This window comes from Petromyzon marinus, chromosome 4 (genome assembly GCF_048934315.1).
Source record: "Petromyzon marinus isolate PM22_M1 ecotype Great Lakes invasive population chromosome 4, UKy_Petmar_22M1.pri1.0, whole genome shotgun sequence".
Lineage (NCBI taxonomy): Eukaryota > Metazoa > Chordata > Hyperoartia > Petromyzontiformes > Petromyzontidae > Petromyzon > Petromyzon marinus.
This window is the reverse complement of record NC_133670.1, coordinates 26,409,535-26,659,466: the sequence shown is the minus strand read 5'-3', so window position 1 is coordinate 26,659,466 and position 249,932 is coordinate 26,409,535. Positions and strand designations below refer to the sequence as shown.

Genomic DNA, 249,932 nt, shown 5'->3' with positions numbered 1-249,932 from the left:
GGTGCATAGACTATGACCAACATCAGTGGCAGCTTTGTGGCGATTTGAAGGTTGTTGCTCTCTTGCTTGGTCTGCAGACTGGATTACACAGAGTACTGCTGTTTTCTCTGCGAATGGGATAGTCGTGCGAGAGATTTCTACTACATAAAGATAGATTGGCCACTCCGATAGTCATTGGAGCCTGGGAGGAAAAGTGTTCAGCATCCACCACTTGTTGAATCAAGGAAGACTTTGTTTCCACCCTTACACATCAAGCTGGGTCTAATGAAGAACTTTGTCAAAGCCATGGACAAAACACAAGCAGCTTTCAAGTACCTCCGTGGAAATTTTGCAAACTAAGATAAAGGAAGGTACCTTTATTGGTCCTCAGATTCGTGAACTTCTTCGAGATGATCCATTTGACAATGCACTGTGTGGCAAGGAAAAGACGGCATGGAAAGCATTCCAGTTAGTGGCAACAAATGTTCTCGGAAATAACAAGGCAGACAACTACAGGGAGTTGTTGGAAAACCTCAAGGCATACAAAAGCCTTGGTTGCAAAATGTCACTAAAGATACCTTTTTTGCACTCTCATCTACATTTTTCCCGCCGAACTGCGGAGCAGCGAGCGACGAGCATGGCAAGCGATTTCACCAGGACATTGCAACAATGGAGAAACGCTATCAAGGCAAATGGAGCCCATCAATGCTTGAATACTATTGCTGGACAATGACAAGAAAAGCTCAATTGAATGAATATAAGAGACAAGTGAAGAAGCGCCGAGTAGACACTGAATAAAGACTAAACTATGTACTTATATATATACATAATAGCTTTTTGCCTTTTGTTTCATTATACATTTTATATATAACCATTTTACTGTTTTTTTAAGTGTTACATGAACAGGACAGGTGACATGTTATTATGTAAACTATTGTAAAGCAACCATAAACACGTGAAAAGACCTAGATTGACAATTTATGAGTAAAACTCTACTATCTATCTTCTTTGGTTCTTTCGGTAAAGTCACGTAGAATGAGAATAAAATAATAAATTGATAAAATAAAATAACACAATAATATTCTCACGACGTTTCGGCCACAACACAAGCGGCCTTCATCAGGTGAAGGGACGAGACTGTCTGGAGGACAGCGCTGGAGTGAAAAAGCCACGCTCAGATCGCGACCTTTAAGCTGTGTGAGAAGAAACAAAGCGCCTTGACAAAGGAATTAGCATATAATTTAGCATTGAAATGGCTGAGTGATTAGCTTGTGACTGGTCACAGAAATGGCTATGTTAAAGTTAAAGCATACACATCTGCAGAGGCACCCCTTGACAATGGAATTAGCATATAATTTAGCATTGAAAAAGCTAAGTTAAAGCATACACATCCGCAGAGGCACCCCTTGACAATAGAATTAGCATATAATTTAGCATTGAAATAGCTGAGTGATTAGCTTGTAACTGCTCACAGAAATAGCTACGTTAAAGTCAGACCATACACATTCACCGAGGCACTTAGTACAAATCAAACAGGAGAATTTAGCATTGAAATAACTAGGCGAATTTAGCATTGAAATAACTTAGTGATTAGCTAGTGACTGGTCACAGAAATGACTATGTTGAAGTCAAGGCCTACACATCTGAGCTATTCACAGTACTATATAGTGAACCAATAAAAACTAAAATATAAATTACCTTAATGTTATCAATAAACTCTATATTCTCCAATCAGCTAAGCTACCAACAATAGGTCGTTATATATCACAATGCTATATGGTGAAAAAATGGGTGGATTCTTACCCTCAACTTTAGCACCACGGATAGCTACGGGCCCCGTTCAGACGGACGAGTTCATCCATGGTCGGAACAGAGGAAGGGGAGAGAGACAGCTGCGAGGCCCTAGTATACTCCATGTTGTAAAACCATACCATTAACCGTGGTGTGAGAGGTATTAAGAGGCAATGCTGGCGAAAGAGCTGCGGTCTGAAGGTCATCGTAAAAATACAATTAATTAAGAACAGAAATGATTTAAAACATCTTTCCAGTGGTTACTAAGCCAGAATCCATCTTCTCGGTTGAAATTGTCTCTGTGCTTGTATATGTGAATGGCCTCATGAACGAATCTCTCATGATTTAGTTCCATCTGTAAAAGATGCTGTTCCAGACATACAGTACCCAGGCGTTTACAAACTAAAGTGCCTCTGTGGTAGTAGCTACATTGGAGAAACCAAACGACATATCTCGGACCGCATCCGCGAACATAAAGCAGACTTGAAACACGGTAGAACGAACTCCTCTGCCGTGGCAGATCACTGTTATAATTCAGTGGGCTCACATGACATTGACTTCTCCAAGACGGAGGTTCTTTGCAAACCAACCGGCTACCATGAGAGATTCGTTCATGAGGCCATTCACATATACAAGCACAGAGACAATTTCAACTGAGAAGATGGATTCTGGCTTAGTAACCATTGGAAAGATGTTTTAAACCATTTCCGTTCTTAATTAATTGTATTTTATGATGACCTTTAGACCGCAGCTCTTTCGCTGGCATTGACTGTTAATACCTCTCACACCACGGTTAATGGTATGGTTTACAACATGGAGCATAACAGCGCCTCGCAGCTGTCTCTCTCCCCCTCCTCTGTTCCGACCATGGATGAACTCGTCCGTCTGAACGGGGCCCGTAGCTATCCGTGTTGCTAAAGTTGAGGGTAAGAATCCACCCATTTTTTTCGCCATATAGCATTGTGATATATAACGACTTATTGTTGGTAGCTTAGCTGATTGGAGAATATATAGAGTTTATTGATAACATTGAGGTAATTTATATTTTAGTTTTTTATTGGTTCACTATATAGTATTCATTATATATTGTAGTGTATACCCAGTTACTGTGAATAGCTCAGATGTGTAGGCCTTGACTTCAACATTGTCATTTCTGTGACCAGTCACAAGCTAATCACTCAGTTATTTCAATGCTAAATTCGCCTAGTTATTTCAATGCTAAATTATCCTGTTTGATTTGTACTAGGTGCCTCTGTGAATGTGTATGCTCTGACTTTAACATAGCTATATCTGTGACCAGTTACAAGCTAATCACTCAGCTATTTCAATGCTAAATTCTATGCTAATTCCTTTGTCAAGGGGTGCCTCTGCGGATGTGTATGCTTTAACTTAGCTATTTCAATGCTAAATTCTATGCTAATTCCTTTGTCAAGGGGTGCCTCTGCAGATGTGTATGCTTTAACTTTAGCATAGCCATTTCTGTGACCAGTCACAAGCTAATCACTCAGCCATTTCAATACTAAATTATATGCTAATTCCTTTGTCAAGGCGCTTTGTTTCTTCTCACACAGCTTAAAGGTCGCGATCTGAGCGTGGCTTTTTCACTCCAGCGCTGTCCTCCAGACAGTCTCGTCCCTTCACTTGATGAAGGCCGCTTGTGTTGTGGCCGAAACGTCGTGAGAATATTATTGTGTTATTTTATTTTATCAATTTATTATTTTATTCTCATTCTACGTGACTTTACCGAAAGAACCAAAGAAGATAGATAGTAGAGTTTTACTCATAAATTGTCAATCTAGGTCTTTTCACGTGTTTATGGTTGCTTTACAATAGTTTACATAATAACATGTCACTTGTCCTGTTCATGTAACACTTAAAAAAACAGTAAAATGGTTATATATAAAATGTATAATGAAACAAAAGGCAAAAAGCTATTATGTATATATATATAAGTACATAGTTTAGTCTTTATTCAGTGTCTACTCGGCGCTTCTTCACTTGTCTCTTATATTCATTCAATTGAGCTTTTCTTGTCATTGTCCAGCAATAGTATTCAAGCATTGATGGGCTCCATTTGCCTTGATAGCGTTTCTCCATTGTTGCAATGTCCTGGTGAAATCGCTTGCCATGCTCGTCGCTCGCTGCTCCGCAGTTCGGCGGGAAAAATGTAGATGAGAGTGCAAAAAAGGTATCTTTAGTGACATTTTGCAACCAAGGCTTTTGTATGCCTTGAGGTTTTCCAACAACTCCCTGTAGTTGTCTGCCTTGTTATTTCCGAGAACATTTGTTGCCACTAACTGGAATGCTTTCCATGCCGTCTTTTCCTTGCCACACAGTGCATTGTCAAATGGATCATCTCGAAGAAGTTCACGAATCTGAGGACCAATAAAGGTACCTTCCTTTATCTTAGCTTGCAAATTTTCCACGGAGGTACTTGAAAGCTGCTTGTGTTTTGTCCATGGCTTTGACAAAGTTCTTCATTAGACCCAGCTTGATGTGTAAGGGTGGAAACAAAGTCTTCCTTGATTCAACAAGTGGTGGATGCTGAACACTTTTCCTCCCAGGCTCCAATGACTATCGGAGTGGCCAATCTATCTTTATGTAGTAGAAATCTCTCGCACGACTATCCCATTCGCAGAGAAAACAGCAGTACTCTGTGTAATCCAGTCTGCAGACCAAGCAAGAGAGCAACAACCTTCAAATCGCCACAAAGCTGCCACTGATGTTGGTCATAGTCTATGCACCTCAAAAGTTGTTTCATGTTGTCATACGTTTGCTTCATATGGTCTGCATGACCAACTAAAATTGATGGCAAAACATTGCCATTATGCAGCAAAACCGCTTTAAGACTCATCTTCGATTAATCAGTTTCAGTTCAGTTTCAGTTCAGTTTATTTTGGTATAGCCCTGTGAGCCATCCGGCTCTTGAATCGGGTGCAACCACAACAAACAAAAAACAAAAACACGAACAAGAAAAACATCTTAAAGTGACTATGTGTGAGTGTGCAAACAGAAAATCCATGAAAAAACAGCAAAATATTCCTGAAAAAAGCACCGTACACCAACGCTGTGTGCAAAAAAATCCCAGTGGGATGCAAGTCAAACAAGAACCACAAAAAATTAGATTAAGGCCATCAGTTTCCACTCATCTGGATCATGAACGATATTGAGGGCTGCCATAACACCATCGATGTTGTTACAAGCTACAAGATCACCATCCATGAAGAAGAATGGGACAATATTCTTGAGGGTCACGGAACATGGAAACCCTGACATCACCTGCCAGGAGATTCAATTCCTGCAGTCTGGGGCACAACAGATCTGCCTTACTCTTGGGTAGTTCCAAATCCCTGACAAGGTCTTTCAGTTCACCTTGTGTTATCAGGTGTGGTTCAGAGGAGGAGGATAGGAGAAAATCTGGGTCATGTGACCATGATGTTTCAGCAACATAAGTTTCATCCTCTTCTTCGTCTGACTCAAGTGAAATGATTCTGGTGCATCAGGAACTGGCAGTTCTCCGTGGGATACTGGGTGTAAAGCTGATAGAATGTTTGGATAATGCACAGTCGTGATCTGATCCCATCCATGAAGGATGTCATTCCTGACTTACAGTACCCCGGGGTTTACAAATTGAGTTGTACCTGCGGTGATTGCTATATCGGGGAGACAAAGCGACATGTGTCTGACCGAATTCGCGAGCACAAATCAGATTTGAAACACGGCAAAACGAATTCTTCTGCCGTGGCTGATCACTATTACAACGCTGTGGGTGATCACGATATAATTTTCTCCGATACCAAGGTTCTTTGCAAACCCACGGGTTTTGATCAGAGCTTTGTTCACAAGGCAATTCAGATCTACAAACACAGACACAATTTCAACGGAGAAGATGGTTTCAAATTAAGCAACCATTGGAAAGATGTTCTAAATCGAACTAAACATTAAACTAATTTCAATGGTACAGTATATTTTTCAAGTAGTGGTACCCCAAACTTTCGCAGCTCTTATAAATTCCCTTTTCACACTATCAATAGGTAAACTCCCCCCCCCGCGCCAAACGGCAAGTCCACCGGCACGTACACCACCTCTTTTCTAAAATCGGCCAATCAAATGCTAATTTTTATGTTAATTTCTTTGTCAGGACACCTTGTTTGCTCGCACACAGTTTAAAGGTCCGCGGTCTGAGCGTGGTTGTGTTTCGCTAAATTCTCCTGTTTGATTTGTACTAGGTGCCTCGGTGAATCTATATGCTCTGACTTTAACATAGCTATTTCTGTGACCAGTTACAAGCTAATCACTCAGCTATTTCAATGCTAAATTCTATGCTAATTCCTTTGTCAAGTGGTGCCTCTGCGGATGTGTATACTTTAACTTAGCTATTTCAATGAGCCATTTCAATGCTAAATTATATGCTAATTCCTTTGTCAAGGCGCTTTGTTTCTTCGCACACAGCTTAAAGGTCGCGATCTGCGCGTGGCTTTTTTTCACTCCAGCGCTGTCCTCCAGACAGTCTCGTCCCTTCACCTGATGAAGGCCGCTTGTGTTGTGGCCGAAACGTCGTGATTTTTGTTATTTTATTTTTTACCTACGTGACTTTACCCAATAGAACCAAAGAGAATGCACAGTCCACTTTTTCTTCGATGATACAGCTTTCCCATCTGGAGGCGTCATGCAGAAATAACAATTGCTGATGATGTTTGCTCTCTCTAAATCATTCCATTCTCGGCGTCTCGGTTGTATATTGTGGTGAGGACGTGGTGGGGCGATTGCGTGGTGGGTCGCGCGGTGTAGGAAGTGTGTGGTGCCTGCGGGCTCGGGCGGCGAGACCGTCCAGTGACGGGAACACAATGAGGGGGTTGGTCCGGGGGCACCTCCACCCCAACCCCTACCCCGGCGACCGCGCTAGGGGGCGGGTGAGGCAGGGTGACGAGTCGGACAGCGAGACCCGCGAAGATCGCGAATCGGCCACCGCCCGTGGTGGGGGCCGCGTGAAGCTAGCGCGCGCAGCACCAGCAAGGCGCCGGGGGGCGTCGGCCCCCCAATTCCGCATTGCGTGACACAAAGACCCCCATATCGACTGTAGGAGCAAGTGCTGTTAGCGAGTAGCACGTATAAAAGCTAGTACAGCACACGAGGGGGTGGGTGGCCAACACCACAACTGGCCGCCTTTGTCTTTCCAGTGGTGCTGTTTACACACACCAGGTACTGATAGTTGACCGTGAGAGAAAATCCAACACTGCTAGCCGTTTTCGTAGCGCAGCGCTAACCACTACTTTAGCGCTTCCCACACTCAAACTTTTACAAGCACACATATCCGAGCACGCACACGCAAAGTCTCACTCCCAGCGCGAGGCTGACTCATTACACCTCGCGGAGGATCGCTCCTCTGAACAAAAGTTCCGTGGTTCAGTTTGCAATTGCGAGTTCGCATTTAAAGTCAATGTTAATTTTTAATTTTACGGAAGCTGGTTGGTAAGTACGCGTCTTCGTAAGTCGGTGTTTGTAAGTCGAAGACTGCCTCTATATCCTTTTAACACCTGCACCTACTGCACACATGACTTATAAAAACAGCAATTGATTTAAAGCACCTAAGATACTGCTATTGACAAGGACTAAACATTTACCTTGAAGTTAGGGACCGTCCATAAATTACGTCACGCGATTTTGTACGTTTTTTGACCCCCCTCCCTCGTCACACGGCGTCACAAAAAGTCAGACCCCCCCTCAAATATGACGTCACAAAGCTCTGCCCTCCCCCCCCGCCAAAACTATATTTCCATTTTGAAAATAAAACATGCTTCAAATCGCTTAAAACTATTGTCATTGTAGTGCGTATTTAATTAATGTGGCACTGCACTGATGTTGTAGGAGCAAACACGTATTAAAAAGGCGTTGGAAAGCTTAAATTTAGCATAAAATTCACTTGAAAATATTCAACCGCTAACTAAATCTGCAGATATTCAGAATATTAGATTGAAATTATCTTATAATTATAACTTATTAAAAGTAATAACTATCAAAAAATACTTGAAACTGTGGTAGAACGAAGCAAAATGTAGAGGACAATTATAACAATCATATCTTAATTCCACAGAATGAAAATCCCTGGTAGAATAATTAGAATAAGATTGTTTAGTAACAATCATGAAAAAAAATCAAAATGTATGCTTCTCCATTCTCCCATGGAGAAGCAAATTGCTCCTTCAAGGAATAAATAAAAGGTGACCTTAGTAAATTTAAATAATAAAATAGTAAATAATGAAAAATAATCAAATTTAGTGTAATAACAATTCTATATTTTTTGCTCTTTCGGTAAAGTCACGTTGAAGGGAAACAATAAAATATATATAAAACAATAAAAATTCTCACGACGTTTCGACCATAACACAAACGGTCATCATCAGGTGTGAAAAACCATGATGACCGTTTGTGTTATGGTCGAAACGTCGTGAGAATTTTTATTGTTTTATATATATTTTATTATTTTATTGTTTCCCTTCAACGTGACTTTACCGAAAGAGCTAAGAATATGAATTACTGCAGTCACGAAAGCTTTAAATCAAAATTTTATTCTATATTTATTTAAAGTTGCGCATTTTGATGTGACGTCACATTTCTCATACCCCCCCCCCCCATCACACATCGTCACAAATGTCTGACCCCCCCCCAATTGCGTGACGTCATTTATGGGCGGTCCCTCATGACGATTATAAAACTTTGTTAAGTTTCTTGCAGTCGAGTTTGTTGCCCTTATTTCATCCTGGGTGAGTGCCAGGATGACCATGAATGGACATGGTAGAATAGAAGGGAGAGATACACCTCCATCACACACCGAAAGGCTCAAACCTCCTCTAAAGGAGGTCACAACAAATGCATGAAAAACTCCCCTACGCCTCCCCGCTCCGACCTCCACACAAAGGGAAACCATATGGCATTGTGTAATGCTTTGGGTTTATTTCAAACATACAAAACGGAAAGTAACAAAAACAAAAACTCCAGAAACATGACCAGCATACAGTAGTAACGGTAACACTCGCGGTTGAATCGCTCGCGAGAACTCTTCACTGAAGAGAGTGTTCCTTCCGCTTCGGAATTCAGACTCCAGTCTCAGTCCAACTGGAAAAAAAATTGATGCAAATATTTCCTCTTATTTCTGACGGGGTTTTCTCATGTTTTTTTCATCTTGTTGTTCGTCTTAAGTTTTTTTTGCATCAAGGACGTTCATAAAAGGAATGTCTGGTCAAAAAACATTGAATTACGAGTGCGTGTATAAAAAAGCATGCATGTCAAACTCATTAGCAGCCAGATAAAGATGATCTGTCTTATAACAAACATGAGTCATTCTGTGATGCTGCGCACCTTGCCTACTAAAAACATGGCAATATTCAATGGTGGGGGGGAAGGGGGGTTGTGATACTGTAAAGGGAAGAATATTTCACACAATTATTCCCTTAAGAATGTATGACGTATTCATAAAATGGTAAAATAGAAATCATGTGATCTGATTAAAATGAGAAAAAGCCAAAGTCTCTTGTTTTAAAACACCATGCAAGCCTCAAAGTTCGCATTCATTTGGCCACTTTTTTGCAGGTTAGACCAAATGTAACCAAAGGGCAATGAAGACACCAATCGTGGACCGAAAATGGCTGCGATTTTTCTCTTTTGTACTAAACAAATTCCACCCCAATTTACAGACAAGTCTCTGAATTTCACAATTAGCCCAATATTTGGAGGGTAGGGGGCGGGTGCGGGGAAAATACCCTTTGTGTAGTTCACTGGGACATTTACAGACAGTCAAATGTACAATTGTTTTTATGCTTGATTAATCTTAATAATCATGATCATGACGTTCCACGGCTCAAAGTTGCAGTTTGCGCTTGGGAATTTCACAAGGGTGATTAGACCGTCATCACCACCTTCCCGATTGAGGGAATCTATCCGATGACCAATCAATATGCAGCGCAATATTAAATACTCTTAATGTCATTTTCACATTGAAACAAGTGCAAATCTCAACAGTAAATGTTTAGCGTTCAAGTAACATTATGGATTTTAAATATTTTCTAACATTTTTTTTCCTTTTTGTAATTTTTTTTTTCATATCATTTTAATCTCTTAGCAGCTCCTGTAACAAAACTGGGGTAGTTGCAGGTGGTAGATCCTCCTGCAGGCATCGACAAAAACCATCTCGCACAAACATCTGTCACATTCCTTCTGTTGCCACTGGGATGTCCGACACCTTAAAAGTGGCAGTCTACTCCTCAAGTCTTACTGCAGGAGGCAGAGCCAGAAATAAATTAACTCTCGAAAGTTTGTTTTGAGTTTTAGACCATAGAGCACAAATGCCAATTTTCTTTATTGAAATAAGTTAATAAAATGGAAAATATTTTTTTTCTTTTAACACATACATCACAGTCCATCCATAAAAATGCTGTCATGTCCTAGCATGGCGCGGCACGCACTGCTTATTGCTGATGACAAGACGCTCACGGGGTCACCAAACGAGGGGCTGGCGAGCCGCGCTCCTTCACCTGGAAGCCAGGCCGTCTACAGGCAGCGGGGCCGCCACCTTAGGTACCGGCCCACTCACGCCCAGGCCGTGCGACGACAGCTTCAGCTGCTGCTGAGGAGGTGGAGGCGGCGGGGTTGAGGGCAGTGTCACCACCGTGCCGGGCGTTAAAGTCCTACCGCTGGCCGCGGTCTGCGACTCCGCCAAAGTCCGGGCATTGAGCAGCAGAGGGGCGCTGCCCGGCCGGGCGGGCGCGTGCGCAAGAACCACCGGCACCGCCTGGATGCCGTTGAGGTGCGGCGACTTGGTGAGGCCACTCGTAGGCACCGCGGCAGTGCAGAGCACTGGCTGGTCGTGCGCAGCGGTGGTGACGATGGTCGCGACACTGGTGACGCTGGTGGAGAGGGACGCCGGCATGGGGGGTCTAGAGAGCCGATGGCCAACCAGCTCGATCATGGTACCCACGGCGGTGCCAGATGGGACAGGGAGCTTGCACATTCCTACAAGAAAGTGCGGACGCACAAAAACAAAGACCCCACGTATAGCCTTAACAGACCTTTAGAGCAAGTGCTGCTAGCGAGCACCTCAGAAAGGCCGGCACGGCACACCAGGGGGTGGGGGTGGCCAGCAGCACGCCCGAACGCCTTTGTCTCCTAGAGGCGATGTTTACACACCGGGTATTAATTTGAGACCGAGTTGATCTCAGCCGCACACGTTCACACACACAGGCGCATTTCCATACAAAACAAAAGTGGGATTCGTTGTCCAAAAAGCGTGTACACGGCTATCCTCCCCTATACACTTTCCAAACCACTGTTTATTGGACAAACGCCACTTCTCTTTGAGCGAGTGAATGGAAACCTGGCGGAGAGGCTCACCTCGAGGCTGTAAGATACCGTTGACCTGCGTGGGGGGGGGCAGGACGACGCCGGCCTCCACCTCCTTGGGGGAGCGGCCACGCACCCCCCCCACCGCAGCCACAACCGCTCGTGCCACCGCTGCCAGAGGCGGGGGGGGCACAGACTCCGCACCCCCCAGCACGGCCGATACGGCGAACTGTGCGCTCTCCGAGTCCAGAGTCCGCGACGACTGTGTGAAGGGAGCGAGTAGCAGGCAGTGGAGGAGCGTTAGGAAAATAATGCTGAAATCTAAATATAGCAACGCAGCCACGCTTAAGAGCAGTGGTACACAGTGCGGGCTCGTACGACCTCAGTGGTGTGGTCTTGTGCGACGGCGGTCGTACGGGTCGTGTGCGTGTGACAGCAGTAGTTGTGTGGTCGTCTGAGTGTCGGACAGTGGCAGTGAAGGGTAGTCTGGGTGTGACAGCGGCAGTGCGTGCGGATCCCCACCTGTGCGCTGCTACCCTGCACCGGACCTGATGTCTGCATTGCTTCCTGCTGCTGCCGCTGCAGCTGCACCAGGTGGTTGTGGTAGTGCTCCAAAGTGAAGCCTGCACACACGACCGACAGCGGCAACTTGAAGGTTACTATCTACTTGGGAAACTTTATTGCAATCATTTCCAGCAATTGGCACCAGCAACATGTAAACCATAACCAACTGTGGCAAAGGAACAGTGAGATATCTCTTTGGAAATCACTGTACTGTTTGCTTCACAGTGATGGGACTAAAGGTTGTAAATTAATTTTGATTAAATTAATCTGCCGAAATGGCTCATAGGCCAATCACGCTCATTACACCATCATGCAACCTGCCACATCTTCTCACCACACCATGTCATCCAGATTCCACGCATGCTGTGACCTGATATCAGATTTTTTTTCAAATGAAGAGAAATGGCTTGACATCAGACGATAGTCACTTGAGTTCTGTGACCTGGTTGGCTCTCGCCATCCCAGTTGCCCACTAGAGGGCGCTGTGATCAGATTGGCCCAGACTTTGGGCAACCACTGCCATTGAAGGTTGCCAGCAATGGTTGCCTAAATTTACCCAGGTGGATTACAGCCTTTAAACCACAGAAGCACAAACAACTATGACACTGGATGTTCTTAGTCCAGGGGGCAAGTGACGAGTGGGGAAGAAGGAAGCGGAGGAGGTGCGAACCTGTGCAACGAGGCGCCGAGGTGCGTGGGCAGGCAACCGCCAGCACCGTGCCGCCCTGTGGAGGCCCCGGCAGAGGCCCAGGTGGAACTCCGCCGCACGGGGAGGCCAGGGACCGAGGCCTGAAGTGGCGCCAGCGGCAAGCACGGATCGCAGCCATCAGATCCTCCGGCGTCAGGCGATCTGTGACGGAGACACCGCCACAAAAAAGACAAGCCTATATCAGCCTTGCAGGGCGAGCGCTGTGCATCCTCATCAGACGTGGTCAATTCACCGCTGGATGAAGGCTTCCCCCAAGCCACGGCCTCTCATGATCTTGCAATGCAACGATCCACTTGCACCCACACACACAAGCCGATTTGATCGATCCATCTCCTGTCTGGTGGCGGTCCTCTCGGACGCATAGCATTCCTTGGCTGCCACTCCGGTACTGATTTTGACTATTGTCCATCATTCCTATGAGTGGTTACCTGTTCTACTCGAGCAAACTTACTTATCTTAACAGTTTGAATTATTTCAACCTGCATATGCTTTCTATTTATTTTCTTGTCGCACATTGTAATTCTAAGCATGTATCTCCACATGGCTGTTTGCGCACTAGGATATCTGATTTTACTGCCATTATCACTCACACACAAGCCTGCGAAAATTCACGTACTTATGATCACCTATCATTGTACAATGATACCTTGACATGCGTATATTCGATAAATGAAGTTTCAGTATAACGAACGTTGGATTTATTATTACTTAACACAGAAAGCTAAAAATAAAGTAAAAAAATAAAAATAAACCCGAAAATGAATACATTTGTAGATCTACAGTACCAAATAAATAATATAATTATATAAGATATGGATTTTTGAGAATGTTTACATTAATCTCGGCCAATCATTGCACTCCCCACAACTCCAAAATCCCTTCGTCCACTGAAGCAAGTAAGGAGCTATGGTGTTTGGTGGGCAATGAAACTTTATGACAGCACCAAAGACGACACTGGCAAGTGAATACATTTTACAGTACACGGTTTCTTTTACGTCGTTTTTTTATTGTAACACTGATCAGTAAAAAAGATATAATGTTCAATATAAATTATCTTTGTTTATAATATTAATGGTTAGTTATGAAGTGTTTATAGTAAAAAATAAATTATGAAGGCTGGGAATGCATCCTCAGAATACTAATGTCCTAAGTTATTAAATATCCGAAGTCTCAATTTGTGAATGAAGCTCCAGGAATGATCGAGATATCACTGTATTACCTTTTGACAGCCTGACCACAGAGACCACCTATTTATAAACAGGGTGGAAGCACACAAGGGCCTTGTACAGGAAACACAATAGCCTCACAGACGAAGCACAGATCTTAAAAGCACACATCTCTACAAACGACAGCCTCACAAGGGAAGCACCTCCACTTAGCACGGTTGACTACGTTCAGTGCAAAAGACGTTCAACATATATACCGCAGGAAGTGGGATGGAGGCTGGTGGTCGCTGGGGCCCATCTTGCGGGCGATGATGAAGAGGTAGCATGGGAAGAGGAGGCTCCGTTATCGTCTCCTAGGGGGCTCCCACACCCTGGCAGGTCGTCAGGGTCCAGCTGCTGCAGCAGCTTGTCCAGCGGCGTGTGTAAGCGGTCGAGCAGCATTCTACGTAAGGTGGTAAGAGGGAAGATGAGAAGTTTAAGTTTATTTAGATTTGTTACATGGATGATCCCATTTAAACAGTTTCCGCTTATTTTATACTAGGGGTTGTTCGGGGGCGCCTATGGCGCCCCCGAACAACCATTTACGGCCTTTGGCCAGGAACGTCACGAAAAAAATTGCACACAAACGACACATTCATGCAAGCACCTGATGCTCCGTTTTGAAGTTTTAAAATGAAACATTTTGAATTGTATTATGTTTTGAACTAGATAATTTTATTTCTTCATTAATAGCTTATAGCATTTTACATCTGGAATACTTAATTGAAAACGACATTTCGTGTGAATTTCCTCTCGTCGTTAAGTAGATGGCCTTGCTGGGGGTTTGGTTCGATGCGGACTTTCACCCGCCCTATAGCCCCGCCAAGCGTTGGTTGGCTGCTTGGTCACGGTCACGTGACGCACTTCAACCAATCCGTGCCGCGTTAGTCACAGAATGACAGAATGACAGAATCACAGACCTGGGTGTTTATATAATAGAATAATGGGAAAGCCATGTTGCGTAAGCATAGCAACAACAAAACAGACAAACATCAACATTGGAGAGAACGAATAAAGCAGGGTCCATAAAGAATATTGCACAACGAACAAAGGAGGTGTTTAACAGTTGTGAATAAAACACAAAAAAACTGTGAAGATTTTAGAGCAAGAGGTGTCATAACAATGTTGGGTTCAGGTGCAAGTATGCTGTGTGTTAAGAGATCAATAAATAGGGGAAGTGAAGGGAGGAAACCAAGCTGTAAATGAGCCGCAAGGGTATTCCAGAAACGCGGAAAAGCAGTGCAGAAATACTTTCTTTGTAGGAATAAAGAGACTTCTGAGGCTACGGGAGGAAGCTAGATGAATTAAATGGTCATTTAGGCAATTGAGGGATTTGTTTAAGATGACCTAGGTGTGACAGATGAGTTGATGTTCAGGTTGCAACAATGGGTTATAGGAGTTGTCAAGGGCAACACAGATAGCGAAGTGGTATCATGGAACAAGACGTTTTAAGGTAGGTTTAAAGAGCTAGGCGAGAGATGGCGTCACAATAATCAAATATTGGCAGGATGGTGGCTTTACGAATACTCAGACGGAGTCGTGGTGGAATGCAGCATTTATGTATAGAAATCCAATTTAGTTTTTTTTATCTTGAAAGCCGTATGATTAATGTGGGTCTTGAAAGAGAGTATCAAGTACAGGATAATGCCTAGAGATTTAAAATTGTAAACCTACTAAATAGGGTGCGAGTTGAGAGCCATTGTGCATCGGTGGCAAAATAGGTTTAGGGCAGCTGGAGCATTATATATTGGTCTTTTTAGCATGGAGGACCAGTTTTAGGGCAGTAAGTTCAAGAATTATCGAAATCCTGTTGTACTGTTTTAACTCCTCCATAGAACTTCCAGGGTTCGGTGAGGGCTATCATCAGCAAAAAGATAAATATCACAGAGTGCAGATTAGCAGATACCTTGATTGTTGACATACATAACAAATGGGATCGGGCCAAGCACAGACCAAAGACACTCCCTTAGTAGGGGGGTCTCTACTGTGAGATGTATTGATGGAGACAATTTGAAATGGGTCAGATAAGTAGTTGCAAAACAAGTTGATTAAACAATATGAAAAATGTCGGCATTTTAGCCTTTGCTACATTCCAGCGTGATCCAGTGTCAAACACTTTAGACAAATCGAGAAAAAGGATGGGACGAGGAAGAGATTCAAGACTGTTGAAGATATAGTCAAGAGTAGAGTATAGCACAGACTGCTATATAATTTCTTGAAAGCCAGATTGGATAGGATGGAATAGGGCAGAGTTAGGGATTAGAGAGGCTTGAGATAGGGCGGTAATCGTTAGGGTTGTCTGAAGTGCCACCTTTATCATGGGCTATCAGTTTGGCAATGGAGTTCCCTGCAAAGCAGGCAGGCCATCCAGCACCATCACCAGCAGAAGTTTTTCACGTGGAGAACAAGGTTAGGACTTCAAAATTTGAGATTAGAAGGATTTTTTTTATTTTGAACAGATCAGGTCAAGAGACAGGTGAATAGTGGTGTCACAAGGCTGGATGTCAGTATTGAAGATTTGATCTGGAGATGCAAAGTGTCAGTTAAACCTATTTGTAATCGCAATTTGATCAGAAAGGCAACTGTCACCGAGCAGGAATTCATATTCTTTGGGTCTTTTATAAAGTCACGTAGATAGGTTCAAATTAATAAAAATAAAACAAAAAAACTACGACGTTTCGATCGCAACACAAGCAATCGTCATCAGGAGGAAAAAAAGAGGGGGAAAACTGCCGAAGGAAGGCTGTTTTTAAAGGTTTAAAATGGGCGTAGACCAAGGGGCATAAACGAAGTGGGCGGGGCTAGTGATGTTGGTGTGATAAATTTAACCTGTTAATGTAAAATCGGAGAACCAAAGCCACGGGGAAAATAAAAAAAACACTAACATCGGAAGGTGGCAGGATGGGAACAGGTAAAATTTATCACACCAACATAGCCACCTACGCATGCCGACCTCGACGTAGCAGCGGCTCTGCAATCGTACATTAACATGCTAATCTCTCACATTAACATAGCCACCTCCGCGCGCTCGTCGTGGAGGTCGCTCTCTGATCTTACATTAACATACTAATTTCTCACATTAACATTACTAGCCCCGCCCACTTCGTTTATGACCCTTGGGCTACGCCCATTTTAAACCTTTAAAAACAGCCTGCCTTCGAAAGTTTTGCCCCTCTTTTTTCCTCCTGATGACAATCGCTTGTGTTGTGATCGAAACGCAGTTCTTTTTTTTATTTTTATAAACTTTTAACATATCTATGTGACTTTACCAAAAGACCCCAAAAAAATGAAGAACTCTTCGGGAAAAAATATCAAGCTTGTTTCAATTATAGGAATCTTACAGACGTAAGGGAGGTCAGAATTGGAGATGTTGTGGAAAAAGGTCTGATGGTAAAATCATTTACAAGAGCATTTAAATATAATCTTACGTGGAAAACTAAGCAGCTTGAATGTCAAATGCCAAAAATCATTGAGTGGTCAGATGATTTCCTAGGACCCCACTTTTACCAACTTTTTTGGAGCATTTCACATGAGGACATCAAGGAATGAGTGATCAGGTTTTAAGAAAAAAAAAACATTCGGACACGTCGGTGACCAGATGAACTGGGATAGGAGATGGAGGACAGGGAGCAGGAGGTGGGGGACAGGGAGCAGGAGGTGGGGCAGTTGGGCATAGGGGTCAAGTGTCAAGCAATCCCAGGCCCCATTAGAAAATCCAGCTCATCTGGCTGCATTACGTTCAAACACGGCAGACTTGAGCAAAAGACAGAACATGGCGGATACGATGACAGGTGGTGTGCGGGGACATGGGAGGGGGGGGTGTTTGATGATCGACTTTTTGCATAAACGTTATCAGATTCTAATGTTCTACAATTGTTCTTTCAGCATCATGAGGTGAAGAACCTGTTTTCTCAAAAAACAATGTGCACCAAGTGTCAAGAGATAGACTGCTGGAAGGGCGGCTGTTAAGAGGGCAGTTGCGGTCACATCAGTTTCGCAGCACCAACCTTCCGCCCCGGCCCACACGCCTGCGTGCCAGCCCCACAATGCGATGAGGATGGCGCAGTGAGGCCAGGTAGTATGGCGCCTGCTGGCCGGGCCCCGCGAGCCGTGGCGGTGACACCGGGAGCCTGCTGCCCTCTACTGATGCGGACACTATAGCCCCCACTGCCGGCGAAGCAATGGCCACATCGACGCTTGAATCGGTGCGCCGTCGAGCGCCGGGCGGGAATTCCTCGCCGTCGAAGACTCCACCGAAGTCCCATCGCCCTGCCGAGTCGGCGTCCTTCCCTCGCAAGGGTCGTGGCTGGCGGGGGGGAACAGGTGGTAAAAGTCAAAATGGTCAAATCGACAGTCCGGCTTTGCCACATAGGTTTTCAAAACCAATATTTTGATGCGTCACTATTTTTTGGTTAAGCCACATAATGACCCAGTGGTGGACACTCCACCACTTGACACAGGCAAACAAATTAAATGTTCATGTTTGTATGCTTTCAAAGCACTTAACACACAAATTATCGTTTCAGCTTACTGCTGTAGGATAAAAAAAACTATTCTGAAAACCAAATTTAGCAATTAGATACGACGGGTCCACATAAGATACCCACAAAATTACATGGGGAGAGCTTGAGAAAATAAATTCTCTACACGCGAACTAACATGGAAGTCTGAGCTTGGATTATGAGCGTCGGCAAAATCGTGCGCGTGAAATGACAAATGTGTTTGTCTCTGAACATCACTCACTGCAAGGTAGCTGCACCCAGATGCACGGCGGAACACAAACACCGCGTCAGGGTCCATCTCCTCCTCCTCCCCCTCCGAGGCCGAAGCGCTCACCTAGAACGGGGGAAAAAAAGAAACTATTTTGCAGACGCATTCTGGACGGCCCCCATATCCTGGCTGTCAGCACATGACACAGGACAGGACGTTTACATTTAGCCGTTAGCGACGCTCACCCGAAAAAGGGATTACATGAATACTGGACATTCACACTGGCTATCGACCGACCTGTGAATGACATAAGACCATTAACCACACTGGAGCGAGGATGCAGAGTATTTCATCTGGCTGCTGTTGCATTTGCTGTTCGATCTGCAGCCAGCAGCTGCTTAGCAAGAAAATGGATTATTTGATCCTAAAAGCAGTTGTCAGTCTCTGGAGGACAGGGGCCATCCACTCACTGACACTCACTCTCTCCCCTACTCATACACTCTCACCCACACACTCTTTTCTGTCTTGATCTCACCCACTCAAGCTCTTTCACTCTCTCAGTATGTAAATGTATGTTGAACTTCATTCGCACTGTACGTAGCCAATCATGCTATTCATAATCCACTCATCCACTGACTCACCCACTTTCGCGCCACTCTCTTGCTTGCTCACTCACCCCCTCACTCACCGTGGGTGGCGCCTCGTCCTCTGAGCTGGGGAAGTCATATTGGTTTGCATCCCGCACAGGGCAGGAAGGAGGGGCTGTCCCAAGACCTCGCGGGGAGCCGCGGGGACCGACGGATGTCCCCCCACCCACGCTCAGCGTCTTGTATTTCCTTTTCTCGTACTTCCGCTTGGGCCGCGGCCCATCAGCAAGAGGCCTCTTCCCGACCAGATCAGCGTGCAGCTGTGGCACAAACCCACATACGCATATATTAATGGGGACAACAGAGTTTCAAAGAGACAAGCTACCTGTGTAAACGCTGAAGGCAGTGCGTCCCAGTTTGTGCAACCCAAGCTCGAAGGTGCATTAGTGACAAAATGGTATTAAAGTCATTGCCCTGCAACTAAGGATCGGGTGCTATCATAGGGGCTCAGATGTTGACTACTACGTCTCTTAAAGGGTCCACGCAATGCGCAGGGGAGCAGCGGTTCAATGGCAGCGGCAGTTGTCGCCTGCATTTGTGGCCTCTGCCCTTGCTCTGTTCTGGAGGTCATGTGCTCTAGGTGATTTACACTGCAAGAAATATAGTATTTAACCTTGATTCAGAGTTCATTTATGTTTGTATTCCTCATTTCAGTGTTTTTTTAACACCATATAAGGCCCACTGAGCTATATAGCTCTTTTTCATAAGTGACCTGGCCACAAATAATCACTCAAGTGGCTCATTGTGTGGAAATAACAGCACAAAGACAATGCACTATTAGGACAATGAGAGCTCGGGGTGAGCAGCTACATCATGGGACCTCCTTTGCAAGTATGAAAATATAAGAATAGGTTTTCCCATATTTCTGTCAACTGAACAGGTGTTAAGATGTTAAAACACCAAACTGAAACCTTTTGCAAGGAATCATGTCTGCATTAACCACATATACAGTGAGGGAAAAAAGTATTTGATCCCCTTTGATTTTGTACATTTGCCCACTGACAAAGAAATGATCAGTCTATAATTTTAATGGTAGCTTTATTTGAACAGTGACAAGACAGAATAACAACAAAAAAATCCAGAAAAAAGCATGTCAAAAATGTTATAAATTGATTTGCATTTTAATGAGGGAAATAAGTATTTGACCCCTCTGCAAAACATGACGTAGTACTTGGTGGCAAAACCCTTGCTGACAATCACAGAGGTCAGACGTTTCTTGTAGTTGGCCACCAGGTTTGCGCACATCTCAGGAGGGATTTTGTCCCACTCCTCTTTGCAGATCTTCTCCAAGTCATTAAGGTTTTTCGAGGCTGACGTTTGGCAACTCGAACCTTCAGCTCCCTCCAGATATTTTCTATGGGAATAAGGTCTGGATACTGACTAGGCCACTCCAGGACCTTAATGTGCTTCTTCTTGAGCCACTCCTTTGTTGCCTTGGCCGTGTGTTTTGGGTCATTGTCATGCTGGAATACCCATCCACGACCCATTTTCAATGCCCTGGCTGAGGGAAGGAGGTTCTCACCCAAGAATTGTCGGTACATGGCCCCGTCCATCGTCCCTTTGATGCGGTGAAGTTGACCTGTCTCCTTAGCAGAAAAACACCCCCAAAGCATAATGGTTCCACCTCCATGTTTGACGGTGGGGATGGTGTTCTTGGGGTCATAGGCAGCATTCCTCCTCCTCCAAACACGGCGAGTTGAGTTGATGCCAAAGAGCTCCATTTTGGTCTCATCTGACCACAACACTTTCACCCAGTTGTCCTCTGAATCATTCAGATGTTCATTGGCAAACTTCAGACGGGCATGTATATGTGCTTTCTTGAGCAGGGGGACCTTGCGGGCACTGCAGGATTTCAGTCCTTCACGGCGTAGTGTGTTACCAATTGTTTTCTTGGTGACTATGGTCCCAGCTGCCTTAAGATCATTGACAAGATCCTCCCGTGTAGTTCTGGGCTGATTCCTCACCGTTCTCATGATCATTGCAACTCCACGAGGTGAGATCTTGCATGGAGCCCCAGGACGGGGGAGATTGACAGTTCTTTTGTGCTTCTTCCATTTGCGAATAATGGCACCAACTGTTGTCACCTTCTCACCAAGCTGCTTGGCAATGGTCTTGTAGCCCATTCCAGCCTTGTGTAGGTCTACAATCTTGTCCCTGACATCCTTGGAGAGCTCTTTGGTCTTGGCCATGGTGGAGAGTTTGGAATCTGATTGATTGATTGCTTCTGTAGACAGGTGTCTTTTATACATGTGTAGGGGTGCTATGGGGAATAAACACATGACACGGGAAGGTGTGGTTCACCCACACCTTGGTGGCTACAACAACGTCCGCTAAGGCTCCAGTGGGTATAAAGTGCGGGGAGCCAGGGAGCTCGGGGCAGAGTGTGGGGCCCGAGGCTGAAGCAACCAGTGAAGAAAGAAGGCCAGCTAGGTGAGACCCTGGAACTCCTGTGACCGCTGCCCTTTTCAGGGCCGGCACAGCAAGCCAGTGGTGCGGCCCCAGAGCCCCAGAGTCAGAGTCCTTCTAAGGGCCGGTCTGGTCGGCGGGGTGCCGAGATCTGTGCCTAACCAGGGCCGGATCTGATAGCCTCCCTTAGAGCCCTACCCGGAGGAACTGGGAGCCTAGAGCTTAGGCTAGAGAGCCTGGGGTGTGTTCCTGAGTTATACGGGTGGAGGGGCCGCTACCCCTTCTAGTGTAACCCTTGTTAAGGTTTAAATAAATAGTGCTGCTTCTATTCTGCCGTCTCCGTGTCCTGGAGCCCACTACAACTGGTGTCAGGAGTGGTCTTAAAATGGACACAAGGAGTACAAACCGATCACAGGAACCCCAGGAGGAGGACGGCTCGCCTGGGATTGCGCCAGAGGCCGCGGCCGACGATCCTGGGATGTCCCAGACGTCCCAACAGCAGCCGCCGCTGGAGGAGTGGCCGCCGATGGAGGACGGGTTGCAGGCGGCTCACTCTCGACTGGCTGAGCTGCTGTATGCCGCGGCTTCCACGCTGGAGGAAATCAACCGCGCGGGGCTGCGGGCGCAAAGGCGGCAGAGAGACGAACGCCGTTCAACGGCCATTCCCGCCGAAACACAGCCACCAGATTTCGGATTTGCCGCCATGACAGTGTCCGCCACGGCGATTGGAGGGTCGCAGCGCCACGTGGACGCTGTGGGCCAATCAGCGGTGGTGACGTCATCACCAACGGACGCCCGCTGTCAGGACCAATCGGCGGGCGCATCGTCATCACCTGCGCGACCGCCGATGGGTGTCCCCAGCCCCACAGACACCGGTGGAGAGGCCGGAAATGGCGCGCGGCACCTCTCAGAGACGAAGCCATCGTTTCAACAACGCCTGCCGGTGTTGAAGGAGTTCGTTTCAGACGGCGGCGACTGGGGGGCCTTTCAACGCCGCTTTCTCGCTCATCAAGAGATGGCCGGCTGGACGGACAACGAGGCGTTGAGTGCGCTACCGGCCATGCTGGACGATGACGCCCTTGCTACGCTCATCACAGCTCCCAGATCAACGCGGTCTACGCTACAGTCGGCGCTCCAGGTCCTCACCATAGTCTACGGGCCATCGTCGGACTGCCGCAAACTCTTCCACGAGCGGTGCAGGGGCCAGAAGGAGCCACCGCTGGCGTATCGCACGGCTCTCCTGGCCCTCGCAAAAGCGGCTTTCCCGCGGATGGACGGCGAAGGGGTGGACGCGATGGTGACGGAGAAGCTCCTGGCGTTGGCCCAGGAGCTACAGATCGTCATCGTCGCAGAGGACGACGCGGACATGTGCTCCTTGCGGGCAGCAAGACACATCCACGCGCACCTGATAGCGCAGCGTCGATCACCTCTCGTCCCCAAGGGCGCAGCTGCGGTGTGCGCTGGGACGCCGACCATCCCCCCCTCCGAGGAGGTCTTCGCGGCGGGTCGCCCGGTGGAGTGGAGATCCGGAGGGAGGCCGGCTCGGACCACACCGGATCGCCAGGAGCACCCCAAGGCGCTCATCACGTGCTACAACTGTGGCCGCAAGGGCCACGTGGCTGCGGAATGCCGGGCGCCTCGTCAACGACAGCCGGGACGGTCGGACGGCGCTCCAGCCTACAGGCCTCCGCATCGCAACCCGGCAAGTCGCGGCACCCCACATGCTCGGCCTGTGCACACACCTGTCCCCACCTCGCGCGTTTCGGTGTACGGGCCTCGGGGTACGCCCATTGGGTTGTTGGGTGGCGGCGGGGTCGAGAGGGTGCTCGGGCCGGGGCAGTGGACGGAATTGGCCCACCGCATTGTTGCTGCGTCGGCAGGCTCGTCCGTGGTCGCGGGTCGCATTGACGGGGTCGAGGTGCGTATCCTCGTCGATACGGGAGCTTCGGCGACCATTGTGTCAGACTTGATTTATAATATTCTTCCCGTTCAAAGCCGCCCCTTGCTCCCAGTCACCGTTCCGTGTTACGCAGCGAACGGGGGTTCGCTGGGTATCATAGGCCAAATTCGAGCACAAATTTGCATTGGCGATATCAAACTCTCCGGGCCGATATTAGTCTCGTCCTCGCTGGCGGTTCCGTGCTTGTTGGGGACGGACTTTTTGGGCAAAATGCCGATTAAAATTCTAATTGATCAGGGTTGCATCGAGCTTCCCTCGGGCCGACGGGTAACATTCCTGCCTTCCCCTGTCACCTCAAGGGCAGCGTGCGCGTCGATACAAGCGTTCGTCACTCGGACGGTGCGTGTACCTCCCGGGGCGCAAATGCTCGTGCCCCTTCGCTTGCGTCGGCCTTTCGTGCCCGGTGTTCTGGACCAGGGAATTCTGTTAGGGCCCTCGAGGGCTGGGGAAAACGGGCTGGATCTGGTGGCCGCTCAAACGCTCGTTAAGGGGAGCGATGACCCGTTTATCCTCGTCCTTAACGTTGGCGTACAGACGGCCGTCGTTCCTCAGGGAACTGTGCTCGCGCACGCGACACCGGTCCCCGTGGTAGACACGGTTATGGGTAATGTGGGGACCGATCCTCTGGCTCAACCGCATTCTGAGGGGGACGATAGTTGGATGGACACACTATGTTCGGGCACGAGTGATCTGTCCGACTCCCAGCGTGCCGGCCTACGCACCCTTCTGACGGAATTTTCCGATGTTTTTAGTAAACACAAATATGACATTGGGTGCACGAAATTGTTGCGTCACCACATTGACACGGGTGACAATGCCCCGGTACGCCAGAATCCCTTTCGGTTAAGTCCGGCCGAAAAAGATCATGTCAAATTGGCAGTGGATGACATGCTGGCTGCAGACATTATAGCCCCTTCCACCAGTCCATGGGGAGCACCCATAGTGCTTGTCAAAAAGCACGATGGGTCCTTGCGATTCTGTGTGGATTTTCGCCGCCTTAATAAGATCTCCGTGGCCGACGCGTATCCACTTCCCCGGATGGACGAATCTCTGGATGCTCTGGCTGGCGCACGTTTTTTTTCTACGTTGGACTTGTTATCCGGATTTTGGCAACTCCCATTGGATGATGAGTCCAAGCCAAAGACTGCGTTTCGCACACCACACGGCCTATTCCAATTTAACCGGTTACCTATGGGATTACACTCCGCTCCGGCGACATTTCAGCGCCTTATGGAACTGGTTTTGGCTGGCTTACAGTGGAACGTCTGTTTGATCTATCTGGATGACGTCATCGTGTTCAGCAAGACATTTGACGAACACCTTTTGCGCTTGCGCGCCGTGTTCCTCAAAATGCGTGCTGCGAATTTGAAATTTAAGCCGCAAAAGTGCCACCTGCTACGGGAATCCGTACGCTATTTGGGGCACATCGTCAGCCGCTCGGGCATATCCACCGATCCCGCAAAGACGCAGTGTGTCAACTCCTGGCCAACCCCCACCTCGGTGGCTGAGGTCAGGAGTTTCATTGGATTTGCGTCTTATTACCGGCGGTTCGTCGCGGATTTCGCGACCATTGCTAAGCCCTTACACGCTCTGACGGCGAAGGGAGTGAAATTTCACTGGGGCCAGGAGGAGGAGGTCGCTTTTTGTTCCCTTCGCGACGCTCTCGTGCGGGCCCCTCCATTGAGCTACCCCGATTTTTCGGAACCCTTCCTGCTCGATACAGACGCCAGCAATACGGGCATTGGGGGTGTGCTCTCACAGGTGATCTGTGGTGTGGAACGCGTCGTGGCTTATGGCAGTAGGGTTTTGTCTCCGGCGGAACAGAGATACTGCGTCACGCGTCGGGAACTCTTGGCTATTGTATTTTTTATGCAACAGTATCGCCCATACCTGTACGGTCGGCATTTCACTGTCCGTACGGACCATGCGGCATTACAATATGCCTTGCGGGTGACACAGCCTTCGGGGCAATTGTCCCGATGGCTCGAAATCCTTCAGGATTATGATTTCACGACCACATATCGGAAGGGTGCTCGGCACACTAATGCGGATGCGCTGTCTCGCCTGCCGCCCGCCTCAGATTGCGCTTGTCTCAGGGGATCGGGGCGTTGTAAGCCGCCAGAGGATAGCCCCCCCTTAGATATCCCGGTTCTCGCTGCTGCCACTGAGGACCCCTTGCCTGAGGGTCCTGTCGGGGAGGGAGGTGCGGACTCCTTGCTGGGGTTGTCCGTTGCTGAATGGGGGCGCCTCCAGATGGAGGACGCATCCCTCCTCGCGTTGCGTCGTCGCGCAGGGGGTTCCGTGCGGGGGGTCGCGGGGATTGATTCATACGGGCTGCTCCAGGGGCTCCTAATGCATTGGGATGGGAGGGCCTGCCGTCACAGGCTTGTGGTGCCATCCGCTTTGCGGGGTAAGGCCGTTTGGGCCGCACACGAGCGGCTTTTGCACCTGGGGACCCACAAGACCCTTGCCGTGCTCCAGCTGGATTTCTTCTGGCCGGGTATGGCAAGGGATGTGGATGACCTCCTGGGTGCATGCACTCAGTGCGCCCAACGAAAACCACCAGCGAAAGGCGCCTGCCCACCGCTACAATCTATCACGGTCTCTCGGGTTAACGAACTCGTCGCACTCGATATATTGGGGCCCTTCCCTGCGACCCCTAGGGGTAACAAGTACCTGCTGGTTGGCGTGGAATATTTCACCCGATGGCCTATGGCATGGCCTCTTGCTAACCAGTCAGCAGCAGCCGTTGCCGAGGCCTTTGTCCAGGGCTATGTCCTCGACAAGGGTGCTCCCGAACGGCTGCTGACTGACCAAGGGAAGAACTTCTCTGGCGTCCTTCTGCACGAGGTGTGTGCGCTTCTTGGTACGAAAAAGATTCGCACATCCCCCTATCACCCACAAACCGATGGCATGGTGGAGCGGCTGCATAGGACGCTCACATCTATGTTGTGTCACCAGGTGTGTGACTCCCAGACCGATTGGGACCTTCACATTCCGGGGGTTTTGGCCGCCTATAGAATGGCTCCTCACGCGGCAACCGGCTTCTCGCCGTTCTTTTTGATGTACGGTCGCGACGTTGACCCACCAATTGCGAATCAGCTCCGCGTCTCGGAAACCAGCAGAAAATCGAAATTGGCCGACCACGTTAAATTTAATATCCTGAGGTTGACCGAGGCGCGGGAGGCAGCGGCCCAAAACTCTTCCTCTCGGCAGAAGGCCAACGAGAGGTTGCGATCGCGCCAATCACGCACACATGCGTGGAAGCCAGGCGATCAAGCCTGGCTGCACTGCCCTCAGGTGCCGTTGGCAACCTCGGCGAAATTGTTGCGGCCTTGGAGGGGCCCTGTGGTTATTGTGAAGGTTATGCGGCCGCAGTGCGTTCGTATCCAGTGGGGGAAACGCCGCTGGTACGTACACCCCTCGCGTCTGAAGCCGTTTGTGGCGCCGCGCGTCCCTCCACCACATTACACAGGCCGAGCATGTGATGTCTCCGCTGACTCCCGGACGGCGTCTTCGTCACCTGCCCTTGATGCTTCGCTAACTGTTCCACCTTCAGGCGCCTCAAGAATGACGGCTTCCAGCGCGCCTGCGCCACCCGGTGGGGACGGAGTTTGCCCTTCCGGGGTGACGGAAGACGGTGCACCTGCACAGCCGGTGCCCACTGCCGGGCCGACCGGACCCTCCCCCTACGATGGACCCGCAAATCGGACTCGCGCCAAAATGCGCCGCTTGTTGTAAAAATGGTTCTTGTTACTCTTGTTGTTCACTGTTAAGTTTTCTTGCTGCGTTGATGGGGGGGGCGGGTACAATGTATATGTGTATATAGTGTAATTTTGTATAGGTGGGTTGGGTTATTTATTGGGGTGTTCGTTCTTATGAGGCACGCACGGGTGGGGGTTTGTTGTGTTTATTGTTCGAGTATTGTTGCAGCCGGGACGGCTGCGGGTTACACGGGAGGGGGTGATGTAGGGGTGCTATGGGGAATAAACACATGACACGGGAAGGTGTGGTTCACCCACACCTTGGTGGCTACAACAACGTCCGCTAAGGCTCCAGTGGGTATAAAGTGCGGGGAGCCAGGGAGCTCGGGGCAGAGTGTGGGGCCCGAGGCTGAAGCAACCAGTGAAGAAAGAAGGCCAGCTAGGTGAGACCCTGGAACTCCTGTGACCGCTGCCCTTTTCAGGGCCGGCACAGCAAGCCAGTGGTGCGGCCCCAGAGCCCCAGAGTCAGAGTCCTTCTAAGGGCCGGTCTGGTCGGCGGGGTGCCGAGATCTGTGCCTAACCAGGGCCGGATCTGATAGCCTCCCTTAGAGCCCTACCCGGAGGAACTGGGAGCCTAGAGCTTAGGCTAGAGAGCCTGGGGTGTGTTCCTGAGTTATACGGGTGGAGGGGCCGCTACCCCTTCTAGTGTAACCCTTGTTAAGGTTTAAATAAATAGTGCTGCTTCTATTCTGCCGTCTCCGTGTCCTGGAGCCCACTACACATGTAACAAGCTGAGATTAGGAGCACTCCCTTTAAGAGTGTGCTCCTAATCTCAGCTCATTACCTGTATAAAACACACCTGGGAGCCAGAAATCTTTCTGATTGAGAGGGGGTCAAATACTTATTTCCCTCATTAAAATGCAAATTACTTTATAACATTTTTGACATGCGTTTTTCTGGATTTTTTTGTTGTTATTCTATCTCTCACTGTTCAAATAAACCTACCAATAAAATTATAGACTGATCATTTCTTTGTCAAAATCAGCAGGGGATCAAATACTGTTTTCCCTCACTGTACTAGTGGTGAAAATACAACAAAAACATCCTCTGACAGTATATGCATTGTCCTTGAAACTGATTGGTCCACACCAGAGACAGCTTTCGTTAGAGCCTAGTCTCAAACAGTGTTAGACCAGAGGACGCCAAAAGGCGAACAGCACAAAAACAATGCACTATCAGGACAATGAGAGCTCGGGTTGAGCAGCTACATCATGGGACCTCCTTTGCCAGTATCAAAATATAATAGGTTTTCCCCTTTTTTCTGGCAACAAAACAGGTGTTAAGATTTAGACTTTAAACTTTCGTGACTGCAGGAATTTATATTCTTGGTTAATTTGGAAAAGTCACGTAAATAGAAAACAAAAATGCAAAAATAAAAGGTGATGAAGACCGCTTGTGTTACGATCAAAATGTCGTGGGTTTTTTGTTTTTATTTTTGATTTTTTGTTTTCTATTTACGTGACTTTACCGAAAGAACCAAGAATATAGGTGTTAAGATGTTGAATCACCTAACTGAAACCTTTAGCAAGGAATCATGACTGCATTAACCACATATTTGTGGTAAAATACAAAAAAAATGCTCTGACAGTATATGCATTGTACATGTGGTTAATGTAGACATGATTCCTTGCAAAAGGTTTAGATTTGGTGTTTAAACATCTTAACACCTGTTTTGTTGCCAGAAAAAATGGGAAAACCTATTCTTATATTTTGATACTGGCAAAGGAGGACCCATGATCTATTTACTTAATTAATGTATTTAATTATATTTTTGTTTTCTCATATTGATAACGCAGGTCAGGTTTGCAACTCATGCTAATCTGGTCTCGAGTGCTTACCTGGTTATAAACGCTTCATGGATATATCCACAAATGTTTTCTTTCAGCATTCAACTCCCCATGTCCATATACCCATGTGCATGTGTATCTGGCCAGTGTGACTGGCGAGTCACCTACATGAATGGGCGGTGGGATGGGGGTGGAGTGTGTGAGGGGAGGCACTCACCCGGTTGTTGAGGAGCTCAGTGTGCCGGTACTGGCTGCCGTTGTAGAGCATCACAGGCCCAGTGTACACGGGTTTGGCTGCTGGCGTCTGGGCCAGCAGTTCGCCCAGAATGGCGCCGTCGTAATCGCCGGCCGTGTTCCTGCATCACGGACATCGCCGTCATGCATATGCCGCACATTCGTGCGTTTGTGTGCAGCCTGACGATGGAAACACCGTGAAATAGCAAGGTGTTGTGATTGTGAATTACATCCCAGGTCTTCAATGTGGCTAAGTGGCTCGCAGGTCAAAGATACCGAGCCAGTACCGCCGAAATCCCTAAATTGCGATTTGATGGTCTCAGTGCAGTCGCCAATGACAAAAACTACATCATTTGATGAGTTCTTACACTTAAATTTGATATTTTTGTGCCGCGGTCTTCTTGATTTACCAACCAAAATGGGATTGTGTTGGCTAGATTTGAGGTAGATCCTGAACAGTGTGATGTCCTCCTCACCCCCACCCCAATGTGTGCAGTTACTACTAAAGAGTCGATAGATACTACTATACAATCCCTAGATACTACTATAGTCAGTAGATACTATTGTAGACTAGGTAGAATACTATTGTAGACTCGATAGATACTACTGTAGAGTCGGTAGATACTACTGTAGAGTCGGTAGATACTACAGTAGAGTAAGTAGATACTACTGCAAAGTCTGTAGATAATACTGTAGAACCAATAGATACTACTGTAGAAACAGTAGTTACGACTCATCTTCTTTGGTTCTTTCGGTAAAGTCACGTAGAATGAGAATAAAATAATACATTGATAAAATAAAATAACACAATATTATTCTCACGACGTTTCGGCCACAACACAAGCGGCCTTCATCAGGTGAAGAGATGAGACTGTCTGGTAGGACAGCGCTGGAGTGAAAGAGCCACGTTCAGATCACGGCATTTAAGCTGTGTGAGAGGAACAAAGCGCCTTGACAAAGGAATTAGCATATAATTTAGCATTGAAATGGCTGAATGATTAGCTTGTGACTGGTCAGAGAAATAGTTATGTTAAAGTTAAAGCACACACATCCGCAGAGGCACCCCTTGACAAAGGAATTAGCATAGAATTTAGCATTGAAATAGCTAAGTTAAAGCATACACATCCGCAGAGGCACCCCTTGACAAAGGAATTAGCATAGAATTTAGCATTGAAATAGCTGAGTGATTAGCTTGTAACTGGTCACAGATATAGCTATGTTAAAGTCAGAGCATACACATTCACAGAGGCACCTAGTACAAATCAAACAGGAGAATTTAGCATTGAAATAACTAGGCGTATTTAGCATTGAAATAACTGAGTGATTAGCTTGTGACTGGTCACAGAAATGACAATGTTGAAGTCAAGGCCTACACATCTGAGCTATTCACAGTAACTGGGTATATACTACAATATATAATGAATACTATATAGTGAACCAATAAAAAACTAAAATATAAATTACCTTAATGTTATCAATAAACTCTATATATTCTCCAATCAGCTAAGCTACCAACAATAAGTCGTTATATATCGCAATGCTATATGGCGAAAAAAATGGGTGGATTCTTACCCTCAACTTTAGCAACACGGATAGCTACGGGCCCCGTTCAGACGGACGAGTTCATCCATGGTCGGAACAGAGGAGGGGGAGAGAGACAGCTGCGAGGCGCTGTTATGCTCCATGTTGTAAACCATACCATTAACCGTGGTGTGAGAGGCATTAACAGTCAATGCCAGCGAAAGAGCTGCGGTCTGAAGGTCATCGTAAAATACAATTAATTAAGAACGGAAATGGTTTAAAACATCTTTCCAATGGTTACTAAGCCAGAATCCATCTTCTCAGTTGAAATTGTCTCTGTGCTTGTATATGTGAATGGCCTCATGAACGAATCTCTCATGGTAGCCGGTTGGTTTGCAAAGAACCTACGTCTTGGAGAAGTCAATGTCATGTGAGCCCACTGAATTATAACAGTGATCTGCCACGGCAGAGGAGTTCGTTCTACCGTGTTTCAAGTCTGCTTTATGTTCGCGGATGCGGTCCGAGATATGTCGTTTGGTTTCTCCAATGTAGCTACTACCACAGAGGCACTTTAGTTTGTAAACGCCCGGGTACTGTATGTCTGGAACAGCATCTTTTACAGATGGAACTAAATCATGAGAGATTCGTTCATGAGGCCATTCACATATACAAGCACAGAGACAATTTCAACCGAGAAGATGGATTCTGGCTTAGTAACCACTGGAAAGATGTTTTAAATCATTTCTGTTCTTAATTAATTGTATTTTTACGATGACCTTCAGACCGCAGCTCTTTCGCCAGCATTGCCTCTTAATACCTCTCACACCACGGTTAATGGTATGGTTTTACAACATGGAGTATACTAGGGCCTCGCAGCTGTCTCTCTCCCCCTCCTCTGTTCCGACCATGGACGAACTCGTCCGTTTGAACGGGGCCCGTAGCTATCCGTGGTGCTAAAGTTGAGGGTAAGAATCCACCCATTTTTTCGCCATATGGTATTGTGATATATAACGACCTATTGTTGGTAGCTTAGCTGATTGGAGAATATAGAGTTTATTGATAACATTAAGGTAATTTATATTTTAGTTTTTATTGGTTCACTATATAGTACTGTGAATAGCTCAGATGTGTAGGCCTTGACTTCAACATAGTCATTTCTGTGACCAGTCACTAGCTAATCACTCAGTTATTTCAATGCTAAATTCGCCTAGTTATTTCAATGCTAAATTCTCCTGTTTGATTTGTACTAAGTGCCTCGGTGAATGTGTATGGTCTGACTTTAACGTAGCTATTTCTGTGAGCAGTTACAAGCTAATCACTCAGCTATTTAAATGCTAAATTCTATGCTAATTCCATTGTCAAGGGGTGCCTCTGCGGATGTGTATGCTTTAACTTAGCTATCTCAATGCTAAATTCTATGCTAATTCCATTGTCAAGGGGTGCCTCTGCGGATGTGTATGCTTTAACTTTTAACATAACTATTTCTGTGACCAGTCACAAGCTAATCATTCAGCCATTTCAATGCTAAATTATATGCTAATTCCTTTGTCAAGGCGCTTTGTTCCTCTCACACAGCTTAAAGGCCGTGATCTGAACGTGGCTCTTTCACTCCAGCGCTGTCCTACCAGACAGTCTCGTCCCTTCACCTGATGAAGGCCGCTTGTGTTGTGGCCGAAACGTCGTGAGAATATTATTGTGTTATTTTATTTTATCAATTTATTATTTTATTCTCATTCTACGTGACTTTACCGAAAGAACCAAAGAAGATGAATCATTGCAGTCACGAAAGCTTTAAATAGTAGTTACGACTGTAGCGTCAGTAGTTACGACTGTAGAGTCAGTAGTTATGACTGTAGAGTCAGTGAATACTGCTATAGAGTCAGTGAATACTGCTGTAGAGTCTGTAGATACTACTGTAGATTCTGTAGCTAACTACTGTAGAGTCAATAGATACTATTGACTATTGTATGTAGGGTGTGTAGATATATATGCCTACAAAATAAAAAATAGCTGGAAGGGGTAAAAGATTTTTGGAGGGGGGGGGGGTCGACAATTTTTGGAAAACTTTTAGATCAACTATTTACCCCCCACTTTCTATTACTTTTTTATTCAGGACTACTGCAAGCCTCTTATAATTTTGCTGACGGACAAATGGACAAACGGAATGCCGGGCTTTCACAATAGCTTAGTATTTGTGTATGTATATGTTATGTATTTAAGAGAAGACAAGTTTTGAAATATATATTTTCCCCCAGGCAAAGCCAGGTACTTCCTGCTAGTTTTTGATAAAATTATCCTGCTTGCACACCTTACTATATATAATTTCAATCACAGTTTTACTTAGGGGCCTCATTTCTAACACTTGTAGAGTGGAGTAGGCACATGAGTAGCCACAGCCATAGCAATCAGAGGGTATTACTGGACGTAGTGTGCTGGGCACAAATCTATTTTCCGGCTGAAATTAATTAAACCATGCATGGGAAAACTGACAAGCAGCCTGCTCCACTGCAAGGTGCGCTAGTGAGATAAACTCCACGGCGAGAAGCTTACGACGTGGGCCCACCTCTTGTCAACGATATCCAGGGTAAGATGGAGCAGCTCGCGCTTATTGCGCTCGCGTCGCCGGATCATCTCCAGGATGGTGATGGCACGGCTCAGGTCTCGCCGCAGCTTTAGCATCTTCTCATATGATGCCTCGTCATTCTTACGGTTCTGCGGGGGGAAAACACAACCCCGCACAGAGATCGCTCAACCGCACGCTCGCCAACCCCACCGATTTAGGTGGCAGCCTACCAGTCGGACAGAGAACGTAGCCACCCACCATGAGTTGATTGCAATTCCAACACTCAACATTACACCACAGCAGCTAAAAGTTTAAAACACATTACTGCTAGGCACTTCTGTGTGTAGCAAACTGGTTAACGTTTATGTACCATGCAATTACCGGTCATACAAAACAAACAACTTTATCGAGCTTGGTCTGTGTGTGTATGGTAACGAGTACATGTCTGTATGCGTGTGCGCACCTGGTCAAGGCTTATGAAGACATCAACAGCTCAAGGCTCTGGCCTGTTCTTTGTGCATGCTTTTGGATTCCCTGACTCTGCTCACAAATATTAAGGGCCTTCATGATGGTGGGCAGGCCTGGGTAAAGGTACGTGACCAGGAGTCGGAGCCATTCCCTGCTCACCTTGGGGTGCGACAGGAATGTTCTCTGGCTCCCACATTATTTAACATCATCTTTGCCCAAGTAGTCTGAGAAGCTTTCCATGGCTGTACCAGAGGAATTTCCATCTGGTACAGATACAACGGGAGGCTGAACGATACCCGGGTGCGGTCGAGGGATGGCTCTCTATTCGTCAACAATGTTACGTATGCTGATGATCTGGTTATTGTTGCTCACTTAGAGGAGATTGAGGCACTGATGGTGAACCTGGAGTGTGCCACTAAGAGGTGGGGTCTTACCATAAGCCCCACCAAAATTAAGCACCTGCCTGGGTATTTTGTGCCATCCAACACTCCACCCCCTCAACTCTCCATTGGTGATTGAGCAGTTTGAGACAGTGGAGGGTTTGCCAAACCTGGACAGTGTGCTTATGACCAGCTCCAGTTTGAAGGCAGAGGTTTCACTCCGAATCAGTTGGGCAGCATCTTTTCATCGGCTGCATAATGCTGTGTGGAAGCTAACTTGTCTGTTACTTCTAGATTTGAAGTTTTCGTGACTGCAAGGATCCATACTCTTTGGTTCTATTCGGTAAAGTCACGTAGGTAAAAAAATGTAGTTTGCGTGGAGACCTGATGGCTCATTGGGACACTGTCTACAGGAAACCCACTCACACAGATTCCTACTTGAAACCTGATTCCCACCACCACCCAACCCAAAAGAATTCTCTCATCAAAACGTTATACCACAGGGCTCATTGCATTTCGGATCAACACCACCTGACCAGTGAATAAAAACATGTACATCTGGCCCTCAAGAGGAACGGATACTCTGACCGTACCATCCGCCAAGCTGTTTCTATCTCCACACAGAAACAACCACTTGACACTCCAATCAAAACCATCACACTACCATATATAGCAGGCGTTACTAAAAAGATCTCCAAAACTATAAACAAACACAAGATCCTGGTCCGGTTCAATACAGTACACAAAATCCGTGACCTGATCCCATCCGTGAAGGATGTCATTCCTGCCTTACAGTACCCCGGGGTTTACAAATTGAGCTGGACCTGTGGTGATTGCTATATCGGGGAGACGAAACGACATGTCTCTGCCCGAATTCGCGAGCACAAATCAGATTTGAAACACGGCAGAACGAATTCTTCTGCCGTAGCTGATCACTGTTACAACGCTGTGGGTGATCACGATATAATTTTCTCCAATACCAAGGTTTTCTGTAAACCCACGGGTTATTATCAGAGATTTGTCCACGAGGCAATTCAGATTTACAAACACAGACACAATTTCAACCGAGAGGATGGTTTCAAATTAAACAATCATTGGTAAGATGTTCTAAATCAAACCAAACATTAAACTCATTTTCAATGGTACAGTATATTTTTTCAAGTAGTGATATCCCAAACTTTCACAGCTGCTTATTTCCCTGCACACCAACATTATGTAAACTCTCCTCCCCCCGCGCCTGGTCCATCATGGTCCCCCCTGCACCTGGTCCATCATGGTCCATCATGTACCTCCTACGTACATCACACTCTTTTTTATACTAATTCCTTTGTCAAGGTGCCTTTGTTTCCTCCCACACAACTTAAAGGACGCGGCCTGGGCTTGGCTGATTTCACTCCAACGCTGTCTTCTGGACAGTCCGGTCCCTTCACTTGATGAAGGCCACTTGTGTTGTGGCCGAAACGTCGTGATTTTATTTTTATTGTTTTACTTTATTTTTTTACCTACGTGACTTTACCGAATAGAACCAAAGAGTATGGTCTGTTACTCCACACCACTTCAGGTCTTCTCGGCCACAGCAAAGCCCTCCCTTCTCTATGCTTGTGAAACGTGGACCCCTCTCATGAAACACCTGTGTCGGTTAGAAACATTCAGGCTGGCATGTCTACGATCAATCCTGGGTTCAACCAGGCTGGATTGTGTGAGGAGCTCACAAATACTTGAAAGGTCTGGACACATTCCCATTAAAGAGCTCCTCCAGCAGGCAAGGCTGCGTTGGCTGGCTCATGTAGCCCGCATGCCCAGCCACTGTATGCCCAAGCAGCTTCTGTTTGGCTGGATAGAGGGGGCTAATTGGGCATGACACAGACTGGAGAAGAGATGGACTGATGGAGTACAGAAGGAAGTGTAGCTGATTAAGGGGCTCATGAAGGACGCTACTGGGCAGTTGGAGGCAGGAACTTTCCGAGAACAGCGGACGGCAAAGGAGCGATGCTCGCAACGAGTGGAATGCTAGGCAGCTAAAACGTAGCAAGTTTGCACAGTAGGGGCACACGTGGTGCATCTGCCAGTCATCTGTCAGTAAACATATGGCACCTGGATCTGTTCAGAAATCTCCTGCCAACAAGCCCTTCCAACACTTCATGGGGCCTCAAGGCACACTTAGCCTGGCAAAAAGGCCGTGGTGATATCACCGTCACTTAGTGAACAGCGGTTGTTGTGCATTTATATTCGCGTGTGTGTGGTGGTCGCCCGAGTGCTCACCTTTCTCGTTTGCATCTTCTCTGTGCGTCGGCGGAAGGCGATGTAGGGGTTGTTTGAGGAGGATCCACCATCGCGCCGCTCCTGTTTTATGGTCGGGATGAGAGAGTCGGCGGAGCTCTTCCTCCTCTTCTTCAGCCAGTACTCAAACACCTCCCGGATGAGGCTGTCCTCCCCGGGCAGCAGCAGCTGAGCCTCAGGGAGAGTGAGGAGCTGGTGCAAGAAACCAAGGAGGAGGAATGAGAGAGAGGAAGGGGAGCAGCATAAAAGAACAACCCAAGGTTTTTTAAATCACTGAATGCAGTAAGTGCTATCTAGTCAATTCAAAGTTTGTGAGAGACAGTTTGGACGGAAGATGTATGCAAGTTTTTAAAAAATATTATTCAGCCATTATGTTAACAAACATCTCTAGGCCATGGATATTATTTGACCATACTGCACTACAGTCAATGTGAGTTAAATGAAGGGGCAAGGACTGGTTAACATATCCCTCACCACTAATGTTGGGTAAACAAGCAGAGTAATAATGTTGAGACAAGAGTAATGAGAAGCAGTGGCCACTGGGTGTCGCTATTTTTTCAGATGAAGCCAATAAGTTTGTTCATGGCACTGTTGCATTGTGTGACCCAGGATTGGTCACCGACAAAATACGAAACCATTGAATAATGGGGATTCACAATGGAGATGCGTATCAGTTTCAATTGCTTCTGTGTTCCAATACACATTTTTCTCATCTCGCAATGAAAATATATCTATGACAAGCTCCAGGAATTTGATAGAAAAAAATAAATCAAATTACAGGCGCCACGCTTAAAGAGTATTCTTTCTACAAGAAATCAATGTAACGAGCAATTTGAAGTTAGACCCATTTGTTTGCAAAAACGAACAAGACATTCGTTTCATGGCAGCAGGGGGTGCAGTGGCCCGCAGATGTTAACCAGCTGTGTTGTGCTCCGTGAACCACGTGTTTCTGGTGGTTGCGGGAGGGTGCCTCGTGGTGGCATTGAAATGGATGGGGTGTGGGGAGTGTAAAGTTTTGAGCGCGGCGCTGAGAACCCGGAGACCAGAGTTCGATTCCCGCTCATTGGTAACAGTTACAATTATCTGAACAGATCCTGGGCCTTTCTAGATCGACTCAGCCTTAAATGAGTACCTGATTCAGTGTGTAAACATCATCACAAGCAAGACAAAGGCGGCCGGGTGTAGTGCTGGCCACCCACCCGTGTGCCATATCAGCCTTCATTAGGCACTAACAGCACTTACTCTTTGGTTCTATTCGGTAAAGTCACGTAGGTAAAAAATAAAACAACAAAAATCACAACGTTTCGGCCACAACACAAGCGGCCTTCATCAGGTGAAGGGATCAGGCTGTCGAGGACAGCGCTGGAGTGAAACACAGCCATGCTCAGACCGCGATCTATAAGCTGTGTGCGAGGAAACAAGGTGCCTTGACAAAGGAATTAGCATAAAAATTAGCATTTGATTGGCCGAATTAGCATAGAGGTGGTGTACATGCGGGTGCACATGCCGGTTAGCGCGGGGGGGGGGGGGAGAGTTTACCTATTGATGGTGTAAAAAGGGAATTTAAGAGCTGCGAAAGTTTGGGGTACCACTACTTGAAAAATATACTGTACCATTCCCCAAACTTTCGCAGCTCTTAAATTCCCTTTTCACACCATCAATAGGTAAACTCTCCCTCCCCCCCCCGCGCCAACCGGCATGTGCATCCGCATGTACACCACCTCTATGCTAAGTCGGCCAATCAAATGCTAATTTTTATGCTAATTCCTTTGTCAAGGCACCTTGTTTCCTCGCACACAGCTTATAGGTCGCGGTCTGAGCGTGGCTGTGTTTCACTCCAGCGATGTCCTCGAGACAGCATGATCCCTTCACCTGATGAAGGCCGCTTGTGTTGTGGCCGAAACGTCGTGATTTTTGTTGTTTTATTTTTTACCTACGTGACTTTACCGAATAGAACCAAAGAGTATGGATCCTTGCAGTCACGAAAGCTTTAAATCTAGAATAGCTAACAGCACTTGCCCAAACACTGCCCCCCTCTGCTGTGAAGGCTGTAGTGCACGAAATGTTAACAGACTGCATATCTATATCCCTCGCGTATGGAAAGAACATCGAAGTACACGTCTATGCCAAGATTAGCCAGAAAATTTTTTCAGGTAAATTACTTCAATGCCATCACTGAATTTTCAGTTTGCCGTGGTTCACTGTTATCAGGTGGTTTTATTGGCAAGTGTAAAGTCATTCTTTAGGTCTTTCGGTAAAGCCACGTAGATAGAAAAATTACAAAAAAAAGAAAAATATCACGACGTTTCAATCGCAACACAAGCAATCGTCATCAGGTGAAAAAGAGGAGATTAGCATGTCAATATAAGAAAACCAGGTACCACCGAAGCTGTGGAGGTGGCCATTGTATTGAGAGAGATTAGCATGTCAATGTAAGAAAACCACCACAACGGTGGCTGTGTAAGGAGACATTTTAGCCTGTTAATGCAAGATTAGCATATCAATATTAGAACACCGGGCGCCACCGCCAAATTGAGGAAAACAAAGCTGTGGAGGCTGCCATTGTATTGTGGCTGATTAGCATGTCGATGTAAGAGAACCACCGCAACGGTGGCTGTATTAGTGAGACATTTAGCCTGTTAATGTAAAGACATTTAACAAGGTAATGTAACTCAGAGAGTCGGAAATAACTGCTAACATGGGCAGGTAGGATCGAAACATCACAGCCAGTTATGACTTAAACTGTTTAATAACGTCCTTCCAACGATTGCTCAGTTTGTACCCATCTTCTCGGTTGTAATTGTGTCTGTTTATAAATCTGGATGGCTTCATGAACTAATCTTTGTTGATAGCCAGTGGGTTTGCAGAGTACCTTCGTCTTGGAAAAATATATTTCATGTGTGCCCACAGCGTTAAAACAATGATCAGCCACGGCCGAGGTATTGGTCCTACCGTGTTTCAGATCTGCCTTTTGTTTTTTTCCGGATTAAAAAACATATTTCAAGCCCAAAATCTACATCTACTTTATAAAAATAGGCTTGTAGTCTCATTGGGTTCTAACATGGTCAGAAGTATTTACTTGCAAATTACACGGAATATGTAACCATTCCAAAGTCTCCCAACGATCAAATGGCAATAAATGCCAGCTGCTAGTGAGGACACGATTCATCCCCCCCCCCCTAATATTTAATTTATCTTCGGTACTATTTTCCAATTTATATTGTATTGCTTCTATATTGTCCGGTCTCTTTCTATAGCGTTCTGATCTATTAACCTAAATGTAACGTGAGCATTTCATTTGCATAAACTGTGCTCGACTTGAAAACATTGCTCCCCATTAGAGATGAGCCATGTCCCATGCTTCGTGTGCCCTTGTTCCGTTGCATGCAGTGGGTGCAATTTGTGCTGCAACACTGTCTGACACAATGGCTTATCCTTGAAGTGTTATTTTCTTATTATTGTGTTCTTTCTCTTTGGCTCTGCACCAGGTCTGCTTGGCTGCCAGCCTCCTGACCCTCTCACATCCTATGCCCCCCGACCCCCGTGGATCTACTTGGTCACGTGGGGAATCTACCGAGCCTCTATCGCTGCATCCTGGTAGGACTGTGGTTCTCTCAGGGCCCTGTTCCTACTCTATCGTAACACAGGAGCTCTCCTGGGACCTTTCCTCCATAAAATCATCTGGCAATATTTTCCCGTGGCCTTGTTGCTATGGAAACTCCCGTGGGAACTTCCCATGTGTTATCGTGGCACAGGGAACCTCCTGGGACTTTCCTCCTGCTAATTTGCAGTGTAGGGTCCGTCAGGGACGTACCGTTATATCTGGTGAGGCAGCGTGGATTGTGGTTAATGGTACTGTGTGGGAGGTACTACAAGGCTGGCACTGTGTATGGTACCGAGGGTGGTACCGTGGGTAGTATTGTTTGCGTGGTACGACAGCCTAGTGCGTTTACCATGAGTTTCTGGGGTTAACAGTCTGAATTCAGTGGCCACCCTGATTAATACTGCGGATTGTAATAACCGTAACGATAAGCACTGTCCGCTTCATAGGGGACGTTAAATATACCCTGTCATTTGGAAGAGTAGGCCATTGTGTACGGCGTGCCTACATTTTCAAATTTACAGCAAATTACTCAATTGGAATTATACTTAGCAATCATTGGTGCCCTCCCACCCTACTAGCAGACTAATGCCGCAGGTCAATCTTGCTAAAGAAACAATTCTAGTCTCTTGAGTTCTCACCTGGTTAAACAAAATTAACTTCAACCAAGCTTATTCTTGGTTCTTTCGGTAAAGTCACGTTGAAGAGAATTTTATTGTTCTATATTTTTATTATTTTATTGTTTCCCTTCAACGTGACTTCACCGAAAGAACCAAGAATATGAATCCCTGCAGTCACGTAAGCTTTAAATCAAAAATTACACCAAGCTTGTTTGGGTTATATAATGGGTTTAGGAGCTGTGTAAACAGGTGAGAACTTAAGAGATGAGAAGTCTCATTTTCAAAGAGTGAGCCACGTTACTAAATTTCTGAAAGTAAAACAAAAGAAATAAAGTACAGCGATGAAGCAGAAAGAAATCAGAGCAAAAACAACTGTCACACGATAAACTTGAAAGTACTGCAAAAATATAAATGACAAATGATACATAGCACAAGTTGGTTCGGCCAGATTATGTTTAGACTGATTATAGTAAAACTAGCCTTTTTCCCGTCCAAGGACGGGTGTATTTCAGTAAATCTGAAACTTGCAAGCGAAAAGCAGACCGCGACGTGATATGCATTGCATCAATTTGTGTGCAATTTGTAAAGCCGTGGTGAAACACTCATTTCATTTAAAGGTTAAAATCCCTTGTTCATCATGACATCCTTTTTACTTGTATGTCTCAATAGCGTGACGGAGATCGTGTGACATGAGGGTTTTGCTTTTGTAGTAAGGGTTGTAAGTTGACGTTGAGGAGGGTGGAGGAGGCGCCCCCCCTACCCCCATGTCGTGTGACATCACCCGCTCATGATTATTAATAAGGGGGGTCTAATTGGGGGACGTCACCTGATCAAGATTATTAATGAGGGGGGCTGTTCGATGTGGCATGCCGTCAATTGCGCAAGATTATTGAGGGGGGGTGCTCCATATGGAGTGACGTCACCAGCTTAAGATTATTAATGTGGGGGGGAGGGGGGATCCATGTGGAGGACCCCACCTGTTCATGATTATTAATGAGGGGGGATTCTCCATGCAGAGTGACGTCACCCGCTCAGGATTAATTATTAATGAGGGGTGGGTCCATGTGGAGGATGTAACCTGTTCATGATTATTAATGAGCGGCGCTGGTCGACGTGGAGTGACGCCACGCACGTTACACGCTGACATTCTTGGGTAAATATAGTAGTCAATTAACATTAGAAGATACATAAACATTAAAACAGACAAATGATGACCATTAAACTAAATATGCAAACAGACAAGGATATATAGGGTGATGCTGTGGATAATAGAAATAATAATTGACATTTGTAAGGGGCATTTCATCTGTAGATCCCAATGTGCCCATCTAGGTAGTCTCATAGGTGGTACTGCATGGGTGATACCTGCTGGCCGCATCCCTTCTCGAGTCGGTCCATCATCTCCTCAAACTGCATCAGGTTGATGTCCACCTTCCGCCGCAGCTTGTTTACAAATGTCTCGTCCTCCGAGTCCAGGTCATAGTCGGGATGCTCGACCTCCAGGCTCAGCGCTAGGGGGGCAGCAGCGAGAATGTCTCACTCCATGTTCACACTTAAGTCGTTAATCCGCATAGCGGAAAAAATAATAGGTGCGTTAAAACGCTTGAACACTCACCATTTAGTGTTTCGTCATATCGGGTGGTGGAGGGTTTTATGACAGATTTCGCCAGATCATTGTTTCCTAATCCAAAAATAGACTACGAATCAATTAATTTATATTTGCAACAAAAGCCTCCCTTGGAAATGGAACTTGTAGTCTCCTTACTCTTTCGGAAAATAATTCCCCCCTATTCTCCAGGAGATTACCAACTCACTTGAAGAAAGGATGGACGTTCCATTCTCCCTCTTGAACAGGACCCATTTGGTCAGAATGATGGTTCTACCCAAGTTCCTATACCACTTATGCAGGGTTCAGACCCGTATCCTGAAGGCCTTTTTCAAGACACTCCATGCCCACATTGCCTCCTTCATTTGGAATCAAAACTGGGCACAAATAGACTATTATTCCCTCGTCCTGCATAGGAATGGGGGGGGGCTTGCACTTCCAAACTTCCTGAAATACCATAAAGCGATCACCCTCCAGAACATTACACAGTGGATCAACCCGTTAAAAAGGGGAACAGAAAACGCACGGGAAGAGGACTCCGTTAACCCATCGCCATTATCTGGCATCACCTTTACCCTACTAGGGATAAACCCCAAAACTTTCAACCCCTATGGATGATCTCCAGCACCTACGCAAATGCAGACAATCCCCGTTGTGGGGTAACCCTTCATTGAAATTGGGAGGCCTGGTGTTCTGTTGGCTCAGCTGGAAAGTGACTGGCCTGAAAAAGGTGGGTGATCTCTTAAACAAGGCATGGTGAAGACAGTTGAGCAACTGTATGCGCACCATGATATCCCATGCTCGCATGTCTTTAGATTCCTTCAGATCCGGGATGCAATAACCCAAGCCTCGGACAAAGACCTGGTTATTTCCCCAACCAATTTTAGACTGGCTGGGGAAATAGAAGGGAAGATAAAAACTGCAGTGGCATACCACCTGATTGATGGAGAGGGATCACGGGTAAGACCCAAAACTAGAAAGCTCTCGGAATGATTTGCGGGATAAGACATTCCTATTCGGAAGTGTACTCAGATATGGCGGGCCCCAGTTACAGGCCCCAGGTCAGTCAATGAAACTCATTCAATTCAAGTTAATCTACAGGACCTAAATGACGAACAAGAGGAGAGCTAAATTCAATAACTGCTCCGAAGACTGCCCGAGATACCCTCCGGGCACATTGCAGACAGTCGCACGCCTTTTGGACATGCTCTGATATCTCAGTTTCAGTTTCATTTATTAGGTATAAACCTGTGAGCCATGCGGCTCTTCAGCATTTTACCAGCATATTACAGGCTACTTTAACCATATTTGGAACATGGGGGTAAGCCTTTCAGTTGACTCAACCCTACTGGGCCCTCAGACCAAAAGGATTAACAAGTTACTATAACACCCGACTCCAAAACCTCTATAAAGTGTCGAGAAAAACTATTCTACCGAAATGGAAATACCGTGAACCGCCCTTTGTGGACTACGGCATAGGACTCTCTCCTCATCCTGGTGGGTATGGAACCTCCGAGCCATAAGTTAAAAGGGAAGGAGAGGGAATGTGGCCACATGGTCCCCATTTTGCTTAACCGACCATGAGTAACCATGGAATTGGGGGCCGGGGAGAAGGGATATGGTAGTCAGGATGGACTGTGGACACTATGCCACCCTTTTCTTTACATAAGTGATCGTTGCTCCTGGAAGTAAAAAAAACCCAACAAACCCAGACGTCGCATTTATGTTATTATATTTGGGTCTTGTTTGGTGACATTGTCTCCCCCCTTCCCTGCCCTTTTCCCCCAATTCCTCCCCTTCCCCTTGAAGTACTCAGTCCCCAATTGTTTACCCTGGCATGGTCGGGTGACGTGCCTGAGAGCTCCTGTCCATTCCCCTATCATGAAGGTGTAGAAATTCGTTATGTGAACCGTGGATCTGTTATATGCTGTCTCACCCTTTCTCTGTTACTCCACCTGTACCATTGGATCTTGAACACCAATAACAAAAAAATATCTTACAAAAAAGAATGCATTCTAGGAGTGAACTGGAACACCACATTGTGATATTGTTCATATGGCATTCGCCAACTTGGTTGTATATGAACTCCATCCTGTGCTGGGCACCTAAAAAACTTTTAATAAAATTAAACATTTTCTTTTCCAGATAGGTGGGACCCTCTCCCTCCACACCCTGCCCCTCCTCCGCATTGCAAGGGAGGGGGCGGGGCAGGGAGAAGATGACATGCATCATCCGTTGGATGCCCTGTGAAATGCACTCCTTTAGCTCCATGGAAATATGCACTTTAAAGCCCGAATTTCCCCTGACCAAGTTCCCATACAAGACGAACACAGCTGGTGCGATTTCCGCCAGCCCAATATTCTCTAGAGAAATAATTTCAACACTTTTGCCACATCCAAAGTGTGAAACACTCCATCCAAAGTGATTCTTGTTCTGCGAGCTTGAGCATAAACATACGTCTCAGCGAGCACAGGATATCTTGTGATGTGGAAAGTGTCACTCAACTATGAAAACCAGATTTAATGTATACACAAATTTTGTATTTATTTATATGATGGTCACCGACACGCTCTGGCTAGATAAATAAGCACCTGTATCAGAGCCTAGTTAGAGATGGGGAAAATGCCTATTTCCCCCTCCAAACCCTATCAGGCATAACTGAGACCCACAACCGAAAGAACAGCTCTCCCAAAGTTACCCTCCTGCGTGTTGAATGTCCACACACTTATGGCTGGTGGAGGTATGGGGCGAGCTCCACACACCGCTGCCCTACAGATGTCCTTCAACTGAACTCCTGGCCCTATCAGCCCAAAACACCGCCAAGGCCTGTGTTTGAGCCTTTTCCCTGTACACTTCCAGAATACTCTCCCGAAGGAGGAGGGGCAATGGGGATATTTTCCTCTAGCCTATGAGTACTTGTAATAAAATTTATACATGATGCAACTTTAACACGTGAGCTAAGTTAAACGTGCTGGGGACTAGAATGGCTTGTAATGTTCAAAGTAGACGCGTGTTGGTGACCAATGTATGGATAATCCATTCAAATCCCTTGCAAAGCAGTGCAACCCTTCATGTTAGAGAACAACCCATGACAGCGGATATCACATTGCTACCCCTAAGACAGCCACAGCATAACTAGAAAAACTTTTACCAATAGTGTGAGAGCTCAGCTGGAGCGAAAACCAGGAGACACTGCAGCCATAGAATAGCGGATCTGCATCCTGCACCACATGTCGAGCGCTCCACGCGAGGCTTACGCTGTAGGTGGATGAAGGTCTTGGGCCGCTTGAAATCGCCCTTGTAGAGGCCGTCGTAGTACGCCACGTTACTCTGCGCCTCTGGCACGGGGATTACCATGTGCTCAGGCTTCTCCCCATACACCTGCTGCGCCGAGATGGCGCGCTGCAAGTGGTGTTCCTGCATGGGGTGGAACCAAAGGGAGGGGAAGATGGAAGCACGGGGAACGTCAGCACTGGAGTGGATAGGTGAGGGGTAACACTGACATGCAGCGATACACCAAAACTTTGACCATCATGGGTTTTCTCATCACTTATTTGAAGATTCCCAACAAATGCATTTAAATATAGATTACGGCGTTTTGATAGCAACACAAGCCATCGTCTTCAGGTGAAACAACACAGCAGGCGGACTGCTGAGGCAGGAAGAAATGTAGCGAGCGAGCCACCACGAGAGGCCACATACGCCTGTGGTGGGCACAACCCAAGGGCAAGTGGGCGGCGATAGGGATGGAATTTGCAAGTAAAAGATCGAAGAGCTAGCAAACATCGGCCAATCCGAGGGGGGGCGGGAGGGACGCCGCAACGGGTGCGAGGGTGGGGGTGACATTTACAGAGGGAACAAGGTGTAAATTTCACAGACACGGAGACAGACACACAAATAGAGAGAGAACACAGAGACACACATGTTCTTTCTCTACTTGTGTGTCTGTCTGTCTCCGTGTCTGTGATTTGTCTCTCTCTCAAATTTAGCATTCTTTGGAACAACGTTAATCAACTAGGTAGGATGTTGACTGTTGTGTTAGCAGACTCTCTGGGTTGTATTGCATTATATTTCTAAGTTTGCTATGTTTTTTTATCATTCAATTGTACCTTATGATGGTTGCTTGTGTTGCAATCGAAACGTCGTATTCCATTATTATTAAATTTATTTATTTCTACGTAACTTTACCGAAAGAACCAGAGAGTTTCAGGAGATTCATCACAGATTTTCTTACGAGACTATTCCTTGCACAGCAATCCCTCACCAACCACGGAATTCATGTACACACGGTTTACTCTCTGTATACAAATGTAGCAATGCAACCTGGAAATTTTAAGTATCCACAGGTAAGCCCGGGTCCTCAACATGCATTTACAAATTTCACAGGGCCACGGTTCTCCTCCGTATCACCCGTGGTGCTGTGTCGTAGCTTATCAGCTGTCCATGTGTTTTGTTGATTCTTGCAGTGCATGGACCGCGTCGCAACGCAAATGCATATTTTGATTCTATTTGTTGGTCATTCATATACATGTTTCCCTTAATCATGGACCCGAAGAACAGCGAGTGGTGAAGGTAAGAAAAAAGAGAGCAAAAAAAGTGATAGGTATAAGTTTGTACTTGGCAAGGGTTGCATCTGAGGGGAGAGTCTTTGGGGTAAATGAGTCTACCCTCAAGACGAAAGGTATGTAAAGTAAATTTAATGTTCATTTATGTTTAATTATGTTATTGTGTAATGTACTGTATATTTTCTTTGGTTCTTTCGGTAAAGTCACGCAGAATGAGAATAAAATAATAAATTGATAAAATAAAATAACACAATAATATTCTCACGACGTTTCGGCCACAACACAAGCGGCCTTCATCAGGTGAAGGGATGAGACTGTCTGGTAGGACAGCGCTGGAGTGAAAGAGCCACGTTCAGATCACGGCCTTTAAGCTGTGTGAGAGGAAACAAAGCGCCTTGACAAAGGAATTAGCGTATAATTTAGCATTGAAATGGCTGAATGATTAGCTTGTGACTGGTCACAGGAATAGTTATGTTAAAAGTTAAAGCATACACATCCGCAGAGGCACCCCTTGACAATGGAATTAGCATAGAATTTAGCATTGAAATAGCTAAGTTAAAGCATACACATCCGCAGAGGCACCCCTTGACAATGGAATTAGCATAGAATTTAGCATTGAAATAGCTGAGTGATTAGCTTGTAACTGCTCACAGAAATAGCTACGTTAAAGTCAGACCATACACATTCACCGAGGCACTTAGTACAAATCAAACAGGAGAATTTAGCATTGAAATAACTAGGTGAATTTAGCATTGAAATAACTGAGTGATTAGCTAGTGACTGGTCACAGAAATGACTATGTTGAAGTCAAGGCCTACACATCTGAGCTATTCACAGTACTATATAGTGAACCAATAAAAACTAAAATATAAATTACCTTAATGTTATCAATAAACTCTATATTCTCCAATCAGCTAAGCTACCAACAATAAGTCGTTATATATCACAATGCTATATGGCGAAAAAATGGGTGGATTCTTACCCTCAACTTTAGCACCACGGATAGCTACGGGCCCCGTTCAGACGGACGAGTTCATCCATGGTCGGAACAGAGGAGGGGGAGAGAGACAGCTGCGAGGCCCTAGTATACTCCATGTTGTAAAACCATACCATTAACCGTGGTGTGAGAGGTATTAAGAGGCAATGCTGGCGAAAGAGCTGCGGTCTGAAGGTCATCGTAAAAATACAATTAATTAAGAACAGAAATTATTTAAAACATCTTTCCAGTGGTTACCAAGCCAGAATCCATCTTCTCGGTTGAAATTGTCTCTGTGCTTGTATATGTGAATGGCCTCATGAACAAATCTCTCATGGTAGCCGGTTTGTTTGCAAAGAACCTCCGTCTTGGAGAAGTCAATGTCATGTGAGCCCACACTAAGTGCCTCGGTGAATGTGTATGGTCTGACTTTAACGTAGCTATTTCTGTGAGCAGTTACAAGCTAATCACTCAGCTATTTCAATGCTAAATTCTATGCTAATTCCATTGTCAAGGGGTGCCTCTGCGGATGTGTATGCTTTAACTTAGCTATTTCAATGCTAAATTCTATGCTAATTCCATTGTCAAGGGGTGCCTCTGCGGATGTGTATGCTTTAACTTTTAACATAACTATTTCTGTGACCAGTCACAAGCTAATCATTCAGCCATTTCAATGCTAAATTATATGCTAATTCCTTTGTCAAGGCGCTTTGTTTCCTCTCACACAGCTTAAAGGCCGTGATCTGAACGTGGCTCCTTCACTCCAGCGCTGTCCTACCAGACAGTCTCGTCCCTTCACCTGATGAAGGCCCCTTGTGTTGTGGCCAAAACGTCGTGAGAATATTATTGTGTTATTTTATTTTATCAATTTATTATTTTATTCTCATTCTACGTGACTTTACCGAAAGAACCAAAGAAGATGAATCATTGCAGTCACGAAAGCTTTAAATCGAAAAGTACTGTATAGTATTGGCGTTCAGCTAACATGCAACTTAGTTGAGCTATGACGAGTCTGACCAAGGCTGTGGTTCTGTATTACTTATTGTAGTATTTACCTTCCACATGGAGCTATGTGGCAGACAATATTACAGCATGCCTATCTACATTTTTTTATTGCATGTGCCTACGATCGAAATTCTGTCAATAACAATGCCAGCAGTTCAACACAGGTCGCTTACAACATCTACAAACGTCATCACTGACGACAAAGGGAACGAGTGTTTAATTACGCCACTTGGGCCAGAAATAATTCAAAGCAGCGCACTCAATTGTGTTGTTTTTTGAGAACCACAATTCCTTCTCCAACCTGATAAAAACGCGTGTGATTAAACACTGGGCACAGTCACAAAACTTTTCAATTGCCTGACCCCAAATCAAAGAGTGGCAAAACATATTGTAAGTGGGGCAGGATTGCACAATCCACCTTACAGTAGTAAACAATAAGCAAATAATAATTTGGTCCTTTTACATACATGTCCTTCAACGTGAAAATTTAAACTTTTTTTTGGTCACTTAGTCATAACTATAGCAACAGTTCCAAATCTGGTAACCGAAGGAGGGAAAGGAAACTCCTGAAATGGCAGCAGCCACTGGCCACAACCCTCGGTATGAGGGACCACAGCGATAAGGCATAGAGACGGGCACTTTGATGCCGTGTGAGCCGAGGCAATTTCTGCAGTGTGCAGCCTTGTATCCTGGCCAATTCAGTAGCCGATGCAGTCTCTCCCATTTCTCAAAACGGGAGAGACTTTTGCTGACAGCACAAATATCCACATCGTGGCCGACTACAAGGCATATAAAATGCACGAGATGGCACTGGATATTTCAATCCCGCATAGTTTCTTCTGTAAATTTGAATTTTAACTATTACTACTACAGGTGCTAAACTTTTTTTTACAAAAAATACACGACTCAAAGAAGATGTATTAAGGGCAAACGAGACGGCAAGATTTTAAGATTTATTTTTTGCCTTGCTCTCAGACGCTCAAAGTGTGCCAAAAAACGCCCATTATTTTTAACTAGATGGCTAACACTAGCTGCAGCTTACTAGCTGCAGCTTGCACTGATATGCAGAAAAAAATGAGATTTATGGGTTGAAGGTACCTGCCCAAAAACTCACTTGGCACTCAAGATGCGTTCCTGAAGAAGCGCAAATCAAATCAGCGCCAAAAGGGCTATTATATATTATTATATATGCATATGCATTCCCGACTGTTATTTATTACGTATGAACAAAATATCAGGGCTTCATTTGGGTATCGGCAATAGCGCAAATAATACAGATGCTAAACATTTTACATTTAAATGTATTCTTTTTTATTTTAAAAAACATCAGTATTCTGTATGGTACTCGTCAGGTCATCCAACTGATGCTCACGACACACATCACCAGCCTCGACCCGCCGTATCACTTGCATTTTAATATCCAAAGTGATCCTTATCCCCGAAACTTTGGCCAAATTTCTAGCACTAACACTTGCAGACCTCTTTCAATTCTGTGGTCCGTGCAATACATCTATTCAGAATTGCCTTCCTATAATGTTTTTTTAACGTCTTTACTTACTCTTTATTTTTTATTTACGACTTACCTTACTCATACTACTTGTTGTGCACGGTTGCACTTCATCGTGCACGTGATTGCAATTTAATTTTCTCAGCCGGTGTTAGCCACTGAGGGCGGGACGGGTTACTTCTCATTCCTGTTGCTGTATGCCCCTGTACTGTTCCTGTTCCGTTGTAATGTGCACGATGCCTACTTTATTGACAGAGATATTGGCACGTAAAATAAAGATGGATTAAGGCCTTTTTCCAGGGTAAAAAATGCTCACAAAAACACTAAAGTAAGAAAGAAACTAAGGTGAAGTGAACAAACTGGCGGGTGTTTTAAAAAAACTGGCTAGTGCTGCTTGCTCTGAGCGTACATTGCTCTCATTGTCCAAGTGAATGTAAATAAAGATTGTGGCATGTGCGTTTCCTGCCAAACCTGTGTTCTCACTCTTAAGCGCCTTTTCGATTTTTTTGTATAAACTTCCTCCAGGACAAAAAGCATTCTACAGGGTAGCGCTAAGCAAGGCTTGCCTATAATTTTGACTAACTCGGTAACCCGTCGCAAAAACGTATAAAACAGATGCACAACGCCGCAATGCTCATTTGAAGAAGAATACGACAGTGTGAATCGTATGTAAATTACGACCATGGCAAATGGCCGATTCAATTTCGCATAAAGTAAAATTTTCAAATATTGCAATAAAAAAAATCACTACCGTATTAAAGCTAGCAGGGCAGTCTGCATTCCAGCTACAATAATCTAGTGGCCAGAAAAAAACTAGGCAACTGCACATAGTGAGTGTGCCTGGGACATCTCTTGAAAGGAGATCATAATAAAAAAATATGAAATAGTGGTGGATGAGAGCAGATTGGAACGCTGAACTTAATGAAAAAGCGTGTATTCATGTTCATTATCTGAATCACTTTCCACGGGCATGTGGGCTACATGACCCAGCTGATGCAGCCTCGCCTGCCAGAGCAGCTCACGGTTGGCGCTGTCCCGATGAAAAGTGACACAATTTTGCCTTAAAAATGTGTTTAATCAGTGTGCACTAGGTGCTATGACATAGGACACTGAAACATGGTCACGAATTAAAAAATGTGGAACAAAAAATGGTGTGCAAAGTGTGAAGAGATACATGCTTGGAATTACACTACAAGACGGAAAGAGGAACATGAGGATTATAGAACATAAGGTGACTGACATCATACAACCTATTTATAAAAGTAGATTCAGTAGGAGACGTCGCGGTTTGAAGCAAGGGTGGAAAAAAAACCGATTTTTTTTGCAAATTTTAATCGGGTTATTGGTTATAAAAAAAAAACGATTTTGTCGAAAAAAGAACATGGTTTTCATCCGGCAAGTCAAGTTGTCGTCAATCGGCGCCAGAGTCATTGGATTTGCTGTCCTCTTTGATCATCTCAACCGCGCCGTCGAAGGCGGGAATGTTGCTCTTGATGAAGACGAGCTTCTCCACCGACTTCACGCTCGGGCTGTTCCTCAGCTTGGAGTGAATGTAGGCCATGGTGGAGGAGTTCCTCTTGGATGCGGCACTGGACGTGGCAATGCTGAACAACTTGACGGCGAACTTTTGCAGCTCAGGCCACTGACTGCCATGGACAGCCAATACTCCATCGGCATCTTGCGACCTTTAACCATCATCTTTTAGCGGAAACGTGTTGTTGGTCTTCTCTTTGGTGGGGGCTATAATCATAGGGATTAACCGGCAATAAAACCGTATTTTTGGCCATCTGAGATGATCGGGTTTTATATTAAAACCATGAAAAACCCGATGGAAAAAAACCCGATGCTGCCAGCCTTGCTTTGCAGAGACATTCATCAAGAATATTTTACTAAAACGTTTCATTTTACGAGGTAAGGCCCACCGAGCTATATAGCTCTTTTTCAGAAGCAACCAGGCCACAAATGATAGATCAACGAAGTGGCTTATCACGTGGAAATTTATAACAGCCAAATACTCGAAACGAATGTTTCTGAATGTGGAGTGATAAACTGGAGGACCCAGATAAAAATCCACGCGACCACGGGGAGAACATGGAAACTCTAAAAATACAAACATCAGGGTCGGGATCGAACCCACTACCTCCTCCATACCAGGCAAGGTAGATGACATCTCGCTACTGTGGCAGCCAAGAAATGGAACATGTCTGAGAGTACATCCACCAAGGAGATAAAGCAATGAAATCAGCTTGTGTGCAGGTGCTGCAAGGTTTATTGCACAGTGGAATCGTGAGAGGTGGCAGCATCTTGCAGAGGCCTTCATCCAGCAGTGGAATGACCATGTCAGATGATCTTCTTTGGTTCTTTCGGTAAAGTCACGTAGAATGAGAATAAAATAATAAATTGATAAAATAACACAATAATATTCTCACGACGTTTCGGCCACAACACAAGCGGGCTTCATCAGGTGAAGGGACGAGACTGTCTGGAGGACAGCGCTGGAGTGAAAAAGCCACGCTCAGATCGTGACCTTTAAGCTTAGAGGCGCGGCATCTCTTCAGAAAGGTGAGAGACTCGATTAGTTGAGCCTCCTTCAACAGACTCCGGGATAAGAAGGCTCAACTAATCGAGTCTCTCACCTTTCTGAAGAGATGCCGCGACTCTAAGCTTAAAGGTCGCAGTCTGAGCGTGGCTTTTTCACTCCAGCGCTGTCCTCCAGACAGTCTCGTCCCTTCACCTGATGAAGGCCGCTTGTGTTGTGGCCGAAACGTCGTGAGAATATTATTGCGTTATTTTATTTTATCAATTTATTATTTTATTCTCATTCTACGTGACTTTACCGAACGAACCAAAGAAGATGAATCCTTGCAGTCACGAAAGGTTTAAATCGAAATGTCAGATGATGTTGATGGGATTCTTTATTCCAAAATGGTTTTATTTCAAAGCAAATTCCCAGCGTCCTAAGACACGCAGAATTAACAATGCAATCATTTAAAAGGGGCCAGCCGAGTTGGTAATGGATGTTTACTTCTGCGTAGGTAGAACGCAACACTCCTCGGTACCCCCTATTCATTCGACAAGGCAACACAAATTTAATTAAATGAGGTATAAATTCCATCTCGAGCAAAGATTGCAAAGAAAAAACATGAAGGTGACGAAACGTTTTTCCAAATATTGGCTGAAATCTGTGGGTTGTAGCTGTTGAAACAATTGAGTCGTCACTAAAGGTTTTGCCTTGTGCCACCAATCGTGGTCCCTACTCGAAAGAGAAAGCAGTGGACAAAGTTAGTTGGAATGCAGAAAGGTTTGGGGGAGGGGCTGCGCAGTTCAGGAGGCCATCTGATCCTTATGGTGGTACCCCGGGGTACCAAATAATACAAAATGGCAGAGACAATTAAATATTATATTTCTGGGACACTTTTTTCCAGGGGTGTACTTAACTCCGCGACTGGGGTACCAATCAATCCGAGGTCAGTGCTGAAATCAGTGCTACTCCGTGATGTCGAAACGCCAAACATTCGCATAAAAATCCGTTATCGAAAAATTCTACTTTGAATAGTGCATCGTGTAGAGCTCGTCGAGATGAGTCCATTGCCGCATCGCCAACCATCAACAGACTAAAAATGCCTGCATCACTGACATTATGAGAGAGCTGGGGTACCATGGAACCCCGGGGTACCGTCATAAAGTTAATCTGTGCATCAGATGTAAACAGACCCAACAGATATCTGGGCTGTGATGTCTATGGTGATTTTTGAACAACCAATTTATCTTTAGCAGTGATAAATGGATGTTCCCTCAGCAGCTATTAGCCCTTTTATATATTTGCTTAAAACTGGAATTGACAAGGTTTTAGAAAGGGCACACTTCGAAATCAGAAAATGTTATCAGTGACAAACTCAAACAACCACACGTTCCCATCTCTAATCACCGAAGATGCTGCCAATTTAATTAAAATACTGATGAGCCACGTATTGAAGCATCATACGCACTCTTGCAAGAACAATTGCATGTGGCCAAACATCTCAAGCTAGTCCAGGTGGTGACCGTTCGTTACTCAATCAGAAAACTTGAAGTAATAAAAAAAAATACCAGACACAATACGTGTGGCAGGGTCTCATGAAGTAAAAAGGACACGGGCATTACCTCAGGACCGTGCGCTACGATCAGTGTTAAAGTAAAGGTAAGTGGGAGACGATGTTGCTGAGAGTCAATCGCTGTACCGTCTGACGTGCAAGCACGTGCTCTTGTTTACAGGGATCAGTCACTGCCACGCTGGTTACTTCATTCATGCAGTCAGGTTAAAACCAAGACTGACTCGAGACCGCAAAAGTTATGCTTTTTTCCTTCAGGTGAACAAAACAAAGGTGTAAATCATTTATATTATTTTAAGAGTTACCAATCTGAATGTGGGATAGGGTCCTTCCTCTGTCATGTAACACCGCACGTGCAAAACACACCGCTGGAGTTTGTGTGCATATGATGAATTATTCTGTGCGTTTCTTTGCGAACCAGATACGAGCCCACAGTGAACGACAGGCGACATGGGAACATATTGGGCTCGCGACCTCCTGCTCACTCAATCAATCTACCCAGTCGGCTAACCTGCAGCATAAGCACACATCCGTTTCACACCAACCCACACACAGCGTGGCCACTCCATAGCATACACCTAGTGGCTCTTACAACGTACATTAGTAATGCGGCCATAACGTAGCATTTCAGAGCGCAGAAACAGAAGAAAACGAGAAAATAGATGGGAGCAAGGGAAGAGGAAGCGACTAACTCACCAAAGCAGAGAGAAAAGCAACTTACACCGACTCATCCGCTCGCTCAAAAATTAAGAAAAAAGTAAGCAATTAAAGGGTTCTGCAAACAAGGGATACAAGAGGAAGATATTTCAGGAAACACTTTAAGGGAACCAGGCAAAGTTGTCTGGAGAGGAAATTATAGATTAGGGGGGGCATAGTAATACAGGCAACCACAGCAGCCACATCACCAAATTTTAAGGCTAAATTAAATTCACAATAATTGAAGCACTTTGTCAAACCAATGATGGACTCCCCACATCGCCACAATCATGGTTGTTTGACCAGACTTAACCACTCTGGTGAGGAACCGGTTCTAATGACTCACCACTGATGTTGCGAGGTGGCCCAGAATCGAACTAAGGTAGCGAGAAGCACAGCGCAGTGCGCCAACCACTCCACCTCGTGTATTGCTGTGCAAGCCAATACCAGGCGGTAATAAAACAGGACTGCGATCCTGTGATCCGAAATAAGAACCACCTTGCATGAAACGCGCAGCCCTTTTTAGGTTTCCCCTTCCGTCACCCAAGAAATTTGCTTCAAAGTCAAAGCTCAGCATCAATAACATGGGTTCCTTCCAGTCATAACAAGCCCTTACTCAACCGTACACTGAAAATTCGAAGACAATTTCAGTGTATTCTAATATTGCATAGCTCTTTTTCGAAAAACTAATTTTATTCTCACCTTCAACTTTCCCAGTTATTCTTGTATTAAATGCATTGTAAAAAAATTGCAGTTAATAACTTCTCGGTACTATTTAGAAAACGTATGAAATTCAATCATTAATTAGCAATGCTACATAATAGAGTACAATAGTACAGATGTTACCATGTTTAATTGTTTTAATAATTGTGCACCAGTGTTGTTCTGAAAGTGTGGCCAGAGCGGAGTGTCGCCATGCTTTGCCGAGATTAAGTAGTTCAAGCTACATGAATCGCGCATACGTGTTAGGAAACGCACACATTACTAAAGCAGGACAAAAGTGCCCCCCCCCCGTATAGACATAACATACTTTGTGGGCAACGGTCCGCAAAAGAGTGGGTGGTCAAACACCACCCCCAGCTGCGTGTCTAACAAGTGACTTTGTTTATACATTCAACCAGGTACTCATTTGAGGCCGAGCCAACATAAGGGATACCCAGGACCGGTTCACATAATCGTCACTGGTATTAGCCGTGAGCGGGAATCGAACTCCGAACCAAACACCACACTACACACACACATGCGTACAGATTCGTTCCAGTTACTCACTCACTTGCAGGCTATCGCATCATTATCACTCTTCTACAGCTTTTTGTTTATCGTTTGATGAACTTCAATCATTGATGACTCCACCATGCTGTGGACTCCGTCTACCAGGCTGACTCTTTCATTTCATCCACACTGTATTAAAATACCATCACACTGCAGATTACACACCAACTCACCCATTCATTTATTCACGTAAACCTTTGCCTTCTGCTATCCTCGCACTGGTGTACTTTGGAATTCCATACCATATGCTTTCTTCAAGTGCAAATAATAACATTGCTCAATTCAAGAAATGAGTGAGAGCATCGATAGTTTTGGGCCTCTGCAAATGTAAAAAAACACATTTATAAACTGCCCATAATTACAAACTCACACCTAACAGATTCCAAATTGAAAAACAAGTCACTTTCAATTCTAGATTTAAAGCTTTCGTGACTGAAGGATCCATACTCATATAGACGCATATAGACGTATATAGGAGGCACAGTACAATACACGTGAGGTGTATTGTTTGTCAAGTCGATGAGTGGTACGTGTTTACACACTAGGCCAGGGGTCGACAACCTGCGGCTCTTTAAGGACTCCTTCCTGACTTATTATTCAGGACCATCGTCTCGTATTCACACACGCATTGCGGCTCTTGAAATATTGAGTTTATAGCGAATTCGAAAAAATGGCTCTCATTATTTTGGTTGCCGGCCCATGCGCCAGGCGAAACGTCAACATTCTGCGGGTGGCCATGTGCACATGGCAGGTACAGTATACATGACACAAAGTGTACCCTGTACACACTAGGTCCTGTGTACATAGTGCTCATTGTATGCACAACGGTTGGCTACGTATGGTGCGAAAGTTCAACACACTCATCCATAATATACACTCAGTCTATACACACGTAGGACTGTGACAGACCCCACCACCAGTAATCAGACATGTGCTACTGCTGTTGTACACGTGGTACTGTCTACATACACGGTTCTGTTGTCTACACCATTTTCAATACAGATAAGTCTTACAATCACTACACGCGGTAGTGCGTCTAGACACACTACAAGTTACTGTCTACATACAGTACTCCACGTGAACTGCCAAAGGGTCCCTGGCAGGGCACCGGACAGCCCCAGGTGCCATGGGTTGACTGATATAACAGGCAGACATATGCACCACCTGTGTCCCGACTGTGCCAACTTTCTTAATGTTAGCTGACCGGTGCTCCGCTCGTTGTTGGAGGGTGACATCCTCCTCCTCCCCACAGAGGCCGATCTTGACACCGCTAGTGGCGGTCATCGGCAAGTCCACTCAGCCCCACATTATCCTGTACCGCAACAGTTCATCTCTTCTCTAGCCCGTGCTGAGCCCATTTAGTCCCCTCTATCCTGCCGAACAGAAGCTGCTTTGGCATGCGGTCTACTTGACCCAGCCAACGCAACCTCGCCTGTCAGTGGAGCTCATTGATGGCACTGTGTCCAGATCTTTTAAGGATGTGAGCTCTTCACGCAATTTTGCATGGTTGAAACCGGGACGAATCGCAGCAGGTTCAGCCTCAATGTTTAAACCGGCGCAGCACATGTTGATGCAAATGGTTCCACGTTTCGCAAGCATAGACTAGCGGGGGCATAATTTCGTCTTCACACTACAGACACACATTGTTACCCTGTCTCCACACACGTTGTTACCCTGTCTCCACACACATGCACGTTGTTACCCTGTCTCCACACTACACACACGCACGTTGTTACCCTGTCTCCACACTACACACACACACGCTGTTACGCTGTCTCCACACTACACACACACGTTGTTACCCTGTCTCCACACTACACACACACACACGTTGTTACCCTGTCTCCACACTACACACACGCACGTTGTTACCCTGTCTCCACACTACACACGCACGTTGTTACCCTGTCTCCACACTACACACACGTGGTTACCCTGTCTCCACACTACACACACACACGTGGTTACCCTGTCTCCACACTACACACACACGCGTTGTTACCCTGTCTCCACACTACACACGCACACACGTTGTTACCCTGTCTCCACACTACACACACACGTTGTTACCCTGTCTCCACACTACACACGTTGTTACCCTGTCTCCACACTACACACACACACGTTGTTACCCTGTCTCCACACTACACACGTTGTTACCCTGTCTCCACACTACACACACACGTCGTTACCCTGTCTCCACACTACACACGTTGTTACCCTGTCTCCACACTACACACACGCACGTTGTTACCCTGTCTCCACACTACACACACACGCTGTTACGCTGTCTCCACACTACACACACACGTTGTTACCCTGTCTCCACACTACACACACACGTTGTTACCCTGTCTCCACACTACACACACACGTTGTTACCCTGTCTCCACACTACACACACGCACGTTGTTACCCTGTCTCCACACTACACACGCACGTTGTTACCCTGTCTCCACACTACACACACACACGTGGTTACCCTGTCTCCACACTACACACACACACGTGGTTACCCTGTCTCCACACTACACACACACACGTGGTTACCCTGTCTCCACACTACACAAACACACGTTGTTACCCTGTCTCCACACTACACACGCACACGTTGTTACCCTGTCTCCACACTACACACGCACACGTTGTTACCCTGTCTCCACACTACACACGCACACGTTGTTACCCTGTCTCCACACTACACACGCACACGTTGTTACCCTGTCTCCACACTACACACACACGTTGTTACCCTGTCTCCACACTACACACACACACGTTGTTACCCTGTCTCCACACTACACACACACACGTTGTTACCCTGTCTCCACACTACACACACACACGTTGTTACCCTGTCTCCACACTACACACACACACGTTGTTACCCTGTCTCCACACTACACACGTTGTTACCCTGTCTTCACACTACACACACGTTGTTACCCTGTCTTCACACTACACACACACACGTTGTTACCCTGTCTCCACACTACACACACGTTGTTACCCTGTCTCCACACTACACACACACGTTGTTACCCTGTCTCCACACTACACACACACGTTGTTACCCTGTCTCCACACTACACACACACGTTGTTACCCTGTCTCCACACTACACACACACGTTGTTACCCTGTCTCCACACTACACACACGTTGTTACCCTGTCTCCACACTACACACACGTTGTTACCCTGTCTCCACACTACACACACATGGTTACCCTGTCTCCACACTACACACACACATTGTTACCCTGTCTCCACACTACACACACGTTGTTACCCTGTCTCCACACTACACGCACACGTGGTTACCCTGTCTCCACACTACACACACACGTGGTTACCCTGTCTCCACACTACACACACACATGGTTACCCTGTCTCCACACTACACACACACATTGTTACCCTGTCTCCACACTACACACACGTTGTTACCCTGTCTCCACACTACACACACGTTGTTACCCTGTCTCCACACTACACACACACACGTGGTTACCCTGTCTCCACACTACACAAACACACGTTGTTACCCTGTCTCCACACTACACACGCACACGTTGTTACCCTGTCTCCACACTACACACGCACACGTTGTTACCCTGTCTCCACACTACACACGCACACGTTGTTACCCTGTCTCCACACTACACACGCACACGTTGTTACCCTGTCTCCACACTACACACACACGTTGTTACCCTGTCTCCACACTACACACACACACGTTGTTACCCTGTCTCCACACTACACACACACACGTTGTTACCCTGTCTCCACACTACACACACACACGTTGTTACCCTGTCTCCACACTACACACACACACGTTGTTACCCTGTCTCCACACTACACACGTTGTTACCCTGTCTTCACACTACACACACGTTGTTACCCTGTCTTCACACTACACACACACACGTTGTTACCCTGTCTCCACACTACACACACGTTGTTACCCTGTCTCCACACTACACACACACGTTGTTACCCTGTCTCCACACTACACACACACGTTGTTACCCTGTCTCCACACTACACACACACGTTGTTACCCTGTCTCCACACTACACACACACGTTGTTACCCTGTCTCCACACTACACACACGTTGTTACCCTGTCTCCACACTACACACACGTTGTTACCCTGTCTCCACACTACACACACGTTGTTACCCTGTCTCCACACTACACACACGTTGTTACCCTGTCTCCACACTACACACACATGGTTACCCTGTCTCCACACTACACACACACATTGTTACCCTGTCTCCACACTACACACACGTTGTTACCCTGTCTCCACACTACACGCACACGTGGTTACCCTGTCTCCACACTACACACACATGGTTACCCTGTCTCCACACTACACACACACATGGTTACCCTGTCTCCACACTACACACACACATTGTTACCCTGTCTCCACACTACACACACGTTGTTACCCTGTCTCCACACTACACACACGTTGTTACCCTGTCTTCACACATGCTGTCGACACTCCTCCGTAATCTCAAAATGGCGCATCACGTGACCCGTACGTCACGTGACGCTATCGCACAAAGACGCGTCAAGCCGGACACGGAGCCTCCACAAAAACACCCCCAGCGGGGACAGAGACACCGCGACGGAGACAGAGACACGGCGACGGGGAGCAGAGGTAGTCCCGCCAGTCACGACGCCGTACAGCACTCATCCGCGTCGGTCGACCCGTCACTCTTCATAATCCGAGCGATGCTCACTCACCGTCTCCTCCTCTTTCTCCATGCCCGTAGGCATCTGCGGCACGGTTCGGTTGATGGACACATACTCCTGCAGGTCGGGTAGATCCTCCGCGCGGAAAATCGGCAGCGGCTTGGAGGCGTCGAGCGCCCTGGCGCGGAACGACAGCCCCAGTTTGCTCATGGCGACCGCCGCCAGGCCGCGCCGGGCGCGGGCGGGATGGATGGTGGGGGGGGCTTTGGGATGGGCGAGGGAGGGAGGTGAGAGCGGGGGAGATGCTAGCGGGGGAGATGGGTGGAGGCGGGGAGATGAGGTGGATTGCGCACGCCTCCTTCGCCTGCTCGTATTCCACAGCGCCCCCGCTTCTCCTTCCAGAAGTAGCACTCTTCCGGAAGAAGCAGACACTCCTCCCTCTTCAAATCCTTATTCCGGCAGCAAATTCTGCACCACCGCACGCCACGGCCTCTTCTTCTTGAAGCGGTAAACGTTACTTATTCTCCTCTGGTCTCTAAGCGGCAGCACATCCGCCTACCAAACCAATATCTACCTCTGTATGAGTTATTGTTGTAGCAGTCGTTTTGTTTCCTTCTGCCATAAGTGGTAGACGCTTCTTCCAGAGGCAGAAGACTCTGCCACGTGTTTATTTTCGATGCTACGACTTCCAGAAGGGGCCGCTCCTCCCCCCTCCTCCTCCCCCAGCAGAGGCGGGGAGGAGATGGAGCCCGCAATTACCTCCCCGCGAAAACAAATTTAAATATATAATCCAGTAAAAATATATAACAAAAATTACAAACGACAACTAAAAATTACACCCAACTCCGTTTACACAATTTTACACACAGCCTCGCAATTAATAAAAACAAATGTAAAATACCAACTGTGACGGATCACAATAATCCCTAGGCGCTGGCTAAGAGGCGCGGAGGCTGCGTTGGGACCGCGTGGCGCCTCATCCCGCCCGCACCACCGCTCCCTCACCACCCTCAAAACTACCACCAGCACTGTTACCGCTAACCACAGCTACTGTTGCTCTTTCTCGTCGCGTTGCTGATCGCGCCCTCGCCTCAGTCTCCTCAGCGGCGGCAGTGGCGCGCGCCGCGACAACAAAGCGGCTCCGCGAACATGGCGGCGCTGACGAGGGCGACCATAATGGACGCGGCGGTCCCGAGCTGCACCGCGCGGGGGGGCGGGGCTCAGGGTGGGCTGGCCGAGTCCTTGTAGGGGGTGGAAAGGCGGGGCTTCAGGCAAAAAGGGCGGGGGCCTAGTGGGGTGAGGGGCGGGGCTTACGAGGGAGAGGCGGGGCTTCAAGGGGCGGGGCTGGAGGGGGATTGCGGATCTTGTCAACAAGGGGAGGGGGGCCGGAATCGGAAATGTCGGAAACTGGGAGGAGGGATGAAGGAGGGGGCTGAGAAAGGTGGGGTGGAGGGACCGGAAAGGGAAATGACGAACTCGCACCAGGGGAAATGTTACACAAGCACATCGAGGCCAGAGAGAACGTGGCTATGAGGACCTTTTTACACCGTGGGGCCTGATAATAAAAAATATATATACTCATTAACTGTTTTTAATAGGCAAATAAATGTACACCTCTCGTCACTGTTGAGTAATACATTCTTGCATAATTGGAACAGTATGACTAATTTGCATTAAAAGTAAAATTAGATATCACATTGCATTTACGGGAGGAATAGTTTTTGTGGTCAATCCACTCTTCATAAAAGTTATATTAATTCGCTTAGACCAGGGGTCGGCAACCAAAATAACAAGAGCCATTAAACTCATTATTTCAAGAGTCCCAATGCATGTGAATAACGTAACGAAGCAGCCCTTAAAGAGCCGCACGACAATGTTTGTGTGACTCCTGAACCGATTAGACATTTAACACCGTCCATTATAACTAATCTTAAAATAATCTGCCTCGAGTTTTCTGGCTGGCTGCTGTCGAGGCTCTTAACCCCAATACGAACTCTGTTCATATTCTTGGATCTTTCCGTAAAGTCACGTAGAAAATAAAATAAAAAATAGAAATATATTTTTAATAATTTTATTTAAAAAATGTTATAAATAAAATATTAAAATGTATTATTTTATTTTGTATCTACGCAACTTTACCGAAAGAACCAAGAATATGAACTGCAGTCACGAAAGTTTTAAGTCAAAATCGAACTCTGTTCGTGGCTGCGGCCTGTTGCCACCGAAACTATCTGGGTAACTGGCCAAACGGGATTCATTGGAACAAACATTGAATGGAATTTAATTGGCAGAAAAGGTTCGGAAGACATACTTTACAGTTAAAGCGACACCGAATCGGTGGGAGTAACGAATAGAAAATACTGACACGGTTAATTTAACATTGCTCTAACTTTTCAATCGGTCATCCTATTCATGTAATTCGCCAGAATATTATTTGAAGCCTAGAGCATATAAAACAAAACTCAATACATATTGTCTTCGTAATTGATACCATAAAATGCAGATTCGTTTTCGTGCTCTGAGTATGGGAGGATTGTGAGAAGAGTATGACAATGGAATTTTATTATTTTCCTTTGCAGGGCAATAGGTTCTCAACTAGTTCTGGACAAAATCGAGTTTTTTAATATAACCGAGACGAGGCGAGTCAATAAAACATTTAATTGGATTGCAATTTCTTGATTATTTAATCTTATTTTGCTTTATCTCTGCTATCCATCTCATTCTGCACCGTTCGCCGTGCCCACTCGGCACCTATGAAAAGCACGGTTGGTTACGTGCGGTGCAAAAGAAGTTCAACATACATACAAACGAAAAAGTATACATCGCTCGAATCTTGAATAATTTTATTTCTGTGTCGTTTTATTCGATCCCTCATGTCGTGGATAGTGTGGTCAAGCTGGAGAATGGCCTAATTTCATCCTATACGCCACAACTTATTATGGGAGTTTTGATTTAAAGCTTTCGTGACTGCAGGGATTCATATTCTTGGTTCTTTCGATAAAGTCACGTAGAAGGGAAACAAAATAATAAAAATCTAAAACCTCACGACGTTTCAGCTGCAACACTGAACTAATTTTTCAACCACATCAATTCCATACACCCATCCATCAAATTTACCATGGAAGTGGAAAATGATGGCAAGCTACCATTCCTGGATGTTTTGATCGAGAAGAGGCCTAATTACTTGTTGGGACATTCCATCTACAGGAAAGGCACCCACACAGATTCCTATCTAAAGCCTGATTCCCACCACCATACAGTTTGCAATACATGTGTAGCGTTCGATTTCACTCGGACAACTTCTGTCTTTCTCCGAACACCGCTTTATTTACAACTCTCAGCATGTCCTCCACATTCCACAGTATCCAGGTCGCCACGGCTCGCTCGCCGTGCTTCACTCGACTCGCTCGCCACCTTTGTCTCTCCACTCCCCACGATTACTTCGCTTATTCTGCCGCTAACTTCTTCGTCTCCGCTCTCCGCTATCACCGTCGCTATGTTCTTTCCACTGCTAACTTCTCGTCTCTGTTCACCGCTATCACCGTCACTATGCTCACTCCACTGCTGCTGCTTCATCCCTGTTCACCGCTATCACCGTCACTGTGCTCACTCCACTGCTGGCTGTTCTCGTCTTCAGCTCCGCTATCGCTACGCTCTCTCCACCGCTAACTACTTCGTCTTTGTTCAGCTTCACTATCGCTACGCTCTCTCCAAGCTCCATCTCCAACTCCGTCTTCCTTCCAAACTCTGTCTTCCAAACTCTGTCTTCCAAACTCTGTCTTCCAAACTCTGTCTTCCAAACTCTGTCTTCCAAACTCTGTCTTCCAAACTCTGTCTTCCAAACTCTGTCTTCAAAACTCTGTCTTCAAAACTCTGTCTTCCAAAACTCTGTCTTCCAAAACTCTGTCTTCCAAAACTCTGTCTTCCAAACTCTGTCTTCCAAACTCTGACTTCCAAACTCTGTCTTCCAAACTCTGTCTTCCAAACTCCGTCTCTCAAACTCTGTCTCTCAAACTCTCCACACTTCAATTCCCCCTGTTGACTCCAAGCTCTCCAAACTCCAACTCCCGCTCCAATTGCCGACCCCCCAATTTATCCATGCTCTCATCACACCCCAATTAATTAACCCGCGTCCCAACGGCACCCCTCGTGATCGTACACCTGTTTCTCGCCAGACTTCAAGACGCCTCTCCAGCCCCGGCAACAGCACCAACCAATCACAGCCGTCCTTGGCTCTCCCAACCTAATTGCCCTCACATAACCTGTACTGTATTTGTTATCATGTAATCACGCTGTTTCCACAACTCACCTTTGTACTTCACTACAAAAGCAAACTCAGAACCGGTTTTGATATTCAGTGTTTCATCAGCAGAATCAGGATTGCTTGATCCAATGCATGTGAACTGCCAGATATTTATTGGCAAGGACGCTGGCAGATATGTTAGACACGCCCCCCTCCATGAGGCCACGCCCCCCTCAGTGTGTGAATCTGGCTCTGACACTAGCCAATGGCAAGGTCTGAAATCGCCGCCATCCTAAAAAAACCCAAGAAACCCATTAGTAACATCAGCAGGGACGAGCGCTCTGAATTCGCTCAATTGAAAAAGAGAGATAACATTGTCATCCTCTCAGCCGACAAGGGCAATGCCACGGTCATCATGGATAAAACCACATACAACAACAAAATCCAGGACCTTCTTAATGATGGCAGTCATACTAAAATCAACAAAGATCCTACCAACCGCCTGGCCACAAAAAAACGACTATCACTAATTCGACTTCTCTAATCGAACCGATCAAGCAGCTCTCTCTAAAACCTTCGGCTGCTAGACCACCCAGATTTTATGGCCTTCCAAAAATCCATAAAGAAGGTCCTCCACTCCATCCTATCGCATCCACCATCAACTCACCTATCTACAAACTGGCCCAATTCCTGTCTGAGACCCTGCTTACGTTCACGGGCAAGACCACCTCAGCAGTACTTAACTCAGCTCACTTGGTTTTTCTAATCTAGAACATTTCACTGTCTCCAGATGATTTGCTTGTCAGTTTCGATGTAGTCTCTCTGTTCACCAAGGTACCTGTACCTGACACCATAGCAATCATTGAAAACTTGGTCCAACAGTGACTGAATCCTGATGTAGCAACTTTGGTGAGGCACTGCCTTACCAACACTTACTTAATCTGGAATGGTACATTCTACAAACAAAATGAAGGTACCCCTATGGGTTCTCCCTTATCACTAGTGGTAGCGAATGTTTTCATGGAGAAATTTGAAACCGATGCCATCCTGACATCCACCCTACGTCCTTCCCTGTGGAAGAGATACGTAGATTACACTTTCGTCATCTAGCCAGATGGCTAGCCAGCACTGAACTAATTTTTCAACCACATCAATTTCATACACCCATCCATCAAATTTACCATGGAAGTGGAAAATGATGGCAAGCTACCATTCCTGGATGTTTTGATCGAGAGGAGGCCTGATTACTTGTTGGGACATTCCATCTACAGGAAAGGCACCCACACAGATTCCTATCTAAAGCCTGATTCCCACCACCATCCAGCCCAGAAGAATTCCCTCATCAAAACACTGCACCATAGGGCCCGCTGCATCTCCGACCAGCACCACCTAGCCAGTCAACTGGAACACATACATCAAGCCCTCAAGATGAATGGATACTCAGACCACACAATCCACAAAGCTGCATCCCCAACCATGGGGAGACAACCATCTGAGGACCAAATCAAAACCATCACCTTGCCATACATAGCAGGTGTTACCAAAAAGATTTCCAAAATCTTAAACAAACACAAGATCCAGGTCCGATTCAATACAGTACACAAAATTCGTGATTTGATCCCATCTGTGAAGGATGTCATTCCTGACATGTAATACTCTGGTGTCCACAAACTACGTTGTGTCTGCGGCAGCATTTACATTGGGGAAACGAAACGACATGTTTCAGACCGTGTTCGTGAACACAAGGCAGATTTGAAAGGGGAGAACCAATACATCTGCCGTGGCTGGTCATTGTTATAATGCAGTGGGCTTGCACAATATTGTTTTTTCCAAGACCAAGGTACTCTGCAAACCGTCGGGCTACCATCAAATATTTGTCCATGAAGCCATCCAGATATATAAAACACAGAGACAATTGCAACCGAGAAGATGGGTATAAGCTGAACAATAATTAGAAGGACGTTATTAACCAAGCAAAGTCGTAACTTGCTGTGGTGCTTCCATCCTTCCGGCCGTTTGGTTGTTATCTCCGACTCTCTGAGTTGCATTGACTCGTTGGGTGCCTCTACATTAACGGGCTGGAGTCTCACTAACATGGCCACCTCTGCTCCCTTAGCCTCGATGTATCGATGGTTCTGGCTGTGTGATGGCTGTGTGTCTCACTGGCGCAACCACCGTTGCGGTGGTTCTCTTGCGTTGACGCGCTTGCCCCTCACAGTGCAGTTGGCAGCGCCGCAGCTTGTGTTACACATAGACATGACATTAACTTGCTAATCTCCCTAATCTCTCTGCCTAATCTCTCCCATCAACATAGTGCTAATCTCCCATTAACATTGCTGCTGTGTTTCATATGCGGGGACGATACTCTTATGCGGCGACGGAAGCTCATTTCATGCTAATCTCTTTCCCTAATCTCTCTCTCCCTAAACTCCCCCTTTAACACAACTGACGTGCTTGCGTGCAGGGATGGAATTCCTTTCCAGCTTGGACCCCGCCTGCTTGCCCTTGGAAAATATATATAACCTCTTGTTGTAACAGCTCACTTGCTGTTTCTTCCTGCTGGATATTTTTTTCCGCCTGAGGACGATTGCTTGCGTTGCGATCAAAACGTCGTGATACATTATTTTTTATTTTATTTTATTTTCCTACCTACGTGACTTTACCGAAAGAACCAAAGAGTATAGTTGTAATCGTACTTGTATCTTCATTGTTGCACACATACGTGTATAAGCTAGATATGACCATATTCTTTGGGTCTTTCGGTAAAGCCAAGTAGATAGAAAAAATAACAAAATTAAAAATCACGACGTTTTAATCGCAACACAAGCAATTTTCTTCAGGTGAAGATGATTACCTGTGTTGCGATCGTGATTTTGATTTTCATGTTTTCTATCTATATGGCTTTACCAAAAGACCTAAAGAATATTAATTTCTGCAGTCACGAAAGCTTTAAGTCAAGATCTAGATGTGACCGCCAAGTGGCGGTGCAGCCTCGCGTTGATCCGCTTAATCTGATGTAACAGCCAAGGTTTGAACTCGCATCCTTCCGACAGAGCCGTTCGCTCTTTCTCTGAGCCACCTGGTGGCTGAGATAATATTCACGCAATCAAGATAAAAACAATAACATCACGCAACCTGAATGTGTCACTCGGACCTGTACGCTCACCATCGGCAGTCATGATCTATAGACTGTTGGATAAAGGATTTCCAATGCCGTTGTCACCTCTCGGTCCTGTACAATTGAAGAGGAGTTGGAGAATCGTTCAAGCACTTCTTTATTTCTCCAACGCACAGCAACCCTCGTTCCAAAACCAACCGTGAACACGTGTCCCACAGCCCCTTTTAACCCCTCCATCTCCGACCTCGCTCACAATACACATCCACGTCAGGCACGCCTGGTTCGGGCGACGTCACTGTCCTTTAACCCCTGACCCCCGTCCAGTGCATTCCCGCGCGTGTGATTGGTGCGTGTTATAGTGAGAGTGGAGATGTCGTGTCTGCATGGTGCGTGTGCATGAGGGTTGCTCGCAGATCCCTTATATCACCCCCCCCCCCCCCTTTTTTGAGACCAAGCCATCCTCGGCTCAACAACTGTATGCCTCGGCCATGCAAAGCCAACTGCGGCTGGGCGCATATAATTTACGACAACAAAAAAGTGCAAAAAAGCAAAAGTAACACCACACAAAAAAAAGTGCAATAAAGCAAAAGTAACACCACACAATTCCCCCTCCGTCTCTTTGTTAACAAGAGCGCCGCCGCCTCTGTCGCCGACTTTCCCCACGATCCGATTCCTCGACCGAACACAACAGGGTTGCAGGGATGTTCATGTACACAGCAGCGACTAGGCGGCGTGAGCGTGAGTGGGTTAAGGGGCCCCGTCCTGTGGCCAAGTCCTCTGCTGCAGCTGCGTCTTCAGCCACGGACGGTGACGGGTCCAATGCCGGCATTCCCATTTCCTGTAGTCCTGAGTTGGAACGGCCGCAGACCGAAGCTGACGATCCCGACTGGTCGTCCCCGGTGCACTCGTCCTGCTGCGGCATCCATGGGCGATGTGTCCCTCCCGCCCACAGCGATGATAGATGACGTCGTCAGTGAACCGAGGATGATCTCCTGCCTCGTGAGGTGCCCAGCGCCGGGGTCGGCGCTCCGCTTCCCGCGGGATCCTCGGGTACTGCCGCAGGGCCGCCACTGTCTTTCCCTCGTCCTCCGCCGGCGGCGCGTGTCTGGTTGGAGGCCATGGCCGCCCCTCGACGTCACCGCGATCCCACGCGACGTGTGCCACACCTCGCGTGGGTCCCGCCATCTCTTCGTAAGCGCAGAGATGGTGTGCGACCCATAGCGAGGTGCGGACTTCCTCCTCCACCACCGGCAGCATCACTCCCGCCTTCTGTGCCATGGTAAGGAGCCGCTCCGCCACCAGTGAGTCCAGGGCCGGCTCATTGAGCCGCAGGAATGCGGCTTCTGCCAGCGTCAACAGTTCCGTCCTGAAGACCAGGAGCGATTCGGATGCTTCACGCTGGCGGTTTTTAAACCTCTGGCGCGCCCCGGACGGAGGGTCGAACATGTCTGCCATCTCCTTGTAGACACCCTGCAGGGTTCCTCTTTTTGCAGCCGGAATCCGGTCAAACACCGCCAGTGCGGGGTCGTCCAACACAGTGGGCAGTATCGTCAGGGCTTGATCCTCCGTCCACCTCATTGCCCGAGCGGCCGTCTCGAACCAGCGGACGAAAGCGCGCCATTCTTCCGATCTGGACGCGAACTTCTGTATCGCGCCCAGCTGGCGGCTCCATCCTGGTCCTCCCTCTGCGGGCTGCCTTGGCTGAGGTTCTTACTGAAGCTAGCCCCCAGTTGCCGCTGCTGTCGGAGGATGTCGGGAGGACAGACCCGAGTGTTCTCCCAGGTCCCGCGCGGGATGCACGGTCGGCGGCGTCGCTGATGCTGCTCCATCCCCAGAGAGATGCTGCGGAGTGCCTGGTCGGGAAGGCTGACCGTGGCCCCTGTCTCCTCGCTGGGGAGATGGTGCGGCTGAGGTTCCCCCTGCTCGTTAGACCTCAGGACCCAGCCAGCTAAGCAGCGCGGTTACTGCTTCCAGCAGCAGATCCATCCTTCGATTCCGAGAGGATGATCTGCGGCGGCGGCGCTGTGTCTGCACCGCCGGGTTGGTGGAGGAAGGTGCCCACACGGGATGCGCAGCTGCCACGGATCTCGTCAATGAGCTGGGAGACAAATCCTGATTCATCGTTTCCGTTTCGGAGCAAATCTCGTCCCAGGCACCTAGAGCGTCTGCTTGCTGTGTCTCCCCCCTTGGGTTATTGCGTCAGTTGAGGCGAGACATCCCACCGCTGCCACCAGATGAAGAGGATTCGGAGAATGGTTCAAGCACTTCTTTATTTCTCCAACGCACAGCAACCCTTGTTCCAAAATCAACCCCAAACACGCGTCCCACAGCCCCTTTTAACCCCTCCATCTCCACCCTCGCTCCCAATACACAGCCACGTCGGGCACGCTTTGTCCGGGTGACGTCACTGCCCTTTAACCCCTGACCCCCGTCCAGTGCATTCCCGCGCGTGTGATTGGTGCGTGTTATAGTGAGAGCGGAGATGTCGTGTTTGCGTGGTGCGTGTGTGTGAGGGTGGCTCGCAGATCGCTTACACAATGATAGAATACGTATTTTTGTTAAAGTTGGAAAGTCGGGCTCACGATAACGATTTGGGTGTTAGGAGAGGGTCCGGGTCGTGCTGGGGTGGGTCCGCGGGTTTAGGGGAGAAGGGGTCCGGCGAGGTGGGTCAGAGGGGCTCCAGGGTGTGTCTGGGATGAATCCGGGAAGGGGGGTCCGGAGTCGGCCTGGGCTTCCGGAAAGGGGGGGTTCTGGGGTGTCCAGGGGGGGCGGTCCGTGATGGGTATAGAGTGAGTCCAGGGTGGATCCTTAGAGGGTCCTTAGGGGGTCCGGCGTACTTCCGGACAAGATCCGGGATGGGTCCTGTGGGCACGGTGGTCCGGATGGTCCAGAGTGGGTCCGGGGAGGGTCAAGGGGGGGTCCGGAAAGGGTCCCGGGGGTGGGGGGGGGGTCCGGGGGTGTTCCGGTGTCGGTCCGGGGCGTCCGTGAACATATTTTTACATAGCATATTGATTGTATGTTGAACTCCTTTTGCACTATACGTAGCCAACTCTGATAATTCACTATGTAACACGATTTTTGTTCCTGGGTAGTAAGTGTTATTTTCTAATTGCTTATGCTTGAAAAGTATAGAAAATGGCTATTATTCCCCACAAACTTTGCTTTTGTGACCAGGACTTTATGTGAAGGAATGACACAAATGCACACCACGTTTTCTCATTGAAAATGAGTAAATTAAAAAATATCACTGGCCTGGTCAAAAAAGCAAAGTTTGTGGGGAATAATAGCCATTTTCTGTACTTTTGAGGCATAAGCAATTAGAAAATAACACTACCCAGGAACAAAAACAAATATTTCTTGTTACAGTGTTGTAATCGGAGGTGCTTTTTGAGGCATCTCACTCGCAAACCTAAGGAGCCTAAGATTCCATTTCAGGGAGTCCCAAAATCACACTCTGGAGTCCCAATTCTACTTCTGGGAATCTGAATGCCACATTCTGGAGTCTGAACTTCAACCCAAATGTAATTGGGACTATTGAAATGTAATTGAGACTCCTGTAGCCCTAATTAGGGGTTATGGTTAGAGTTTAGGGTTAGAGACAGGGGTTAAGGTTTGGGTTATGGATGGGGGGTTAGGGTTATAGGATAAGGGCTATAGAGTTGAGTTGGCTATATGTGCATTACAGGTTAGGTTCAGGGCTGTATATGGTCACCTCTAATTAGCACGGTTGGTTATGTATGGTGCGAAAGTTGAACATACATACGTAAGAGCTATAGGGTTAGGGCTATAGGTTAGAGCTACAGGGTTCAGGTATTTACAAGGGTCAGGGTTATGGGGTTGTGATGGATGTGTTTTATACAAGTCACGTTATGCCCTCTTATGGATAAATGATCAACTACAGCTGTTGCTTTACAAGGAACACAATAACAGAGCGGTCGTTAACATCTCGCCACCGTAGCGCCCCATTTTCTACACAGTAATTAACCCGGCAGGAACAGTTTCTAGGGTATATTTGAGCACAAGCAGTGCAGCTAGACAGGGAACGATAATAGGACTGGGCTTGTGGTCACATCTGCAGAATTAAACGTTTTCTGTCTGCTGCATTTATTTGATCATGTGCTAAATTAACTCAAAACAGGGACGTTCATGGGTGAAGATCTCCTCTACGAGGAAGGCGTGAGGCCTAAAGAGGAAGTCTAAAGAAACTTCGAATTAAACCTGGCCCCTCATTTGGGCTGCCTTTTTAGCCTCTACCCCTCCTGTCTAGGCCATGCCCTTTATCTGTTATGGCCCCTAACCCCTTTATGTCTAGGTCCTACCCACTCCCTCTTTCGGCCTCATGCCACTTTAGGGCCCACCCCTAAATCGCTCAAATGAATCAAAGTTAATTTGAGTGAGAAAGTGAGTGGGTAGCGGTGGGGGTTGTGATGGAGCAGATTCACGATGACTAACATTCCTCATAAGCAATACATACAGGTGGTCATTTTAACACGTAGGCTTTGGCGACCAATATCATCCATAATAGAGGTTTTTGGGTTACGCGATCTAACCCAAAAGCCTCTATTATGCAGGTGATCATGTTGGCCAGTCCCAGCAGCACTGGGGTCCCTTTTTCTAGCAGATCCACAGCACCTCAACCCCCCACCTCTGACCAGAAACCCATGCCTGATTTTACATCGTCCCTCTTGGAACCTTTTCCCTCAGTCTCTCACCTCAGTAGAGCTCCTTCCCTTTACCTTGTTTAGTAGCTCAGCCAACCCTATATTAATATAAGATTGTACACACAAAACATAGCTACTAAATAAACTCACCATTGGACATAAACATCACAACTTCGATCGTGTCATTTATTGCTGGTCGCTTTACGTTTTGGACCTTTCTTTATTCAGTTTTGTTCAGTTGCTCGTGTTTTTCTTACACACCAACATCCAATTTTCTTATACACTGACACATTTTGTTATATTTTGATTTAAAGCTTTCGTGACTGCAGGGATTCATATTCTTGGTTCTTTCGGTAAAGTCACGTAGAAGGGAAACAATAAAGTAATAAATAAATATTTCATTATTTCCCTTCTACGTGACTTTACCGAAAGAACCAAGAATATACATGTTTTGTTGCTGAAATAAAATCAAATGGAAACAATATAAACCCATACAACTGAGGAATACCTAATGTTGGGTGATGTGGTAATTTGTAACTACAGGTCACAACTTAAAAACTCACCCACCCCCTCATTCACACACCCACCCATCCACTCACTCACCACACTGCAACATTCACATTTCCTCACTTACCCATTAATAACTAAGCCACCCATTCACCTACGCATTTATTCATCCATACTGTGATCCACCACCCACTCTCCCACACTCACCCACTCACCATTCTGCAGGTCACAACACTTCTATTTCATCTCACTGTTCCACTCGAATTCCCTCTCAAGCTCAATTCAGGAAACACGTTTACTCTTGATCTACAACTCTAATTTGTTTATTGCTGGCTGCTTGATGTATTGGGCTTTTGGGCCTGTGCTCGATTGTTTAAAAATAAATGCAATATTCACTTATGGTAATGATTACGCCTCATTCTGAAAACCATTTTAATCAATAAATACGAATAAGTTAGAATATTAAATAAATAAATAAAGATTACGTTCAATTTCCATAATAACTCCATTCATTAGATAGGTAATGTTCTTTAGGTCTATTTCATCTTTATAGGCAGCATATAATGGTGTATAACAGGGGTCAGTAACCAAAATAACAAGAGCCATTGTTTTCGAATTCTGTAATAAACTCAATATTTCAAGAGCCGCAATGCAAGTGAATACGAGACAGTCGTTAATAAAGAACGTCACAAAGCAGTCATTAAAGAGCCGCATGCGGCTTCGGAGCCGCAGGTTGCTGGCCCCTGGTGTATAATAACACAATGTAGTGTAGCAGTTTAAACATCAATTTCAGCAGAGGTTGCAGTGTATTGTTAAATAATGGCATTCATGCAAAACTTATTTTTCAGTGTTGTGTAGACTTTTAATATATTAGTATAGAATCCCTAAATGCATTGTAATGCTAACATCCAAAGCGAAAGAAAAGCCATACAGTAAATACTACTGGTTAGAATGCTGCTTATCACAACATGATTAGTGTCATTGGAGATTATAAGTAACAAAATAAATAAGCAGACAATGCGCCTCATTTCACATATTTGTTCCTCCACATAAAATTCTAATATTGTTTTAAATATCTGATCAGCCACACAGCCTTCTGGGATTTAAAAAAAAAAATAGCAACATTGGTTTAACACAATAAAATTCTGGACCGGTTTCAATATGCATCGTCTAATCAGTAGTTATGGCTTACTTCAACCAATACCGGTGAACTTCTAAATGTGTATAGGCAAGACATATATATGTCATAATATTCTCCATAACGACGCTAATGATGGTTTTGTGTTATGTATTATAAAGTTTTGTATCAAACTAGGATCCATATGTAAAATACAGGTCACCACCATTTGGTCAAGCAAGCCGAACTACTGATGAGACACTGAATGTCAAAAACCGAAATAGAGTTTTAATGAATTCACTCCCAGTTGGCTGTGTTGCTGATGGGATGTCTAAAACATACTTTCATATTTTTATGTGGAGGGATAGGCATGTATTGTTATTTTGAGTCATAAGGCAAGTTCTGTTGCAGACAGCAGCTGTGGCAGAAGCACATGTCTTCACTAACTCTGCACGGAGTATAACCTACATATACAGATATCATCTACAAGCAGCTGTTAAGCCTTAGGAACACCGGCACACTGGAAAAGCTGGATCTTAGATACGGGACGATTCCTCTTCAGCATCTGCCCTGTTGGCTCGGATTTCCACAAGAGTCCTAGCGAAGGACGTCCATTCATCGTTGCGTGGCAGTGCCAACTGCTGCAAAGGACAATAGACAAAACCATCAAGTGAAATAACACAATACATAAGCAAACAATATGCCCCACTCCCATATCTGTCTCTCAACATAAAACAAACAAAAGTATAGATTTGTGTTATACATCCCATCAGCCACATGGGCTTCTGGAATTTTTTTCAGCAACATTGGTTTAATTCAAGAAAAGTCTTTAAGTAAAATCAAATTATTTGGTGATACTGCGTTAGCAGTGGTGCACAAATGACAAAAATCAACACGATAAAATAAAATAACAATATTTCATATTAAGTATTCCCACGTTGTTCACGAACTTGCTATCTGCGATTATAGCTATCTGCGAATCGCATCTGGGCCTCTACACAACTGTATCGAGAGAGAGAGCGCGAGAGAGAAAAGAAAGTGATGAGATAAAGTGATGATGAGATAGTAAAGTCATTACAACGATCACCTTAATCATCGTTGTCGGCATCATCGTTACTACATGATTATACTGTGCAGCATCATCTTCATTTAAGGTAAGTTCATTTATAAACTATTGTTTAATACTTTAATATATTAATTTACTTTGTTTCTTATAACCATTTCTTGGTGTTATTATAATTTTCATGTATTTATGGATTCATTTAAGGCAAGTCATAAAAAACGTGCTATTCACGAGCATCTCCGGAACATATCCCTCTTGAATAACAAGGGAATACTGCATGATGATAATAGGTGATGTTTCGGACATGGGGAGCAGTGATGTAGTGCTTTGTTGTCCTTTACCTGCACCTCCGATTAGCACGGTTAGCTATGTATGGTACGAAATAAGTTCAGCATACATATATACATTAGAACACTGCTTTATGAACCAAGCGATCCGTATTTGATATCCGCTCACAGCCAACATCGGTGATGACTATCTGAATTTATCTTGGGCTTCCCCTAGGTTGACTTGGCCTTACCTGGTGCGGTGAGTAAACTTCAGCATTGGGGAGACAAAGGCGGCTGGGTGTGGTGCTGGCCACTCACCCCCATGTGCCATGTTGGCCTTCATAGGTGCTCGCTAATGGCACTTGCCCAAACAGCCTGTTAAAAGCTATATGAGGGATCTTTGTCTGTTTATATGTGAGTGTCTATGTGTGTGTGAGAGTGTATTTTTCGAACTGTGTCATTGCGTGTTTGCTGTGTGCATGTCAACTGACACCCTGGACACAATTGCAAACAAGATGTTCTATCTCAAGGAATAATCTCAGTGAAATATTTTCATTAATATAAATAAACTATGTGCTCGAGAATACACCATGACTTCCACATTCTTACCTCGCCTATTTCGTAAATCCACAAGTGGCCTTCAGAGTCACCCACCGCCAACTCTCGACCAGAGTGAGTCCAACGGACGCGGTTTAGGGCTGGGCAGCCATCAATCGTAACGCTAGCGGCAGGAACCTGCAAGAAACCACACGCATTTAGGCTATGAAAGATGTGCATGAGTTATTGCATAAGGATCACATTGTAATGATTTCTTACTAGAGTTGAAAATAAATAAGTTAACAACAAGGCTCTATCTGGCATCTGTCCCTCCTCATAAAAGTATGTTTTACACATCCCATCAGCTACATGACCTTCTGGGAGTGAATTTAGCCGACCTGGTTTGGCTAAATGACGAGCTGGGGGTCCAGCTAGCTGGGATTTTACTACACATGTCAATTCATTTAACACGTAGGCTTTCAGTACCAATATCATCCATAATTGAGGTTTTTGGGTTAGATCGCGTAAATATCAATTGTTGTATTTGTTGTTCTAACAAATAACGTGGAACAAAAACTGACAAATTTTACAGGGTGGATTTGTATGTATTCATACACCATTACAAAGACACCCCGTATAGCCTTAACAGACTGTTGGGGCAAGTGTCATGAGCGAGCACCTATGAAGGCAGGCACGGCACACAAGGGGATGGTGTGGCCAGCACCAGGCCCAGCCACCTTTTTTTCCCCAAGGCTGCAACGGGTATTTTTTTGAGAAATGTATAATTACACTAAAAGCTTGGCTCACTCCACCTGGGTATTCACTTGGGTGCCACAGTGGCGAGATGTTAACTACCTTGCCTGGTATGCAGGAAGTCGTGGATTCGATCCCGACCCTGACACCTGTATATTTGGTCATGTGGAATTTTCTTTAGGTCCTCCGGTTTTTCCCTCCACATTTAGAATCAACATTAGTTTCAACTAGTTGGTTTTTATAAATTTCCACGTGATAAGTCACTTCGTTGAGCGATCATTTGTGGCCAGGTCACTTCTGAAAAAGAGCTATGTAGCTCAGTGGACCTTACCTGTTAAAATAATAAATAGTTTAGTTTTATCTTCTTGGTTCTTTCGGTAAAGTCACGTGGAAGGGAAACAATAATATTATTTCATTATTTCCCTTATACGTGACTTTACCGAACGAACCAAGAAGATGAATCCCTGCAGTCACGAAAGCTTTAAATCGAAGTTTAGTTTTAGTTTAGTAATCTCGTCCTCACCTCCGTGTCACTGTTCAGGTTCCACAGATCGAGCCGCCCCATTCCATCTACAGACGCAAAGAGCGATGGGTGGACCGGAGACCACATCACGTCGTACACGTAGTCCGAGTTGTCCTCAAAAGAATAGAGTGGCTTGTTGTTCTGCAGCAGAGAAAAGCACAAAATACTAAGATCTGAACATTCTCCATGTTCGAGACAGGTGCCCTTATTTATGTGCTCATTCTTAGAAAGCCCCTGGGACTGGAGGAATCAACAAGTGACGTTCACGGGAACAGTAACCATGGTAGTAGCGATAAAAGAGTGGTTGAATGAGTGGGTGGAAAACTATGTGAGTAAGTGGGTCAGTGAGAGAGAGTGGGTGCGCAACTGGGTGGGTGAATGAGTGTGAGTCGGTGAGTGAATAGGTGCGAGCTAAAGTGACCCTTCGGGATAGTGATCCGTTGGGTGACTTCAATGCCCGAGTGGGTCATGATGCAGACACCTGGAGCAGAGTGATTAGAAGTAATAACGGTAGGCGGCTGCTACAATTCTGTGCAACCCATGGGCATGTAATTACCAATATGCTTTTCCGACACTGGCGCATCCACACATAATAGATGCATGCCGTATCCAAGCTATAACATATGCTGGACTATTTATTGATGGAACAGTGGATGTGGGCCCATGTCCTTAACACCAGGACCTTCTGTGGAGCTGATCTGCCCACTGACCATTGGCTTGTCATCTGCAAGATGCACCTGCCATTCTTCCACTCTGGAGGTGGGTGCCCACCTCTGACCCCATTCAAATACACAATAGAATGGTCTCAACTAGCTGACGAGTTGCAAGTAGGAATTTCAACATCGCTTGCAGCTGGGGTTGACATCTCCCCTCCCCCTCCTGATGCTGAGGGAAAATGGCTGAGTATCAGGACTGTGGCTCATGCAGCTGCAATGACTGCATTGGATATCCCCACTCCAGACCTCCCGAGAGACCCTGGCTGAAAGAGGTATTTTCAGCTGGCTGAGAGAAAATGACAGACCCACTCCCGTCGTCCACAACATCCAACGTTGGAGAATGAGGAGGCTTATCACAGCCTTTGCTCAGAGATTCGGAGAGCAGTGCGGCACTGCAAGAATGAGTGCTGAGGAGATGCAATCTGCCTGAGTAGTCTGCAATCACTGTTTAATCCCATCAAAAAATAACTTGCAGCGCTTTACCTATCATCATCCATAAGGCGAATAACGGTGATCCGATCTCCGACCCCCAATAACAAATCTGCAGGAATGAGAGTATTTCTATGAGGTCTTGGGGAGGGGCATTCCCTCAGCCCAAATAACATCATGGAGAAAGATGATGCCCCTGCTCGAGCTGTGGTGCCTCAAATATTGGCTGATGTAACCACCCCTTGTGAGTGGCTGGCTGAAGTGCAATCTGATGAGGAAGTACGAGCGGTGATCCAGAGTCTGAGACCAAGAAAAATGCTGGGTAGAGGACGAACTCCCAAGGAAACTGCTGAGGGAGGGTGGTGTCTGTGTGTAGAATTCCCTACATGGCATCATCACAACTGTATGGACCACAGCACAATTTCTGCGGGATTTAAATGAGACCCTAGTAGTCCCCCTCATCAAGGGGGATCCGTGCAGATTGTAACAACTAACGGGTATCTCCCTCCTCAGTGTGCTGGGAAAGGTCCTGGCAAAGATTATTCAACTTCTTGCCAGGCATGCTGAGAAGTAGCTTTCGGAGCTTCAATGTGGTCTCAGGCCAGGGCGTTCCTGCACAAATGCCATATTCTCTGTCCATCTGCGAGAGCAGAGGTGCAAGGAATTCCAACAGGATACACATCTCTGCTTTATTGACCTGGTCAAGGCCTATGATGCCATCAATAGGCCAGGGCACTGGGTTGTTCTTTGTGCTTTCGGAGTCCCTGACTCTCTGCTCATAGACCACCTTCACCGTGGGCAGACCCGGGTAAAGCCACATGGCCAGGAGTCGGAGCAATTTCCTAGTCATCCTGCGGTGCAACAGGGATGTCCTCTGGTAATCACATTTACTGGGCAGTTGACGGCAGTCGCTCTCCAACAACAATGGAGGGCAGAGGAGAGACGCTCACAACAACGAGCTGAGCGCCGAGCGGTTCAAATGCAGAAAGTTGGCACAGTAAGGGGCGTAGCTGGTAAATCTGGCAGTCACCTCAATCAATAACCAATAGCACCTGGGTCTGTCGCATGACCTCCTGTCAGTGAGCTTTCGGCACTTCACGTGGCCTTGCAGTGAATCTGACTTGGCACAAGCTCAGTGGTGACGTCACCGCAGTTGTTATTGTTGTATGTATAGTATGTTGAACTTCTTTCACATCGTACGTAGCCAACCGAGCTAATTGGAGGTGCGGGGGAAGGACAACAAACGAGTGGATGAGTGAGTAAGTATGTGAGTTAGGTGAGTGAATAGATACGTGACCAAGTGGGTGAGTGAGTGGGTGGATAAATGGCTGAGTATTTGAATGGGTGAGTGAATGGGTGGGTAAGTGGGTGAGTGAGTTAGTTGATGAGTGGGTGAGTTGAGTGGGTGGGAGAGTGAGTAGGCGAGTAACAGACCTTCGTGGTCCAGAGCTTGATTGTCCAGTCAAACGAAGAGGTGAGAAAGAGGTGAGAGAAGTCAATGGGTCCTGCAGCAGAGTGGCTGTGAATGCCAGTCACTGGTCCCTGGTGCCCTTCAAACACCTCACTGATCCCTGCTTTGCTGGAACATGCACATTGCCAAATACATTCTTAAGCCAGAGTGTAACAACAACAGTCCCGCTCGAGCGCGCATCGAGGCACTGCTCATCTCCTGTTTACAGCCCTGAGTCAGTGACCATGGAAATGCCAGATTCCATTACACTCCCTTTGTGTATGTGCGAGTGTATACACGTACGTGTGTTTGTGGATGTGCACTGCGTGTTTCCTATGCATGTCAATTGACAGCTTGGATACCGGTGCAAACGAGACATTTCATTCCAAGGGATTTTCCAGGGTGAAGTATTTAAACAGATAAAACTCACAATCAGTAACCTCACCTCCCATGCCTGCAGGCAGTGTATACCGAACCCTCTTCACTGCCCACCACAAAGTTATTGACGTCACCGACAGGAAAGGTCATGCAGGTGACTGCGATCGACTTGGACTGTTTGTGCACGAGTTCCATGCTGTCCTGTTTGACCACATGGAAGAAACGTGCTCAGTTGCCAAGACGTACGAAAACACATAACGCAATACTCATTAGCGTTGCTGTAAAGATAAATAACATCACAAATCAGCAGACGATATGCCTCCTTCTCGCATGTGTTCTTCCACGTAATTTTTTTACACATTCCATCAGTCAACACAGCTTTTCTTCTGGGAACATTTTTTGTCAGCAGTCTGGCTTGCTAAATGTTTATTGTCAAGGACCCTCTCTGTTAGCGGTCCTAGTTCGATGTACAATTATACAACACAAAATAGAAAAAAGGCAGAGGTGTGGAGGAAGACATATGTGAATGTGGAGGCACGTTGTCTGCTTATTTATTTTGTTACTTAGATTCACCACAATGACATGAATTATCACTCTTCTATCGCAACTCGCATGTTTACTGTTCCGTGAGCTTCATCTGTTGATTCCGCCACCCATGTTGAGGACGATCTACCAGACACAGACTCTTTCATCTCATCCACCGCACCGTGTTCAACCACTACCAACACCACACTGCAGGTCACAACACACACTCACTCACCCACCACTCCCTTCCTCATACACTCACCCATTCACTCCTTTACTCACTCACCGACTTACCACACTGCAGGTCACAACACTCTTCCCTCGCACTGCTCCACTTTGGAATTCCCTCCCATCGTCTCTTTTCACCGGGCTCATATAATAATAACCTTGCTCAATTCTAGACGCATGCCAACTCTTGTTTATCACAGTTTTGATAGCGCTGTTTGATTTGGCTGCTTGATATACCTGTGCTCAGCAACTCAGTTTAATAAAATAAATGTGGTTTGAGAGTGCACTTTGGCGAAAGTAAAGACATTCATAACAAATAGATATGTTACAGAACTGGGTATGTGTAACAGGTGTGGTCATAGGGATGATATCTTGTGCGTATATTGATGCCAGCCAGTAACGAGTCTGTTGAAATTGCCCAATAGAAGAGTAACGCTGGCCCATGATTGGTCAAGGACAGATGGGCGGTACATTGCGTCCCGCGCCTTCCCCCAGATGCAAGTCGGTAGACTCGGGACTGCCACATCAGAGCACAAGAGACGCATTTGAAGGTGTTCTGCTGCCTGGGTCGAGTCAGGGCCTGGGATGGTTGCGTTGCAGGTCCTGCTGGTGTGCCAGCGTGTCAGTCTGCCAGCGTGTCAGTCTGCCAGCGTGTCAGTCTGCCGGCGTGTTAGTGTGCGACGTGTCAGTGTGCCGTGTGTTAGTGTGGTGGTGTATCGGTGAGTCGGCGTGTTCTTGTGCTGGAGTGTCAGTGTGGTGACATAGTAGTGTGCTGGCGTGTAAGTGTGCCGGAGTGTCGGTGAGTCGTCGTCTTAATGTGCTGGTATGTTAGTGTGCTAGCGTGTAAGTGTGCTGGGGTGTCAGTGTGCCGAAGTGTTGGCGAGTCGGCGTGTTAGTGTGCTGGCATGTTGGTGTGCCCACGTGATGGGGAGTCGGTGTGAATAAACGGGCACCATTGTGGTTCTTCAAATTCACCTGGAGGCTCCGTAGCTAACGAGTAAAAGTGAGGAGCGCTGGGGCCCTCGAGTAAGAGAGGGACGCTGAGCAGAAGCAAGAATACAATGCACGAGTACTGCCGAAATTTGACAAATTTATGTAACAATAACCACCCTTTTGTTCTTGGTGAAGATTACGGCCAGAAGGATGAGACACCGTGAGCACGGGTTACAAATGCATGGCTATGTTTGAAGTACCTGTGGCTGGGACAACATGTCCAGACTCCAGGAACACATTCGTCCGTCTGTGGACACGCTGATGAGATTGTGCGCGTTCTGTGTCCCCACCACATTCACGCAATACACCGGGTGCTGACAACCAACGGACAAAACAAGAGTTAGAGAAAATATCAAAATAATTTCCTGCTCAAATGAGCACTGAGGCAATGCCTATCTCCCGTTTACAGCCCTGAACTAATGATCGTGGAAATTCCACATTACTATGGCGGTGGTAAATCTCCGCTATTGATATTCTCCACAACGTGGTCGTTGTTTTAGCCACCATGGAGGAAGTTATGATTGGCCGAGTCAACCAATCAGTCCTTTTGTGCAATATTTGTGTTTTTCACATGTAGTCACTAGACTGCAGCAGACACAACACACATAGGTGGATCCATAAACACAATTCGCAATTCCCTCTGGGATTGTCCGAATTGCAATCGTGACCAGCATCATGAAAATGACAAAAGCAAAAACATTAAAAAAAACACAACAATGCTGCAAATAGAAATGAGAGAAAGGGTTAAATTGGTCAAGTAAGGTTGCCACCTGTGTTTGGGTGGCAGAAATCGATTTTTATTGTGATCTGGTGGTATTGTTAAACTGTATTACAGTATATACTCTCATTTGATAGACCTAGGCTGAATGAGAAAAATGTCCAGGTTTGGTCTAAAGTGGAAAAGGTGCCAGACCCTAGATTCAAGATGGTCTTACGGCTTACCGTATGTGCTGCTGCTGACAGGGGGGTCCTCTGTACAGGCGTCATGCGATTGCTTCGATTGTCCCAAAGCACAATCTGACCCGAGTAGGTGCCACCAACCACCAGATTTGGATGAAAACGAGCAAAGCTTGCAGACATCACAGCTGACTGCACTCAAACAGACACCCACATTGCATTTCTCATTGTTAATTCTGCACTCATTATTTCCTCCACCCATATTGAAGACTTGGGAACATTAACAATGGTAGTAGCAATGGAAGAGTAATCAGGTGACTGACCGACTGCTGGTGAGTGAGAAAGTGACCGGAGTAAATCAGTGAGTTCTGGGTCATCAATAACCCTGGTTGATTTACTCTGAATTCTATCAAGTGCAGCGATGTAATCACTGGGTGCTCCAACCGAGATGACAGCTGGATTTCAACTTCAGCCTCATGTGCTCTCTCTATAGCAGTATAAATGTTTTAAGGCATTGGTGAGGTAGCTTGGATTGCAATAAACACAGACCACACTTTTCACTCACCTGGCAATGGAAGACATACTCAGGAGTAGTTTTCTTGAATTTTGTGTTCCAAACCAAGGCCACTCCATCAGGCTCATGGGGACTATCTTCATTGTTATTATAGGTTGCAACGAGCAACTCGGGGTACTGTGGGATCATATAACACATATAACACAACACAATCAGCATCAATTTGGAGACTCAACATATCTGTCCTCGACACAAAAAAAGATTTGTGAGAAACGAGGGCAAATATACTATGCTGTGACTTAGGCCTGCCGCTGTGCCGTTTTAATGTTCACGCGAGCCACTTGGTGTGTGCATTACTAAAATTTCACTTGGGAATGATTACTGGCTCCTGAAATTTGGAACCGTTAATCCATCCTGAAAACGATGACTGGTTTATCGGTTACTGTTTGACAACCTACGCATTAACACAGCACCACAAACCTGGGCAGACCAGTCCAGGCTGGTGATCACTCGACGTTTGGACCAACGTTCATCGTAGAACTGCCTGTTCAAGGAGAGCTTGGCACCTGCCAGTACTTCCCTACACACACACACAAGAGTCCCAGTATAGCAGTGCACACCATGCCATATACTCAATTTAAAACTACATTTTAGTATCATCATTAGACCTCCTTTGCCAGTACCAAAATATAAGAATAGGGTTTTTCCCCTTTTTTCTGGCAACAAAACTGACACCTTTTTACAAGGATTCATGTCTGCATTAACCACAATACCTGCAGTCAAAATGCAAACAAAAACATACTATGATAATATATGCATTGTCCTTGACACTGATTGTTTTTTGTTTGCATTTTGACTGCAGGTATTGTGGTTAATGCAGACATGAATCCTTGTAAAAAGGTTTCAGTTTTGTTGCCAGAAAAAAGGGGAAAAACCCTATTATTACATTTTACTTATATTAAATCTGGTTTTCATGAGTGGTCCACGATACGTTCCGGAATCACATTAGAACACCATTCCAGTGGACAGAACTCAGGGAACTTAGCTAATGCATCAAATCTGGATTTGCATATTCTTATATACATTATACTTTAAGGCATAAGGGCTCCCTTCCTCCCTCCCCCTCTCACTCCCAAAGACCAGAATGATAAAGCGATTTTGTTTGTTCAGTGATTCATTAGTAGCTCATCTGTAAACAGCATCACAGTAGTTCAAAAGTGGTAAAAAGATAGCTTCAACAATTTACAGGCGCATTCGAATGGGAAAACAATGTTTGTTTCGATATAAAAACCTATTTTTGGTTTTATTTTCTTTTAGATATGATCAATATGGGGTGGAAATGTAATTTTGGAATCAATCAGTATAACTATTTATTTCAAGCACTCGGTTTGTTTAATGATATTGGTTCTAATATCCGTCATAGGTGGAGAATGAAACTGGATTTTTATTTGAAGAAAAGAGCATGATATTCTTTTTTTAGGATTTAGGAGCAATTTTAGTGATAATTGATGTTGAATTAAGTCGAAATCGTGTTGGAGATTCTGTTTGACTTCGTTTGGAAATGTACCCAATACTAGTGTAGTGGGTTCTAGTGACGTCGGAGACGGATCTTTGGAGGCGACACTTTATTCAATACAAATACTCGGCAGTACAGTCCCAGTCTCACACTGCCTCTGGGCTAACGTGCCCTGTCACGGGGCTACAGCTCTGGTCCTCCGGCTACGGGTGCCCTAAGGGAGGCTGCACTAACCCGACCCAGCCAAGGTGCGGGTTCCGACCACTGGTCCACTCGGACCCGGCGCTTACAAGGACGTCGGGCCGGGGGTTCCCAGGGTCTCACCACTGGGCCATACAGAATGTCGGCCCTTACAAGGGCAGCGGGGCTAGGGGTCCCAGGGTCCTATCTAGCTGGTCTTCTGGCTTCTGTCTTGGACTGGCCCCGGACCCTTCCCAGGGTCCGGCTTTTATACCCAGCACCGGTGCTTCAGCCGTGGCTCCGCCTACCTTGCTGGGATCCCCTGGAGGGGGCTCCGGGAGATCCCAGGACACCCCGTAGCCCCCTCCTATCGGGAGGGGTCCCGGGGGATCCTAGGACACCCCGCAGCCCCCTCCTGCTTTCCGGCTAGGGATATAACGACTGCCCCTGCTGGACCCTGACTGCCCCTGCAGGTAAGTGTACACAGCCCATCGACATCGCTACACTAGCATGACTGCCATTAGCCAAGTCAATCCACACCAGCCAGGATTAAAACTAAGAACCTTCAAATTTCGAGCTGCTTACTATAGCACTGAGGCATGGCCAGTTAGTCAACAACACTTTATATACTTGCAATTTACTTTAAATTTAAACATATACTACATATATGAATGTAAGCAAAACACAGGTGTCAGAAACATACAAGCAAACAGTCTCAAGAATCGACTTATGATGATAAAAAATGGTGTTTTAAAAAACATGAATTTTGAAATTACCCATCAATTTCTTCGTTATCACGGCCACTGTAGTCAAAGAATATGTCCTGATGTTCAGCCAGGGCACGCTCCATGATGCGTGACGTTCGGTCAAAGAAGTTGAGGAAGTCATCGGAGTGAAGCACCTGTTCCTTCTCCTCTTCTGTGAGCTCGCATGGATGTACTGCAAGTCGCACATTCTTTTTAATTAAAATATTTCACCTGCAAACTACTTTGACAGAAAATCTCATTTGTTAGGGTGTCTTTGGTGTCAATTGACACATACATTGCAAACACATAAAAACACGTATACAATAATAACCACTGTTCACCACGAAATGGCAGTTATGTCACCACGGCGCTTGTGCCTTGCTAGGTGCACTTTGAGGCCACTGAAGTGTCTAAGGCCCGCTGGCAGAAGGTTACGGAACAGAACCAGATGCCATGGTTTGACTGACTGAGATGACTGGCAGATGCACCAACTGTGCTCTTCACTGTGCCAATTCTCTACGTTTTAAGCCGCCCGGTGCTCTGTTTAATGTTATGAGCATCGCTCCTCTCCCCTTCATTATGGCTGGAGGGCGACTGCCTCCAACTCCCCAGCATCGTACTTCACAAACCTCTTGCACAAAGGCCGATCTTGACACTGCTGATAAAAGTCATCGCCAAGTCTAATCAGCTCCACATCCTTCTGCACCATATCAGTTCATCTCTTCTCAAGCCTTTCATATGCCCGTTTAGCCCCATCAATCCGGCCAAACAGAAGCTGCTTGGGCATGCGGTAGCTGCGCAGGTGAGCTACATGACCAGCCAACACAACCTCACTTGCAGGAGGAGTTCAATGATGGTACTGTGTTCAGATCTTTCAAGAAACTGCGAGTTCCTCACACAATTCAGTCTGGTTAAACCCAGGATGGATTGTAGGCAGACTAGCCTGAATGTTTCAAACCAGCACAGATATTCTTTTAAAGAGCTCCACGTCTCCCAAGCATACAGAATTGAGGGCATAACTGTGGCCGAGAAAACCTGGAGCTTTGTATGGAGCGACAGGCCAGGCAGCTTCCACACAGCGTCATGCAGCTGATGAAAAGATAATGCCGCTCGACTGATTTGGAGTAAGACCTCGGCTGCCAAACCGGAGCTGGTCATAAGCACACTGCCCAAGCACGGAAACGTCCTTCACTCTCTCCACAACTTCTTCTCATGACTTATGGGAAGTTGAGGGAGGGGAGCATTTGATGACATAAATACCAAGGCAGGTGCATTGTTTTTGTGGGGATTATGGTAAGGCCCGATCTCTTAGTAGCATACTCCAGGTTCAGCATTCACGTCTCCAACTCCTTCTCAGAATGGACAGCAATCACAAGATCATCTGCATACATATGGTTGTCCAATAAGGCAGCCATCTTTGGACCACACCTGGCCATCGATCAGCCTCTCATTGTATCTGTACTAGATGAGAATTCCACCAGTAAACCCTTACATATTCATCAAAAGATTCTGGAACTCCGTGGTAAATGAATACATAAAATAGTGTAAGGGCCAGATGACATCCCTGATGCACCCCAAACATGAACAGAAAATGGCTCTGATACCTGGCCACACAACTTTACCCAGGCCTGCCCACTATCACAAAGGTCCTTATTGATTGTGACCAGACAGTTTGCAACCCAGAAAGCACGAATAACCCAGAGCCCTGGCTTATTGATGGTATCATAGGCCTTGACCAGGTCCATCAAGCAGAGATGTAGGTCTTGTTGAAATTCTTTACACCTCTGCTGAAACATACAGACAAAGAAAATGTCATCCATTCAGGACCGCCCCAGTCTGAAACCACATTGGGGTTCTGCAAGCTTCTCTTCAGCATGTCTGGAAAGGTGATGTTGAATGATTTTTGCCATGACCTTTCACGGCACACTGAGGAAGGAGATTCCCCAGTAGTTGTTTCAATCAGTGCAGTCTCCATTTTTTATGGGGATCACCAGGGCACCCATCCTGTGTACCAAACAGTTGTAATAAAGTAATATAGGTCAGTCTGCAAGCTTCGGATCAACATTCGCACTCACTTCCTGAACAGATGGCAAGTCAGCCAACCACTCTCAAGGAGTGGCTACTTTCTTTAGCACTGCACAGCTCTCCGAACCTCTGAGCAAAGGCTGCGGGTACACCTCCTCGTTCTTGGACGTGAGATGTTGTAGACGATGGAAGTGGGCCTGCCTCTTTCAACGAGCCAGAACACCTCCTCAATTAGCCAGGGTTTCTGTCGAGGTCTGGACTGCGTAGCCACTGCAGCCATAGGGGCTGCATGAGTCCGCTATCTTAAGACTCACCCATTTTCCCTTGGCATCAGAAGGGGGGGAAGATTCCATCTCCAGTTGCAAGTGATGAACTTTCCGCTTGCAACCTTTATCAACTAGGTGAGACCAGGCTGTTGTGGGTATGAGTGGGGTTCTTGATGGATGATTGCCACCACAGTGTAAGTATGGTAGGATCATCTTACAGATGAAAAAACAATAGTAGGCAGGAAGATCAGCTCGACGGTAGATCCTGGTGTCGAGGACATGGGCCAACATTTGCTTTTCCGTAACTATGTAGTCCAGCAGATGTTTTTTTATTGGACCCGCCGTGCATCCATGATGTGTGAATCCACCGATGCAGGAACAGTGTTTTCGGTGATTAAAAGCCCATGGGCTGCACAGAAGTCTAGCAGCCTTCTACTGTTGTTATTGAACTGATCTGGCCCATGCCTTCCAAACACTCCAGACCAGGTGTCTGCGTCATGACCCACTCGGGCAATAAATTCACCCAACAGGATGACTATTCCGAGGGGCCACTTTAGTCAGCATCTGGTAAAGGTCATAGAAGGCTTCTAACACATCAGCCTTGTCTGCAACCCTCCAATGATGTTACATCATCAGTGGGGGTGTAAGCCACCACGATCATCCCTCTCCTCCAGTTGATGGGTGAACGAGCCAACAATAGTCTGGGACGTTCAGCATACCACACCTTGCATCCATGCTCCCATACCCCCTTCATAATTTTGTTCAAAATAAGTGCCACTCCCTGTCGTTTGGCAGTTTCCTGCTCTTAGTGGAGAACTTTCCACCCTTCATGGTGACTGGATCCAGAACCAATCCACTGAATCTCCTGTATACCACAGATGTCCAAGCGGCACTGGTCCAGCTCCCATTCATATACACATGCACACTCATACATAACCATATACATGTGCACACTCAACAACCGCCATTCGACACTAAGTGGCGGTGACATCACCACGATGCTTGTGCCAGGCCATGTGCACCTTGAGGCCACGTGAAGTGTCGAACGCCCACTGGCAGGTCACAGGGCAGACCCAGATGCCACAGCTCGACTGACTGAGACAACTGGCTGACGCACCACCTGTGCCCCCTACTATGCCAACATGCTATGCTTTAGCCACCTGGCGCTCCGCTCGTTGTTGTGAGCGTGGCTCCTCCGCCCTCCGTTGTTGTTAAGAGGGCGACTGCCTCCAACTGCCCAGTAGCATCCTTCACGAGCCTCCTCCACAGAGGCTGATCTTGACACTGCTGATACCAGTCATCGGCAAGTCCAATCAGCTCCACATCCTCCTGTACCAAATCACTCCATCTCTTCTCTAGCCCGTGCCGCGCCCATTTAGTCCCTTCGATCCGGCCGAACAAGATCTGTTTAGGCATGCGGTGGCTGGGCATGCGGGCTACATGGCCCAGCCAACGCAGCCTTGCCTGCCGTAGGAGCTCACTGATGGTACTTTGTCCAGATCTTTCAAGGATTTGTAAGCTCCTCACACAATCCAGCCTGGTTAAACCCAAGATGGATCGTAGGCAGGCCAGCCTAAATGTTTTTAACCTGAGAAGATGCTCCATTAGGGGGGTCCACGTTTTGCAATCGTAGAGAAGGGAGGGAATAACTGTGGCCAAGAAGACCTGAAGCTTAGTGCGGAGCGAGAGACCATGGTACCTTCCACACAGCGTTACGCAACCGATGAAAAGATAATGCTGCTCGACTGATTCGGAGTGAGACCTCTGCTGTTAAACTGGAGCCGGTCATGAGCACACTGCCCAGGTATGGGAAACTCTCCACTCTCTCCACAATTGCCCCATCACCAATTGGGAGTTGTGGGGGTGGAGTGTCCAATGGTACAAAATACCCAGGCAGGTGCTTAGTTTTGGTGGGGCTGATGGTAAGGCCCCACCTCTTAGTGGCAAGCTGCAGGTTCAGCAGCAGCGCCTCCAACTTCTCCCCTGAGTGAGCAGCAATAACCAGATCATCGGCATACATAACATGGTTGAGCAATAGGGAGCAATCCCTTGACGACATCTGGGCATCGATCAGCCTCCCATTGTATCTGTACCAGATGGAAATTCCTCCAAGTACAGCTATTGAAGGCTTCACGAACTACATGGTCAAAATAGATGTTAAATAATGTGGGAGCAAGAGGACATCCCTGTCGCACATACATGTGCACACTCACATATAACCATACAGACATGCACACTCGCACGTAACCATACACACATGTGGAAAAGAGGTCCACACGTCATTTCCTTGAGAGGTACTTTATTCTTCTTGGTTCTTTCGGTAATGTCACGTAGAATGGAAATAAAATAATAACGTGACTTTACCGAAAGAACCACGCAGATGAATCCCTGCAGTCACGAAAGCTTTAAATCGAAATTTAGGTACTTTATTATTCAGCAGTCTTTACCACACACGTGCACTCTTCCACACTCCGTTCCACCGCACGCATCTCCCTTTGCAATCCCCGCAACAGCCCCATGATCATGCCATGCACCATTAAATCACTCTCCTCTTGAACCTTCTAGAATCCCCCCTAAACTCCACACATGTTTACCTCTTTCACTTTTCACCTATTTATCGACATCTGAACGTCTTTATTTCTCGTTCCTATGTTTAACTCTTGCCCTTTTGAATTCGCTGGCCAATCCCCTGGTCCTTTACTCATCCTGGAATGGCAGTCGGAGCAGCTAATCAGGGCTCTCAGTCTTACATGCTGCCAGTCGAGCCCCCTCGATTCGCCTCGTCTCCAGTGTCGGCAACCCCTTTCTTGGCCCTTCTGCTGTTTCATGTATACTTAGTGGGGAGTACTTCTAGGTGTCCCTTACACATACAGTGAGGGATATAAGTATTTGATCCCCTGCTGATTTTGTACGTTTGCCCACTGACAAAGAAATTATCAGTATATAATTTTAATGCTAGGTTTATTTGAACAGTGAGAGACAGAATAACAACAACAAAATCCAGAAAAACGCATGTCAAAAATGTTATAAATTGATTTGCATTTTAATGAGGGAAATAAGTATTTGACCCCTCTGCAAAACATGACTTAGTACTTGGTGGCAAAACCCTTGTTGGCAATCACAGAGGTCAGACGTTTCTTGTAGTTGGCCACCAAGTTTGCACACATCTCAGGAGGGATTTTGTCCCACTCCTCTTTGCAGGTTTTCTCCAAGTCATTAAGGTTTCGAGGCTGACGTTTGCCAATTCGAACCTTCAGCTCCCTCCACAGATTTTCTATGGGATTAAGGTGTGGAGACTGGCTAGGCCACTCTAGGACCTTAATGTTCTTCTTCTTGAGCCACTCCTTTGTTGCCTTGGCCGTGTGTTTTGGGTCATTGTCATGCTGGAATACCCATCCACGACCCATTTTCAATGCCCTGGCTGAGGGAAGAAGGTCATCACCCAAGATTTGACGGTACATGGCCCCGTCCATCGTCCCTTTGATGCGGTGAAGTTGTCCTGTCCCCTTAGCAGAAAAACACCCCCAAAGCATAATGTTTCCACCTCCATGTTTGAGTGGGGATGGTGTTCTTGGGGTCATAGGCAGCATTCCTCCTCCTCCAAACACGGCGAGTTGAGTTGATGCCAAAGAGCTCCATTTTGGTATCATCTGACCACAACACTTTCACCCAGTTGTCCTCCGAATCATTCAGATGTTCATTGGCAAACTTCAGACAGGCATGTATATGTGCTTTCTTGAGCAAAGGGACCTTGCGGGCGCTGCAGGATTTCAGTCCTTCACGGCGTAGTGTATTTCCAATTGTTTTCTTGGTGACTATGGTCCCAGCTGCCTTGAGATAATTGACAAGATCCTCTCGTGTAGTTCTGGGCTGATTCCTCACCGTTCTCATGATCATTGCAACTCCACGAGGTGAGATCTTGCATGGAGCCCCAGGCCAAGGGAGATTGACAGTTCTTTTGTGTTTCTTCCATTTGCGAATAATCGCACCAACTGTTGTCACCTTCTCACCAAGCTGCTTGGCAATGGTCTTGTAGCCCATTCCAGCCTTTTGTAGGTCTACAATCTTGTCCCTGACATCCTTTGAGAGCTCTTTGGTCTTGGCCATGGTGGAGAGTTTGGAATCTGACTGATTGATTGCTTCTGTGGACAGGTGTCTTTTATACAGGTAACAAGCTGAGATTAGAAGCACTCCCTTTAAGAGTGTGCTCCTAATCTCAGCTCGTTACCTGTATAAAAGAAACCTGGGAGCCAGAAATCTTTCTGATTGAGAGGGGGTCAAATACTTATTTCCCTCATTAAAATGCAAATCAATTTATAACATTTTTGACATGCGGTTTTCAGGATTTTGTTGTTGTTATTCTGTCTTTCACTGTTCAAATAAACCTACCATTAAATTATAGACTGATCATTTCTTTGTCAGTGGGCAAACGTACAAAATCAGCATGGGATCAAATACTTTTTTCCTCTCACTGTATATCAACAACAGCCGCCATTTGTCTATAAGTGGCAGTGACATCACCATGGTGCTTGTGCCAAGCCAGGTGCACTTTGAGGCAATAACGTTGAGTGTGACAGTCTTGCTGACAGGTCACAAGATTAGCAACATACATACGAGATAGATATAATGGGTTTGCGGACTAAGATGATTGCACCACCTGTGTAACCCACTGTGCTACTTTTCAGAGTTTTAGCCACGAACACTCTGCTCGTTGTCCAGTAGCATCTTTAACGAGCCTCCTCCACAGAGGCCAATCAGCTCCAAATTTCGCTGTACCACCATCAGTCCATGTCTACTCTAGCCCGTGCCATGCCTGTTTATCCCCCTCTATCCGGTTAAAGAGAAGCTGCTTGGTTCATGATGTGCACACGTCCATGACTTACCATCTTCACCACTTTCTTTTCCTTCTTGTTTTTCCAGATCAGCATCAACAGCTGGCTTCGGCTGTATTATGTCGTCGTCTTCCTCATTGACTTGTAAAACAATCATAAAAGCGTCATATTAACTTCACACATAGGTTTTTGCAGCAATATTTCCATTCATAATATATATATATTTGGGATTAGGTTATGTAATGATTTGACTAAATTGATGTAAGACCCTCCTCCACCAGACACAGCCAAATGTTCACTCATACAAGTGTTTAGTGCACCATTGTTTCAGATCAATGGAAAGTGGAACAATCTCACAGCCAAATTGACTAATTAGAGTAAATTTCCCTTGAAACTGTGTTTCAAGAGACAGAATCCAGGAATTTAGAATAAATTCTAGGACGTTAAAGGTATTTGCATGGAAAAGAAAACCCAGATTCTTAAATTGCTTCAGCCCATCATTCCACTGGGGACATTAAAATAGGAACCACTTTGTGAGAATGATCAACAATTGCTGCCCTAAGGATAGACTCACCCCCACTATAGGAATGTGGAATATCCACAGTAACTTCCTCAAGCCTGTAAATAAATAAGAATATTTGGTATTTGCACCATTCTTACAGTGCAAATGATATCATGAAGGCACTATGGTTATGCTTTGTGAGCTTTACTGAACATTTCAGTTTTGAGTCAACTCAAGATGGTTGGCTACGTACAGTGCAAAAGAAGTTCAACATACATACTAAAAGTGATCAGCAGTAAATTCCACGTAGATGGGCCAGACACCACAAATATGAGTGGGTGAGTGGCTGAGTGAGCAGGAGGGGATCGGTGGTGTAGTGGTTAGCGTGGTGTGCTATGAACCCGGTAGCCCGAGTTTGATTCCTGCTCACGGTCAACACCAGTGATGAATATCTGAACTGGTCCTGGGCTTCCCCTAGGTCGACTGAGCCTCAAATGAGTATCTGGTGCAGTGTGTAAACATCACCACTGGGGAGAAAAAGACAGGCCATCCACCGGCCTTCATAGGTGCTCGCCAACAGCACTTGCCCCAACAGTCTATTAAGGCTATAGGGGGGATCTTTGTCTTTGAGTGAGCGGGTCAGTACGTAAGGGAGTAGATGGACTCTACACCGCAAGCCTGCAGGGGCCGTACCTTGATTTTTGATATGTGGGATTAAATCTAGATTTGAAGCTTTTGTGACTGCAGGAATCCATACTCTTTGTTTCTTTCGGTAAAGTCACATAGGTATAAAATAAAATAAATCACGACGTTTCGATTGCAACACAAGCAATCATCATCAGGTGGGAAAACCACAGCAAGAAAAAATATACTTCGGCAAAAAAATTTCCTGCTGTGGTTTTCCCACCTGATGATGCTTGTGTTGCAATCGAAACGGCGTGATTGATTTTATTTTATACCTACGTGACTTTACCGAAAGAACCAAAGAGTATGTGGGATTAAGTTAACAGAAATGTAAACAGGAGGTAAGCACTGTCTTAATGCTCATTTAAGCAAGCTCTCACTGGGACTTATTATACAGGAAAACCTCGCAAAACGCAGTTTTATCTAAACCGTGCTTTGGCTACACATGGTTTACTTAATGATAACTGTTTTCCGGAACATGCGGGTGATGCTTCCGTTGCACGTGGCTTGACATTGCTAAGATAGAAGTGAGAATGCTGCATCCGTTGGAAGGTACTAAGGGTGTGGATTAATCGACTGTGAGAATTATTTATTTACCACATATGTTTTTGTGTAAATATTATTTGTGCATGTTTTTTTTTCAAAGGTTCACACCCATTGCCACATGCGTCTTGCCGTCCACACATTACGGACGTCAGTTATAGGCGAGGATCGGCGCAAGTGGTGCGGGAAGAGTAATGGAGACGCGGATTTTGTGAAATTGAAAAAGTGTACACACACACAAGAAATGGAGATACTCAACATTCATTAGCACAATAACAATTGGAGGGAATTATGAAGAGTTAGTTAAACAAAAAGGGGGTGATAAATTTGGGCCCAGGAACGCAACCCTATTTTTCCCATCAGGTATATTAATTGTCGAATGCAATGTTGCCCAACATGCTATTTCATATTCTTAGCTCTTTCGGTAAAGTCACGTAGAAGGGAAACAATAAAATAATAAAATATATATAAAACAACAAAATATATATAAACAACATAACCCCCGTGTCTGGCAAGATTTTCCTGTACAATGCTACATTGCAGTCGGGGTGGAAATAAGCCATTCCCTTATAATATCCTTACCATCTGTTTGCTGAGCTATGACAGGGGTCTGTGTTTCCTTGGCATATGACACCATTTCTCTGGCTGGCAAGTCGACGTGAGATACCTTGGTCATGCTGAGCTTCACTGCACGGCGGCTGCAATACACCAGACAGCTCAGAAGATAGCAGTCATTAAAACAAAACTATATCTGTATTTATTACATTTGATATTCACGCCATTCTTATAGTACAATGCTATCATGAAGATTATTATGTCTGTACGTATGTTCAACTTCTTTCGCACTGTACGTAGCCAACTGTGCTAATCGGAGGTATTTCACAGAGAGTCTACAGTCATGTGTCAGTTGTGACGATGTTGCAATGTGTAATTGAAATGAGTAATTTACAGAAAATATTTTATCACTGGAATGTTTGGCCAATACCAGTTACACTATGTTTTTTTGTTTACTATGGGAGAAAACTGGAGAACATGGAGGAAAGCCATGCAGAATAGGGGGAAAACATTTATAGAGACCAGAAAGGTGCCTGAGTCGGGAATCTAACCGAGGCCCTTCTTGTTACCACTAGGCCACCCTGTATTTATGTGTGTGTATATATGAGTAAATATATGCGTGTGCATTTGAGTATATAGTCATAATAGCCAAGTGATAGAAAACTAAATTAGTTTTACTTCAACAGGTAAGGTCTACTGAGCTATATAGATTATTTTCACAAGCAACCTGGCCACAAACACATGTTTCTAAATTTGGAGGGGAAACACCGAGGAGCTGGAGAAAAATCCACACAACCACGGGCAGAACATGCAAACTCCACAGTCGGGATCGAACCCACGACCTCTTGTATAGCAGGCAAGGACGTTAAAATCTCACCACCACATCTATGGTGGCATGGGATTGATTGCGGACTTGATGAAATTTAGTGGAAAAGAAAAAGGAGGGAGAGGGGAGAGGCGGAGAAGAAACCAAAGGTTCGGGTTGGTGGAAAGGAGATTAGAGCAACCATCTGAAAGGTTCCAGGAAAATCGACAAGGATAAATAATAAAGGGGGACGCATGCTCGGGGCTCTTTGACAGGTGGCTTCCTACGAGTGCGTGTGTGGTACAGTGTCAGGGATTTTTAATCAAGCCCTTACTCGAAGATCACCTCGTGTGGACTCCCTTTCATGAAGTTGGATTGCCAGTGTACTGCTAACCATTACAAAATGGCAACTACACTTGTGTAAGTGTGAGTGTATATATGTATATGTGTGTGGAGAATCCATGAGGTTTTTTTGGGTTAGATCGCATAAATATATAAAAGTGTTGTTACAACCCGCCACCACCCAAAACAGCCAACTAGTAAGGGTTGTCATATAAACAGAACGTGCCAATTCGTTACGAGTACAGCACACCGGTGTGTTGGAGAGCCAAGCCACAACATTTACAATCCGAGTACGACGTTTCGCCAGTATTTACAACAAGCTTCATCAGGACAGCCAGATTTGTGGAGAAGTCTAACTGTTTCGTTCCTTATATAGAGGCGTAGATGTGGTGACCACGCTTCTGCGTTCTCGCGCTAAGTGGGGGGGGGGGGATTACTGAGGCAACGTACAATATGCATGCGCAATATGCAAGCCCTTTGATCTTGTCCTTCTTGTCTAACGGTAATACCTAATGAAGTATGCTGCCCTTTATTGGCATGCATTTAAATAATGTATTATTTGATGATTCGCTTCCATGCAGCACTAAGGCGGTAGCTATCCAAACGGTAAAAATAATTTGGATTTCTTTCAATTTCGATAGATTCTCTAATTAGTCTTGGCCAGAAGTAAGCTTGTTTTGCACAGAACTTCAACATGATCAAAATCAATTGAGTGTATTGTTGGCACGCGTGTTCTGCCACTGCTGCCAGTTTTATTTGGGATAATTTAATATTTCTCTGATGTTATTTTAGTCTCGTGCTGATTATTCGTTCTGTTTGCACAACATAACATTTAGCACACGTGCAGTTAATCCTGTAAACACCGTCTGTTGATAGCTTCGGTAATACATCTTTTATATCAGATATTACTTTCTGTATTTTATGTACAGTGCCAAATCTGACTCGGATGTTTTGTTTTTCCAAACATCTGGCTAGTTTATCAGTGACTCCCGCAATGTACGGTATTTTGATCGTTTTAATTACTTGGGCAGTTTCAATGCTCGTGTTATTTGATTTGGTTTTGGCATTCAACGCCCTGTTGATTTGTGCATCATTGTAACCGTTCATTTGCAGCGCTTCTTTAACATGTTGAATTTCACTTCTCAGACTGTCACCATCTGACACTTTCTTAGCTCGATGAACGAGCGTCTTGATGAGAGCAGATTTCTGTGCGGGGTGATGGTGTGACTCTTTATTCAGATAGGCATCAGTATGCATTTTTTTTCGGTAAACAGTGTGTTATTTTTCCATTTTGACCCCGTCCGAGCAGAATATCAAGAAATGGTAGAGTTCTATCAGTTTCCACTTTCATGGTGAACTGGATGGATGGGTTTTGCGAGTTGAGATTATTTAGAAAAGCGTTCAGTGTATCTTTGCCGTGTGGCCAGACCACCAATGTGTCATCCACATATCTAAACCAAGCAGATGGTTTTAGTGTGCTTGAAGCTATTGCTTTTGTTTCAAAATCTTCCATGTACAAATTCGCTATCACAGGAGACAAAGGAGAGCCCATTGCTGCTCCTTCCTTTGTTTATAGAAGTCACCTTGCCACAAGAAGTAGGTGTTCTTTAGACAGTGTTCAGCTAGTCTTGGGATATCTTTGGCTAAACCTTTGTTCATTACCAGTGTCGAGTAATTGATTTGACTCGTTGACCAGAACCCTCGTGAACAGAGAATTCACATCAAAACTTATGAGAATATCATTAGGGTTAAGCTTAATATCTTTAATTATATTTACGAGATGTTCAGAGTTTTTTATGAACGAACAGGTCCTACCGATATAGGGCTGTATTTGTTTCGTTACATATTATGCTAATTTGTACGTGGCAGAGCCTATTGTACTATGGGTCTTAGATTTGTGAATTTTTGGTAGCCAATAAAGTCTTAGGTAGCCCATAAAGTCTTAAACTGTGTGGAGAATAGTGGCCATTGTTATTTGTGTTTATGTGACTGTGCATATCTGTCACTATATTAAAGTGTGTGTGTATAGCCCTTCGTTAGTTCTTAGCGATTTCCAGTTTTCCTAGCGTTTTAAACAGGTTAGTTTTTGCTAGCGTTCATTGGCACGTTTGTTAGCGTGTGTTAGCATGGGTTTGTTGGCTAACATGTGTATGTTTATGTGCACGTGTGTATGTATATATATGCTGGTTTGCTAACACACGTGTTTGTGTATTTGTGTGCGTGTTCATGTGTGCCATGTTTTTACATTTAATGTTTGAAGTACTACACACTAAAGAAGTTTACAGTCCAGTAGGGTACAGTAGTTTGTAAGTACAATGTAGTGCATAGTGTACAGTAGTGTGTTGTATACAATATTCCCTCGTAATTCACGAACTTCCTATGCGTGATTTTGGCTATCCAGAAATTGCATCTAGAACTCTACACGAGTGCATCGAGAGATAGAAAGAAAGTGATGAGAAAGAATGTGATGCGACAAAGGGATGAGATAAAGTGAGCCAACCCATTACACCTGAGTCTGTCCTCATGCCAGTGAGCATTCCTTACTTCACGTGGTCTCACGGTGTACCTAGCATGGCACAAGCAGTCATGATGTCACCGCTGCTTAGTGGTGAATGGCAGCAAACACGGTTGGCTACGTACCGTGCGAAAGAAGTTTAACATACATACATATTTGTGTGCTGAGCACAGGCCCTAAGGACCAAAAAGTAAAATGGCCAGCAGCAAAAAGCACTATACAAGTTGTAACAGTCAAGTTTCTCAAATCCCCCACACCGCCATCCACCCAGCAGTATAAATGGGTACATCACAGGCTATGATCAACAGGTCATGTGTGGTGGGGTAAATCTTAGGTACAGACTTGATACCTGAGTTCAGAATCTGTGTGCAGCTGCAACGCTGCAGGGTCTGTATCCCATTGAAGTGTCCTGCACATAACGAAATGTAACAAACATAAATCAGTGCAAAAACAACCAAACAAAAATCGCAGCCAAAACAGTAAAATAGAATTCAGAGAAAAAATCTAATCAGTAGAAGTTGGATTAAGAAAATAAACAATCAAAATAGAAAGCAGAGAACATACAATACAATCAAAATTGTGGAAAAATATCCTCGATGCAGATTAAATCTTTAAAAAGGCACAAACATAATTGAGCATTAAATTAAATATATTTATTGAAACACATTTTGCCTATTCTTAGCTCTTTCGGTAAAGTCACGTTGAAGGGAAACAATAAAATAATAAAAAATATATAAAACAATAAAAATTCTCACGTTTCGACCATAACACAAACGGTCGTCATCAGGTGTGTCGGTTTGCATTAATGTATTTATTTTTAAACGGTGCATTTATTTATTTATAAAAAACGTCAGCGCCACGCGCAGCGATTTGGCAGTTTATTTAGAGGGACTAGTCCATCTATGTTCTGAAAAGAGGAGGGGGGAGACGAAAAATTAATGTATGCTGTCTGAAAGCCACTGTAAGCGTGAACAATCAATTGAGACCTGAAATGGTTTATCAAATCTTTCCAATGATTGCTAAGCCAGAATCCATCTTCTCGGTTGAAATTGTCTCTGTGCTTGTATATGTGGATAGCCTCATGAACGAATCTCTCATGGTAGCCAGATGGCTTACAAAGAACCTCTGTCTTGGAAAATCAATGTCATGTGAGCCTACTGAATTATAACAATGATCTGCCACCGCCGAGGTGTTGGTCCTACCGTGTTTAAGGTCTGCTTTGTGTTCACGAATGCGGTCCGAGACATGGCGTTTGGTTTCTCCAATGTAACTACAACCACAGAGGCAACTTAGTTTGTAGACACCAGGGTACTGTATGTCCGGAATCACATCTTTTACAGACGGAACCAGATCACGGATTTTATGTAATGTGTTGAAACGGACCTGGATCTTGTGTTTATTCAAGATTTTGGAGATCTTTTTGTGATCCCCGCAATGTAGGATAAAGTGATGGTTTGACTTTACCGAAAGAGCTAAGAATATGAATTACTGCAGTCACGAAAGCTTTAAATCACATTTTGCCTTTTAAAAATATTTTTTAAAACCATTCATTGTAAAATTAAATTACATCAACGTGGATTGTGAGCGATTTCTACACTGGTCTTTAAACAGGCAAAATTGAGGAAGACACAAAATCTGCATACCTGACCCCAGGTGGCACCTCACCAAAGTCTTGACTTCCTGCCTCGCTGGGAGTGCTGAGTGATTTGGAGGAGGTAGGTGACATGGGAGGTGGAACTAAATAATGAAATAAACACGTATCCCATGTTACGACCCTTAGTGGATGACCTAATGATGATTTGATGATAGGGTGCAAATGAATGGGTAAAAAAATATATGGAATGTTTTGGGAAAAAATGGAAGTATGTAAAAATGGAGAGAAATAAGGGAAGAAAAAAAACAAATATCAAATTAATTTTAAATTATTTAAATACTTCACCTTGAAAATAGAGTTTTGCCTATCTAGGGCCATATGAAGAGAGCATTGATTCAAGCAAGCCTGACTGGTGATTAAACACGGAATGTCAAAACCGGTCCAGAGTTTGCTGGTGTATAAACGATGCTGCTGATATTATGCAGTCCCAGAAGGTCGTGTCGCTGATGGGATGCGTAAAAAAATATAAAAAATGTTCACGAGGGGACGGATACAGAAAGGAGGCATATTGTCTGCTTATTGTTACTTATAGATGATTTTCCACACTTGCAAAGAATCTTTCTTTACATTTGTAACTAACCACTAACATGGATGAACACATATCTATACCATAAAAAGGCAGCATTACACAACACCACTCATGAAAATGGGTGTAATTACCATATTTCACGGAGCACAGAGCGGTCATGTTTATTAGTATGTTTTGCATAACCAGTAAACACATGAAAAAAGCGCTAAAACTATAGTTACTGGTATGCCAGACATATCGAAATTACTACAGCAATAAACATGAAATGTTACCCTTTATATAAAGAAACATATGGAGCTACTGTGGTGTAATGATTAGGACATTAGACTTGCAGTCCAGGGATCACAGGTTTGCCTCCACCCCTTGGAACGACAGTTTAAACAATGGGGGAATTTACCTAAATCCCCTTACTTCTGTCCAACCAGCAGCATAAATGGAAAGGCTCACCACATTTCGCATGTGGTGGGGTAAAGTGTGGGTAAGCCCACCTCTTCTAACATGTCTTGTTAGGGTGGATGAGTAGATCAACTAACTACTATAGCTCCCTTTAGTGGAGGCCATTCTGCCAGCAATGAAAGAAAGTCATTACAGGGCTGCACCTTTTCCGTTTAATGGGCTAATGTATCCTGTTTCTGGTTTGTACATTTGCACGAGCCAATCAGTCAATTTTTGACTAAAATTTATACTGGAATTGATTGGCGATTCATGACTTTTTGAACCAGTTATCAATCCTGAAAGTGGTTACCAGTCTACGGGTTGTCATTTAACAACCCTAGTTATACCAGTTTCACATTTGATAACAAAAAAAATAAGATTACAACTCATAATATATATTTTGGGTTAGGCCACACCATTATCTGGCCAAGTTGTTGTCATAAAACCCTTCACCACCAGACACAGGAATACAAATAAAATGATCACGTGTACAATAATTGAATGTGCCAAATAGTATTATTTCACTGTACCGGTAAGTTGAAGAACAACATATCTCACAACCAAATTTAACAATTAGATTCAACGTTTCATTTCAAACTGTGTTAAGTATCTTCATATCACAAACCAGGAAGTCAGAATCATGTCACCTGACATGCCTTCTTAAATTGGTGTAATGACAGCATATGAACCAATACGATGCATTGATCATTGCAAATGAATGTATTCTAAGTTAATTCTAAATTATATGGGCCAATGGTTCATATAATATATACTTCTCATCATAAATACTCACGAGGCAGTAGCAGGTGTTAAACATGTTATAACAGTAGACTATTGACATATATCACCTACAGTACTTCTCAATCATATTTCTAAGCCACACTTAAAATACATATATCACAATAACAAATCATTTTACTTCCATCTCAATGGATCCCATAATTACTCTTTGCCAATAAAGTTGGCTTCACAAAACAGTCACACTGTCAAAGGCCTTGTTTATGATACAAGTATGGTTGATGCATTGACTTAGTTATAAACGTCAGGTATATAACTTAGTTAGAAACGTCGTGTATATAATTGGCTTAGTTAGAAACGTCGTGTATATAATTAACTTAGTTAGAAACGTCGTGTATATAATTAACTTAGTTAGAAACGTCGTGTTTATTATTGATTTAGTTAGAGATGTTATGTACATAATTCACTTATACATGTCGTGTATATAATTCACTTAGAAACGGCGTGTATATAATTAACTTCGTTACAAACATCGTGCATATAATTCACTTAGAGACGTCGTGTATATAATTCACTTAGAGACGTCGTGTATATAATTGCTAAATTCTGTTGTGTGAATTGTTTTTCAACTTGCAGGCGAGTTGAAACAATGGTGCTTTAGGGACTTGTACGAGTGGGAATTTCATTTGTTTGCTTATGTAGGGTGGGGGGGTACAACCAAAATATGGGCAGATAATTGTGGCCCAACCCGAAAATGTATTCCGATTCATAATAGTGGATGTGAAAAGCTAAATGTTAAACAAGAGACATTCACTCACTGTAATGATCAGTCCAATGGTCATCTGGCAAATCATGCAGTAGTGATGAAAACATGGGAAGAAACAGCAACATAAATTGGACAAAACGATATGATGACAGCAACGGAAGATGGTTAATGCTTGAGACAGACATGTATGAAGCAATGACATACATACTACAAGAACACATCAATTTGCGCATCCGTCAGCTGCACATGTATGTATAGTTGAAACTCCAATAATAACTCTGGTCTTTAAACTGTCCCTCGAGTAAAACCCAAACAGGCACACTTTCACACAAACCTACTTCAACGTGGAACGAGCTCCCAGATACACGAACACATGCCACTTGTCTCAACTCATTTAAAGCTATCATTAAAAGAAACTCACTCAACATGTGCAACTGTAATAGCTATAAAAGCATTACACATCATTTAACAATTGTATGTATTTGTTATTTGTGTGTTGAAATGGGTGTGATGTTAATTGAATAAACACATTGTATAAGCTATTGATTTGGCTTGCTTGAGCCAATGGTTAACTGCCAAATGTTCCAAGGCAAGGACCCTCCATGTTAGATCTGGGTCTTAGTTAAATGCAAAACTATATAATACTTAACACAAATTAATAATTCGAATTATTGACAATATTAATAACACACGAAATCAGCAAACAATGCATCACCTTCCCATATCTGTCCCCCACATGTAAAATACGTTAATTTTTCACATCTTATAGGCCACACACACGAGTTTCTGTGAGCACATAATTTCAGCAGTATGGGTTCAATGCAAACAAACTCAGGACTGGTGTTCACATAACCTGAGAGAGGCCTTACCACCCTGCTGTCGTGAAACTGTAGAACCAGGCGAGTACTGAATGCTATTTGCTCAAGTGTCATCTAAGCCGTTGGTCTCCGCGGTATAGCTTTTTATAAATATGAAGACTTTGTTTTTGGTGGCCATTACATTGGCCCAGAGGATCGGGGAGGTGCAAGCATTGCTGGACCACCCTCCTTTTGTCGACTTTCAGCAGACAAGGTGGCATCACGAATATCGCCTAAGTTCCTGCCCAAGATGGCCTCGTTTCATTTGCAGCAGAAACTGCACCTTCCCTTCCTTATGGCTGGTGCTTTTTGCATCTAAGCACTCTAGATGTGGTGAGATCTATAAAGCTATACATACAGAGCTTGGCCAGTTGGTCCCAGTTACAGTAGATGTTTGTGCCCTATGGTGGGGCTACTAGGGGGCAATTCGGCCTGGCCTCCCAAGGTATCGATATCACCGTTGCTTAGCAACTGTATCACAGCATTATAGGCTGACCAAGAAGACCCCTCCGCAGGGCCTTCAGGCCGACTGCACCAGGGTGGTGGTGATCTACTAACGTAAGTCACATTCGTGACGTAATAGCTAATAAGACCTTTGTGGATGCTGGTAACGTCTCCCAAAAAACTGTCTTTCGGTGATTAGGTCTGTGCTCAGCATCTGTGTTAAAAATGTCGAAGTGATTTCCTGCTCAAGTGAGCATTGAGGCAGTACTCATCTCCTATTTAAAGCCCTGAGCCAGTGGTGGAAATTCCATGTTCCTATGACAGGGGGGGCGGGGTCTCTTATCAGACATCACTGTTTATCTTCCCCGCAAAATCGGCTGTGTCAACCCCAAACCAATAAATGTTTGTATAAAATAGGTTACACATTGTCCTCATCCCAGACCTCTGATTAGCACGGTTGGCGATGTACAATGCGAAAGAAGTTAAACATTCATACATTAAGTCTTCATGGAAAAAAATAACTGCATTACGTAAATTAATAAATGCATGTTCTGAACATTAGTTTGTCAAATGAGTTATATAGCTTTATGTCGAACTAGAATCCATATATAAGAGAGGGTCCTTACCTCTAAACATCTGGTAGTTTACCAACATTAGTTCATGCGAGCCGGACTATGTTGATTAGACACTCAATGTTGAAACCACCCCAGAAAGCTTCTTGTGTCAAAGCAATGTGAGTGAAATTACATACTCCTAGAAAGCCATGTGGCTGATGGGATGTGTAATATAAATGCTTTTACTTTTTATGGTCGGAGACCGGTTTATAAAGAATGTGTATTGTCTTCTCATTTATTCTCACCTAGATTCTTCACAAGACTAATAATTTATCCTGGTATCTATTATATCTACATTCCTTTGAAGGCCACCATGTTATTGATGCATGTGCTAGGTTTTCTGTGTAGGCAAGAACTTCTGATGAGTACCATACAGGATGAATCAACATAATAAACGATATAATAATTTTTGAACAAATTAACAATCACCCTACCAATCATATGAATCAAATACTGCAGGCCTGGCAACACAACACATAGCCAGGTAACTCATCATATGCCCATCTCAGAACTGGTTATCAGAAACCATTTTTAAAATGTATTTCTCAACAAGCCCCATTATATATTCTTGGTTCTTTCTGTAAAGTCACATAGAAGGGAGACAATAACATAATACAAATATTATGTCAAGTGCTGTCTCCAACCCTTCCATAATAATATTTTTTTCGGGTTAGATCGTGTAAATATAAATGTGTCGTTAAAGCCCGCCATCACCCGACACAGCCAATTAGTAAGGTTGTCACGTAACAAAACATGCCAATTTGTTACGAGTACAGCACACCGGTGTGTAGGGGAGCAAAACCACAACAATTACTGATTGACTGTGTTGGGTGGTGGTGGGTTTAACAACACATTTATATTTCCGTGATCTAACCAAAAAACAAGCTACATTATGGATGATATTGGTCGCGAAAGCCTATGTGTTAAACTCTCAACCCTTATGAACTTTGTCTCTCTGGCCTCTATCTATTTGCTATGAACAAGGGCCATTGCCTGAAACGTTATCAATTATGTTTTTATTTTAAGGTAGTGTTGTTCATGAGTGTGTTTAGTTTTTATTGTCGTGGGTGAGTAGTACTGATGAGCACTATTGGAGGAGATTCTAGTGTCAACGAATCTCTAGGATCAATATAAAATCAACGGAGACAATGTCTACCTATACTATCAAGTCTCAACAGGTATGTATCTCCAATAGAATTCAATTTAGTTTTTTGTCCTTCCTCGCACCTATGATGAGCACGATTGGTTACGTACGGTGCGAAAGAAGTTCAACATACATGCATACAATAGGCTGCTTACCTAATGGGGGTTCAGGTGGGATGCCAATGCTGTGAAGTAGGGCCTCAGTCTCCCTTCTCTTCCGTTCCAAGTCAGATTCATCAAATACCGTCTCTCTCTTCATTTCCGCCTGTCATGTGCAACATGTCAAATGGATTATAAAGTGAATATTCCATGCTTACATTGATATATGAAAATATCACATAAGGCTGGCAATTGCACAGTTCTTCCCATCATATTTAACAATAATATTCTTATCCACAGTGTCGGAAATGTGAAGAAATTACTGTGGGAACTCATAAATGCTCAGTCATCGCTAGATCAGTGCATTACACACACTTTACAGAACACAGATCTGAACCATACCCCCTCCGCTGGAGTTTATTCGTCTACTTTGTGGACAGAAAATGTATAGATATATATTTTAAAAACATGTTTGTCTATTTCAACACATTCATATGAATAGTAAATTCACGGACCTTTTACACAATTTTACGTATATTTATAAGATCCAAAGTGTGACAGACGGAAACTTTTAAATTGTATATATAAACTTTATATATATAAACTACCCGCCGCTACACGTGCCCCTGTTTCCTTCTGGAACAGTCGGGTTAAAGTTTTCACTCCCCCCACGGCGTTCCGGCTCGTTATGTCCCACTCCTGTCACTGCTTACCCATGGTAAATCCATGCATCTGCTTGGTATAACAATCTAATATGTGCTGTCATGGCTGTGTTAGTTATTGAAGAAGCTCCGTTTTCTTTACCATCTCTTTGTGAAATCTGAACAATTGTGCCTGCTATACAATGTACAAACATGGCCGAAGTAGGAATACTGTTGCTATTTGGTTGTCTCGGATCCGATTTATTTTTGGCGTCTCTGCTCTGATTTCTATTTGTAATGGTCTGATTTCTATTTTGTTGTTTTTGCGCTGATTTCTATATATCATTGTATTTATCTGCAGCTCTGCATGTCTACCAGCAGAGACACTATTTAAACATTTCATAGGGTGTGCATTGCAAATAAGCCGGTGGCTTCAATGAGTGTGTATGAGTGTATGTGTGCGTTGGTATATCATCTATATATGTGTAGTGGAGTACGAAGGTGCGTGGTGGAGGCGGCGTGATTGGATGATCACACAGACAGTACGGGTTATCTTGGGTCAGCCTGTAGTGAAGGCAAAAACAGTATGGGTCATGTTAAAACAGCCAGGTGCAAGGGCTGGGATGATGAGGTAACGGTTGGGCGAATTAAGCCAGAGGACCAGCAACGGCGGTGATTGGCTGGGGCTGTTGTCAAGGGCGAGGAGGCGTCGAGATGTCTGGAGAAAGACAGGTGTTTGGGGAGCGAAGCGTGGGGAGGCACGCTGGCCAATTAATTAGGGGTAATGACAATGGAGCTAAATTGGGGAGACACACAGAGAGCGGGGAGTTGGAGTTGGGAGCTGGACGAGGAAAGACGTGGAGTTGGGAGAGCTTGGAGTCAACAGGGGGAATTGAAGTGTGGAGAGTTGAGAGACAGAGTTTGGAAGACAGAGTTGAGAGACAGAGTTGGAGAGACAGAGTTGGAAGGAGAGAGCGTAGCGATAGCGAAGCTGAACAAAGACGAAGTAGTTAGTGGAGTGAGCGTAGCGATAGCGAAGCTGAACAAAGATGAAGTAGTTGGCAGGGGAGTGAGCGTAGCGATAGCGAAGCTGAACAAAGACGAAGTAGTTAGCAGTGGAATGAGCATAGCGATAGCGGAGCTGAAGAGAATAGCCAGCAGTGGAGTGAGCATAGCGATAGCGGAGCTGAAGACGCTGTGTGCGGAGTTGCTGAGCGCGGAGTCGCTGAGTGCGAAGCAAGCGAAGTAATCGTGGGGAGTGGAAAGACAAAGATGGCGAGCGAGCCGTGGCGACCTGGATATTGTGGAATGTGGAGGACATAATGAGAATTGTAAATAAAGCGGCGTTCGAAGAAAGACTTAAGTTGTCCGAGTGAAATCGAACACTACATATGTAGTGGTCGACTTCACACGGACGACTTCTTCTTTTCTCCGACGCCACTTTTTATTACAAAACTCTTCCCATTCAACACCGGTGACTTCAGCGTGTTTCTCTGCTCGCCGCTGCTCCACTTGCCGCGCTCCGCTTGCCGCGCTCCGCTTGCCTTGCTCGCTCCGCTTGCCGCGCTCCGCTTGCCTTGCTCGCTCCGCTCCCTCTCCCCGTCTCTCGCTGTCTCTCTCTCTGTCGCTCGCTGTCTCTGTCTCTCTTCGTCGCTCGCTGTCTTTGTCTCTCTCCGTCGCTGTCTCTCTCCGTCGCTCGCTGTCTCCGTCTCTCTCCGTCGCTGTTTCACTCCGTCTCCCTGTCTCTGCCTTACTCTGTATCTCCCTCTGTCTCACTCTGTATCTCCCGCTGTCTCTCACTGTCGCTCGCTATCTCTCGCTGTCTCTCTCTGTATCTCGCTGTCTCTGTCTCCCTCTGTCTCTCGCTGTCACTGTTTGTCTCCTTCTCTTCTTGTCTCTGTCTCTCTCTGTCTCTCCTTGTCTCTGTCTCTCTCCGTCTCTCCTTGTCTTGTTCCCTGTTCCACTGCTAGCCTGTTCTGTCTCTCATGTCTTCTCTCTCTGTCTTATTCTGACCTGCTCCATCCCAGTCCCCAGCAACAACTCAACTCTCCGCTCTCACCTCCCAGAATATATCCCCGTCCTCGTTAACTATCAATTAATTAAGCGGCATCCCCAATGACGCATCGTGTCCCTGGTCCCTGCCGTTATCACCCCCATCTCCCGGCACTGTGGCGCCACTTTTCCCTTGACAACAACCAGCCAATCACCGCCATGCATCTTATAACAACTTAACAAGCTATCTCCCTCGTGCCGTTATCCCCATGCCGCACCTGTCCGGCACTACACGACCCCACTGTCCATAACTCGCGCGTCTTTACAATCCTCCCTGTATGCGCGCGTTAATCCACTACATCTGTTAGAAATGTTTAGCATACTTCCCAACATGCAACAAACTTGAAATTTAGCATGTGGGTAGCTTCAAGACTGTACACAATGCAAAAAGTATAAAAACAGACTTTTGTATTTTTTTGGGGGGGGGGGCGCAATAATGGATATATTTTGAACGGCAAGTGAGCGGTGACGTCACATCTGTGATGTCACCCGCATGCGGCAGCGTCACGCAGTGTTCCTGCTGACGTCACGCATCCCCACCCTCCGCGTAGGCTGTGTATCCCGCACAAATGCGCGGCATCGCTGTCTCGATTTTCTAAGTCAACGCGACTATTTTCAGCTCGCTCTTAAATATAAAGGAGAAAATTCATCTGTTTGTGTGAAGCAGCAAAAACTCTCGAACGCTGACCTCTGATGTCATGAAATTTGCACAGCTTCTGCTGTCTGCAATTTATAAGGGAACGCGACGATTTTCAGCTCGCCACGTCATTCCCTTCCTGAGTTGCCTAAATCGACCTTACGTAGAAGTGGGTTAAGGTTGAATTTTCTTGAGGGAAAAACATCCCATTTAGTTAAATTGATTTATTTCGGCTTTTTCTTTCTTGGAAGCATAAATTATTTTTCAGGGTCTTTCAGTGAAATATAAGGGAATATGAAATTAATCCGAGACAAGAATCCAAGTCCTGGGCGAAGCCGGGTCGTAAAGGTAGTGAGTGTATACAGTAAGTGTATATGTATGAATGTTCAACATCTTTGGCACCATATGTAGCAAACCATGCCAATCTGAGATGCGGCCGAAGAACATCGATATTGTGTCAACAGCCGTGCCGGAAGATGGTATCGAACCTGTGACCTCCGGATCACAAATGAACTGCAGTGCTGTCATGGTTCGCACATGGGACTTGTTTTCCAAAAGGTTGCCGGTTCGATTCCATCTCTCATGATGGCAGTAAAAACAACATACTGTATACTCATATACACATGTATACACAGGCATATACACAAAAGGACACTCATCTACAGACACAAATAGTCAGGTTTCTCAAATTCGCCCCCACATCTGCCCACCTACCAGTATGAGTACACCACAGTTAGTCTATTGGTAAGTCTAGTCAATGTGGAAGTGTCGACCAAATAGAATACCACTCTAGTTCGCTCTAGTAGAGGGCCTTCCACCAGCAGTGCAATTGTAGAGATGCACTTATACCTTACCCCTCATCTATCATGGGATTTAACCTTAGGTACCCCACACACACAACCTCCTTCAGCTTGCGTTCTTCCTCTTTCCTCCTCTTCTCTTCACGAATTTGTGCCAGTCGCTGTTTTTTTCGCTCCAGTTCTGCTTTCAGGTCAGTCTTGTCAGACATGATGATCACTAAGGTAAGGAGGACAACACAGTTAAAATATTGTACATGTCAAAAAACGCAAAACAATTAAATGAAAAGCAGTCGGGCTGATGATCCAGTACTCGCCACACTGCAGGTCACAACAACACACTCACTCACCGACCACTGCCTTCCTCATACTCACCCATTCAACAACAACCACCGTTCACCACTAAGTGGCGGATGACGCCACTACGGCGCTTTTGCCAGGCTAGCTACACTTTGAGGCCATGTGAAGTATCCGAGGCTCACTGCCAGGTCATGGAACAGACCCAGGTGCCATGAGTTGACCAAGATGACTGGCAGATGCACCAGCTGTGCTCCTGTCAAATATCTTCGTTTTAGCCACCCGGCGCTCTGCCCATTCACTTCCTTACTCATTTACTCATTCATTCAACTCACCACATTGCAGGTCACAAAACACTCACCCATTCACGCCCTTACTATACACGTGTAGAGGAGTACCGCGAGGACCGAACGAGGGGCGAGTGTGGGAAGGGGGACGGAAAAGGAGGAGCCCGAAGAAGGACCGGAAGAGAGAGGTGGAAGAGAGTTGGAGGAGACGTCCCGTAGGAAGCGGGGAAAAGGGGGGCTGTAGCAAAGACGTGCGGGGTAGCTTGGAGAGAGAGGAAGTGAGGAAGAGACGTGCGGGGTAGCTTGGAGAGAGAGGGAGTGAGAACGAGGAAGGAACGTAAGGGGGTAGCGAGTGCCCGCGACGAGGGGAAGTGTGGAGAGAGAAGGAGTAAACGGCGGCAGCCCTGAACAGAATCTGGTCTCCGTGTGATCCTTGATACCCGGGGACGAAGTCCTGCACGACACATGTGTAGTGACAATGCTGGATGTCACCATGCTGTGGGTGTAGTAACGGCCCTAGAGGGGCACGGCGTGTGGTGTTGCGACATCGCCGGGTACCACAATGTTGTGGGTGTAGTACCGGCCCTAGAGAGGCACTTTGTGCGCTGAATAATATTTATGGATGGCACCACGCTTTAAGTGCAGTGCCAACCCTACAGGACAGGGTGTGTGGGTGCCGACCTAAGGATAAGGTTGTGTGAGACCATGGCACTCTGGTTGACCCGGGAGGACACGTGACCGGTTAAGTTGACAGAGGGGCCCCAAGAGGGGGCTCGGGGGGTCACGTGATTGGGACCCAGATCCTTCCTGAGGCTTTTGGAAGGTGGACATGGCCAAGGGCAGAGTCGGCCACGCCACAGAGAATATAAGCCCGGTCCCAAGAGGGGCCAGGGTTGTTGTTCAACCTGGAAGAAACCCTTCGTCTACGATCTCCGTTCAACGAGTCTCCAACACGTGGACCCGGGCCGAAGTCATTGGTCTCGGTCCGTAGTAACAATTACGTAGTAACTAGTGTAGGTAGCCGGGTGGTCACCACCTTATTTGTTATTCTGTTAAGGGGAAGTTACCCGTGTGTTGGAACTAAATAAAACGTGTTGCCTCCAAGTCTATGTCTGCGACTCAGTTAAACCCATTACAACTGGCGTCAGAAGCAGCCAAACGTTAGGTTATGCTTACGCGACGCAGACTACATACCAGGACGTTGTCGGATGACGAGGATGAGGAAGGCAATATTCTCCAGACAGTCCCAGGGATGGCGACCCCGGAATAAGGGAGTGAGGCGGACGTTCCGCGCCCGTCTCACTGAACTTCTCGAGGCCGTGGCCGCAATGGTCGCTGAGGTCGACCGTGGAGAGCCAGCGGTGGAGGAGACAGCACTGGAGCTGTGCGGGGTCGAGCCTCCTGTCGCTGTTTCCCGCCAGCGGGAAAGCTCCGTTGCGCAGCCCGCGCACGTGGCCGCCATTTTGTTCGCAGAGCGGGACGGAGAGCCGCCAAGTCTGAAAGTACGCCGAGTTCGCCTGTCGAGATTCCATCCCTCAGGCGACGTCTACCTTTCTTTAAAGAATTTTCAGCCACGGGAGGCGACGGTGGCCTTCAAGCACCAGTTCCAGACAAACTGCGATTTGGCGGGATGGACGGAGGCAGAGGCGCTGAGAGCGCTACTCGCCGCGCTTGACGACGACGCCTTGGCGGCGTTTTGCACCATCCCACCGTCAGAGAGGGCCACACTTCAGCAAGCCTTTGCCCAAATGGCGCCATAAGTTCGCTGCGCAGAGGAGGGGGGAGGCCGAGACGCCCCTCACCTTCCGCAGCGCACTGTTGGTGCTAGCGAAGGCTGCCTTCCCGAAGATGGACCACGACGGAGTCGACTCGCTGGTCCTCACAAGATTGCTGACGCTGGCGAAGGACCTCAACATCATCCTGCCAGCCGTCGACGAAGACGATTTGTCTTCTCTTAAAGTTTCAAGATGCATTCAGGCACACCTGCTTTTGCAACGACATAAGAGGTTGGCGGCATCTATCGTGCCTCGTTCAAGCCTGCGCATTAACCCAAGGTGGAGGCTGGCGGGGGGACAGCATGGTGCGACGGGATGAACAACATCGACGGCGGAAGACCTCTCCTCGTCCTGGGAGCGGGCTCGTCGTGTGCTATAACTATGGCCTGCTGCGACACGTCTCGTCGGGTTGCCACATGCCATGATGACGCCTCCCCAAACCACCGCCGTCATCCGCCCAACCGTCCTCCACTCCACTATATCCTAAGGTGAGTCGCGACACACCACACACTCGGCCCCTGAATCCACCTCACTCATCGCGTTTGGATGGTTTTCATTCCCGTCATGTGTCGGGGCATGAGGGTTCGGATTTTGCTCGGGATGACTGGCCACTCCAACTGGGTCAGTGGTCAGAGTTGGCCCATACAGTAGCTGCCGCGTCCGCGGGTTCATCCGCTGTTATCAGAATGATAGAGGGGGTTGAAATTAGAATGCTCGTCGATACCGGTGCATCCGTGACTATCAATTTCCGAGTTGATTTTTAACATTCTGTCCCATAAGTGTCGTACCCTATGTCCCGTTGGGGTTCCATGCTTTGCCGCAAACGGCGGCTCATTGGGCATCATCGGACAGATAACGGCAGAGGTGTGCATTGGAGATATCAAATTGACGGAACCAGTTCTTGTGTCAACGTCCCTTGCCGTTCCTTGCTTGCTCGGGACTGACTTCCTGGGGAAGATGCCCCTGAAAATTTGAATTGACCAAGGTTGTCTCGAGTTGCCATCGGCCACCGCATGGCCTTTTTGCCTTCTCCCACTCGATTGCGCACGGCCAACGCTACTGTACAAGCGCTTGCGAGTAGGACCGTAAAGATTCCTCCCAGGGCGCAAATGTTGGTTCGCTTACGATTGCGGAAGCCGCTTGACCAGGTGGCGACTGTGGGAGGAATCCTTCTAGAACCCTCAAACAAAGCCATTCGTGGGTTGGTTGTTGGTGGGGGCCCAGACTCTGTCATTCTCAGAGGCTGATTGCTGATGCATTGGGATGGAGAATTGTGCCGTTACAACATTGTCATGCCCACTGCCCTGCGGGGTAAAATTATCTGGGCGGTGCACGAGCGACTGCTGCACCTGGGTGTGCATAAGACGCTAGCTGTGTAAATGCCAAGGCAACATTGCCTCAGACCCCAAGCTGTGTTCCTGCCAAGGCAACATTGCCACGGACCCCAAGCTGTGTTCCTGCCAAGGCAACATTGCCACGGACCCCAAGCTGTGTTCCTGTCAAGGCAACATTGCGACGACCCCAAGCTATGTTCCTGGAAAACTTCACGGAGATCGTCAAGACAGCCAAGGGTCATGAATGAAGAGTCCCCTGTGTGGGCTTCAGTGGGGCCATCTGGTAGGGCAGCAGAGACACGAGAGGCCAAGAAACGACATTCCAGTCGTGGGCTGAGCTCAAGGAGGACTAGCTCGAGCACCATCCTGCGGCGGGGAAAAGAGGTGGTGCAAGCGGTTCAGCCGAGCCCACAACAGCCAAAAATCTGCTGTGGGAGGGCGCTGTTCAACCCTAGCACATGGGCGAGAAGCCATGCATGTGTGACGAGTGCGGCAAGACGTTTTCTCGCACTCGGCCTACAAATATATATTTTATTTTCCGCTTGTGTGTTAATCTGTGTTTACCCCGGATATTTTAGAGATGGCAATTCCCCTGCTGTGTATCCTACTGCTGTCCCTCCCGGCCATATCTATTGCCACACTCAACTCTACAAACAGCTACCCTCGTTACTTTGCGTCCATACTTGTTGCTCAATTTGCCACTACACCTGCTAATGAAACAGCTCATAGACACTTCTACACTCCATCATTGTATCTTTTTAAACCCTATATTTGTCCCATTACTTCAAAACTGTAGAGTCCTTCCGCTTCCTGGGCACTATTCTCTCCCGGGACCTCAAGTGGGAACTGAACTTCAGCTCCCTCACCAAGAGAGCACAACAGAGGATGTACTTTCTACGGCAGCTGAAGAAATTCAACCTGCCAAAGACAATGATGGTGCAATTCTATACAGCAATCATTGAATCCATCCTCACCTCCTCCATAACCGTCTGGTACGCTGCTGCCACTGCAAAGGACAAGAGCAGACTGCAACGTATCATCCACACTACTGAGGTGATTGCCTGCAATCTACCAACCCTCGAGGACCTGCACACCACGAGGACCATGAGGCGAGCGAGGAAGATTGTGGCCGATTCCTCCCACCCTGGACACTCTCTGTTTCAGCTACTCCCCTCCGGCAGAAGGCTGCGGTCCATCAGGACCAAAACCTCACGCCACAAAAACAGTTTCTTCCCATCCGCTGCTGGCCTCTAAAACAAGGCCAAGGGCTTACACTGACTATAACATATTATCTACAAAATGAGACCTTGCCAATATTAACTATGTTACCCTATTTGTATTTTTTTATTTTTAGATTGTATTTTAGATCTATTTTATATTTGATATTTATTCAATTTTATATACTTTAGCCCCTTGTTGTTAGTTAGACTTTAAATCCTTATTATAGTAAGACTTGTTTACCACTTATTTTAGATTCCTATATGTTGAATGTATGCACCATCCTGCCAAAGTAAATTCCGTGTCTGTATGAACTTTCATGGCGAATAAAACCCTTTCTGATTCTGATTCACCAGCACTCCTTCCAAACTTCATTCTGCTCTTAAAAATAACACCATCTGCGAGCTACTGCTATTCGTCCAAGGTTCGCTGCTCTTCATCCTTTCACAGAAAATACTTATGCAAACTATTAATTCTACTTTTCTCATTTCTGGGTGGTATTGAGCTTCATCCTGGCCCAAATGAAAAGAACTCGTATAATTCTGTAGATTTTTCTGGCAGGAAAGATGTTGGTGTTCTACATGTCAACATCAGAGGGCTTATTCTTGGTTCTTTCGGTAAAGTCACGTTGAAGGGAAACAATAAAATATATATAAAATATATAGTTTATTATTTCATTGTTTCCCTTCAATGTGACTTTACCGAAAGAACCAAGAATATGAATTACTGCAGTCACGAAAGCTTTAAATCACAATCACAGAGGGCTCGTGATTAAATTAAGTCAACTAAAACTAGAAGTGGCAAATCTTGACCCGGACATTTTTTGCCTAACATAAACATTTCTCACTCCTGCCGTCAATGACTTGCAGATTGCGATTGACAACTACTACTTTTTTCGGCTTGACCGAGGATCTAAAGGACGTGGCATTGCCATCTATGTTCGTAATACTATTGCATGTTCACTAGCTCACTCCTTGTTTAAAAAATGTTGCTTTGAAGGTCTGGCTCTCAAAATAACTCTCCCAAATAACCAACAGATATTGGTAGAGTGCTGCTATCGACCGCCTAGTAGGAAGGATGTTGAAGCCGCATCTGCACTGAGAGGACTTTTTGGGGGCCTCCCTAAAGGTGATATAATTTTAGTGGGTGATCTAAATTGGAATTGGCTAAACCCACCGGCCGTGGCCACAAATTTTGCAGATGAATTTAATCTGTTTCAATTAATAAATGTCCCCACAAGACCCAACCTAAAAAGCCGGGACAGTCATCTCTGCTTGACGTCCTATTGACAAATGCCCCTCACAATTTCACACTGACCGGTGTTCTGGATAATAACCTTAGTGATCACTCCTTCATTTTTGGGGTGAGATCATTAGCCAGACCCAAAGCCCCCCCTAAATTGGTTGAGAAGCACTCTATGAGACACTTCAACAATCAGGTATTTACTCATGATGTGCTTCACTCGGATATTGACAAGGTCTGTGATATCTCCAATCTGACTACGGCTTGGGAGACTTTCAGGTACACGTTTCTCCAAATTCTTAACAAACATGCTCCGTTGATTAGATGTAAAACTAAAGGCAACCGCCCACCATGGTTTGATCCTTTGATTACAAAGCTCATGAAAACTAGGGACAAGGCTTGGGCATGTGCTCAGAAAAGTAATTTGGTCAATGACTGGCTAGAATACAGGATTTTAAGGAATAGATGCATCAAAAAAATACGGCATGCAAAAAATGCCTACTTTTCCTCCACTCTCCTGGAATCACATGTAAATGCCAGGATTTTCTGGAAAACAATCAAATGTATCGAAAAAGCATCCAAAACAGACAATCTGCCCGTTGAGCTTAACCGAAATGGGGAATATTTTTCAGATCCCAAAAAAATAGTTGACAATTTTAACCTTCATTTTTCTGAAGCTGATAATCTTTTTTGATAATGTATTGGGAGTCACCTCTGCTCATGCAAATTCCTACACCCCTGTTTAAACATTAAACGAATTTAGTTTCCAGCCAATCCACGAAAGTAATGTTCTGGAACGTTAAAGGGTCCTCCTCTACCGGAGCAGATAGTATTCCCGTCTTTGCTCTACTAACTGTTGGTCACCTAATAGACAAACCTATAGCCCAAATTTTCAACCTGTCCATCAAAGCAGCATCAGTTCCTCTAGAATGGAAACATTCCTATGTCCATAATAAAGGTTTTTGGGTTAGATCGCGTTTATTTATAAATGTGTCGTAACCCTCCACCACCCGACACGGCCAATCAGCAAAGAAAAGTGTCACGTTGACAAAAGACAAATAATTCACTACTTCAGCCCACCAGTGTGTTGAAGAGTTAATCCACATTTACAGTTTGAGTACGACGTTTCGCTGGTAAATACTTCCAGCATCATCGGGCAATTCGCCAGAATGGTAAAGCCCTCGCTTGCTCCCGGTTTTATATAGAGCAGAAGAGTGACGTCATCACTTAACTCATCAGGTGCAGTGATTAGAGGCGGAGGGGGGGGTAATGTAATTATATAATCGATTAGTAATCAGTCATTGGTTGTGATTAGTAATGAGTTGTAGATTAGTAATTCTTTAAATCAAAATGTAATGTGTATTATTTAATAATACGCTTCCAGGCTGCACTGAGCCGGTAGCTGTCAGAGCGATTAAAGTTATTCTTGTTCCTCTCAATTTCAATGGATTCTCTAATTAGTCTTTGCCAGTAATAATTAGTTTTACACACCACTGCAACATTGTCAAAATCAATTGAGTGTCCTTGTTGACAAGCATGTTCTGCCACTGCCGACAGTTGTGTTTGAGATAATTTAATATTTCTCTGATGTTCTTTTAGTCTTACGCTGATGTTACGTCCCGTCTGCCCAATGTAGCAGCTGCCACATGAACAATTAATCCGATATACACCTTCTGTTGATAGTTTAGGTAATGCGTCTTTAGTGCAAGATACTAGTTTTTGAATTTTGTGTACTGTACCAAATCTTACTGTAATGTTTTGCTTTTGCAAAACGCGGGCTAATTTGTCAGTTACTCCTGAGATATATGGAATTTTTATTGTTTTAACAATCTGGTCGCTTTCAGTAGTATTGCTTTGCGATCGTGATTTGGCATTCAGTGCTCTGTTAATTTGAGCATTATTGTAGCCATTCTATCGTAGTGCGTCTTTAACGTGTTTAATCTCTCTCACTAGACTCTCACCATCTGACACTGTTTTCGCCCGATGCACGAGCGTCTTAATAAGAGAGGATTTTTGAGCTGGATGATGATGTGATTCTGCATTCAGATAGGCATCAGTGTGCGTTTGCTTTCTGTAAACGCTGTGTGTTATTTTACCGTTTAGGCCATGTCCAAGCAAAATATCTAGGAATGGGAGTGTATTATTCACCTCCATTTCCATGGTGAACTGGATGGCCGGGTTTTGTGCATTGAGATGATTTAGAAAATCATTAAGTGTATCTTTACCATGTGGCCAGACAACCAAAGTGTCATCCACATACCTAAACCAAAAGGATGGTTTTAATGTGCTCGAGGCAAGTGCTCTTATTTCAAAGTTTTCCATGTACAAATTTGCTATAGCAGGGGATAAAGGAGAACCCATTGCTGCTCCTTCCTTTTGTTTAAAGAAATCCCCTCTCCATAAGAAGTAAGTGTTATTTAAGCAATGGCCAGCAAGTTTCGGAATATCTTTTTGTAAACCGGTATTCTTTACTAGTGTATCAAGTAATTTAAGCGATTCGTCCACTGGAACCTTAGTGAATAGAGAAATCACATCAAAGCTTACCAGAATATCATCAGGAGTAAGTTTAATATCTTTAATCACATTCACAAGATGTTCTGAATTTTTTATGAATGAAGATGTCTTACCGATGTAGGGCTGTATTTGTTTGGTTATATATTTTGCTAATTGATATGTGGCAGAGCCAATTGTACTGACTATGGGTCGTAATGGGATGCCGATTTTATGAATCTTTGGTAGCCCATAGAGTCTAGGTGGTTTTGAGGCCCTTGGCTTAATTAGGTATTGCTCATTTTTAGGGATTAATGAATTTGCAATTATTGCAGTGGTCTTACGTTCTAAAGTATTAGTTGGATCTCGTTTAATTTTAATGTAGGTACTTTCCTCTAGTAAATTTCTAATTTTATTATCATAATCGGCTCGTGACATCAGTACAGTAGTGCGGCCTTTATCAGCTGCTAGGATTTGGATATCCTTATTTACACGCAGCTCTCTTAAGGCTTTTGCCTCGTTAGAGCTAATATTTACTTTTGGAACTTTGCTATTCTCAATTATTTTAGCAACCTCATGTCTAGTCATCTCTGCCTCATTATGTGGAAGGAGTCTAACTGCTGATTCTACCTCAGCAATTATCTCATCCACTGGAATTGTGCGTGGGGTAACGGCAAAGTTAAGGCCTTTAGAAAGGATAAAGACCATGTCACCGGTTAATACAGTGTTGGTCAAGTTCAGTACAGTTTTGTTTTTACATTTTTGGTTTTCAGTAGGGATTTGTTTATTATGTAGTCTAGAAAATTTATTAATTTGGTTAGTTTTTGTTAGTTTAAACACATTATCAGCCGATTGTTGTGTTATGTTATCGATTATATTCCAATAATGCATAGATACACTATTGCTTATATCTAAGTGTAACTGCTTTAGCGATTCCGAAATGTAAGATAATTCACTCCTATTGTGCTGTATTCTCTCTATTAATAATAATTCGCTAGCTTTGTGTAGTATTTGGTTAGCTTTAGAAGACTTTATGTGATGTGTTATTTTAACTGCGTTTGGTATTACCTTTGAATCTCTGCACCTTTTGAGGAACGCCAGTGAAGATATCAATTTCATCCGCTTAATGCGAAGCTTCTCCAATTTTCTGGTTTTAAGAAAAGTATCCTCCCCATAGAGGTTAGTCAGTTTAACACGTAGGCTTTCGCGACCAATATTATTCATAATAAAGGTTTTTGGGTTAGATCGCGTTTATTTATAAATGTGTCGTAACCCTCCACCACCCGACACGGCCAATCAGCAAAGAAAAGTGTCACGTTGACAAAAGACAAATAATTCACTACTTCAGCCCACCGGTGTGTTGAAGAGTTAATCCACATTTACAGTTTGAGTACGACGTTTCGCTGGTAAATACTTCCAGCATCATCGGGCAATTCGCCAGAATGGTAAAGCCCTCGCTTGCTCCCGGTTTTATATAGAGCAGAAGAGTGACGTCATCACTTAACTCATCAGGTGCAGTGATTAGAGGCGGAGGGGGGGGTAATGTAATTATATAATCGATTAGTAATCAGTCATTGGTTGTGATTAGTAATGAGTTGTACTGATGTCACGAGCCGATTATGATAATAAAATTAGAAATTTACTAGAGGAAAGTACCTACATTAAAATTAAACGAGATCCAACTAATACTTTAGAACGTAAGACCACTGCAATAATTGCAAATTCATTAATCCCTAAAAATGAGCAATACCTAATTAAGCCAAGGGCCTCAAAACCACCTAGACTCTATGGGCTACCAAAGATTCATAAAATCGGCATCCCATTACGACCCATAGTCAGTACAATTGGCTCTGCCACATATCAATTAGCAAAATATATAACCAAACAAATACAGCCCTACATCGGTAAGACATCTTCATTCATAAAAAATTCAGAACATCTTGTGAATGTGATTAAAGATATTAAACTTACTCCTGATGATATTCTGGTAAGCTTTGATGTGATTTCTCTATTCACTAAGGTTCCAGTGGACGAATCGCTTAAATTACTTGATACACTAGTAAAGAATACCGGTTTACAAAAAGATATTCCGAAACTTGCTGGCCATTGCTTAAATAACACTTACTTCTTATGGAGAGGGGATTTCTTTAAACAAAAGGAAGGAGCAGCAATGGGTTCTCCTTTATCCCTTGCTATAGCAAATTTGTACATGGAAAACTTTGAAATAAGAGCACTTGCCTCGAGCACATTAAAACCATCCTTTTGGTTTAGGTATGTGGATGACACTTTGGTTGTCTGGCCACATGGTAAAGATACACTTAATGATTTTCTAAATCATCTCAATGCACAAAACCCGGCCATCCAGTTCACCATGGAAATGGAGGTGAATAATACACTCCCATTCCTAGATATTTTGCTTGGACATGGCCTAAACGGTAAAATAACACACAGCGTTTACAGAAAGCAAACGCACACTGATGCCTATCTGAATGCAGAATCACATCATCATCCAGCTCAAAAATCCTCTCTTATTAAGACGCTCGTGCATCGGGCGAAAACAGTGTCAGATGGTGAGAGTCTAGTGAGAGAGATTAAACACGTTAAAGACGCACTACGACAGAATGGCTACAATAATGCTCAAATTAACAGAGCACTGAATGCCAAATCACGATCGCAAAGCAATACTACTGAAAGCGACCAGATTGTTAAAACAATAAAAATTCCATATATCTCAGGAGTAACTGACAAATTAGCCCGCGTTTTGCAAAAGCAAAACATTACAGTAAGATTTGGTACAGTACACAAAATTCAAAAACTAGTATCTTGCACTAAAGACGCATTACCTAAACTATCAACAGAAGGTGTATATCGGATTAATTGTTCATGTGGCAGCTGCTACATTGGGCAGACGGGACGTAACATCAGCGTAAGACTAAAAGAACATCAGAGAAATATTAAATTATCTCAAACACAACTGTCGGCAGTGGCAGAACATGCTTGTCAACAAGGACACTCAATTGATTTTGACAATGTTGCAGTGGTGTGTAAAACTAATTATTACTGGCAAATACTAATTAGAGAATCCATTGAAATTGAGAGGAACAAGAATAACTTTAATCGCTCTGACAGCTACCGGCTCAGTGCGGCCTGGAAGCGTATTATTAAATAATACACATTACATTTTGATTTAAAGAATTACTAATCTACAACTCATTACTAATCACAACCAATGACTGATTACTAATCGATTATATAATTACATTACCCCCCCCTCCGTCTCTAATCACTGCACCTGATGAGTTAAGTGATGACGTCACTCTTCTGCTCTATATAAAACCGGGAGCAAGCGAGGGCTTTACCATTCTGGCGAATTGCCCGATGATGCTGGAAGTATTTACCAGCGAAACGTCGTACTCAAACTGTAAATGTGGATTAACTCTTCAACACACCGGTGGGCTGAAGTAGTGAATTATTTGTCTTTTGTCAACGTGACACTTTTCTTTGCTGATTGGCCGTGTCGGGTGGTGGAGGGTTACGACACATTTATAAATAAACGCGATCTAACCCAAAAACCTTTATTATGAATAATATTGGTCGCGAAAGCCTACGTGTTAAAATTCCTATGTCCGTCCACTTCACAAAGGGGGCCCTAAAAATGATCCAAATAACTACCGACCTATCTCAATTTTGTCCCCGTTGATGAAAATTTTTGAAAAATTATTGACCTACCAAATTAGCAGTTTCCTGTCCACCAACAATCTACTACATCCAAAACAATCTGGGTCCCAAAAAAAGATACAGCACCACATCTGCTGCATTCGACTCTCTGAATCACATTTACAGTAGCCTTGATAATAACCAGTATTGTGCCTGTCTTTTTATAGACCTGTCGAAAGCCTTTGATAGAGTAGACCACAACACCCTGCTTAGTAAACCAAGTTGCCTCGGTTTTTCCGAAAACGCAGTAAAATGGTTACAAAATTACCTCTTTTCTCGCACCCAAACTGTATTCACAGTTGCTTGGAGGTCAAACAGTGTTAAGATAACAAAAGGGGTTCCACAGGGTTCCATCCTCGGCCCCCTTTTGTTCTCTCTTCATGTCAATGACTTGGGCACTGACCTGGATCATTCCAGGGTAAATCGTTTTGTAGATGACATGATACTGATTACTGCTGGCCGCTCTCCAGATGACGTGATTGCTAAGCTACAGGGTGATTTCAACAAACTACAACATCAGCTAGTTGCTCTTAAACTAGTCCTGAATACCTCCAAAACCAAGGTGCTATGCTTCTCACCAGGACTAAAGCAGGAAGTTATTTTTCACCAATTACATTCCTTAAATAATTATCAAATAGAGCAAGTCAAGATCTATAAGTATCTTGGGGTCATCCTGGATTCAAAACTGAGTTTTGAAGATCATATTGATTATATTGGTAAAAGACAAATACAAATTGGTTTTCTGTATCGACACAAACACTGCTTCCCCCCAATGTTCCGTTTGGAATTGATAAAAGCTACCATACTGCCTCTACTTGACTACTGTGACATCGTGTATAAATCAGCCCCAAGTACTGTACTGAAGAAGCTTGATTCCATCTATCACTCGGCCTTAAAATTTACATTGAACTGCCCATATAGGACTCACCACTGTGATCTCTACATTGGGTCAAACTTAACATCTCTTAATGTTCGATGACTTGTGCACCAGATCTTATTTATTCACGATGTACTTACAAAAAAATCCGCAGACTACCTGCTGGATATCCTTTCCGTTTCAAAGAACAAATTTGACCTCAGGTCTCCACTCATTTAGCAGCTTCACATTCCTTATTGCCGCACAAAAACTGGAAGGGCCTTTTTGCTATTGATGCCCCCAGGGTCTGGAATGCTATTGCCAATAAACTGCAACTTGAATAGCTACCAATGAGATATTCTCTTAAAACTGCTCTAGAGGAGTTGTACACCCCTAGCTGCCACTGCTATTCAGTGGCCTAAAATATGGCTCTAGGTTTTGGTGTTACATGTTATTTATATAGTTTATTGTTAAAAATTCGGTCACAGTCCCTATGATCACTGTTACATTGCATTTCTGGCTTTTATTTTGATTTCGAAAAGTTTTTTTGGTTTGGCCATGTTTTTGTTTATTGTAGCCTAAATCTTAGTTGTATTATGGTGGTTGTTGTTGTTTGACTTGCATCCGACTGGGATTTTTGCACACAGCGTTGGTGTACGGTGTTATTTCAGGAATATTTAGATTTTTTTCCTGGATTTTGTTTGCACAGTCACATAATCACTTTAGGATGTTTTCTTGTTCATGTTTTTGTTTTTTGTTTGTTGCGGTTGCACCCGATTCAAGAGCCGAATGGCTCACAGGGCTATACCAAATAAATGGAACTATGAACTATGAACTACCCTCTCCCACCTGCTTATGTGCGGTGAACGCCACGGTCCAGGCGCTTGCATCTCAAACGGTTCGGATCCCCCCGGCAAGGACGGCATGACGATCATTCTCTAGACAGCCCCGGGGATTGCAGCCCCGGTGAGAGAGAGCGAGATGGCGCTGCAGGCTGAGCGGTGGGACACTCATCACGCCGCAGCTTCGCCGCCATCGGGGAGGGAGCGCCGGAGCCGTGGGGAGAGGATGCCGCCGCCGCCGCTGCTGTCTCCCGGGCGGGAAAGCCCGGCGTGCAGACCGTGCGGGCGGCCGCCATTTTGTTGGCCGGCCGGGACATGGTTCCCGCCAAAACGCCGTTCCCGCCAAAATCAACGCCTGCGGAGGGGGATTTTTGACCGTCCCAGTGGCACCCCCGTCTTCTGCTCGAGTGCGGGAGGCTGGATCGGCTCGCAAGAGGATGCCTCGCTCAACACACAAGATTCTTCAGGGCATCTCAGGTTTCCTTCCTGCCGTCCTCCGCTCTTCACAGCCTTTCAGGCGAGTCATGACACAACACACACCCGGCCCTTGCAGACACTTCATCCATCTTGCGTGCGCCTGGTTGGGTTTGTGTGTTTTTATATTTTTTACTCGCTGGGTTGCGGAGCGTAATATTTGGGTTGTATGTGTGCCGGCAGGACGTGGCATCCATGCTGGTATCCGCATTGTGACGTTGTTTCATTTGTTGTTACGGCGCGGGATCGTCTTTCTTTGAGGGGACTGTTTTGTGCGTTTTTGTCATGTTCAAGCGCTGAGCCCCGTGAAAATCCCATGTTTTGCCGTGTAAGTGGTCCGCGTTTTGACATGGTTTATTTGTTGTTACGGAGTCGAGATTGTTGATGATGTACGGACTGCATGGTGTTTTGCTCGATATTGTTGACGATGTGTGGACTGTATGGAGTATTGCTCGAGATTGCTGATGATGTACGGACTGTATGAAGCATTACTTGAGATTGCTGACGATGTGCGGACTGTATGGGGCATTGCTCGAGATGGATGACCATGTGCGGACTGCATATACTGTATTGCTCGATATCGTTGATTATTGGGGGCATTGTGTATGGTGCTTTGCTCTTGAGTTCGGGTGCCCTGAGCCCGTGTAAATCCCGTGGTTGATGTTGGGGGGGATTTTGGAATGACAGGTTCGGTGTGTTTCAAACTCACTGGTTGTATCCTGCCCGTTGTTGCGGGAATGCTCCTTATGTTCTAAATAGATTGAGGGTGTGTTGAGCTGTTAATTGCCGCCATATAGCGTCACTCTCTCCGCTCAATTGGTACAGCTGTATGCTGCAATGTGAGCCTGGGGAGAGAGGCGGTTTAAAATTCCCCCCGATACGGCTAACGCATGCAACTGGTTGTGACGCTGCGTCAGAAAGGCGGTGGGGTGGCCGCCATTTTGTGCAAGCGTGGGAAACCGCGGAGATGCGGTTCGCACGTGTGGCCGTCATTTTGTGCGAGTGCGGGAAACCGCGAAGATGCAGTTCGATATGTGTGTGTGTGGGTCGATGTGTGTGTGTAAGTCCATGTGTGTGTGAGTCCATTAGAGTGTGTGTGGGTCGATGTGTGTGTGAGAGTCGATGTGTGTGTGTGTGAGTCAATATGTGTGTGTAAGTCGATGTGTGTAAATCCACGTGTGTGTGAGTCAATGTGTGTGTGTGGGTTGATGTGTGTAAGTCCATGTGTGTGTGCGTGTGAGTCCATTAGTGTGTGTGTGCGTCGATGTGTGTGTGTAAGTCCATATGTGTGTGTGTGTAAGTCCATGTGTGTGTGTAGGTCTATGTGTGTGTGAGTCGCTGTGTGTGTGTGTCTGCCCCGTGACCTCCTGCCAGCGGGCGTTCGACACTTCACGTGGCCTCAAGGTGCATATGGCCTGGCACAAGCGTTGTGGTGACGTCACCGCCATTTAGTGGCGAATGCCGGTTGTTGTTGTGTGTGGGTCGTGGTGTCGGACCGGCAACTCTGTCGTGGACAGTGCTGTGGGGGGAGGGCCACTTCCGATTGGCTCCTCCCCTCATGGCGTATGTGACCACCACAGTGGCTAAACGGGGGCTTTGGATGGGTGTGAGGGGCTGATAACCCCTCCACCTTAAAAAAATTGCCACTAAACCACAACTGAAATATGTAACTAATAAGCTTGTGCCGGAGGCCCCGGGGGGACAGGCATCTATGACATCTCCTGGCCAAACCCCAATTGGTGGAGCCAGGAGATTTAATCTCTACTCTCGGGGCTCCTCCAGAAACAACGAAAAGCCACTTCGTGTGGTCACGTGGAATGTTCGAATGCTCACTGCGGAGGAGAGGCTGCCACTCCTCTGTCGGGAGCTGGACCAGTACCGCCTGGATCTCTGAGGCCTTCAGGAGGTCCGGTGGACCGGTTCTAGCTCCTGCCACCATAAGGGGTGGACATTCCTCTACTCGGGGCAGAAGACTGCCAAACAACAGGGTGTGGCTGATCTTTTGAACAAAATGAAGGGGGCGTGGGAGCGTGGCGGTGAGGTGTTGGAAGCTGTAAGCCCCAGGTTACTTTGGGCTCACCTTCCAATCAACTGGAGGCGAGGAGTGGTGGTCGTGGTTACTTATGCCCCCACCGAAGACGAACATCCGTGGAGGGATGCAGGCAAAGCCGATGAGTCAGATGCCTTCTATGACCTCCTGTCACAGGTGCTGGCTAAAGTGGCCCCTCGGAATAGAGTCATCTTGTTGGGTGACTTCAATGCCCGAGTTGTTCATGATGGTGGCACCTGGTCTGGAGTGATTGGAGGGCATGGGCCAGATCAGCTCAATAACAACGGTAGGATGCTGCTAGATTTTTGTGCAGCCCATGGGCTTGTAATTACCAACACGCTGTTCCGGCATTGGCACATCCACACAACATCATGGATGCATGCCGGGTCCAAGCAAGAACATCTGCTGGACTACATAGTGACGGACCTGCGGATGCGAGCCCATGTCCTTGACACCAGGACCTACTGTGGAGCTGATCTGCCCTCTGACCATCGACTAGTCATCTGTAAGATGCGCCTGCCATTCTTCCACTCCGGTGGTGGGTGTACACCCAGGACCCCATTCACATGACATTGACTTTTCCAAGACAGAGGTTCTTTGTAAGCCATCTGGCTACCATGAGAGATTCGTTCATGAGGCTATCCACATATACAAGCACAGAGACAATTTCAACCGAGAAGATGGATTCTGGCTTAGCAATCATTGGAAAGATTTGATAAACCATTTCAGGTCTTGATTGTTCACGCTTACAGTGGCTTTCAGACAGCATACATTAATTTTTCGTCTCCCCCCTCCTCTTTTCAGAACATAGATGGACTAGTCCTTCTAAATAAACTGCCAAATCGCTGCGCGTGGCGCCGACGTGTTTTTTAAATAAATAAATAACTACACCGTTTGAAAATAAATAAATTTATTCAAACCGACACACCTGATGATGACCGTTTGTGTTATGGTCGAAACGTCGTGAGAATTTTTTATTTTATATATATTTTATTATTTTATTGTTTACCTTCAATGTGACTTTACCGAAAGAGCTAAGAATATGAATTACTGCAGTCACGAAAGCTTTAAATCAAAATTTATTACAGTAACCTTGATAATAAGCAGTACTGTGCCTTTCTAGATTTAAAGCTTTCGTGACTGCTAGGATCCATACTCTTTGGTTCTATTGGGTAAAGTCACGTAGGTGAAATTATTTCACCTACGTGACTTTACCCAATAGAACCAAAGAGTATAGTACTGTGCCTGTCTTTTTCTTGACCTGTCCAAAGCTTTTGATACAGTAGACCACAACACCCTGCTTAGTAAACTGAGTTGCCTCGGTTTTTCCCAAAAACACAGTACAATGGTTAAAAAATTACCTCTTTTCTCGCACCCAAACTGTATTCACAGATGGTTGGAGGTCAAACAGTGTTAAGATAACAAAAGGGGTTCCCCACAGGGTTCCATCCTCGGCCCCCTCTTGTTCTCTCTTTATGTCAATGACTTGGGCACTGACCTGGATCATTCCAGGGTAAATCGTTTTGCAGATGACACGATACTGATTACTGCTGGCCGCTCTCCGGATGACGTGATTGCTAAGCTCCAGGGTGATTTCAACAAACTACAACATCAGCTAGTTGCTCTTAAACTAGTCCTGAATACCTCCAAAACCAAGGTGCTATGCTTCTCACCAGGACTAAAGCAGGAAGATATTTTTCACCAATTACATTCCTTAAATAATTATCAAATAGAGCAAGTCAAGATCTATAAGTATATTGGGGTCATCCTGGATTCAAAACTGAATTTTGAAGATCACATTGATTATATTGGTAAAAAGACAAAAATTGGTTTTCTGTATCGACACAAGCACTGCTTCCCCCCAATGTTCCGTTTGGAATTGATAAAAGCTACCATACTGCCTCTACTTGACTACTGTGACATCATGTATAAATCAGCCCCAAGTACTGTACTGAAGAAGCTTGATTCCATCTATCACTCGGCCTTAAGATTTTCATTGAACCGCCCATATAGGACTCACCACTGTGATCTCTACATTGGGTCAAACTTAACATCTCTTAATGTTCGACGGCTTGTGCACCAATCTTATTTATTCACGGTGTACTTACAAAAAATCCCCAGACTACCTAATGGATCTCCTCTCTGTTTCAAAGAACAAATTTGACCTCAGGTCTTCGCTCATTTACCAGCTTCACATTCCCTATTGCCGTACAAAAACCGGAAGAAAGGGCCTTTGCTATTGATGCCCCCAGGGTCTGGAATGCTATTGCCAATAAACTGCAACTTGAATCACTACCTATGAGATCTTCACTCAAAACTGCTATTCAGTGGCCTAAAATATGGCTCTAGGGTTTGGTGTTACATGTTATTTATGTAGTTTATTGTAAAAAATTCGGTCACAGTCCCTATGATCACTGTTACATTGCATTTATGGATTTTATTTTGGTGATTTCGAAAACGTTTGATTGGTTTGGCCATGTTTTTGTTTATTGTAATACGGAGTTAGACTGATGGCCTTAATCTTAGTTGTCTTGTGGTTGTTGTTGTTGTTGCTTGGCTTGCATCCCACTGGGATTTTTGCACACAGCGTTGGTTTATGGTGCTACTTCAGAAATATTTTGATGTTTTCTTCCTGGATTTTCTGTTTGCACAGTCACATAATCACTTTAAGATGTTTTCTTGTTCATGTTTTTGTTTTTTTTGTTTGTTGCGGTTACACCCGATTCAAGAGCCAAATGGCTCACAGGGCTATACCAAATAAATGGAACTATGGAACTATAAGTCCATGTGTGTGTCAGCCCATATATGCGTGAGTCGATGTGCGTGTGTCGGTCCAAGTCTGTGTGTGTAAGTCGATGTGTGTGTGTCTTTTTCGCCCGGGCAACGCTGGGTACTCCCCACTAGTAGGTTAATAAAGTGTAAGCAGGTGTCCGTCTCAGTTATTTTACAAGGCACTACACACTTATACGCACCTATTCACTGCCTTACTATACACTAACGCCACTCACCACACTTCAGGTCACAACACTTCTCTTGCTGCATATTTCCTCGCACTGCTCCACTTTGGAATTCCCTATCATCGTCTATATTCACCGAGCTCGTACAATAATATTGCATAATTGTGACAATGCTATTTGTTTCTGGCTGGATAACGTTTTGGGCCTTTGCTCAGCAACCGTTTCTTGAAGCATTTTTTGCGTTATTTCACGCGGTTACCGTTAATAAAAAAAATGAACGATTCTAACGACCCGAGTACAAAGCGTTCACAAGACACCGCCCATCAACAAAATAATGAACAAGGCGGAACTATAATAGCACAACGATGCAGTCCATCGATAGCACAATAACCCATGCAAAATAAAAACTAAATTAGTTTAACCACGCGAGCATCGAGCATTGACAAGATAAAGCAGACAGTGCATCACTGGTCACGCCGTCCATTCTCATCGCACTGATCCAGGGCGTGGTACATGCGGCAATATGAACGCACGTTTAAGACAGCAGAATGAACACACGGACGATGGAACGGAAATTAACACACGGTGCATGACAGCTGAATTACAATATAATTAATGCACCGTTGTATATAAGTGCTCATATATACATGGCTCACGACAGCATAAATTAACACAATGTATGAATATACAGTACATAGACATGCGAATACAATAGAGAACATCGGCAGGCATGACTCATTCAGAACACAACCATGCCCATCACAGCAGCAGAACACGCAATGAGCATGACACGCAGCCATCGGAGCGCCCAGGGGCTCCTCCATTGTCACGCCAATCCACCATTATGGTGGCATAGTTTTGCAGCCAGAGCACGCGTACACACCGTGTATCCAAGCTCCCTCCTCCTCTCGGTGTCCTCTCTCTCGTCTCTGCCTCCTCAGTTCTGACGTTGCTGGCTTGTGTATTGGCTCCACCCAGCCGCAGAATAATTATATTAATAATTGTGGCGGCGCACGGGCTGTTGGGGTAGGAGCACTATTGATTATATTTTCCGACGTTGCTTTGTTATTGGTCTGGTTGCATGTGATGTGTATATATAAAATTAGGCACGGGATTGTTCCACCGCAGAATCCTGAGAGGTGGCGGTGGCTGCGGGAAGCTTCACCGAGAAGTCGATTGTGGAGAATATAAGGAACGTAATACATTAGCAGACAACACGCCCGCTTCTTAAATCGGTCCCTCCATAAAAGTTTTTGTTCACACATCCCATCGGCCCACATTACACTCAGCTCCATCAATCAATGGTGCAGGTTCCTTAATCCCTCCACCCCGCCTGCCCACCCCACAGTAGAAATCGGAAGTTAATCGATCGGCAGGGTCGCATGTGGTGGGGCAAAGTGTGGGTACATCCACCTCTTCCAACACGTCTGGTCAGCATGGAAGAGTAGGCCAAGGACCCTCTAGAGTTTGAGTAAAGGCCCTTTCATGAGTAAGAAATTACAGGACTGCACTTTTCCACTGCACCTCTATTGGCGTCAAGTCGTGATGTGAACAATACAAACGCAAATCTCGCAGAGCAGCGCAACCCTTCGTGTTAGAGAACGGCTCACGAAAGTGTATATCACAGCTATTCATGAAATTCCTTCAAGTGACCTCTTGCACACACAAAAGGGGCAGCACTTTCCCGCCAGCCCTGGAGTCCCCTGGGGTTCCCGCTTCGTTCTCTTCGCTGGGTCCTCATGGTTATTTATAGTAGTGCAGCAGAACTTGAGAGTTAGGGTTGTGATCGGCGTTCAGGGTTAGGGTCAAACAGTAGTTTAGTAGTAAACCAGCAGCCCGCACGTCCTTTGTACGTGGCCATGTCTCCCTCCCACCAACCCAGCCAGCCCTTTGTCTCGGACTGGACGGCGACAGCCGCCCACGGCCGGGGAAGGTGGGGGGGGCGAGGCGTGACGTCATCGCGCACGAACCTGGCTCGACGCTGTGGGATGCGGGTGACGTCAGCACGCACGAACCTGGCTCGACGCTGTGGGATGCGGGTGACGTCAACGCGCACGAACCTGGCTCGACGCTGTGGGATGCGGGTGACGTCAGCGCGCACGAACCTGGCTCGACGCTGTGGGATGCGGGTGACGTCATGGCGCACGAACCTGGCTCGACGCTGTGGGATGCGTTTGACGTCATCACGCAGTCACGACCGCGCCCGCTGCGCGCCAGCCAGGCAGCCAGCTCGCACAGGACGAACGATCGGATTATGTGGAGGGCAAAGACACGAACCCAGCTGTACCCATACATTATAGTGCTTAGGTTAAAGGTGGTAAAAGGATAAATCTTCGACCTTCACCTATTAATCTCAACCTCTCAAAATGGCCATTCCTCTTAACTTAAAATTTAAACGGAAGACCGACAGGAGAAAATATTAGCTTTGTCGTGATTGAACATGATTCCTTGTAAATGGCCTCAGTTTGGTGTTTTCACATCTTAACACCTGTTTTGTTGCCAGGAAAAAAGGGAAACCCTGCTCTTATATTTTGGTACTGGCAAAGGAGGTCCCATGAAGTTAGCTTTGTCGACAAGACAAATAGGCGGGGTTCGTCCACTAGGGGCGTTGTTGGGGCGCTGCAAACCAAGCAGCTGGAGATGAGAAATTATTTTTCTAATAAAAAAGTACTTTTCTGTAATTTTGTTGTGTTTAAAACAACTAAAATATGATTCTTTCAACGTGAATTACTTAATGAACATAACACTTTAAGTTGTTCATATTCAAAACCGCTGCAACACCACAGTCGGTGAGGTTTCGGGGCGGCTGTGAAGGCGTCCGAGTGAGAGATCTCCCTTCTTCATTCGTTGCGATGAGCTTCGCATTGTAGCCACGCCGTTTTGAGACCCATTCATGGCGGTGAAAAAGGCGCCCATGGCTGTAGTGAGACAATGTCACAACGCGAGGTGGCACTGGGCTAGTACAGCAGCTCACGGCTCTTGGCAGAGTTAAAGGGGTTGTTTCGTGTGGACTTGAGGGTCATGGGGACAGCATTTGAGTCCTTTGTTGTTTTGATTCGCATTGTTTATAAATGCATACCGTTGGTAGGTAAGACATATGTATCACTTTCACGGGAAGGCCAATAACATGACGACATTTTTCTTCATTAAAACACCATAAATCTTGACTTAAAGCTTTCGTGACTGCAGGAATTCTTATTATATGGGTCTTTCGGCAAAGTCACGTAGATAAGTTTAAATAACCTGTCTATGTGACTATACCGAAAGACCCAAATAATATAAACACCATATTTTCAGAGGTCACTCACAACAGCCCCATCTAATCGACATGTCACGATCCGCCACTGCAAACAAAGAAGCGCTTACGTCACCACCAAGTTTCGACAGGGCAGATGAAAATATCTAGACCAGCATCGCGCCTAATGATCCTGGAAGCTGGGAATGTTATTGCGTGGGCCTCTTTCACAGCACTATGCAGCTGTGCATGCCAGGATTAGCTGGATCATCTGTGTGATCAATCTGGATTATCTGTGTGATCAAGCTGGATCATCTGTGTGATCAAGCTGGATTATCTGTGTGATCAAGCTGGATCATCTGTGTGATCAAGGTGGATTATCTGTGTGATCAAGCGGGATTATCTGTGTGATCAAGCTGGATTATCTGTGTGATCAAGCTGGATTATCTGTGTGATCAAGCGGGATTATCTGTGTGATCAAGCTGGATCATCTGTGTGATCAAGCTGGATCATCTGTGTGATCAAGCTGGATTATCTGTGTAATCAAGCGGGATTATCTGTGTGATCAAGCGGGATTATCTGTGTGATCAAGCTGGATTATCTGTGTGATCAAGCTGGATTATCTGTGTGATCAAGCGGGATTATCTGTGTAATCAAGCTGGATCATCTGTGTGATCAAGCTGGATTATCTGTGTGATCAAGCTGGATCATCTGTGTGATCAAGCTGGATCATCTGTGTGATCAAGCGAGATTATCTGTGTGATCAAGCTGGATTATCTGTGTGATCAAGCTGGATCATCTGTGTGATCAAGCTGGATTATCTGTGTGATCAAGCTGGATCATCTGTGTGATCAAGCTGGATTATCTGTGTGATCAAGCTGGATCATCTGTGTGATCAAGCTGGATCATCTGTGTGATCAAGCTGGATCATCTGTGTGATCAAGCTGGATCATCTGTGTGATCAAACTGGATCATCTGTGTGATCAAGCTGGATTATCTGTGTGATCAAGCTGGATTATCTGTGTGATGAAGCTGGATTATCTGTGTGATCAAGCTGGATCATCTGTGTGATCAAGCTGGATTATCTGTGTGATCAAGCGGGATTATCTGTGTGATCAAGCTGGATTATCTGTGTGATCAAGCTGGATCATCTGTGTGATCAAGCTGGATTATCTGTGTGATCAAGCTGGATCATCTGTATGATCAAGCTGGATCATCTGTGTGATCAAGCTTGATTATCTGTGTGATCAAGCTGGATTATCTGTGTGATCAAGCTGGATCATCTGTGTGATCAAGCTAGATTACCTGTGTGATCAAGCTGGATTACCTGTGTGATCAAGCTGGATCATCTGTGTGATCAAGCTGGATTATCTGTGTGATCAAGCTGGATCATCTGTGTGATCAAGCTGGATCATCTGTGTGATCAAGCTGGATCATCTGTCTGATCAAGCTGGAGTATCTGTGTGATCAAGCTGGATTATCTGTGTGATCAAGCTGGATTATCTGTATGATCAAGCGGGATTATCTGTGTGATCAAGCTGGATCATCTGTGTGATCAAGCTGGATTATCTGTGTGATCAAGCAGGATTATCTGTGTGATCAAGCTGGATCATCTGTGTGATCAAGCTGGATTATCTGTGTGATCAAGCTGGATTATCTGTGATCAAGCTGGATCATCTGTGTGATCAAGCTGGATCATCTGTGTGATCAAGCTGGATTATCTGTGTGATCAAGCTGGATTATGTGTGATCAAGCTGGATCATCTGTGTGATCAATCTGAATTATCTGTGTAATCAAGCGGGATTATCTGTGTGATCTGGCTGGATTATCTGTGTGATCAAGCTGGATTATTTGTGTGATCAAGCTGGATTACTGTGTGATCAAGCTGGATCATCTGTGTGATCAAGCTGGATCATCTGTGTGATCAAGCTGGATTATCTGTGTGATCAAACTGGATTATCTGTGTGATCAAGCTGGATTATGTGTGATCAAGTTAGATTATCTGTGTGATCAAGCTGGATTATCTGTGATCAAGCTGGATTATCTGTGTGATCAAGCTGGATCATCTGTGTGATCAAGCTGGATCATCTGTGTGATCAAGCTGGATCATCTGTGTGATCAAGCTGGATTATGTGTGTGATCAAGCTGGATTATCTGTGTGATTAAGCTGGATTATCTGTGTGATCAAGCTGGATTATCTGTGTGATCAAGCTGGATTATCTGTGTGATCAAGCTCGATCATCTGTGTGATCAAGCTGGATCATCTGTGTGATCAAGCTGGATCATCTGTGTGATCAAGCTGGATCATCTGTGTGATCAAGCTGGATTATCTGTGTGATCAAGCTGGATTATCTGTGTGATCAAGCTGGATCATCTGTGTGATCAAGCTGGATCATCTGTGTGATCAAGCTGGATCATCTGTGTGATCAAGCTGGATCATCTGTGTGATCAAGCTGGAGTATCTGTGTGATCAAGCTGGATTATCTGTGTGATCAAGCTGGATTATCTGTATGATCAAGCGGGATTATCTGTGTGATCAAGCTGGATCATCTGTGTGATCAAGCTGGATTATCTGTGTGATCAAGCTGGATTATCTGTGTGATCAAGCTGGATCATCTGTGTGATCAAGCTGGATTATCTGTGTGATCAAGCTGGATTATCTGTGATCAAGCTGGATCATCTGTGTGATCAAGCTGGATTATCTGTGATCAAGCTGGATTATCTGTGTGATCAAGCTGGATTATCTGTGTGATCAAGCTGGATCATCTGTGTGATCAAGCTGGATTATCTGTGTGATCAAGCTGGATTATCTGTGTGATTAAGCTGGATTATCTGTGATCAAGCTGGATCATCTGTGTGATCAAGCTGGTGTATTAATGAGTGGAAACACAATCATATGGTTCTACATCTGTACTTATTTTAAAATAAAGTGTTTGGCAAAAATGGATTTAGAATTTTCATTTGATAATTACTAGCATTTTTACATTAATAAAATATATCACACGCATATAATCACCCTAATCCCCTCTGCTGAAAAGCTACACAAAATTAAAGCTTTGTGTGCGGCTCAGAAGCGTCGCCCCCTCCCCCCCCCCATCGGTGACCGGGGGGCAAGGCGCCCCCCCCCCCCCCCCATCGGTGACCGGGGGGGGGGCAAGGCGCCCCACGTGGTGCGCCCTGAAGGACGAACCTCGCACTGGAACCTCGCACGGTCGCTGCTGTTCCCGAAGTCGCAAAATGGTTCTACCAAGTTCGTTCACTGAATCGATCCACAGGTAACTTCAGACTCAATGGCAGAAGAATCGATCCGTGATTCGCGTTGGATTCTCCGATATAAGAATCGATTTCTGCCTGTTCTCTGCAATGAGTGTTGCTGAGTTCAAACCTTCATCACGTTTAGTCTCGCTTCTTTTTTATATAGCGGCGAGGCTCCCCGCCTTCGGCGCGATGTCCGCGGGGTCGTGGCGGCTTGCCCCGCGTTCACTTGGCTCGGGGTCGGAGGGACCGAGGGAATCGGTCCCAGATTCTCCCATGGGCCGCTGCGCCTGAGCCCTGCTGAGAACGCGATTAGACTTCGTAGTGCGCACTAGTATAGGTAACTATTATTTATAGTGTGTATAGGTGTACTTGGTTTAATACGTAGTGTTCATAAGTAGATTAGAATCTAAGTATAATTTGGTATAGCGCAAATTAATATTCATACAAACGTTATGTATCTAAGTATGTATTCACACGTAGGCTTTCGCGACCAATATTTTTCATAATAAAGGTTTTTGGGTTAGATCGCGTTATTTATAAATGTGTCGTAACCCTCCACCACCCGACACGGCCAATCAGCAAAAAAAGTCTCACGTTGACAAAAGACAAATAATTCACTACTTTAGCCCACCGGTGTGTTGAGTGAATCCACAACATTTACAGTTTGAGTACGAAGTTTCGCTGGTAATTACATCCAGCATCATCGGGCAATTCGCCAGAATGGTAAAGCCCTCACTTGCTCCCGGTCTTAAAAAGAGCAGCAGGGTGACGTCATCATTTAACTCATTCAGGTGCAGTGATTTAAGGCGGAGGGGGGGGTATTATAATTGTATAATCGATTAGTAATCAGTCAATGGTTATGATTAGTAATGAGTTGTAGATTAGTAATTAGTTGTAATGTGTGTTAGTGATTATATGCTATGTTAGTAATCCGTTAATTAGTATGTGTTTCCCCTATAAGGAATTGTAAAGTGTATTTATTAATAATACGCTTCCAGGCCGCACTAAGCCTGTAGCTGTCAGAGCGATTAAAGTTATTTCTATTTTTCTCAATTTCAATGGATTCTCTAATTAGTCTTTGCCAGTAATAATTAGTTTTACACAACACTTCAACGTTATCAAAATCAATTGAGTGTCCTTGTTGACAAGCATGTTCTGCCACTGCCGACAGTTGTGTTTGAGATAATTTAATATTTCTTTGATGTTCTTTTAATCTTACGCTGATGTTACGTCCCGTCTGTCCAATATAGCATCTGCCACATAAACAATCCGATATACACCTTCTGTTGATAATTTAGGTAATGCGTCTTTAGTGCAAGATACTAGTTTTTGAATTTTGTGTACTGTACCAAATCTTACTGTAATGTTTTGCTTTTGCAAAACACGGGCTAATTTGTCAGTTACTCCTGAGATATATGGAACTTTTATTCTTTTAACAATCTGATCGCTTTCAGCAGTATTGCTTTGCGATCGTGATTTGGCATTCAGTGCTCTGTTAATTTGAGCATTATTGTAGCCATTCTGTCGTAGTGCGTCTTTAACGTGTTTGATCCCTCTCACTAGACTTTCACCATCTGACACTTTTAGCCCGATGTATGAGCGTCTTGATAAGAGAATTTCTGAGCTGGATAATGATGTGAATATGCATTCAGATAGGCATCAGTGTGCGTTTGCTTTCTGTAAACGCTGCGTGTTATTTTACCGTTTAGGCCATGTCCAAGCAAAATATCTAGGAATGGGAGTGTGTTATTCACCATTTCCATGGTGAACTGGATGGCCGGGTTTTAGTATCTTGCACTAAAGATGCATTACCTAAATTATCAACAGAAGGTGTATATCGGATTAATTGATTATGTGGCAGATGCTATATTGGACAGACGGGACGTAACATCAGCGTAAGACTAAAAGAACATCAAAGAAATATTAAATTATCTCAAACACAACTGTCGGCAGTGGCAGAACATGCTTGTCAACAAGGACACTCAATTGATTTTGATAACGTTGAAGTGTTGTGTAAAACTAATTATAACTGGCAAAGACTAATTAGAGAATCCATTGAAATTGAGAGGAATAAAAATAACTTTAATCGTTCTGACAGCTACAGGCTTAGTGCGGCCTGGAAGCGTATTATTAAATAATACACATTACAATTCCTTATAGGGGAAGCACATACTAATTAACGGATTACTAACATAGCATATAATTACTAACACACATTACAACTAATTACTAATCTACAACTCATTACTAATCATAACCATTGACTGATTACTAATCGATTATATAATTACAATACCCCCCCTTTGCCTCAAATCACTGCACCTGAAATGAGTTAAATGATGACGTCACCCTGCTGCTCTATTTAAGACCGGGAGCAAGTGAGGGCTTTACCATTCTGGCGAATTGCCCGATGATGCTGGATGTAATTACCAGCGAAACGTCGTACTCAAACTGTAAATGTTGTGGATTCACTCTTCAACACACCAGTGGGCTAAAGTAGTGAATTATTTGTCTTTTGTCAACGTGACACTTTTTTGCTGATTGGCCGTGTCGGGTGGTGGAGGGTTACGACACGTTTATAAATAACGCGATCTAACCCAAAAACCTTTATTATGAATAAGTATGTATTATTTGAATGTGCATGTATAGTCTATATACGTATATGTGATTTAAATACGAAGTGCATATAAATATATACATTGCACTGAACATCATCATGGTCCATCCGCTTGAGTGAGTGGGTGAGTGGCCCGTCCATAAATGACGTCACGCACCTGGGGGGGGGGGGGTCAGACATTTGTGACGATGTGTGACGAGTGGGGGGGGGGGGGGGGTTGGGAAATGTGACGTCACGTAAAAATGCGCAACTTTAAATAAATATAGACACACGTTTTCTTTGGTTCTTTCGGTAAAGTCACGTAGAATGAGAATAAAATAATAAATTGATAAAATAAAATAACACAATTATATTCTCACGACGTTTCGGCCACAACACAAGCAGCCTTCATCAGGTGAAGGGACGAGACTGTCTGGTAGGACAGCGCTGTCCTATCAATTTATTATTTTATTCTCATTCTACGTGACTTTACCGAAAGAAACAAAGAAGATGAATCATTGCAGTCACGAAAGCTTTAAATCGAAATAGACACACGTTGTACTTGATTAAATAGACTTTAATAAATGTTTTCTCCTACAACATCAGTGTAGTGCCACATTAAATATGCACTACAATGACAATAGTTTAAAGCGATTTGAAGCATGTTTATATTTTTTGGGGGGGGGGGGGAAGGGCTTTGTGACGTCATGTTTAAGGGGGCGCAGACTTTTTGTTACGTCGTTTGACGAAGGGGGGGGGGGGTCAAAAATCGTCCAGAATCGCGTGACGTCATTTATGGACGGCCCCTGAGTGTGTACTGTTGATAATAACGAGGTCTTGAATTAATGGATAACTGGGTGAGTGTGTTGGGTCAATGAAAAGTTAAGTGTGAGTATGTGTTTGGGTGAGTGGGCGATTGAGTGAAAAATGAGTGGATCAGTGAGTGCGTGGGTGAAGCGGTCGTGCAGTGGTTAGCGCACTGCGCTTCGAACCCGGCCACCCAAGTTCCATTCTCGCTCACGGACAACATAGGTGACGAATATATGAACCGGTCTTGGGCCTCCCCTATTTCGATTTAGTCTTAAATGACTACCTAGTGCAGTGTGTAAACAGCACTGGGGAGATACATTTGGCCGTGCGTAGTGTTGGCCACCCATCCCCTCGTGCTCTATGCCAGCCCTAGATGTTCGCTAACAGCACTTGACCCAACAGTTTGTTGAAGACTAACTGGTGGATATTTGGGTGAGCGAGTAGGTAAGTGTGTTGTTGGGTGAATGACTGATAGCGTGACGTTAAGAGGCAGTCGCCCTCCAACAACAGTGGAGGACAGAGTAGCGATGCTCAATAACGAGCGGAGCGCCAGGCGGCTTAGCCTGGCGCAAAGCGCCGTGGTGTCACCACCACTTCGTGCCGAAAGTCGGCTGTTGTTGATTTATGTGTGTGCATACTCGTGTGCGTCTGTGCTTTTATACTGATGTAGGTTGTGTGGATGTTGCTGTTTTCTGTCTGCTGCCTCCAATTCCTCAGTCACGGCTCGTGCAGAATCCACCACATGGAGCAGAGACTCTTTGCAGAACCTGACACTAAAAGGCACCAATGTGGCCATTGTTCCTACAGCACGGATCACTTTGGACACATGAACCATCACCAGAGAACACACACGGGTGAGAAACCCTTTAAGTGCACTGTGTGTGGGAAGGCGTTTACGTTGTCATCACATCTTCGCAGACACCATAAAACACACACGGGTGAGAAGCCCTTCAAGTGCACCGTGTGTGGGAAGGCGTTTACATTGTCAGAACATCTTTGCAGGCACGAGAAAACACACACTGGCGAAAAACCCTTCATTTGCACTTTGTGTGGGAAGGCATTTACATTATCATCACATCTTCGCAGACACCAGAAAACACACACGGGTGAGAAGCTATTGAAGTGCAGTGTGTGTGCGAAGGCATTTTCACAATCATCGCATTTACATAGACACCAGAGAACACACACTGGTGAGAAGCCCTTCAAGTACACCCAATGTGAGAAAGCATTTACATTGTCATAAGATATTCGCAGACACCAGAAAACACACTTGGGCGAGAAGCCATTGAAGTGCACTTTGTGTGGGAAGGCATTTGCACGGTCATCACATCTTCACAATCACCATAGAACACACATAGGAGAGAGGGCCTTCAGGGGCACTGTGTGTGGGAAGGCATTTGCACGTTCATCACATCTTTGTAATCACCAGATGACACACACAGGTGAAAAGCCATTCAAATGCACTGTGTGTGGGAAGGCATTTGTACGGTCATCGGTCCGAAACAAGCATCAGAAGATACACAAGGAGAGAAAGGTGAAGTTGAAATGTGAAAGTTCTGCAATGAGCTCGTCTCTTGTGAAAAAAGAACCAGAAGCAAATTCCAGCTTTTCAACGTGGCCAGGAGTGAAGGTGGAATATGAAGATTCGATTCCAGGACCTGACCTCCATATCAATGGAGGTAGCATGAAGCAGGAGGAGGGTTTGTGCTCTGATGGAAAGCGAACTGCCGCTATGCAGTTAGAAGAAAGTCAAAATACTGCAATGAAACAAGAACCAGAAGAAAATTCCAACTTTAAAACGTGGCCAGGAGTGGAGGTGAAATCTGAAGATTCGACTCCAGGACCCAACCCCCGGATCGATGGAGGCCATATGTAGCAGGAGGAGAATTCAGACTGAGGGAGTGTGAGACGATTCCTACAGTTACTGGATGTGGATCTGTGCGGTGATGCAGAGTAGGAGTGGTTAGGATGTGCGTGGGTAAATGTGTAAGTAAGAAACAACCTTCAAAACGTTCACCTTATTCATATACTTCTCTGATTATTAGAATGCATGCAGCTAAGTGTAGGCGTCATTCAGTCAGATATTAGCTTTGAGTAAGTTACGTAATTGCAGTGAAGTCTTTAAATATTGTCAATTGCAATGTACTCGGAATGCCTTTGATACATTTAAAAAATATAATTCGATGCTTACATCTGAAATAATTTTGAGTATATATGTGAACTTTGGAGTCCCAGAATAATAATTGTTTGCCTTTTGCTTTTACTGTTAGACCAGGTGAAATTATACAAATGAGTTAAAATGTAAATATACTTATGGTTCAATAAAATTATAATTATTAATATCTGACAGATCATTACGGTTACAATGCGTAAAGCGAGTTTTGTTACTGTGGTGCTGAGTTTCAGGTGAAGCACCACACATCTGTTGTTACTCCGCTAATTAAGGCATCTATGATAGATTTCTATACCACACCTCCCCATTAGGTCGTCAGGTACTCCATCACATAAATAACAAGCGTAACGAATTGGATTACGCTTTGTAGATGAATTGTCTTGCACAGCTTCATTGGAGTGATTGTGGTATTGCATGTGCCCTACTGTGCACTACATGGTATAATGGGCAGGATTTGCTCCTTGGGTCTCGTAGATGTTCCAATTTGAGAATTCATAATTGCATTGTGGCGTGTTGTCTACCCAGCTGTATGCATCACTCGCTTTATGAACACTGCTTGTGCCACGGCCTGTCCTGTTTACCGTGTGCCGAGGGCTGATGGGAGTGGCAGAACCCAAATTAGCTTCTACGTGCAGCAGCAAGCCACAGTGGGAAAGGCTTCTGGAAGCTTCTTGTTCTGTGCTGGGGCTCTAATGGGGTTGGGGGGGTGCTCCCTGGCTGGCCCAGCTACCGGCCTAGAAGGTGAAGGCTGCAGCGAGCATCGCTGTATAATCCATTGGTGCTTTAAACGTAATGTCACCGAAGATATGTGTTTTTGTAACGCGCTTTCAGCTGGTAAACAGTGCACCAGCCTGAGTTAGAGATGGCATCGTGGAAGTGCTTCTGAAATCACTTGCTCACACAAGGGGCACATATAATGTCTCCCAGATTTGTCAAACCTCCTGACACGCACCTGCATAGCAACAGGTAGGGTGTCCTCAACAACATGAAATTGTCCTGGAGTAATGAAAGATGTGTCGCTGTTATGCCACGCAGGGTTGGTAAATCGGAGAGCTGTCGTGGCCTTGCTAGCCCGACGGCGGCTCCTGCCAGGCCCCCGCTTCCCCTCGCCACTCCTGCAGAGGCGTCGCAAGTTGCCCCGCCACCGGAGCCGCCAGTCGACTCGGCGAAGCTACAGCGGCGTCTATCCAACACGTCGTCCGTGCCTGCATCTTATCTTTTACAGATTTGCATAGCGCCTTAGCCCAAGGCGCTTAACCATAATTACAACATTTTACATACGAGTACAGTGGTTCAAATAAAGAGTGGGGTTATTGAAAGTGGTGGTGTAGTTATGGTGACAGGAGGACAGGTGGGAGGGCTTCAGGAGAAATTGGGGTAGGCCTGGGGGCAGGGAGTAGCAGTATGATGGGCAAGGGAGGAGAGATGGGTTTCAAGGGAGGAACGGACGCAGGTTAGTGAAGATGATTGGTTTATGTGCAATGGTGGTTGGTTCCAGAGAGAGGTGGAACAAGAAGGGAAATGGAACGAGAGCGAGAGTGGGTGCAGGGCGAGGAAGGCACAGGGAGGGACTGGAGATTGGGAGTGTGAAGGGCGAGATGCGACGCAGTGAACGATGGGAGAGGCGCGATTAGGTAGGGGTCAAGATCATGGAGGTAATTATAGACGAGAGTGAGAAATGTAAACAGCGATAGTAGACAGGGAGTCAGTGGAGTTGGGAAATTACAGCATAAGTGTGGGAATTGTGGGGAAGGTTAACATTGTATCTGTTGGAGAGGAGTGAATGGTAGGCAGGAAGGCCGATAATAAAATTGCAATAGTGAAGGTGAGTGAAAACAAGAGAGTGCACCAGGTTTAGCAGCAGATAGAATCACAGTCTTTATTCAGACTGGAGGATTCCGATGTTCTATGAAACACCTTTTCATGGATGTCCAGTATGGGCGGTCAGCAAGTAAATAGAGATACAAGAACAAACTACGATAACAAGTTATATGAGGGGACAGATTTTGCGAATATCGAATATGTGAAAGTGGCAAGTGCAGGTAGTAGCAGAGATGTGGTTGGAGAGGGAGGAGTTAAAGATGACTCCGAGGTCATCTCCTGTCCTGGGAAATATCCATCCCTTCTCCTGAGCGCACAGCAGCCGTGAGCCCTGCGGGCGGGGGGCTGGTGGCAAATGGGAGGGATGTCCCCTTGGGCCTCCGTCCGACTCGCCCTCCATACCTGGACACTCGGCCAACTCCACATTTGGGAAATCTGCAGAGGCAACAAACGCACCAGCACTCAGGAAGGGATTCTCTTCACCACCTACAGGCTCCCAGGCAGGACCATCTTGTCGTTAGATGAGCAGCTGTCTGGGGTCTCCAGTGACACCGTGCGGTGTCTTCGCGGGTCCAATGCGGCGAACCGTGCTTCAGTGCGAACTCCGGGACGCCGCAGCGTCAGCGATTAACGCTGTGAGGAATGTGCAGATCAGCCCTGACAACGGCAACGTTGCTAGCGCAATGTGCTGGGCTAGAGTGCAAGTGGCCGCTCTCCGGATGACGTGATTGCTAAGCTCCAGGGTGATTTCAACAAACTACAACATCAGCTAGTTGCTTTTAAACTAGTCCTGAATACCTCCAAAACCAAAGTGCTATGCTTCTCACCAGGACTAAAGCAGGATGTTATTTTTCTTTAACTACATTCCTTAAATAATTATCAAATAGAGCAAGTCAAGATCTATAAGTATATTGGGGTCGTCCTGGATTCAAAACTGAATTTTGAAGATCACATTGATTATATTGGTAAAAAGACAAAAATAAAAATTGGTTTTCTGTATCGACACAAGCACTGCTTCCCCCCAATGTTCCGTTTGGAATTGATAAAAGCTACCATACTGCCTCTACTTGATTACTGTGAGATCATCTTCTTGGTTCCTTCGGTAAAGTCACGTAGAATGGAAACAAAGTAATACAAGTAAAACATAATAAAATAAAATACAATTCTCACGACGTTTCGGCCACAACACAAGTAGCCTTCATCAGGTGAAGAAACAGGTCTGTCCAGAGGACAGCGCTTGAGTGAACGCTGCCAAGCAAAGACCGCGTCTTTTTTAAAGGTGTGTGGGCGGGCAGAGCAACCAAGGTGCGTTGCTCTGTCCTGTGCTGCACCATAATCATGTTATAAACTAGACTAATATACAATACAATATTATACCTTCCAATCTAAACTCCAAGGCATAATATCATATCCATAGACAAATTCCACCTTTGAATTATACAATGCGTTACTTTACTTTACACTACCCTATACTTTAGACTATAAGAATTAGCATATTACCCAGCCCCCACCGCCTCAGGAGCGGAGGAGGGTGGTGGCTGGGCACAAGGAAACACCAAACCAGAGCAACCAAGGTGCGTTGCTCTGTTCTGTGCCATAACCATGTTATAAACTGGACTACTATACAATACTATACCTTCCAATCTAAACTACATGGTATAATATCATATGCATAGACAAATTCCACCTTTGAATTATACAATGCGTTACTTTACTTTACACTACCCTACACTACCCTAGAAACAGGTCTGTCCTCTGGACAGACTGTCCTCTGGACAGACCTGTTTCTTCACCTGATGAAGGCTACTTGTGTTGTGGCCGAAACGTCGTGAGAATTTTATTCTATTTAGTTATGTTTTACTTGTATTACTTTGTTTCCATTCTACGTGACTTTACCGAAAGAACCAAGAAGATGAATCCCTGCAGTCACGAAAGCTTTAAATCGAAAAATACTGTGACATCGTGTATAAATCAGCCCCAAGTACTGTACTGAAGAGGCTTGACCCAATTTTTCACTCGGCCTTAAGATTTGCATTGAACTGTGATCTCTACATTGGGTCAAACTTAACATCTCTTAATGTTCGACGGCTTATGCACCAGATCTTATTTATTCACGATGTACTTATGAAAAAATCCGCAGAAAACCTGTTGGATCTCCTCTCTGTTTCGAAGAACAAATGTGACCTAAGGTCTTCACTCATTTACCAACTTCACATTCCTTATTGCCGTACAAATACTGGAGGAAGGGCCTTTGCTATTGATGCACCCAGGGTCTGGAATGTTATTGCCAATAAATTGCAACTTGAATCACTACCTATGAGATCTTCACTCAAAACTGCTCTAGAGGAGTTGTACACCCCTAGCTGCCACTGATATTCAAATGTTTCGCTCCGAATGACCGCTGCAAAGTATGATCTTGTGTTTTGATTTAGTATGCTGATCTTTAAAGGTGCATTGAACATTTTTGATACTCCTATTGATGCTCCTGCTGTTGTGGAGTGACTCATGCAGCCAGCTATGGCTACATGGTTTGGTGGTACGTGTTGTTTATGTCGTTTATTGTGAAATTCGGTCACAGTTGCTATGATCACTGTTACATTGCTTTTATGGCTTTATTTTGGTGATTTAGAAAACGTTTTTTTGTTTGGCCATGTTTGTTTGTTGTAGTACGGAGTTAGACTGATGTCCTTAATGTAAGTTATCTTGTGGTTGTTGTTGTTGTTTGACTTGCATCCCACTGGGATTTTTGCACACAGCGTTGGTGTACGGTGCTTTTTCTGGAATATTTTTGCTGTTTTTTCCTGGATTTTTCTGTTTGCACATAGTCACTTTAAGATGTTTTCTTGTTCATGTTTTTCTTTTTGTTTGTTGCGGTTGTACCCGAAACTGAAAACTGAAAAACTGAAGATATGCACCACATGTCAGAGGTAACCGCGTCCTGAATAATATGTAGTACTGTAAATATCCACCAGATGGCAGGCGTAACCACGTATTGAATAACGTGTGGTACTGCACATGTCCACCAGATGGAAACAACTAACCACGTATTAAACTTGGTTCGAAGCTTTCGTGACTGCAGGAATTAATCTTTGTTTTTTTCGGTAAAGTCACGTGTAAATAAGAAATAATATGTTCGGTAAAGTCACGTATGAATAAGAAATAATATGTTACTTTATTATTTCTTATTTATACGTGACTTTACCGAAAAAAACAAAGATTAACCACGTATTCTTGGTTCTTTCGGTAAAGTCACGTAGAAGGGAAACAATAAAATAATAAAAATATAAAACAATATGATTTTATTGTTTCCCTTCTACGTGACTTTACCGAAAGAACCAAGAATATGAATCCCTGCAGTCACGAAAGCTTTAAATCAAAACTAACCACGTATTAAATAGAGTTAGGGTTAGAGGTAGGGGATAGTGTCCGCAGTGGGTCCGGGGTCCAGGTTGGCTTAAGTGGTGAGTCGTGGGAGTCCGGGGTGGCAGTTCGGGTAGAGTCAAGGGTGAGCCGTGGTGGGGGGGTCCGGGATGAGTTAAAGGGGGTCTGTGTTGGGTCCAGGTGGGGTCCAGGATGGGTATGGGGTGGGTCCGGTTTGGGTCTCGGGGGATCCGGGGTGGGTCTGTGGCGGTCCTGGGAGGGTCCAGGGTAGGGTTGGGTCCAGGGGGGGGGGGGGGCGGTTGAAGACCGAGGTGGGACCGGCGGTGTCCGGGATAGTTCTGGTTGGGTCCTGGATAGATCCGGAGAGGGGGGTCCGAGGTGGGTAAGCCAGATGGCGGTGCAGCCTCGCGTTGACTCGTTTAATCTCAGTAACAGCCAAGGTTTGAACTCGCATCCTTCCGACAGAGCCGTTCGTTCTTTCCCTGAGCCACCTGGTGGCTGAGATAATATTCACGCAATAGAGACAAAAACAATAACATCACGCAACCTGAACGTGTCACTCGGACCTGTACTCTCACCATCACAAGTCATGATCTATAGATTGTTGGATAAAGGATTTCCCATGTCGTTGTCACCTCTCGGTCCTGTGAAATTATAGAATATGTAATTTTTAAAAAAAGCTGTACAGTTGAGCTCAATAAAATCAATTGAACTTCAAAGGCGCTTTTCACAAAATTATCATGGCGTCATGAATTAAAATAAGAAACATGAAAGAGATATCCTGGTGGCAAAATAGGAGCCAAAGAGGAATAATTCTCATTTGGAACGCGATTTTTAAGTGGATAGGTTTTTATATGGAACTTAAAGATATCAACACTGTCTTAGACACTGATCACCACATGTCGGGAGTTCCAGAAACAGAGGGCCACCACAGTAATCAGCCGATCACCCCAAGAACGTAACCGAGATCGAGGTTTATATAGAAGTGCATAAGATAGAATGAGTTATTTAATATAGTGGAGCTCGCCCTCGTTAAGGCCTTAGAGACGAACAACATGATCTTAAGTTCTACTCGACTCGAGGGAGTGTGAGCCATGCAAATGCCACGCACAAGAAGCTCGCTAAATCAGTGCATCGCAACCGCTGAGCCACGGCAAATCGCCAGGTGCGCCACGATGTGGCGGCGGAGTCTGGCAGCTGACAGCCGTCAGCCCCCACCCCCGACTCTCTCAATGCCCTCTGTCGCCGATGTGCATTTGGGCAAACATACACAATGCTACACGCAATGAACACACAGAAACACAAACACACAGAGAGAGACACACAGACAAAAAAAGAAAGATGCCCCGTATAGCCTGAACATCGCGTTGGAGCAAGTCCTGTTAGCGAGCACCAATGAATGCCGGCACGACACACGATGGGGTGGGTGGTCAACATCACGCCCGGCCGCCTTTGTCTCCCCAGTGGCGATGTTTACACACCAGGTACTCATTTGAGGCTGAGTAGACCTAGGGGAGGCCCATGACCGGTCAGATGATTGTCACTGGTGTTGGCCGTGAGCGGGAATCGAACTCGGGTCGCCAAGTCCGTATCGCAGCGCGCTAACCGCTGCACTGACTCCCCATAACACACTCACTCACAGACACACACGGAGACATGGAAATACACACAGACACAAAGACATGCAGAGACACAGGCACGGAGATGCAAAAAGAAACGCAGGTATACGGAGACACAGACACACCCGGAGACATTGAGGCGCACAAAGAGACACGGCAACAACTGCCGCAGTTGACAACTTAATGGCAGTGACGTTACCCACCACAGCGCTTGTGCCATGCTCGGTGCACTTTGGGGCCACGTAAAGTGTTGAAGGCCCGCTGGAAAGAGGTCACGGAACAGACTCATGTGCCATGGATTGCCTCAATGAGATGACTGGCAGGTGAAACAATTGTTCGTTGTTGTGAGCGTCGCTCCTCTGTCTTCCGTTGTTGTTGGAGGGCGACTGCCTCCAACTGCCCCGCAGCATCCTTCACGAACCTCCTCCACAGAGGCCGATCTTGACACTGCTGGTACCAGTCATCGACAAGTCCATCAGCTCTACATCCTTTCTGTACCACATCAGTCCATCTCGTCTCTAGACCGTGTCGTGCCCTGTTTAGCCCCCTATATCGCTGGGCATGCGGGCTACATGACCCAGCCTACGTAGCCTTGCCTGCCGAAGGAGCTCAGTGGTGGGACTGTGTCCAGATCTTTCCGGATATGTCAGCTCCTCACACAATTCAGACTCGTTAAAGCCAGGATGAATCGTAGGCAGGCCACCCGGAATGTTGCAAACCTTTGCACCCGCTCCTTTAAAGGGGTCCAGGTTTCGCAACTGTGGCCGGGTGAGGGAATGGCAGCCAAGGAGAGAACATGCCCGAGAGGACGGCATCAGTTCATGTGCCGGAGTGAACTGGATCGTGGTATCGCGAGACAGTGAGAGGTGGCGACCAATTGGGGAGGCCTTAATCCAGCCGTGGAGAGATCATGGCTGCTGTTGTTCTCTGTGCTGATGGTGACACGCAGCGTACAGTGTAAGTCTATATTGGCAGGGAGAAATCATTAGATGTGTAATCACGGCTCATTTATGTGGTAATTACAAATTGTTCTGACCTCAAGGGAGAAAGCATTACCATCAAGGCAATCTCAGATTACAATTAGGCGATGTTAAATTCAATTTCAACAACAATTACGCGCAGCATGTTTACACGCGTGGTCCAGACTCTGTATAAAGAACACTTCCGCACTCCGCACATGGCGGAGCGGTGGCGCAGTGATTAGCGCACCGCGTTGTGCACCCAGCCACATGAGTTCGATTCCTGCCTGGACACGGATCAACCTGATCGCGGGGCTTCCCCACCTCTACCAACACCACCGCGACGCACGGCGATCAAACGACCCATGAGACCGGCGCGGCGTGAGGAGGAGGCGGCCTTCGTCCAGCCTTAGATTGACAAGGTGCGGGGTGTCATTGTGAATTGTATTATATTATATTTGTAGTTGAGGGTGATCCTTAAATAGATACTCCATGGAAATGCATATAAGTATGTTGAACTTCTTTCGCACCGTACGTAGCCAACTGTGTTATCGGAGGTTCGAAAATAACAGGGAGAATAGAGGAGACTACCTTTTATTTCAAGCCTCTACACCGATGTCAACGCTGTAGACATGTTTCATAATTAACACTCTCTTCGAAAGTTTTTTCTCAACACCACTGATGGGATTTTCTCACAGCATTCAATCGTGTGTAAGCTAAGGTCATAGACGTCTACAAACCAGTGAGATATCTATAAATGGATCACCCTCTATAATTTATAATCATACAAGTAAATAACAATTCCCAGCCCCTTCCCACGCGGTGGGTTGTTTGACCAGATAATCCATGGCATGGCCTAGACTCGAACTCAGGTCGCTGAGTTCGCAGCGGGGTCCACTAACCGCTGCACAAAGCACTGCGCCACTTTGGCACAAGCGATGAGCGCGATTGCCTCTGACACGGCGCGCTTACATTACCCGTTACACCACTCAGGAAATGGGCTTTCCTCCCACAAACAAGATGCTCAGCGTAAGTAACATTACACCCCTGAGTTGCCCGGACTGTTCTCAAATATTTCGCGACTCGAGGCTGCCTCGAGGAACACGAGGCCTCTAGAGGAACACGGGGCCTCTAGAGGAACACGAGGGCTCTAGAGGAACACGGGGCCTCTAGAGGAACACGGGGCCTCTAGATGAACACGAGGAACACGGGGCCTCTAGAGGAACACGGGGCCTCTCGAGGAACACGGGGCCTCTAGAGGAACACGATACCTCTAGAGGAACACGGGGCCTCTAGATGAACACGAGGAACACGGGGCCTCTAGAGGAACACGAGGCCCCTCGAGGAACACGAGGCCTCTAGAGGAACACGAGGCCTCTAGAGGAACACGGGGTCTATCGAGGAAAACGGGACTCCACGTACTCGAGACGCGCGTTACTGAGTCGATGTGCGCTGCCTGATATTAATTATTTGCGCTTTGCGTTTTCGAGGAAAGCAGACGGAGGTGGGTGAGTGGGTGGGTAACTTGGTGGGGGGGTGGAAGTGAGTGTCGGTGGGTGGTTGCGTGGGAGTGGATGAGTGTGTGTGTTTTGGAAAATTGGTATGATTTTAAATGAGGGGTGATGTAGGTGGTTGAGTGAGTGGGGGAGTAGGTGGACTAGTTGGTGTATCGGTGGGTGCGTGGATATGTAGGTGGATGAAAGAGTGAGGGTATGGGGAGTGGTAGTGTAGCGGTTAGCGCGTTGCGCTGCTAATCCAGCTTCAAGTGAGTGCAATGGTGCGATGTGTAAATATCGCCACTCGAGAGACAAAGGCGGCGACCCACCCCCTCATGTGCCATCTCGGCCTTCATCGGTGCCCCAAAAGTCTGTTGAGCCTGCATGGGTTTTTTTGAGTGAGGGCAGAGATGAGTCTGTTCATCGCTGCACGTCTTTGTTCATCGCTGCCAGCGCCCAGGCGTGCGTGTCTCTCTCCCGCTGCACTTGCCGTAATAAGGCCCTGACCATTACCACCCATCCCCATCTGTCCGCACGACTCTGAGCCACTCCAGGTGCTTGCTGCTCCAGGCTCCTTTAGCCGCGGGGCTCGGGGGGGTTCCGCGGGACTCTGCGGGGCCCCGCGAGCCCCCACACGTGTCTCTCATTACGCGCGATGTTCCCCGTGCCGCCTCTACACGGCCGCTTGGTTGCTGCGTCGCGACGTAAGCATGTTGCCCCGGGCGAGCCATTAAAGGAAATCAACAATACACAAACATGGAATTTATTTATTTATATTATATGGAATTTATTTTTGGTCTGTTTTTTTTTACCCTCCTAAATCGTTTTTGTCAATCCACTGCTGGATGAAGTCGCCTTTCCCCCCCCCTTTGGTTTGGATATCACTCGCCGCTGACGTTAGCCGTGACTGGGAATCGAACTTAGTAGGCTAAGATATATATGTACATATGCTATACATAGACACGTGCATATATCATACAATATATAACAGGGTTGGCTGTCGCGCTCCGTGGGGCCGTCACCGCGCTCATCGCGGAGCCGGGTTGGTGCGAGGTGACGTAACGCCCCACCCCATGCAAATGCACGGGCAGTGCTAATCATAATCTTTATTTATCCTGGAGAAATCCGATGAGCTATGAAGCTCTTTTTCACAGATGTATGTATAGTATGTTCAACTTCTGTCGCACTGTACAATATCCAACCGTGCTAATCGGAAGTGAACACGAGGCCTCTGGAGGCTTCGTGTTCAGTCGGACGGGTCACAGAGCTACTACAATAAGACACGGCCGAAGTGCAAAGTATAGGGAAGGAGAGCAAATAACGGAATATACATAGAATAGATACAATTCAAATTGTATACAAAGTATGTACAGTATATGTTCAGTATACTATCATCTCATACCAATCAAACAGAGCTTTCATTCTCAGAGCTGGAGTTTGTCAAAGCCATTACCAAATGTAATGATGTTCTTGTTGTGTGCAGTCATTGGTGATTGGGCTGAGACCATCAACTCTTGAAAATGCTGATGGTGATTGCGATGATGATGATGACGATAATGACATTATTCATGCGGCTCACGCTGCTGCATCTGCTGATGACGATACCGCTGATGATACTGAGATAGCTTATGATAGTGAGAGCTGAGCTAGAGACTCGGTGTTTGGGGTACGGTGAGCGGAGGTGGTAGGTGGGGGTCGCGGGGGGGATGGGTCTCTGTGCGCGCGTCATGTGCGTGGCTGTGTCTGCGTGTCCCTGTGTGTGCCTGTGTGTGTGTCTGCGTGTGCGCGTGTCCGTGTGTGCGTGTCCGTGTGTGTCTGCGTGTCTGTGTGTGTCTGCGTGTTTCTGCGTGTCCGTGTGTGTGTCCGTGTGTGTTTAGGCGTGTCTGTGTGTTGACGTCGCTCTCGCAGGATGATGAATGATCGCCAAGACCCGTCTCTGTGTTTTACACATCAGCGCCATTCGCTACGCTGTCGGTGTAAACTACCACAGCACCCGGGGCTCCGTGTTACCCCGCTCCCCGCCCCGTCCGCCTGGTGTAGCTTACAGGCGATGATTGCCGCTACCTGCGCTTCCCTTCTTGGCACGGGCAAGCGGATCTGGCGACACGTGCGTGTGCACGTTGCTCGTGTGTGTGCGTGCGTCTGTGCACAGCGGTCGTGCAATGGTGAGCGCGCTGCGCTACGAACCCGTCGACCCGACTTTATTTCCGTACTGGGGAGACAAAGGCGGCCAGGCGTGGTTCTGGCCGTCCACCCCGCACCCCCTCCCCCCCGGAATTAACAGGTGCTCACTAACAGCACTTTCCCTGACAGTTTTGGAGGCTATGCGGAGGAACTTTGTATATGTGTGTGTTATGTTTATTCGTATGCATGTATTTAGCTGTGTCCGTACGAGTTTATTTTCGCACGTATGTGTGAGTACGCATGTGGTAAGCTCGTCTCCTGTTTACAGCCCTGCAGTGCCAGTGGTGGAAATTCGACATTCCTGTGTCGGGGGCGAGTCTATCCAGAGGGCAACCACTGTTGACACACCCACAAGGTGTTGGTATTGATTTTATCGATCCTGCAGGGATGTATGGGCTGAGTCATCCCGCTCCACTCCCAACCAGGAGTTTAACTCGAAGCCTTCACATGGCCGCGATGCCGTGCGTTTGCATGTAAAGTATTTACTGCGTGTGTGCATGTAGAGAATTTACTGCTTGTGTGCATGTAGAGTATTTACTGCGTGTGTGCATGTAGAGTATTTACTGCCTGTGTGCATGTAGAGTATTTACTGCGTGTGTGCATGTAGAGTATTTACTGCGTGTGTGCATGTAGAGCATTTACTGCGTGTGTGCATGTAGAGTATTTACTGCCTGTGTGCATGTAGAGTATTTACTGCGTGTGTGCATGTCGAGTCTTTACTGCGTGTGTGCATGTAGAGTATTTACTGCGTGTGTGCATGTCGAGTATTTACTGCGTGTGTGCATGTTGAGTCTTTACTGCGTGTGTGCATGTAGAGTATTTACTACGTGTGTGCATGTAGAGTATTTACTGCGTGTGTGCATGTAGAGTATTTACTCTGCGTGTGTGCATGTAGAGTATTTACTGCGTGTGTGTATGTAGAGTATTTACTGCGTGTGTGCATGTAGAGCATTTACTGCCTGTGTGCATGTAGAGTATTTACTGCGTGTGTGCATGTCGAGTATTTACTGCGTGTGTGCATGTTGAGTCTTTACTGCCTGTGTGCATGTAGAGTATTTACTGCGTGTGTGTATGTAGAGTATTTACTGCGTGTGTGCAGGTAGATTCTTTACTCTGCGTGTGTGCATGTAGAGTATTTACTGCGTGTGTGTATGTAGAGTATTTACTGCGTGTGTGCATGTAGAGTATTTACTGCGTGTGTGCATGTAGAGCATTTACTGCGTGTGTGCATGTAGAGTATTTACTGCGTGTGTGCATGTAAAGTATTTACTCCGTGTGTGCATGTAGAGTATTTAGTGCGTGTGTGCATGTAGAGTATTTACTGCGTGTGTGCATGTTGTGTATTAACTGCGTGTGTGCATGTTGTGTATTTACTGTGTGTGCATGTAGAGTATTTACTGCGTGTGTGCATGTAGAGTATTTACTGCGTGTGTGCATGTAGAGCATTTACTGCCTGTGTGCATGTAGGGTATTTACTCCGTGTGGGCATGTAGAGTATTCAGTGCGTGTGTGCATGTAGAGTATTTACTGCGTGTGTGCATGTTGTGTATTTACTGCGTGTGTGCATGTAGAGTATATACTCCGTGTGTGCATGTAGAGTTGTTACGGCGTGTGTGCATGTAGAGTGTTTACTGCGTGTGTGCATGTAGAGTATTTACTCCGTGTGTGCATGTAGAGTATTTACTGCGTGCGTGCATGTAGAGTATTTACTGCGTGTGTGCATGTAGAGTATTTACTGCGTGTGTGCATGTAGAGCATTTACTGCCTGTGTGCATGTAGAGTATTTACTGCGTGTGTGTATGTAGAGTATTTACTGCGTGTGTGCAGGTAGATTCTTTACTCTGCGTGTGTGCATGTAGAGTATTTACTGCGTGTGTGTATGTAGAGTATTTACTGCGTGTGTGCATGTAGAGTATTTACTGCGTGTGTGCATGTAGAGCATTTACTGCGTGTGTGCATGTAGAGTATTTACTGCGTGTGTGCATGTAAAGTATTTACTGCGTGTGTGCATGTAGAGTATTTACTGCGTGTGTGCATGTAGAGTATTTACTCCGTGTGTGCATGTAGAGTATTTAGTGCGTGTGTGCATGTAGAGTATTTACTGCGTGTGTGCATGTTGTGTATTAACTGCGTGTGTGCATGTAGAGTATATACTCCGTGTGTGCATGTAGAGTAGTTACGGCGTGTGTGCATGTAGAGTGTTTACTGCGTGTGTGCATGTAGAGTATTTACTCCGTGTGTGCATGTAGAGTATTTACTCCGTGTGTGCATGTAGAGTATTTACTGCGTGTGTGTATGTTGTGTATTTACTGTGTGTGCATGTAGAGTATTTACTGCGTGTGTGCATGTAGAGTATTTACTGCGTGTGTGCATGTAGAGCATTTACTGCCTGTGTGCATGTAGAGTATTTACTCCGTGTGGGCATGTAGAGTATTTAGTGCGTGTGTGCATGTAGAGTATTTACTGCGTGTGTGCATGTTGTGTATTTACTGCGTGTGTGCATGTAGAGTATATACTCCGTGTGTGCATGTAAAGTTGTTACGGCGTGTGTGCATGTAGAGTGTTTACTGCGTGTGTGCATGTAGAGTATTTACTCCGTGTGTGCATGTAGAGTATTTACTGCGTGCGTGCATGTAGAGTATTTACTGCGTGTGTGCATGTAGAGTATTTACTGCGTGTGTGCATGTAGAGCATTTACTGCCTGTGTGCATGTAGAGTATTTACTGCATGTATGCATGTAGTGTATTTACTGCGTGTGTGCATGTAGAGTATTTAGTGACTATTTGCATGTAGAGTATTTACTGCGCATGTGCATGTAGAGTATTTACTGCGTGTGTGCAGGTAGATTCTTTACTCTGCGTGTGTGCGTGTAGAGTATTTACTTAGAGTGTGTATGTAGAGTATTTACTGCGTGTGTACATGTAGAGTATTTACTCCTTGTGGGCATGTCGAGTATTTACTCCGTGTGTGCATGTAGAGTATTTACTGCGTGTGTGCATGTAGAGTATTTACTGCGTGTGTACATGTAGAGTATTTACTGCTTGTGGGCATGTCGAGTATTTACTCCGTGTGTGCATGTAGAGTATTTACTCCGTGTGTGCATGTTGTGTATTTACTGCGTGTGTGCATGTAGAGTATTTACTCCGTGTGTGCATGTAGAGTATTTACTGCGTGTGTGCGTGTAGAGTATTTACTTCGTGTGTGTATGTAGAGTATTTACTGCGTGTGTACATGTAGAGTATTTACTGCTTGTGGGCATGTCGAGTATTTACTCCGTGTGTGCATGTAGAGTATTTACTGCGTGTGTGCATGTTGAGTATTTACTGCGTGTGTGCATGTTGTGTATTTACTGCGTGTGTGCATGCAGAGTATTTACTCCGTGTGTGCATGTAGAGTATTTACGGCGTGTGTGCATGTAGAGTATTCACTGCGTGTGTGCATGTCGAGTATTTACTGCGTGTGTGCATGTAGAGTATTTACTCCGTGTGTGCATGTAGAATATTTACTCCGTGTGTGCATGTCGAGTATTTACTGCGTGTGTGCATGTAGAGTATTTACTCCGTGTGTGCATGTAGATTATTTACTGCGTGTGTGCATGTAGAATATTTACTCCGTGTGTGCATGTAGAGTATTTACTGCGTGTGTGCGTGTCATCTGCGAACTGACCACACATATAGTCATCACACACACGCGCGCGTGCGTGCGTGTACACGCATGTATTTTATGATGAGTGTTGTTTCCCGTCTAGCTGATTGAGTGAATATTTTCGTGCTGTTAGTATTCGCCCCGGGCACAGTTGTAATCGGCCTCCAGGAACTCCCGGTGCGACACGTGTCGCGTGTAAACACATCACACATACACGTGTGTATGCACATATATATCTATATATGAAGGGTGGTGGCGCAGTGCTTAGCGCGTTGCGCAACGAACCCGGCGACCTGAGTTCGATTCCAGTGACGATTATTTGAACCAGTCCTGGGCCTCCCCTAGGTCGACTCAGCCTCAAATGAGTACCTGATGCGATGTGTAATTATCGCCACTCGGGAGACAAAGTAGGTCGAGCTTGGTGTTGGTTACCCACCTCCTCCTGTGCCGTGTTGACCTTCATAGGTGTTCGCTAACAGCACTTGCCCCAACAATATGTAAATGCTATACGGGGATATTTGTTTTTGCACATTTATACACACTCACCATACAATAGTAATCACACACACATATACATTACATACATAGCCATCACAAACACGTGTCTGTGTGTGCACAAATACCCATTGTACACACGGACATGCACGTGTGTGTGTATACACACATCCATACTGTACCTTTCACACACACATACATAGGCCTACACACTGACACACCTTATGTACGCACACGTGTACATACATGTGCACACAGGTACACACATATATGCACGTTAAACTTATATCGCACCGTACGTAGCCAGCCGCACTCGGAGTTCATATTTCTAGTGACAGTCAGATGGGACATGACATTTTATTGTGTCGTTTTGAGAATGTAAACACAAATCTACTTTGGCGCAGCCGCAGTTATTCCATGGTTAAACCGATTCCAATGCTGAGCGGAGATGTGCATTTCGTGTTCACACTGGAATGAAATACCCCAATCATGGCAGGATGGCTCACTCAGTCTTCTTGTCTGTTTACACAACGAGTGCAATAAACTCCCTCAATCTGTGTTTATTGCCCAGTTACGTCCCATCCTTTCAGCCGCTGATGCCGAGAAATTGGTTCATTATTTTATTTTCTCACGCATCGACTACTGCAACAGCGCCTTGCGGTCTGGGAACTCCAGTAAGGTGCTTTGTCGACTCCAGTCCGGTACTCTGTTAACTCCAGTTCGATCGGAATGCAGCTGCTAGGGTCTTGACCCGAACTCCTCGTTCAGAACAAATCACTTCACTGGTTACCGGTTCAATTCCGTACATAATTCAAGGCCGTCCTCCTCCTTACATTTAAGGCCCTGCATGATCTCGGACTTCCGTACATTGGGGAGTTGCTGCTGCTGCTGCTGCTGCTGAGCCCCGACGTTTCAACAATAACTCTAAGGTCGGTGGACTTGGATCTCCTCTTCATCCCCAGAACAAAGATCACGTCCATTGGCAGCGATCTGTGGTGCCTTCGCTTCCATGGCACCGCCTGGACTGTGGAACTCTTTCCCGAAGGATGTCCGGCAGTCCGGTTCGATTGGGATCTCCAAGTCCTCCCGCCTGAAGACATTTGTCTTTTGGAAGGGATTTTACATTTTTACTCAGAGTCACTTCTTATTACCCCCCTTGTCACCTCCCACAATGATTTTGATGTTAAACGCATTGAGATTTTAAGAAACGTATTATTTAAGCTGTCATTATTATTAATTATGACGATGATCCTGTACTTTAAAACGACAATTCACGTTTATTTTTACGTATTTGTCAGAGCCAAATGTTGTACACTGGTAATTCGTTTTGTTCAATAATCGTCGTGTTTGTCCACTGTTTTCCATGTCCTCTGTCACGTGGTTGTTCTTTCCTCTGATTTCTATTCACTTTATTGTTGTACTGTCGCTACGTTTTTTTGCTTTTGTAATTTTGGTGACCTGGGTCGCTCTTGAAAATTAGAGTTCTCTCGTCATTACACAAAATACACTTGACCTCGTCGATTACAAAAAGGGAGACAGCTCCATGAGTCTCGGAGCATAAGTATAAACTAATATTAATGATGGGCAGTTTACAGGGCAACCAAACAGACGAGCAAGCTGGAGTGAGAGAAGGTGTTTCTACAATACACCGTTTCCGCGTGCTGTCAATCAAAAGCTCAACTCATTAGTCAATAAACTACCGTAAACGGATTGCACAACATTTCTATAGAAAAATTACATTTATACCACAGCACCTGGGCTTTTGTACATTATGAAAACAGCACTGTCTTCAGTGGAATGCGATGCAGCCATCCAGGCGACCACAAGCTGAGGCATTAATTATAAACAACGTATCGGAATAATGAAAGCTACATGGAAATATCGCAGCGCTTCACGGAGATTCCATGAAGAAGGTAAACCACTTACATCGTGGACGGGGAGCGACTCAGGGAGGCGAGCTCCCAGCCAGGGCCCTGTTCACGGTGACGGTAACGTCCCGAGGCGACATTCAGAGCCAGAGGCGTGAACATGCAGAGAACGTCGACCGGCTTAGATTTCCTGGCGTATGTGTTCCGATAACAACAACCAGCGAAGGTGGAAAAGGTCGCCTCGAGATTAAAATGAACAAAACAAAGTCCGTGTAATTTTGCTGAACAGTTACAAAAATAATGTTAGAGAGGAACGCAACTTGAAACATCACATTGTGTATGCCTAGAGTAACTAACGTAGTACAAATCGTGATTACAAATATTAAATAACTGCTCCCCCCGGGGTTGAAAACCCCATAATATAAATAATATCCTACAAGATATTAAAACATTATCTTGTGATACTGCTACGTTGTCAGTAGTGCACACGCACTGATAACTACAAGAAATTCGTCATATTCCTCACTAACACTAAGGGACTATATATAACACCTGTGTATAGTTTCATTTTAGTTTCATTTATTAGGTATAGCCCTGTGAGCCAAGCGGCTCTTGACTCGGGTGTAACCGCAACAAACAAAAACATGAACAAGAAACATCTTAAAGTGACTACACGCAGCATAAAAATCCAGGAAAAAACAGCAAAGTCTTCCAGAAAAAGCACCGTATATCAACGCTGTGTGCAAACATCCCAGTGGGATGCAAGTCAAACAATAACAACCAAAAGACAATTTAGATTAAAGTTATCAGGCTAACTCTGTACTTCAAGAAACAAACATGGCTAAACCATACGTTTTCGAAATCACCAAAATAAAGCTATACAAACAATGTAACAGTGATCGTAGGAACTGTGATTCAAATTTAACAATAAACGATATACATAACATGTACGACCAAACTTTGCAGCCATAGCTGGCAGCATGAGTCACTCCATAACAGCAGGAATATCAGCAGGAGTATCCGAAATTTCCAATGCACCTTTAAAGATCAGCACACTATAATCAAAACTCAAGATCATACTTTGCAGCGGTCATCCGGAGCGATGCATTTTATTTCAGGCCACTCTGCATAGCAGTGGCAGCTAGGGGTGTACAACTCCTCTATAGCAGTTTTGAGTGAAGATCTCACAGGTAGTGATCCAAGGTGCATGTTATTGGTGATAGCATTCCAGACCCTGGGGGCATCAACAGCAAAGGCCCTTCCTCCAGTATTTGTACGGCAATAAGGAATGTGAATATATATATTACCTGTATGAGTATATATAGGTGATATAACAGCTGTGTATATACAGGTATTTTATATAAATATATAATAGGCAAGGTTTCGGACAATGGCCCTTCTTCATAGCATGTAGACGATGTGCTACGTGCCTCTGTGTCTGACTGCGTGAAACATCGAGGAATCGCACAATTTGGCGGCACGGCCGAGACAATCACCGCTTCCGCTTAGACCACCCTCCGCCTATTCCTGGTAGAGACGGAGGCATCGGAGAAACGTCGCCAAAATCTCACGCAAACTGAGCATAAATGAGCCTGAAGTGGAGACATATCTCAAGGGATGTGACGTGAGGCGGGGTGCTTCTGGGTGTGGAGGCACTGAGGCGGGGTGTACAGGAGGAGCGGCAGCAGAATGCCTTACGCATTCCTTTATTCACCAAGCGAGCTGAGTTCGATTCCCGACCACGGCTACCATTTATAGTTAGTGATTTCCGAACCGGTGCTGTCCCCCCTCCCCACTACCTTCGCCCTCTTCATCAGTCCGCATTGACCGCTGTGGTAAAATATGGGCAATCAACCCCCATCACCGACTGGCCATGGGGAGGTCTTCATCCTAGCGTGGATTGAACGCACCCCTGTGCATCACTATTATTGGTATTTTTTGTTATTTACCTCTTCCAGTCGTCTGGCCAGCGTGAAAGAGTAGTCCAGACACCACTTGAGAGGGTTTCTATTCATCTCCCTCGAGTGAGTAGTGGCGTGAGCGAGCAATATCAGCGCTTCTGCGTCTTCACCCCGACATTCATTGAAGGTGGAAACGACTTCAGGTGCGTTGGGATCTCGCGGTAACAACCGGGAACGGAGGCGCTCCGAGCCTGCACGTACAGTACTCACATTCACACACGACGTGTGGGCCACGTATATTAACTGCAACCGATGTTAACTGCACCAATATTTACTGCACCGAAGATTTGTTTTCTGATCAACTTCAAGGTTACGATCACCGCCTGCAAGCTCCTAAACAGACCCAATGCTGTCTCCCTCCCCCCAGCCCACTACTCCCCTTCATGCAGTCTCCTACCTCTCCCCTCACACCCCTCTCCCCTCTCAACCAATAACCTGAACGCATTTTGGAATATTAAAACGACAAATATATAATAGGCAACGTTTCGGGAAACGGCCTCTGAGTCAACCTTCGCTCAGTCCGAGGTCGTTCATTCCCCCAGTCATCCGTGCAGTGGAATCCCTTCCCCTATTGAAAACAGGATCAAGACCTCCGCCTATGTCTGACGACCTCTGTCTCGCCCATATAATCACACAGATAACCATAGATAGGCTCACATAGAAACACGTAGATCCACATACAGTCTTATGACTGCCTGACGATAAGAGAAATATGCTCGATGTTTCTGTACGGCATCCTGAGATGAGGTCGCGCTGAGACTTTAGAAATCCACTTTGTGCTGCAAATTGTGTTACAGCGTCAAGCCGCTGCTGTGGATGTGCCTGTTTCTCTGGCCGTATACAATGCGGTACGAGCATGCGTGGAATATACCGCCCACGTTTTCACCATTGCCGTACAAAAACTGGAGGAAGGGCCTTTGCTATAGATGCCCCCAGGGTCTGGAATGCTATTACCAATAAACTGCAACTTGAATCGCTACCAATGAGATCTTCTCTCAAAACTGCTCTAGAGGAGTTGTACACCCCTAGCTGCCACTGCTATTCATTGGCGTAAAATAAAATGTTTCGCTCCGGATAACGCTGCAAAGTATTATCTGTATTTTGATTTAGCGTGCTGATCTTAAAGGTGCGTTGAAAAATTTGATACTCCGACTGATGCTTCTGTTGTGGAGTACCTCATGCAGCCAGATATGGCTCTGGGGTTTGGTGTTACATGTTATTTATGTAGTTTATTGTAAAAAAAAATCGGTCACAGTCCTTATGATCACTGTTACATTGCAATTATGGCTTTATTTTTTAGTGATTTCGAAAAGTTTTTTGGTTTGGACATGTTTGTTTTGTTGTAGTACGGAATCTAAGTTTTATTGTGGTTGTTGTTGTTGTTTGACTTGCATCCCGCTGGGATTTTTTCACACAGCGTTGGTATACAGTGCTTTTTCAGGAATATTTTGCTGTTTTTTCATGTATTTTCTGTTTGCAGTCACATAGTCACTTTAAGATGTTTTTTTGTTCGTGTTTTTGTTTTTTGTTTGTTGTGGTTGCACCTTATTCAAGAGCCGAATGGCTCACAGGGCTATACCAAATAAATAAACTGAAACTGAAAACTGAAACCACATATCCCGGTGTTCTGCACAACGTCTAGAAATGTGGTCGCTATATGAATCTACATGAAGGCAAAGTCGCTGTCTGAATCCAAACTGTATTGTGTTACCTAGCTTAGTTGTAATTAAATAAATAATCAAGCATTTAGCCAACAGGACAACCACAGCCTCAATTATTCCGCACGCTGATGCACAGGACGAGGTGGTGCACGTGCAGATGCGCCGCCATGAAACCTACTCGGCCTGCTGCCCGTGTTCACTACCACTCACACAAGCAAAGATCCCCCGTATAGCCCTTAACAGATTGTTGGGGCAAGTGTTGTTAGCGAGCAATGAGACAAAGATCACCCGTATATCCTTCACAGACTGAAGGAGCAAGTGTCGTTAGCCAGCACTTATGAAGTTTCGAAGGGGTTCGTGGCTCGCACCACGCCCGGCCGCCTTTGTTTCCATGAGTGGCGATGTTTACACACTGCACCAGATACTCATTTAAGTTTAAGTCGAGCGGTAGCGTCGTGATTAGCGCGCTGCGATACGAACCCTGCGAGCCGAGTTCGATCCCGCTCACGGCCAACACCAATGGCGATTATATGAACCGGTTCTGGGCCTCCCCTAGGTCGACTCAGCCTCAAACGAGTACATGGTACGATATGTAAACATCGCCACTAGGGAGAAAAGGCGGCCTGGCGTGGTGTTGGCCACCTAACTCCCTCGTGTGCCGTACCGGCCTTCATAGGTGCCACTCTCAAATAACTTGCCTTAACAGTTTGTTAAAGCTATACGAGGGATCTTTATCTCTAAGTCGAGCAACAACAACAACAACGGCCATTCGCCACTAAGTGGCGGTGACGTCACCACGACACTTGTGCCAGGCTATGTGCATGTTGAGGCCACGTGAAGTGTCGAACGCCCGCTAGCAGGAGGTCACGGGACAGACCCAGGTGCCACGGGTCGACTGACTGAGATGACTGGCTGATGCACCACCTGTGTCCCCTACTGTGCCAACTTGCGGTGCTTTATATTCTTGGTTCTTTCGGTAAAGTCACATTGAAGGGAAGCAATAAAGTAATAAAATATATATAAAACAATACAATTCTCACGACGTTTCGACTGCAACACAAGCAGTCATCATCAGGTGTGAAAACCAACGGCAAGAACATTTGAAATAAGTGGCGTAGGTTTTGACCAGGTCAATAAAGCAGAGATATAGGTCTTGTCGGAATTCCCTACACCTCTGCTGTAGCAGACGGAGAGAAAATATGGCATCTGTGCAGGACCGCCCTTTCCTGAAACCACATTGGGCTCCGCAAGCCTCTCCTCAGCGTGCCTGGCAAGGCGCTGTTCAATAATCCTTGCGAGGACCTTTCTTGGCACACTGATGAGTGAGATGCCCCTGTAGTTGTTACAGTCTGTGCGGTCCCCCTTAAAGAGGGGGACCACCAGGGCATCCTTCCAATCCTGCGGAACCCGTCTAGTGGTCCAGACTGTTGTTATGATGTCATGTAATGCAGTATGTGCGCAAACGTCATTCTCCCTCAGCATTTCGTTTGGGAGATCATCTCTGCCCGATGCCTTTCCTGGTCTCAGGCTCTGGATCGCCTTCAGTACTTCCTCAACAGATGGCACACCAGCCAGCCACTCACAGGGGGTGACTTATTCTTCCCAAATTTGAGGCACCGCAGCCTCAGCAGGGTCATCCCCACTTTGTCCCATGATTTTTTCCAGGCTGAGAGATTTCCCCTCCCCCAGGACCTCACAGAAATGCCCAACAAATCTGCAAACCTGTTGCTGGGGTCGGAGATTGGGTCACCATTCTTTCCCCTAATGATGGTAAAAGGTGTGGCGCTGCAGGTTACTTGTTTGATGGAATTAAAGAACGATTTGTGATCGCAGGCCGTTGAGGCAGACTCCATCTCCTCAGCAACCTGCAACCACCAACCATCCTTGCAGCGCCTCACGGCTCTCCGAACCTCTGAGCGAAGGCTGCGGTAAGCCTTCTCATTCTCTGAAGTGAGATGCTGTAGACGATGAGAGTGGGCCTGTCGCTTTTTCTCATCCAACCTGAATACCTCCCCTGTCAGCCAGGGTCTCTGGGGAGGTCTGAATCGTGTACCTAAAGCAGCCATTGCAGCTGCATGAGCCACAGTTCTAAACCTCGCACATTCCCCCTCGACATCAGCAGTGGGGGACGATGTCAACCCCAGCCACAAGCGATGATTAAATTCTAGCTTGCAATTTTCATCAACTAGCTGAGACCATGTTACCATGGTTTTGAATGGGATCCTAGGTGTACACCCACCACCGGAGTGGAAGAACGACAGGCGCATCTTACAGATGACAAGTCGATGGTCAGTGGGCAGTTTAGCTCTACGGTAGGTCCTGGTGTCAAGGACATGGGCCCACATCCGCTGGTCCATCACTATGTAGTCCAGCAGATGTTCTTGTTTGGACCCGGCATGCATCCTTGATGTTGAATGGATGTGCCGATGCCGGAACAGCGTGTTGGTATTTACAAACCCACGGGCTGCACAAAATCTAGCAGTCTCCTACCGTTGTTATTGAGCTGATTTGGCCCATGTCTTCCAATCACTCCAGACCAGGTGCTAGCATCATGACCAACTTGGGCATTGAAGTCACCCAACAAGATGACTATCCCGAGGGGCCACTTTAGCCAGCACCTATGACAGGAGGTCATAGAAGGCATCTAACTCATCGTCCTTGCCTGCATCCCTCCACTGATGTTCGTCTTCGGTGGGGGCACAAGTAACCACGACCACCACTCCTCACCTCTGGTTGATGGGAAGGCAAGCCCAAAGTAGCCTGGGCTTACAGCTTCCCACACCTCACCGCCACGCTCCCACACCCCCTTCATTATTTTGTTCAGAAGAAGAACCACTCCCTGTTGTTTGGCAGTCTCCTGCCCTGAGTAGAGGACTGTCCACCCCTCATGGTGGCAGGAGCCAGAGCTGGTCCACTGGACCTCCTGAATACCACAGAGATCCAGACAGTACCAGTCCAGCTCCCGACAGAGGAGTGGTAGCCTCTCCTCCGCTGTGAGCGTTCAAACATTCCACGTGGCCATCCGAAGTGGCTTTTTCTTGTTTCTGGAGGAGCCCCAAGGGTAAGGATTCAGTCTCCTGGCTCCGCCAAATGGGGTTTGGCCAGGAGACGTCATAGACGCCTGTTCCCCCGGGGCCTCTGGTACAAGCTTAATACGTTTTTTACATCGTAGTTTAGTGGTAATTAATTGAAGATGGAGGGGTTACCAGTCCCTTGCAACTGTCCAGAGCCCCCATTTGGCCGCTGTGGTGGTTACGAACACCGTGAAGGGAAAGGCCAATTAATCTAAATTGGCCCTACCCCCACGGAACTGCCCACCACAGCGTTGACGTCTGAAACCACGAGGAGGTAGGGGGTAGTTTTAGCCTGACGAAGTCGAGCATGCACACTCATACAGACACCCTTACACTTACAGATACCCTCTACAACACTCTTTTTCAAACAAACAACGGCCTTCGACACATTTATATATTCACGCGATCTAACCCAAAAACCACGATTATGGACACAACGGCCGTTCACCACTAAATGGTAGGTATGGAACCACGGTACTCGTCGAGATGAATCGATTACCGCATCGCCGACCACCAACAGACTAAAAATGACTGCATTACGGACATTGTGCGAGAGCTGGGGTACTATGGTACTCGGGGTACCGCCATAAGGTTCATATGATGCTTGCTATTTGGCAGTGTCTCAAGGAAGGACAGCTGGTACTTCCCTTAGGTCGATTCAGTCATAAATAAGTGCTTGGCGCGGCGTGTACACATTTGCACTGGGAAGACAAAAGTGGCGTGGCGTGGTGCCGGCATTACCACCCTCTCGTGCAATGTGTCGACCCTAATGTGCTTGCTGTCAGCACTTGCTCCAAGAGTCTACTTACTACAAACGGGGGATCTTTGCCTTGGTGTGTACAGTAATACCTCCTTTGTTAATGTTGCCAGTATGGGCTTAATGTAATGAATCACACATATAATTACACTATGTAACACAATTTTTGTTCCTGGGTAGTAAGTGATATTTCGTAATTGATTATGCCTAAAAAGGATAGAAAATGGCTATTATTCCCCACAAACTTTGCTTTTGTGACCAGGACAGTGATATTTTGAAATGTACCTATTTTAAACGAGAAAACAGTCGAATTTTTGTCTTTTCATTCACATAAAGTCAGAAAAACAACATATGAATCAAAATTAACATGAATTTATACTGAAGTAATACAAAAATGACTACAAAAGATTCAGAAGTTAGTAGTTTTTCGATATTTACGATTATACTGTAAATCACTTTCACAAATAAGCCCCCAAATGTAGTCTCCCATCATGTTCTCGTTATACTGTCCTTGGTAGTAGCGTTCAAAGTCCAATATATCCTGCTGGAAGCGCTCGCCTTGCGCCTCCGAGTACGCTCCCATGTTCTCCCTGAATGTATCAAGATGAGCATCAAGGATATTGACTTTGAGGGACATCTCCTTACTAGTGAGCTTCTTGGGGAATTCATTGCACTCTAGGATATTCTTTATCTGTGGTCCGACAAAGACACCGGCTTTGACCTTTGCCTCAGACAGCTTAAGGAAGAAGTCTTGAAGCTACTTGAAGGCTACCGACTCCTTATCTACAGCTCTGACAAATTGTTTAATAAGGCCCAATTTGATGTGCAGTGGTGGCATCAGGACCTCCTGGAATCCACCAGTGGCTCCCACTTGACATTGTTCCTCCCCACAGAGAACTCGGTCCATTGTGGCCAGTCCCGCCTGTGGTAGTGCGCCTTGGTGTCTAAATGTTTCGTAGTCATTTTTTTATTACTTTAGTATAAATACATGTTAATTTTGATTCATGTTTTTTTTTCTGACTTTATGTGAACGAAAAGACACAAATTTGCCCGTTTTCTCATTGAAAATAGGTACATTTCAAAATATCAAAAGCAAAGTTTGTGGGGAATAATAGCCATTTTATGTACTTTTGAGGCATAAACAATTGGGAAATAACACTACCCAGGAGCAAAAATAAATTGTTACACAGCGTTATCAATAGAGTTAATCATGGCCATGGATTGGCCCATAGTCACGTGACTGCAAAGTGCACCACGCCCACCAGTGGAGTTCATCAATGCAGGCGACAGGGCACCTTTTCAGATTGGGATGGACGCTGTACAGGGATTTAGCAGTGAGGTGTTGTGTAACGTGGGGTCGATTGGTGTGCATTTGGTCATAATTACAGATGCACGAATGCCCCTCATGACACTTTGAAATCAAGAGTTGCAGATCCACAACCCTCTAGTGTCCCCCGGTGGTGGAGTCACTCGATCCTCAAGAGGAGGGCAGAACACAACGCAGATTATCCACTCATTGCCTCCAAACTCGTCTATTATTGTTGTTGTCTTTATTTACCGGCTAGCCTGTTACATTATGTACAGTAATGCCTCCTTTGTTATGTACAGTATTACCTATTTTGTTACGTACAATAATACCTATTTAGTTATGTTACAGTAATACCTCCTTTGTTTCGTACAATAATGCCTCCTTTTTACGTGTAATAATGCCTCCTTTTTACGTACAATAATACCTCCTTTATAACGAAGTGGGCCGTGGAGGGCCCCCTCGCCACCCCTACTTTTGTAAAAAAAACTGAAATTATGAAAATCACTTCAATGGTTTAAACAGTGCGCGTGTCCTGTCGACGCAACTGAGTGGCGTTTCTTGAGGCGACATCATCAGCAACCACGAGGTTCGTCAGTCCTCCTGCCTGTCATTGCCCGAACTCCCCGTGTTGAGACAATGTGATAGTGTGTTTTGCAGTGACAAAGTGATTGTACTACCCCCATTGTGTCATCCAACCGAACCATCTCGTGCTCGTAGCCTTACTGGGCAACAATTGCAGTGTAAATCCACCTCTTGCAAAAGGAAAATGCCGATCATTAAGGAGGTTAGAGGCGGGAGATTAAACAGAAAGTGAAGTGGCGCGTCCGTTCGGGTTGGTGCAGTCCACCGTGAAGACCGTTTTAGACCAAGCAGACAAAGTGGAGGTGACTGTGCAGCAATGTTTCCCCCTTCTCCGAAGTCCTGGAATGCATCGCTCTACCTTCCATGTTATATCTACCTCTGGTAACGACGTTTATCATAACAAAGTAACATTATAGAACCCATCTACTTCCTTAACCGAGGTGTACCTGCACTCCATAGTAGTGATTGGTGAATGTGGATTGTATGCGCGTTTGTATGCTAGAGGAATGCAAATGAGTATATATGTGTGCGTCTTTGTTTTGTGGATATGTGTACATGGGGATATGTATTTACACAGGTGTGTATGTGTGCTTTTGTTTATGTGTGAGTACGGGTTTTCACGTTCAATAAACACGAATGTATACTTAATAAATACCACGTATACATACTATTTGGTTCTTTCGATAAAGTCACGTAGGTAGACATAAAATAACATAAATCACGACGTTTCGGGCGCAACACAAGCGTCCGTCATCAGGTGGGACAACCACAGCAAGAAACAATTGCTGAAGTGGGCAAAAGGGCTTCTGTGACAAGATGTTTTATAGGTAAGAGAGGGGGGAGGAGCCAGGGAGGAGAGATAGAGAGGGGTGGTGGTGGTGTGGGGTAGGGGGAGTGGAGTGCTGCAAGCTCGAGGGATTACAGGGCGAGCAAGAGCAAGGCACGAGCACGACAAAAGTGAAATTTCGATTTAAAGCTTTCATGACTGCAGGGATTCATCTTCTTGGTTCTTTCTACATTGCAGGGGTCACTAAAAAGATCTCCAAAATCCTGAATAAACACAAGATCCAGGTACGATTCAACACAGTACGTAAAATCCGTGATTTAGTTCCATCTGTAAAAGATGCTGTTCCAGACATACAGTACCCGGGCGTTTACAAACTAAAGTGCCTCTGTGGTAGTAGCTATATTGGAGAAACCAAACGACATATCTCGGACCGCATCCGCGAACATAAAGCAGACTTGAAACACGGTAGAACGAACTCCTCTGCCGTGGCAGATCACTGTTATAATTCAGTGGGCTCACATGACATTGACTTCTCCAAGACGGAGGTTCTTTGCAAACCAACCGGCTACCATGAGAGATTCGTTCATGAGGACATTTACATATACAAGCACAGAGACAATTTCAACCGAGAAGATGGATTCTGGCTTAGTAACCATTGGAAAGATGTTTTAAACCATTTCCGTTCTTAAATAATTGTATTTTACGATGACCTTCAGACCGCAGCTCTTTCGCCAGCATTGACTCTTAATACCTCTCACACCACGGTTAATGGTATGGTTTACAACATGGAGTATAATAGCGCCTCGCAGCTGTCTCTCTCCCCCTCCTCTGTTCCGACCATGGATGAACTCGTCCGTCTGAACGGGGCCCGTAGCTATCTGTGTTGCTAAAGTTGATGGTAAGAATCCACCCATTTTTTCGCCATATAGCATTGTGATATATAACGACTTATTGTTTGTAGCTTAGCTGATTGGAGAATATAGAGTTTATTGATAACATTAAGCTAATTTATATTTTAGTTTTTTTATTGGTTCACTATATAGTATTCATTATATATTGTATTGTATACCCAGTTACTGTGAATAGCTCAGATGTGTAGGTCTTGACTTCAACATAGCCATTTCTGTGACCAGTCACTAGCTAATCACTCAGTTATTTCAATGCTAAATTCGCCTAGTTATTTCAATGCTAAATTATCCTGTTTGATTTGTACTAGGTGCCTCGGTGAATGTGTATGCTCTGACTTTAACATAGCTATTTCTGTGACCAATTACAAGCTAATCACTCAGCTATTTCAATGCTAAATTCTATGCTAATTCCTTTGTCAAGGGGTGCCTCTGCGGATGTGTATGCTTTAACTTAGCTATTTCAATGCTAAATTCTATGCTAATTCCTTTGTCAAGGGGTGCCTCTGCAGATGTGTATGCTTTAACTTTAACAGAGCCATTTCTGTGACCAGTCACAAGCTAATCACTCAGCCATTTCAATGCTAAATTATATGCTAATTCCTTTGTCAAGGCGCTTTGTTTCTTCTCACACAGCTTAAAGGTCGCGATCTGAGCGTGGCTTTTTCACTCCAGCGCTGTCCTACCAGACAGTCTCGTCCCTTCACCTGATGAAGGCCGCTTGTGTTGTGGCCGAAACGTCGTGAGAATATTATTGTGTTATTTTATTTTATCAATTTATTATTTTATTCTCATTCTACGTGACTTTACCGAAAGAACCAAAGAAGATGAATCCTTGCAGTCACGAAAGCTTTAAATCGAAATCTTTTGGTAAAGTCACGTAGAATGGAAATAAAATAATAAAAATAAAACATAATAAAATAAAATTCTCACGACGTTTCGGCCACAACACAAGTGGCCTTCTTCCAGTGAAAAAACAGGTCTGTCCAGAAGACAGAGCTTGAATGAACACTGTCAAGCAAGGACCGCGTCTTTTAAGCCCACACATATATCATGGCTGATGATGATAATGATGATGATGACGCAGGCTATGGATGTGTTGTTACACTATATACGCGTGCCTATATACCTACTATAACCACCCAAGAATGTCTGTCCTTAACGCTCGTGACTTCATTCCACAGCGACCAGCCCCCTAATCAATATTCATGAGCGGGTGACGTCCTCCAAATGGACACCCTCACCCCTCCTCATTAATAATCATGAGCGGGTGACGTCACTCAATATTGATTACTCCCCCCCTCACAAATAATCATGCGAAAGTGACGTCACTCCACATCGACAGCCTCCCTCATTAATAATCATGAGCAGGTGACGTCCTCCAAATGGACACCCCCCCCCCCCCATGATTATTACTACTACCTACTATAATGAGCCAAGAATGTCTGTGTGCAACGCTCGTGACGTCACTCCACGTCGACCAGCCCCACCTTATTAATAATCCTGAACAGGTCACGTCACTCCATATGGAGCACCCTCCCCCCTCATTAATAATCATGAGCAGGTGACGTTACTCTACATCGAACAACCCCCCTCATTAATAATCATTATAAGGTGACGTCCTCCAAATGGACACCCCCCTCATTAATAATAATTAGCGGCTGACGTCACTCCACATGGGGGGGCCGAGGCGCCTCCTCCCCCCTCCTCGGCATCAACTGACAACCCTCACTACAAAGGCAGAACCCTCATCACGTCACGTGATCTCCGTCACGCTGTTGAGACATCGAAGTATAAAGGACGTCATGATGACCAAAGAGTATGAATCCTTGCAGTCACGAAAGCTTCAAATCTAGAATTAAGGGATTATAACCTTAACATGAAATAGGTCTGTGTCACCGCGCCCTTACAAATTGCACACGAGGTGATGCAATGAATATCACGTCGCGGTCTGCTGTTCGCTTGCAAGTTTCAGATTTACTGCAATACACCCGTCCTTGGACGGTCAAAAAGCGAGTCTATAAATACGTATAGACCTCCCCTCCGTGTGGCCTGTATAGGTTCTCACTAACAGGACTTGCTCCAACAATTTGAAAAGGCTATATGGGGGATATTTCTTTTTTGGTTATGTAATGCGGTGTATAAAGTTAATTTATGTCTATGGTTCTGTTTATTCGTGAGTCTATATGTATGTATATTATATGTCCAATTATGTATACACGTGCATACATGTGTGCGTGTATAGTCCGTGTAGATACAAATACAAAAACACTTCACACAGACTTCACAGTCCCTGTGAAGTCTGTGTGTAGTTCTGATTCTGTGCCTTCCAGTGGAGTTGGGTGCGACTCAACGTGCAGGTGAGAAAGTGAAGTCCCAGTTTGATGGGATCACAAGTTGTTGTCGTTGTTGTTATCCTTGGTCTAAAGTCACCCGCTGAGAGTCTCTCTCGACTCTGTTCACGCTGTGTTCTCTACATTGGGTCAAACTTAACATCTCTTAACGTTCGACGGCTTGTGCACCAGATCTTATTTATTCACGATGTACTTACAAAAAAATCCGCAGACTACCTGCTAGATCTCCTCTCTGTTTTAAAGAACAAATTAGACCTAAGGTCTTCGCTCATTTACCAGCTTCACATTCCCTATTGGCGTACAAATACTGGAGGAAGGGCCTTTGCTATTGATGCCACCAGGGTCTGGAATGCTATTGCCAATAAACTGCAACTTGAATCACTACCTATGAGATCTTCACTCAAAACTGTTCTAGAGGAGTTGTACACCCCTAGCTGCCACTGCCATTCAGTGGCCTAAAATCAAATGTTTCGCTCCGGATGACCGCTGCAAAGTATGATCTTGTGTTTTGATTTAGTGTGCTGATCTTTAAAGGTGTATTGAAAATTTTTGATACTCCGACTGATGCTCTTGCTGTTGTGGAGTGACTCATGCAGCCAGCTATTGCTGCAGGGTTTGGTGGTACATGTTTATGTCGTTTATTGTGAAAATTCGGTCACAGTTCCTATGATCACTGTAACGTTGTTTTTATGGCTTTATTTTGGTGATTTCTAAAACGTGTTTTGGTTTGGCCATGCTTGTTTGTTGTAGTACGGAGTTAGACTGATGGCCTTAATGTAAGTTGTCTTGTGGTTGTTGTTGTTGTTGTTTGACTTGCATCCAACTGGGATTTTTGCGCACAGCGTTAGTGTACGGTACTTTTTCTGCAATATTTTGCTGTTTTTTCTTGGATTTTCTGTTTGCACAAAGCCACATAGTCACTTTAAGATGTTTTCTTGTTCATGTTTTTGTTTTTTGTTTGTTGCGGTTGCACCCGATTCAAGAGCCAAATGGCTCACAGGGCTATACACCTAATAAATGAAACTGAAGCTACCACAGGTTGTTGTTGTCGTGGTTACTCTGAGAGTCTCTCTCGACTCTGTTCACATCACCACAAGTTGTTGTTTTTGTTGTCGTTGTTACTCTTGGTGTAAAGTCACCAGCTGAGAGTCTCTCTCAACTCTGTTCACGCTACCACAGGTTGCTGGGGGTCCCCCTCCCTGCGTCTGTGCCTCGAGGCCGGCACTCCGCGTGCATCGCCCGGGGCGGATTCTCGACTGCGTCGGGCAGCAGTCCGCAGGGAGCGGGCGTCTTGGTGCCCGCGGTGCGCACGCTTCAAGGGCAAAGGAAGACAGCCGGGAGGAGACGAGGCCGTGACAATAACACGCCGCACTTTCTACTGGAACCCCTCGTGTGTATACATATACTGCTGTACGTATACAGGGTGTGTCAGCACATGTACGTACACGTGTGTGTTTACGTGTACTGTACTATATATGCATGTATACGTGTGTGTATGTCTATTTAGATTGTACGTCTGTGCGTGTTCATACACGTTAATATATGTATGCAAATGTCTGTATGTATGTATCACAACAACCTGAGTTCGATTTCCACGAACTGTACAGATCAATGACAATTGTATGAACTAGCCTCAGAAGACTACCTGCTGCGGGAAGTCAACATCAGCACTGGGGAGATAAAGACAGCCAGGCGTGGTGCTGCCACACACCCCCTCGTGTGCCATGTCGGCCTTCATTGATGATGCTCGCTTACAGCACTTGCCCCATCAGTCTTTTAAAGGCAATACGGGGGATTTTTTTTTATTTGTACCTACAAGTTCGTCTGTGTATGTATACCGTTATATACTGTATTTGTATTGAGTATATGTGGAACGTGTGCACACATCTATGTTATAATACTATGTGGATGCATACATGCGTGTTTATACGGTATTACGATGAAAATTGGTTTATTGCATTACCGGTAACCGAATGAATTAATCGGTAAAATCCGGTTGCCGGTTTCCAGTACAATTTGAAAGTCTAGAGTAGGTGTAGGAAACCAAACATAACAGGAAGATTCATTTTTTTTCGAATTCGGAAAGAAAAAAACCCCGCAATAATTCAAGAGCCGCAATGCACTGTGGTGAGCACGAGCTGGTGGGTCCTGAATAAAGAACGTCACGAAGCAGTCCTTAAAGAGCCGCATACGGCTCCGGAGCAGCAGGTTGCCGACCCCTGGTCTAGAGCAATAAACATAACGCGTTTACATTTCACGCTGAGACATTGGAGGGGCGGCCACGGTGGTGTAATGGTGAGCGCGCTGGGTGTGCAATCCAGAGGCAGACGGGGTTCGGTTCAAGTTCCCGGCGCTGCAGTTGGGACAACGGCCGCGGTTTTTTCAACCCCCGTGTCGCTGTCCCCCAGCGGTGTCAATGGTGCTCCGCAGATCGCCGATCGGCCTAAATACTGTTCGTGTCTAATTACGGTGGTGCGTTTGGTGGTGTTAACGTGGAAGAGTAGACCAAATACTCTCTCGAGCTTCCTCGAATGGAGGAGGCCTTTCCACCAGCAGTGTGCGTGAGCAAGCAATTGCAGGGTCGCGGCTCGATCAACCATGTGGGGACTAATGCCGGCCCACGTGGAGATCGCTGTCCCTTGCGCTGCCGTCGGCCAATCAGCGTCGCACGCGCCGTGCCGTTCCATTTATAACGTTCCACAGGACATAGTTTATCGGTTCCTGATTTTTGGAACAAACACAAACATCGATAATACAGACGGTTAGCTGGTTGTCGTTCAACAAATATTTTGTATACACGTGTGCATCTAGATAATACGTGTACAGGTATGCGTTGTACGTGTATTTTGGTTTATTTGCGTGCAATGTGTGTACACATCTGTGTGTATGTGCACCTAGCCTGGCGCAAGCGCCGTGGGACATCACCCCCACTTCGTGGCGAATAACGGCTGTTGTATAATTAAATGTGTGCATACGTGTAGAGATGTTTGTGTATCTATAACAGTGCGTGTGTTTGTATAGTTGCATATTGTCGCGTCTGTATTCGTAATAAATATAGGTGCGTATGGGGAAACAAAGGCGGTCGGGCATGGTGTTGACCACCCACCCTCTCGTGTGCTCGCAAACAGCACTTTTCCCACGAGTTTGTGACAGAAGATATTTGTATGTGTCTATGTAGACGTGTGTGTACATAATAAGGTGTGCATAATGTGTTTTTGTGTTTGTGTACTCATTATTGCCGACCACGAAGTGAATGTGCTTTTCCTACGCGCCCAATCTGGAGAGATCTAAGCACAAGCTAAGCAGGTTGGGCCTGGATCCTCCCGGGATGGGCGACCAAGGCTGCCACAGGGCCCTGTGGGGGTTACGTATTGGGCAGCAGAGGGCAGTGCAGTTAAATAAATAGTTGTACTGTACCGTCGTCCCCCCCCCCCATCCACGGTCCATGCTACCACGGTTCACCAACCCGCTCTGACGAGAGTGGTGCATATTCTTGGTTCTTTCGATAAAGTCACCACGTAGAAGGGAAACAATAAAATAATAAAAATATAAAACAATACAATTCTCACGACGTTTCGACCGCAACACAAGCAATCATCATCAGGTGTGAAAACCACAGCAATAAATTTTGAAAAAAGTGGCGGGTTTTTTTTAACGGTAGCACCACGGACAGCGATTTGGCAGTTATTCAGATGGACGAGTACATCCACAGTGAGGGAAAAAGTATTTGATCCCATGCTGATTTTGTACGTTTGCCCACTGACAAAGAAATGATCAGTCTATAATTTTAATGGTAGGTTTATTTAAACAGTGAGAAACAACAAAATCCAGAAAACCCCATGTCAAAAATGTTATCAATTGATTTGCATTTTAATGAGGGAAATAAGTATTTGACCCCCTTTCAATTAGAAAGATTTCTGTCTCCCAGGTGTCTTTTATACAGGTAACGAGCTGAGATTAGGGGCACACTCTTAAAGAGAGTGCTCCTAATCTCAGCTTGTTACCTGTATAAAAGACACCTGTCCACAGAAGCAATCAATCAATTAGATTCCAAACTCTCCACCATGGCCAAGACCAAAGAGCTCTCCAAGGATGTCAGGGACAAGATTGTAGACCTACACAAGGCTGGAATGGGCTACAAGACCATTGCCAAGCAGCTTGGTGAGAAGGTGACAACAGTTGGTGCGATTATTCGCAAATGGAAGAAACACAAAAGAACTGTCAATCTCCCTCGGCCTGGGGCTCCATGCAAGATCTCACCTCGTGGAGTTGCAATGATCATGAGAACGGTGAGGAATCAGCCCAGAACTACACGGGAGGATCTTGTCAATGATCTCAAGGCAGCTGGGACCATAGTCACCAAGAAAACAATTGGTAACACACTACACCGTGAAGGACTGAAATCCTGCAGCGCCCGCAAGGTCCCCCTGCTCAGGAAAGCACATATAATTGCCCGTCTGAAGTTTGCCAATGAACATCTGAATGATTCAGAGGACAACTGGGTGAAAGTGTTGTGGTCAGATGAGACCAAAATGGAGCTCTTTGGCATCAACTCAACTCGCCGTGTTTGGAGGAGGAATGCTGCCTATGACCCCAAGAACACCATCCCCACCGTCAAACATGGAGGTGGAAACATTATGCTTTGGGGGTGTTTTTCTGCTTAGGGGACAGGACAACTTCACCGCATCAAAGGGACGATGGACGGGGCCATGTACCGACAATTCTTGGGTGAGAACCTCCTTCCCTCAGCCAGGGCATTGAAAATGGGCCGTGGATGGGTATTCCAGCATGACAATGACCCAAAACACAGGCCGAGGCAACAAAGGAGTGGCTCAAGAAGAAGCACATTAAGGTCCTGGAGTGGCCTAGCCAGTCTGCAGACCTTAATCCCATAGAATATCTGTGGATGGAGCTGAAGGTTCGAGTTGCCAAACGTCAGCCTCGAAACCTTAATGACTTGGAGAAGATCTGCAAAGAGGAGTGGGACAAAATCCCTCCTGAGATGTGTGCAAACCTGGTGGTCAACTACAAGAAACGTCTAACCTCTGTGATTGCCAATAAGGGTTTTGCCACCAAGTACTAAGTCATGTTTTGCAGAGGGGTCAAATACTTATTTCCCTCATTAAAATGCAAATCAATTTATAACATTTTTGACATGCGTTTCTCTGGATTTTGTTGTTGTTATTCTGTCTCTCACTGTTCAAATAAACCTACCATTAAAATTATAGACTGATCATTTCTTTGTCAGTGGGAAAGCGTACAAAATCAGCGGGGGATCAAATACTTGTTTCCCTCACTGTATGTTCGGAAAAGATCAGGGGGGAGACGAAAATAATGGATGCGGTCTGAAAGCCAGCGTAAGCGTGAACAATCAATTAAGACCCGAAATGGTTTATCAAATCCTTCCAATGATTGCTAAGCCAGAATCCATCTTCTCGGTTGAAATTGTCTCTGTGTTTGTATATGTGGATAGCCTCATGAACGAATCTCGCATGGTAGCCAGATGGCTTGCAAAGAACCTCTGCCTTGGAGAAGTCAATGTCATGTGAGCCTACTGAATTATAACAGTGATCTGCCACGGCCGAGGTGTTGGTCCTACCGTGTTTTAGGTCTGCTTTGTGTTCACGAATGCAGTCCGAGACATGTCGTTTGGTTTCTCCAATGTAACTACTACCACCACATAGGCATCTTAGTTTGTAGACGCCAGGGTACTGAGAGTGGTGCAGTATGGCCAAATAACCCCCTTGACCTGCATGGCGTGGGGAGGCCCTCATCCAGCAGTGGAGTAACTCCTTAAGCAAAGTATCTGAATTACTCGTACGCGTACGTATGCGCATACATATAGTCACACGTGTGCACAACACACACGTGTACGCGTGTGTGTGTCCATATATGATTGCCACCCACCCTCCCGCACGCCCTATCCCCCGTAGAGGCCACGTGTGGAGGTCAGCGCTCAGAAATAGGCGAGGGGAAGTGGCGCTCCATTTAATTATTTATTTATCTACTCCATGGCCAACGCGAGGGGGGCGGCTTGGGCTCGAGAACGTCCCGAGGATGGAGGTGGGAGGGGGGAGGGAGGGAGGTGGGAGGAGACAGAGGCGGTGGTTGTTTGTGGGTGGTGGGAGTTGGTAGCGGTAGTCGTGGTTTTGGTGGTCGTGTGGAAATCAGCAGCCTCCCTCCCTCCCTGGCGAAGTGGAGATTTAAAAACCCGCTCGCCACAACCACAACCACCGCCAACCACGAATCCTGTCGGCTCGACTAGCGAGCGGCAGACGCGAGCCCGTGCGTGCACACGCATGCGTGTGCTTGCATGTGCTGCTGTACACGCGTGCGTGCACACGCATGCGTATACTCAAGGAGGCACCGTGGCGAAGTGAAGAAGAGCAGGCGCATGAAGACCAAGGAGACTTCATTTGCATTTCTCGTCGGCTCGCGGTGACACGCGGGGAGGACTCGGGGTGCCGGGGCTGAGCCGGGCGAGGGGACGAGAGGACCCCCACTGGGCTCCCCTCTCCCGTCCGCGGCGGGGAGAGGCGAGAGGGGACTCTGCGTGCGTAGTGCCGGAGACAGACAGGGAGTGCGAGACTGCGCGTCCCCTGTGCGTGAACATGTGTGTGTCTGTGTGTATCTACATGTGTCTGTGTGAACATGTGTGTGTCTGTGTGTATCTACACGTGTCCGTGTTTCTCTGTCAGTATAACTCTGTGCGTCTGTGTGTAACTGTGTCTGTGTGTTATCTCAGTGCATATCCGCATGACTGCATGTGTATGTCCGCCTGCCTGTGCGAGTCCTCTTGGTCATGTCTGTCTGTGTAATCACTCTTGTATCGTCTCCTGTCCGTGTCTGTCTCTCCATGTGCGAGCGCTGGTTGTGTGCGCTTGTATTATGTCTGTGTTAGCCCGTCAGTCACTCACAGATGCACAGGTAGGCGCTCACAGACTCAAACATAAACGCAGATGTACACGTACAGACACAAACGTATGCACGCACAGAAATACACACTCACACAGACTAACAACAGACATCGGAATTCGCCACTAAGTGGTGGTGACGTCACAACGGCGCTTGTGCCAGGCTAGGTGCACAGACCAACCCATATACATACAGAGACACACGGACATACATGCACATACGTACACAGAGATGTATATGTAGATTTTCAGGCACAAACAAACAGCATACTTACACAGATGGATACACAAAGATAGAGACACAGCCAAGCACATATATACACACAAGATATACACGCGAAAAGACAAGGACACACACACACACATCGAGACGCATATACACAGGCATACGGCTAGATACACACAGATTCACACGTACAGACGGGCAGACAAAGACACACACACGTCCACAAACACGCTCAGATAATCGAACAGGTATATAGATACAGACACACGTAGAAGTACAGACAGCCACGCACACGTAGATAGATAAACACACAAACAGACACACAGATAGACACGCAGACCCCCAACCCGCGGTGGAGGGTGCGCTCCCCGCCGTCCACCCATGGCAAACGGCGCAGCGGGGGGGAGCCCCCCGCGGGGCGACGCGGAGCCCCAGCAGCCCTCGCCAGCCATGCCCTCCCCGCCCAGCAGGGTCACGAACTTCTTCATCGAGAACATCCTCAGGCCCGAGTTCGGCCGCCGCAAGGAGGACTCCAACTCTGCTCGTCGCGAGCAGCAGCAGGAGGAGCAGGAGCAGTTGGAGGAAGCGAGGGTGCGGAGCGGTGAGAGGGTGCCGGGTCAGGTCGGCGTACTCACCCGACGTGAGGGTCGAGAGGTCAGCGGCAGAGTCAGCGCCGAGTCCTGCGGGACTCACGACAGCGACTCGTGCACGGAGGACCCCGCGGGAGGCAGAGAAGCACTCACCCCGGCCCACGACTCCCCGGCGAGCCGCGCTTCAGCGGAGCCCGGTTCAAAGCCCATGCTGTGGCCTGCCTGGGTGTACTGCACGCGCTATTCGGACCGGCCTTCCTCCGGTAAGAAAGGTCGCCTCCCGCCTGAGACCATCTCTCTTTCTCGATGAATATTCCCACTCCTTATGAACAGTTTTGACGCAATGTAAATGCGCATTGTAAACATGGTTTTGGAGGAATTTGATCACTATAATGAGACCAGCCTTCTGTCCGTCTACGCGATAATGAAACAACGTTTAGTGTTTATGCCAGGAGGACTTTAGGGCCTTACGTTAACCAGCATAATTTGTTTAAACGAGCGAGTTTCTACGTTTTGGGTCTCATCAGCAGAGCCAGGCTTGCTAAGGAAATGCTGCCGGGTTACCCCAAACCCACGGCGAGTAATCCCTCGTTTGATGTCCAGGGTAAGGTTCGCCACTGTCCTCGTTGGCGTTACCCTCCTCACCCCAAACCCTTCCATGCTATAAACATTATTACTACTACGGTGGAAGCAATTACAACCAGAAAATATGTATTATTATTCTCACATGTTCATATTCACACGAATTGTGGCGGGTCGCTTTTACCAATGTCACATAATAAGAATGTACAGCGAGCTGTGGCGTGAGCAAGAAATTGCAGGTCTGCACCTTTGCCTTTACCAAACAAGGTGCAGTGAGCCAGTCGTGTGTGTTGCACGTCCGGGGCGTCACGCGTGTCACTGCCATTGTCACGGCAAGGGGAATCCATCCATCGTAGTCCGCGTTAAAAGCGGCTTGTGGCTGCCATTATAGTACGTGCACAGACAAGCGTAACCAACAAACAACATCATCATCATCATAAGCCGTGATCAATCCACTGCTGCGTCGACGCCTCCTCGCCATCTCTCACGACCCTGCCGATGTATCGATGCACGAAGCAGCCGCACACGAGCTGATCTCATCGCTTCGCGGCGAGCGTCCTCTCACGCGCGTCCCTCTCATTTGGCAGCCATTCCGTTACCGGTCTCGCCCCATCGGCCATGTACGTACGTGTATGTTGAACTTCTTTCGCGCCGTACGTAGCAAACCGTGCTAATCGTAGTTGCGGGGGGCATCATGGTCCATTCTGAACGTGACGAGTCGTGTCCGAGCCCACACATTCCCCAAGAGTCACTGTGAGGTCTCCAACTGTTCTCTGATCCACGTGTTACTATTCCAGTCTCTGTCATTCCCAAATCTCCACGCTTATTTCAGCTTTCGTGAAATTGTGTTTGTCAACGCACATAATAGAGTACATGTGATACAAATTAAACACACACCATACACAAACACGCGCACACACGACAGCCGAAAGACACAGAAACACACCAGCACGAAGTTACACGCATAAACAGACACACACGATGCCACGCAGATATATACACGTAAAGACACATACACGCACACGTGAAGACACATACACGTGGAGACACATATATACGTGGAGGCACATGTGAGGACACACATACACGTGGAGACACACACACATGTGAAGATACACATACATGTGGAGACACACACACACGTGAAGACACACATACACGTGAACACACACACACACGTGAAGAAACACACGTGAAAACATACACGCAGATACACACACAAGTCAAGACACACACACGTGAAGACACACATACACGTGAACACACACACACGTGAAGAAACACACGTGCAGACATACACGCAGTCACACAGACACGTTAAGACACACATACACGCGAGACACACACATACACGAGGAGACACACAGGTGGAGACACACACAAAAGACAAAGATCCCCCATATAGCCTTAACAGACTGTTGTGGCAAGTGCTGTTAGCGATCACTTATGAAGGCCAGCACGGCACACGAGGGGATGGGTGGCCAGCACCATCCCCGGCCGCATTTGTATCCCCAGTGACAATGTTTACACACTGCACCAGGTACTCATTTAAGGCTGAGTCGACCTAGGGGAGGTCCAAGACCGGTTCAGACACACACACGCATGAAGACACATATACGTGGAGACACAAACACACACGTGGAGACGTATACGCATCCACGTGCATCCGTGTTCACGCACCCCCGCGTGAACACAGGGTATATATCGGATACTAAAAGCTATGCATTAATTTATGTATACACCTCGTAAATATAAAAAAAGACATTTCAATTTGCATGCTCGGTGTGGATTTGTGCGTTTCGCGGGTGCGGGTTAAATTGTAGACGTGTTTGTAGGGTCTGAGCAATAGCACGCAATCATTCCTCCATATTTATTAATTCGTTTATTAAATGAAACATTAAAATTTTAACATGCGTCACATTTCATATGTAATTCTGTCAACAGACTAATAACAGGTTTTTTTTTTCCCGGAAAATGTATTAAAATCCACGTCTTAATTATATTTGCATCTGTCTATCGATATATTAATTTACTTGCCTGTTTATCTGTGTATATATGAATATCCGTCCGTCTATATGTCTATCCGTACATGCGTCTATCTGACATCTGTTTAATATTAATCAAGCACAAAATAATTATTCGCGTCGTTTTGGAGAATATCATACAAAGTAAACATCAGACATTCTTCCTCCGCGCATCTGTTCCTCCACGTGAAACATAAATGAATGACAAGGAGGCGAATGGTCTGATTATTCATGATTTTATGTGGGATGCTACATCGAGCATCAGTGTACGATGTTATGCGATGAGTAAGCTCAGGTCGAGAGAAATAATATAGCTTAAAAATGGCGAGTAATGTATTGTGTCATGTGCGAATTAGTTACGGCTATCGGCAAACATCTGTCTCGTTTTGTTTCTATACCGTGTTCATGTATGTATGTTTAACTTACTTCGCACCGTACGTAGCCAACCGTGCTAATCGGAGGTGCGGGGGAAGGACAACAAACTAAACACAAAAAGCTGTTTTAAAGACATGAGTTTTCAATCTAGATATTAAAGTGCATAGCTCCAGTGGCTTCCTAATATCGGAGAGAGGAGCATTCCAGACAGCCGCAGCAACGTATTTGAAAGCGTGCAATGTGGTGGCCGTCTTTGTTCGATGACTAGCCAAAAGCCGCTGTGATGATTATACCGGAGTTCGCGAGATGGTTTGTGTTCTTTGACGAGATCAGCAAGGTATTGTGGTTCATTTGTGGCATGCAATTTGTATGTAATGGGTTATGTGTGTGTGTATGGATGTGGACATGTGGGGTACGGTAGTGGAGTGACTAACGGACTGCCCTGCGAAGCCAGAGACCCGAGTAATATACATCGGCAATGGGGGGAGACAAAGGCGCCCGGGCGTGGTTATTGCCACACCATCCCTTCGTGCCTCGTTCCAACCTTCATAGGGGCTCACGAGCAACACTTTTATTAACATCCTGAGACATTTGTTTTTGTATGCAATGTGTTACACGTACACACGAACGCATCTCCACGTGTACATTCACGCACATCCACAAATACGCAGACACATGCACACACATAATTACATACAGCCACACACACGGACACACGCATCCACACATAAGCACACATACACACACGTCTCCGCTTTCAGCGTACAAATATATTAGATTACACACATAAATACACTTCAAGTATATGTTTACTGCATATACACAGTAGCGCTCCGTTCACCACCACGAAGGCATATCAATCTCGATGTACATGACAAGCAGACAGAGGTCATGTTTTCGTGTGCTATGCAATTGTTGGAAGCAGCGATCGTTAAACAATAAAAGTCGTCAACAAAACCGTGGCGTTACACTTGTTTCACAAAGATCAACAGAGCCACGCGGTCCATAGGCGGCCACCCTTAACCCTGACTCCATGTTGAACTTCTTTAGCACCGTACGTGCTATTAGTGAGCGCCTATGAAGGTCGACACGACGCATGAGGGGGTGGGTGGCCAGCATCACGCCCGACCGCCTTTGTCTCCCCAGTGGCGATATTTACACACCCCATCAGGTACTCATTTGAGGCTGAGATGATATTGGGACCGCTTCAGATAATCGTCGCTGGTTGTTTCCGGAATCGAACTCGGTTCACAGGGCTCCTAGTGCAGCGTGATAACCGCTACACTGCCGCTCCCCATACAAATAAATACACATGTGCACACATACACAAAAATACAAATATCAACCGTATCGCATTTAACAGACTGTTGGGGCAAGTGCTGTAACTGAGCAACAGCCGCCGTTCGCCACTAAGTGGCGGTGACATCGCCACGGCGCTTGTGCCAGGTTAAGTGCACTTTAAGGCCACGTGAATTGTCGAAGGTTCACCGACATGACCCAGCCAACGCAGCCTCGCCTGGCGGAAGAGCTCACTGACTGGGGCTGTGTTCAGATTTTTCATTGAAGGATCTGTCAGCTCCTCCTACAGTCCAGTCCGGTGAAACCCAGGATGGGTCGTATGCAGGCCAGCCTGAATGTTTTAAACCGGCAAGTATAGATAATGGAGGGCATGACTGTGGTGGAGAAGACATGGAGCTTCGAATGGAGCGACAGGCCAGGGTTGCTTCCACGTCGCACTACGATGCTGATGAGAAGATAATGCACTCACACATATACACAAACAGATGTTCAGACAAATACGTTCCAACAGAATTAAAGTGCACAACACAAACTCTCGTCTGATCTTAACTGTCTCTTAAAGGCCTTGATTTGCACCGAACGTGAACCCATTCACAAGCACACCGCGACAGAGATCACCGTTTAGTCGACACGATCGAGCAAGAGTACGATAGGTGGTTTTATTTGGCACACTGGTTGCGAGACTCACGATGGAGTTGCAGCCAGAGGAGAGAGGAAGCCAGAAAATACATCCGGCGCGGAGATGGAGCGATGAAATCGGATGGTGCTATTTGGATCTTTGCATCGCGAGACCATAAGAGGCGGAGACAGCTTGGGGAGGTCTTCATCCAGCGGTGGATAAATCATGGCTCTTTATGGGCACGGATCCCGAACCCCATAGTTTATCCTCCTCCGATAAACTCGATCCCTGCACCACCGTGCGGATTATGTGAGTTTTACGCGCCTGATGATGACTCCAGTAACAATGACAAGAATGGCACTGGGGGTAATTGGCTATCGCCTCGCCCGCACTTTTCCCGTCTGTCCAGCCGTTCGACTGACTGTGTGTCTTGCTGTTGGTCCATCTGTCTGTGTGACTGCCTTTCCTGCCTGCGTGTCTGCCTATCCGACTGTTTGTGTGTCAGTCCGTGTGTCCGTGTGCTTGGCTGTTCGTCTGTCCGCCTAACTAACTGACGCGTGCGATATGCCACAACCTCGGGTTAAGATTCACCCTCATCCTGACCAATCGGCTAAACACGCGGCCACATTTCCTGAGCGATTCGTACAAACTTGACGGTAAGGAACGATTCAAGACGCAGCGCATAGCCGCGGAAACGCGCCACGTGGGCTCGCGAGCGCTCGTCGTTGTGTTCGGAGCGCGGTTCCGTTTGGTGGCACCTCGAGCGGAGATCGAACTCAGCTTCTTTTCACCACGAGCCATGCACGCTGCTCTCGGCTGTGTATGCCGAGACACGGTACTCGCAGAGACGATAACAAAACTTAACTCATTAGTCGAGAGCAGAGACAGACGTGCAAAGGGACAGGAATACAGACAGGCAGACACCCAGGGAGACAGGCACAATACAATAAAACACGTTAGCATTATAATAGAACACGTTAACATTATAATAGAGCACGTTAACATTATAGTAAAACACGTTAACATTATAATATAACACATTAACATTATATTAGAACACGTTAACATTATACCAGAACACGTTAACATTATAGTAGAACACGTTAACATTATAGTAGAAAGTGTTAATATTATAATAGAACACGTTAGCATTATAATAGAGCACGTTAACATTATAATAGAGCACGTTGGCATTATAATAGAACACGTTAACATTATAATAGAGCACGTTAAAATTATAATAGAACACGTTAACAATATAATAGAGCACGTTAACATTATAACAGAACACGTTAACATTATAATAGAGCACGTTAATATTATAACATAACACGGTAACATTCTAATAGAGCACGTTAACATTATAACAGAACACGTTAACATTATAATATAGCACGTTAACATTATAACAGAACACGTTAACATTATAATAGAGCACGTTAACATTATAACAGAACACGTTAACATTATAATAGAGCACGTTAACATTGTAACAGAACACGTTAACATTATAATAGAGCACGTTAACATTACTATTAGAACACGTTAACATCCCAATAGAACATGTTAACATTACAATAGAGCACGTTAATACTCGGTATAACACGAACGCGCATGGGAGGCAAATCTCGATTTGTATCGCGAGTCTGGCGACATCGCCCAGCACGTCCCCTGTGTCGCGTTGCACAGCACCCACACGCGCCCCTTCTCCCTCACAAGGTAAGCGTGCCTACGGTCATGGCCACATATATATAACTCGCAGGCACTACTATCGTGTCCACGCAACTTCCCACGAGATTTACATTCGAGGAGTAATGTCTGTGCGAGGAGTCGAGTCTCATCTCCCCGTATGAACGCGGGGTTTTATTTTGGCTCTCTGGTTTATTTACTGCTTAAATAATCATTTGTATTATTTACCGCTTAAATAATTATAATAATTATTTATTATTATTGCAGAGGCGCTGTCCGTTGTGAACCCGGCGATCCGAACTCGATTCCCGACCACGGCTAACATCGGTGACGAATATATGAACCGGTCTTTGGCCTCCCCTAGGTCGACTCAGTCTTAAATGAGTACTTGCTTCAGTGTGTAAACATCAGCACAGGGGAGACAAAGGCTGCCAGGCGTGGTGCTTGCCCCAACAGTCTTGTAGGGTAACGCAGGGGGTTCTTTACACTCGTCTGTATACACGTGTACATGCAGTGTGTACCTAGCCCAGTGCGATAAGCACTCGAGCTACTGCTTCCCATTTATACCATTCCGTGTATATAGATACATACCGGCACACACACGCTCATATATACACGCATGCATATTCACTCATATACGTGTACACACACACGTGTATACACACACGTGTACACACACACACATGAGCGCAGACGTATGACTAACCGGTAGGTGCGGTGTCACACTCCACGGGAGGCGATTTACTCGCTTCACCGACGACAGGGCTCGTGTGTTGTGTTGTGAGCAGTCATAGACTCGGAGCAGCAGCAGCAGCGCTGTAGAACTCTAGACCAGGCGTGCACTGTGAGTGTACATAGTGAGTGTGCATAGTGAGTGTGCACTGTGAGTGTGCACTGTGAGTGTACATAGTGAGTGTGCACTGTGAGTGTACATAGTGAGTGTACATAGTGAGTGTACATAGTGAGTGTGCACTGTGAGTGTGCGCTGTGAGTGTGCACTGTGAGTGTGCGCTGTGAGTGTACATAGTGAGTGTACATAGTGAGTGTGCGCTGTGAGTGGGCACTGTGAGTGTACATAGTGAGTGTGCACTGTGAGTGTACATAGTGAGTGTGCACTGTGAGTGTGCGCTGTGAGTGTACATAGTGAGTGTACATAGTGAGTGTGCGCTGTGAGTGGGCACTGTGAGTGTACATAGTGAGTGTGCACTGTGAGTGTACATAGTGAGTGTGCGCTGTGAGTGTGCACTGTGAGTGTGCACTGTGAGTGTGCACTGTGAGTGGGCACTGTGAGTGTACATAGTGAGTGTGCACTGTGAATGTGCAAAGTGAGTGTGCGCTGTGAATGTGCACTGTGAGTGTGCACTGTGAATGTGCAAAGTGAGTGTGCGCTGTGAGTGTGCGCTGTGAGTGTGCGCTGTGGGTGTGCACTGTGAGTGGGCACTGTGAGTGTACATAGTGAGTGTGCACTGTGAATGTGCAAAGTGAGTGTGCGCTGTGAATGTGCACTGTGAGTGTGCACTGTGAATGTGCAAAGTGAGTGTGCGCTGTGAGTGTGCGCTGTGAGTGTGCGCTGTGGGTGTGCGCTGTGAGTGTGCGCTGTGAGTGGGCACTGTGCGTGTGCACAGTGAGTGTGCGCTGTGAGTGTGCACTGTGAGTGTGCACTGTGAGTATGTACTGTGAGTATGTACTGTGAGTGTGCATTGTGAGTGTGCGCTGTGCGTGTGCGCTGTGAGTGTGCACAATGAGTGTGCACTGTGAGTGTATACTGTGAGTGTGTACTGTGAGTGTGCACTGTGAGTGTGCACTGTGCGTGTGTACAGTGAGTGCGCTGTGAGTGTGCACTGTGCGTGTGCACAGTGAGTGTGCGCTGTGAGTGTGCATTGTGAGTGTGCGCTGTGAGTGTGTACTGTGAGTGTGCACAGTGAGTGTGTACTGTGATTGTGCACTGTGAGTATGTACTGTGAGTGTGCACTGTGAGTGCGCGCTGTGCGTGTGCACTGTGAGTATGTACTGTGAGTGTGCACTGTGAGTGTGCGCTGTGCGTATGCGCTGTGAGTGTGCGCTATGAGTGTGCGCTGTGAGTGTGCGCTGTGAGTGTGCACATCGCGGGACATTGGTAAATGTTCGTTTTCGAGTTGTTCCACTATCGTTGTGAGCCTCTACTGAACGACTGTGCTCCACACGTCAGCTTTTGAGTCATTCGAGAACATCCTTAAGATTTACATCAGTTACTCAACCACTGCATGCTGCGGTACCCATGCATATACGAAGACAAACACACATACACACAAAAAGGCAAAGATCCCCCGTAAAGACTTAACAGACTTGGGGAAAGTGCTGTTAGCGAACACCTATGAAGGGGGTAGGTGGCCAGAACCACGCCCGGCTGACTTTGTCTACCTCATGGCAATGTTTACCCATCTTGCCAGGTACTCACTGAGGCTGAGTCGACCGAAGAAAAGCCCAGGACCGGTTCAGATATTCGTCACCGGGTTCGTGGCGTAGTACACGAACCATAACACATTTACGCAACCACACACAAAGGGATATTTCACTACTACACATGCATATACTGTACACATAAACGCACATTGATATATCTACACAAACATACAATATTTTACAAACACACATTCCTGGGCTCAATGCCTTGCTCGATGTGCAGTCGTCTGGCCTGCGCGAGTGTCCTCAGGGCTCTTCGGCTCCCTTCTCCTCCCAGAGCTCACCCCGCGCGCTTACGATGCCATTCGTGTTGGTCAAACATCCCAATGTGGACAGGACCCCCCTGAAAATTAGTATTTGGAATCAGTGTGGCTTTCCTGGGTAAATAACTCGTTGTTATTGTTACCGTATAAGTAAGTTTGACAGTTTAAGCCATTTATGTTAATGTGACAAAAACCTGATGATGTCTCGACGTTTATTTTGTGACTTCTGCCACGGAATATAATCTCATGCCGACGTCCACTTCTCATTAAATATGATTCACTGCTCTCGGGAACAATATACACAGCGTGTGATGAATAGAGCTCAACTACCCCATACATACATCATTGTGATTATCATCAGGTCTAAGGGTATTATTACAGATACATACATTTATAAAACCAGATAAGTTATAATTGAGGCAACACTTCTACTATGTTGTTATGAGGGTTATTTAAACAAATATAATCTACAAAATGACATGAATATATTATGCTGTATAAAGTACCGTAGGAGTGCGGTGCTACGTGTGGACTGTTCTGTTTGGCGCTGATTTCGGAGGCGACTAGACCCCTTCTCAGCAATGAGTGAACAATGAGTGGCGCGCAATCCCCACTCGTTTCTCGCTACCTTGTCCCGACGCGCACTGTTGCGCTCCCTTTGCTGTCTGCTCAATGTGGGCCGCTTTGGCACTCGCAGATGGCAGTGAGGCGGTGGTGGCCGAGCGATTCGTTCCCGCCGTTACACGTTGTGTTTGTTCTCCAGGGCAGCTTCTGCCATCCAAAAACACGCAGACAAAGATCCCCCCTATAGCCTTAAGATATTTTTGGGGTAAATTATCTCAAGACACAAATACAAATATCCCCCTATAGACTTAACAGACTGTTGGGGCAAGTGCTATTACCGAGCACCTACGGAGACCGACACGGCACACGCACAAGCACAAAACATGCACACTGACTGGCACGTTTGGTAAATTGTAACTTTTTGCTCACGAACCATAAGCGGAATGATGGCCAAACGAATGACCCTATTTCAATAAATGTATAGAAGCACGATGACAAACGCGTGTCACAAAGTGGATATAAACCACACACAGTTTCATGCGACGCGGCCTACACGAGAAGCAGCTCTCGTCTCGTGCCTTCGCGACTCGTCACGGATGACATCGTGAACGGGAATCTGCGGGAGTGAAACGGACCGTAGCAGCACTGAGCAGTGAGGAATGGCGACGGCGTGCGGAGGCCTTCATTCAGCAATGGATAGACAATGACTGCTGCTCATGACGATGACAATGTACGGGGTGACGTAGCAGTGACACTTTGATGTTATGGTGACGCGATTTAGCTCAATTTTAACGTACTTTTTTAAATATCGAAGCTTCAACGCTGTATCTGACATTTCGAGACACACAGTCCGGGCGCGTGGGTACAAGATGATGATAATAATAGAGTCTCAAGACTTTCCAAAGAGGGTCCTGCTGCATTGATACGTTTGGTCATTTCCATGAAAAAGAGTGTACCCTCGCGTGATGTGCAACTGCAGTGCTCGGAGACAGCCTCCACCCAAATACGAGATAGTAACACTCAAAATCCCCGCACAGATAGATTTAAGAGTCCACAGGAATTGGCACGCAACCGGCCACGTGGTTCTGCGGTAGAGCGAGCGGTTCTCAATTGGGACGACTACGAGTTCAACTCCTGGTTGGGGGGGGATTGACTCAGCCCATCATCCCTCCCTCCGGGATCGATACAATTGGTACTACTTGTGGGGAAGATTAACAGTGGTCGTCCTCTTGATAGACTTGCTCCCGTCAAAGTAATGTGGAATTCCAAAAACTGGCTTTGCACAGCTGTAAGCAGGAGATAAGGACACACATCTCAACGCTCATTCGAGCAGGAAATCAGTTGTGGACGATTCCCGTGCGAGCGTGAGTCTCCCTTCGAAGTGCCACGTAACCAGGCTGACACCTGCTTGGCGTCCGAGATGCGCCGAGATGGGGCGCGTGTCGAGGGGAGGTTTTGTCGCGAGGGCTCCGTGGGACGCAGCCATCGAGTGAGACGCGCGGGGGACCGCCTCCCTCCCCTCCCTCCCCTCGCGTCCCCGCGGTCTCACGCTGCCGTGGGGCTCAAGCGCCGCCTGCGCATCTCGACACGAATCAGAACGGCGGAGGGGTCAGGGACGCGCTCCTCGTGAGCGACTGTACCTGTGCGCTGTGAATGGATCGTGTGTTTGTTGAACCTCTTCCGTACTGAACGTAGCGAACCCTGATAATCGGAGGTGCGGGGGAAGGACAACAAACTAAACACAAAAAAGCAGTTCGCTGGTCCTTTTCGGAAAATAGTTTAATCGGTATCTATATAGAGTCAGGCTTAGCGTTGAAATCAATGCGCGTGCAGTTGCTGGATGGATTATTATATTGTAGGTTCGCGACGCATGGCGGTGACTTGGGGAGGCGTTCATCCAGCAGTGGATTGCGCATGGCTGCTGCTGGTGATGTGTGTAATGCATGTTTGTTGTATGTAATATATCTTCATTTAGAAAACATCAAATTAGCCGTATGTATTTTTGTGGACAGTCTTTTTGTGAGGCAGAGTGTTGCGAGCGAGCGCCAGTGAAGGCCGGCACGGCGCGCGAGGGTGGCGGTGCCAACAAGAGGCACTGCACGTCCGGCTGCCTTTGTCTCCCCAGCGCGGACCTAATTAAGGCTGAGTTGACCTAGGGGAGGCCCAAGATAGGTTGAGATATCACTCGCCACCTTCAACCAGCGTTGGATTGACAAAGGGCTCCACAGTTTTTTTTATCAACTCGTAAGTGCGCGCGTATGTAGCGTATTGCGTTAACGCATTGTGCGTGTTACTGTGTTAGTGTGCAAACATCCGTATTGGGGTACAAAGACTGCCGTGCATGCGGGGCGGTGCTGGTCACTATAGCCTCTGTCGTGTGGCCAATCCCGACCTTAATAGTTGCTCGCTAACAACACTTGCCCCAGCAGTGTGTAAGGCTATACGGGAGCAGTGTCGTGGTTCGTGCACTGCGACACGAGAGCAGTTTCCCGGTGCTGCTGCGGAGGCGCGCGCGTCTCTTGGAACGGGACTCTTCGTGGCCTCGTAGCGGAGCCTCGGCATGCGGAGTGTCCCTGCCGAGGTTTTGTAAACTCCCCGCGTATTGCCGACAGGCACCGTTTTTTGATGATTACTGCACGGCCTCTGTATGGAGTGGTGAGCGGTGGCACAGGGGTTAGCGCACCGCGCTATGAACCCGGCGATCCGGGTTCGATTCCCGCACACGGACAACACCGGTCACGATTATCTGAACCGGTACTTGGTCTTCCCAAGGTCAACTCGGCTTTACATGAGTACTTGGTGCTGTGTGTAGTAAACATCGCCACTTGGGAGACAAAGGTGGCCGGGCGTTGTTGCTGGCCACTCATCCCCTCGTGTGCCGTGCCGGCCTTCATAGGTGCTCGCTAACGGCACTTGCCCCAACAGTCTGTTAAGGCTATAGGATGGTATTTGTCTTTGTATTGAGGTGGAGGCGGCTTGGGGAGGCCTGTGGATCCAGCAGTGAATTGACCATGGCTGATGATGATGCGTATCAGCCTGGGTGATGTGGTGCCCAGAACAATCGACTCACCATCATATCCCATTCGTCACAATCATCATCATCATCATCCTTCCGGTTTAAATCGAATCGAGTTCCACTTTGTATGAAGACGGTACCGTTTTACTATAGACAGCCTGCTTCCTTTGACGTCCCTACTCACTGGCAGCGGACTTCATTCGCTCTCGACCGGCGTCAGCGTCACCTGTGACGGGCCCCGCGCGTCGTGAGGGCTTCGCGCGAGACTCGGAGCAGCAGCAGCAGCAGCAGCGCTGTGGCAATCCAAGCCGGGCCGCAATGTTTGGCTACCTGCAGTCGAAATCGTAGATTATTGTATTATTCTAACGATTTTATTAACTATTCTTTGACTCGGCTATGCGTTTGCGCCAATTGAATCTTTATAAGCCTTTTAGAATACACATACAGACGTGGATTATGAATGGCTGGCATTTTAGAATGCTAAATAAATGATAATAATGCTAAATACGCCAGCTTGACCGAAACGTTGAGATGTTATGAGGGGAGTCTATAGGATTAGAGCTATAGGGTATCCACAACCCTATATCCATAAGCATATATCCCTACCCTTAATACAATCGTAACCCTAACGCCAACCCCATCGCCCTACAGGACTCAGCCCACTGATCCCATCGCCCGAAGCGCGGCTGCCCAATCCTGCGCCCCACCCCCGCGCATGCGCCGTGCGGCTCTGCGCGGATCTTTGTTCGCCGCGATCAAAACGTCACTCTGCGTTAGCGGCGCCGCGCAGAGACGCGCTCCCAGTTCCCTCGCTCCCGCTCCTCCCTCTGTCCAAAGCACTCGCTGCTCTCACCCTCTCTCTCCATCTCTCGCTCACTCCCTCCAGCGCTCTTTCTCCTCTACCACATTGTAGCCGTCCCACTCTCTACAGCTCTCTCTCTCGAGGTCCCCCACTCAACGTATAGTTCGCACTCCCTCCAGCCCTCTTTTCAATGTACCCAACTCTCCCACTACTCTCCAGCTCTCCCTCTTTCTCTCTCACCCGCTATCCCCCTCTGTGTCCTGCTCTCTCTGCCGCTCGCTGCATCGCTTTCCAGTCTCCCGCCCGCTCTCTCGGCCTCCCCTTCACTCTCTCCCGCTCTCTGAACTCCGAGCCCAGCGGGGGACGGGGGGAGGCTGCTGGAGCACGTGCCCCCCACCCCTGGCCGCCGTTAATTTTATCAAACCCAGACACTGCCCCCCGCAGAAGCCCCCCTCCCCCCCCCACTAACTTTAGAAGCTATAATAATGTATTTTTAAATCAGTCTATTATTACCCAGTCGTCAGTCTGCTGCTCGCACAACTTAATCGGAATTCATTTGCACGCCACATCCATCTCCCCTTAGTTGGCCCTAAACCCGGGCATATGATTATAGGAAATACGGTACAATAATATGGGATGATCATGCATATGCAAACATTGTACCCTAGTGTTCGTGCGTTACGCCGATAATCCCAACTCAATGCCAGCCTTAGAAGCGCTCCGGATAATATCGACCGAGAAATTAGGCCTCGAGTTTAGACAACAAACTCATCATGACCCCCCCCCCCCACTCGTCCACCCCCCCCCTCTCGCCCCCTCCACCCCCACTCCACCCCCACTCTCGCCCCCCCGCCACTCTACCAATTCTCGTCACCGCCACTGAGTTCCACATCCGCTGTGATGGCACAGGGCTCCTCCTCGCGGCAACCCGAGTTCGATCCCCGGGTTCGTAGCACGGGAAACTCGCAGCCTTCCATGCACAGACGCGCACAGTGCCACAGTGCGTGCTGTTGGCTCCCTGCCCTAGCACCACGACCTTCCTCTCTGCCTCTGCCTATGCTCGGCTATCTCCTTACAAAATAAGCCCTGCCGACTCTTTCTGTACAGCCTCTTGAATTGGAGTTGCATTTAGATGCTGGCAAATCCACATCGTGTTGCATGGAATACATGATAATAATAATGTATACGTTTAAAGCACATTTCACCCGTAGCTCGCAAAATGCTGCGAATCAACACGCTTACATGTACTTGTCTATGTACGTCTCAACGCACGTGCAATCTTCATTCATTCACCAAAGACCGTCTATGCAATGCCATCCAGCCAAGACAGTCTCCGTAGACTGCCGGGAATGTGCCGTTGGCGGGCGAGTATAAGCGACTTGGCCACAAATGAGAGCTCAACGAAGTAGCGTATCATGTGGAAATGTATAGCAAGGCCGTTAGGGCGTACGAGGGGGTGGTGTGGTCAGTACTACGCCACTCTATCACTGTGCACCCAATGGCATGGTAATCACCAGCACGTTTATCCGTTACCACTGTATCCACACAACATCTGGGATGCACGCTGGGTCCAAACAAGAACATCTGTTGCACTGCCCAGTTGCCGGCTCGCGACGACGGCCCACGTGCTTGATATCAGGGCCTATCGTGGACCTGGTTTGCCCCCTGACCATCGCCTTGTTATTTGTCACCCATAAGATGCACGCCATTCAAACGCACGGCAGCTTGGTCCCAGCTGATGAAAGTAGCAAGCGAGAACCCCGACCCTAAACCCCGGCCACTGCCCCCGCACCCCGTGTGCACGAGAGATATGGTTACTACTGCTCTGGTTGCATTGGTGGCTCAGTCCAGCCAGACCTCGCCAGAAACCCTGGCTGACTGAGGAGGTGTTCCAGCTACCTGAGATATAGCGGCAGGCCCAACCTCACCGTCTACAACGTCCCGTGTTTAGACGAAGTGTCACGGGCAGCACTGGGCACTTGCAATCCAGAGGTCCGTATGTATGTAGACCTTCTTTGTATGTATGTACAACTTATTTGTACGTATGTATGTTGACCTATCGCACTGTACATAGCCAACCGTGGTAATCGGAGGTTCGAGTCAACCTCGGGTGTGTATAGTGGGGTAAAGTGTGGACGCTTCCTAAGGTCTGTTCAGCGTGGAAGAGTAGACCAAATATTATCGAGTGCTCTCACTCATGGCGTGAACCAGGCTGACGGATTACAGTCAGCAGTTCATCTCCCTGTGCATAGATCGTCCTAGGAAGATGACATCACCGAGTTAAGTCTGAAATCACTGGAAAACAAACAAACTAACAAACCGATGTATCCACACACGCGCCACGGGTGTTATGTGCGGTGCAAATAGTGGTTGTGTTTGTTCAGTAGCAATTCATCTGAATCGTGGTAATCTTAGAAATGCAATGAGCCAAACTTTGTTTCGTGTTCAGTCATTGGTGGCTGGGATGATACTTTCTTCTTCACTTGAGAACCCGGTTTAACCACAGGGGGCTGAAACTGGAATTGAACTCAGGTTCTGAGCTCGTGACCTCATTTGCCGGGTCACACAGAGGGTGTCTCCTTGGCACTTAACGATGTATTGATTCATGAACATCGATTCTAGAGAGTGTGGGAACTAATTTAATTTACAATTCATGCAGACGAGATGCTGGCTTTAAACCTGGGCTAGAGGAGTGGACGGACCTAAAACACAGGGAAACGGAGAATCATGCAAATCAGAGGGCAGCAGGAGATCAATAAATGTATGTCCTGAAATCAAATCGCGATCCCGAATCCTGACAATTCATCGCTTTGTTTCGACAGAGAACGTGTCTCCTACTTGCGTTCTCCCCATGCCTCTGTCATTGCTCTCCATGCTTCTGTCATTGCTCTCCATGCCTCTGTCATTGTTCTCCATGCTTCTGTCATTGCTCCCCATGCTTCTGTCATTGCTCCCCATGCATCTGGCATTGCTCCCCATGCTTCTGTCATTGCTCCCCATGCTTCTGTCATTGCTCCCCATGCATCTGGCATTGCTCCCCATGCTTCTGTCATTGCTCCCCATGCCTCTGTCATTGCTCTCCATGCTTCTGTCATTGCTCCCCATGCTTCTGTCATTGCTCCCCATGCCTCTGTCATTGCTCCCCATGCTTCTGTCATTGCTCTCCATGCTTCTGTCATTGCTCCCCATGCTTCTGTCATTGCTCCCCATGCATCTGTCATTGCTCCCCATGCTTCTGTCATTGCTCCCCATGCCTCTGTCATTGCTCCCCATGCTTCTGTAATTGCTCCCCATGCCTCTGTCATTGCTCCCCATGCCTCTGTCATTGCTCTCCATGCTTCTGTCATTGCTCCCCATGCCTCTGTCATTGCTCTCCATGCTTCTGTCATTGCTCCCCATGCTTCTGTCATTGCTCCGCATGCTTCTGTCATTGCTCCCCATGCCTCTGTCATTGCTCCCCATGCCTCTGTCATTGCTCTCCATGCTTCTGTCATTGCTCCCCATGCTTCTGTAATTGCTCCCCATGCCTCTGTCATTGCTCCCCATGCTTCTGTCATTGCTCCCCATGCCTCTGTCATTGCTCCCCATGCCTCTGTCATTGCTCCCCATGCCTCTGTCATTGCTCTCCATGCCTCTGTCATTGCTCCCCATGCTTCTGTCATTGCTCCGCATGCTTCTGTCATAGCTCCCCATGCCTCGGTCATTGCTCCCCATGCTTCTGTCATTGCTCCCCATGCTTCTGTAATTGCTCCCCATGCTTCTGTAATTGCTCCCCATGCCTCTGTCATTGCTTCCCATGCTTCTGTCCTTGCTCTCCATGCTTCTGTCATTGCTCCCCATGCTTCTGTCATTGCTCTCCATGCCTCTGTCATTGCTCCCCATGCTTCTGTCATTGCTCCCCGTGCCTCTGTCATTGCTTCCCATGCTTCTGTCATTGCTCCCCGTGCTTCTGTCATTGCTCCCCATGCCTCTGTCATTGCTCCCCATGCTTCTGTCATTGCTCCCCATGCCTCTGTCATTGCTCTCCATGCTTCTGTCATTGCTCCCGATGCTTCTGTCATTGCTCCCCATGCTTCTGTCATTGCTCCCCGTGCTTCTGTCATCGCTCCCCATGCCTCTGTCATTGCTCCCCATGCTTCTGTCATTGCTCCCCTTGCTTCTGTCAATGCTCCCCATGCCTCTATCATTGCTCCCCATGCTTCTGTCATTGCTCCCCATGCTTCTGTCATTGCTCCCCGTGCCTCTGTCATTGCTTCCCATGCTTCTGTCATTGCTCCCCGTGCTTCTGTCATTGCTCCCCATGCTTCTGTCATTGCTCCCCATGCTTCTGTCATTGCTCCCCATGCTTCTGTCATTGCTCCCCATGCTTCTGTCAAGCCTCACTGACCAACCTCGCACTCCGACTTGGGATTGGTTGCAGCCTTTGCTGAATCTCAGCCGGAAGAGCCCAGAATGCTGTGGCGGGATTGTGTTGACCACTCCACATACATCTCGCCTCGTGTTGTCCTCGCGGCACGTATTTCGTCTTCATAAAATTGATTGTAGGAATGCAGGGACGAATAAAAAGAGATTACTATGGATAGGCGGATCTTGTACGCCAGTGGTAAGTCCCTGACGCCGAGAACCCCACTCCAGGCCAGCCTTAGTAGAGGAGCAGAAGGTATTGATTGCGAAATGAAGCCCTGCTTTTTCCATCTGCAGCTAAATGTTGCCAACCGCAGGCGCAGGGCTGTTCAGGGACAGAACACTGAGTGTGGCGTTGTGCGCGCGTTCCAGGCCCGCGCAACCGCAAGCCCAAGAAGTCAGCGGGCGGTGCGAGCGGAGTCGCGGGGGGAGGCGGCGCGGCAGCGGCGGCGGCCGCGGCGGCCGCGGTGCCGACAGCCGGGGTCGGGGCCGGCGAGGAGAAACGACCTCGGACCGCCTTTTCCTCCGAGCAGCTGTCGCGTCTCAAGGCCGAGTTCCAGGCGTCGCGGTATCTCACCGAGGCGCGGCGCCAGGCCCTCGCCCAGGAACTTCAATTGAACGAGGCTCAGATCAAGATCTGGTTCCAGAACAAGCGCGCCAAGCTGAAGAAGGCGAGCGGAGTGCGCAACCCGCTCGCTCTGCACCTCATGGCGCAGGGGCTCTACAACCACTCCGCGGGCTCCGGGGGCGCCAGGGGGGCGGCGGCGGGGGGGGAGAGGACGGACAGCGAGTGACGCGTGGGGGTGGGGGGAAGGAGGGAGAAAGAAGAAGATTCCGAGGATGATGTTTTGTTTTGCCGTGTCGTGTGAACTCGCAGATTCGCTCGCTTACGATGAATGCACTCGGGTGATCACTCAACAGTGCACTCACTCGTTCACGTACTCGGCTGTGCACTCACTCAAACACCCATGTGTTTACGCACCCACGCACTTATTTACAGACTTACTCAACATTTAATTCACTCATGTGTGCGCTCGTGCACTCACCCACGTGACCCTTTCCATCCTACACACTCACACGCACGTTCACACTCAACACACACACTCATATATAAACACACACACACATATTCACACTCACACACAGTGACACGCACTCTCTGTCTCTCACCCCACACGCACGCACAGACGTTGCGAGGCACAGCGCGCGCCCCAGGCCGAGCGTTCAGCCAGCGGGGCCCCGCACAACCGCACCTCACTGCAGTGTTACCGATAGGGTCCGTTACATCGACCTCTTCACACTACCGATAACTGGTTACCGGTTTGCTGTACGTATCGAAATGTGCGTCATTAAACGTAACGCGTTTGGCATTTTAACTGAGAAACGAAGGGAGCTGCCACCGTGGATTAACGGTGAGCAACACAACGGACTTCCATCTTACGGCGCGGCATTTCAAACAGTCGCCCGTGTTCACGCAGCGGTGCAAACGGCTTCACCGCACTTCACTCCATCGGCAGGGTCGCGTGTGGTGGGGTAAAGTGTGGGAACGCCCACCTCTTCCTACAAACAAAACACAGGAAACGGTTACCGACCGGCTCCTGACTTTCAGAACCGGTAACCAAATACCAAAAAGGTTACCGGTTTATCGGGTACCGTTGAGCAACCCTCAGTGTTATTAGTATTGTAATACACGTCGCCTCTGCTTTAGTGATTCAGGAGCTCAGCCTCGGACCGCTCCGGCTGAAATGAAGCCCCGGAGAGAGTTACACTGAGGAGTGAAATATAAAATATGGACAATTTACTGAGCAAAGAAAATTACGTTTCAGGTCGTGCGCCTTTTGAAGTTTTTAATTTACAAGATAAGACTGTTGGTCTTACTTATAATGTAATTACTATATAATGTGGCTTTATATGTCGTCTAAATGTAACCGCATCTAAAGACCCGATAGGAAGAGCAGCCGGTATATTTATTGCGTAGAGAGAAAGTGGCAGAAACAGTCATAGATCTCTGTGTGAGTCTATGGATATCTGTGTGAGTCTATGGATATCTGTGTAAGTCTATGGGTCTCTGTGTGAGTCTGTGGGTCTCTGTGTGAGTCTGTGGGTAAATCTGGAGAGAGAGAGATGCAGTCAGTCACACGCAGAAGGTAAAAGGGAAGGTCCTGAATCGAGAGTTCAAGACTGCAGGGGCAGCAGAGCCGCATGAGCCGACTTCCCATGGAGTGAAGCTTGGCTGGGGGGTTGGGTAGAAATCCTTACGAAGGCTGGTTGACCGAAACGTCGAATCTTCTCAGAGATACCCTTACCCCGTATTATTTATATTGTTGTCACACGTTAGACCCCGGCTTTAGCGCGTGTAGAATTCACTTTGTGTGCGTGAATGTAGCTATAATGATGTCGTGTTTATGATTTGACAAACGCGATCACAAACCAAATGAAGAATATTTATCTTTTTAGTTACGATTCTCACGATCGCGGTGCACGCCTCGAATAGTGAATACCGAGTGCAGGTGCACACATCCGCCCCCTTTTGTCTATCCACTGCTGGATGAGGCCCCCTCGCCCCTATACGTCGCATGGGTCGTTGGGGTTATTCGACCATACTTCTCCACGCTGGTCAGTGCTGGTCGGTGAAAGGCGGGGGAACTTGGATTGTGTGGCAGCATAGACGTGCAGTACAACTGTTTTGTATATTGCCGTTCTGTCCTCTGGTGACGACGTAGCAGCAGCCTGTAGTACCTGTTTTGCACGGTGGTTGCCCATCCCGGCACGAGAATTCACGGTTTCTGCAATGTATTTTCCAATATTACCTCGAGGGTAAAATGTCTTCGTGGTGTGGTGATCAGCACACTTGACTTGCAATGCAAGTCCTGTCCCACGGCCCTTGTCTACCCTGCAGCGCAGATAGATACAAAGCATCTGATCGGTGGCTCATGTGTGATGGGGTAAAGTATGGGTGCGACTACCTATTTTAAAACGTCTGGTTAGCGTGGAAGAGCAGCCCAAAGCACCCTGCAGAGATAACTTTGTAGTGGGGGCCCTTCTGCTCGCAGTGGTTTGAGCAAGGAATTGCAGGGCTGCACCTTCACCCCGTCTCTCTGGGGTCATGGTCGGAACCAAAGAGTCCCACCGAGGTACAGAGAGTAAGCGACTCTCCAATCGAATCGCGGAGTCGCGGGGCCGAATCGACGGTTGTGGCAGCGGAGTCGCACAGGCACCAGCTAAACAACAACAACACTCACCACCATTATTAGCTCTGCCTTTAACGGACATATAGCGAACGTGAATGACGTTTTGCACAATGGTCCTTCTTCAGGGCAGAGGGAAGATAAAGAACGAGTGACTACTCGTCATGAGGCATGGGGCACCTCTACGCGTCATCTCAGGGGTCCAGAGACTTCACAGCGGAGTCGTCTCCCGCGCACGCGCTGCGAACCCCGCCGCTCCGCCTGCTGCTCGGCTGCCTTCCATCTCATCCCTTCGGCTACCTTCCATCTCATCCCTTCAATTGCCTTCCATCCCCTTCGGCTGCCTTCCATCCCCTTCGGCTGCCTTCCATCTCATCCCTTCGGCTGCCTTCCATCCCCTTCGGCTGCCTTCCATCTCATCCCTTCGGCTGCCTTCCATCTCATCCCTTCGGCTGCCTTCCATCCCCTTCGGCTGCCTTCCATCTCATCCCTTCGGCAGCCTTCCATCCCCTTCGGCTGCCTTTCCATCCCCTTCGGCAGCCTTCCATCGCCAACCTCCCGCGTGTCCGCCTCAACCCTTTAGTGCCCAAGTCCACTCACGTCATCCAACAGAGATACACCAATGGATGTATCGTTAATCTTACAGAGCAATGCAAACAAAGAGATTCAACTTACTTTTATAAACACTTCATTACACGATATATAGTTACGAGGGTAATGTTTCGGGCAATGACTCTTCTGCAGAACGCAGAGCAGAATTTTGACTGTCTTACTGACTGAGAGTACAATTGACCGACTTGTGATAAACTTTTTCAAAGATAACAAACGTTACAGTATCTTCGTTAACTTTATAAAATATAACAAACATATTCTTTGGGTCTTTCCGTAAAGTCACGTAGATAGGTTCAAATAAAAAAACTACGACGTTTTGATCACAACACAAGCGATCGTCATCAGGAGAAAAGAAATGACGATCGCTTGTGCTGTGATCGAAACGTAGTTTATTTATTTGAACCTATCTACGTGACTTTACCGAAAGACCAAGATAATATGAATTCCTGCAGTCACGAAGCTTTAAGTCAAGATATAACAAACATTACATTATCTTAAGCTATCGTTTCTGTCTCTCTACTACGTTATCAGGAAAACGAGAATAACTTTGTCCAAAACCCAACCCGGTATTCCCTCTATTGGCGTTACCGCATTCGTGAGCTGATGTCATGCATCGCAGGTTAATTAAATATGAATATGATGAAGTTGTATCACTCAGAGTGACAGTAAACACAATCTTATTATTTTGAAGCAGCTTTAATTTACGTTTTGTCTATTATATATTGTTTTCCTGTCACGAGGCAGAGTGAATGGCCGAGTCGGCGAGCCGTATCATTAGTATATCGGGAATGCGTGTCGCACATGCACTACTGGTGGGGTAAAGTGTGGGCACGCCCACTGCTTCCAACACGTCTGGTCAACGTGGAAGAGTCGACCAACTACCCTCCAGTCAGCTCTATAGTGGAGGCCCATACATACATGAATATGTGCATATCTACACCCATACGTGCATACATGTACACGTATATGCAGTCAGACATGTATAACACAGAGGGGGCACGCGCTGTGATGCGTGTTACAGACACGTCGTGATTCTCCTAGCTGCGTGCCGAATCACACATACACATATGCACACGTATGTGCGTGCGCCCACGCAAGCACACATATACATGTGTAAATACACGTGTACACACACACACCCGCGCGCACACATTAACTTACATATAACGCGTAGATACATACACGTTCACATGCTGATATACACAGATGCACGTACCGACACACACCTGCACATATACATACGTACAAACACACGCGTGTACACATAAATATGTATAATCACATGAACACACGGGTATATGTGTACTCATAAATTCTGATATGCAAAGACACACGCATACACATACAAACGGGCAAACGCAGAGAAACATGCGCACACGTATACAACTGCAAACACAGACACACATTCATACAATATCCACAGAAACACATAGACACACATGCATACACGGCTACACATACGCAGACAGTATATTTAGCTACAATGTTCCACGAACTTAACAATACGCACACGTGTGCATGTGGATCCGTGGCTACACACACGTGTGTGCCCTCATTTCATGATATTTTTTGTACTCTATATGGTATGATGATTACGGAAATACGAATCGCCTTTTAACCGTCCGGTATTTAAATAAATATTTAAACAAATGCCAGCCCACGCGGAAGCAAATCGCTCCGGTACTTGTTCAAATCTCTTGCTTTCCAATCCGAGTTTGCCGAGTGTAGCGTGTGACGAGCGAGTGCTGTGTAACGTGAGCGGAACGTGTGACACCAGTCGTAGACGACTGTGTAGACACAGATCGCATGGAAGGCATCATTCTCATCATTCTCATCATTCTCATTATTCAAATTATTCTCATCATTCTCATCCTCATTATTCTCATTATTCTCATCATTCTCATCATTTTCATTATTTGGCGATGCTGCGTGGGTAGTGGCGCATCCATGTCACCACAAAGTTCAACATATTCGGACAATGGCCATTTATTATAAATGCTATGAAGAAGGTGCATTGCCCGAAACGTAGTCTGTTATATATTTAAGGCAGTGCTATTGACGAATGTGTTTAGTCGTTTTAATTGAATATAGAGATGGGCAGATGTTATGACGACACTACATTAATGGGTTTCCAGTGAGTAATAGGAGCATCAACATCACAGTGATCATCATCAAGAGCCATGCTCTGTCCACTGCTGGATGAAGGCTTCGCCAATCTCTCGCCATCCCTCATGGTTCTACGAAGCCACCATCTGTCTCACTGCTGTGCATGCGCTGATCTCCTCGCTGCATGTCCAGGTACATCCATCACACATACGCACACAATGTATCCGATAATTTTTGGCAACAGTCAGGACGGACGTCTCAATACCCTGGGCTTCAGCGGGGTTAATTTCAGAAAAAGTGTAATGTGTGTTTTAATCCGTCCACGTAGTTTCACTCGAGAAAAACAAACCCTGGGCTGGAACGGTGAGGCATTGCTTGACGCACTGCACTGTGAACTCGGCTACTTGAGATCGATTCCCGATCACGACGAACAAGTCTGAAAAAAACAATCCGAGCCCCCCCCCCAACTCCCATCACCAACCGCGACGCCACGCGAGGCGGCTTTCTACCAGCAGTGGATCGACAAAGCGCTGTACGTTATTATTGTTATTAAGAATTACACACATAATGGACATTTGCGAAGTATATTCTTGGTTCTTTCGGTAAAGTCGCGTAGAAGGGAAACAATAAAATAATAAAAATATATGTATTGTTTCCCTTCAACGTGACTTTACCGAAAGAACCAAGAATATGAATCCCTGCAGTCACGAAAGCTTTAAATCAAAATTTGCGAAGTAGTTAATTTTCATACACAAAGGTAAAACGCAGTCTCCAAGTCATGAGAACGAGCTTCGGACAGGTTGTATCTGATGTTTAAGATTGTATCCCCACGTGACGCAGAGGTCGAGTGATCAGCTCGCAATCGGAATGTAGCGAGTTTACATCGTGGTTGGGGGTTGAGACTCAGCCCATCATCCATCCGAGGTCGATAGAATGAGTATCACTTCATGGGGATGTCAACAGTGGCTGTCCTATGGAAAGACTCTCCCCTACCATGGCAATGTGGAATTTACACCACTGGCTCTGTAGGGCTGTAAGCAGGAGAATAGCACCAATGTCCCAGTGCTAATTTGAGCTGCAGGGATTCACGCTATCTGAAAAAGCAAACAAACAAACAAGGGACGCAACAGTCGCTAGAGGAATCCACCGTGAGTCTCCACGTCGACGTCTTGACGAAGCGACCAAAGCACGGCAGCGCATCGCGTGATTTCGCGAAAAATAGGACGGGAACGCCTTAACGTTGAAGCTCACCGCCAGTGTAACTCTACGGGGTCGACGTTACGACACATCATTTGGATTATATTCCGCACACATGTATAAACTCTTGACTGTTTACAGCTTTCATAGTGCTGTTTGTTGATGACCGTTTGGCGTTTTGGACCTATGGGGCCTGTGTTCAGCAACCGTGCTTTAAAATAAGACTGCCTGTTGTGTGTAGCACATCATTATCATAATCATCATCCACCAATTACCACGATCGTCATCATTATCTCCGCATTGCCACGAATATCATCATCATTCCTCCATTTACATAAGTGCCGCTTTGTTCAAAGTCAATCATTAGTGTCTTATGGAAGCACTCGCCTCCTACATAAAACTGTGGAATTCCCGCAACGAGATAAGAGCTGCGTGAGAATCAAATTTGAGTTGCATTGTATTGTTATTTTCATTGAGAGACGTGGGCCCATCCATACAAGCCATTACTCACAAACACTTAAGACCCCTCTCACTCGCTTTGCATGATCTATCAACCGTCCCCGCCCGAATCGCGAGTTACAATCCAAGGAGTAAACGGATGGAGACACCGACGTCGGCCTTCTCAATCAGCCTCCCGAATTTCACCAGCAGATGAAACACGGCCGTTGAAGCAGCGTTGCCTCCGTTGCAAGGGCGATCTCGGTTAAGAACCAATGCAGCTTAAATGATGCACTCCCAGAAGGCCGCGTGGCTGATGGGATGTGTAAAAACATTCTGCTGTATGCGTGTTCTTTGTAGAGCGACAGCTGTGTGACGGAGGCGAATTGTTTCCAAATGTACTTTGTTGATCATATTCTTTACAACCACAATAATAATTATGCTCCAATGGGTAACATAAACTAATTTTAAGTATACAGAATTTTTTTTCCACATTTAACAAATGCCGACTGAATGTTACCATAAACTAAATGTAAAATGACCTCAGTAAATTAGGCAAAAATACAATTTAACATTCAAATAAAAAAGGAAAGAGAATTATAGTTCTGGAAAAGAAAGTGAACAGTTTAGTGAAATAGATGCAGTGTAGATAATTGCACAGCACGTGAACAAATCGGCTTCAACGTCGAGACGAACGCGGCGGCGGCCCTCGATGGGTTCCGTCAACGCCGAGGACTCGGGGACACGGCCACGGGCACGCGCGGGAGACGCAGCGCCTCCCTTCCTAAATATTTGATGTGTATGGAAACCGACGAGCAGCTGTCAGGTCCAAATGCATCTGCGCTTTTGCAAACACGTCCTCTTGGTCTGCTTTGTCTTCGGGTCACGTGTTGGGCTTTGAGCAGCGTGGTTCCGTGCAGCGCGAGTCCCGAGGAGCCGCGCGACTTCGTGGCACGGGTGTCGCTCGCATTGGATCGGACGGCGAATGCGTGCACGCTCTCGACCTCAGCGAGGCGTCGTAGAACCGCTGGAGATGTGAGATCCAGCAATATGTTTGTCCTATGGCTGTCTAACCGAAAAGTGTTTTTGTAATTCTCAGAGTTGGAATTTTGGCCAGATTATGCATGTTGTTGTTATTTAATGTGATACATTGGTGATCGGGTAACAGACCATTACTACGATGGGAGGGTTCATTATAATCACGGGCAGATGAAGCCCGAACCTCAGCGGTGCCCGCTCAGTGTCCATGACCACTACAGAGCCACTCAGCCACCTCAGGCCGTAACTTTAGAAGCTTTTTTGGACAGCCCGGGGCACCCCACCCGGGCTTGGAGCCACAACACGAGCGCTGCTGCTGGTTCTTGTTGTTCCTTGTGATGGTAGCGCGGGTTCGTACGGCCGCTTCTCTCGCAGGGTGTCCGGTCTTGTCTCGTGTGAATCGGGGTCCCTCCTCGCGTTGCTTTCGTTCTGAAGGAACTGGGGTCCTGCAGTTACGGCGGGATGATGTCGGGGGCCTTGGAGGAGTTTGGCAGTGTGTGGGGGAAGGTGTGGATTGTGAAGGTAGAAGATTGTAAAATTAGGGGTGGATAGTAGGGGATGGCCTTAACAGGTTGATCCAATTGCTGGATGAACGAAGGCCTCCCCACGCCTGTAACCCACTTCGACTGTGTCACGCACGACTTCTAACTCTCATTAAAACGAAAACAACCTTTAATTTTACGACCGATAATTACATGCAATCGTTTACATTTGTTAGGAGCATTTAATTACGAGATCCCAATGGAAAGCAGATAAGTACACCCAGAGACCGTTGGTCGCGCCACCAGCTCGAGCCACGCGCGAGCCACGCGTGCCCGCGCGCCTTCCAGATAGAGGGCGTCACCGCAGCCACCGCGGACTGGCTGCGGTTTCTCTGAGTCTCGTCAGTCGGGCTTCGCACATGGATATTGGTTCGGAATATGGCTATTGTTGTTGATGGTGAAACGCTGTTGTGTAATCCTGCTTTCCACAGTCCACCCACACACCGTGAAACGGCCACTGCACAATTACCACCAACCCCGCTGCGTGTGTGTACGTTCAACACACACACATTACATTACAACGTGTGTGTACGTTAAATACACACACATTATATTACAACGTGCATGTGTGTGAACGTTCAATACACACACTACACTACAACGTGCATGTGTGTGTACGTTCAATACACACACACATTACACTACAACGTGCATGTGTGTACGTTCAACACACACACATTATATTGCAACGTGTGTGTATGCATGTGTGCCGTGCCGGCCTACATAGGTGTTCTCAGACAGCACTTGCCGCAAAAGTCTGTTAGCGACTATACGGGGATTTTCTTGTTGTATATACACGTGTCTCAGTGTATGCGGATTGTACATCACACCCTCAGCTAAAACCAAAGACCTAATGTGATTGCGTAATTTATGCCATATTTGGTAATGACAGTAGACGTAATAATTAGAATAATGCCGAACACAAGATCGTGTTATTTATAGCGCAGTGAAAACCAAAACGAGCAAAGCGATACACCAATGAGAGAGTGTGGGGGGGGGGGAGTTTGGTCGACTCAGCCTCAAATATGTACCTGGTGCGATGTGTAAATATTTCCACGAGGAAGACAAAGGCGGGCTGGTGTGATGACGACTACCCACCCTTGTGTGCAGTGTCGGCCTTCATCTAAACGAGATGCTCGCACACAGCACTTGCCCCAAGAGACTGCTACAGGATAAAAGGGGATATCTTTGTCTTTGTGGGGATTTGTGACCGTAGCTTTGCACGTATTTGTGTCTTTGAGCTACGGATTGTATATACAGTTTGCGTGAGTGTTTTTAAGTTTGCAAGTGTGGATGCATTTGTATGCATAGCTTTGGTAGTATGTGTGTTTGCATCAGTAGTATGTTGGTGTATGTGCATCAGCAGTGTGTGTGCATCAGTCGTGTGTGTGCATCAGTAGCGTGTGTGTGCATCAGTAGTGTGTGTGTACAACAGTAGTGTGTGTGCATCAGTAGTGTGTGTGTGTGTGCATCAGTCGTGTGTGTGTGCATCAGTAGCGTGTGTGTGCATCAGTAGTGTGTTGGTGTGTGCGCATCAGTAGTGTGTGTGTGCATCAGTAGTGTGTGTGTGCATCAGTAGTGTGTGTGTGTGTGCATCAGTAATGTGTGTGTGTGCATCAATAGTAGTGTGTGTGTGCATCAGTCGTGTGTGTGTGTGCATCAGTAGTGTGTGTGTGTGCATCAGTAGTGTGTGTGTGTGTGTATCAGTAGTGTGTGTGTGTATCAGTAGTGTGTGTGTGTGCATCAGTAATGTGTGTGTGTGTGCATCAATAGTAGTGTGTGTGTGCATCAGTCGTGTGTGTGTGCATCAGTAGCGTGTGTGTGCATCAGTAGTGTGTGTGTGTGCATCAGTAGTGTGTGTGTGTGTATCAGTAGTGTGTGTGTGTGTATCAGTAGTGTGTGTGTGTGTGCATCAGTAGTGTGTGTGTGTGTGCATCAGTAGTGTGTGTGTGTGCATCAACAGTGGGGGAGCCAAAGGCGACCGGGCGTGGTGTTGACCACTCACCCCCTCGTGCGTCGTGCCACCCGTCATAGATACTCGAGAGCAGCGCTTGCCTCAGCAGGCTGTTGAAGGCGATACGGGGGGGTATGTGTCGTTGTATGTGTGTGCATCTGCTCTCTGTGGGTTTGTATCTGTGTGTGTTGTCTGTACGCGCGTGTTCGCATGTAGCGGTGAATCGCGAATGATCTCGGTTGTATCCATATTAAAATCCCAACCATAGCAAGTGGTAACCGAACGTTTTCTGGGCACCTCATAGGTCGACTCAGCCTTAAACGAGTACTTGATTCCATGCGTGTCTCCACGTTAGCACGAGAGAGACAAATGCGGCTTTGGCGAGCGTGATGTAGGCTACACCACGCCATCGGGCACCGTGCGGGCTTCATTATTAATAGGTGCTCGCTAACAGCACTTGCCCCAAGGCTGTTAAAGCTATACGGGGGCCCTTTGGTTTCTGTATGCGCGTGCCTACAAAGGCGGTCATCATCACGCTTTGAGAGCGAGTCGCGCTCGTCGTGACAGAGCCTCGCCAGACTGCGGCGCGTGCATGCGCACACCGCGTCGCGGTGAACGTCTGCGCGGGGCGCGCGTGTTTGTGTATTTGCGCGTGTTTGTGTATTTGCGCGTGTTTGTGTATTTGCGGAGTCTTTCACGACGCGAGTTGCTCGCGGCAGTGCGTTCGGGATCATTGTGGCGTTTATGTTGGCCGGCAGGTTTCCGTGTGTGTAAATATGGGGGTGAGTATATGTACATCAGAGTACCTGCAGTATATGTATACTGTATATGTTTCAGAATTAGGTGTGCGATAAATTGCTGGCGTTCTCTGAGAGTATCGCGTGTGATATACGACATTGCTTATATGCGGATCATCCCATATCCTGTAACACTCCTATCACCTACCCCTGACTCTAAGCCTAACCTGTTAACTACCCCTAAACCTGATTATAGCTCTAACGCTAACCATACCACCTACCACTGATCTAACCCTGCTACTTACCCCTGACCCTACCACTTATTTATAAACCTGAGTCGAGCCTGAGTCACCTTCTGCCAATCCTGGCTCTAACCCTAACCCTAGCATCTACTCCTAACCCTGAGTCTAGCCCAAACCCTAACACCTACTCTGAATCTAAACTGTAACCGTAACGCGACCACCTACCTACAACCCTGCCACCTACCCTTGACCACACCACCTACCCCTGACCCTGGCTCTAACCATACCCTGGAAGCTATCGAGTCAAAACTGTCAAACATGACGTATGTTGCATTTTTTATATATATGTAGGTCTCAGTCAATAATGTTATAATTGTCTAAATAAACAACACCTTTACACAAGTGGTTATCGTTTATTGTGGTTATTATCGCATAGAGTTGCATTACCATCGCGGTGCATGTGTATAACACACAATAATACCACTTGCAATTGTATTATCTCACAATCGTTGTTTATATGGAATAATGTGTAAATGTTATTGGCCAGTAATGAATAGTACTTTCGTGTTATTTTATTATTATTTGTTTGTATAATTAGTACACATTCATGACATCATTAGTAGGCTGGTTTACCCAGGAAAGCCTCGCTGAGTTTCGAGACTCTTCTTCAGGAGGGTCCTGCCACGTTTTCGCAGTCGAGGGAGCGCGATGTCACTCGCAGGTGAATGATTTGCATGTCGTGTTTTTACATTTGGATGTTTGGCCAATAGCAGGTAGATTTATGTTTATTTTAACTATTGCAGGAAACCGCAGAACCTGAAGGAAATCCTTGCAAAATAGGGGGGAGAACACAAACTCCGCACGCAAAAGCGCCGGAATCAGGAATTCAACCCAGAGATGTTGTTGCGAGACGTGTTACGACGGCACCACACTGCCGCCAAATGTTAGGCTGAGTCGACCAGGTCAGATACTTGCAACTGAGGTTGGCCGTGAGCTGGAATAGAACTCGTCGAGAGGTGGATACGAACAAAGATCCCCTGTGTAGGCCTAACAGGCTGTTGGGGCAAGTGCTGTTAGCGAGCACCTATGAAGAGTGCCGGCCACACAGAGACTCACCACTGCGCCACCCTACCGCCACATTTCTGAGGCCCGTACATCAAAGCAAATGAAACGTGAGTTCAATCGCAGGGTGATTCAAGAGACAACAAAATATATGAATCAACAATATTTGAACTTCTTGAAAAATATACATACAAATAAAATATGCGGTAGATTTATAGACTAATGAAATACAGAACTCCATTGATTATAATACCGGGTAGATGAACATCATCATTATTAATTTTATTACAATTTATAACCAGATTAAGTGTGTTAGCTAGAATTTTAACTACAGTGCATGCTTATCGATGAATACATGGTTAGAAGATGCTGGCAGTATATACACAACCGCATGGTACAGTATAGCGTAATTGTCAACCATCCTAAAGCTCTTCAAGCAAATTAAACAATGTTAAATATCATCTTATCTGCGACTACATCACTCACGCACTGCGCACGACGACGCGTAAGAAAGGCTGCGGCCAGAACGCATTGAGGGCTCCGGTGAAATAGGGCAGCCGTGAGCCCGTCTCGCAGCCACACGTGCTGCCTCACGGGCCCTGGGCCACGCGTGCTGCCCCACGGGCCCTGGGCCACGCGTGCTGCCCTACAGGCCCTGGGCCACGCGTGCTGCCCCACGGGCCCTGGGCCACGCGTGCTGCCCTACAGGCCCTGGGCCACGCGTGCTGCCCCACGGGCCCTGGGCCACGCGTGCTGCCCCACGGGCCCTGGGCCACGCGTGCCCCACGTTCTCCAGCAGCATTCGTTGAAGTAATGCAGGTAAGCCTGAGTTCGACTAACCTACGTGACTTTACCAAAAGAACCAAATAGTATGGGATTCCTGCAGTCACGAAAGCTTCAAATCAAGATTGTCTTCAGACGGGTTGAGGCCTGTTTGGTAAACAAGCGCTGCTGAAGCTGGATGATGTAATTGGCAAGAGCATCCCACGGACACCGCGAGATCCGTTCGGTGAAGGACAGCCAGATGCAAAACATTGTTACACCGTCGTCTGTTTTGGTACATTGTTGAGGTTGCCTTTTGCGGGAACAACAGAATAGCAATTTACATTTCAGACAATTTTAATGAAAATATTACCAAACAATTACATTGTAAATACGCAATCACTAAGCATACGTACAAAATATGTATATGTGTAAATATGCCGTGCGTATGATTGTGATTGTATATATGTGTGTTTGTGCGCGTATGTGAGTGAGGGGAGCGGTAGTGTAGCGGTTATCGCGCTGCGCTACGAACCTGGCGACCCGGGTTCGATTCCAGTTCACGGCCAACACCGGTGACTATTAACCTGAACCGGTCCTGGGCCTCCCCTAGGTAAGCTCAGCCTCAAATGAGTACATGTTGCGATGTGTTAACATCGCCACTAAGGAAACAAAGGCGGCCGGGCGTGGTGTTGGCCACCCACCCTCTCGTGTTGCTTTGCCGGCCTTTATAGGTGCTCGCTAACAGCACTTGTCCCTACAGTCTGTTAAGGCTATACGGGGGATCTTTATCATTTTTGCGTGCATGCATCTGTTTGCATAGTGGGGAGCACAGGTGGTGCATCTGTCCGTCATCTCAGGCAGTTAACCCACAACACTTGGGTCTGTCCCGTGACCTCCGGCCAGCAGCAAGTCTTCCACACTTGACGTTCCGGCCATAAAGTGCACCAAGCCTGGCACAAGCGCCGTGGGAACGTCACGGTCACTTAAGGGCGAACGGCGGCTGCTGCTGTGTACTGATTTTATCACACGCATATACATACACATAAGTTACACACACACACACACGAACAGACATACAGGAGAAGTGTTTCATGGGACGCTCATTGTCTGATTGCAGTTCGTGGGATCTCGCGACCGAGCGCCACACAGACACCAACTGTCTCTGCTTCAACAATAATTCACGATTGCTGAGCCCAGTACCCAAAAGGTACAAAGCGGCAAGCGGCCATCAACAAACAGCGCTATTAACGTTGTAAGAGATATCAGTTAACCAGTTTCTAGAATTGAGCAAGGTACGAGGGAAAGGGGACGATGGGAGGGAATTCCAAAGTGGAACAGTGCGAGGGAAGATGCAGAAGAGAAGTGTTGTGACTTGCAGTGTGGTGAGTGCGTGAGTGAGCGTATGAGTACGGTAGCGGTGGGTGAATGTAAGTATGAGTACTGGAGTGGTGGGTGGGTGGTAGTGGTTGAACACGGCGTGGCGGATGAGACGAAACAGTCTGTCTGGTAGATCGAGTCCTCGACTTGGGTGGATGAATCAACGGATGAAGATCACGGAAACGTAACCATGCTAGTAGCGACAGAAGAGCGATACGCTTCCACAGATGCATTCGTTCTCCAGACGGTGTGATTGCCCTTCACGATGAGCACGGTATTAAACTCCAACGTCTGTGGTCGGAATGTATAACGTATTAAAATAGTCTTGTGTGCAGATACGTGCATGTGTGTGTGCGTCCGTGTGTCAGTGTGTTGCGTGCGCGCGTCTGTTCGTGTTGTTGCCCGTGTGCCTGCACGCATGTTTGTGCGTACGTACGTTCATACGTATGTGTGCTTTTGTGTGCCGTTCATACTTTTGTACGCGCATGCGTATGTGTAGGTGTATATGTTCATATGCACATGTGTATGTGCGTACGCGTGTGCGTACGTGCATGCATATTTGTGTGTATAGTCTTGCAAGCGTGTGTACGTGTGCGCGCGTTGGTATGCGTATTTGCATACGTCGACGTGTACGTGCGTGTATGTGTGTATGTAAGTGTACGTATGTACGTATACCCGGTCGCCAGGATCATAGAACAGCGCGCTAACCGCTGCGCCACCGCTCCATATACACTCGCAGACTCATACTGTGATGCTTTGCATATTATAAATGCACCGATTTAAAACTGAGCTGTCCCTGCACGCTCCCTGCTTCTTTCTCAATGCTTCTTGCTCAATGTCCACTGCTCCTTGCTTCTTGCTGCCTGCTCTCTGCTTCACTGCGCCCCTGATCTCTGTCCACTGCTCTTTTGCTGGTCGTGTTCTGCTCCGCTGCTCTCGGCCCAGGTCCCTCTTGCACGCTTCTTGTCCCCCACACCACACACACAAATCGGTGCATGTCCCCTGGAAGCACGCGATGGCCTCTGGAGTTTCTTGCCACAGCGGCCCAGCCCAGGCCATGGTAGAGCGCCTGGCACGCTCCGGCTGCCCTGCTCACGATTGCTCGCCAGCTTCCCACACGCTTCGCTTTCGGGACTCGACCAGATCCGGCACAGCTCAGGGTCACATGGTCGTCGGATGTCCGCACACAGCACACATGTCTTTCAGAGTGCGATTAACATTACAAACAGAACTCTACTACAGCTGTGCAAACACGTGATGCACAGTTACACATTTAGCTTTAAGCTGTTGGTTAAAACAATATTTGAAAACGTTCTAGCAAATTAAACTGCACACTTTATGGTCAACTGTGTTGATCAATGAAAATTTGTCGTAAACATTATAATGGGTTGTATTGTTTAAAACGACATTGTGTTTAATATGTTTGTGTATATTAAGATGTTATCCCAGTCGTAGCCTCTAACGAGAGTGTGTGTTTGACGACATTTGATAGACTGAGCTTCAATCGATGCACGTGTTTCATCCGGAATCTCACGTGACAGGTTCCTAACATTTATCGGCAAACATCAAGACCTTCGTTGTGAAATCATGATGATAATGATGACCACGCTGATATTGATTGATGATAGGATAGAAAAGCAGATGAAACATCTTCTTCGTAAATCTGTCTCTCCAGGTGATGGTGGCGATGATCTCCAACGTTCACTGGTGATGATCAGCTGAGCGACGCCGCGGTGAGGAGGTGGTGGTAGTGGCGGTGGCGTCGTTCCAGGTACGGAACCGTGCCCGGCTCCATTCACCAATCCCTGCACAACCCCCACCCCCTCAACAATTACCCCCCCCCCCCACGTTCCCCTCCTAACTCGACCACCTCCCCCCCCCCCACTGTGGGGTCATTTCCGGCCGCTCACTCGCTCGCTTGCTGTCCCCCCCACCCCATCACCTCCCACCCCCCTCCCCTCCATCCCTCGCATCAACGCCCCTAGACTCTCCCCCACCCCCCCATGACCATTGTCGTCCGTATCCCCAACTCCACCGCAACCCCCTCCGGCCCCCCCGCCGTCACGAACATCCCCTCGGTAGGAGATGGACGGATCGCGCTGGGCGAGAGCGCAGCCGCAATAAGCAGTGGCCCCCGTGCGAGCGAGCGGCGCGACCTTTTGTCGGAGCTGATGAAACGAGGAGCGCGCAGATGAGGAGCGCGGATCGCGCTGCGCCAGTTCCGCGCGAGAGATCAAAGCGGGAGTCGCGCAAACGCCGAGCGAGCGGAAGTGGCGCGTTGGGTCCCGGAGCCCCGAGCGCTGCTCATCTCGTCCAGGGGGGGTGGGGGGGGGGGGTCCGGGGCGAGAATGAATTCACGCGATGGCGAGGAAATGTCTCGCGCTACAGATCCAAAATGAAAAGCGGTCAGCAACAAACTGCGCTGTCAAAGTTGTACTCGGTAAAAGTTAATACGTGCTTTGAATTGAGCAAGGCTGTTATTGGAACTTGGGGCGAAGAGGGGACGGTGGAAGGAGGGGAATTACAAAGTGGAGCCGTGCGAGGGAAGAGGCGGAAAGCGAAGAGTCGTGGCCTGCAGTGTCAGAGGGGTGGGTGGAGGAGTCAATGAGTGAATATATTCACATACACAGCGCACATACACAGTGTTTGAATAAAAAAACCCAGACACACATATGTGTAAATATGCACACATTCGTACACAGAGACACACAGACAGACACGCATACTAACATACATGTGAAAGAAAAAATCAACCATCATGATGCCAATTGTAACGCGCACAATTTCAACATGACCGTGACTGAGGCGCGAAGCTTAGCGGCGTTCGCAAGCCAAGCTCGAGAGGGGGCGATGCCTCTGAGGGTCTCTGGCGGTGGTGACTGAACGCCGCGGTGGGGGATGATGGTGATGATGGTGATGATGGTGGCCGCGTTCTCGACGACGAGGGCTGTCGCGGAGAAACGACGCCCGGCAGTGAATGGTGGCTCTGCTCCTCGGTGCAGAGTGCAGGAGGAGTAGTCACGCCGACCGTGAGCGGCAGCACAGGGGGGTGCAGGAAGATAACGGGGGACGGACAAAGGTGGAGGCGAGCCAGTGGCAGAGGCAGCAGGAGATGTTGGAGTGAGCGCTGGGGGCGAAGAACTCTCGTCGAGGGTGACGGCGCGGACGAGATGCGTGTACAGCCGTACGCAGGCATACGCACACGCACGTGTGAGAAGACACGCACATACACACTTATTTGAAGATACGCACACATACACATGTTGACAGACACACAGATACAACGATACGCATATACACGTTCAGACAGGTACACGTAAACGCACGCACATATCCGAACACATGGACAGATGCATACACGTATGTCCGGACAGACACATTAACACAGAAACACGAAGTGAGCTAACCACTACGCCTCCGCTCTCTAAAGTACAAAAAATATAGCCTTTAACATACTGTTGGTAAAAGTGCTGTTAGCGAGCACCGATTAAGGCAAGCACGACAGGAGTGGGTAGACAGAAACATGCCCGTCCACTTTTGCTTCCGAATGCTGAAGTTTATACACGCCCCATTTACTCATTTAAGGCTGAGTCAACCTAGGGGAGGCTCAGAAACTGTTAAAAAAATCTCCACTGTTGTTGGTTGTGAGTGAGAATCGAGCTCGGTCGCCTGTTGATAGCGCAGTACGCTAACCGCTGCGCCACCGCTCCTCACACTGCACCCTTCAAATACGAAGGAGGTATCTGTTAGCGAACGCTTAGCATTAATAGTTACACACACGCTGACGCAATTACACACAAACACAGATATACACTTATAGAAACAAATCACCCACACAAAGACAGGCATACTGTATACACAAAGTCGTACACGCAGGGTGGTGCACATATACACGCGGAGACACACAAAGACATACACACAGATAAACATACATACACACATACACAGACATGCACACACACAGACACTCGGTGACAGCGCTCCCTCCCTCACTGTGTTTAATCTTCAAGGCTCCTCCGTTAATGACGCGATATCTCCCTTCTCTTCGCCGCGCCTCCACCCCGCGTCTCCCCACATCACCATTCATAGCGACAACGCCTTGATTCTCTCTCACAAGCTCTCTCTTTCCGCTCCTCTCTCTCTCCCTTGGCAGAGGCGCGCTTCCCTCGGATGACTGGCAGGCGAGAAGGGCGGGCGAAGGCCCCGGGGGCCCCACGGGAAGGGCCGCGAGGGCCCGGGATGGCTTCCACCTGTTCATGAAAAAATCTATAGCATCGCGATTTCAATCTCCTTTCCTGTAGCCTCGAGTCTCTGCAGACACACAGCGACGTCACTCCGCGCGTCTCGCGATACTGACACATCGTCAAACCATGCCCAGTCCACTGGTGGGCGAAGGCCTCCCCAAGCCGTCGCAATCGTTCACGGTCCAGAGATGCGACAATCAACCCAGCACACAAACTCATCTCACCGTCGCTCCATCTCTCGCACGCGTTGAATTCCTCGGCTGCTATTCCGTTCTTATATTGACCATTGGCAATCATGCCGTGTAGCTATGACGTCTCCTGCCCAAGCCCACTCGTTTTTTTTTCCAAAATGCTTTAACGATATCATAAACATGCGTTTTCATCACGTATTAAACATGTGTAAGCCTATATACACACATACTTATATACACGTACTAAATATGGTCATCAGCATCAATAGCAGCCGTGATATATCCACTGCTGGATGAAGACCTCCCCCAAGCCTTGGACATGTCTCACGATTCCCGTCATAGAACGATTTGCCAAGCATCTGGAGTCGCTGTGAGTATCCCTGGAGAGATCGTGTCTCCTTGCTTGACTCCCCTTCCCATTTGTATTTAAACTAAACGATGCAATCACGTGACTTTACCGAAAGAACCAAAGAATATGGATTCCTGCAGTCACGAAAGCTTCAAATCAAGATTAAACTTTTTTTTTACTTTACCATATAAGGCCCACTGAGCTATTTAGCTTTTTTTTGTTAGAAGCGACCAGGCCACAAATGATAGATCAACGAAGTGGCTTATCGTGTGGAAATTTACATCCGCCAAATATTCTAAACGCATGTTTCTAAGTGTCGAGGGAAAAATGGGAGGACCCGGAGTAAAATCCACGCGACCTCGGGGAGAGAGAGACACGCAAACTCCAAATATACAGCAGGCGTCAGGATCGGGATCGAACGCACGACCTCCTGTATACAAGGCGAGGTAGTTAGCATTTCGCCACCGTGACGTATTCTGCCATCTGAGTGCGGCTGTTTCAGATCTGTGTATTATTTTGGTTTGTGACAATTACTGCATCAGTTTCGACTGAATAAATTTCCTTTTCGCAGTATACACTAAGCACATAATTTTGGTAATGGATATTTGGTATTGGTATAAACGTCTCGATGGAGAGAATATTAACCGTCTTTGATTGTCTGATGACACAGTCATTATAGCAACCAGATAAATGTTACGACAGGGAAGGATTGAATAACTTTACCAAAGAAGGCTCCAACGTGAGACTCAAGATAAATCCGAGCAAACCAAGTCGCGCGTAACAAGTTCGCTAACCACACGCGAATCTTTGCTGGAAGGACACAACACATGGAAAGGCCACTGAGTTTGTATACCCAGAAAAATTATTGAAGGCGGACATGGCTCAAAGTGATGAAAGAGGCGGAAGGAGGGGTACTTTTGGAAAAAAAAGGAATTGTATCATGAAAGCATTGAAGCCAAAACGTATTAAAGAAGAAAGTTTTCAATCAGTGCGCATGCCACAGTGCCGAGCTACAGACCTCGCGTCACCGCCGCGGTCACTTCAATAGGAAATCCCCACCCTCCCCCGGCTCTTTCCTTGCGCCCAGCTCCGCTCCCTCCTCCCTCACCTGCTCGCGGCATCCCTACAGCCGCGATGGGGAACGCGCTCAGTTATATCGGACTCGGGAGTGACAGCAGGCGGGAGGACGGGCGGACTGGTGGAACGATGGACGGATTGATGGGCTAATGGACGGACGCACTTAAGGAAGTGACGGATTGATGATCTACTACCCTTGGCATCGAAAGGGGAAACACTCCAATCGACAGGCACGTCCAACTGAGTGGACAGAGACGGTACGGACCCGATGCACGAACTCAAATAATAATGAATACGGGCGAACTGATGTACGGCCGCCTTGCCAATCCACTAAGCTATGGCAGCTTAGAATACTGCACCCGAAAGCATCAGACTCGCACAAGAGAGTGACAGACAGATGGAAGGACGGACGAAGGGATAGACGTGAATCGCTGTCAAATAAAACCCAGATCATTCCCTAACGGCTCCGCTCCCCCTTAGAGATATTTAAGGTCAGGAGGTCAACTCGAGCGGCTGATCACAGGGGTCGCAGCCCGGGTCTCCTCGGAGCGCGCCTCCCCCCAGTGGCCGCTGCCGAGGCGACCGCTCACGTCTCGAGCTGACGGCTCCTTAATTAAAGGGAGACGCGGCTAAAGAAAACATCTAACAGCTCTGATCTTGTAGCTACGCACCACGGCTGTGTGTCCAGGGCTGTCTCACTCGAGTTGGAAACATCTTCGACGGATAACAAACAAACCCAGAAATACAGGTACAGACAAACATCGAGAGGGTAACGCTCACGACGAGTAACACTCGCAGATAGTAACACAGGAACAGCCGCGCCATTCGCAAATAAGTGGCAGTGACGTCATCACGGGGCTTGTGCCAAGCTAGGTGCATATTGTACTCACTTGAAGTGTCAAAGACTCGCTGACAAGAGGTCACAGGACAGACCCAGGTCCCATGGGCTCACTGACAGAAATGACTGGCAGATATACCGTCTGGGCTCCCCGCTGTGCCAACTTGCTGCGTTTTAGCCGCCCGGTGCTCCACTCATTTTTGTGAGTGTCGCTCCTCCACCCTCTGCTGTTGTTGGAGGGCGACTTGCCTCCAACTGTCCAGCAGCGTCCTTCACAAACATTCTTCGCCACAGAGGCCGATCTTGACACCGCTGGTGCCGGTTATTGGCAATCCACAGGTCTATATAACCTATTGTAGTACATCAGTCCATCTCTTCTCGAGCCCGTGCCGCGCCTGTTTAACTCCCTCTATCCGTCCAAATAGAAGCTACTTGGGCATGCGGTGGCTGAGCATGTGGGCTACATGACCCAGTCTATGTAGCCTTGCCTGCTGGAGGAGCTCACTGATGGCACCGTGTTTATGTCTCACGAGGATATGTAAGCTCCTCCCGCAATCCAGACTGGTTTACCCAGAGCGGATCGAAGGCAGGCCACCCCGAATTTGCCAAACTGCGACTCCACCGTGGTTTTTGGTAACATCAGTGTAACTGGTGCAGGGGTTACCAGTCACTCGCACGCACCATAAAACAGATACACGAGGACATAGAAGTCAAAGACGCAAAAGTCCTTAATCAACGCAAGGCACGTATTTTTTTGACTGAGTAAGTTTCCTTAGCAGGTTTCCAAGCTGTATTTCTGGAGCGGATGAGATGAGACATGTCTGGGTTGAACCAAAGGGCTTGATTCCCCTGACTCTATATTTGTTGTACAGGGGCCACGTTTGTCAACCATAGCAAGGAAGGTGTTTCGGGAAAAAAAGACCAAGCGGTGTCCATTATAGGAATCTCACAGACGAAACGGGGGTCAGAATTGGAGATGTTGTGGAGAAAGGCCTGATGGTCAAAATATTTCAAAGAGCGTTTAAATATAATCTTACGTGGAACTTTAATCAGTTTTGTATTTCAAATGCAAAATCTGATTGAGTGGTCACTAAGATGATTTTCTGAAGCATTTGGCATAAGGACATCAAGGACTGATGATTATTCAGAGTTGTTCTGTATTCAGACGCGTCGGTGAACATACAGCCAGACACCAATACCCGCCATTCGCCACTAAGTGACGGTGACGTCACCATGACGCCTGTGCCAGGCAAGGTGCACTTTGAAGCCACGTGAAGTGTCGAAGGCTCACTGACAGGAGGTCACGGGACAGACCCAGCAGGTGCCATGGGTTGGCTGACTGAGATGACTGGTAGATGCACCAGCTGTAACCACTACTATGCCAACTTGCTGCATTTTAGCCACCCGGCGATCCGCTCGTTGTTATGAGCGTCGCTCCTTTGCCCTCAGTTGTTGTTTGAGGGCGACTGCTTCCAACTACCCGGTAGCATCCTTCACGAGCCTCCTCCATAGAGGCCGATCTTGACACCGCTGGTACCAGTCTTCGTCCAACTCCACTTAATGGAGTTGCCCGTGTCGTTTTTTTTTACCTACGTGACTTTACTGAATAGAACCAAAGAGTATGGATCCTTGCAGTCACGAAAGCTTCAAATCTAGAATTGCCCGTGTCGTGCCCGTTTAGCCTCCTCTATACCGCTACACAACCACACACAGCCACACACACACAACCACACACAGCCAGGCACACAACCACACACAGCCAGACACACTTACGCCGCGTCTCAGTCCTTCCGTCTCCGCCCCACCCGGCGCCCGTTGACCCCGTCGTTCCTCGGCCTCGCCATGATAATGAGCCGAGCTGAGCGCATGCAGATCGCGACTCATTCACAAACTGGTCACCCCCCTCCGCCTCTCACGGAGCGCCCTCCCCTCCCCCTCACTAGACCAGCCTCGAACGCTTCCTCTCATCTCACAGCAAGCCATTGTCATGCTAATCCAAGGCAACTTGACTTTCATTTATTTGAGAGGAGTCCTTATTTTAATTACCGCAAGCACATCTATGCCGCGATTATGAGCCGTGTGGAAATTCAATCGCGTTGATTGAAAAGTGACAATTCTGGTGAAAACAATGATGACGCTGATGATGGAAAGGATAATGAATCCCACGGGACTACGCATCAACAGTGCAGGCGCCCCCGCACTGAGCCTTCCTCCCGACCGCGTGTCGAACCGGGCGTAGGGCAGCTAAAATGTGACAGACACAGAGGGAGACACATACACGGGGATGCCTAGACGCGTGAACAATCTTCACCCGGTAGCCACAGCATACCCCGAAGGCGCGTGGGTAGACTGTCTAAGTTGTGGGGAAGCGCGCAGGCATGGGTGAGGGTACACGTGGAGAGACCAGGGGGGGCACACACGAAAGCTAATCATTTAGGGGGCACAGCATATGGCTACCCCCCCCCCCCCCCACACACACAGACCCCTCCTTCCTGACAGCTGCCACTCCCACCCCGCCACCTGTGTTCCCACGCCCATGACATCGCCCGTCCCCTCGCGTCCCGCGCGCGCTGCCCCCGTGTAATGGCAGTGACAGTCGCCCCCTCCACCCCTCGCGGAGTCGGCGCGGTCAGAGCCGCTTCCGCCCATCAATGCGACGGCTGTGGCCATCACCGCCCGTGTCGACCTCACCCCGACTCCCCTTCCTCCACCCCTCCCTCTCCTCTCCTCCCCGGTCAATTCCTGCTCCCATCGTGACCTCCCGAGACCCTGGGCAGTAGAGGTTCTAACCTCTCCACACCCACCCGCTCCGCGTAGACCCTTCCTCCGCCCGGTCACCTGTTCTAGCGACGAGAACTTCATGGGCGAGCGATTCTCACAATGGTCACAGTAAGAGGGTGATGCGCCCTCGCGTTCTTATCCTTCTCTCCTTCATTTCCCTCTCCTGTCCTGCCCTCTTCTCTCATCCTCTCCTACGTGAGGCAGTGGCGGCGCTTGGAATAAGAAAACAAAGAAAAATCTGCGGGCCCCAAGCAGCGCAAGGGGCCCCGGATTCACGAGGAGTGGACGGCTGCACCAAATTTAACCCAGGTCGTTATAAAAAATGATTCCGATAACACTCTTGGGATAATTGTAATCAGTCTAGTAACTGCGTCACGTCACACGTGTGATTTAATTAGCTTAAATCATGTTGTGATCAGGTGACGCACCAAAGACAATGCCTAATTGCTGCTCAAGGCCCCCAGCGAGGGGGCACCCGTAGTGGCACGAGGGCTGCCAGGCGGTTGGTCCGGAGCAGACCGGATGGGACTTGCAAGGGACGTGAAGTTGACGGGTTCTAGGAGGGGGGTGAGTGGGGGTCCTGCTCTCTTCATCCCCCCCCCCGCGTCTAGACACCTCTTTAGCGAGGCTCTGGGCCGTGCAGTTCCGGCCCCGACGCCTCTCACCACAAAAGGAGTCAACCACGCCCCAGGACGAGGCCTCACTGGCCAAGTGTTCCACTCGGCTGCGCGCTCTCCTCCTCTCTCCGCTCTCTTTTTGATTCTTCCCTCTCACCACATTGAAATTCTCCCCACCCCTCCTTCACCCCCCCCCCAAAAAAAAAACTCAATTCCCTACCCCCTCCTTCCCAAATCTCCCAGTTCTTTTTTCCAATAAAGGCGACCGCCGCTATTCCCAGCAAGGTCAATGGGGGAGCGCGCGCCAATGGGGAGATGGCTTTAGAAGCGTCGTTATGCTAATGCGACCGCGGCAATGCGTGATGGTGATGATTGTAGGGGGCGAGGGAGGGCCGCGCTTGGTGGGGTGTGAGCAGCGAGTGCAGGAAGAGTGCGAGGGAGAGGTGCCAGAGAGAGAGAGAGTTTGCGGCGGCACTGGGGTGCATGTCGTGGGGAGCGGACGAGGAGTTCGTGAGTGGGGGCGAGAGCGCTGTGGTTCGGGTTAAGAACAGAGGGCGGGAGAGACGAGAGAGAGAGACAGGCAAGTAAGCTGCGAGCGAGAGAGAGGCGATCCGTACATTAGCGGAGGAAATGGATTCCCGACACAGATATATTTTGGTGGGAGGGGTGGAGGGTTGAGAGGGTATGGGGCGCGGGTGGGGAGTAAATGGCAGAAAATTGAATTTGCAAGTCTGACAGGCGCGTTGTAACACTCGGCCGCTAATGCACTCAAAATAAACGCAGGAGTGAATTTGCCGGTAGAGCTGCCGCAAAAAGGATTTAAAAAACTGGAGTCGCAGAAGTAAAAATAATAAAGCGCGGAGCGCCACGGCCTCCGTGGAGAGCGCGCGCGCCGCTCACAAGCGCGCGCATTGAGAGCGCGCGCGCCTCCCTTTCTCTCTTATCGGCAACAACCATCTCGCTCGGCTAATAGCACGGCCCCCCAACTCCCCCTGACCCCCACATCAACATCACCAACCCTCTCCCCCCACTACCACCAACCACCACCTTTAATCTCCACAGGGCTTCGTTTCTCACTCGAAAGGTTCCGGACCTCTTTTAGGACCGGCTTGGAGTAGGGATTATCGGCGTAAGGTACTACCACTAGAGCTCAAGGTACGTCTATTCATAATGCTCCTCAGATTATCACGGTTGGCGATGTACGGTGCGAAAGAAGTTCAACATACATACAATGCTATAAGTTAATGTTATTGTGCCGTATATTCATATAATCCTAAGGACATCACCGTAAACACCAACATCGCGACATCAGGACAAAATAAGACTACACGGATGGGATGTGGCTGCAAAAATCCATCCCGGAATAGCATTTCCAGGTCTTCTAGCTGAAAAAAGCACGCACTCACCCAGCCACTCACTCATTGGTGGTGCTTGCCTATTGGGAAACCAAAGTAGAATTCACTTTGGCTTAGGGAGGCCTTCATACTTTATCTTGAAGGCAATAGTGGTTGTTCCGTTAACTCCCTCGCCTGGTATGGAGGAGGGCGTGCGTTCGATCGCGATTCTGACGCCTGCTGCTGCTGTATATTTGGAGATTGCGCGTCTCTCTCCCCGTGGTCGCGTGGATTTTTCTCCGGGTCCTCCGGTTTCCCCCTCCGCATTCAGAATCAACATCACGCGTTTACAGTATTTGGCTGCTATACATTTCCACATGATAAGCCACTTCATTGAGCTATCATTTGTGGCCAGATCGCTTCTGACAAAGATCTATATAGCTCAGATGGCATCACCTGATAGAATAAAAAGAACACAGTTTGTTTAGTGTAGTCCTACGGAGAGGCGTGCCATCCGCCATATGAATGCGGAATCTACACCACTGACTCAATACTGTAAACAGAAGATGATCACTGCCTCAATGCCAATTCTTGAGCAGCCATTACTGGCTTTGGGTATTAGAACGATGACCATAATTACATTTTATAAGGAACTGAAATCTAGTGAATATTTGGTGCATCCCTAATGTATTCACGAATCCGGCACCGTTTGGCCTACTCAGGATCCGAAGTTTTAGCGAGAGGTGGATGAAGGCTTCGCCACTCCTCGCTCAGGCTCCTGTGATGCCACCATCCATCTCACTCATGGGCACGAGCTGATCCCTTCGGGTGGTCGTCCACTCGGCTCCTTTCCTCGCCTACCCCTTCGACTGAGATTCCGTTACGAGTCTCGGCCACGACCCATCCGTCCCATCGCAACGTCTCATTGCGACGTCTCATCAACGTTGTTGTTATGCCTCGCGTGGCTGCCGCTGCACTCGACCCACTTACCCCGCTCCCCCCTCGACCTCCCCTCGACCCGCCTCGCCTCCCCTCCCCGACTCTCGCGCCGCCCGGGTACGCGGGCGCTCTGCGTTTGGTCTCCAAACACGGGCGGTGGTGCTTTGGCGGTCGAGCTGAGTGCGTGACACGCGGAACGGGAATAAAGGTCGCTCTATGCGTGCGGGCGAAACACAAATACGAGAGCGGTAAAGTAATGAAAATATAAGTGAGGTCCGAAAAAATAAAATAAATACGCCCGACGCGCTGATTCACAAAGCAACTCAACGGTGAAGGCTTCAAAGTTCTCAGAAATATCCACTCCGCGTGCAGACACACACTCCCTCTCTCTCACACACACACACACGCAGACGTGTGTGTGTGTAAATGTATGTTGGCGCGTGTGTGAGTTTCCTCAGCCGACGAGTTAGTGTGTGGTGTATTGTGCTGCACAGCAGACACAACAACTACCATGCGCAATCACGTGGTGATTACGTCACCACAGCGCTTGTGCCAGGCTAGGTGGACTTTGAAGTCATGTAAAGTGTTGAAGGCTCGCTATTGGCAGGAGCAGACACTAACATATTCTCACACACATTCACACGCGCATACAGACACAAACACACGCACACATAATGAATACATACGCACATTTTCTCACACAGACATACACACGTGTACAAACATGCACAGATGTACACTAACACATACGCACATACACATTCAAAATAGACAAGCCTTAAGTTACCCTGACAGTCATACAGACTGTTGGGGCAAGTGCTGTTAGCGACCACCTATGCAGGTGGGCACAGTGAACGAGGAGGTGGGTGGCCAGCAACCATGCCGGACCGCCTTGGTTTCCCTAGTGGCGATGTTTACACACCGCACCAGGCACTCATGTGATGCTGAGTGGACCTAGGGGTGGTGCAGGACCGGTTCAGATAATCGTCAGTGGTGTTGGCCGTGAGCGGCAATCGAACTCGAGTCGCCGAGTTCATAGCGCAGCGAGCTAACCACTACAATACCGCTCCTCCACATACACAGACACGCACGGTGCTCCCTGTCAACAACATGCACAAACACACACATTCACACACAAGTGCGTGAAGAGAGTTCGTCATCCTTGGACTGTCATCATTACTATGAAACAAGGGGATTGAGTGTCACCCCCTCGCAAGCATGGGTGTTCTCCAAGTACTCTGGGTTCTTCCCATGAGGATACACGCTCATCGATGGAGTTGGATAAGCATCCCGTGTAGGGCCACAGAGATTGGGCAATTATTTATGGGTGACGGTTTTGGCCGTCTTCTCACTTCCCATCATCTATCAAGCATTCTCTATCTCTGAGAGTGAACTACAAGTTTCACGCTATAAATTAGTATTGTTAATGACGAGTGTGTTGAGTTATCTCTGCGTATGCATCACTCCCGACGCAGTATCACACTCGTGTTCGGGGTAAAGAGATGGCAGCGACGCTATTAGCTGAGGCACAGATGAAGAGGCAGACACGGAGCGAGAGACAGGGATTGATATACACGGGATGAGTGAGCCACAGACGAGAGAGATTGGTGACAGAGACACAGAACACACAAAGACAGAGAGACACGGAATATGCACATCGAGAGACACAGACGAGAGAGGAGAAGTGCAGACGCAGACAGTAACCAAGGCAGAGAGAGAGACAGGGACATAGCTACAGAGATATATATATCGGCAGGCAAAGAGAGACGGGGACGGAGACATAAGAACCACAATGATGATCATCATATCACAAGTCCGTCTGGAGATGCATCTGCCTCGAGATGCTGCGTAAAATATAAAATGTGTGTAATTTCACTTCAGTATATGCATTGCTACATGTGCACGTAGCCGCGAATACAGTACCAAGATGGAACGCTCGTTTGGTGTGAGCACACATTCACGCGTACAATACAAACATAACAGAGCGTGTCGGCGTGCAAGTCGAGGTAGCGATGTTAGGGGGCCGCGGTTTCGCCTTCCCCCTCTAATGCGTCCGCGAGCGCGGCGCGGCGAGAAACCAAACAACCCTCGCGGCTCGGGGCCCAGGAGGGCGAAATGAACAGCCCGGAGCAGCGCCGTGTCCGGATGGGAGCCAAAAAACGGACGCCGGGCGCTGTTCCGCCTCTGCCCGCGACTCGTGAAGAAGTCTTCGTCACTGTCAGGCACGCAGAGACCAGGGAGGCGACGCGCCAGAGAGGACGTCCATTGTGGCTGTGGAGCGTGGGGTGGTGGTGGCGATTGTGGTGTTGATGGTTGTGGTTGTGGTGGTCGTGGGCAGGAGTGGTGGTGGTAATGATGGTGATGAAAGTGGTGGTGATCGATTACAACTTTGATAGTACTGTTTGTTGCAGGCCACTTGGCGTGTTGGGCCGTTGTGTGGGGAGCGGCCAACACCAGTAACGATTATCTGAACCGGTCCTTGGCCTCCCTGAGGTCGACTCAGCCTCAAATGAGTACCTGGTGCGGTGTTTAAACTTCGTTACTGGGGAGACAAAGGCGGCCGGGCGTGGTGCTGGCCACCCACCCCCTCGTATGCCGTGCCGGCTTTCATAGGTGCTCGCTAACAGCACTTGCCCCTACAGTCTGTTAAGGCTATCTTTGTCGTTGGTGGTTTATTACAAATGTGATAGTACTGTTGTTGCTGGCCACTTGGCGTGTTGGACCGTTGGGGCTGTGCTCAGCAACTGTGTTAAAAGGTATGAATGCTCCAAACACTGCTTACAAACGGATTTGCCGAGCCTCCCAATGCAGGGCTCTCTTTCAAACGCGCCTCGAGCCTCTTGCCTGCGTGAGGCTTTGCTGTAGGCGGCGCGTGGCGGAGGGTTCGACGTGTGGGAACGGCTGGAACAAGAGGGGACTGCGGTGTTGGTCTCGGCGATGAACTGGCGAGCGCCCCCGGGTGTTTGCCACAGGCGTAGGTCACGAGGGCCCCTTAAGAGAAGAACGTCAACCACGGGGATTCATCTTGGTGCATGTCCAGTGGCGCCCATTGCCTGCAGAGACAATCTGGTACCGAGTCCTCCACCCGCTCCCTTTCATACAGACTCAACGCGCTCGTCAAAAACAGTGTGCTCTGAAGAAGTGACAAATATGATAGGCGACGCTTCGGGCTATGTCCCTTTTTCATAGAGAACTCTCATAGAGATCTGTAAGCTAAAATGACACCCACTCACTTTCATAGAGCCGTTATTGTGGTCTACAAAAAGCACCCGTGTGTACGTGTATATGTCTTAACATGCATGACCTCACAACCCCGAGACTTGGAGTCATGATACAGAAGTTACAAACCCGGCTTGCAGGCCAATCTATTAAGGGAGCCTTAATCTTCATATGGGATCCAACTATAGAAGACCTAAGCGCTCTGACGCGTCAGCGCTCAAACACCCACGCGTTCTTACACCCACGCGTTCTTACACACACGCGTTCTTACACCCACGCGCTCTAACACACACGCGTTCTAACACCCACGCGTTCTAACACACACGCGTTCTTACACCCACGCGTTCTAACTAACAGACACGCGTTCTTACACCCACGCGTTCTAACTAACACCCACGCGTTCTTACACACACGCGTTCTTACACACACGCGTTCTTACACCCACGCGTTCTAACACACACGCGTTCCAACACCCATGCATTTTAACAGCGCGCTGATTGACAACAAAACTTCGCGTATGTTGTATAACACAGATACTGCTGTAAAAAAAAACGAAACGTGTCGTTGTCAATCTTCCCGAATGAAACGTTCAACAGAATGTGGGGCCACTGGTGACGGAGAGCCGTGGTGGCGTTTTCAGCCACTGGCTGACGGACACACGGACACCGGAACCGCCCTCTGCCTCCACTCCACCCACGCCCTGACCAGCGTGGCGAGGTATGGTCAATACAAAATCCCCCATATGGCCTTTTTTGGTGTAACTGCTGCCACGGTAAACGAGTGGGTGGTGACCAGCACTCCGCCCGACCGCTTTTGTCTTCCCTGTTGCGATGTGTACATACCGCACCAGGTACCCATTTGAGGCTGAGTCGACCTCGCGGAGGCCCAAGAACGGTTCAGATAATCGTCGCTGGTGTAGGTGACCGTGAGCGGGATTCAAATTTGGGTCGCCGGGTTCATAGCGCAGCACGCTAACCGCTCCGCCACCGCCCGCCGACTTTGGTCAAGTAACCCTCGAGACCGGCGCGCCGTGCGAGGAGCAGGAGGCCTGCGTGGGCATTCGCGGTTGCGCTGCTGTGTGGCTCCCCGAGGCGTTTTAGAGTTACACCGCGTGTTGTTCCGCGAACCGTCCGACGTTTTACCGAATAAGCTCTTTATGCACGTGGAACGAAACGTCGGACAAAAGCCGAAAACGCGCTGGGGAGCGAAACAGCCCTGTTGCACGACGCGGTATGAGGTGGCCTTCATTCCGTAGTAGATTGTCAAAGGGCTGTACAGTAATTGTTGTTGTATCGTTGTTGTGGTTGTTGTTATTCCTGTTGTTGCACTGCTAATAGTTTACGATTCCTGGGAATATTCCGAACCCCTTGTCCAGATATTCAAAGATTCTCTCCACCCCAAAACAAATTACTCGTGTCTGTTAAACAGCACGATGCAGGGTTTAACAAACTCAACGGGTACGCGGTGTATACGTAAATGTAGCTTACACAATCCCTTGCACGTGTTTTACATCTCAAGATAGTGACCGGGAACACGGGGCGGGAAACGCGCCGCGGAACACAGAGCTCTGAGCTCTCGGACTCCGCGTGCCCACAGCTGAAGCCAGGGACCACGGGTTGACTGACCGAGATGACTGGCAGATGCACCACCTGTGCCCCCTACTGTGCCCCCTTGCCCGGCTCTCCGCTCGTTGTTGTGAGCGTTGTTCATCTGTTCTTCGCTAGCCCGTGTCCCTCTATCCGGCCGAACAGAAGCTCATAATCCATAAACAGAAGCTGCTGGGACATTCGGTGGCTAAGCATGCAGGCTACTTGACCGAGCAACCACAGCCTTGCCTGCCGGTGGAGCTCACTGATGACGGGACTATGACTAGATCTGGACACTTTTCTATACAAATGCATACACATACGTTCAAGTACACACACAGATACAGTATGTACACATACATACAAATAAATGCACACGTATACACAAATGCATAAATACAGATGCAAATACACGTACATACAAATATATACACATATACAAATACAAACACACATAAAATACAAGTACCTATATACGCATATATATACAAACACGTATACATACATATATAGATGAATACAAATAAATGCAAATACATTCACGTACACAAATATATGCAACCCCATGCATATGTGTACATACAACTACATAGAAAAATACTAAAACACAAACGTCACAGACTGCTGGGATAATTGCTCTTAGCGAGCACCTATCATGACCGAAATAGCGCACGAGGGGGTGGTGAAGCCAACACCACGCCCGACCGCATTTGTCTCCCCAGTGGGAATGTTTACATACAGACCTAGAGGAGGCTCAGGAACAGTTCAGATATCGATCGCCAATGATATTAGCCGCGGCCGGGAGTTCTATCCCTTTAGTCAGTTTAACACTATCCCTTTGGTGTTCGATCCCCCGCACCTCCGATTATCACGGTTGACTATGTAGAGTGCAAAAGAAATTCAACAAAGTACGCACATTCGGGTTCATAGCACAGTGCAATAACCACTGCGCCACAAGTAGACAAACTCACGCACACAAAATGTACCGTATAATAAACACGCGCTCGCTTACTCACAACACACAAAAGACAAAGACGCCCGTATAGCCTTAAAATACTTTGGGGCAAGTGCTGTTAGCGAGTAGCTATGAAGGACGACACGGTACACGAGGTGAGTGGGTGGCCAGCACCAACCTCTACCGCATTTGTCTTTCCACTGGTGATTTTACACACCGCACCAGGTACTCATTTAAGGCTGAGTCTATCTAGAGGACGCCCAGTTTCAAATATTAGTCAGTGATGTTGCTCATGTTGGCCATGTGCAGGAATCGAACTCGGGTCGAATTTGTAGAGCAGTACGCTAACCACTAGGCCAGCACTACTCACAGCACGATTGGCTCCGTACGGTGCAAAAGAAGTAAAAAAAAAACATACGTACAACACAACCGCACACGCACGCACACGCGCGGCCCCATTCCCAAACTGTGCTCAGCTGGTCAAATAATCCTCGTACCTTGGGGAATGGGAAATATTTTGTACCCTACAAATTTTAATCCCTCTCAGGTTGACAGTGCACAGAGCACCGTGTGCAGGCAGGTTGCGAGAGCCGGGGAATTTGTTGTTCCTGCTGGCGACGGCGAAGGACGGACGGACAGGGGAGAGGGAGGGAGGGAGGTGGTGGAGGGGATGGGAGGAACGGGGAGGCGACCAGCAGTGTGAGCGCCGATTGAACGGATGGGAGCGAGGGACGCTGGAGGGGATCGGGGGCAATGCCGCAGCCAGCACCATTATTTATGGACCCAGCTCTGCCCTCTCCGGCACATCTGCTCCCAATATCTACCCCCTCTTAGCAGGAATGTCTCGGGTTTAAAGGTCTTAATGATTATTCTGGCTCGGGAAGCACGAGAGGATGTGGCCGGCGCGCGGAGGATGCAGTCTGAGAGAGAAGCTTCCGCGAGCAAACCCGGTGCCTTCGAAAATAACGCGTGGGTTGTGGCCGGGGCGGTGGTGTATCAACCCCCGCCGCCACCACCACCACCGCCACCACCATCACATGTAGTACCTGCCACAGCGCGCAGCATCCACCAAACTGCCACCGCTATTTCACTGCCACAGCACAGAGATACCAGCAAGACACTTATTACTCACCTGTCATTCTCACTGCTAACATTATACCACAGCACATAACTGCTAGGAATCTGCCCATCTGCCGCAGAACATGACTATCGATAAGCTATCAACACTATCAACAACATGTGACAACATCAAACTGTCACAACCTGCCACCACATCTACCTCTGCCTACCCCACGCGGCGTCGCGCGTTCACGCGAATGCCCACGCGTGGTATAATCGCGCCCTGCCTCGAGGAGTGAGTAATGGGTTCGGTACCAGCCCGCAGGGGCCCGCAACAAACACCAAGGTCAGGGCGAGTCTCATGAAAAGTCGTTCGCGCGGGCGCAACGTGGGGCGCTACCGCGCACACTCTCCAACGCAGCGGCATTGGCGCCCGACTCTCCGACCGCAGCTCCCCGCTCCCCTGTGCGGGCCGGGCAGCTCGAACTCAGAGCTACTGGGCCCACAACTCAGCTCCGCAAAGCGCCATCGCAAGCGGGGCGCTTCAAATATCACCGTAACCCACCACGCCTCCACAGAGGCTATTGCACGGCTTAATTCCACCTTTTCTATACGAAAGAAGAAGAAAACCAGACCGTTTGATAGATGAGGTGAACTTTGAACCCGCATAGGTCTAACATAGCTTATCGTCAAACCTACAAGGCGCTTTCGTCCGTTGATCAAGAGTCCTGACTCGACGCTGTGCGACGAGGATGGCTCGAGTGAGTGCGGTGACGGACGGTTGACAAAGCGTGCGTCTTATCCTCTAGATGCAACACGCAAACGAGAGGGAGCGGTGGCGCAAAGGTCAGCGCACTGCGATGTGACCCCGGCGACTTGAGTTCGATTCCCGGTCACGTGAAGGTGAGTGGCGATTGCTGTCCACACTGGTTCTGTCCTCCCCAACGTTCGCCAACCTGTACTGGCCAACGCGGTGGAGTGTGGTGAAACAAATCCCATGACCGACACAGCATTGGGGGAGGCTTTCATCCAGCAGTGGATTGATGAAAGGCTTTGCAATAATATAAACGTAAATAATTGTACGGCCAATAGACCTATGTCTATATTCTTGGTTCTTTCGGTAAAGTCACGTAGAAGGGAAACAATAAAATAATACAAATATAAAACAATGTCTGTTCACTGCTAATAATAACACGACGAATCCGTTGATTTAACTTATCTGAATCATAATTTATGTTCCAGCAATATATACTTACGCAGGAGAACTCTGGACCAGTTTCGACTTTTTGAGGTGCATCAGCAGCGTGCGATCTGATAACAAAATGCTGCTGGGTCGTCCAGATGCTCGAGGAAAGAGCCCTCCAAGAACACCGCGAACCTCCCTTCCGCTTGGCGCAAACATCACTGGACCACAACAAAGGCGCAGCCCTGCAATTGCTCGCTCACGCCCCTGCTGGAGGAAAGGCCTCCACTGGAGGAGAGCTCGAGAGGGAAACGCGGCCTTTTATTTCGCATTGCGCAGACGTCTCGGGAAAGGTGAGAGTACTTACACTTTACCCCACCGCCTGCAACCTGCCGATCGACTAATCGTGGTGTTACTCATTGACACTGTGGACAGAGGCGCCGGGATCTCGAGGGACTGTTCAACAAATCTAAAAACAAGGGAGTTGGGGTGTGCGGATCAGGAGGTGGGGGTCGGAGGGTGTGGGTTTGGGAGGCCATCTTTCCAATAGCCGTGCAGATGTGGAAGCCAGCTAACGTCATTAATGCGGTGGAGGGGTCGTGATGGGCGAGTGTGCGTGCACACACGTGCACACGCAGCTGGGACGGGTCGTATATTCATGAGTTCTGGTGTCACTATATATCACACAGCACACGGACTCATAAGACACTGTTGTACACACACACAGAAAAAAACCGATCCCGCTATAACTTGTTGAGGCAAGTGCATGGCGCACGAGGGAATGGAGTGACCAGAACCACGTAGGCCACCTTTGTCTCCCTAAGTGCTGATGTTCAACAAACCAAGATACTCACTGAAGGCTGCGTCGACCTCGGATGGAGACCTAGGCCCGATTCAGATATCACCCACCACTGATGTTCACCGTGGTCTGGAATTGAACTCAGGAAATATCCAGGTCTGTAGCGTAGCGCGCTTGCCACTGCGCCACGGATTTTCAAAACACACACACATGCACAGAGACACACGCGCCAAAGACTACAAATCCCAAAACAAAAATTGTCTCGCTTGAATTATGTTGGAAATATTTATCCATTGCGATTCAAACGCGTAAGGAGGGACGGGCTTAATACGTTCAGTATGGGGAATCCTTTCGAAACATTCTCCGTGCCAATCATTCCCATAACGCAACAGAGATTGTGTGTGCGTGTATGTGTGTGTGTACGTGTGTGCGGGTGTGTGTATGGGATCAGGCGGAGGAAGAGCGGGCCGGGCATGGCGCAGAAGTTTGCGAATTGGGCTGCGGATCTGGCTAATGAGTGGACTTCACAGCCACGGATAAAATCAGTGGCGAACTGTATCGCAACTCCTCCTTCGAGGTTGCGTAAGCCTCACAGACCGCGGGAGCAAGTGCCGTTAGCGAACAATTTCATGACGGCTAGCACGGCGCACGAGGAGGTGGAATTATTGGCGCCATGCCCGGCCCTCTTTGTCTCCCTTGTGCTGATGCTTAAACACTGCACCAGGTACTCATTTGAGGCCAAGTCAACATAGCGAGAGGTCTAAGACTAGTTTAAGATGTCACGCGCCACTCGTAGCCGTGGCCGGGCATCGAACTCGGATTGCCAAGGGGCGCAGGGCCAACGCGTCACCGCTCGACCGCATGCGCGTGCACAGAGCTCCTGCTACTCTTCCTCCTGCTGCACCACGCACGTCCCCAGTCTCCGCTTCGCCCTGTCTGGGTTGATACCGGTTCTATAATAAGTAAGTGTGGGCTCCTGCAGCGCGGCCCTTCACGATGTCTCCCGCTGTGACATCTCACTCAGCTGACGCGGCCCGGGCACTCAGAGCCAACAGAGCGTGCGGATTGCGAGCCCACGGGTCCGCTTTCACCTCTACACTCGAGCCAAGTGATGTTAGCGAGCACCTATTAAGGAAACATATATAAAAGGCAACGTTTGGGGCAATGACCCTTCTGTGTACCGGAGCTGTAGATGTGTTATTTGTGCACTGCTGCCAATGCACCAGGAGTATTTTATACACACGCGTGTGCGTGTTATATCCAAGTGTGTACTTGTATTAGTAATATTATAACAACGTAAGTACTGTCATTATAGCTATTATTACTATCATTACTTAACTTATATTCATTGCATAAGTTGCATCAAGTCAGAACCTTGCACTGTGAGTTGAGAGAGCAAAGCGGCCGAATTTCCACTTCTCACGGAGGGAGGCCCCTCCGTGTCTCAAATATTGGAAGAAGAAGTCACCCCCTGTGAGTGGCTGGCTCAGGTGCCATCTGTTGAGGAAGTACTGAATGCGATCCAGAGTCCCAGACCAGGAAAGGCACCGGGTAGAGATGATCTCCCAAGCGAAATGCTGAGAGAGGGTGGCGTTTGTGCACATACTGCCCTACATGACATCATAACAACAGTCTGAACCACTGGACGGGTTCCGCAGGATTGGAAGGATGCCCTGGTGGTCCCCTCCTTATGAAGGGGGACCGCACAGACTGTAACAACTACAGGGGCATCTCACTCCTCAGTGTGCCGGGAAAGGTCCTGGCAAGGATTATTCAACATCGCCTTGCCAGGCACGCTGAGGAGAGGCTTGCGGAGCCCCAATGCGGTTTCAGGAAAGGGCGGTCCTGCACAGACGCCATATTTCTGTCTGTCTGCTACAGCAGAGGTGTAGGGAATTCCAACAAGACCTACATCTCTGCTTTATTGAGCTGGTCAAGGCCTATGGCACCATCAGTAGGCCTGAGCTCTGGGTTGTTCTTCGTGCTTTCGGAGTCCCTGAACCTCTGCTCACGATCATTAGCGACCTTCATGATAGTGAGCGGGCCCAGGTAAAACTACGTGGCCGGGAGTCGGAGCCATTCCTTGTTCACCTTGGGGTGCGACAGGGATGTCCTTTGGCTCCCACATTATTTAACATATTTTTCGACCACGTAGTTCGTGTAGCTTTCGATGGCTGTACCGGAGGATTTTCCATCTGGTACAGATACAATGGGAGGCTGATCGATGCCCGGGTGCAGTCAAGGGATGGCTCCCTATTGGTCAACCACGTTATGTATCCCGATGATCTGGTAATTGTCGCTCACTCAGAGGAGGAGTTGGATGCGCTGCTGTTGAACCTGGAGCGTGCCACTAAGAGGCGGGGCCTTACCATCAGCCCCACGAAAACTAAGCACCTGCCTGGGTATTTTGTACCATCGGACACTCCACCCCCACACAGAAACACACACACATGCACACACACATACGCACACAGAAGCACACACACGCACACACACACGCAAACAGAAACACACACACGCATACACACATGCACACGGAAACACAGGCGCACGCATTGGGTGGCACATGGTCGGCAAAACCAAGTCAGAGTAACTTTTTGCAAACGTTGAGGCGATGCTCATGTTCCGTTTAACGCCATACATTGGTGACGAATATTCCACATTTCCATGGCGAGGGCAAATGATTGCACGTGGGACAGCCACTGTTGACTTTCCCACAAATTGGTACTTGATTTTATCGACCGCGACGGGAAGGATGGATGATAAGCTGGGTCATCCCACCCAACCAAGATTTGAACTCGCAGCCTTCCGACTGTGAGAAGCTCACTCTGAGCCCGGTCACGTCAACAGGTCTCCGTCGGGACAGCGGCAGCTCTGCTCATTTACGACTCTGCACGAAACGTTACATTGGCCATGCTCAGCAGACATTCACGGGCCGTGACATGAGAAGCACAAGCATCTAAATGCTGTAGTCACCGCGGCTGATGAATGGCCTTCCTCCGTAGAGGGGGTGGAATGCTGCTGCTGCTGCTGCTTGCCACGATGCACGCTGCCACGTGCGCGCGCCATCATCTCACGGCAACACGGTTGCTATGGAGATGCGGGCTGCACGTGGGCACGCGCACGGAGTGGCACGCGTGCGTATTCGTGTGAGTATGCGTACACCAATGAAGATTATCTGAATCGATCCTGGGCCTCCCATAGGTCGGCTCAGGCTCAAATGTGTACATGATGCGGTGTGTAAAAAGTCACACGGGAGACAAAGGCGGCCGGGCGTGGTGTTGGCCACCCACCCCCTCATGTGCCGTGCTAGACTTCATAGCAGCATTACAATGTCCACACGATAAGCCACTTTGTTGAGCTATCATGTGGCCAGGTCGCTTCTTAAAAATAGCTATACAGCTCAGTGGGCCTTACCTGGTAAAATAAAATATCTTAGTTTAGATGCTCGCTAACAGTACTTTCCCCAACAGTATGTTAAACTCAATACGGGGGATCTTTATATTTTGTGCTTGTGTCTTATTGTGCGTGTGTAATCGTGTGAGTGTACGTGCGTGTCATAATGTGTGTGGGGAGCGGTAGTGTAGCAGTTAGCACGCTGTGCTATGAACCCGGCAACACGGGTTCGATTCCCACTCACGGCCAACACCAGTGACGATTATCTGAACCGGTCCCGGGCCTCCCCTAGGTCGACTCAGCCTAAAAAGAGTACCTGGTGCGGTGTATAAAGATCGCCTCTGGAGAGACAAAGGCGGTCGGGCATGGTGCTGGCCACCCACTCCCTGGTGTACCGTTCCGGCCTTCATAGGTGCTCGCTAACAGCACTTGCCCCTACAGTCTGTTAAGGCTATATGGGGATCTTTGTATTTTTGTGTAAGAGAGAGAGATAGTGACCAGAGTCAAATTTGCCAGGCATTCGCCTGGCACTGGCGAGAGAAAATAGATTGGGTGCTGTAAGTCTCGCTGCTTCTGGGGACAATGATCATGATGATAATATCCTGCTCCTGATGATGGTTCTTCCGTTGCTGGAGATGACAATGATTCTTCTGTTTATGCTAATGAAGCTGTAAACACAAACGCATGCACACAAGAATCAACCAAGGAGCATACGCCAGGTGCGTGCGAGGTGGTGCGAGTCTGGAGCTAAGCTAACATAATTCGCCACTCAGCAAGGGTAACATCACCACGGCGCTTTGTACCAGGCTAGGTGCACTTTGAAGTAACGTGACTTGTCGAAGGTTCGCTGACAGGAGGTCACGGAGTGACATGACTGGAAGATGCGCCATGCGCGCTCCCCACTGTACCGTTTTATCCACCCGTTGTTGTGGGCTTCGCTCCTACGCCTCCTGTTGTTGATGGAAGGCGGCTGCTGCCATCTGCCAACTTTCAGGAGCCTCCTACACAGAAGTGATCTTGACACCACTGTTATCAACCACTCCTAGCCTTTAGCGGACTGTTGGGGCGAGTGCTGCGAGCGAGCGACTATTAAAAGGTAGACACGGAACACGAGGTGGTGGTTTGGCCAGGACCAAGCACACACACAAAGCAGTCGAACGCACAATTAAACACATAAAAGACACGCTCAATACATTCGCAAAACACAAACACATCCACACACCCCTAAAAATACATCCACACAAAACAATTGAACACATCCACATTCTCATACTCTGCACTCAAACACACATTCTCATACTCTGCACTCAAAAGTCCCACCGACACGGAGCACCGACTGTGCCCGGTATCGCACCCAGGTTCCCTTGACTGCTGTGCGGAGCAGGGCGCGGGGTGATTTAGTGGCGCTTCGCTTGCTCCTACATCTGGCACCGCAGCAGCTCCGCCAATAATGTTAATCTCTCCAGAGCAGAATGGAACGCAGTGCCTCTACGCCTTCATGTCAGTTTTTTTCGAGGCAGTTTCTCTTCCTCGAGATCCTGCATTCTTTCGTTATCGCCCGATCCATCTGCCTCTTCATCCCCACCTCCCCCAGTCGCCCCTCGTGTCCCGAGACGGATCTGGACACTGCCAACGCCCGGCGAACCTCGACAACTTAACTCGAGGCGCGCGGAGAGTGACGCGACAAATCACGGATGAGCTTCGCATTGAAACAGCTTCGGATTTTTAAGGAAGATTCTGGATTTGTAGAAATGTAGATTTTGTTTTACATTAAGTTATGTCAAGGATGAGTTTGGAATGAAAAATATCGCATTTTTTAAAGGACTACTCGCAGCTGCTACTTTGGACTTGACCGTCCTCTGTTCCTCCCTCCAGCCAGACAGCAAAACTCTGTCTAATATAGTATGACTTCGTATAATTTACATATTTTTTGATAATTTCATTACGTTACCTATCCATGTCTTTCGACGCCACGTGACACCATGTTTGGTGGAATAACGGTGCAAGTGACGTCACGTTGGTGGACGCCGCTTTCCTTCCCACTTACTGTGGACAGCCTGCACGTCCTTTGGACTTGACCGCTCGTCCCTCCCTCCAGTCAGCTAGCCAGCCAGAGAGCCACCAAACCTTTTTTTCTAAATAATACGGTAGAGTAAAAGTAGCTGTCGTTGAAGGACGGTCCTCCCCCAAGCCAAATGTCCCCACCTCCCCACCCCTGGGTGCCCCCTCTCGCGCGTGACAACCATCAGCCCCGCCACAACCCCACCGGAATATCCCCCCAGCCCCCCCCAACCCGCTCCCCCAGTCCCCCCAACCCCGCTCCCCCAGCACCCCCCACCCGCTCCCCCAGCACCCCCCACCCGCTCCCAAATCCCCCAAAACCCGCTCCCCTAGCCCCTCCCACCCGCTCCCCCAGCACCCCCAAACTCACTACCCCAGCACCCCCCACCCGCTCCCCCAGCACCCCCCACCCGCTCCCCCAGCACCCCCCACCCGCTCCCAAATCCCCCCAAACCCGCTCCCCCAGCCCCCCCAAACCCGCTCCCCCAGCACCCCCCACCCGCTCCCCCAGCCCCTCCCACCCGCTCCCCCAGCACCCCCAAACTCACTACCCCAGCACCCCCCACCCGCTCCCCGAGCACCCCCCACCCGCTCCCCCAGAACCCCCCACCCGCTCCCAAATCTCCCCAAACCCGCTCCCCCAGCCCCTCCCACCCGCTCCCCCAGCACCCCCAAACTCAGTACCCCAGCACCCCCAAACTCAGTACCCCAGCACCCCCAAACCGGCTTCCCCAGCACCCCCCACCCGCTCCCCCAGCCCCCCCAAACCCGCTCCTCCAATCCCCCCAAACCTGCTCCTCCAGCCTCCCCCCCCAACCCGCTCTCCAGCACCCCTAATCCGCGTGGGGGAGACCTTCAGCAGTGGGTTTATAAAGCAATGCACGTAAGGCGTCATCATTCTCATCAACGTAAGTGCTGATAATGATGTGTGCGCAACGGGTAATGAGTCTCGCCGAGTGAATGATTTTGTTTTCGGAATTACTCAGGGGTCAGAAGCGCTGACCCCGCACCGCTGATACCAGAGTCTGGATGCGGGGTTCCTCTGCCGGGTTCCCGTGCGCCACGAGGTCGTGACATCAGCAGCTCGGCCGACTCACTTCCGACATCGAGTGTCCGTAATGTCCCGCGATGATGTCGTCGCATGGAGCACGAAAAAGTGCATTCCATGCGATGGCGTTGTTGTGTGCAGTCATTGGTAATAGAGAAAATAAAAATGTAAAAAAGATAAAATTATAATTTCAGCTCGGTCACCAATAACTGCACAAAAAACCCCTCAGGTTAAATTGTTTCTTTTTCGAGGGTAATCTGGACGAACAATACAGTTCTGTCCAAAACACAATGTTCTAAAATAAACTTACATTCACAGGAAATGTGCCTGGCTGTCGTGTGTAAGAATCAACTTTTCATTTATCTCGGTCGGACTGGGGAAACAAATGCGGCCCGGATGTGTTTCGGGTCACAGCACCCCTGGCTGGAGCGTGCCGGCCTTCATCCGTGCTCGCTAGGAGCACTTGGACCGAACAGCCTCACGAATACGAGACGGGGAGGGGTCTGTGCGTGTCGGTGGTGGTAGTGGTGGCGGCCCCTTCCACAAAGGGGGTCGGTGAGGAATGGCTCGTCGGGCCGGTGGGCTGGGCAGCTTCTGCTGTGCCGGGCTGGCATGTAGGGCGGGGTAATTAGCGGTAGCCCCCGAGATAAGACGAGGCTGGCTCTGGCCGCGGTGCTCAGCTGCCACTCAGGGTGGCGGCAGCAGCAGAGCCGCACGCCCTCTGGCCACGCTTTGAAGTCGCCCGCGCCTACGAGGCTCCGCGCTTTGACGCTGAGCACGAGCTATGTGAGGCTGTGTGCGGGCGTGTGCGACTGTGTGCGCGGCTGTGTAGTTGTGCGCGGGGGTGCACGTGTTTGTGTGTGTGTGCTGGCCTTCATAGGCGCGTACTAACAGTACTTGGCCCAAAAGGGTGCGTTGGCTACACGGGGGATCTTTGTGTTTGTGTGCGAGTGTGTACGCTCCCATAGCCGACATAGCGACCCCTCCCTTCTCTTATTACTGAGACGCTTGGAGCTGTCACTCTGACAGGTCGGGAGGGGGACTGGGGATGTCGGTCCACAGGTGAGGTGTGGTCCTGTGCTGATGTGGGGTAACGAGTTCTAGAGATAGACACGGACAGAGGGAGTGAGACTGAGACAGAGGTACATGGAAAGAATCACAGAGACACGAACACAAAGACAACGATAACATATATAGCCTTAACAGACTGTCAGAGAAGTGCTGTAGCCGAGCCCCGATGACGGTCGGCACGGCACACGACTGGGTTGGCGGGCAGAACCTCGCGAGAGCGGCTTCATCTCCCAAGTGGCGATGTTTACACACAGCACCAGGTAGTAACTTGAGGCTGAGTGGACCTATGGGAGGAACGGTTCCGGTTAAGATAATCGTCACCGGTGTTGGCCGTGAGCGGAATTTGAACCCGGTCGCCGAATTCGTAGCGCAACGCGCTAACCGCTGCGCCACCGCTCCTCAAAATAATTCCGAACCACACTGCCTCCGCAGCCAAAAATGCAAGCGCGTTGCAAACGTGGAGCGCGCGGCAACACGCAGAGACGGGAGATAGAGACGGGAGACAGAGACAGGAGACGCAGAGACGGGAGACAGAGACGGGAGACAGAGATGGGAGAGCGCCGCGTGTCCGTCTCTGCGAGGCGCCGCTTTAAAGCGCCCTGAGTCGCCTCCAGGGCAGACGCCGTTGTTGACACTGCCCCCCCCCCACCTGTAAGAGTTGCACAGCCTTACACGTGTGTGTTTGTCTGTGTGTACGTGTGTGTGCACGTGTATGTGTGTTTGTCTGTGGCCTGGCACAAGCGTCGTGGTGACGTCACCGCCACTTAGTGGCGAATGGCGATTGTTGTGTGTGCACGTGTATGTGTGTTTGTCTGTTTGTGTGTACGTGTGTGTTTGTCTGTTTGTGTATACATGTGTGTGTACGTGTGTGTATTTGTATGTTTTTTTATATCTGTGTGTGAGAGGCTTGCGGAGCCCCAATGCGGTTTCAGGAAAGGGCGGTCCTGCACAGATGCCATATTTTCTGTCCGTCTGCTACAGCAGAGGTGTAGGGAATTCCAACAAGACCTACATCTCTGCTTTATTGACCTGGTCAAGGCTTTTGATACCATCAGTAGGCCTGGGCTCTGGGTTGTTCTTCGTGATTTCGGAGTCCCTGACCCGCTGCTCACGATCATTAAGGACCTCTATGATGGTCAGCGGGCCCAGGTAAAACTAAGTGGCCGGGAGTGGGAGCCATTCCCTGTTCACTTTGGGGTACGACATGGATGTCCTCTGGCACCCACATTATTTAACATCTATTTCGACCACATAGTTCGTGAAGCCTTCAATAGCTGTACCGGAAGAATCTCCATCTGGTCCAGATACAATGGGAGGCTGATCGATGCCCGGGTGCGGTCAAGGTATGGCTCCCTATTGCTCAACCATGTTACGTATGCCGATGATCTGGTAATTGTTGCTCACTCAGAGGAGGAGTTGGAGGCGCTGCTGCTGAACCTGGAGCTTGTCACTAAGAGATGGGGCCTTACCATCAGCCCCACGAAAACTAAGCACCTGCCTGGGTATTTTGTACCATCGGACACTCCACCCTCACAACTCCCAATTGGTGATAGGGCAGTTGTGGAGCGAGTGGAGAGCTTCCCATACCTGGGCAGTGTCTCATGACCGGCTCCGGTTTGACAGCAGAGGACTAACTCCTAATCAGTCGAGCGGCATTATCTTTTCATCGGTTGAGTAACACTGTGTGGAAGCTACCTGGTCTGTCGCTCCGCACGAATTTTCAGGTCTTCTCGGCCACAGTCATTCCCTCCCTGCTCCATCTTGAGTTTAACCAGGCTGGATTGTGTGAGCAGCTCACATATCCTTGAAAGATCTGGACAAAGTCCCATCGGTGAGCCCTCCGGCAGGCAAGGTTGGCTGGGCCATGTAGCCCGCATGCCCAATTACCGCATGCCCAATCAGCTTTTGTTCGGCCGGATCCAGGGGGCTAAACGGGCGCGGCACGGGGTAGAGAAGAGATGGAGTGACGTGGTACACGAGGATGTGGAGCTGAGTGGACTTGCCGATGACTGGTACCAGCGGTGTCAAGATCGGCCTCAGTGGAGGACGCTCGTGAAATACCCGTCTGGGTAGTTGGAGGCAGTCGCCCTCCAACAACAACGGAGGGCGGAGGAGCGATGCTCACAACAACAAGCGGAGCGCCGGGTGGCTAAAGCACAGCAAGTTGGCACATTAGGGGGTACAGGTGGTCCATCAGCAAGTCAGTCGACCCCGTGGCACCTGGGTCTGCCCCGTGACCTCCTGCCAGCGGGCGTTCGAGACTTCACGTGGCCTAAAGGTGCACATGGCCTGGCACAAGCGTCGTGGTGACGTCACCGCCAATGAGTGGCGAATGGCGGTTGTTGTTTGTCTCTGTGTATACGTGTGTATTTACCTGTGTGTGTTTTCCTGTTTGTGTATACGTGTGTGTGTACACGTGTGTGTGTTTGTGTATACGTCTATTTACGTGTGAAAGTGTTTGTCTATACGTGTGTGTACACGTGTTGTGGGGAGCGATAGTGTAGCAGTTAGCGTGCTGCGCTATGAACCTGGCGACCCGGGTTCGATTCCCGCTCACGGCCAACACCAGTGACGATTATCTGAACCGGTCCCGGGCCTCCCCTAGGTCGACTCAGCCTCAAATGAGTACCTGGTACGGTGTGTAAACATTGCCACTAGGGAGACAAAGGCGGTCCGGCGTGGTGCTGGCCACCCACCCCGTCGTGTACCGTTCCGGCCTTCATAGGTGCTCGCTAACAGCACTTGCCCCTACAGTCTGTTAAGGCTATATGGGGGATCTTTGTCTTTTTGTGTACACGTGTATGTGTTTGTCTGTTTGTGTAAACGTGTGTGTGTACGTGTGCGTTCCGCGCAACTTAGCACGACCGGCTGCATATGAATCGTGGCGCTGCTTGTGTTCGTGAAGGAGCGTTGGCAGTGGTGCACACAAACAACAAAACACCCCAGCACGCTTCATGGCATTCATCGCACTGCCCTCCAATGAGAAGTAGCCACAGAAGTGTTTTAGGCTTATTTTGTTTAACCAGGTGAGAACTCAAGAGACAGGATGCAGTCGCATATTAAATGTGTAAAAGTAATCGACGACGTTTCTAGTATCGCCATCTTTGTGTTATAAAGAAGGGTGATGCCTCGAAACGTCGCCTATTATTTATATTTGTTTCCGTTTAGGGTCACCGGATTGTTGACGTCTGCGTTGAGTTGATTTTAATATGAGCTTTCTTCAGCTTAATGCATGAGAATCACTGACTGGTATTCGTACAAATGTGATGACGACGTCCCCGTTATCTTTCCCCAATTCACCAGTTACAAAAACAGGCGGCGGCTGTAGAGGCGATACGGCTCTTACACGACACAAACACAGCTCCGCTATGAGAGACACACCTCCCTCTCCGGCTGTCACTCTGCATGGCCATGTTTTGTCCACCAGCTGATGGTCTTAGCAAGACCATTTTTTTCATTGACCATCGTAAGAGGTGGTGGCGGCTTCGGGAGGCCTCCATCCAGCAGTGGATTGACCATGGGTGATAATGATGGTGATAGTCCACAATAACGCAGGGATGTTATTTTATTGTGTGGCTACCCCCACGAGCCAAACCGCAGCCTGGTAATGATTTACGGTAGTGGAGACGATTCTGATGAAATGCGATGATCATAGAGATAACGATGACGGTGGTGGCGAAGATGATTATCACCCTGTCATCACGATCATCATTCCCACTCACACCAAAATACAATAACCACCATTCGCCACTAAATATCGATGACGTCACCACGGCGCTTGTGCCAGGCTAGGTGCACTTTGAGGCCACGTGATGTGCCGAATGTTCGCTGACGGGTGTTACAGGTTGACTGACGCGGATGAATAGCAGATGCACCACCTGTACTCCCCACTGTGCCCACACACACAAAACACAAAGGTCTCAAGTATAGCCTTTACAGACTTTTGGAGCAAGTGTTATTAGCGAGCACCTATAAAGGCTGGTACAGTATACGAGGGAGCAGTGTTGTCAGCACCACGCACAGGCGTCTGATGTTTACACACCACACCAGGTACTCGTTAAGGTCGAGTCGACCTAGATGAGGCCCAGGACCGGTTCAAATACTCACCACTGTTATTGATCGAGAGCAGCGGTAATTGAACTAAACACCGCGCTACCGCTCCCCACAGACAAAGGCGCAGACGCGCTGACCCGGGGCTAGGTGGAGAAGTCCATCTCTCAGCCGCAGTCAATTGTCTGGGCCCCGCGTAATTAGCTCGCGTGCGACGTCTGACAGTTGGAGACGGCGCTTCATCATCACCCCGCCTCGCCCTGCGCGACTCATGAGAGTGGCCGAGGCAGGGCGTGCTCTCGCGCATTGGGCCACGTGCTCAGTTCCCTCGCACTGTTGACGAACATGCGCCGTTACGTGGGTGCAAACATCACCAACAAATGAGATAAATCGCCAAAGGCGATAGGGAATACGTTTCCGCAATTGCGATGAATTTGGCGCGGGAAGTGGAGAGGGAAGTTAAAATGAAAAGCGAAGGCGCTCGGTGATTGCGAACCACTGAGAGCAGCCGACCAGTGATTACCCTACCCCGAGCGTCAACAATCAACCAGGGCCTGTACCACGCCACCCAAACACACTTGTGTCAACTCATCTGAGTATCTGTGATGAAAACGCACACTTCCACAACATGTGCAGCCGTTACAGGCAGATTGCTACATGAACCGCCGCTGTGCGCCATCTAATCATTGATGTACTTGCCCGTTTTTAAGACTGGGTGTGATATTCAGACTCTGGGGGTGAGTGCTGTTAGCGAGCGTCCATTAAAGACGACAGATATCCCCCGTGTAGCCTTTAGCAGACTATTGGGGCAAGTGCTGTAAGGGAGCACCTATTACGTACACCCACGCACATACACAATTATTTGATTATATATAGACAGCTCACACGTGGCTTGCGAGCATGGTGACACTTGACACGAGAATTTGCTCTCGACCGCACAGCGGAGACGAGGCGGGGAGAGTTTAGGGCCATGATGGTGGGGGGGGGGGGGGGTCAAACTGTGAGTGTGTGGGGGGGGGGCTGCACCTGCCACAGGCCGTTACCAGCCTGCCACATGCTCACAACTCCAGTTCGCTGGAGCCACCCCCATCGGCGCAGTCACCACGGCGCGCCCACTGCCGCGCGCCTTCGCCCTGTGACTCCGCACTGACAGCAGAGCAACAGTACATTGGCCAAAACCACTGCGGCCCTAACAGGGAAAAATTAGATATACTATCTGAAGTTTCAGGAAATAGTACTTCTCCATAGCACATTTCCACACTTGAATGCCTCATTTGTCAAACAGCCACCGCCACTTACCATTACGACAAAAGCCACATCTATCCTTCAACACACAAACACACATACGGACACCATCTGTACCACCCAGACACTGCCTGCGCCACACAGAGACACACCTCCCACGCCCCCATCACACGCCAGTGATTATGTCTCCTAGGGTGAGTGAAGCAGTAATGAACGCCACTGAGTTAACGCGCTGCCCAACGCGATCTTAAAACCTAATTTGATATTTTACAAAACAGAGACAATAAACGACCGTATTCCTTATAATCACCATAAGCATCATCATCGTCATAGCCTGCATCATTATCAGTATAATATATCGTTTCAATTTCAAGACATTGCTAGTATACATCAAAGTAGATTCGCATCAACCACAATGCATAGGAAGAGCATTGTTAGTTGTGACGATGTAATACGGAGCAATGTCCACATGAAGACGACCTGGGATAATCTGGTAGCGACACGGGGTGCGCGGCAGTCCTCTTTCGTGAACGACCTCTCTCGGTCTTTAACGTTCATTACAGAGGGCTTCAGGATCTGTTTAGGGGCTGTTCCTCGGAGGAAGACAAACCGTGGCGCTTTTAATATCCCAAGGCTCTTGCATCGAGAGTCGCTCACTCGGTAATGAGATCATTAAATACACGAGGTGACGAGGCCGCGGTGATCAATACTGGGCCACGCTTTAAAAAAAAACGCGTTCGCGGTTCAGGGGAGGGGTTGGGGAGCAGTGGGTGTTGTAACCCGAGCTAAGCAGAGGTCTCCTCTCTTTAACCTCTCCAGCACCGCTAATTCATCAACATCATCTTCCTCGTCATTGTGACCACGGAAATCATGATGACCATCACCGTTCTTCATCATCATAATTATCGCCAGATCCACTATCATCATCATCAGCATCGTCGCTGTCACGATCCATGGTCTATCCACTGATGGATGAAGGCCTTCCCAAGCCCCCGCCATCCCTCACGCCTCTGCGATGCGCCACACTCCGTCTAGCTCCGCTTGCATCAGCTGATTTCATCGCTCCATCTCCGCGGGAGTCGGACATTGTTAATTAAATCCATTAAAGATGCCCCAAGAGACCCGAGTTCAAGAGGTCATTCCGATTAATGCCGTTCATGCTGCCACATCGCCCCATTGCTTCTTTCCTTCTGCCATATTTCGCAGTTGTTGCAAAGGCGATGCGCCGTTCAATGTGCTCGGCACACGTGGTGCGTGTTCCACGTGTGTGCTTGTGCACAGAAGCCAACGCAGTGTCACCAAACAGCTTGTTGTGTTTAGTTTGCTGTCCTTCCCCCGCACCTCCAAATTAGCACGGTTGGTTATGTACGGTGCGAAAGAAGTTCAGCATGCATACAAATGTCCTTCGATGGCCGCTCTTACAGTCTTATCAGCACCACTCGCATCTGGATTGAGGTTTTCTCTTCCCTGAAGTCGCCAACTTCTGCGTCCCACTCCAAGGACCGTCTCAGTCACTCGCCATGCTCCTCCACCATCATCGCAACCTCCTCCCCAT

General features: G+C 47.1%; 3 protein-coding genes, 1 long non-coding RNA gene and 1 pseudogene across 7 annotated transcripts; 3 read left to right on the top strand and 2 right to left on the bottom strand.

The window, feature by feature from the left end:
* Positions 1 to 8,704: 8,704 nt before the first annotated feature.
* Positions 8,705 to 62,183, bottom strand: LOC116937223 (enhancer of polycomb homolog 1-like). Its single transcript, XM_032944306.2, has 14 exons — positions 61,013 to 62,183; positions 45,389 to 45,548; positions 41,891 to 42,036; positions 36,287 to 36,496; positions 33,177 to 33,325; positions 29,076 to 29,214; positions 18,983 to 19,201; positions 18,328 to 18,420; positions 17,592 to 17,890; positions 13,803 to 13,987; positions 12,341 to 12,520; positions 11,629 to 11,729; positions 11,158 to 11,368; positions 8,705 to 10,779 (listed from the first exon to the last, which is right to left on the bottom strand). Exons 1-14 carry the CDS (start codon positions 61,169 to 61,171, stop codon positions 10,298 to 10,300), a joined length of 2,733 nt encoding a protein of 910 aa, XP_032800197.2. The 5' UTR covers positions 61,172 to 62,183; the 3' UTR covers positions 8,705 to 10,297.
* A 10,982-nt stretch (positions 62,184 to 73,165) lies between these two features.
* LOC116937235 (cytoplasmic dynein 1 intermediate chain 1-like) lies at positions 73,166 to 131,365 on the bottom strand. Of its 4 annotated transcripts, none has more exons than XM_032944313.2 (18): positions 131,222 to 131,365; positions 110,904 to 111,019; positions 106,730 to 106,838; positions 103,568 to 103,591; positions 101,037 to 101,181; positions 99,743 to 99,802; positions 95,759 to 95,874; positions 93,499 to 93,588; positions 86,355 to 86,517; positions 84,363 to 84,462; positions 83,934 to 84,059; positions 83,414 to 83,560; positions 82,672 to 82,785; positions 80,793 to 80,926; positions 80,332 to 80,476; positions 77,753 to 77,893; positions 76,549 to 76,674; positions 73,166 to 75,248 (listed from the first exon to the last, which is right to left on the bottom strand). In XM_032944313.2, the coding sequence occupies exons 2-18, from the start codon at positions 111,009 to 111,011 to the stop codon at positions 75,144 to 75,146; spliced, it is 1,953 nt and encodes a 650-aa protein (XP_032800204.1). In that variant the 5' UTR covers positions 111,012 to 111,019; positions 131,222 to 131,365; the 3' UTR covers positions 73,166 to 75,143. The 4 variants fall into 4 exon arrangements, with proteins under 4 accessions (XP_032800204.1, XP_032800213.1, XP_032800209.1 ...); XM_032944322.2 differs by having other exon boundaries at positions 101,037 to 101,130; XM_032944318.2 differs by lacking the exon at positions 103,568 to 103,591.
* A 4,917-nt stretch (positions 131,366 to 136,282) lies between these two features.
* LOC142912104 (uncharacterized) lies at positions 136,283 to 147,109 on the top strand (annotated as a pseudogene).
* A 32,273-nt stretch (positions 147,110 to 179,382) lies between these two features.
* LOC116937261 (homeobox protein engrailed-1a-like) lies at positions 179,383 to 211,533 on the top strand. Its single transcript, XM_032944335.2, has 2 exons — positions 179,383 to 181,261; positions 199,450 to 211,533. Exons 1-2 carry the CDS (start codon positions 180,790 to 180,792, stop codon positions 199,869 to 199,871), a joined length of 894 nt encoding a protein of 297 aa, XP_032800226.1. The 5' UTR covers positions 179,383 to 180,789; the 3' UTR covers positions 199,872 to 211,533.
* Positions 211,534 to 226,129: 14,596 nt separating this feature from the next.
* Positions 226,130 to 238,038, top strand: LOC142912099 (uncharacterized). The gene is made up of 4 exons (XR_012933920.1): positions 226,130 to 229,774; positions 230,521 to 230,641; positions 234,334 to 234,427; positions 234,866 to 238,038. It is a non-coding gene; the product is annotated as an uncharacterized LOC142912099 (long non-coding RNA).
* The last annotated feature ends 11,894 nt before the right edge of the window (positions 238,039 to 249,932 follow it).

Excerpts from the sequence above, each read along its gene's own strand:
- LOC116937223 (XM_032944306.2), bottom strand. The coding sequence starts at position 61,171 with ATGAGCAAACTGGGGCTGTCGTTCCGCGCCAGGGCGCTCGACGCCTCC. Across the intron at positions 42,037-45,388 it reads GACCTTCATCCACCTACAGC|CGCTGAGCCTGGAGGTCGAG; the intron begins GTAAGCCTCGCG and ends CTGCCCCCCTAG. Across the intron at positions 12,521-13,802 it reads CCTCCATCCCACTTCCTGCG|ATCGCCTGACGCCGGAGGAT; the intron begins GTATATATGTTG and ends TCTCCGTCACAG.
- LOC116937235 (XM_032944313.2), bottom strand. The coding sequence starts at position 111,011 with ATGTCTGACAAGACTGACCTGAAAGCAGAACTGGAGCGAAAAAAACAG. Across the intron at positions 76,675-77,752 it reads ACCTGAACAGTGACACGGAG|GTTCCTGCCGCTAGCGTTAC; the intron begins GTGAGGACGAGA and ends GGTTTCTTGCAG. Across the intron at positions 75,249-76,548 it reads GGATTTACGAAATAGGCGAG|CAGTTGGCACTGCCACGCAA; the intron begins GTAAGAATGTGG and ends TGTCCTTTGCAG.
- LOC116937261 (XM_032944335.2), top strand. The coding sequence starts at position 180,790 with ATGGCAAACGGCGCAGCGGGGGGGAGCCCCCCGCGGGGCGACGCGGAG. Across the intron at positions 181,262-199,449 it reads TTCGGACCGGCCTTCCTCCG|GCCCGCGCAACCGCAAGCCC; the intron begins GTAAGAAAGGTC and ends CGCGCGTTCCAG.